The sequence below is a fragment of the Ovis canadensis genome, chromosome 24 (genome assembly GCF_042477335.2).
Source record: "Ovis canadensis isolate MfBH-ARS-UI-01 breed Bighorn chromosome 24, ARS-UI_OviCan_v2, whole genome shotgun sequence".
Taxonomy (NCBI): domain Eukaryota; kingdom Metazoa; phylum Chordata; class Mammalia; order Artiodactyla; family Bovidae; genus Ovis; species Ovis canadensis.
The window spans coordinates 47,010,200-47,298,557 of NC_091268.1; the positions used below are offsets into that span (position 1 = coordinate 47,010,200).

A 288,358-nucleotide genomic window follows, 5' to 3' on the forward strand; every position below is an offset into this window, starting at 1 on the left:
AGAGGAAATAGCCTCTATCTGCTCCAGAATTTTGCAATCCAGTAAAGAGGAACAAAGAGCCAGTGAAGATGAAGTGACAATACAAATACATTTATCACCGCTGAACACACTCCACCGGTGTTCTAAGTGTTTGCTGAGATAAGTTATGAATTTTCCCTCCTTTGGAATGCCACAGGAGTTGCCCAGACTCCTGTCGGCCTTGCTTAATCAGGTTCAGTTTTACCTAGATTCAAGAAGATAAATATTTCCTGTTGTCATCATGTAATTACAGGGAATGATGCCTACAATAAATATTGACTGAGCACCTAACCTATGCCAGGCTCCATGCTGGGAGATAGGACAGCAAAAAGAACAAGCGTTAGCCAACACCTTAGTCAGGAAGACAGCTTTGGGCAGTACAAATGTAATGCAAAGAAGGGTGCATGCTCTCAATGAACAAGAGCTATGAGAGGGAGAAGGAGGGTGCTGAGGAGGGCTAGAAGGGGGGCAAAAATACCTCCAGTGGTGGGGGCAGAGAGAATGCCGAAGGGAACTTGAGAAACAATAAATATTTGAGTAGTCAGGGAAGAAGGGTTGGGATGGGTGCCACCATCCCCAGAGTAAGGAAAAACCTGAGTAAAAGCATGGGATATGTTTAGTTTGTACTATGGATCTTTCCAGCTGTGGGATTTTGATGATTCTTATGGTAGCAAATTGCACAGACTGTGGGTTCTTGTTAGTTTTGATCCTGGCCCCAAATTCAGTGAGGAGTACTATTTGGATGAACTGCCAGTAGTATCATTCCATGAGCTCACAGAGACTCCGAAAGATAGGAGAGTGCCCATGCGTGAGGCTGCTCTGCAAAAATGATGGACTGGCATGCCTTTTGGAGCAAGAATTTTAAAAAGGGGCTGTACACCTGAAGGAAATCAACCCTGAATATTCACTGGGAGGACTGATGATGCTGAAGCTGAAGCGCCAATATTTTGGCCACCTGATGCCAAGAGCCAGCTCATTGGAAAAGACGCTGATGCTGGGAAATATTGAGGGCAGGAGGAGAAGGAGGCAACACAGGATGAGGTGGCTGGATGTCATCACCAACTCAGTGGACATGAGTTTGAGCAAATTCTGGGAGCTGGTGAAGGAGAGGGAAGCCTCGCATGCTGCGGTCCATGGGGTCGCAAAGAGTCGGGCATGATTTAATGACTGAACAGCAATAATGTCAAGCAGCTTTACTGTGGGGAAAGTCCCTATTCTAGGAGCTGAAACTCATGCTTAGAACACAGTGCTGTCAGACGAAATTTGCTTGATTGGGTAACTTAGCTACTTCCCAAAGTCTGCTCCCATGGCTTGGAGGAATCAGATGGAAATACAGCTCAAGAAAAAGTTAAAGGAGTGTTTCTTCTCCCATCACAGTCCAGTGCTGGATCTTATGAGGATGAGCAAACCCTTGATCACACGATCTCTGCTCTTAGGATATTTTACAATTAATGGAAGATAAGAGGCGAGATCCAACATGTGCAAGTGGAGCTTTATTATAAGAGACAACATCACTGCCATCAAGTAACAGTGAACACCGTAGAGCAGAAGAGAGCACGACCACTTCAGCTGGAAACACGGGCTGCCGTTACAAAGCAGGCAAATGGGTGGAAAAGCACACGCCGAGTAAATTCATTGGAATTACTTTGGTTGCAAGTGACTGAAAACTCAACTTAGCATAGCTTAGGTTAAAAAGGACATGAATAGTAATGCACACAGCCAAAGAGAACATAATTCAAAAAGACACATGCACCCCTGTATTCATTGCAGCACTATTTACAATAGCCAGGACATAGAAGCAACTGGAATGTTAATCAACAGAGAAATCACTAAAGAACATGCAGTACATATATCCAGTGGAATATTACTCAGCCATGTAACAGAATGAAATAGTGCCATTAGCAGCAACATGGGTGAACCTAGAGATTTTCATAATGAGTAGAGTGAGTCAGACAGAGAAAGACATATCATATGATACCACTTATATATGGAATTTTTTAAAGGGTGCAAATGAATCTATCTATGAAACAGAAACAGAGTCACAAGCGTAGAAAACACACTTTTGGTTACCAGAGGGTAAGGGGGAGAGCGATAAATTTGGAGATTGAGATTCACATATACACTCCATGCCATGCCATGCTAAGTCACTTCAGTCGTGTCCAGCTCTTCTTGACCCCATGGACTGTAGCCTGCCAGACTCCTCTGTCTATGGGATACTCCAGACAAGAATGCTAGAGTGGGTTGCCATGCCCTCCTCCAGGGGATCTTCCCAACCCAGGGATCGAACCTGCCCCTCTTAAGTCTCCTTTGTTGACAGGCAGGTTCTTTACCACTAGTGACAACTGGGATGCCCCATATACACACTGCTGCTGCTGCTGCTGCTGCGTCACTTCAGTCGTGTCCGACTCTGTGCAACCCCATAGACAGCAGCCCACCAGGGTCCCCCATCCCTGGGATTCTCCAGGCAAGAACACTGGAGTGGGTTGCCATTTCCTTCTCCAGTGCATGAAAGTGAAAAGTGAAAGTGAAGTCGCTCAGTCGTGTCCAACTCTCAGCGACCCCATGGACTGCAGCCCACCAGGCTTCTCCATCGATGGGACTTTTCAGGCAAGAGTACTGGAGTGGGGTGCCATTGCCTTCTCCGATATACACACTACTATATATCAAATAGGTAACTAATAAGGATGTGCTGTGTGGTACAGGGAAGTCTACTCGGTACTGTATAATGACCTACATGGGAAAGGAGTCTAAAAAAGAGTTGATATATGTATAACTGATTCACTTTGCTGTACAATAGAAATGCAATATTGTAAATCAACAATACTCCAATTTTTTTTAAAATAGTAAACGTCCACAAAACTGTGGCATGGGCAGAGGTATAGGTGGTTGCAATGACAAAGGGGACAAGTGGCTTAAAAACCACCACTTACACTCACCACCCCCATCTCTGATTCTCCCAGCTTGTCACTTTCCCTGTCTTTCTCCTTGTGGTGGGAACCAGGGTGCTGGCTCTCCTATTGGCATTCCCCATGTCTGCTACCAAGGAGGAAGTCAGACTCTGGTTCAAATTCTAAAATCCCCTGCAAGTGCCCAGCTCAGGTTGTACCAACTTTCACGCGCAGAGAAGAGGAAATTTGTAAAAACGCAGAACTTGTAAGAATGTCACTTCTATAACCATATATTTGGACTTGGGAAGGAACATTTGGAGGAGGCAATAGTGGGAGGAATGAAATACTAACCATATTTCCTAGAAGAAAATAAGAAGTGTGGTCCAATAAAATAACAGATGCCTTTAAATGTAAAATACAAGTTACAGAAGATGTGGTTGGAAATGTTGGTCACTTTCAGATTACAGAATGCACAGCACGCTGGCCTAGTGGGTAGGATCTTTGTGCTTGACACAATATTTAGCACTGGTGAGGTTTGAGTGGATGCTTTCAATCATATCATTTCATCTGGCTTTTCACTAACTCGATTTAATCAAACCACAGTGAATTAGATTAAAGGGGGCCTACCTGATGGGAAGGGCTGACTCATTGGAAAAGACTCTGATGCTGGAAAGATTGAAGGCAGGAGGAGAAGGGGATGACAGGGGGTGAGATGATTGGATGGCATCTCTGACTCGATGGACATGAGTTTGAGCAAGCTGCGGGAGTCAATGATGGACAGAGAAGCCTGGCGTGCTGCAGTCCAGTTGCAAAGAGCTGGATATGACTGAGGGACTGAACTGAACTGATTAGAAATAAAAGCCGAGATTTATCACAAGGTTGAGGCAGAGAAACTGATTGATATGATAATAATATAAAGCATTTGCTGTGAAAGCATTTTACTTACAAGATAATGGCCAGTTTTAACTGTGGGTCCGTGTGTGCACAGGCATAGAAGAAGCAAGATGGTAGTGTTTACTGATTCCTGTTCCTCTGAAATATACTCTCTACTCTCCTGACACCATGAACCTGGCTAATCAGCCCCGTCTGGGTAGATCGGCACTTTCAAGCCTGTGTATGAACCCAGCTGACAGCCAAGTGTCAGTTCCTTTTAATAAAATATGCCTGCTGTGGAGACGGTGCAAAAATACGGACTACACAGTGACGTTCATTGTAGCTTTCCTTTGGGAGAGGGAACGGAAGCTGTGCTCCTTTCCCAAAACATCACACTTCCTCTAGCATCAGCGTTGGAGCGGGCTTTGTGGAGTGTCTTCAAATTGGGCCAGCTCTCTAGGTTGTGCAGGCTAAGTCGCTTCAGTGGCTCTGTGTCTGACTCTTTGTGACCCTATGAACCATAGCCCGCAAGGCTCGATCCTCTGTCTGTGGGATTCTCCAGGTAAGAATACTGGAGTGGGTCACCATGCCCTCCTCCAGGGGATTTTCCCAACTTAGGAATCGAACTCGAGTCTCCTGTGCCTCCTGCATTGGCAGGCGAAATCTTTACCCCTGAGCCTCCTGGAGTTTCCCTAAAAAGGATCACTGTTACTCTGAAGGAATCTTCTCTTTTTCTTGGCTGCACTGGGTCTTTGTGACTGTTCAGGCCTTCTCCAGTTGTGCACGGGCTTCTCACTGCTGTGGCTTCTCTTGTTGCAGAGCGCGGGCTCTAGGGCGGGGGCTCAGTAGTGGTGGCCCCCAGGCTTCATTGCCCAGGGCATGTGGAATCTTCCCAGAGTGGGCACTGAACCCATGTCCTCTGCATTGGCAAGTGGGTTCTTAACCACTGCACCCCTGGGGAGGTCCCTGGAAGGATTTTTGAAGACCTTAACTGTCACTTCCAAGCCCAAGATAATTTTATTTTTATTATCCCATTCCCCATAGCTGAGCCCTATGGTATGTGATTAAAATGGCTTGTTGTTTGGGGCTTCCCTGATGGTCCAGTGATTGAGACTCTGTGCTCGCAACACATGGGGCACAGGTTCAATCCCTGGTTGGGGAACTAAGGTCCCACATGCTGCTGGTGCGCCAGAAATAAATAAAAGTAGTTTGTTTTATTTGATTATAAATGTCATATGTGTGGGCGTCCCAGGTGGGTGCTGTTTGTAAAGAACCTACCTGCCAATGCAGGAGACCTAAGATATATGTGGGTTTGATCCCTGGGTCAGGAAGATCCCCTGGAGGAGGGTTGGCATGGCAGCCCACTCCATTATTCTTTCCTGGAGAATCCCAAGGACAGAGGACCCTGGCAGTCTACAGTCCATAGGGTTGCAAAGAGTTAAGCATGACTGAAGCAACTTAGCACACACACATGTAAGATATGTTCATCGTAGAATATACGGAAAAATGTTCATAAAACTCAGAAGCCTTTTATTAGGGTGACCTCTGCCTCTGAAGGATGAATAGCTAAAATTGAAAAAAAAAATAAGACTTTAAAAATCTCAGAGCAATTTTTCCCTAGGAATCTGGTCCTCTGTTTGGCCATCTGCTGGTGCATGGACAGAGACGATCTTTTTGTTAACAATGCAAGGCAGGCAGGCAAGGACATGGACGATACAAAACAGGAGACAGCCAGAAAAAGCTCTTCTTTTTGATTTTTACATGCATTTTCATACTTCCATTTGAACTGAGATGAGTCTGGTGTATTTGAAAATTCACTTCAAAGGAAATAATAAAATCTTGGTGCAAGAGAAATTGAGATGCTTTCCAATTTCCCAACTTCAATAAAAGCTCCCTGGCATGTCTCTGAAAGTCACTCTGGACAGGAAATTGACAGCGATGGTTCATTTCCAAGGGGGTGAGGGAGGGGATGTTGAAGGTGGCACCCAGCTGGAGCCAGTAGATCATGGGGACAGGGAGAAACTGGTCTGTTAGCAGTGGGTGCCAAGCTTGCAAAGCTCTGTGTGCAAAGACCATGGCTAATTGTGGTCATGGTGCTGTTATGAAATATCTGAGCAGGGAGTGGCAGCTTCTGAAGCTTCCAGCAGCATGATACTTACTATCAGAGGATTGTAAAAATCGATGCTTAGTATCTAAGGACTGTCCAAATCATTGACTCAGGAGAGCCTCTCAAATGGAAACAATGGGTGTCATTGTGTCTCTTCAGTGGATCCAGGTTATCCATGTGATTCAAGGTGAAAGGCATGGCAACCCACTCCAGTATTCTTGTTTGGAGAATCCCATGGACAGAGGAACCTAGCGGGCTACAGTTCATAGGGTCACACAGAGTCAGACACGACTGAAGTGACTTAGCACACACACAAAGCAACAAGATCAGCCAGGAACAATCTCCCTGCTCCTGCCCCTGGCATGTATGCTCACTCCCCTCAAAGAACCCATTGTCCTGGTCATCTCCTAACTTCTTCTCCCCAGATTGCATTGTCTGGCTTCTGATGACCACCTGAAACTTAACTTGGTTTTCATGGTGGTCTGGATTTCTCAGGCATCAGAATATTGGTCTGCCCAGCCTGACTCTTTTCTGGCATACTCTCTTGACTCCACATCTTCATTCACCCAGACCCTTTGGGACTTTTCCAAGAAAATGAATGAATTCCAATAAAGGATGGTAGTCAAGGATTAACTCCATGTTGATTGGATGTGCTAAGTTGCTTCAGTCGTGTCCAACTCTTTGCGACCCTATGGACTGTAGCCTGCCAGGCTCCTCTGTCCATGGGATTCTCCAGGCAAGAATACTGGAGTGGGTTGCCATGTCCTCCTCCTGGGGATCTTCTCAAACCAGGAATCGAACACAGGTCTTTTTGGTCTCCTGCATTGGCAGCTGGGTTCTTTACCACAAGTGCCATGTCAATTGGATGGAAACGCCTTATTGGAACGAGGACAAATGACTAAGACTAGTCAACTTGACTGGATTCAAGGCCAAGAGTCATGCCCATTGGGGAAATGAAGGGTAAATCAGATCCAGCAGGATCTGGGCAAGCCAGACAAATGCTCCACACATAGACCCTCATCCATAGGTTCCAGATTGAGTCTCACAAAGTGCCACAGTCATTACCCAGATGCAGGTTGAGAGGCTGGTGTGAGGACCCTAAAGCTGGAAGTTGCATGCCTGGTTTATGGCCCCAGGCTCTATTATGATCCCAGGTGTCTCAGTGGTAAAGAACCTGCCTGCCAAGACAGGAGATGCCAAGAGATGCAGGTTTGATCCCTGGGTCAGGAAGATCTCCTGGAGAAGGAAATGGCAACCCCCTCCAATATTCTAGCCTAGAAAATCCCATGGAGGAAGGAGCCTGGCTGGCTACCGTCCATGGCGTTGCAAAGAGCCAGGCCCGACTTAGCAACTGAATACACACGCTATTGTGATCCTTCTGACACAGGAGACCTCAGGTCCATATGCCTGGAAGGAAGCAGGGGTGTGGAATAGTCAGAAACTCATAGCTGTCCACTGCCACGCATCTTCTACAGCCACGTTCCCTCCCTTATACGTATTTCTTGAAATTCTGTCGCTTAACAATCCAGTATTCCTGTACAACTGAAAATACTCCCACCTCTTTACCAAAAAAGAGCAAATTAAACTATCACTCGTGCGTCCAAGTTCCATGTTCTGAATCTCAGCTTGATATTTCCTTCTCCTCCACTTCTGCATGAGTCTGTCTGGATCTTCAGCCGACTATGAAGTAGATGGTTGATTTAACTACCACCCACCCAGCCTCCACACTGTGTGAGGCGAACAGAAGAGAGAAGAGGGAAATTAATTAAAATACAAAAAGGCATGTTTGTTGTCAGACACAACGGATTAAAACACAGAGACAGCACTTCACTGACAAAAGTCCATATAGTCAAAGCTATTGTCTTTCCAGTAGTCATGTAAGGATATGAGAGCTTGTCCATGAAGAAGGCTGGGCATCAAAGAATTGATGTTTGGACCTATGGTGCTAGAGAAGACTCTTGAGAATCCCTTGGACTTCAAGATCAAACCAGTCAACCCTAAAGGAAATCAACCCTTCCAATGAATATTCCAATGAGTATTCCAATGAATATTCATTGGAAGGATTGATGCTGAAGCTGAAACTTAATACTTTAGCCACCTGATGTAAAGAGCTGACTCAATGGAAAAGACCCTGATGCTGGGAAAGATTGAGGGCAGGAGGAGAAGGGGATGACAGAAGATCAGATGGTTGGATGGCATCACAGACTCAATGAACATGAGCCTGAGCACACCTCAGGAGATGGTGATGGACTGGGAAGCCTGGTGGGCTTCAGTCCATGAGGTCACAGAGTAGGACATGACTTAACGACTGAACAACTCACCTGTCTCTGTCTCCACCTGCATGTCTGTTGGTCCATGTACACATTGAGCTCCTGGTCTTCCCTTAAGTCCTGTGGCTTAGACTGGAAACCTTAGGGGCATCCTTGACATCCTCTCTTTCTTAAGCTGTATCAAATCTGATAGCAAGTCTCAGTGGTTTTACTTTTAAAGTACATCCAGCATCCAACCAGCTGGCACCCCTTCCTGGTTGTAATCCTGATGCAGACACCGCCAGCTCTTGCCAGGACTGCTGCATAGTCTGCCAAGTATCTTAGTGTGCTTGCCTCCTCCTCCTCTTGTCCGCTGTAGACTTACTTGCAACACAGCAGATAGAGTGAACCCGTGAAAAGGGAGGGCATCGTATCAAAAGACACCATCCTGCCCTAACCTCCAGCGGCTTCCAGAAGTCTCCATAGAAACCAAGCCCCTCATCACACCTGGAGGGCGCCTGTGATCTGGCATTTTTGACTGTGACCGTGGCTTCCTCCCCCGTCCATCTCACTCTACTCCAGCCACCCCGCCTCTTCACTGCTCCTCCAACAGGGCAGGCTCGCCCCACCACATGGTCGGCCACTGCCTAGCCCTTCCACTTGGAAATAGCTTGTTCCTTTGTGGCCTTCAGATGAAACCTTCTTAGGGATGTCTGCTCTGATGATAGGGTTTAATATCACCACCCTTCTCCAACACCCAGTTTCCCTTCTCTGTCTTTATTTTCCTCTGTACTCCTTACCACGTTTTCTCATGATATTCATTTTATTTATTTCTGTGGTGTTACCTACAGAATTTTTCACAGTCAGACACAACTGAGCGACTGACAACAGCAACAACGTTATCCACACAAACTCCTTGCAGAAAGGGAGTTCTCTTTTATTCCTTACTTTGCTCTGATGGCTGCCGAGGTGACGCAGGGGTAAAGAATCTGCCTGCCAATGCAGGAGACACAGGAGACGTGGGTTTGATCCCTGAGTCCAGAACGTCCCCTGGCGTAGGAAATAGCAACCCACTCCAGTATTCTTGCCTGGAAGATTTCATGGATAGAGGAGCCTAGCAGACTACAGTCCATGGGGGTCACAAAGAATCAGACGTGACTGACTAGACGTTCACATCACTTTGTCCCTTGTCCCAGACAGCGCTTGGTAGAGGGGAGGCATCCAGCCAATCTTTGTTGAATGAATGAAGGCTTGAACTGCTTATAGAAGCGGAGCGGATGCTCCAGCAGTCTGGAATGCTTCTCTCTTCCTGTACCCTTTCCACTTTCCCTCGCCTTTCCCCAGCCTGCAGCTGGTGGAGGGCTCTTGGGCAGGTGAGGATAACCCACATCTGCATTCTTAGTCCCTGATGGACCTGCCCAAGCAAAGTGGCCGTAGTCTCCCCTCACCCTTGATTGCCGGTCAGAGTGATGCGACTGTCCCAGGGGATTCCCTGAGACATTTCCTGTTCCCCATTATATGACAGCAGCCCAATTTTCCCTTGATACTTCAGTCGGTCATCTCAGCCAATGGGGTTAGCCACTTTTGTCCCAGGGAGTGAATAACAGGAAATATCTAGGTGTTGTCCCAATTCCACTTTTTCCTAAAAGAGTCAAAATCGTGGGTACAGGAAGAAGACATTTATAAATGGGTCATTCAGTACCTTCATGAGAATTGCTTCTCTCTCATTGTCTTCCCTGGTGCTGGACTCAAGCATTCTAGCTATGGAGGTGAGAGCACCATATGCTGAACCTTGAAGGTCTTGTCTTCCAACTGACTCTGTGATTGAGCCATCAGTAAGCCCTTCCACCCATCTGTAAAGTCAGATTCTCCCGGGTGATAGGATTCATGATGAGAGTGGATCGCATGGCACCAGCTCATTGCCTTTCTTCTCTGCCTGGGAGAACATTCTTTGGTCAGAAGCAATGTAGTGTGAGACAGTGAAAAACATATTCAGTAACTTGACAGATGACAGTGCTAGCAGAGAGGCCTGGCAGGCCAGGAAGCAGAAGCAAAATCAAATCCGGAGAAAAGGGCCGCTCTAGCAGAATAGAGCCCAGCCCTTTATTACAAGAGGGGCTCCTTGTAGTCAGCCTCTTCCCAGGGAGCGGCATGAACTCCTGCCAGTATGCTACCCTATCGGTGTTCCTTTTTGTTCAAGGCTGATTACGGATGTCAGTGTACTGGTCAGTCTAGAGTGACAGCTGGTGACAGAAGGGCCTTGGCAAGAGGAGGTCCATTGCGCCAAGCCTGTTCTTAGCCTGCATCCTTAGAATCCCACTTTGCATGCCATTTTGTTCGCTTGGTTCTTTCGGTACTGCAGAGAAGGGTGATTGATATTGAAAAGAGGGCCAATCTGTCCGTCTAATTATTAAGCATCTTAATAGTAGGGGGCCTTTTGGTGAACATCTATATTGATACAAATATTCTCATACTCCGGCCAAGTATAAAAGCTCTACCCCATATAATTCTTCCCCCAACTGCCTTGTCATCAGTATCCTGCTTCTTTCAAGTCCAGTTCTATCTTATCTCCTGGAATTCTTCGTTTGCCTTGTCCTGTCTGTATAAGCAGTAGCCTAATTAAACTACAGTAATTCTAGGTGATCATGGGCAATAACCTATTAATAATTAGCTGCTCTGTCATTGTTTATGATAATTTGGAGAAAGAAGAGTTCCAAGGAATGACAGGAATGCTGAAAAACAAGGTCAAATAGAACAAGGACCAAGGAAACTCAAAAGTCCAGGGAGCATGAATTTTGAGGGTCCCGCCAGAGGGCAGCTGCTGGAATAGATGAGCCTTACCACCTTCATGGTCCTTGTCACAGCTCAAGACGTGCATTCTGGTGCAGAGCATCTAATCAGTCCTGTCTGGGTGCCATATTTCTGCTTCTTGGCTATTCCAGACTGTATCTTGTGGGAGAGAAGCAATTTCCCAAAAGAAAACCAGGTGCCAGTCTCAAAGGTGAAATGGACACTGAGCAGCCACAAGCTCTACAAATGTCCTCTACACTGGACCCCTTGGTCTACAGATTGTCAAGATGTTCAGAGGTCTTTTGATCGAGGTGGTTGTGGTGGTTGGTAGGAGTGGAGTGATCATTACTCATGAATTTACATACACAGTAGGTGCATATATGTGTGAGATTCTTGGGGACTTTCCTGGTAGTCTAGTGGTTAAGACGTCACCTTCCAATGCAGGTATAGGTTCAATCCCTGACTGGAGATCTAAGATCCCCAATGCCTGATGGCCCAAACCATGAAACAAAAGCAATAACATGACAAATTCAATAAAGACTTTAAAGTGATCCACATCCAAAAAAAAAAAAAAAATCTTTAAACAAATGGGAGATCTTTCCTTCCTCCCCCTTCTCTCTTTTCCCCCTTTCATCTTTGTGTCCACGGTCTGAGCTGCTGATTCCTCTGTTTGATATGTGATGATCTCATATTCAGTTTCAGTTCAGTCACTCAGCTGTGTCTGACTCTTTGTGATTCCATGGACTGCAGCATGCCTGGCTTCCCTGTCCATCACCAACTCCCAGAGCTTGCTCAAACTCATGTCCATCGAGTCAGTGATGCCACCCAACCATCTCATCCTTTGTCATCCCCTTCTCCTCCCACCTTCAATCTTTCCCAGCATCAGAGTCTTTCCAAATGAGGCAGTTCTTTGCATCAGGAGGCCAAACTATTGGAGTTTCAGCATCAGTCCTTCCAATGAATATTCAGGACTGATTTCCTTTAGGATGGACTGGTTGGACCTCCTTACTGTCCAAAGGACTCTCAAGAATCTTCTCCTACACCACAGTTCAAAAGCATCAATTTTCCAGTGCTTAGCTTTCTTTATAGTTCAACTCTCACATCCATACATGACTACTGGAAAAACCAAAGCTTTGACTAGATGGACTTTGTTGGCAAGGTAATGTCTCTGCTTTTTAATATGCTGTCTAGGTTGGTCATAGCTTTTCTTCCAAGGAGCAAGCATCTTTTAATTTCATGGCTGCAGTCATCTGCAGCGATTTTGGAGGCCAAGAAAATAAAGTCTCTTACTGTTTCCATTGTTTCCATATCTATTTGCCATGAAGTGATGGGACCAGATGCCTTGATCTTAAGTTTTTTGAATGCTGAGTTTTAAGCCTACTTTTTCACTCTCCTCTTTCACTTTCATCAAGAGGCTCCTTAGTTCCTCTTCACTTTCTGCCATAAGGGTGGTATCATCTGAATATCTGAGGTTATTGGTATTTCTCCCGGAAATCTTGATTCCAGCTTATGCTTTATCCAGCCCATCACTTTGCATATAAGTTAAATAAGCAGGGTGACAATATACAGCCTTGACATACTGCTTCCCCAATTTGGAACCAGCCTGTTGTTCCATGTCTGGTTCTAACTATTGTTTCTTGATCTGCATACAGATTTCTCAGGAGGCAGGTCAGGTGGTCTGGTATGCTGCTGCTGCTGCTTCTGTGTCACTTCAGTAGTGTCTGACTCTGTGCAACCCCATAGATGGCAGCCCACCAGGCTCCTCCATCCCTAGGATTCTCCAGGCAAGAATACTGGAGCAGGTTGCCATTTCCTTCTCCAATGCATGCATGCATGCTAAAGTTGCTTCAGTCGTGTCCAACTCTGTGCAACCCTATGGACAGCAGCCTACCAGGGCTTCTCTGTCCACAGGACTCTCCAGGCAAGAATACTGGAGTAGATTGCCATTTCCTTCTCCAGTGGTCTGGTATTCCCATTGCTTGAAGAGTTTTCCCATTTGTTGTGATCCACACAGTCAAAGGTTTTGGCGTAATCAATAAAGCAGAAGTAGATTTTCTGGAACTCTCTTGTTTTTTCAGTGATCCAACAGATGTTGGCAATTTGATCTCTGGTTCCTCTGTCTTTTCTAAATCCACCTGGAACATCTGGAAGTTGCTGAAGCCTGGCTTGGAGAATTTTGAGCATTGGTGTGAGATGAGTGTAATTGTGCGGTAGTTTGAGCATTCTTTGGCATTGCCTTTCTTTGGGATTGAAATGAAAACTGACCTTTTCCAATCCTGTGGCCACTGCTGAGTTTTCCAAATTTGCTGGCATACTGAGTGTAGCACTTTCTCAGCATCATCTTTTAGGATTTGCAATAGCTCAACTGGAATTCCATCACCTCCACTAGCTTTGTTCACAGTGATGCTTCCTAAGACCCACTTGACTTCACGTTCCAGGATGTCTGGCTCTAGGTGAGTGATCACGCCATCGTGATTATCTTGGTTGTGAAGATCTTTTTTTGTACAGGTCTTCTGTGTATTCTTGCCACATCTTCTTAATATCTTCTACTTCTGTTAGGTCCCTACCATTTCTGTCCTTTATTGTGCCATGTTTGCATGAAATGTTCCCTTGGTATCTCTAATTTTCTTGAAGATATCTCTAGTCTTTCAAATTCTATTGCTTTCCTCTATTTCTTTGCATTGATCACTGAGGAAGGCTTTCTTATCTCTCCTTGTATATCTTTCCTTTTATCTTTTGCCTTTCATGTCTTTTCTTTCCTCAGCTATTTTGTAAGGCCTCCTCAGACAACCATCTTGCCTTTTTGCATTTCTTTTTCTTGGGGATGGTCTTGATCACTGCCTCCTGTACAATATCATGAACCTCTGTTCTTCAGGCACTCTGTCTATCAGATCTAATCCCTTGAATCTGTTTGTCACTTCCATTGTATAATCATAAGGGATTTGATTTAGGTCTCGTGATTTTCCCTACTTTCTTCAATTTAAGTTTGCAATAAGGAGTTCATGATCTGAGTCACAGTCAGCTTCAGGTCTTGTTTTTGCTGACTGTATAGAGCTTCTCCATCTTTGGCTGCAAAAAATATAATCAATCTGATTTTGGTATTGACCATCTGGTGATGTCCATGTGTAGAGTCTTCTCTTGTGTTGTTGGAAGAGGGTGTTTGCTATGACCAGTGCGTTCTCCTGGCAAAACTCTGTTAGCCTTTGCCCTGCTTCATTTTGTACTCTAAGGCCAAATTTGCCTGTTACTCCAGGTATCAGTTGACTTCACACACGATAACAATTCCCGTGCATCTCAGGGATGACCTTTGCCCCAGTGACCTGTACTCTCTCTTTTTAAGGACTGCCCTGACCTCGGGCACACACCTCAGAGCACACTGCCCATTTTTTGTGGTTGAGAAATTATGGCTGCCGTCTTTCCAGGCTCCTGGCCCAGCCTCTTCTTCTGATAACATTCCATTTCATCTTTCTAGACTTGAAACCCCATTAAAGGCCGTCACAAAAGAAAGAGGTTAAAAAAGCTCATAAGTGCCGGTGCCCAATCTGCTGGCAGGTTTTCATTAGGTCTTAATGAAGCTTGAGTCTGCTGTCCCCAAGGCCCTTTTTCATTTCCACTTGATCTGGCTCAGCCTGCTCCTTAGCCCCGAGGACCCCCAGAAGGGCTGGGAGATTCTTGGGCTCAGATGTCATGGAGAACTAAAGCTGGGGAACCGGGAAGGAGAGCAGAAGTAACTGGAAAGACACCTTCTATGGCCTCCAAGAGCCACATTGCTGTGTCTGTAAGACATTTTCTCCGCATGGTTGTCTGCTGAGCCTCAGCCTCCTGAGAAGGGCCCTGGTGAGGGAACACAGGCTGGGATGTCAGAGGACCTTGGCTCCTGCTCCTGCTCAGGCAGCCCACTAGCTCTGCCCCTTGTATATTTCCCCTCCAGCCTTGGCTCTTTCTTCTGTGGAGCCTTGTAAATAACAGTGTCTGAATAAGAACGGTTGTGCACAGACATGCACATTTATCATTCATGTGAACGGTTAGACACTCTGTCGTGCATCTTATCTACATTATTTTATTTAATAGCCACATCTAGCTTTGGGGCTGAAATATGAGTGATCCTATTTTATCAATGAGCAAACTGAGTATTTACACCTTGTTTGGATAGCATCACCAACTCAGTGGACATGAACCTGGGCAAACTCCAGGGGATAGTGAGGGACAGGGAGGCCTGGCATGATGCAGTCTGTAGGGTCACAAAGAGTCGGACATGACTGGGAGACTGAACAACATCTCTTGCTTGAGCTGACTTCAGAATCCTGTTGGACTTGAAAGCTTGCAGTGACAGGGTTGGTCTCCACTGCCTCCCACCTGCGTTAGGGATGTCCAGTTGGGGGCAGGGTGGCCACTTCATCATCTCTGCTGCTCCATCCGAACATGTGCTTCATTTCCAGGCCTGTGAGTCTCGCTGACTGCACACGTGGGCCGAGCTGCCATGAGCAATATTTCGTCAGTGCTTGTCACTGAGAGCATTTTCATATGCTAATAAGTATTAATAATGCATGTTCAGTAATCTGCCTGGTGTTTTTCCCATCCTTGTTTCTAGCTGGGGGATGACATGGACCAGAGATGAGCTCCCGGGAGACAAAGCCAAGCCATCTGCATAGCTCTTTCCAAGGAGGCTTGGTAGGCTGAGTCTTTGCTGCTGAAGGTGGAGGGGCGGGCTGACAAGGCAAGGCCAGCCTTATCTGGGGACACACAGCCTTCATGCTCTGTGCTGGCAGCTAGGGAGATGCCTCTGTCTGCACTGTGATGGCACTCTGCTGTCGCCCATTTCTATCTTATCTGACTTTTCACAGCGATAGTTTCAAATCAAGTGCCTTGGGATTTTCTGGATATTGTTGAGCCCGAGTAAACCCTCCCTGAGAAGTAGACCTCCCAGGTCATCAGGACTTTCCGTATTTAGGCTAATGTCTGCATTACCCTTGAGCTTGGAGGAATTTTCCAAGCCACTAATTTGTACTTTGCCAGGAGACAAGAGTGATGAGTGAGTGGTATTATTTTAGGCTTTCTAAATTGGAGCACCGCTTTTGGGTACTAGATGTTCTCAATTTCTTATTTCTTTCAACTCGGAGTTCTGGCAGTTTTGTTGTGTTCTTTAAAAGGGAAGTTAGCTTTTTCAGAGAAGTATTTCAGGCCCCTCTCCTCAGCATGCTAAATGATGACTTTTGAGTCTGCGATATAATTCAACAAATATTTATCATGTGCCTATTAGTTGTCAGGCTCTGAACTAAGTGCTACAGGGTGGGTACAACAACTGATGTATTCATTCCAACACCCAATGAATCATTCATACATTTTTGAGCACTGCTATTGAGCAGTTACTAGCAGATGCTGGAGCTATTTGTCAGTTAGGACTGTGTCTTGCTTCAAGTAATAGAAATAAGGGTTTCCCAGTATTAGTTGTTAGTCTCTATGATGTTTAGAATGATGTTTCTGCTCTCCTTGAGCCTTTTCCTCATGGTCTCAAGGTGGCTGCTGCAGCTCCAGCCATAGCTTTCTATTTAGGGCAAGAGAGACAACATAGAGGATGGTGAAGAGAATTTAGAAGAGATGTTTTTGTAACTGAGCCTTTTGACAAACAGAGGAGGGTTTTTGGTGGCTGTTTTTTAAGGGAGTCGGTAGGGAAAGAGAACTGGAAGCCATTAGCTAGCATGCCCTACAGAATGCCTAGGTGTTGCCTAGGCAGAGCTGAAGGTACAGGAACACCAGGTACTAGGAAAGAGGCTACAGTCATTTCCCCACCATCTAGACCAACTCAACTATCCACTAAGTTAAGGCCGTTACTGAAGGTTCCCTAGACTCTTTACTGTCTCAGGCATTCTGGTGAATTTCTCCTGTATGAATTCCCTATGGACTCTGAGTTAACTTTCCCCAGAAACCCAAGACTGGCATTCCCATGGAAGAAGAATATAGAGCATCTTCCATGCTCTCTCTCTACCAGGGAACATGTCACAAATCCAGTCAAATCAGGGCCCCATCCTTACGATCTCATTGATCAACCTCAATTACTCCCTAGAGACCCCATCTCCAAAGTTAGCCATGCTGGGGGTTAAGATTTCAGCATGTGAATTTTGGAGGATCACAAACATTCAGTCCATAAGAATAGCCTTCTCATTCATTCTCAGAGGAGAACTCAAGTCATTATTCACCATCTGCCCCACAGAGGAGCAGATCATGTGGCATAAAAGAGAAGTTCACATCTGTCCAGGAAAAAGGTCTTTTCCCCGACTCCAAGGACACTTCTAGTTACAAGCATCACGCCCATCCCATTGTAGATGTTCATCCATACCGTTTTTCCTAAGTATTTATTTTATTTATTTATCTGGTTCTGCTGGGTGTCAGTTGTGGCACATGGGATCTTTAGTTGCAGTATGTGAACTCTTAATTTCAGTGTGTGGAATCTAGTTCTCTGACCAGGGATTGAACCCAGGTCCTGTGCGTTGGGAGTGTGGAGTACCAGCCACTGGACCACCAGGGTCGTCTCTCACTAATATTTAATAAATTAATACGTGGCATGCCGTCCATAACATTGCTCTGACTATTACGGCTCTAATGAAGTGATGAACACAGGAAGATCTGTGTAGCAGTAAGCTTCACAGCCTGTGAAGACTGGCGAGTCAGCCTAGAAATGTTCCAAATCATGCACCTTGTAAAGGTTTTCTCCAGGGGAGAGATTCCCCATACCTACCTGTACCTTGCAATCATTTTACGACTCGTCTAGGTGGATGTACAGACAGGATTATTGGCTCAAGGATGTGCTGATTTCATAACGGCATCAGTGGTTAAGAAAATGTCATTAATTATTGTTGTTGTTTAGTTGCTAAGTCGTGTCTAACTCCTTGTGACCCCATGGACTGTAGCCTGCCAGGCTCCTCTGTCCATGGGATTTCCCAGGCAAAATTACTGTAGTGGGTTGCTGTTTCCTTCTCCAGGGAATCTTTGCCACCCAGGAATTGAGCTTGCATCTCCAACTTGGCAGGAGGATTCTTTACCCACTGAGTCACCTGGAAAGTCCGTCGTTAATTATTAGCTCCAAACAAAATGTAAAATATACAAACTTTTCTGGGGATCAAAGCCTGACTTCAGTTGTCTTCCCCTAAGTTGTGAAAGGCAAACGAAAGATTGATTGAGGTGGTGGGAGGGGAAGAGGGGATATGGAATCACCCACCTGGAAGGACGCAGCTGTGGGAAGCAGCCACAGGGCCACTGTGGGAAATTGGGATTGAATCGCTGTTCCACCCTTTGCTGTTTTCATGACCCCAGCCAAGGACTTAAATGTCTATGATACTCATTTTGTAAAAGCTAATATTGCCTTCCCCACCGGGTTGTGGTAAGGATCAAATCAGATCATTTTTCTACAGTTCTTAACATCATGCCTGAGACTTCATTGGTAAGCTCGGTTAGTTCTATCTGAATATGTAATAACACAAATCATCTGATATACTTTTCAGAACATGGCCATGGAGACTGCACAAATTAGGATACTGAGAGGGCACTTTGCTCTTTAGAGGAAAACGTTTGTCCTCCAAATGTATTACTTTGAAATAAATCAGTGATTTTCCATCTCTTGAAGTGGGACAGTTAGATACAGGTTCGCGCTTGTGATTTTAATCTGAGACCCAGAAGCCACGGTAGATGTTGTTGTCAGAAAGGGAATTAACACAGGGAACAGGGAAAACCTTAGACTTTTCCTCCTGGGTTTACTGTTTACTCCAACACGACTGCCTTACTCAACGATTCTGATACTAGATATTTGGGGCTTTCTTCCCAACCCTACTAGTCAAATCTCTGACATCAGCTGGGTATCCTCCAATTGAACCAAATTCTGATGTTATTTACCTGGAGACAGAATGAGATCTCACAGGTTAAGGCTTAGCCCTACAGGGACTTCCCTGGCGGTCCAGTGGTTAAGACTCTGAGCTGCCAATGCAGGGGGTGGGTGTTGGATCCCTCGCTGGGAAACTAAGATCCCACATGCCTCACAGCTTGGTCAAAAGACTGAAAAAAAAAAAAAAGGCTTAGTCCTACAACATTGCCCGCCTCTCTCTCCTTCAAATGTCAATTGCAAATCCAAGTTGTCACCTGTGCCTGACTGATGGGGCTATAAATTGCACATTCCCACATTCCCATGACTCCCTCTTCAGGCTTGATGAACTGGCTAGAGTAGCTCACAGAACTCATGAAATCAGTTACTTACATTATTAGAAGATACGTTACTAAAGTTTACTAAAGGATACGGGGCTTCCCTCATGGCTCCGTGATAAAATATTGGCCTGCAATGCAGGAGACATGGGTTTGATCCCTGGGTCAGGAAGATCCCCTGGAATTGGAAATGGCACCCCACTGCAGTATTCTTGCCTGGGAAATTCCATGGACAGAGAAGCCTGGCAGGCTACAGTCCACGGGGCCGCAAAGAGTTGGACACGACTGAGCATTGAAAGTCACTACATCATAGGTGCTCCATGGAACTTTGGCAAAACTGGGGATGCAGACACAAGGGGAAGTCAACAATGATCCTAGGAAGTCAGGCAGTTGCAGGAATTGTAAAAACAGGCACCCAGAGCCAGTGATTCACTGGAGAAAGCTTGGAAAACTGCAAAACACCACACAGCCATCTACGGAAATCCATTCACTTGCCTGCCGATGTCCAAGCCTTATGACTGTTCCCACTTCTCTCCCACCTGCCACATCTGATGTGAGTTCTTGTCACTGGCAGAATCTAAGTAGGAACCAATTGACAGGCGGCCTGGGAGATGTAGTTTTCAGGCTCCTGGCATTGGTTGCACAGGGAAAGCTTAGAAGGGCCAAATACTGCCAGGTACCAAGCGATGGTTGACCCTCGTTATTCATGGATTCTGTATTTAAGAATTCACCTACTGGCTCACTAAAATGTGTTTGTAATTCCCAAATCAATAAATAGTCACTTGCAGTCATTTGAAAAGCAGCAAAAAATCGGAGTTGCCAACAAACGCTTTCCCAGCTGAGGTTGAACAAGAGGCAATCTGCCTTCTTGTTTCAGCTCTCAAGCTGTGGACAAGTATTCTTTCCATGGTCTATTTAATGCCACATGTGAGTATGAGTGTGTGTGTGTGTGTGTGTGTGTGTGTGTGTGCTTTTTCCATTGGTGATTTTGCTATTTAAAATGACCCCCAAGCACTGTTGAAGTGTGATCTGGTGTTCCTATGTGCAAGAGAACTAGGATGTGTTAGATAAGCTGGATTCAGGCCTGAGTTACTGTGCTGTTGTTGAATGGTAACAAATGAACAGTATATAGTAACTCAAGTGTCTTTAAGCAGAAGCACATAGAAAACAAGGTTCTGTATTGATCGGTTGATGGATATGAAGCCAGAGGCTTGCAGTAGCCTGACTGTATGTACGCTAGGGGCAGTGATTCACAATTCACTAATTCGGCACTCGCTGTGACTTTGCAGTGAGTGAGCACTCAGTCGCTGAGTTGTGTCCAATTCTCTGTGACTCCACGGACTGTAGCCCACCAAGCTCCTCTGTCCATGGAACTCTCCAGGCAAAAGTACTGGAGTGGGTTGTCATTTCCTTCTCCAGGGGGTCTTCCCAACCTGGGTACAGAACCTGCATTTCCTGCGGCTCCTGCATTGGCAGGCACATTCTTTATTACTGAGCCACCTGGGACGCCCTTATAGTGAAAATAGCTGGTGAGAATCAACTGTAGTATTTAGTGTGCAATGGGAGATGCGACCAGTGCATCTTTGATAAATTTCTGAGCTTGTAGTTTCCTTTGTGGTGGTGAGACCAAGAGACAAACTGAGGCTCAACATTTGATACCTTAGGACATCCCTGTGAGTATATCCAGATAAGAAAGAAAGTGATTTACATGCCCTGACATACTCAAGATCTTCCCACATTCACAAGTAGGAGCTGGCTTTGAAATTTAGACTCTAAAATTTCCAGCATGATTTTTCCAAGTCTGTGTACCATTTCTTATAGATTCTTTCCTTTAAGAAAAAAAAAAAAAAAAACACTTCTAAGATTAAACAACTGCCTGGATGGCCAATGTTTTTCAGACTTGAAAAGAAGAAAGATATAAGAATTCATGCTGTCACCTGCGGGAAGGGAGGGAGGCTTGCCCACAGTTCTAGGCAGTAAGTTTGTCCTTGTTTTACATATGAAACACTCAAAAGCCAGAGAAGGTTAAGAGGTTTGCCTGAGGGCACCATGAGGTCAGAAAACCTGCCTACCTCAGTGCCTTTCCTTTTTGCTTGGTTGCTTTAAAATACAATTCAATTGCTTGTAAAATAAGGAGTTAAACTAGCTGATCTCACAGGTCTCTTAGAAATCTAAAATTCCATGACTCTGGCATTCACTGAAGTTTTAACGCTTGTTTAACACTATGCCTGGGGCTGGACTCACCTGGTGAGGGAAGATATAAAAAGAGAACACACTGACTTTGCCCCAGAGAGTTTGCACACAGGTTTGTTGTCTTGTTCCGTCGTTCAGTGGTGTCTGACTCTTTGCGACCCCATGGACTGCAGCACGCCAGGCTTCCCTGACCTTCACTATCTCCTGGAATTTGACCAAACTCATGTCCGTTGAGTTGGTGATGCCATCCAACCATCTCATCCTCTGTTGCCCCCTTCTCTGCTTGCCCTGTCTTTTCTACCATCAGGGTCTTTTCCAATGAGTCAACTCTTTGCATCAGGTGGCCAAAGTATCGGAGCTTCATTTTTAGCATCAGTCTTTCCGGAATATTCAGGGTTGATTTCTTTTAGAACTGACTGGTTTGATCTCCTTGCAATCTAAAGGGCTCTCGCTCAGCCTTCTTTATGGTCCAAATCTCACATCCATGCATGACTACTGGAAAAACCCTAGCCTTGAGTACACAGACCTCTGTTGACAAAGTGATGTTTCTGCTTTTTAATAAGCTGTCTAGGTTTGTTGTAGTTTTTCTTCCAAGGATCAAGCGTCTTTTAATTTTGTGGCTGTAGTCACTGTCTCTAGTAATCAGTGATTTTGGAGCCCAAGAAAATAAAATCTGCCACTGTTTTCACTTTTTCCCATCTATTTGCCATGAAGTGATGATACTGGCTGCCATGATCTTAGTTTTTTCAATGTTGAGTTTTAAGCCAGCTTTTTCACTCTCATCTTTCACCCTCATCAGGGGGTTCTTTAGTTCCTCTTCACTTTCTGCCAATAGAGTTGTGAAAATGTTATTCACTCAGTACTGTCTGACTCTTTGTGACCCCACGGACTGTAGCCCACCAGGCTCTTAAAAGCAAGTAATGTTAGTCCTCTAGTTTTCTAGTCCTTTTTCTTAGTTGTTTTGGCTATCCTAAGTGCTTTGCATATCCATATAAACTTAAAATCTATTTTTCAGTTTCTTTGTAAAAGGCATTTTTAATTTGATTTCAAATTGCCAGTGTTCACTTATAGTCCATAAAATTAGGATGACTTTTGTCTTATAGCCTTCAACTGTTCTAATCTCACTAAGTTTTCAGAGCTTTCATCCCTTTTTCTACATCAGTTCCTCTACCTTCTTAGTTTCTGTACATGGGGCCAGTGAATCAAACTGATAAGAAAAAGATTAATAGAAAAAGAAATAGAATTTTAATTAATATTTAAAATTTTACATCTGTGGGGGATACAAAGGAAAGAAGTAAAAACCCACAGAAGCGGATGGACTTGGAAGCTTATATACCATTTTAACCAAGTGTGATAAGGAGATGTAGATAGACAAAGGAAAGGGGAATTGAAGCTCCTTAGTTCAGTTCAGTTCAGTCACTCAGTCGTGTCTGACTCTTTCCGACCCCATGGACTGCAGCATACCAGGCCTCCCTGTCCATCACCTTCTCCTGGAGTTTACCCAAAGTCATGTCCGTTGAGTCAGTGATGCCATCCAACCATCTCACCCTCTTTTGTCCCCTTCTCCCCCTGCCTTCAATCTTTCCCAGCATCAGGGTCTTTTCAAATGAGTCAGCTCTTTGCATCAGGTGGCCCAAGTACTGAGGCTTCTAGGGGTAGTAAATTGTGGCATGGTAAATATATGGGGAAGCTAATGGAAGATAAGGGTTATTTTAGTAAGGTTTGTTTGTACAGACTCTTTTTGATGCTGGCTGTCTGTCTTCTTCGTTGCCATAAAACTCCCCTGGAGAAGGGATTTATAGCGACCTCCTTTCTCTGAAGTTTCTACTTTTAGTCAGATAAGGGAAAATCCAAGGAGTCTTCTTTCTGCATCTGTTGATTCTCGATTGCCTTCATCTTGAAACAGTCCTTATGCCAAAGTGGCACACTTTGGGGTGGCTTTTACTGGCCCCCTTCACAATCATGTCATCTGTAATAAAGACAGTTTTAGTTCGTTCTTTCCAATCTGTATGTCTTTTCTTTCTTTTTATTACCTGATCGCACTGCTAGAGCCTCTGCTGCTGCTGCTAAGTCACTTCAGTTGTGTCCGACTCTGTGTGACCCCATAGACGGCGGCCCCCCAGGCTCCCCCGTCCCTGGGATTCTCCAGGCAAGAACACTGGAGTGGGTTGCCATTTCCTTCTCCAATGCATGAAAGTGAGAAATGAAAGTGAAGTCACTCAGTCATTTCCGACTCTTAGCGACCCCATGGACCGCAGCCTACAAGGTTCCTCCATCCATGGGATTTTCCAGGCACGAGTACTGGAGTGGGGTGCCATTGCCTTCTCTGCTAGAGCCTCTGGTTAGAGCTAATATTTCTGTCTTTTTCCTGATGTTAGGAGGAAAGTGCTCAGCTTTTCACCATTAAGAATGATGTTAATTCTATTTCCAGATTTTTAAGGAATCGGCACACTGTTCTCCATAGTGGTTGTACTAGTTTGCATTCCCACTAACGGTGTAAAAGGGTCCCCTTTGCTCCACACCCTCTCCAGCCTTTATTGTTTGTAGACTTCTTGATAGCAGCCATTCTGACTGGTGTGAGATGATACTTCATTGTGGATTTGATTTACATTTCTCTGATAATGAATGATGTTGAGCATCTTTTCATGTGTTTATTAGCCATCTGTATGCCTTCTTTGGAGAAATGTCTGTTTAGTCCTTTGGCCCACTTTTTGATTGGTTGTTCATTTTTCTGGTTTTGAGCTGCATGAGGTACTTGTATATTTTGAAGATTAATTCTTTGTCAGTTGTTTCATTTGCTATTATTTTCTCACATTCTGAAAGCTGTCTTTTCACCTTGTTTATAGTTTCCTTCATTATACAAAAGGTTTTAAGTTTAATTAGGTCCCATTTTTTATCTCCGTTACTCTGAGAGGTGGGTCATAGAGGATCTTGTTGTGATTTATGTCAGAGCGTGTTCTGCCTATATTTTCCTTTAAGAGTTTTATAGTTTATAATCTTACATTTAGATATTTAATCCATTTTGAGTTTATTTTTGTGTATGATGTTCGAAAGTTTTCTAGTTTCATTCTTTCACAGGTGGTTGACTGGTTTTCCCAGCACCACTTGTTAAAGAGATCGTCTTTTATCCATTGTGTATTCTTGCCTCCTTTGTCAAAGATAAGGTGTCCATAGGTGCACGGATTTATCTCTGGGCTTTCTATGTTGTTCCATTGATCTATATTTTTTTGTATTCTTTGTGCCAGTACCATACTGTCTTGATGACTGAAGCTTTGTAGTATAGTCTGAAGTCAGGAAAGTTAATTCCTCCAGTTCCATTCTTCTTTCTCAAGATTGCTTTGACTATTTGAAGTTTTTTGTGTTTCCATACAAATTGTGAAATTATTTGTTCTAGTTCTGTGAAAAATACCATTGGTAGCTTCATAGGGATTGCATTGAATCCATAGATTTCTTTGGGTAGTATATTCATTTTCACTATATTGATTCTTCCAATCCACGAACATGGTATATTTCTCCATTTATTTGTGACATCTTTGATTTCTTTCATCAGTGTTTTATAGTTTTCCATGTATAGGTCTTTTGTTTCAGCACTGTTTACAATAGCTAGGACATGGAAGCAACCTAGATGTCCATCTGCAGATGAATGGATAAGGAAGTTGTGGTACATATACACAATGGAATATTGCTGCTGCTGCTGCTAAGTCGCTTCAGTCATGTCTGACTCTGTGTGACCCCAGAGACAGCAGCCCACCAGGCTCCCCTGTCCCTGGGATTCTCCAGGCAAGAACACTGGAGTGGGTTGCCATTTCCTTCTCCAATGCATGAAAGTGAAAAGTGAAAGTGAAGTTGCTCAGTCATGTCCAACTTTTAGCGACCCCATGGACTGCAGCCTAGCAGGCTCCTCCACCCATGGGATTTTCCAGGCAAGAGTACTGGAGTGGGGTGCCATTGCCTTCTCCGAATGGAATATTACTCAGGTATAAAAAAGAACAGTTCTAATGAGGTGGATGAAACTGGAGGCTATTATACAGAGTGAAGTAAGTCAGAAAGAGAAATACCAATATAGTATATTAATGCATATATATGGAATTTAGAAAGACAGTAATGAGGAACCTATATGTGAGACAACAAAAGAGACAGATGTAAAGAACAGACTTTTGGTCTATGTGGGAGATGGTGAGGGTGGGATGATTTGAGAGAATAGCATTGAAACATGAATATTACCATATGTAAAATAGGTGACCAGTGCAAGTTCAATGCATGATGCTGGGCACTCAGAGCTGGTGCTCTGGGACAACCCAGAGGGGTGGGGTAGGGAGGGAGGTGAGAGGGGTTTCAGGATGGGGGGACACGTGCAACCACGCTGATTCATGTCAATGCGTGGCAAAAACCACCACAATATTGTAAAGTAATTAGCCTCCAATTAAAATTAATTAACTAATTTTTTAAAAAAGAATGATGTTAGCTTTAGGTTTAGATGTCTTTACCAAAGTAAGAAAGCTCCTCTCTCTTCCAGAGTTGTTGAGAGGTTTTATCTGCTGTGGATGTCGGATTTTTTTCCAGTAAAACCCCAAAAGTCTTTGGGTGACACAATTTCACAAAGAGTTGTTTTATGTTAATTTTTCTGTATTCTGTGATGTATGGTTAGACATTCTTGGAGGAGGGAAGGGGAAATTATGCACTTGTTCCCAGTATCATTTTTTTTAACTTTTTAAAAATTCACTTATTTTTAATTGGAGGATAATTGCTTTACAATATTGTGTTAGTTTCTGCCATACATCAAGATGAATCAGCCATAGGTATACGTATATTCCTTCCCTCTTGAACCTCACTCTCACCTCCCACCCCAATATCATTAAAAAAAATATTTCTGGATCTATTAAGATGCTCTTGTGATTTTTCTTTTAAGTTTGTTAATATAGTGAATCACATTGATTGATTTTCTAACATGAAGGCTCCCCACAGGAGTTTTTGTGTGTGTGTGTGTTTCCAAGATAAGTCATCATCCGTTTCCCTCCATTTTTGTGGAGTGTTGGGCTGTGAGCCAGAGTAAGGTGGCAGCAGGAGGAAACTTTTAAGTCTCAAAGGTGAAAACCAAGTCTTTTTGGTCAATCAGTCCCAGGACTCTGCACTGAACTGATTCAAGAAAGTTGATGAATTGAATTTGGCTGGAGAGTAGGGAAAGTTCTGGTGACAGCCTCATGGGTTTTGAAGAAGAAATAGAAGATACCCCTTAGAGACAGACAGATTAGGGCTTTGGGCACCTTAGTGACACTGTTCACAGCTTGCTTTCATTGTGCTTGTGTGTGGAAGGGAAGATGCAGCAAAACATTGAGAACTTCCCCCTATTCCTGGATTCCACTGGTCCTTGGTACATGACTCATCATCTTTTTTCATTTCTTCCCTGCAGCTACTTGAGTAATTAGCTTAAAATCCAAATATGATTCTATTGCTCTCTACCTTGCAACTCAACTGCATATGAAATAAAGTATCTATCCTTCTAGCACACTGTTCATGGGGTTCTTCATGAGTATTCTTTGAAAGGACTGATGCTGAAACTCCAATACTTTTGGCCACCTGATGCAAATAGCTGACTCATTGGAAAAGATTCTGATGCTGGGAAAAATTGAAAGCAAAAGGAGAAGGGGGCAGCAGAGGATGAGGTGGTTAGATAGCTTCACTGACTCAATGGAGATGAATTTGAGCCAACTTTGGGCAAATAGTAGAAGACAGAGGAGCCTGGTGTGCTGTAATCCATGACATCACAAAAGTCAGACTTAGTGACTCAATAGCAGTAACAACCTGTTTAGCTTCTCTTACAAACCCCTTTATATTCTATACCCAACCTACCTGTCCACATTGTGCTTCCATTGCTTTCTAGGCACATCCAGTGACCCCGCCGGACAACATTTGTGATACTCAGAAAACAATAAACCTTCTCTCCAAGCCACTGCCTTTGTCTGCAATACTTTACCCCATTTTCAATCTCTTTGTGTCTCTCTCCTTTTGTAGTCTTAGGCTTAGAGTTATGTTAATGTCAGTTTTAATTCACTGCACACTGTCATCTGTGCAAGGGGTTGCCTCCAACTCCCCAGAACCCCAAATGATGCTACAACGGATTTGTGTGAAAATTTCCCTGGGAGATAAATGCTCAGAAGTTGAATTGCTGGCCAGAGTGCATTAGTGTACCTAATCTGACTAAATATTGACAGATTGTTCTACAGAATGGCTACTCCAATGTCTATATCCTCTGCATCTCAGAAGCACTTGGCATCATCCAGCTTTGTAAATTTCCCAGGCTGATAGGAATTAATTACTGTGATTTTGAATGTATCATCATATGCTCCTTGGTTTTTAAAATTTCCTCAGTTTCCTGTTTATATCGTTTGCCCTCTTTTTTCTTTTTGAAAACTTTTTTATTTTGTATTGGGTATAGCCGATTAACAAACAATGTTGTGATAGTTTCAGGTGAATAGTGAAGTTCAGTTCAGTTCAGTTGCTCAGTCGTGTCCAACTCTTTGCGACCCCATTTATGGCAGCACGCCAGGCTTCCCTGTCCATTACCAACTCCTGGAGCCTGCTCAAACTCATGTCCATTGAGTTGGTGATGCCATCCAACCATCTCTCCTCTGTATAATGAAGGGACTCAGTCATGCATATACATGTAGCCATTCTCCCCCGAACTCCCCTCCCATCCAGACTGTCACATAATTGGGCAGAGTTCCATGTGCTACTGTGTTCCTTCTTGGTTATTCATTCTAAACAAAGCAGTGTGTACATGTCCATACACTCCCTATCTCTTCCCTCTTTTTTCCTTCACCTAATATTCCCTCTGTCTTCCTCACGTGGAACTCGGTTCAAATGCCACCACCTCTCAGAAATGCCCCTTAATTATCTCTTCTCAGTGTTTGTGATATTTTATTTATACCTGTATTATATATATCATAATACACTGCCATCCATTCCCTTTTTTTTTCTCCTAAGCTAGAAAATGAGAAAAATAAATAAATAATAATCCTATTTCTTTATCAAAGAACATAACACAGGGCTTGGCACAAAACTAGATCTCAGTTCTGTTTAATGAAAGGAAAAGAACTGGGCAATGAGATTAACAATATTCTTAGGCTAAATTAATCTCTGAAATTAGAGAGAATCCCAAAGAGAGATGTAGATTATCCAATAGCATTAGACATGTTGGAAACAGGACAGTTATGTTTCAAGGCCAACCCTATGTCCAGTTCCTAAAGCAAACATCTGTTCCTTTTGCTCCATCTAATCAAGCTGGGTAAACACCCTGCTCTATAGCCATACACATTCACAGCGTTTGTTGACATTGGGCCAAAAGGCATCAAACTGAATTCAGATGATTGGAAGGACAGATTTGTGAACTCAGCATCTCAGGACGCTGCCAAGTACATTCACATCAATTTGCAAAGGCACCATCCCTGTTAGAGGTGTCATCTTGAGGGACCACATGTGGAGTTACAACAAGACAAACCCAAGGGTTTAAATGTCACAGGGCGAAGAGTCAAGTAGACCTTTGCTGACAAAGGAGAAGGATGTTTCTCTTCCCGATGCCCCGTGAATGTGGTCAAGGTTGGCCTTGGAGCTGCATGATTAAGGATGAAAACTTGCCCATTTCCTATGAGCAAGGTCCTGTGAGAGTTCCTATGGAGGGAAAGGCCTGACCAAAGGAATTAAAACCCGTTCGTCTGTTTTGCAGCGCTTAAATGGTGAGTGCTCCTGACTCTGAGACTAGCCAGATCTTTCCATAGTTAGTCTGAGGATTGGCCCCGCTCACTAGGGTTGGAATGTGGTGTTTGGGGTACCCATACCCTGCTGCTACCTTGGGGCATGGGGAGATGGTATTTAAGTGAGCAGGAGGTCACCACTGACCTGAGAGGGCAATGCCTCCTCTTGGCTTCCTGGAACTTCCACTGATGATGAGACACGCCAGGACTTGGGATGGAGGACTTGGGATGGAGAGGAAATTGGGGTTGAAGGGGGTCAGGTGTTGAACTGGTCCTTAGGAATTTATCTGTCTTAATAACTGTTCTTGAAATAATTCATGGAATATCTGGAGCAGGTATCAACCGCCAGCTTGTCTGTTATGGATGAACAGTTTTGGATGAGAATGACCATAAATTGTGAGCCAGTGGGAGCACGATGTGAGGATAGTAGTCATGTACAGATGTGAGAGTTGGACCATGAAGAAGGCAGAGTGCTGAAGAACTGATGCCTTTGAACTGTGGTGTTAGAGAAGACTCTTGAGAATCCCTTGGACAACAAGGAGATCAAACCAGTCCATCCTAAAGGAAATCAACCCTGAATATTCCTTGGATGGACTGATGCTAAAGCTGAAGCTCCAATACTTTGTCTACCTGATGTGAAGAGCTGACTCGTTGGAAAAGACCCTGACGCTGGGAAAGACTGAGGGCAGGAGGAGAAGGGGAAGACAGAAGATGAGATGGTTGGATGGCATCACCGACTCAATGGACATGAACTTGGGCAAGCTCCAAGAGACAGTGAGAGACACAGAACCCTGGCGTGCTGCAGTCCACGGAGTCACAAACAGTCGGACACAACTTGGCAACTAAACAACAAGAGCACTTTGACTGAGTGTGGAATTCCAGTTTTTCATACAATGCTTCCTCTAAGAAGACAAGGATGATTGTAATAGGATATTCAATTAACAGAGTGTGTAACCGAGACCTAGAGAGGATAACTGTCCTTTTTAAAAAAAGTTTTTATTTTATATTAGAATATAGCCAAATAACAATGTTGTGATAGTTTCAGGTAGATAGAAAAGGGACTTGGCCATACATATACAAATATCCATTCTCCCCTAAACTCCCCTCCCATCCAGGCTGCCACATAACATTGGGCAGAGTTCCCTGTGCTATACAGTAGTACCTTGTTGGCTATCCATTTAATTTTTAAAAATTATTTCTTTGTTTTTGACTGTGTTGGGTCTTTGTGGCTGCACACAGACTTTCTCTAGTTGTGATGAGCAGAGGCTACTTTCTACTCGGGTCGCTGTGGCTTCTCTTGTTGCAGAGCATGAGCTCTAGGGCACACAGGCTTCAGTAGTTGTGATACATGGACTTAGTTGCCCCACAGTATGTCAGATCTTCCTGGACCAGGGATTGAACTTGTGTCTCCTGCATTGGCAGGCAGATTCTTAACCACTGCACCACCAGGGAAGTCCAGTTATCCATTTTAAATATAGCAGTGTGTACATGTCAATCCCAAACTCCCCAAGTATCCCTTCCCCACCCCACCCCCAGAGGATAATTATTCTTGTCAAACATATTCATTACTTGTTCATTCATTTATTCATTCATTCATCCAGTGAACACTAAGTAAGGATCTATCAGGCACCAATCCCTCTGCAGTCTTTGGAGACACAGCAAGAAACAGGAGACAGAATGGATCCTTGCACTCATGAAGTGCACAGACCTAGTCTGTCAAGATTCCATGTGATTATAACCATGATGACGTGCTCTGAAAGATAAGAAGACAAGGCTGGGAGGGTGTAAATCAGGAAACTCCAACTAGTCTTGGAGTGGCCAGTGAGGTAGTGAGCTCACCCTGGAAGGAATGGTTTCCTTGGGGAAGAAACAACTAAGCCGAGATCAGATGAGCAGGCATTTTCAAGAAGAAGGGAGGTGGGGGAGGTTTTGAAGAGGATTCTTGGTGGAGAGAACAAGTGTGCCGTGGCCTTGAGGAGTGAGAGCTCGTTGCTACTGGAGAATAGATGCTGTGACAGGGCCTCCCTGGTGGTCCAGTGGTTAAGAGTCTGAGTTTCACATGCAGGGGGCGTGGGTTCCATCTCTGTTTGGGGAACTACGATCCCACATGCTGTGCAACATGCCCCCCACCCCGCACCGCCCCACTGCCAAAAAAGAAAAGCAAGAAAAAGGTGTGGTTGGTGATGTGATCATCCTCATATCCTGTGGATGATGAGGATGAAGAGGTGGGACCTGGCAGACAACACAAGGGCATGGAGGCCACATTAAGAATATTGCTGTTGACCCTCCAAGCAAAGCTATTAAAGAACGTTAAGAAGGGATGGCATTATCCCATTTGTGTCTGTAAAAGCTTTCTCTGGCTTCAGCCTAAAGAGTGGATGATGAGGGTGAAAGGAGATTCCCATGGACCAATTCTCAGGCTATTGTAATGGACCACTTGAGATGCTTGAGGCTTGGATTAGGGGGGATGCAATCAAGTAGGCACCTTCTAAATGTAGTACAAAGTAGCTACACGGAGAAGGACTTATGAGAAAATCAAGAGACAAATGATGAAAGGTAATACCGAAGAAGGTAGGAGCAGGTCTGCTGTTTTCTGTCTGCAAACCCATGTTCAGGAATAAATGGTTGAGAGCAGGATTTGCGGTAGAAGATAGTTGGGAGATCCCGACGTATCCTGTGACTGTCACCTCTCTGGGTCCCATCCTGTCGCTCTCATAGCAGATGCCATGGAGGCTGGGAGAAAGGAGGCTGTTCTCTGGGGCCAGCAGAGGGAGGGAACTGGCCAGTGAGACAGCTAGGTGCAGAACAGACCTCGCTGGAGGGTGCGGCTGCCAGCCAACATCCGTCCTGAGTGGAAGAACTTCATTTCAAGTGACCTTGTAATAGACAAACAAATGTCCGTTTCCTAGGACACCATGAAGAAGGCACCGCTCCTCTGCAGAGAGACAGGGAGAGGCAGGGAAAGTCTACAGCCCTGGCCACATCCCAGGGGCCACATCCACCCTCTCTTCTCCATGACCAGATGCTTCTGTTTATAAATTCAAGTGTAGGGGTCTTTTCTTTGCTCTTACCAAAATAACATTCGAAATAAACATTACTATCTTGAGTCAAGAATACTCATCATGGTCTCATTCTTGGAAGGTTAACAAAAACACATATGTGCATTTATTTAGCATGCACACACCACTGGAATCTGATTTATTTAATCTTCTCAGTGACTAGAGGGACAGCATTTTGCAGATTAGAACACTGAGACCCAAAGAGATTTATATCATCTGCCTCAAAGTCACTGAACAATTTGGTAGAGTCAAGATTTACACCCAGGTCTCCTAAGGCTTCGAAGGTGGCGTGGTGGTGAAGAATCCGCCTGCCAAAGCAAGAGACGTAAGACATGCAGTTTGGATCCCTGGGTCAGGAACATCCCCAGGAGCAGGAAATGGCAACCTGCTCCAGGATTCTTGCCTGGAAAATCCCATGAACAGAGGAGCCTGGGGTACTACAGTCCACGGGGTTGCAGAGTCAGATACAACTGAGCACAGCATAGCAGCTCCTCAATCAAGCCAGCTGAGTAACTGACTCTCCTCTGACACTAAAATCCTTGAGTCTCAGACCTTTACCTTTGTGTTCCTGTGATGGCAGACTCTTGCATGAGCTGAGTCCTGAGCTGAGGGTCTGTGCATGCCTGGTACCCACGGCTCCCACTCTTACCCTCTTCCACTGCCAGGGACTAGGGTCTGGAAAGCCTCTTCTTTCTCTGATCTGAACTGAAGTGAGAACCTCTCCTCCCCTTCCTGCCCTGCACACTCCCACACACGCACTGGGAGGAAAATAGGAGACGTTCTCTCACTGTGTTCTCGCACAGGAAAAGGTTTCTGTGGTGTTAATATATCCTGTCCAACTGGAGCTCTAATGAGCCCAGCAGGGGAGAGTGTGTGCTGGTCCCATCCTCTCATGGCTCCTGTGATGCTTCAGCCCTTCAGGACCCCCTGAGGTCCCAGGTGATGCTTCCCAGAGAAGGGGCTGGACTTCCGGGCTGAACACCCTGCTGTCCCCACTGGTAAGGAGCCATCATGAGAGGCGGTGGTCATTTCTCCATTGCTCTGATGGAAATGAATGCATATCTTCAAGAACACTGGATACAGGTGGTGGCTCCTTGAAAAACAACCCTCCCATCACTGCTCTGTGCACATGCAGTCTGCTGATGGAGCCGTGTAGACTTCAGAGCTGCTGGGTCCTCGCTGAGCCTCTGGGACCTCAGACATGTCTTACCTTCCTGGACCTGCTTTGTCCCCTGGGGCCTGGCCTGCAGACTGCATTTTCCAGACTGTGTCTGGGTTCGGCCGGTGGAGGAACCAGTGGGACATGGGTGGTGATAAATTGGAAGGAGTCAGAGTGTTTCTCTGCTTTCACTTCGCCTCCAGCAGCATCTCCATTATCTGCTGGGTCTCCCTCTAGGCTCTCAATCCCTTTTCTCCTCTCTGTCTCTGTCTCTCTGTGTCTCTCCTTTCCCCTCTCTCCTTTTTTCTCTAATTCCCTTTTCTCATGTCTATTTGACCTAAAGGACTGCCAGCGACATGCTGCCACATAATAAGGGACTTATCAACTGCTTAATTTGCCAAAGAGCACACACTTACTCTTGCAAGATACCTTAGAAATCACAATGCTGCTCAATGCTCTGTCCCTTTCTGGAGATATGCTGGACCTTCTTAACCAACTAAGTCTCATCTGTACATGAGCGCTAAGTTGTGTCCAACTCTGCAGCTCTATGAACTGTGGCTCACCAGGCTCCTCTGCCCATGGCATTTTCCAGGCAAGAATACTGGAGTGGGTTGCCATTTCCTCCTCCAGGGGATCTTCCCAACCCACAATTCAAACTGTGTCTCTTGTCTCTCCCACATTACAGGCAGATTCTTTACTGCCTGAGCCATGGGGGAAGCCTGGTTAATTAATAATATGTATTACTTAGGGCATTTGGCTGGTAACATGATGGCCCATTTCATAAATCTGACCACAGATTTTGAACTGTTTGCTTGTCCTTAAGGCCTTGAAATTCCCATGGATTCCAGATTTGACCCCTAAGCATTCTCAGGAAGTGGTGAGTTTTGTCTCTTTGTTTGCCTGTTTATTTCCCTTCTAGGAATCAACGCTTATAGAACTCTGCCCAAGGTTCTAGGTTATTCTCCAGTAATGCACCTTACTGGAGTGCATTACTTATGGAGTGTGGGATCCACCTTAAAGGCTGGTGTATTACAGGGCGTTATTCATAAAGAATCCCTTGTTTGTGTCAAAAAGAAACAACAGGAAGTCCATGGGCACTATTCAAAACCTGTAGGGAAAAATATAGTATTTATCCTTGAACAAACCGTGGTTTTGAAGAGTGTGATTTCATAGACAATGTAGGATTCTGAGCAGCACTTTCTTGCTGTCCTCCTCCTACCACCAGTCTGCATGCTGCCTGCTGGAAATCTAGAGGTAAATTTAAGCTCAGTTGTTCCTCAGGCATCCCACGATGGAGAGGGGACGTGGGAGCAGCGGATGCATCACTGAAATGAATGCGAGATGTGCTGGGCGAGTCATTAACACAGCCTTAGCAAGTCAAGGGCTTCCCTGGTGGCTCAGATGATAAAGAATCCACCTGCAGTACAGGAGACCCTGGTTTGATTCCTGGGTTGGAAAGATCCCCTGGAGAAGGAATAGGCCACCCAGTCCAGTATTCTTGGGCTTCCCTGGTGGTTCAGACAATAAAGAATCCACCTGCAATGTGCAAGTGAAGTGAAGTGAAGTTGCTCAGTCGTGTCCGACTCTTTGCGACCCCATGGGCTGTAGCCTACCTGGCTCCATCCATGTGATTTTCCAGGCAAGAATACTGGAGTGGGTTGCCATTTCCTTCTCAAGACCTAGGTTCAATCCCTGGGTTGGAAAGATCTCCTGGAGAAGGAAATGGCTACCCACTCCAGTATTCTTGCCTAGAGAATTCCATGGACAGAGGAGCCTGGCGGGCTACAATCCATGGAGTCACAAAGAGTCAGACACAACCGAGCGACTTTCACTTTCACTTTCTTAGCAAGTCGAAGAAGATCTTCATCAAAGGGAGTGAAGTGTGAGATAGATCTGGACCATGCAAGGTACTTGGACATGTTTATTGACTGAATAAGTGAGTGCCTGAATGCCAGACAAAGCAGATTTTTTATCAACTAGAAACATGGGGATCAGCCAAGGAAATGGCATATTTACTGTAACAGGAAAGAAGATGCGTGTTTTTTTTTTTTTTTTAACTCGAGCATCCACGTGTCTTTTTGTAATCATTTTCCTGGATGTTCCTGAATTGGAATTTGCAATCCTGGAGCTTAGGGCTTCAAGGAAAATAATGTGGCAGGGACTTTCCTGGCAGTCCCATGGTTAAGACTCTCCACTTTCACTGCAGGGGGTGGGGGTTCAATCCCTGGTTGAAGACTAAGATCTCACATGCCACATGGTGCAGACAAAAACAAAAATTGAAACAGAGGGAAAGCATCAGGAGAGAGGACACCTGTCTTATGCTCAGGTCCCAGGTTGCGGGGGGAAGCAGGGGGTCCTCAGTATGCATTGGACAGAAGTGGGAAGATCCACAAAGGTGAGCCATTTGGTCAGAGCTAGGGTTTCCTTCACATGTGAACCCATCGCCTGGGCTCTGGGTGAGCCTCACGAGGCACCCCTCACCCCCACCTGCTACCCTGCAAGCCTGTCAATGTGAAGCATGATAAAGACCAGGGAGCGTGGAGCCTTTGTTGCACAGGGAGGAGAGCAGAGGGGAGATGTCTTGCTCTGGCAGCAAGACTCTGCTAATTGAGAGACAGGGCATTTTTTTTAACTTCTTATTTTGCATTGGAGTATAGCCGATCAGGGGCTTCTCTGGAGGCTCAGATGGTGAAGAATCCACCTGTAATGCAGGAGACCCCTGTTTGATCCCTGGGTTAGGAAGATCCCCTGGAGAAGGGAATGGCAACCCACTCCAGTGTTCTTGCCTGGAGAATCCCATGGACAGAGGAGTTTGGCAGGCTACAGTCCATGGGGTTGCAAAGAGCTGGACATGAAGAAGCAACCAATACATATTAACAATGCTGTGATAGTTTCAGGTGAACAGCAAAGGGACTCAGCCATACATATACATGTATCCATTTCCCCCAAGCTCCCCTCCCATCCAGGCTGCCACATAATGTTGAGCAGAGTTCACTGTGCTCTGCAGTAGGGCATGTCATTCAATACCAGGAGTGCCTAATCATCCATCATCCATTCGTGCAATCAGTAAGCATTTACGGAACATGTACCTGCGTTTCCTGCTGTCCTGGGCCCTGGAGGCAAAGCAGTTTGGGCCTCCGCACTAACATGGATCACATTCTTGTGGAGAAGCTGGAGAGGAAATGGAAAATTACGGTGGAGCGTGTTGAGAGCTGCAGCAGGCACACAGCTTGTGTGCACATACTCTGCCCTGGGGATGACGAATGGAGAAATTCCGCAGGGGAGGTGCTATGCTGCTGCTGCTGCTGCTAAGTCGCTTCAGTTGTGTCCGACTCTGTGCGACCCCAGAGACGGCAGCCCACCAGGCTCCCCTGTCCCTGGGATTCTCCAGGCAAGAACTCTGGAGTGGGTTGCCATTTCCTTCTCCAGTGCATGAAAGTGAAAAGTGAAAGTGAAGTCGCTCAGTCGTGCCCGACTCTTCGCGACCCCATGGACTGCAGCCTACCAGCCTCCTCCGTCCATGGGATTTTCCAGGCAAGAGTACTGGAGTGGGGGGCCATCGCCTTCTCTGGGGAGGTGCTATAGAGAAGGTAAAAAGGCGGTTCTTGTCATGTTCACAGTTGAGAATGAAATCTGTGTGTGTTTGTGTGTTTGTGATTTCTGCTAACAAGAGGCAGAATGAAAAAAAAATAAAAATAAAAAAGAAACCTAGGTTTTAATCTACAGCATTTGAAATCAACCCTGAATCATGCTATGCTTTCATCTATATCTGGAGATCCAAGAGATGTTAAAAAAAAAAATAGTAACAATATTGGAATTTCTTTGGGGGATGCTGAGAAAGGAGGAGGAGAGGAAAGGTTAATTTTTGAAAATAGGCAGTAGGAGAATTTGACATTTGACTAGTATGCTAGAGTAGTATGAATTATGTGTGTCTGCCTTTGTTCTAAGATATAGCAACTTTCCTTCAGCAGAGGCCTAAGGGATCAGAAACAATGAGTTGATTTAAAATAAAGGTTATGAAAAATGGTAAGGCCCTGGAGACACTTTACATGAATTTCCAAAGCCAAGAGATTGTCAGCTGGGGCCATGAGGTCAGCACTGAGCTTCCAGGGACAGCTTGCTTACATTTTTCCAAGTAAAACTGGGAGTTGCTTTTTTTTTTTAATATTTCCTGAGCTAAAGTGGTTCAAGTCACTGGTGAGATCTCATTTGCCCATCAAGTCCTGGTGGCCAGCTGTGAAAATGTGAAAAACGGATTAAAGGCAGCTCTGTTGGCTATGCTTATAGAGTGCCAAGGAAGGGAATCCAGTTTTCTTGCCAATGAAATAAAAAAGTTACCCATGTGTCTATGGACTGAATGTTTTCTTAGTCCCCAAATTCCTGTGTGGAAACCCTAACTTCTATTATGATGGTTGGAGAAGGAAATGGCAACCCGCTCCAGTATTCTTGCCTAGAGAATCCTGTGGACAGAGGAGCCTGGTGGGCTGCTGTCCAGGTGGTTGCATGAAGTCAGACACAACTGAAGCGACTTAGCATGCATGCGTACATTGGAGAAGGAAATGGCAACCCACTCCAGTGTTCTTGCCTGGAGAATCCCAGGGACGGGGGAGCCTGGTGGGCTGCCGTCTATGGGGTCGCACAGAGTCGGACATGACTGAAGCGACGTAGCAGTAGCAGCAGCGTTATGATGGTATGTGGAAGCGGGTACACTGGGGAGGTGATAATGAAATCATTGAGGATGGAGTCCATGATAGGATTAGTGCCCTAATCAGAAGAAACCAGAGAGCTTGCACCAAGTAAAGGAGCCATTTTGCTCTTACTTGCAATGCTTCCCAAGACAGATTCTTAAACCAGGTACCGAGTGCTGATCAATATACCATATCCACACTTGTGTATGCTTATTAATCTGGAGACATTGGACTTGTTCTCTACTTCTTTGACAGTAGACCTATATAGAGGAAGATTCTAAAACACAGGCAAACTAATTTTGCAAGTCCTAAAAGACCATTCTTTCATTACAGGGCAAAGAGATATGAGAAAGTCAACTATTCGGGAGGTAATTTATGAAGATTAGAAAATAATTTCCTTTTTCAGTCATGCAAGATATTGATTATGTCAAATCCTTCAAAGCATTAACAATAGACAAGTAGGCATCTACTTGAAATCCATCCAGCTTTAGTTCCTGCAAATATAAAACGTGTCCATGACTTGAGAAGTGGTTGGAATTGCCGTATACATACCCACAGCCGTCAACAATGAGTAAATAGTCTGGGGAAAAGGTATAGAACCTTCTAAGGGGAAAAGCCAAGAGGGAAGTGATGTTGGTTGAGAGCATACCCTGTACCCTAATATGTCATGTGGAAATTAGAGGGCATGATCTTTCGTGAACAATATCTGTCTGTTGCAAAGACTTAAAGGCAACTCTTTACATCGTTTCTGGTTTATGAGTTTGCAAGAATTTTTCATGGTTGAAGAAAATGGTCAAAAATGACAAACAAGGTCATTTAATGGATAGATTTTATTTCAACTGATATGGATTTTTGGAAAAATATAACTGGCTTGCTACTTGCATTAGCCAGGTGTCTTTTGTCTGAAAATGATACAAACAAAAAGAAGGGGGATTGAGTTTGTTTTTTAACTTAAAATAACTGATAAGACAGAATATGTATCACTTCAGGCAAGCCTGGATCCAGTGTCTGAAAGGATGACATCAGAAATGTGTTGTTTTTTTAGCTCTGCTTTATCCATGTTGTCTTCATTACCAAACAGTCGAAGATGATCACCAGAAGAGCCAGGTTTATATTTTCTTAGCTTATCGACTTGTGAGAAAAGAGATTCTCTTTTCCAGGATTGCAGCAAAATAGTTGCCGTGCCTCTCATTGGTATAGCTTGGGTCATGTGCCTGTGACTTAATCAATCACTGTGGATAGAGAGAAACTTCTCTGAATGCCCAAATATGGCTTACATGAAGTCAGGAGTGGAATTAGACCCACTGTTAAATTGTGTGAGCTGAGAATGAGGAAACTAGTTCCCTAAATAGTTACCAGTAATGACAAAATACTCACTAACCCCATTTGATCCATTTTTCCAGAACTGCTTACTCATTTATTCCTTAATTTATCCTTTTTATCCAGTCTGACATTCTTTGTTTTTCGATCTGTTTCATTTACATTTAATGTGTTCTTTGATCTCTTATTGTATTGAAGCAAGCCATCTTGCCAGTTGGTTTACGTTTTCCCCATCTGTTTTCTGTCCCTCTGTTTCTTCTCTCCTGACATCTTTGAATTAATCAAACGCTATTCATATTCCATTTTAACTGATTAAATAGATGTTTAAGCTATAATTTTTCATATTAATTTATAGTGGCTGCTCAAGGGGTTATAATACGCACCCTGATAGTCTACTTGGATTTAACGTACCACTTCACATAAAACACAAGTATCCTGAAGCCATGCAATAAAACTCCATTTCCTGTTCCCCTAAGCTTTCTGTGGTTCTTGCACCTATTATATATCCAGTACCTCATACACCAAAAAACATTATTAAGATATTTAAACTAAATATTCATGGACCTTTGAAGAACTTAATAGGGAACAGTTGACCTCTTTATTTGCCCATATGCAGTTGATACTCCAGTATTCGGGATAATGTATTATTAGGTCTCTGTGAACACTAAGTAAGTAAATATAAAATTGTTGTTCCTAGTGGAAATACAGGATTAGGTTCCTGTAAGACTCTGGCCACATTTTCATCAACTAATTAATAATAAGCCTTATTTTATATGTGTTTATGTTTAAAGACACCTTAGTATATATACAGTTGACTCATTTCATTGGGCTCATGGCTAACAGAGCTATAACTTGCCTGAATGAAGGTTACCCACACACATATTATTCTCATAAAACACACATCACAACCAATCTCACTTCAGTGTTACAGGCCATTTTAAACAATGAAGTCACCAACAAAAGCCCCTAATAGGGAAAACATGGCACTAAATAAAATGCAAAATGGTCTCTAGTCACAGCACAAGAACGGAAAGAAGGAGGCAGCATGTCACTTCCGGTTGGAACAGTGTACATTAGGCAACTCAAAGATGCCTCCAGTCTGCACATGTCTGTTAAGGACTGCAGAAGAGTTACAAGTATTCATTTTTGGTCTGCATTGTACATTTTCGTGAATAAGCAAATTCATAAATACAGAATCCAGGAATAATGAGAATTGACCAGATGTATCATTTCTGGCATCCTTCATTCCTTGCTACAGAACTTTACTGCTATCTGGTTTTTTATTTTCAGCCTGAAAAAATCCCATTAGCATTTCTTAAAATTCAAGTTGGCTGACAATATATTCTCTCAAATTTTGGTTACATGAAAGGTTTGTATTTTTTCTTTCTTGTTTGAAGAATATTTTTACTGGATAGAGAATTCAAGGCGGAGATATCCATTGTCTCTTGACCTCCGTTGTTACAAAAGAGAAGTTATTTATAAATACCACCATTGTTCCCCTGTATATAACATGTCATTTCTGTCTGGCTACTTTGAGGACATTTTCTTTATCTTTGGTTTCCAGCAGTGTAACTATGATGACCTACTTAGATTTTCTATATATTTATCCTGCTGAGGGTTCTCTAAGTTTCTTGGGTGTGTAGGTTAATGGTTTTGACCAAATTCTTGGAAGTCAATACTTAACTTCTTTATATATTATTTCTAAAATTTTCCTCTCTTTTACGGACTTCAGTTACATATATATTACAATATTTTATATTGTCCCACATTTCAGAGAACAATTTTTTTCAATATTTTGTTTTTTGAGTTCACAATGATCTTTTTTTTTTTTTCAATGTATCTTATCTACTGTTAAGCCCACTCAGTGAAATGTTCATTTCAAGGGTTATATTTTCAAGTTATAGATTTAATTTTTTTTTAAATTTATAGTATCTTTTACTCTGTTGGTACTCCTCCTCTGTTCACTAATTATAATCATCTTTTACTTTATGTCCTTGACCATGTATTTAATTACTGCTCATTACTCCTTGTTAATTACATTGTTGAATTATCATATGGTTTTAGTGTATTGACTGATTTTTCTCTTGACTATGGACCATATTTTTTTGTTCTTTCTGTGTCTGATTTTTTTTTGTTTTGAACTAAATACTATGGATGCTATATAAACTCTGGATTCTTTTATCTTCCATGGATGAGTTGCTTTTCACTCTAGCAAGTGAACTATATGTTGTTATCGTTTAGTTCATAAGTTGTGTCCACCTCTTTGAGACCCCACGGACTGTAGCCCCCCAGGCTCCTTGGTCCATGGGCTTTCCCAGGCAAGAAAAGTGGAGTGGGCTGCCATTTCCTTTTACTCAGGGATGGAACCCACATCTCCTACATTGGAAGGTGGATTCTTGACTGCTAAGCCATCAGGGAAGTCCCAGCAAGTGATCTAATTACTGGCTAATTATTAATACCTCAAACTTGTTAATGTTTTGTTTTATCCTTTGTTAGGGAGGGTCTGTTTTAGTTTTTTTTTCTTAGAATGAACCCTTAGTCCTGGGCAATCATCTTTATATGTAAGGCATGACCCTTCTTAGAAACCAACGAGCAACCCAAGGTGTTTACCTACACTTTATAACTTAAGATTCAAACTCTGAACTCTGTCTCTTCCCAAGCAGGTCACAGCTGAAATTTCAGCTCCTGTTTTTCAACTTTCCAGCTGTTGCTCTCTGCTGAGTGTCTTGGAATCTCCCTTACAAAAGCGTAGTTCAGATGTCAGTTGAGGATTTAAGCAGAGTTTACATGCAGATTTAGGGATTTCTTCTATAGATCTCTCTTTTGAACCATTCTCCTCTCCCTAAATCTTCAGCCACTCTAGAAGCCCCAGATTCTTCCTTTTAACATGCCAAGATAAAAGGCTGTATTTTAAAAGTAGTTTTGTTTATTGCTTTCTGGCTGTGCTGGGTCCTCATTGCTACACTGGCTTTCTCTAGTTGCACTGAGTAGGTTTCTCGTTGTGGCGGCTTCCTTTGCTGTTGAGCATAAGCTTTAGGTCATGCGGGCTTCCACAGTTGCAGTTCCAAGGCTCTAGAGCACAGGCTCAGTAGCCATAGTACGTGGGCTTAGTTGCTCTACGACATGTCGGATCTTCCCAGACCAGGGATCAAACCCATGTCTCCTGCACTGGCAGGTGGATTCTTTACCACTGAGCCACCACAAAAGCCTGAGGCTATATATTTTCATTTGCGTTCTAGGCAACTTACACTGAGCATACTGGTATAGTTCTCAGGGGAAAAGCTAAATAAACATCATTGTCACCAGTGAATTTTCTCTCATGAAAGCATTGAATCCAATTCCAATTTCTGCCTACTTTTGGTGGAGTTTTGTTTTCAGTTTTATTTATTTATTTACTTTACAATATTGTATTGGTTTTGCCATACATTGACATGAATCTGCCATGGGTGTACATGTGTTCCCCATCCTGAACCCCCCTCCCACCTCCCTCCCCATCCCATCCCTCTGGGTCATCCCTGAGCACTCTGTATCATGCATCGAACCTGGACTGGTGATTCATTTCACATATGATAATTTACATGTTTCAATGCCATTCTCCCATATCATCCTGCCCTCGCCCTCTCCCACAGAGTCTAAGAGACTGTTCTATACATCTGTGTCTCTTTTGCTGTCTTGCATACAGGGTTATCATTACCATCTTTCTAAATTCCATATATATGCGTTAGTATACTATATTGGTGCTTTTCTTTCTGGCTTACTTCACTCTGTATAATAGGCTCCAGTTTCATCCACCTCATTAGCACTGATTCAAATGTATTCTTTTTAATAGCTGAGTAATATTCCATTGTGTATATGTACTACAATTTTCTTATCCATTCATCTGCTGATGGACATCTAGGTTGCTTCCATGTCTTGGCTATTATAAACAGTGCTGCGATGAACATTGGGGTACACGGTTTTGATTGTTTTTCAGCACCATCAGAAAGGTTGTTCATTGTTTTGTTTATCACAATTGTATCATTGTTATCTGAGTGAAGTTTAATCAGATGTAAATTATTTCACAATTGCTAGCATTGGAACTTTTATTCTGTCTTTAACCCATTTATTCAATGTGATACTTCCAACCTATGATTTGAATCTATCAGTGTTGTTATGGGAAGCCCTATGGGGAAATGAGGAAGTGGAATATTTGGAGAGAACCTCTTTAGATGGCTGGAAAATCTTCCTGACTGAAAAGCAAATTGAGTAGAAAATATTGGGAGAGAGAACAAAGATTTTCTCTTTCAAAAGTGGAAGGTTACACGGTACATGTGTGATTTTTCTGAGAGAACAGAACTGCTCTGTACAACTCTGAGGTGACCAGTGAGTGCTGGTAAAGTTGAAGCTTGACGAACTTTTAAAAAAATGCTATTATTTATTTGGCTGAGCTGGGTCTTAATTGCAGTATGCAGGAACAATTAATAGCTCCCCAACCAGGGATTGAAGCTAGGTCCCCTGCATTGGGAGCGTGAAGTCTTACCCATTGGACAACCAGGGAAGTCCCAAGTTTGGTGAACTTTTATAGATACATTTGCTTACTCTGTTCTGTTTTTAAGCAGCTTTGATAGGGAAAACATTAAGGGTTTAGAATAACAAAATCAAGCTTAGTTTGGTGACCTGATTTTCTCAGGAAAATATTTTTGTTGCTTTCGATTTCCCATCTTTTCCATTTAAATAATAGTAACTTGTTGTTATTGTTGTTCAGTTGGTAAGTCATGCCCAACTCTTTGCAACCCCATGAACTGCAGCACATCAGGCTTCCCTGTCCTTCACTATCTCCCAGAGTTTGCTCAGACTCATGTCCTTTGAGTCAGTAATATCATCCAACCATCTCATCCTCTGTCTGTGCCTTCTCCTCTTGCCCTCAGTCTTTCCCAGCATCAGGGACTTTTCCAATGAATTGGCTGTTTGCATCAAGTGACCAAAGTACTGTAGAATCAGCTTCAGCATCTGTCCTTCCAATGAATATGTAGGGTTGATTTCCTTTAGGATTGACTGGTTTGATCTCCCTGCTGTCCAAGGGACTCTCAAGAGTCTTCTCCAGCACCAGAATTTGAAAGCATCAGTTCTCCAGCATTCAGCCTTCTTTATGGTCCACCTCTCACATCCATACACGACTACTGGAAAAACCATAGCTTTGACTATACAGACCTTTGTCAGCAAAGTGATGTCTCTGCTTTTTGATATGCTGTCTATGTTTGGCAGTGGGAGAGGATGGTTACGAATATCAACAGTGACTAGTTACAGAAATGTAACTTTTCCTATATAATCTCTGATAGTACATCCCAGAAGAAAAGGATGCTGGTTTTGGTAAAGATGTAGCAATCTCTACCACACTGAAACAGCTTTAATTAGTCTTATTTTGATTAATGATCATGGTAGAAGTAAATCAGTTCAGTTCAGTTCAGTCACTCAGTCCTGTCTGACTTTTTGCGACCCCATGAATCACAGCACGCCAGGCCTCCCTGTCCATCACCAACTCCCAGAGTTCACTCAGACTCACGTCCATCAAGTCAGTGATGCCATCCAGCCATCTCATCCTCTGTCATCCCCTTTTCCTCCTGCCCCCAATCCCTCCCAGCATCAGAGTCTTTTCCAGTGAGTCAATTCTTCGCATGAGGTGGCCAAAGTACTGGAGTTTCAGCTTTAGCATCATTCCTTCCAAAGAAATCCCAGGGCTGATCTCCTTCAGAATGGACTGATTGGATCTCTTTGCAGTTCAAGGGACTCTCAGGAGTCTTCTCCAACACCAGAGTTCAAAAGCATCAATTCTTAGGCACTCAGCTTTCTTCACAGTCCAACTCTCACATCCATACATGACCACAGGAAAAACCATAGCCTTGATTAGATGGACCTTTGTTGGCAAAGTAATGTCTCTGCTTTCGAATATACTATCTAGGTTGGTCATAACTTTTCTTCCAAGGAGTAAGCATCTTTTAATTTCATGGCTGCAGTCACCATCTGCAGTGATTTTGGAGCCCAAAACAATAAAGTCTGACACTGTTTCCACTGTTTCCCCATCTATTTCCCATGAAGTGATGGGACCAAATGCCATGATCTTCGTTTTCTGAATGTTGAGCTTTAAGCCAACTTTTTCACTCTCCTCTTTCACTTTCATCAAGAGGATTTTTAGCTCCTCTTCACTTTCCGCCATAAGGGTGGTATCATCTGCATATCTGAGGTTACTGATGTTTCTCCCGGCAATCTTGATTCCAGCTTGTGCTTCTTCCAGTCCAGCGTTTCTCATGATGCACTCTGCATAGAAGTTAAATAAGCAGGGTGACAATATACAGCCTTGACGTACTCTTTTTCCTATTTGGAACCAGTCTGTTGTTCCATGTCCAGTTCTAACTGTTGCTTCCTGACCTGCATACAGGTTTCTCAAGAGGCAGGTTAGGTGGTCTGGTATTCCCATCTCTTTCAGAATTTCCCACAGTTTATTGTGATCCACACAGTCAAAGGCTTTGGTATAGTCAATAAAGCAGAAATCGATGTTTTTCTGGAACTCTCTTGCTTTTTCCATGATCCAGCGGATGTTGGCAATTTGATCTCTGGTTCCTCTGCCTTTTCTAAAACCAGCTTGAACGTCTGGAAGTTCACGGTTCACGTGTTGCTGAAGCTGGCTTGGAGAATTTTGAGCATTACTTTATTAGCATGTGAGATGAGTGCAATTGTGCAGTAGTTAGAAGTAAATCTGCTGCTGCTAAGTTGCTTCAATCGTGTCCCACTCTGTGTGACCCCATAGATGGCAGCCTACCAGGCTCCCCTGTCCCTGGGATTCTCCAGGCAAGAACACTGGAGTGGGTTGCCATTTCTTTCTCCAATGCATGAAACTGAAAAGTGAAAGTGAAGCTGCTCAGTCGTGTCCGACTCTTTGCAACCCACTGGACTGCAGCCCACCAGGCTCCCCTGTCCCTGGGATTCTCCAGGCAAGAACACTGGAGTGGGTTGCCATTGCTTTCTCCAAGAAGTAAATCAGGACATCGTAATTCCAAAATCAGAGTCACTTGTGCTTAAATTTGTTTTGACTCCTACTACCATGGACCTGGGACTTCCCTGTTGGCTCAGTGGTAAAGAACTCACCTGCCAATGTAGGAGACACAAGTTTGATCCCTGGTCTGGGAAGATTCCCTTGAGAAGGAAATGGCAGCCTACTCCAGTATTCTTGCCTGGGAAATCCCATGGACAGAGGAGCCTGGTGGACTACATAGCCCATGGGGTCACAAAAGTCATGACTGAATGGCTAACCAGCAACAACAGCATGGACCTGGGCATGTGTGAGGTTGTGGGATTCTTTTCCAACAGCAAAGTGGCAAATCTGGAGATCTGACCCCAGTGAAACTAGAAATGTGGCTGGCCTCACACTCTGTTCCCTCAGTGGCCACGCTTTCCCCAAAGCCAGATTATAAACTTGTTTTCCGAGTCTTTGTTTTTAAACAATATTGAACTGTACAGTTCAGTGGTGCCGAGTACATTCATATATCATTGTGCACCATCATCTGTCTGAAATTTTTCACCTTCCTAAATTGACACTCTGTCCCCATTAAACAGCAACTCCCCATCCCACCTTCCCACTCCACCCCCGACCCCTGGAATCTACCATTGTGGATTCAACGGAGTCTGCTTTCTGACTCCATGAATTTGACTATTCTAAGCACCTCATATAAGTAGAATCAGTTTGTCTGCACCTACTGTACACTGGAATGCATTTTTAGGTTAACTTAATATCTGTCCTACAAACAGATTGTATCTTCTTTTTTTTTTTTTTCCATTTTCCCTGTGCTAAATTGATGCAGCCACTATGGAGAACAGTGTGAAGGTTCCTTAAAAAAACCTAAAAATAGAACTAACATATGTCTCAGCAATTCCAGCCCTAGGCATATACCCAGAGAAAACCACAATTCCAAAAGATACATGCACCGCAGTGATAATTATCCTATGATTCTTTTTTGTCTTTCTTGCCTTTTTTTTGATCACTTAGTTACCTGACCAGGGATCAAACCCTAACTCGCTGCAATGGAAGAGCTAAGTCTTAACCACTGGACCACCAAGGAGGTCCCAGTGATTCTTGTTCAAATAGTAGAGAATATCAAATGGTATACAGAACACTGTATACACAGACCTGCCTCTCCCATGGTTCCAAAAGAACAACAGGAAAGTTGAAAGTTTAGCTTTTACAAAATTTTCCACCTAGGATGCAAATAGCTTGAAAATGAAGTGCTAATGGAAGGGAGAAAGCGAAGTCAGCTAGTAGGGAATAAAACAGAGTAGATGCTGACTGTCAATAAGCTTAAACACCTGATTTACTGAGTTGATGTGTAGCAGAAAATGGAATTTGCTGATCCAGGGCCAGCCACTGATCCATCAAACCCATGCCCCTGGCTGTGGGCGTTTTTTGTTTGTTTTTTTTTTTTGGCGGGGTGGGGGAGGCAATTATCATCTCTCCCTGAGAAAATCTTACTTAATATGAACAAAGACCACAGTAAGGCAGAGTATGCCTCTGGGCTGAGCTGCAGTGCTGGATGTTATAGCCAAGCAGGAGTGGCAGCTAAACTGTGGCTGTTTCTTTCCCTCCCTCTGAATGACCACCTTGAAGGCAAATCAACAGGAGTGACAGGGGAAGAGAGAGCCATGTGGCCAAGCTGTCTGCCAGCCAGAAAGGGGGATTCAATAGCACTCGCTTCCCCATTGAGCCCCGAGCCAGCCTTTCTGAAACCCAGTGACGCTGCTGCCTATTAGAGAATAGAAACACACGCCTTTCATTCCCGAGTTGAGCGCTGGCGCTTTGTCTGCACTGCTCTTGCTCTCCTGGCCTGATTGTTTGCCGAGTGCAAAAAACAATTAAATCTCCCATTCAAGGAGAGCCTGTTTGGGTCTGAAGAGCTGTTTAAAACCAGAGAGCCTTATCATATTAATGAGGGCCACTGCCAAGATTAATACTTGGAAAGGGATTCCCTGGAGAATTGAAGAGCTGAGCTGAGGATATTAGGATGTTATGATCTTCACATGATAGAAAACGACTGATAAAATGGCACATTACCCCCAGAGATAGGGACTTTTGTGTTAAATAGGCATGAAAATGAACACATATATATTTCACATAACTTGATAGACAATACAAACTCAGCTGTAATGCACACACACTTATAACTAATTATCTGCCCAAGATTCCCTTTGCAGGAGGCCTGGGGCTGGCCTTCCCCGGACAATAGGAATCAGAACCAGGAAACTAGTAATAAGAGAGGAAGGAACATCTCTGGTGGTCCAGTGCCTCAGACCGTGCAGTCTCAATGCAAGGGACCCATGTTCGATCCCTGATCAGGGAACTAGATCCCACATGCCACAACTAAAGATCCCCCATGCTTCAAGGAAGACTGAAGATCCCTCATGCTGCAGCTGAGACCCAGAGCAAACAAATAACAAGAGAGGCGAAGGGGTAGACCAGCTCCACGCAGTGGGGGGGTGTTTGCATCCAGTGCTGGGACAAACATTTCAGAGCCAGACGCAGGGTTGAAGACAAAGCACAATTCTAGGAGTTCGTACAAGAGCTGAGAAGCAATAGGGTTTGGGGTGGAATAGGTCAGCAGAAAGGGAGGCCTAGGCCAGGTAATAGACATAAACAACTTGGCAGCTTAGGGGTGGGGCTTGGTCACCTGGCAGGAGATGTGACTCATGGGCTCATCTGTGTCAAAAGGCTGGAGGTGAGTGGATGGCTTGATGGTTTCACACAAATTTAACTTCTTGAAATATACACACACACACATCTCAAGGGAAGAGCCCCTGGAGAAGGAAATGACAACCTACTCCAGTATTCTTGCCCAGGAAATCCCTTGGACAGAGGAGCCTGGCAGGTAATAGTCTGTGGGGTCACAGGGAGTCAGATACGACTGAGCAACTGAAAACTACAATATATCTCAAACCAGCTCGAAATGGATTGTGGTCAGTCCTCACAAGCGTAGGATGATTGTAGAGACTGCAAGTTGATTATGTGTTTCAATTATTGACTATTTTTAGTTTTTATTTTATTGGGTTGACCAAAATGTTTGGTTAATGAATGTGTTGTTCAATAAAATTGTTGGTAAACATGAAAAACGTGTCTTTTATTTTTACTTAAAACCAAATGAACATTTTGGCCAACCAAGTATTTATTTGTTGGCTGTGCCATGCAGCTTGTTGGCTCTCATTCCCTGACCAAGGATTGAACCCAGGCCCTCAGTGAAAACACAAAGCGCTAACCACTGGACTGCCAGGGAATTCCTTACTGGCTATTTTTAGAAAAGCATATATTTGCAAATACTCACTCTTATGCCAAGGACAATAAGTAGGAAAGTTCTATTGGGTCTGCTTGAAGACCTTCACATAATTTATAATTTGTTTATTAAATACCAGTGGGATTCATGAGCCTTTAGCTCTTTAGTTTTCTCTAGTTGGTTAACTGCCTTTCACCTTTCAGTGGAATTACTTGGTGGCTCAGGGTAGAGAACCCGTCTGCCAAGGCATAAGATGCAGGAGACATGGGTTTGATCCCTGCGTTGAGAAGATCCCCTGGAAGAGGAAATGGCAACCCACTCCAGTATTCTTGCCTGGGAAATCCCATGGACAGAGGAGCCTGGAGGGCTACAGTCCATGGGGTCCCTAAGAGTTGGACACAACTAAGCAACTTCACTTTCATTTTTCACTTTCATGCACTGGAGAAAGAAATGGCAACCCACTCCAGTGTTCTTGCCTGGAGAATCCCAGGGACGGGGGAGCCTGGTGGGCTGCCGTCTCTGGGGTCACACAGAGTTGGACACGACTGAAGCAAATTAGCAGCAGCAGCAGCAGCAGCAAAGACCAAGTGTGCTGTTATTAGTAAATTATGCATTGAGAATGAAATGCACAATAATAGTAGAAAGTGCCTCCATGAAAGGGATTTTTTAAGAATAAAGGCACTGTAGTGTCTGTGGACAGAAGACACTGAACTTGAGTGTACTTGGCCACTTATGGGGCTTCCTTGGTGGCTCATATGGCAAAGAATCTGCCTGCAATGCAGGAGGCCTGGGTTCACTCCCTGGGTATGAACTGCGTGGCTTCGGGCAAGTTAGTTAACCTAGTCGGACAGAAGTGCTATGCTGAGGAAGAAAGCAGTAGCTGCTCTGAAGGGCAGTTTGGGAGTGAATAGAGATCTAAGGAGGTGTGTCACATGAAGAACTCAGCACAGTGCCTGGGATGAAGTGAGTTCATATTAAATGTCAGTAGTCATGGCAGAATTGATTATCTTGAAACTTGGTGGCAGGGGAAGAGAAAGTAATTATTTCTTTATGGGTCCCACTGAGTTGAAGGGCCCTAGAAAAGAGAGTTGAGAAAGTCTCAGGCTCATCTAAAATAGAACTCGCTCCAACAAGCCCACAGTTTAAAAAAAAATCTTTTGGCCATGCTGCATGGCACGTGGGAACTTACTCCCCTGACCAGGGATTGAACCTGTGCCCCCTGCATTTGGCATCATGAAGTCGTAACCACTGGACCACCAGGGAAGTCCCCAACAAGCCCATATTTTGGAAATAGCATCCCTCTCTGCCCAAGTTGGGCCTCCCTGATGGTTCAAATGGTAAACAATCTGCCTGCAATGCAGGAGACCCAGGTTTGATCCCTGGGTCGGGAGGATCCCCTGGAAAAGGGAATGACTACCTTATTCTTACCTGAAGAATTCCATGGACAGAGAAAAGGAGCGTGGTGGGCTACAGTCCATGGGGTCTCAAAGAGTCAGATATGACTGAGCAACTTTTACTGCCCAGGTCAGAGAAATCTTGGGATCTATTTTGAGCTCTACAAGCTGTGGGTGAGAAGGTTGGACAACATGATGGAGGTGGCAAGAAAGATGGGCTCAGAGTGGCAGTACAAAGCTGAGTCTTGGCTGAGGATGGGTTGGGAGGTGACCTTGGTCTCAGACGTTTCGCCTTTAGAAAGCCAGAAGAAGCATCTAACAGGGCACTGGCAGGAAGCTGATGTAGCAGCTTTGTTGCAGGGAAACATTTTGCCCCTGGTGGTTTCCAGTTGAGCTTTGCCCTGCATGTTGATGGCAAGAAGAAAGGGCCTGGTGGACCAGGGTACAGGTAGCTAGTGATGCTGGTGGGGCCTGGCCTTGTGCTTTCATCATCCCAGTGGCTCTGGGGAAGGAGGTGGAGCCTTTCGGAGCCCAGCTTGCTAGATAGACAAGCAATTCCTCAGGACATAGAATGGGAATGCTGACAACTCAGAGATGGTAGCTTGGCTGACCAGAGTGGAAAGTATGCCTCTGTCAGTCTTCTTGACCTGGACCTCCACCAAGACTTAGACAATTAGGGTGTCAAATTGCTTGGGGCCAGGAACACTATGTAATTGAGATCTCCACTCACCACCCTCTCTGAAGGTTTCTTCCTTAGGGTAACCACCATTCTGGGACCCTGCTATATTCCACTTACAGCTGGATAAGCAATCACCCATGGGTCTCATTAGTAGAGCTAGTCCTCATTAGTACAGTGGTGAGTATCCCCTCCGGTCACTCAGGAGACCGGGATTCAATTCCCCAATGAGGAGGCAACTTCTTTTAGAGCATCCCTGGTGGCTCAGATAATAAAGAATCTGCCTGCAGTGCAGGAGACCCAGGTTCAATCCCTGGGTCAGGAAGATCTCATGGAGAAGGGAATGGCTACCCATCCCAGTAATCTTGCCTGGGAAATCTGGGACAGAGGAGCCTGGCGGGTTATAGTCCATGAGGTCACAAAGAGTCAGACACGACTGAGCAGCTAACACTTTCACTTTCATGGGTCAATTAAGAAAAGGAAATTGGAGAGGTGCCCTGGAAGCATTGATGGAATTTAGGGGCACCAGATAATCTTTTTTGTTTTGAACCCCAAGCTCAGGTTACTTTTGCCTAAAAAATGTACTTCAAACCTATAGAAAGAGAGTTGCTTTAATTTGTCCAAGGCAAATTGTTGTGCCCAAACAACTCAGCTAATCCTTCCAAAAAGATAAACTTCAGTTTCTAATCCAGATAATCAAAAAACCTAGATTATTAAAATGAATAGGTATGGCCGTTCTGTTGCAAACCATATTTGGGACTAGAACATGGATTCTGTTTACTGAGTCGGATGCTGGCTTCATATTGGCATTTTGGTGCCTTATGAATTTTCTGGGACATGTTCAGCTTTTTATCATCTGTCTCATAAAAACATTCACTTTCTTGAAATTTATTTTTAATGAGGGGAGAATTGCATTACAGTGTTGAGTTGGTTTCTACCATGGGAGGGGCTGTGCTAAGACGCTTTAGTCATGTCCAACTCTGTGCGACCCCATGGACTGTAGCCCATCAGGTTCCTCTGTCCATGGGGATTCTCCAGGTGAGAATACTGGAGTGGGTTGCTATGCTGTCCTCCTCGGGATCTTCCCCTCATCTCATACATCGAACCCTCATCTCTTACAGCCCCTGCATTGGTATGTGGTTCCTATACCACTAGCACCACCTGGGAAGCCTGGTTTCTACCACAGGACAGTGCAAACCAACCGTACTTATACATACATTACCTCCTTCTTGAGCCTCCCTCCCCTGCTGCCAGCCCACCCCTCTGGGTTATCACAGAGCACCAGGCTGGGCTCCCTGTGTTATACACACCAACTTCTCACCAGTTACCTATTTTATGCATGGTAGTGTATATATATTGATGTTACTTTCTCCATTCCGCCCACGCTCTCCTTCCCCCACTGTGCCCACAACTCCATCCTCTATGAGTCTCCATTCCTTTCCTGCAAATAAGTTCAACACCATGTTTCTAGATTCCATATATATGCATTAATACATTTGTTTTTCTCTTTCTGACTTACTTCATTCTGTATAACAGGCTCTAGGTTCATCTACCTCAGTAGAACTGACTCAAATTTGTTCTTTCTTGCAGCTCAGTAACGTTCCATTGTATACATGAACCACATTTTCTTTATCCATTCTTCTGTCAATGGACACCTAGGTTGCTTCACATTCACTTTGTAAAACAGCTTTATTGCTATGTAACTGACATAAAATAAAGCATATATACTTAAATATAAGATTTGATATGGTTTAATGCCCATAGAATCATCATGTCAACTCTATCACTCCCAAAAATTTGCCTCTGTTCCTCTGCTTTCTAACCTCCCTGCCCTCGTCCCTTCCTGAGGCAACTGTTTATCCACTTTCTATCACAATAGATTAGTTTGCATTTTCTAGAGTTTTATATAAATGAAATGACACAGCATGTACTCTTGTTTTATCTCCTACCACTTACTCAGTATAAGAATTTTGAGATTCATCCATGCTACAGCTGGTATCAATTGTTCACCCTGTTTACTGCCAAGTAGTACTCCAGTATAAGGATATACCATCTCTGTTTACCTATTCGCCTGTGAATGGATGTTTGGATAGTTTTCAGTGGTGACCTATTACAAACAGAGCTTCAAGGAGCATTCACATGCAAGTCTTTGATAGGAAATATGCCGTTGTTTCTCTTGGGAATTTAGCAGTGGAAGAGCACAATCATATAGCAAGTGTTTGTTTGGCTTTTAAAACAAACTGTTTTCCAAAGTAGCTGTACCATTTGACATTCTCGTCAATAGTGTTCTCAACATCCTCATCAGCACTTGATATAGTCAGTAATTGTTTTTATTTTAACCACTTAAAAAGGCATACAGAGATATTAGAGGTTTAACTTATAGTTCCCTAATGGCTAATGATATTTAACATGTTTTCCTATTTATGCATATTTTTGATCTGCATATTGTAATAATATATATCAGACTGGTTCCAAATAGGAAAAGGAGTCCATCAAGGCTGTATATTGTCACCCTGCTTATTTAACTTACATGCAGAGCACATCATGAGAAATGCTGGACTGGAAGAAGCACAAGCTGGAATCAAGATTGCTGGGAGAAATATTAATAACCTCAGATATGCAGATGACACCACTCTTATGACAGAAAGTGAAGAAGAATTAAAGAGCCTCTTGATGAAAGTGAAAGAGGAGAGTGAAAAAGTTGGCTTAAAGCTCAACATTCAGAAAACGAAGATCATGGCATCCAGTCCTATCACTTCATGGTAAATAGATGGGGAAACAGTGGAAACAGTGGCTGACTTTATTTTTGGGGGCTCCAAAATCACTGCAGATGGTGATTACAGCCATGAATTTAAAAGACACTTACTCCTTGGAAGGAAAGTTATGATCAATCTAGACAGCATATTAAAAGCAGAGACATTACTTTGCCAACAATGGTCTGTCTAGTCAAGACTATGGTTTTTCCAGTGGTCGTGTATGGATGTGAGAGTTGGACTATAAAGGAAGCTGAGTACTGAAGAATTGATGCTTTTGAACTGTGGTGTTGGAGAAGACTCTTGAGAGTCCCTTGGACTGCAAGGAGATCCAACCAGTCCATCCTAAAGCAGATCAGTCCTGGGTGTTCATTGGAAGGACTGATGTTGAAGCTGAAACTTTGGCCACCTGATGCGAAGAGCTAACTTATTTGAAAAGACCCTGATGCTGGGATTCTCAAGGTAAGAATACTGAAGTGGCTTGCCATTCCCTTCTCCAGCGGACCACATTCTGTCAGACCTCTCCACCATGACCTGCCCGTCTTGGGTTGCCCCGCAGGCATGGCTTGGTTTCATTAAGTTAGACAAGGCTGTGGTCCTAGTGTGATTAGATTGACTAGTTTTCTGTGAGTATGGTTTCAGTGTGTCTGCCCTCTGATGCCCTCTTGCAACACCTACCATCTTACTTGGGTTTCTCTTACCTTGGGTGTGGGGTATCTCTTCACGGCTGCTCCAGCAAAGCATAGCAGCTGCTCCTTACCTTGGACGAGGGGAATCTCCTACCGCCACCGTTCCTGACCTTCAACGTGGGATACCTCCTCTAGGCCCTCCTGTACCTGCTCAGCCACCGCTCATCGGGTTGCTCCTCCCGGCCACTGGCCCTGGCCTCAGGCGTGGGTGGCTCCTCCCAGCTGCTGCCCCTGGCCTCAGGCTCAGGGGGCCTCCTCAGGGTCACTGCCTCTGGCCTCGGGCGCGAGGTGGCTTCTCCCGGCAGCCCCTGACCTCGGACGCAGGGTAGCTCCTCTTGGCCATTCCTGTGCCGTCGCAGCCTGGCACTCTAGGCCGCTGCCCCTGACCTCGGACGTGGGGTAGCTCCTTTCAGCCGTGCTTAGTGCAGCGGCTCGCACACAGGACTAGAAAAGGTCAGTTTTTATTCCAATCCCAAAGAAAGGCAATGCCAAAGAATGCTCAAAGTACCGCACAATTGCACTCATCTCACATGCTAGTAAAGTAATGCTCAAAATTCTCCAAGCCAGGCTTCAGCAATACGTGAACCGTGAACTCCCTGATGTTCAAGCTGGTTTTAGAAAAGGCAGAGGAACCAGAGATCAAATTGCCAACATCTGCTGGATCATGGAAAAAGCAAGAGAGTTCCAGAAAAACATCGATTTCTGCTTTATTGACTATACCAAAGCCTTTGACTGTGTGGATCACAATAAACTGTGGAGAATTCTGAAAGAGATGGGAATACCAGACCACCTGACCTGCCTCTTGAGAAATCTGTATGCAGGTCAGGAAGCAACAGTTAGAACTGGACATGGAACAACAGACTGGTTCCAAATAGGAAAAAGAGTACGTCAAGGCTGTATATTGTCACCCTGCTTATTTAACTTCTATGCAGAGCACATCATGAGAAACTCTGGACTGGAAGAAGCACAAGCTGGAATCAAGATTGCCCGGAGAAATATCAATAACCTCAGATATGCAGATGACACCACCCTTATGGCAGAAAGTGAAGAGGAGCTAAAAATCCTCTTGATGAAAGTGAAAGAGGAGAGTGAAAAAGTTGGCTTAAAGCTCAACATTCAGAAAACGAAGATCATGGCATCCGGTCCCATCACTTCATGGGAAATAGATGGGGAAACAGTGGAAACAGTGTCAGACTTTATTTTTTGGGGCTCCAAAATCACTGCAGATGGTGACTGCAGCCATGAAATTAAAAGATGCTTACTCCTTGGAAGAAAAGTTATGACCAACCTAGATAGCATATTCAAAAGCAGAGACATTACTTTGCCGACTAAGGTCCATCTAGTCAAGGCTATGGTTTTTCCTGTGGTCATGTATGGATGTGAGAGTTGGACTGTGAAGAAGGCTGAGCGCTGAAGAATTGATGCTTTTGAACTGTGGTGTTGGAGAAGACTCTTGAGAGTCCCTTGGACTGCAAGGAGATCCAACCAGTCCATTCTAAAGGAGATCAACCCTGGGATTTCTTTGGAAGGAATGATGCTAAAGCTGAAACTCCAGGACTTTGACCACCTCATTCAAAGGGTTGACTCACTAGAAAAGACTCTGATGTTGGGAGGGATTGGGGGCAGGAGAAGGGGATGACCGAGGATGAGATGGCTGGATGGTATCACTGACTCGATGGACGTGAGTCTGAGTGAACTCTGGGAGATGGTGATGGACAGGGAGGCCTGGCGTGCTGCGATTCATGGGGTCGCAAAGAGTCGGACACGACTGAGCAACTGAACTGAGCTGAACTGAACTGATGCTGGGAAAGATTGAAGGCAGGAGGAGAAGGGGAGGACAGAGGATGAGATGGTTGGATGGCGTCACCGACTCAATGGACAGGAGTTTGAGTGAACTCCAGGAGTTGTTGATGGACAGGGAGGCCTGGCACGCTGCGGTTCATGGGGTTGCAAAGAGTCGGAAACAACTGGGCGACTGAGCTGAACTGAACTGATCTCCTAGTTTGTGATTTGTCTTTAATTCTTATTACAGTGCCATTGAAGAGCAAAAGATTTAAGTTTTTATGAAGTCAAATTGATCCTTTTTTTTTAATAGATCATGTTTTTAGTGTTGTATCTATGATATGGGTATAAGATCAACACAATTTTCCTTATGCTTTTTTTCTAGGTATTTTATAGCTTTGTATTTTACATGATACACCTCTCCACTATCTATCTTTTTAAATTCCCTTAACAATACTTTGTAGCAGTCCATGTACAATGCTAGCACATTTTGTTGAATGTTCTCCTGAATATTTCATTTTTGGATGCTATTTTAAATGGAATTTCAATTCCTGATTGTTATAAAGAAATATATTTGATTTTTCTATCTTGATCTTAGATCCTGAAACTTTGCACTTTTAAATTCCAGTAGTGCTTCTGGAGTGTGTGTTTCATTGTATTTTCTATACAGAGTAGCATGTTGTCTGGTAATAAAGATAATGATAGCTTCTTCCTTTTCAATCTGGATGCATCTGAATTCTCTTTTCTACCTGAATGCACAGATTACACAGATTGTCTACATACAATACTAAGTGATAATATATGATATTCTTAACTATTCCTCATCTCACAGACAAAGATTTCAGTCTTTTACCAGTAAATAAGGTGACAGCTTTATTTTAGTAGCTGCTCTTTATTTCATTGCAGAACTCCTTCTTTCTCCATAGAATGCAGAAATGTTTGTTTGCTTTCAGCATTCTATGGAGAAAAATGTGAAATACAGGCTGGATTTTTAAAATAATTTTTCCATGTATTTAGATATTTATATGGGTTATCTTTATTTTTTGTTTCTTCACTGATATGGTGAATTATATTGATTGCTTTACTAATGTTAAACCAAAATTGCTCTGCTGGGATAAACTTCACTTGGTCATAATATTTTATGATTTTTATTTCAAATTTTAGTCTGCTAAAATATGGTTTAGAATTCTTGCATTCCTGTTCATAAGGGATAATAGTATGTAGTTTTCTCTTTTGGAATGTCTTTGTCTGGTTTTGCAGTAAGTATGTCGCTAGCCTCATAGACTCAGTTGGGAAGTATTCTTTCTTCTTCAATTTTCTCGACGAGTTTGTATTGAATTAGTATTATATCTTTCCTGAATGTTTGCTACAGTTCACCAGTGCAGCAGTTTAGGCCTGGAGTTTTCATTGTGGAAAGGTCTTAAACTACAAATTCAATTTTATTTAATAGATACAGAACTCTTGAAGTTATCTGTTTTATTCTTGAATGAGCTTTTGTAAAATATATCTTTTGAAGAATTTGCTCTTTTCATCTAAATTGTTGAAACTGTTGGCATATCCTTTTTCTGTCTATGGCATCTACAGTTATAGCGCTCTTTTCCTTATGGCGTGGGCAATTTGTCTTTCTGTCTTTATTCTCTTTCCTTCCTCTCTCCCTCCCTCCTCTCCCCCTTTTCTCCAGTTCCTCCTTCCTTCCTCCTCTACCTCCTACTCCTCCTTTCCTTCCTTCTCCTCATTCTTCTTTTTCCCTCCTCCTCCTTCTTTTTTCTTTCTCTCTCTTTCTCCCTGATTAGCTTGCCCAGAGGTTTATCAATTACATTGATCTTGCAGAATGAGCTTTTGGTTCCATTGTCTTTCTGGTTTTTCTTTGTTTTTCATCTTACCAGTTTCCTCTTTGACTGTGTTACTTTCTTTCTCATACTCAATTTATGTTTAAGCATAAATGTTTAAAAGCATAATGTCATCTTGATGAATTGACCCCATTTATCATTACAAAATGATCTTCTTTATCCATGGTATTTGCTCTGAAATCTACTTTGTAGATTAATGTAGGTATGGCAGCATCTTATTGATTAGTTTTAACAGAGTATATTATTTTTCATTTGTTTGTGTCTTTGTACTTAATGTGAGTCCTTTGTAGGCAACTTATATTTGGATGTTGCCTATCACCCCAAATCTAATAATCTCTGTCTTTTTTTTTTGTGATGCTTAGACCATTCACACTTAATGTGATAATTAATAATTGGTTTAAATCCATTGTCTTGCCATTTGTTTTCTACTTTTCCTGTGTTTTGTTTCCTTCCTTTTTTTTTCTTTTTCATTAACTGAATACTTTTTTAATGATTCCATATTTCGTCTTCTTTGTTACAAACATTCTTTTCAAGTATACACAGAACGCTTATAGCGAGATAGATCATATTCTGAGCCATAAAGCAAGTTTCAATAACTTTAAAAGGAGTCAAGTCATACAAAATACATTTTTGATTTCTAATTATATTGGTGTGTATTATTATAGTACCCTCCTATAGCATCAAAATCAGACCCTCATGGTCTGTTCAATGAACTTGACATCTATCTGTGTGGCAGATGCTTAGGGCCCCTTTGGTCTGGACATAGAAATGAAAAGCTGACAGAAAGTGGAGAGGATTAGGAAGGGTTACTCTAAGAAAACAGAGGATCTGGATTTCTTTGATCTTGGATTTCTTTGATCCTCTGAAACACTCGTTCTGCAATGATTTTCTGCCAGTTGAGTATCAACTGATTTAAATAGCTTCCAGAGAAAATATAAAGGAAATTAGAATTATATGGAAAAGCCAAAGGAAACATTTGGAAGTCTATAAAATCCCCATGAATGTGAAGAGGGTTGTTGGGATTGCCCACACAGCCCGGAAAACTAGAACTATTTCTGCATTCTGCCTAGCCTTTCAATGTAAATATCCAGGATAAAGGATTAGAAAAAATGAAACAGGATTCAAAGTTTAAGCTTTTTAAATAAATGGATGGATGAAGTGTTGTTTGGCCAGGAAATATGATAGCACAGATCCAAAGTTATAGAATTGTCTATGGAGTGACTGGTGAAAGTAGGGGTGATTGATGACTGATTCAGAACTGGATTTCTTTTGATATGACCCAGGGAGACAAGTCAAAGCTATGGTTTTTCCAGTAGTCACGTATGGATGTGAGAGTTGGATTATCAAGAAAGCTGAGTGCTAAAGAACTGATGCTTTTGAACTGTGGTCCTGGAGAAGATTCTTCAGAGTCCCTTGGACAGCAAGGAGATCCAACCAGTCAATCCTAAAGGAAATCAATCCTGAATATTCATTGGAAGCGCTGATGCTGAAGCTGAAACTCCAATACTTTGGCCACCTGATGCGAGGAACTGACTCATTTGAAAAGACCCTGATGCTGGGAAAAATTGAAGGCAGGAGGAGAAGGGGAAACAGAGGATGAGATGGTTGGATGGCATCACTGACTCAATGAACATGAGTTTGAGTAAACTCTAGGAGTTGGTGATGGGCAGGGAACCCTGGCATGCTGTAGTCCATGAGGTCACAAAGAGTCGGACATGACTGAGCAAGTGAACTGAACTGAACTGAAGGGAGACAAGTATAATGTAAAAACAGGCAGTGTGATTCTGTGTATGCTTTGCAACCAAACACAAATCTTTGTGGTCAGTCCACTTCCAGGGGAGGCAAATGTGTGAACACTTTTGGTTTTAGTGACTAGATTTCAAACAGAGTTCAGTTCAGTCGCTCAGTCATTTCTGACTCTTTGCCACCCCTTGGACGGCAGCACGCCAGGCCTTCCTGTCCATCACCAACTCCCAGAGTTTACTCAAACTCATGTCCATTGAGTCAGTGATGCCATCCAACCATCTCATCCTCTGTTGTACCCTTCTCCTCCTGCCTTCAATCTTTCCCAGCATCGGAGTCTTTTCAAAAGACTAGATTTAGATTTGTTCATTTAGCAGAAGTTAAAAAATAATTTCTCTTCTGGAAAGTTGATGATAGCGTAAGTTGTAATAGCATACAAACCTTGGCTTAAAACAGCAACGTCCCCAGTAACACAATTTTTTTAGATAATTTTATTTGTTTATTGATTTGGGGCCATGTTGGGTCTTTGTTGCTGCGGGAGATTTTCTCTAGTTGCCATGCTTGGGCTTCTCATCACAGTGGCTTCTCCTGTGGTAGAGCACAGGCCCTAGAGCTCGAGGGCGTCAGGAGTTGTGGCACGTGGACTCCGTAGTTGCAGCTTCCAGGCTGTAGAGCATAGGCTCAAGAAATGTGGCACAGGGGGCTTAGTTGTTCCCTGCCATGTGGGGTCTTCCTGGATCAGGGATTGAACCCAAGTCTCCTGGATTGGCAGGTGGTTTCTTTACCACTGAGACACCAGGGAACGCTCCTCCCAACCCCCCACCCCAGTAACAGTTACTAAGCACAAATGCCTGCCTATACCTTGGGAACGCCCCTCCCAACACCCCACCCCAGTAACAGTTACTAAGCACAAATGCCTGCCTATACCTTCCGCTGGTGCTTCCAGCTCCCCATCCCTACTTAGGAGGTGGGAAACTTGACAACAGGAATCAATCCACATTTTGTACAGCTAGCAGCACAAGGACATTCCACGCAAACGCTTCCAGCTTCAGTTCAGTGGAGATGTAATCTCAGTATCTTTGGATTCTTTTCTATAGTTCATTACTTTCTAATCAGTTATGGCCCTTATCAAAAAGACCTCCTCTGAGACTCTCAGAGTAGAACAAATCCATAAATCAAACACAATGGAATTGCATTACTGTTTCCTTTTTGTTTTTCCCTTCTATCTGCATATCTCCATGGGCTTGGAAAAGAGACGTGAAATGCAGCATCTAGTCTAGTGCAAACCACTTGCCTGGAAACATTTTCAGCCACGATTATGGAGAGGCACTGGGACCAGAGAACTAAGCCCCATCCAATGCAATCTGTTATCTCATTTATGCCCAGAGAGAACTGCTCATGGATATTTTATCAGCAAGACCTTTGGCTACACTGTAAATACAGGCATCAGAGGCCAATTACATAAACTAGATATAGAAGATATACAGGATTTCCGAATCTGATACAACCTGCCTCCTCTCATTAGCGTCCCCATTTTTAGATAAAACCCACTGGCCTACAAAAGCAAAAAAAAAAAAAAAAAAAGTGTTTCCAAGTAAATTAATTGTCTAAACACAAGTCCCTGGAGAATGATTAAACTACTTAAGAGGCAAACAACTCTTCAAGCTCTGCAAAAGTATCCCTTAAAGAAAAAAGGTCATGCTCATCATAGATGTCTTGTCTGTTCATCAAATTGGTCCCCTGAGGATTTTTATTAGACATTGTTTTCTTGACCCAATTCCAATGACTCTAGGCATTTGAACAACAAAAAAAAAATTACAGTTATTTTGAAATATTCCATAATCCATAATGCCAGAATAATGATTTTATTGAGTTCATTTGACATTATAGCTTCAACTTTTACTAAGAAGATGGAAGAGATAGCTTTACTACTTACAAAATCGAGTATTTTCTTCAGAGCATCTAACACTTATTTCTCAGTGCCATGGAGATCATAGATTTACTTTAGTATTGTAGTCGTTTTTCCGTCACTAATTTGTGTCCCACTCCGTGACCCTATGAACTGCAGCATGCCAGGATTTCCTGTCCTTCACTGTCTCCTGGAGTTTGTTCAAACTCATATTATTGAGTCAGTGATGTCAGCCAACCATCTCATCCTCTGTCTCCCTCTTCTCCTGCCCTCAGTCTTTCCAAGCATCAGGGTCTTTTCCAGTGAGTCAGGTCTTCGCCTCAGGTGGCCAACGTATTGGAGCTTTAGCTTCAGCATCAGTCCTTCCAATGACTATTCAGGGATGATTTTTAGTATTTAGTGATGGCAAACATTTAGTTCCCCTGAGGAAAGATTTATATCAAACTTCCTTGTGGAAAGTGAAAATTATATAACCAGCACATTTTCTTTTTTGCTCTGGTCACAAATGATTTGACAGCCAATTTTACAGCTTAACTTTATGTTTAAATATTCACTCTAGGAATTTCCTATGCATGGTAAAGTTTGAGAAGCACTCAGTTCAGTTCAGTTCAGTTCAGTTGCTTAGTCATGTTCGACTCTTTGCGACCCCATGGACTGCAGCATGCCAGACCTCCCTGTCCATCGCCAACTCCCGGAGTTTACTCAAACTCATGTCCATTGAGTCAGTGATGCCATCCAACCATCTCATCCTCTGTTGTCTCCTTCTCCTCCTGCCTTCAATCTTTCTCAGCATCAGGGTCTTTTCAAATGAGTCAGTTCCTCGCATCAGGTGGCCAAAGTATTGGAGTTTCAGCTTCAGTATCAGTCCTTCCAATGAATTTCCAGGACTGATTTCCTTTAGGATGGACTGGTTGGATCTCCTTGCTATCCAGGGACTCTCAAGAGTCTTCTCCAACACCACAGTTCAAAAGCATCAATTCTTCAGTGCTCAGCTTTCTTTATAGTCCAATTCTCACAACCATATGTGACTACTGGAAAAACCATAGCTTTGACTGGACAGACCTTTGTTGGCAAAGTAATGTCTCTGCTTTTTAATATGCTGTCTAGGTTAGTCATAACTTTTCTTCCAAGGAGGAAGCATCTTTTAATTTCATGGCTGCAGTCACCATCTGCAGTGATTTTGGAGCAGAAGGCACTGCTCTATACTATTTCTGACCACGTCTTTACTAGGGTATTTTCCTTCTTCTTAGGGGACATAATTTGGCAGTTCAAATCTGATGCTATCACCCCACTATCTTCTAATACTACTTGTTATGGACTGAATGTTTCTGTCCCCCTCATACTTCAAATATTAAAGTCCTAACACATTGTCTTTGGAGATTGGACCTCTAAGAAATTAATTAAGGTTAAATAAAGTCTTTCCAATCCATTCTGAAGGAGATCAGCCCTGTTATTTCTTTGGAAGAAATGATGCTAAAGCTGAAGCTCCAGTACTTTGGCCACCTCATGCGAAGAGTTGACTCATTAGAAAAGACTCTGATGCTGGGAGGGATTGGGGGCAGGAGGAGAAGGGGACAACAGAGGATGAGATGGCTGGATGGCATCACTGACTCAATGGATGTGAGTCTGAGTGAACTCTGGGAGTTGGTGATGGACAGGGAGGCCTGGCGTGCTGCGATTCATGGGGTCACAAACAGTTGGACACGACTGAGCGACTGAGCTGAACTGAACTGAAATGAGGTCATAAGGATGGAACCCTGATCCTATAGGATTAGTGGATTGAAAAAGCCCCTGATGCTGGGAAAGATTGAGGGCAGGAGGAGAAGGGGATGACAGGGGATGAGATGGTTAGATGGTATCACTGACTCAGTGGACATGAGAATGATCAAACTCTGGGAGACAGCAAAGAACAGAGAAGCCTGGCGTGCTGCAGTCCATGGGGTCACAGAGAGTCACACACAGCTTAGCTACTGAACAACAATGAGAAGAGACACCAGATAACACAGTTTCTCTCCTCTCCCCTCCTCCTTCTTTTTTGGGGAGATGTGCTGGGTCTTCACTGCAGTGAAGTGCAGGGACTTGTCTAATTGTGGCTCAGGCTCCAGAGCATGAGGACTCAGTAGTTGCCTTGGATGAGCTTAGTTACCCCACGGCATATGGGATTTTAATTCTTTTTCAACCAGGATCAAACCCACATCACCTGCATTGGAAGGTGAATTCTTAACTACTGGACTATCAGGGAAATCTCTCTTCCACCCCCCCTCTATTTCTTTCCCTTACCTGTACACAAAGAAGAGGTCATGTGACCACACACAAGCCGGTGCCTGCCTACAAGCTAAGAGAAGAGGTCACAGAATGAAATTTAACTTGCTGGCACTCTGGCACCTTGATCTTGGACTTCCCAACCTCCAGGACTGTGAGAAATTTCTGTTGTCAAAGCCCCTCAATCTCTGGTATTTTGCTATGGCAGTCCAAGCAGACTAATGCAATATAGTACTTTAAATCCATCCCATGCTGGACGATAACAAGTTGAGAGTTAGACTACGTGGATCTTATTTTTAGTTCAATTATCATCTTACTGTTTCAATTATCATCTAACCTTAAATTCACTTTTCCACCTCATTCACCTTAGTGATTTGCAAGATATGTGAATTAGACAATAACTTTAATGAGCTTTATTTCTTTCATGTGTATAGATTCTTCAGGGTTGGAAGAGAGCTTAATAATCATCCAGGAAAAACATTTTAGTTTATAAATGAGAAAACTCAAGTCCAAAGAGCTAATTGGTCACAGGAATGAGAGCAAAGCTCATATCCCTGGATGCTGAATCCTGTTGGTTATTCCCTGATGCCAACATGTGGGTACCATCTCCATATTCTTGACTGCCTACAAGCTAGCCATATTCAACCCCATTGCCATATTCAGTGTGACTTGTCTTCTGTGGAACACTAGACACAATGTGATTACACTGTGATTTACATTATTTATTTATTTGACTGTGCGAGATCTTTTGTTGAGATGCACGGGGTCTCCACTTGCAGCTGGAAGGCTTAGATTCTCCAATGCAGGATCTAGGTTCCCAGACCAGGGATTGAACCCGTGTCCTCCGCATTGCAAGACAGACTCTTAACCGCTGGACCACAGGGAAATCCCTGTAATTTACATTTTTAAAAGACACAGGAAGTCAGACCTAAGTTCACATTTGGCACTGCCCCATAATAGCCCTGTGACCCAGGCAGTGCCCAGCTTTTGTGAAGTTCAGATTCTTGTCTATAACAGGGAGGAAACAGTACCTGTGTCATGAGTCACGTGTCGGAATTTAGTGGATCATCTCACACAAAGCACCCAGCATAGTAGGCTTTCCTGGCGGCTCACGGTAAAGAATCTGCCTGCAATGCAACAGACCCGGGTTCAATCCCTGGGTCAGGAAGATTGCCCTGGAGACAGGAATGGCTATCCACTCCAGTATACTTACCTGGAGAATTCCATGGACAGAGGAGTCCAGGGGGGCTACAGTCCATAGTGTCATAGAGTCGGGCACGACTAAGTAACTAACACTTTCACTTTCTTCTCCCGGCATAGTGTCCGGGGTGTTCAACAGATATTGGTTCTCTGAACCATGCATCTTCTTTCCCCAACTACTAGCCAGGGATAAACTTTGACTTGAGTTCCAGGCTGATCACTTTCTTTCCCAGCAGTATGGTTTTAAAGGATGTTACCTGATTGGCCTTGGAAGAAGTCAGAGAAGGACAGAGAATCTGAGATGGACCTGCTAGGGACTGCAGCAGGTGAGACTGAGAATTTGAGAATAATTGCCAGGAGCAGGAAGGAGGGGAATTAAAAGTCAGATTGGGAAGCCCCTGTATGAGATGAACTCATAAGCAATCTGAAGGTCAACCGCTTACCTGGAAACAGAACAGGAGCAGGAAAATGAATTTTTCTTAAGTGATGGGGCTGTGCGTATGATTTATAGGGGAGATCAAACTGAGTTTTATTTGATAAGCTGACTGCATGGTGCCTCGGACCTTTGATGAGGTGGTTTCATAAAGGCAAGTGAGTCATACAAGCCGTGAGACAAAAGTTAAACGTAAAGAACAAGAGTTCGCTGCTGCTTTCTTATTAATTTAGATATTCAAGTCATGCGCAAATTCTCAGATTTGGGTTGAAGCAAATAAATCTATTATCTTGGGGTGAGTTGTAATTTCCCAGGAGAGAATGTAACTCTTGAATTAATTTTTTTTTCATTTGCTAGGAAGATTTTTTTTTAATTTAAATGTTGATCAAAATACTAGATGCATAAATTTTAAAAAATCAAATGGTTCAAAACTTCTTAAACAGAAAAGGAACAGGCTTTGCCTTTGGATGCCCAGTTTCTAACCAGAGAGGCTGCAAGATTTTAGTTAAGTTCCCCTTTTATTGTTTCTCTTCCAGATAATATGCTTATAAAAATAGGTCAGAATTTGTTAACCATAAAGCATATATGCTGACTTGTTAATATGAAAGAGGAAAATCTTGGTCCCTCACTCCATCTTCCCTCTTCCCTCCAGCGTCTTTGTACATATCGCTCCACATAGAATATAGCGGGAATGCCACCCGTCCTAATTTTTTATTGTAATTTGTATGTTTTTCATAGTTCTGCTCATAATTTTAAATGATATACTTAAAACTCTTCTTGCATCGACATTAGAAGATGCCTGACTTTATACCATCAAAGTTTAGCCTCTCGGCAATCACATCCTTTTCTCCACCTCTCCAGCATCCCCGCTCCATTCCCCACTTTCTATAATGTGAAACATCACTTTCATATGGTGAAGATCAGGAACACAGTCAAGGTGTTCAATCAACAAAGTAAGGACTTCTTTACTTTTTCTGCAGGTTAATTCTAAACCTTGAATTTTTATAAATTAATATATGCAATATGTTATATATTAATATATAATATTAATAAGATGCATATCTTCATAGTCTATCATGACTGTGTAGCATTTTCAGCCTGCAGAGCCCTACAGTATATACTAGGTTTGCATTTTCTTTTGAGGAATAATGCCACTAATGAGAAAAGATTCTTAGAATGTAGACGGCTCGGAGACACTCTCCCTTTAGTTTGCCTTATATTTGGATCCTGAATTTCTTCCACCCACTTGGAGTGAGTCCCTTCCTTCCTTCCTGCTTCCCTTCATTCCTTCCTTCCTTTCTTTTCCCTGGTGATAAAACAATAACATGTCTTTACCAAATCCTCGGAATTATCCAGTCGTTCAAAGATTCCGTCTATGGCTTAGTTGCTCAGTCATGTCCGCCTCTTTGCGACCCCATGGACTGCATCCTGCCAGGCTCCTCTGTCCATGGGGAGTTCTCCAGGCAAGAATACTGGAGTGGGTTGCCATGCATTCCTCCAGGGGGTCTTCCCAAGCCAAGGATCAAACCCAGGCCTCCCACATTGCAGGCAGATTCTTTACTGTCTGAGCCACCAGCTAAGCCCCGTCCGTTAGCACATTCAATTTCTTTCCTGGAAACGTACTTCCTGGCTCACCTCAAACTGCCTTTCCGATCTCATTCCAGCTGCTTCCTGGCTTCCATCTGGGAACTTCTTATCTGTTCTAAGTCCAAATAAATGCTCAGTTAAGTTCTTTGCTTCTGTTCCTCATCTCCCTGCATACCTCTATTCTCCCAGACCCCTAGTCTAGAGTCTGTCCTGAGTCTCAGAGGGCCAGCTTCTCCACCACTGTATCCCTTCTTCAGCATGTTCTGAACTGAGGCTTTCTCAGTGTTATCCATCATTGTGCCTTTTATCTGACTTTTGTCTTCTTGTAATATATTGGGACCTCTCCACCTCTAATGAGATCACCCAACTCTCATGCCCCTTTCCTTGGTTTCATGGGTATTCTTTATATTTTATTTGGATTCCTCTGGCATCTCCTGGGCAGAGCTGGTGGTGGCCAGTTTGTCTTCCTGTTGGGGAGAAAGCAGAAGCCAGTGACAGGTGTTGAGTAAAGATGAATGAGCTTGTCAGGTGAGGAGCTGGCTGGGTCCTGCTATTTCTCTGATTTCAGGCTCCTCCACTTCCTGTTTCTGTCTTGTTCCCAGCCTGTCTCTGGCCACTTTTCTAGTCACTTGTTCATGAAATGAGCAAACGCTGGGGGAATTCCTCTTGCCATGATTGTTACTGTGTTGTTCTATCTACAAAGTTAACATTCCACAGAGGATGGGGAACTGGTGATTAATAGAAATCATGCCTGCCTCCTGAAAATATAGCTAAACATTTGTATTAATTAAAGCAGTCTCTTGGAGACATTTGAAAAAGTGGGCAATTTAAAAACAAATTTCTGGATCTTCCCTGATGGTCCAGTGGTTAAGACTCCATGCTTCTGATGCAGGGGGCCTGGGTTCCATCCTGGTCTGGGAGCTGAGATCCCATATGCCATGTGGCATAGCCAAAAAAACAAAACAAACAAACAAGGACAAAAACAAATTTAAGGTTCAAAGTTGACTTGTGTTGTGATGACCTTGGGCAAGTAGCAACTCCTCTGTGTCTTGGTTGGGGATAAAATGGGCCTAACGGGGGCTGTAGTGGATGAATGAATGGCTTTCCTGAATGATTAGCTCTGATTGTCAGCTCCCTAATAAAGGCAACTAACAATTTGACCTCTTTCTAGAGAACTAGGCTTCCAACCCTAACCCTTAGGATTGCTGGCTGATTCCCTAGAATATTATAGAAAATCCCACTTCAGAGGAGGAAGGAGCTGACTCTTATTGTCCACCTGCCATGCAACATGGGATCTCTAGAGGCTTTGCCTTGGCCTGCTTGTTTCATCCTATAAGAAGTAAGGCTGATTTTTCTAAGGAGGAGCCCAGATTTTGAGAAGTGGTGGCTTCCCTGGTGGCTCAGCAATAAAGAACTGGCCTGCAGTGCAAGAGCTGCAGGAGATGTGGGTTCAATCCCTGGGTCTGGAAGATCCCCTGGAGAAGGCCACGGCAACCCACTCCAGTATTCTTGCCTGGAGAATCCCATGGACAGAGGAGCCTGGCAAGTTACAGTCCATATGGTCACAAAGAGTAAGGTATGACTGAGGCAACTTAGCAAGCACACACACGTAATCAAACCCTTCAGACCTCATTTTCTGTTACAGAACAGGAAGCACAAAAAGGCAAGTGAGTAAAGTCAAAGTCACTCAGTTGTGTCTGACTCTTTGCGACCCTAACCCCAATTCTCCAGGCAAGAATACTGGAGTGGGTAGCCTTTCCCTTCTCCAGGGGATCTTTCCAACCCAGGTCTCCCACACTGCAGGCAGATTCTTTACTAGCTGAGCCAAAAGGGAAGTCCACAAAAATCAAGAAACCACCCAAAGTATGAGTGCCTGCCCAGATGTGTGGTCTTGCTGGTCAGACCAGTTTCCTGGGTCACATTTTGGAAAACGGTTCTACTGAAAGAGTTTGGGTAGCAAGGTTTCTGGTTGGAGGAATGTGGGGGAATATTTCCCAGCTTCACCATCAAAGGACGTTGTTTTTTGTCAACTCGTACCATCCAGGACGGATGGCCTGTTTTTCCTATAGGACTCAGGCAAGTTTTGCAGCCCAAGCAAAAATCATACATTTGTATGTGTTCACAACTGTGTGTGTTTGTGTGTGTGTGAGAGAGAGAGAGAAAAAGGGAGGTAAGTCATTAAAGAAGGGCCTCAGCTAAATAAAGGATCTCATTATGTGTGCTATTTTTATTCCTCAAATGTCTGCCTTCCTCTCCCCCTCCCCCTTGAGGTTCCTACTGAAATCTGACAATCAGGGTTGAACTTCTCTGTCAGCTTCCATTAGGCAAATCAAGCAGGAAGAAAGAGAGCAGGAGTCTGGCCTTGGCAGGGAGCTGATTCAGCAGTGATAATCTGCCTGAGCTGGCGGGGGCCAGCTACCAAAGGGTTTAATTAGTCAGCGAGGTGCTGTCTCCGCCCCTGGCCTCCCCTTCCTCTTCCCTCTACCCACCAGCCTCAGGGATGAGTCTCTTGCCCTGCCTTCTCTGCCTCTCATTCCTGGGAATGAGAGTGGCGGGTAGCCAGGGCTGTCCTTCAAGGGCAAATGTCCTTCAAACGTCCTTCAAGGGCATTTCCTCCGGGGGAACGGATGTGCTTGCACTGGCTGTTCCCCTCCCTCTAGCTCTTGGCTCATCTACTGTGAGCAAGAATTGACTGCTTCTGGAAACCCGAGGCTGCAATGGGGCCAAGGCTACAGTGATTTCTTTCCCGGGGATGAAAAGGCACCCCATCTCCCTCCCTGATCCAGCCACCATCTTTCCTCCTTTATTACTCACAGTCATTCATTCAGAACCAAAATTACCATGTCCAGACTGTGCTAAGCATTTTGGCTGAGCTGGGCAAGGGGAGGATTCAGAGATGAGGTCTCTTCCCTCAGGGAGTATAGGATCTAGAAAGAGAAGCTGAATGGGAAGAGGGCAGAGGAATAGGAGACACGAGCTCATGATCTAGAAAAGTTAATTGGAGCCAGTGGACCACAGCCAGCCAAAGGACAAAATGGAAAATAACATGTGAAATAAGGTTAAGAGCTCTGGGAGCTTGCAGAGCTCCGGGAGTTTGGAGGAGGATGACCCACTTCAAGAAGAGAACACTGCAGGAAGTGTCCTTGGAACTGGGTTTTCAAGGTTGAGTAAGATATAATCAGGCACAGAGAGGCTGATCACCCACGGGAAGCTGGAAACATCTTAGAGCAGCTCACGCTCCATCTTGAAGGTCACTGAAGTTCTCCACTGCTCCTCTGAGCTCTGCCCTACCTCCTAATCTCAACCACTCCTGTGTCTTCAACTGCTTGGGCATCACAGCTGGGCGCAGCCAAGGGTATCCCTTCTCCTGTCCCCACCCCTGCCAAAACTAGGTCACCGTGTTGATGTCGCTTCTATAGGCGCATTGCAATTCCTCCGTGTCAATTATCGATGCTGAGAATGGTCCTCTCTGCAGCTGTGATACTGTGATGCCCATCTCCTTTTTGTTCTCTGCATTCGATGACTCGATTTCTTGCAGTGCTATGAGTTTCCTAGAATCTTACAGTCACTCTCTTTAGAATTTTGGGTCAAACTCCTAAGATGAGGTTCAAAGATGATAAGGGGTATGCCAGCCAGAAAAATGCTTCTGTCTTGCTATCAACCAAGCAGAACCTCGGGTCTGTATTCCATGCCTAGCATCTTTATGATGTGGTCCAGAGGAGGAGGCAGGGGCAGGGGTTTTGCTTTCCACTTGTGTTTGAGAATCTCAGGCTTGAATGATCACAATCGCAAGGACTCTCAGTCTCCACCCACAAGACTTGTAAGATCTTCAGGCAAACTGTGCCATTGGTGGATGGTTGCTTTGTCTGGCACTATCAGTTCTTGCGATATGCCCTGCTCGGGGCTTCTAGTTCTGCATTTAATTGAATTGAACTAAGCTGAGGGTGACTAGGATTCATCGGAGACCTAGTCAAAGAGGCTGGATTCTCTCACTTCTCATATGCCTTCTGGAAATGCACACACACACATACACAAATACACACACGCTTGCAAGACAAGCCTGCTACTTCTTTCTCATGGCAACTTTTCAAAGGCAACAACAATCATTTGTTTCCTGTTCCAGCTCATGAATTTGAGGCTCCCCATTCCAGTTTTTGCTAGGTAAGATCATGCATCAGGGCACACAGGTGGGAAGGCGAGGCACTCGACACTTCCTGTCTCTTCCACATCCCCCATCTCCCTCCCCCACACCACCATGCTGCCGCTTATTCTCTGGGGCATCCAATCCCTTTCTGCAAGCAGCTGGGAATACTGACCTAGCTCTGCAGGTCTTAGGATATATTCTTTTAAACATGAATGAGATATGCCTGTATTGCTATGAACTTTCCTCTTAGCACTGCTTTTATAGTGTCCCACAGGTTTTGGGTTGTTGTGTTTTCATTTTCATTAGTTTCTATGCATATTTTGATTTCTTTTTTGATTTCTTCTGTGATTTGTTGGTTATTCAGAAGTGTGTTGTTCAACCTCCATATGTTGGAATTTTTAATAGTTTTTCTCCTGTAATTGAGATCTAATCTTAATGCATTATGGTCAGAAAAGATGCTTGGAATGATTTCGATTTTTTTGAATTTATCAAGTTTAGATTTATGGCCCAGGATGTGGTCTATCCTGGAGAAGGTTCCATGAGCACTTGAAAAAAAGGTGAAATTCGTTGTTTTGGGGTGAAATGTCCTATAGATATCAATTAGGTCTAACTGATCTAATGTATCATTTAAAGTTTGCGTTTCTTTGTTAATTTTCTGTTTAGTTGATCTGTCCATAGGTGTGAGTGGGGTATTAAAGTCTCCCACTATTATTGTGTTATTGTTGATTTCCCCTTTCATACTTGTTAGCATTTGTCTTACATATTGTGGTGCTCCTATATTGGGTGCATATATATTTATAATTGTTATATCTTCTTCTTGGATTGTTCCTTTGATCATTATGTAGTGGCCTTCTTTGTCTCTTTTCACAGCCTTTGTTTTAAAGTCTATTTTATCGGATATGAGTATTGCCACTCCTGCTTTCTTTTGGTCTCTATTCGCGTGGTATATCTTTTTCCAGCCCTTCACTTTCAGTCTGTATGTGTCCCTTGTTTTGAGGTGGGTCTCTTGTAAGCAGCATATAGAGGGGTCTTGTTTTTGTATCCATTCGGCCAGTCTTTGTCTTTTGGTTGGGGCGTTCAACCCATTTACGTTTAAGGTAATTATTGATAAGTATGATCCCGTTGCCATTTACTTTATTGTTTTGGGTTCGGGTTTATACACCCTTTTCGTGTTTCCTGTCTAGAGGATATCCTTTAGAATTTGTTGGAGAGCTGGTTTGGTGGTGCTGAATTCTCTCAGCTTTTGCTTGTCTGTAAAGCTTTTGATTTCTCCTTCGTATTTGAATGAGATCCTTGCTGGGTACAGTAATCTGGGCTGTAGGTTATTGTCTTTCATCACTTTAAGTATGTCTTGCCATTCCCTCCTGGCCTGAAGAGTTTCTATTGACAGATCAGCTGTTATCCTTATGGGAATCCCCTTGTGTGTTATTTGTTGTTTTTCCCTTGCTGCTTTTAATATTTGTTCTTTGTGTTTGATCTTTGTTAATTTGATTAATATGTGTCTTGGGGTGTTTCGCCTTGGGTTTATCCTATTTGGGACTCTCTGTGTTTCTTGGACTTGGGTGATTATTTCCTTCCCCATTTTAGGGAAGTTTTCAACTATTATCTCCTCAAGGATTTTCTCATGATCTTTCTTTCTGTCTTCTTCTTCTGGGACTCCTATAATTCGAATGTTGGAGCGTTTCATATTGTCCTGGAGGTCTCTGAGATTGTCCTCGTTTCTTTTAATTCGTTTTTCTTGTTTCCTCTCTGATTCATTTATTTCTACCATTCTATCTTCTATTTCACTAATCCTATCTTCTGCCTCCGTTATTCTACTATTTGTTGCCTCCAGAGTGTTTCTGATCTCATTTATTGTGTTATTCATTATATTTTGACTCTTTTTTATTTCTTCTAGGTCCTTGTTAAACCTTTCTTGCATCTTCTCAATCCTTGTCTCTAGGCTATTTATCTGTGTTTCCATTTTGATTTCAAGATTTTGGATCATTTTCACTATCAATATTCGGAATTCCTTCTCCGGTAGATTCCCTACTTCTTCCTCTTTTGTTTGGTTTGGTGGGCAACTCTCCTGTTCCTTTACCTGCTGAGTATTCCTCTGTCTCTTCATCTTGGTTATATTGCTGCGTTTGGGGTGGCCTTTTTATATTCTGATAATTTGTGGAGTTCTCTTTATTATGGAGCTTCCTCACTTTGGGTGGGGTTCTATCAGTGGCTTGTCAAGGTTTCCTGGTTAGGGAGGCTTGTGTTGGAGTTTTGGTGGGTGGAGCTGGGTTTCTTCTCTCTGGAGTGCAGTGGAGTGACCAGTAATGGGTTATGAGACATCAAAGGTTTTGGGATAATTTTGAGCTGCCTGTATATTGAGGCTCAGGGGAGTGTTCCTGTGTTGCTGGAGAATTTGCGTGGTATGTCTTGTTTTGGAACTTGTTGGCCCTTGGGTGGAGCTTGGTTTCAGTGTAGGTATGAAGGCATTTGATGAGCTCCTATTGCTTAATGTTCCCTGAATTCAAGAGTTCTCTAATGTTTTCAGGCTTTGGGTTTAAGCTTCCTGCTTCTGGTTTTCAGTTTTATTTTTACAGTAGCCTCTAGACTTCTCCATCTATACAGCACCGATGATAAAACATCTAGGTTAAAGATGAAAAGTTTCTCCACCTTGAGGGACACTCAGAGAGGTTCACTGAGTTACAAGGAGAAGAGAAGATGGAGGGGGTAGTTAGAGGTAACTGGAATGAGATGCGGTGAGATCAAGAGAGGAGAGAGCAAGCTAGCCAGTAGTCTCTTCCTTATGTGCGCTCTATAGTCTGGACTGCTCAGAGGTATTTACAGAGTTATACGGGGAAGAGGAGAGGGAGGAAGTAGACAGAGGTGACCAGGAGGATAAGAGGGAGGAATGAGTAGGAGAGAGACAAATCCTGCCAGTAACCAGTTCCTTAGGTGTTCTCTACCGTCTGGAACACACAGAGATTCACAGAGTTGGATAGAGAAGAGATGGGGGAGAAAAGAGACAGAGGCCACCTGGTGGAGAAAAAGGAGAGGCCAGAGGAGGAGAGAGTGGACAAGCCAGTAATCTCGCTCTCAGGTAAACTTGGGTAGTGAAGTTTGGGTTTTTAAATGTACAAAATTGACAACAAAGATTAAAAATCTGGAGTAGAGGTTGGATTTTCAAAGATACAATATTAAAGAAAAGCAGAAGGAAAAAGGAAGAAAGAAAAAAAAAGAATTATTAAAAAAACAAACAAACAAACAAAAAAAAAAACCAAAACACCAACAACCATCCAAAGAGTAAGAAGCAAGAAAAAAGTCAAATAAACAACCTAACTCTACAACTAAAGCAACTAGAAAAGGAAGAGTTGGAGAACCCCAGAGTTAGTAGAAGGAAAGAAATCTTAAAAATTAGGGCAGAAATAAATGCAAAAGAAACAAAAGAGACCATAGCAAAAATCAACAAAGCCAAAAGCTGGTTCTTTGAAAGGATAAATAAAATTGACAAACCATTAGCCAGACTCATCAAGAAGCAAAGAGAGAAAAATCAAATCAATAAAATTAGAAATGAAAATGGAGAGATCACAACAGACAACACAGAAATACAAAGGATCATAAGAGACTACTATCAGCAGTTGTATGCCAATAAAATGGACAACGTGGAAGAAATGGACAAATTCTTAGAAAAGTACAATTTTCCAAAACTGAACCAGGAAGAAATAGAAAATCTTAACAGACCCATCACAAGCACGGAAATTGATACTGTAATCAGAAATCTTCCAGCAAACAAAAGCCCAGGTCCAGATGGCTTCACAGCTGAATTCTACCAAAAATTTCGAGAAGAGCTAACACCTGTCCTACTCAAACTCTTCCAGAAAATTGCAGAGGAAGGTAAACTTCCAAACTCATTCTATGAGGCCACCATCACCCTAATACCAAAACCTGACAAAGATGTCACAAAAAAAGAAAACTACAGGCCAATATCTCTGATGAACATAGATGCAAAAATCCTCAACAAAATTCTAGCAATCAGAATCCAACAACACATTAAAAAGATCATACACCATGACCAAGTGGGCTTTATCCCAGGGATGCAAGGATTCTTCAATATCCGCAAATCAATCAATGTAATTCACCACATTAACAAATTGAAAAATAAAAACCATATGATTATCTCAATAGATGCAGAGAAGGCCTTTGACAAAATTCAACATCCATTTATGATAAAAACTCTCCAGAAAGCAGGAATAGAAGGAACATACCTCAACATAATAAAAGCTATCTATGACAAACCCACAGCAAACATTATCCTCAATGGTGAAAAATTGAAAGCATTTCCCCTAAAGTCAGGAACAAGACAAGGGTGTCCACTTTCACCGCTACTATTCAACATAGTTCTGGAAGTTTTGGCCACAGCAATCAGAGCAGAAAAAGAAATAAAAGGAATCCAAATTGGAAAAGAAGAAATAAAACTCTCACTGTTTGCAGATGACATGATCCTCTACATGGAAAACCCTAAAGACTCCACCAGAAAATTACTAGAGCTCATCAATGAATATAGTAAAGTTGCAGGATATAAAATCAACACACAGAAATCCCTTGCATTCCTATACACGAATAATGAGAAAGTAGAAAAAGAAATTAAGGAAACAATTCCATTCACCATTGCAACGAAAAGAATAAAATACTTAGGAATATATCTTCCTAAAGAAACTAAAGACCTATATATAGAAAACTATAAAACACTGATGAAAGAAATCAAAGAGGACACTAATAGATGGAGAAATATACCATGTTCATGGATTGGAAGAATCAATATAGTGAAAATGAGTATACTACCCAAAGCAATTTACAAATTCAATGCAATCCCTATCAAGCTACCAGCCACATTTTTCACAGAACTAGAACAAATAATTTCAAGATTTGTATGGAAATACAAAAAACCTCGAATAGCCAAAGCAATCTTGAGAAAGAAGAATGGAACTGGAGGAATCAACTTGCCTGACTTCAGGCTCTACTACAAAGCCACAGTCATCAAGACAGTATGGTACTGGCACAAAGACAGACATATAGATCAATGGAACAAAATAGAAAGCCCAGAGATAAATCCACACACATATGGACACCTTATCTTTGACAAAGGAGGCAAGAATATACAATGGAGTAAAGACAATCTCTTTAACAAGTGGTGCTGGGAAAACTGGTCAACCACTTGTAAAAGAATGAAACTAGATCACTTTCTAACACCGCACACAAAAATAAACTCAAAATGGATTAAAGATCTAAATGTAAGATCAGAAACTATAAAACTCCTAGAGGAGAACATAGGCAAAACACTCTCAGACATAAATCACAGCAGGATCCTCTATGATCCACCTCCCAGAATGCTGGAAATAAAAGCAAAAATAAACAAATGGGATCTAATTAAAATTAAAAGCTTCTGCACAACAAAGGAAAATATAAGCAAGGTGAAAAGACAGCCTTCTGAATGGGAGAAAATAATAGCTAATGAAGCAACTGACAACTAATCTCAAAAATATACAAGCAACTTCTGCAGCTCAACTCCAGAAAAATAAACGACCCTATCAAAAAATGGGCCAAAGAACTAAATAGACATTTCTCCAAAGAAGACACACAGATGGCTAACAAACACATGAAAAGATGCTCAACATCACTCATTATTAGAGAAATGCAAATCAAAACCACAATGAGGTACCACTTCACACCAGTCAGAATGGCTGCGATCCAAAAATCTGCAAGCAATAAATGCTGGAGAGGGTGTGGAGAAAAGGGAACCCTCCTACACTGTTGGTGGGAATGCAGACTAGTACAGCCACTATGGAGAACAGTGTGGAGATGCCTTAAAAAATTGCAAATAGAACTACCTTATGACCCAGCAATCCCACTTCTGGGCATACACACCGAGGAAACCAGAATTGAAAGAGACACATGTACCCCAATGTTCATCGCAGCACTGTTTATAATAGCCAGGACATGGAAACAACCTAGATGTCCATCAGCAGATGAATGGATAAGAAAGCTGTGGTACATATACACAATGGAGTATTACTCAGCGGTTAAAAAGAATTCATTTGAATCAGTTCTGATGAGATGGATGAAACTGGAGCCGATTATACAGAGTGAAGTAAGCCAGAAAGAAAAACACCAATACAGTATACTAACACATATATATGGAATTTAGGAAGATGGCAATGACGACCCTGTATGCAAGACAGGGAAAGAGACACAGATGTGTATAACGGACTTTTGGACTCAGAGGGAGAGGGAGAGGGTGGGATGATTTGGGAGAATGACATTCTAACATGTATACTATCATGTGAATTGAATCGCCAGTCTATGTCTGACGCAGGATGCAGCATGCTTGGGGCTGGTGCATGGGGATGACCCAGAAAGATGTTATGGGGAGGGAGGTGGGAGGGGGGTTCATGTTTGGGAATGCATGTAAGAATTAAAGATTTTAAAATGTAAAAAATAAAAAACTAAAAATAAAAAAAAACAAACAAAAAAATAAACATGAATGAGAGAAGATGTGATAAAGAGGTCAAAAAGCAAAACACTCTAACAAATAGGAGCTATCAGTGTTATCATTAAAAATTTGGCACTTGGAACTTCTCTGGTGGTCCCAGTGGTTACAACTTCACCCTCCAGTGCAGAGGGTGTGGGTTTGATCCCTCATTGAGGAGCTTAAGATCCCCCATGTCTTGAGGTTAAAAAAAAAAACACCAAAGCATAAAACAGAAGCAATGTTGCAACAAATTCAATAAAGACTTTATAAATGGTCCATTTCATAAACAAACAAAAACCTTTGGCAGTCTTCAGGGTAGAGATGGTTATTCCAAGAGAATGCTGTTTTAGAGAACCTGGATGGTGGCTCCTAGAGGAAACTAATGTCTCTAACGATGCAGAGGAAGAAGCAGAGTCTTAATGCAACCCCAACTATGCGGCCAGCCAACTGCTAGCCTCAATGCACCTGTCTGTAGACTGGGAACAAGTGGAGCATCTTGAAGTGTGTTCAGGAGAGACTTCAAGAAAAAAAAATGGGTGAACCTGCCCGGTCAGAGCCAGGGAGCAGCTGCCAGTCTTCACTGGAGAACGAGTCCCATTCTTAGCAACCTAGTGATGAAAGTAGGGAAAGGATGAGACTCCAAATAAAGAGCTGCCTGTATTCTGAGAATTATCACTGAACTTGGTGGCACTCGTTTGACGAGATAGGATCTGCCTGGTCTTTCATCTGCAATAAAAGTCTGAGATGCAAGGATTTCCTGATCAGCATAGCTCATCAGAAGTAAATTCAGGATTTGTGGGTAAGTAGATCTCCATGAGGCAAGAGGGTCCCTTGGAGGATGATGCCCCAGCAGCCTAGACAATATACGTGAGGTGGTGGAAGTGGGTGGCTGGGCTGTGAGGGCTGCCGTAGCATCCTGGGCAGAGCGGGACATGTCCCTTCTCTCTCTGCACGAATCTGGATTTTGGCGGCTCTGGACCAGCAGGCAGAGGGAGACGGAAGAGAAGGAGAGCCCTTCGCACAGCAGTGTGCTAGCAAAAGCAGGGGACATTTTTACCCTGTCGTCTCACAATCCGCTCCGGCTACACAAAATGAGTGTGAATTATGGGCACCCGCTGAGTCTTTGATTTCCCTAGGCTGCCATCCCAGCAGCCACTTTGCTGGAAATTAAGTGCATGTTTCATCTGCTTGTGGAGGGAATAAGAGTTACGTGTCTGTTGCCTGTCCCTCTGCCTCCAGCGGTCCATTGCAACCCACCTTCCCTCCCCAGATCCAAAGTAGCCCTTTCAAAGGACACGTGTGTCCCTCCTCTGGAGGCTAACTGGGACCCGGAAGTCTTCCAATTAGAGATGCTGCTTCTTTCCAAGGATGGGACTTTAGGTGGAAGAAAGCCTTGAGAGAGAAGGTTGCCCATCTGTTTCACTGATGTTGTTTCCTCTTTCTGTCTTCACTCCTTCCTCTTTCCCCTCTGTTTTCTTCTGCCTGGTTCATCCCTTCCCCCACACCCCACCACCACCTTTTCTGATGGGAAGTTAAAAAAGAGACTATGTTTTTCCCCTGCCAACAAAGTGAGCTTTCAAAAGCAGCTGTTCTTGGATCCTCAGGGGGCAGGTGAATCACCTGGGGATCTTGCTGAAATGCAGATTCGGATTCGGTCTGTCTGGGGTCTGACCTCAAATCCTCTAGTTCTCCTGAGCACTCAGGCGATGCTGGTGCTCATGAATCACAGGGCCCATGAACCCCACTTGCAGGGGCAGGAGTCCATGTCACCCATATTTTGTGTTACTTCCCCACTTGAAAACCTGGTGACTCCCTGTTGCCTATCAAATAAAGTCCAGACTAGAAACCATGGAAGGCTTTCCAGGCTCTGGTTGCTCATTCAGTCAGCCACGTTTATTAAGTGCCACACAGGGCTTCCCTGGGGGCTTGTTGGTAAAGAATCCACCTGCCAATGCAGGAGACATGGGTTTGATCTGCGGTCTGGGAAGACCCCACGTGCCCCAGAGCAGGCCCATGCGCCACAGCTAGTGAGCCTGCGCTCTAGAGCCCAGGAGCCACAAGCGCTGATGCCTGTGTGCCCGAGAGCCCGTGCTCCATGGCCAGAGAAGCCACTGCAATGAGAAGCCCGTGCGTGCAACTGGAGAGTAGCCTCTGCTCGCCGCAACTCGAAAAAAGCCTGTGCAACAAAGGCCCAGCACAGACAAAATAAATGAATAAATAAGTGCCTCCTAAGGGCTGAAGCCCCATATTCCCTTCTAGCCCCATCTCCTACCTCTCCCAACCATGACTTCCATGTCCTGCCCAACTTCACCTTTCAAACGAGGCGACTGTGTCTTTGCCTCAGGCTCGGCTCTTAAGTTCTTTCCCCTCTGTTACTATTTTTCAAATTGCTTCTGACCCTTCAAGATGCTCTTTGTTTTTTAATTAATTTTTTATTGGAGGATAGTTGCTTTATAATGTTGTGTTAGTTTCTACTGTATGGCAAAATGAATCAATCGTATATATACATATATATGCCCGCCATTGTGGACTTCCTTCCCATTCCATTCATCACAGTGCATGAAATAGAAAGATGCTCTTTAAACGCTGGCTCTGCTGAGAAGTCTTCCCTGAATTCTCCAAACACTTTTTTGAGTATCTCAAGGGGTTATGTACAACATAGTAGCCTAGCACTTGTCACCTTGTAAGGCAGTGTTGACATTTTGTGTCCATGAAGGTGAAGTCGCTCAGTTGTGTCCGACTCTCTGCGACCTCGTGGACTGTAGCCCACCAGGCTTCTCCATCCATGGGATTCTCCAGGCAAGAATACTGGAGTGGTTTACCATTTCCTTCTCCAGGGGATCTTCCCAACCCAGGGATCAAACCTGGGTCTCCTACATTGGAGGCAGATGCTTTAACCTCTGAGCCACCAGGGAAGCCCATAACCTCCACTAAACTGAGATTTTTCTTAAGAGCAAGGCTAGCATTTTTCTTTCTATCTGCCCCTAGAACCAGCCAGAATTTCAATAAGTGCTTGTGAAATAAATGAATGAACATTAGGAAAAGATAAGTACCGACTCTTCTCTTTGTCCTCTGGTGGAAACACGTATCTAGTGTGAAAAAAGCTTAGCGGACAGAACTGAAATGTATAGATGGTTCTCAAAGTTCATGTTATAAAATAAACTTTTATTTTGAAAAGTTCCAGATTTATGGAAACGTTATACGGATAGTATAGAGAGTTCTTTCATCTCGCAGTTTCTCCTACAATTAATATCTTACATTCATAAGGTACATTCATCACAATTAATGAACCCAATTTGCTACATTTTGCTTAACTACACTGTATACTTTTCTCTGATTTCCTTAGTTTTTACCTAATGCCCGTTTCCTGTTCTAGGATCCCACTGTAACAATCAACCTTCATAGTCTGTAATTGCTGATTTGATATCTTGAAATCATGGGCCAGAATTATTGATGAACCTACCAGTCCTGTGGTTTTGCAGCTCATGGAGTTCATATTACAAACCTTCCAACAAAAATGCCAACATTTGAGTTTTGCTTCCTGCTCAGTAGGGGACATCCCCACCAGACAACTCCCCATCACGTCTTTATTTAGTAATAAAGAGTCTGGTCTACACTTTCCCCTCTCTCTCCTGCCTCCTGACTGACCCTGGTGCTTCCTCTGGTGGCCCTGCATGATGGGTATGCCCCCTCCTATTTGGAACTGTAATAATAAACTCTTCTTTCAAAGCAACTGTCTCCCTATCTGTCCTCCCACCATACCTGATTAAACCAAATCCCGGGTATATATCAAAACAATTGGTGCAGTGAGCTGGATGGCCACTGATGCCACTAAATTTCTAAACTTCTCTTGTTTTACAAGATGAATTTGTAGAATGGCTCACGCTAGCCAGAAGGGCACCATGAACTAGTGATATTTTTGCATTTTAGCTGCTACTGCCTTTTGTTGTACCTGCTGAATTCTGCTTTGGTTTGTCCACTAAATTGTTGTAGGACCTAAAGGGAGAAACCGCAAGACTCCTACAAAGCTTAGGGTAGCTGTAGGCTGGCCAGCTTTTCCAGTTAGCACTCATTAGATGCTCAGGATATGCGTAGTGTCTGGGCAAAGGTGTCTGGGGTCACCTAGGGTAACTGGGTAGCCGACAAGGCAAAGACGCCTCTCACAGGAGAGAGAAAGACTCTCTCAAGTGTTGGGGGTTGCTCTGATCCACAGACCAAGCAACACCAGGAGGCCAGGCCACCCACCTACAGGCATCACGCCTACTCTTTTTCAAATTACTTAGGTCAACAGCCCGCTTCCCCCTCTTTATCAAGTGTGTTTCACACATTTGTAATTCACTTCCCTTTTTGTCACATTCTGCATTCTATCCTAGATCCCCTGACCTCCTAAATGACTGTTTTTATTTGCATACATTATGGGTTCATTCTGTGTTGTCAAGTTCTATGAGTTTTAACAAATATACAGTGAGTGTCATGTATCCATCACTATTGTGTCCTATAGACTAAAAAGAATCCCATGTGCTTCATCTGTTCAGCTTTCCTTCCTTCCCCTAAGCCCGCAGTAGCCACTGCACTGATCTGTTTACAACCCATGCACGTGTGCACGCTAAGTCTTTTCAGTCGTGTCCGACTCTTTGCGACTCCCTGGATTGTAGCCCACCAGGCTCCTCTGTCCATGGGATTCTGTAGGCAAGAATACTGGAGTGAGATGCTATACCCTCCTCCAGGGGATCTTCCCAACCCAAGGAGGAAACCCTCATCTCTCACATCTCCTGCACAGGCAGGTGGCTTCTTTACCACGAGCGCCACCTGGGAAGCCCATTTACAACCCATCGTGCTTCCTTTTCTAGAATGTCATATAAATGAACTCATACAGTATGTAACCTTTTCAGACCGGCTTCTCTCAGTGAGCAATGTGCATTTAAGATGCCTTCATGTCGTCTTCTGGCTTGCTAGCTCATTCTTTTCTATTGCTGAATAATATTTTTTTGTATTGATGTATGCACAGTTCATTTATCCATTCACCTATTGAAGGACATCTTAATTGCTTAAATCCAGTTTTGAGTGATTAGGAATAAAGCTACTATGAACATTGGCATGCAGTTTTTTTTTAATGTGGACATATGTGTTCATGTTAGTTGTGTAACAAATTTGATTTTTATCAATAACCGTTTAGTGGGGGGTAAATATTTAAACACTTTGCTCAAAGCTGCTTGAATGGCCTATGACTCTGAGTATGTAAAGAGAATTCCAAATCACTCTTTCACTGTGTTATCCTAAGAGCGGAATAATAGATCTAATAGCTGTTCCAGGAAGGAGAAATAAGTTATATAAATGTTGTGGGAGAATGTGGTCTTGAATGCCCAGGGGAACATAGTACTTGTCACCTGGTTATTTTGAAATCAGCTATTTAGGAAGCAGATTTGGGGAAAATGAAAGTAAAAGTTGCTCAGTTGGGTCCAACTCTTTGTGACCTCTTACAATCCATGGAATTCTCTAGGCCAGAATACTTGAGTGGGTAGCCGTTCCCTTCTCCAGGGGATCTTCCCAACCCAGGGATCAAGCCCAGGTCTCCCACATTGCAGATGGATTCTTTACCAGCTAAGGCACCAGGGAAGCCCAGATTTGGGAAGGTGGGGTTGAAATCTAGTAACTGATTCTTAAAATCATTTGTTTTTATAAACACAAACTGGTGTGGAAATTGGCAGCTGACATCATCTATTATCCAGTAACATGTGTGGCTCTTCTTTACTGCACTGATTTCCTTTGCAACCAGTCTGTCACTTCTGTGTTCTTTTTTTTTTTTTTTTGGTGTGTGTGTGGGGCTGCTGTGCTGGGTCTTTGTTGTAGTGTGAGGCTTCTCTCGTTGTGGCACATGGGCTCTCTGATTGTGGCATGCAGGGTCAGCTGTCCTCTGGCATATTGGATCTCAGTTCTCCAGCCGGGGATTGAACCCACATCCCTGTGTTGGAAGGTGGATTCTTAATCACTGGACCACCAGGGAAGTCCCATCCTCTACATCTTATGAATACTTTCCTCTCTTCCAATCATTTGTCAACCTCTTGCACCCACCTCAAGGGTCTTCTCTCCCCTTACTAATCCAACTTGAACTAAATCCTTCAGGGTTTGTGTTCATCCCATCTTCTGCCATTAAATCATCATAAATTGTTTTATTCTCAATGTCTCCTTCTCTTTAATTACACACCACATAGGCTGGCCTTTATGTTAAATAATTGATGAATTAATTAAGCATGTATTCTGAATACACTATATTCCAGACCTTTTGCTTGGTCTTAGGTAACAGAATATGTCTTCATAAATGGCCTGTACTCACTTTTACTATGCTCTTCTGTATCTTGCATTTTAATCTTCTGTTGCAATGTAATGATGTGATTTTGCTGCATAGGAATATCTTTTTCTCCTGCATCTTCAAAAATGCCCATAATGGGGATGTGTGCATTATAATAATGGCTGACATTTATTGAGTGTTTACTAAATGCTGGCACCATTAAGAGTTATATATATATATATCTCCATGTATGTCTTCATAACCTATCAATAAGCTTACCATATAGTTGACTTCATTCCACAAACTCCTTGGAAAATACCCTGATGTTGGGAAAGACTGAGGGCAGGAGGAGAAGGGGGTGACAGAGGATGAGATGGTTGGATGGCATTATTGACTCAATGGACATGAGTTTGAGCAAACTCTGGGAAATAGTGAAGGACAGGGAAGCCTGGCATGCTCCAGGCTGTGGGGTCTCAAAGAGTCAGACAGCTTAGCAACTGAACAACAAAAACAACGCAGCCTAAGAACCTGGGTCAGAGAATCTTGAGTAGTTTGTCCCAAATTGTACAGCAGTGGCATAATCAGGATTTAAGCTCGAGCAACTTGACACAGAGCACCTGGTGGCCCCCATTTCCACACCTAGCTGCCCATACACAATTGTCCTAACCACTATACCCCACAGTCTCTGGCTTAAAAAAGGGCTCAAGACTTGATGATTTTTTAATTTGTAATTTTTCATGGAATCAATCATGTGCCAACCCCACTGTGACTTGTACACATAAACCCATAAAAAAAAACATGCTCAAGAAAATGAGAAGACAAGTCCCAGACTGGGAGAAAATACTTGCGAAAGTCATATCCAATAAAGGACTGGTAACCAAAATATGCAAAGAACCCGTAACACTCAACAATAGGGAAACAATGTGATTAAAAAATGGGCCAAAATTCATATTAGACACCTCACCAAAGAAGATATACAGAAGGAAAATATAGGCACACCTCATTTTATGGCATTAACAGGAGTTTGGAAGAAGTTGATTCTAATCCTCATGGATAAGTTTGAGGGGTTCAAGACTTCAGTGGTAGAAGTAACTGCGGGTATGGTGGAAACACCAGGAGAACTGGAATTAGAAGTGGAGCCTGAAGGTGTGATTGAATTGTTGCAGGCTCATGATAAAACTTCCACTGTATGGATGGGCACAGGAAGTAGTTTCTTGAGATAGAATCTACTGCTGGTGAAGACGCCATGAAGATTGTTGAAATGACAACAAAGGATTTAGAATATTACATAAAGTTACATGAGAAAGCAAAGGCAGGCTTTAAGAGGATTGACTCCAGTTTTTGAAAGAAGTTCTGCTATGGATAAATGCTGTCAAACAGCATTGTGTGATCCAGAGAAATCGTTCATGAAAGGAAGAGTCAATAAATGTAGCAAACATCATTGTTGTCTGATTTTAAGAAACTGGCACAGCCACCCCAACATTCAGCAACCATCACCCTGATTAGTCATCAGTCACTGACACTGAGGCAAGACCCTCCATCATCACTGAAGTCTCAGGTGGAAATTAGCATTTTTTAGCAATCAAGTATTTAATCAAGGTATGTTAATTTTTTTTAAGACATGATGCTATTGCACACTCTGTCTGCTATAGCAGGGGTCCCCAACCTTTTTGGCATCAGGGATCAGTTTCATGGAAGACAATTTTTCCATGGACCAAGATGATTTGGAGATGATTCAAGAACATTACATTTGTTGTGCACTCTATTTCTATTATTATTACATCAGCTCCACCTCAGACCATCAGGCATTGGGTCCCGGAGGTTGGGCACCCTTGGAATACAGCATAGTGCCAACATTACTTTTGTATGCACTGGGAAGCAAAAAGATCTGTGTGACTCGCTTTATAGCAATATTCACTTTATTGCGATAGTCTGGAACCGAACCCACAGTATCCCTGAGGTGTACCTGTAAGGCATATGAAAATATGCTTCACATCATAAGTCATCAGAGAAATGCAAATGAAACAACGAGACACTCTTGAACATCTTTCGTCATTGTTCAGTCGATAAGTCATGTCCAACTGCTTATGACCCCATGGACTGCAGCACACCAGACTCCTCTGTCCTTCACTATCGATCTCCCAGAGTTTGCCCGAATTTATCTCATTAAGTTGATGACACTGTCTAACCATCTCATCCTCCGCTGCCTACTTCTCCTTTCCTCTTCACTCTTTCTCAGCATCAGGGTCTTTTCCAATGAGTTGTTGGTGACGCTATCTAACCATCTCATCCTCTGCTGCCTACTTCTCCTTTCCTCTTCACTCTTTCCCAACATCAGGGTCTTTTCCAATGAGTCGGCTCTTCAGGTCAGGTGGCCAAAGTAATGGAGCTTCAGCTTCAGCACCAGTCCTTCCAGTGAAAATTCAGGGTTGATTTCCTTTAGGATTAACTGGTTTGATATCCTTGCAATCCAAAGGATCCTTCAGCATCTTCTCCAGCACCACAATTTGAACGTGTCAATTCTTCAGCACATCTATTAGAATGGTCAAAATCGAAACAATAACACCAAGCACTGGCAAGAATCTTGGACAACAGGAACTCTCATTCATACTGGTGGGAACGCAAAATGGATCTGCCACTTTGGAGGACAGTTTGTCAGTTTCTTATAAAAGTAAACATGCTCTTACCACATAGTCCAGCTGTCACGCTCCTTGGTATCTACCCAGAGGAAATGAAATAAAAGCTGGAACACAAGTGTTTATAGCAACTTTATTCATAATTGTAAAAATCTGGAGGCGACTAAGATGTCCTTCAGTAGGTGAGTGGGTAACCTGAGGTCCATCCAGATAGTGGACTATTGCTGTTCAGCCGCTAAGTCACGTCTGACTCCTTGCGACCCCGTGAACTGCAGCACACCAGGCTTCCCCGTCCTCCACTGTCTCCTGGAGTTTGTTCACACTCATGTCCATTGAGCTGATGATGCCATCCAACCATCTCATCCTCTGTCATCCCCTTCTCTTGTTATTCTGCACCAAAAAGAAATGAGCTATCAAACTATGAAGAGATATGGAGAGAACTTAAATACTCAATACTTGCTTAGTAACTTAATACTCACTTAATAACTTAATACTCTTCGTATCACTAAGTGAAAGAAGCCTTTCTGAAAAGCCTGTACCAACATAGACTCCAACTATACCACATTGCAGAAAAGGCAAAACTATGGAGACAGTAAAAGGACCGGTGGTTTCCAGGGGATAGGGATGAATTCAGGCAGGGAGGAGTGAATAGACAGAGCACAGAGGATTTTTAGGGCAGGGGCATGACTCTGGATGATACTGCCTTGATGGATACATGTCATTTACACTTTTGTCCAAACCTATAGAGTGTGCAACACCGAGAGTGAACTCTAACGTAAGCTATGGACTTCAGGCTATTGTGTTGTACCGGTGTAGGTTCGTCAGTTGTGATAAATGTAGTCTGAAGGGAGATGCTGCTTCTGAGGGAGGCTGTGCATATGTGGAGCCAGGGAGTAAATGGGAAATCTCTCTACCTTCCTTTCAATTATGTTGTGAACCTAAAACTGCTCTAAAAATTTAAATTTTAAATTAAGACAGTACCTTAAAATATTACTCAGCCATTACAAAGACTGAAAACATGCCATTTGCAGCAACATGGTGGAACCTAGAGATTGTCAGTCTGGGTGAAGTCAGCCAGAGAAGGGGAAATAATGCATGACATCCTTTCTATGCAAAATGTAAAAAGGCATGATACAAATGAACTTATTTACACACCGGAAGCAGACCCACAGACTTGGAGAATGAACCTAGGGTTGCCAGGGGAGCAGAAGGCAGGGGATGGGATAGTTAGGGAGTTTGGGGTGGACATGTACACGCTGCTGTATTGGGATAATCATGTATGACACAGGGAACTCTGCTCAGTATTATGTGGCAGTCTGGGTGGGAGGGGAGGTTGGGGGAGAATGCATGCGTGTGTATGTATGACTGAGTCCCTTTGCTCACCACGTGAAACCCTCACAACATGGTTACTAGGCTATCAGTTTGGTCCTTTAGTCGTCTCTGACTCTTGCGACCCCATGGACTGCAGCACGCCAGGCTTCCCTGTCCATCACCAACTCCTGGAGTTTACTCAAACTCATGTCCATTGAGTCGGTGATGCCATCCAACCATCTCATCCTCTTTTGTCCCCTTCTTCTCCCACCCTTAATCTTTCCCAGCATCAGGGTCTTTTCAAATGAGTCAGTTCTTCACATCAGGTGGCCAAAGTATTGGAGCTTCAGCATCAACATCAGTCTTTCCAATGAATATTCTTGACTGATTTCTTTTAGGATGGACTGGTTGGATCTTTTTGCTGTCCAAGGGACTCTGAAGAGTCTTCTCCAACACCATAGTTCAAAAGCATCAATTCTTCAGCGCTCAGCTTTCTTTATAGTCCAATTCTCACATCCATTGCTTTGACTAGACGGACCTTTGTTGGCAAAGTAGTGTCTCTGCTTTTTAGTATGCTGTCTAGGTTGGTCATAACTTTCCTTCCAAAGAGCAAATGTCTTTTAATTTCATGGCTGTAATCACCATCTGCCGTGATTTTGGAGCCCAGAAAAATAAAGTCTCTCACTGTTTCCATTGTTTCCCCATCTATTTGCCATGAACTGATGGGACCCATTGCCATGATCTTAGTTTTCTGAATGTTGAGTTTTAAGCCAACTTTTTCACTCTCCTCTTTCACTTTCATCAAGAGGCTCTTTAGTTCCTCTTCATTTTCTGCCATAAGGGAGGTGTCATCTGCATATCTGAGGTTACTGATATTTCTCCCGGCAATCTTGATTCCAGCTTGTGCTTCCTCCAGCCCAGCGTTCCTCATGATGTACTCTGCATAGAAGTTCAATAAGCAGGGTGACAGTATACAGCCTTGACGTACTCCTTTCCCTATTTGGAACCAGTCTGTTGTTCCATGTCCAGTTCTAACTGTTGCTTCCTGACCTGCATACAGATTTCTCAAGAGGCAGGTCAGGTGGTCTGGTATTCCTGCCTCTTTAAGAATTTTCCACAGTTTGTTGTGATCCACACAGTCAAAGGCTTTGGCATAGTCAATAAACCAGAAGTAGGTTATGCTCCAATATAAAATAAAAAGTTCCAAAAAAAAGGAAAAGGAAAAAAATTAAAGTCCTTAAAAAAATAAACAACTTCCCCATTGTATCCCAAAGTCTTCCCTGAGATGCTCCCTGACCTGCATCTTTGAGCGTGTTTGATTTTTCTCACAGGTAGCTGAGTGCCCCCTTCACCTTGTCCCTAGGTTTTCCCTGCTGCTTTGTCAAATTCTCAAGCCTTTCTTAGAACTTTCCCCAGAGCATTTTCTACGTACATGGTGCTGGAGTGGGTGGAGGCATATGCAGTTATTTATCGATTCAAACATGCCCAAATTATTTAAGTTGTACTGACTGCCCTGTGGCCTCTGGGAATGTGTGTAATTCTCAGAGGCAACGTTTAAACTAAATCAAACTGAAAAATTTATCTTTAAGTAACAACTTACAGGTCTAATAACCAAGGAAGTCTGCACTGAACAGAGATGTTGTAAATCTATTATTCTAAGTATCCTCTGTCCTGACACAATTTTCCCTAAAGCCTTTGAAATGTTAAATTTCTCCCAGACAAGCACACATGAATTTCAACAGCTGAGTTGATGGATTTTTCACAGTTTTTTCCATGAGTTGATTGTCTGCAAGAAATACCCTGTAAGAGGAAAGCTATGAATGAGGTGAACCTACTGAGCCAGATAGTATGAATCACAAAATCTGAGGTTATAGTGAAATTTAGCCTGATACAGGATGGTCAAGTTTGGGGGTGCATGCAAGCTCAGTCGCTCAGTGGTGTCTGACTCTTTGCAACCCCATGGACTGTAGCCTGCCAAGCTCTTCTGTCCATGGGATTTCCCAGGCAAGAATCCTGGGATGGGTTTCCATTTGCTTCTTCAGGGGATCTTCCCAACTCAGGGATCAAACCCGCATCTCTGGTGTCTCCTGCATTGGCAGGTGGATTCTTTACCACTGTGCCACCTGGGAAGCCACGTTTGGGGGTAGGAGAGTAATGCCAGTATATTGATAGGATATTGGTGGAGTTATCAGGTCTTCTGCTTAAAAATACCTACCTGTGATGCAGAAACATTCTCTATGGAGGATATAACCAATAATAGCTGGACAATATCAGAAGCCATGTCCAGTCCAGGGGCCATGGCAAAGTGGAATTAAGCAAGGCTGTTAGAAATTCTATTGAGCATGTGGAAATTTAGAGTTGAACCTCTGTCCTAGCAGACCAAGAGGAAAAACTAGGAATCAAGGACAAAGACATCATGGATGAGATGGAGGTGGGGCAGGCAGAGAGATTACCACCTTACTTATCTTCTTCCAGGACTGACATGAGGTAGGAAGGGCTGGTCTCATTCCAAAAGCCCCAGCCTGCCAGTTTCTTCAGGTATTTCTTCGGCACTGAGCCTGCAGGTGGAAATAAAAGGAAAGACAACAGTATTCAGAGAAGCAGTCAGCACTGGCTAAATAAACCATTACTTTGGTGTCACGTATCTTCACTCTCTGGAGCAGGGCATGGCAACCCACTCCAGTATTCTTGCCTGGAGAATCCCCATGGACAGAGGAGCCTGGTGGGTTATAGTCCATGGGGGCTGCAAAACGTCAGACATAACTGAGTAGCTAAGTGCAGCGCATCTTCCCTCTCATGCTGTCAAGGAAAGAAAAATCTATAACAAAGATCTTTTAAAATATTCTCTGAGTCGTCAGCCTCAGCAGAATCAAACTGAGAACTATTATTCCCAGAAAATCAGTTGCGTCTCTGTACAATTAATTACTGGGATTCACCAAATCCTGAGTTCGAGCTTGGGAGAATGATTGTGAGGGCAGTTCTTCCCTTTCCCCCATAATTTAGCCCATGAGGCTAAAGAATCTTGATGATCAACCACTCATTTTACAAGTGAGGACACTTGAGCTGGAGAAGTTGGATGGGTTGCCTACTCTCACAGATGGCTACATCCTGGTAGGCTGAGAACCAAAATCCCTCACCCTAGCCAGGACTCTCTTACTTTCTGCAACGCTGTTTCACCTCTGTTTCACAAGCTGGAATCAAGATTGCTGGGAGAAATATCAATAACCTTAGATATCCAGATGACACCACCCTAATGGCAGAAAGTGAAGAAGAACTAAAGAGCCTCTTGATGAAGGTGAAAGAGGAGGGTGAAAAGGCTGGCTTAAAACTCAGTGTTCATGATCATGGCCTCTGTCCCATCACTTCATGGCAAATAGAAGGGGAAAAAGTAGAAACAGTGACAGATTTTATTTTCTTGGGCTCCAAAAACATTGAGGATGTTAACTGCAGCCATGAAAGTGAAAGATGCTTGCTCCTTGGAAGGAAAGCTATGACAAACTTAGACCACGTATTAAAAAGCAGAGACACCACTTTGCCTACAAAGGTCCTAAGCATAGCTTAGTCAAAGCTGTGGTTTTTTCAGTAGTCATGTACAGATGTGCTCCGAAGAATTAATGCTTTTGAACTGTGTTTCCGGAGAAGACTCCTGAGAGTCCCCTGGACGGGAAGGAGATCAATAAATCCTAAAGGAAAAAATCCTGAATATTCATTGGAAGGACTGATGCTAAATCTCCAATACTTTGGCCAACTGATGGAAAGAGCCAACTCATTGGGAAAGAACCTGATGCTAGGAAAGACTGAGGGCAGGAGAAGGGAGTGACAGAGGATGAAATGGCTGGATAGCATCACTGACTCAATGGACATGAGTTTGAGCAAACTCCAGGAGATGGTGAAGGACAGGGAAGCTGGCCTTGCTGCAGTCCACGGGGTCTCAAAGAGTCAGACAAGACTAAGCGACTGAACAACAAATTTCACCATTAAGCTGTTTCTTCCAACTACCATTTTAGCCTTGCCATCTGGGAGCTGAGATCTTTAAATACTGGTGAGTCATATATTGTCCATCCCCTAATGAGTATGAACCAATTAAAGTATTATGTTGATATAATATATGGGCTGTGTCAAGGCAAAAATGAGAAATTTGATTTGCATAGAGCACTATTGATTCCCATGCTGTATCATGGCTCTGAACACCATTCAGGAGGGCGTTCGAGTTCTGGGCTGAGAGGAAGAGAGAGAGATTCACAGTGTGCTGGAAGTCTCTATTTGTGAGCCAACTAAAACATATCGCCAATCCCAGCTTCCTCTGTCACCCCTCCCTGTTCCCCCAGCACCTCGGCGTTGACAGATCTAAATATGAAGAAGAAAAATGTCTCCGGCAGGCTGTTATTTTGCTGCCTGAATTGTGTCAGGCAAGTGTAAATATAATCACATTTTATCCGCCAATCTGAAATGGATTTCAGGGGAAGGGATCACAATGTTAGAGAAATCTCTTTCGTTGTAGCATGCCTTGATTGAAAATAACTCCCTTGTTACCATCAGTAATGTGTTCAAGGGAGAAAAAGCAGTGCAGTTCATGACAGAATTACTAGGCAATTCAATCAAAACCCCATGCCTCGCTTTGCAGGTTATACGGAAGACAGGTAAGTCCAAGATTTACCGCGAGAGCATGTGGATTGTTCTGAAAATCATCATTTAAACCTCTGTATCTCCAGTGGTTACACTGAAAACCACTGCGAAAACGCTGGTCTCTACAATGCAGCTGTATTTTAATCTCTTGACTCCGCCAGTCCTATGCCCCCCAGGAGAGCCTTTTAATTCCAAAGCAGGATGAATGGGGCCCTCTTGTTTCCCCTGAGTCCTAAAGAGTGTGCATGCGTGCTTGTTAAGTCTTTTCCCTTGTGTCCAGCTCTTTGAGACTTCGTGGTCTGTAGCCCGCCAGGTTCCTCTGTCCATGCCAGGCAAGAATACCGGCATGGGTTGCCACACCCTCCTCCAGGGAATCTTCCTGACCCAGGGATCAAGCCCACATCTCTTGTGTCTCCTGCATCGGAAGGCAGGTTCTTTACCACTAGTGCCACCTGGGAAGACAGACGGCATTTATAGCTTAATCATTCATTGCCTCGGTCTTACTTTTTCATTCAACACATTTTGCCTTCTCAGTTGCTCAGTGGTGCATGAATTTTTGCAACCCCATGGACTCTAGCACAGCAGGCTCCCCTGTCTGTGGAATTTTCCAGGCAAGAATGCTGAAGTGGGGTGCCATTTCCTACTCCAAGGGATCTTCCCAACCCAGGGATCGAACCCGTGTCTCTTGGGTCTCCTGCACTGGCAGGCGGATTCTTTATCCATGAGCCACCTGTATATCTACACAATTGTCAATCAGATCTTCATTTCAACATTTGATGGTTAGGATGAGTTGAAATAACTCATTCCCCAAAGACATTTAATTGGACTGTAGACTGTTGGGGTGTGTGTGTGTGGGTGTGTGTGTGTGTGTGTGTATACATGTATAAGCATGTATTCATTTAGCTGCTAAAAATATTTAAAATCAGTCCTAAGCACATAGACGGCCTTTTTACTCTTTCTCTCCACTACAATAGCCCTCAGAGTGTAGCTACTGACCCCCCAGAGAATAAGCACCCCTTTAAGGATGAAAAAAAAATGCATGAAGGACCATTCAGCTTGTCCTTGCGGCAGCCAGCTCCCTGAGATCAAACAGTCTGTTCCCGGCTGCTCACTGTTGTCATAGCACATGTAACGTCGCTTGAATTAAGAGCAAGGGAAAACGGCGGGGATCACCTTAGGTGTCTGCCAATAATGTGACTTGACATTTTAAGCTGGTCTCCTATTACTTTTGCTCTTTTCACTGCGAAATAGCCACATGACACCTCCTCCAAATTGTCAAGGCACAAATGTAGCCCTAATCCTCTCCTCTCGGGCATTGAAAGGGAAGGAAAACAGGAGTATTCACGACACAGTTACATTCTTGGATGAAATTACTGATCTAAATTTAGAACTAGGCCAGGCTTTGAGGCTCGCCCTTCATTCGAGGTCTAACGCATGAAAGACCTCGTGTCGGGAAATTTTTCAGGCTTGCATGGAAGGGGGCATTTAACCCAATTTGATCTCCAGTGAATGTGTCGGGGAGCTGATTCGCTGCCGCTGGGGGAACCACGCTGCCCGCCCTGCGGTTTCTCGGCACTTTGAGAAAGATTCTTTTTGATGTCAGTGGGAGCTCTATGTCCCCCAAAGAAGCGGGCAACGTAGAAAAACGGAGAGCTAGGGTCTCAGTTTCACAAAATTTCTCCCCTGGTTCATCAGTCAGTAACACCGACTTGTGCCGAGGCCTGTGGCCATGGCTTTAGTTGGAGGGGGCTGGTTGGGGGCTGGTGGGGTGACATTTTCCTCTTGATGAGGGAATTAGGATGGGATTCTCGGCTCAGACATTTTTAAGGCCAAACCTCTTTCAGTAGAGAACAATTAGGAGAGTCATCACTTGAGGCCATGTTGATTTTTCTATTATCTCAGCTACTTCACTAATGAAAAAAGAGCAATTCCCCAAAAGCACACTACCTCCGTGGCCATCAGTAAAAAAAAGAGTGAATTTGAATTTCAAACATCTTTTCTTTCACCCTGAGCCAAATGCTCAGTCAGCATAGCTTCTTTTTTTTTTTTTTTCTTTCCTTTTCCCTATAAACACCCATAATCAAGGCTCTAGGTAGGGCTTAAATTAACAAATGATTACCCTTGACAATGTCATTGAAAGCCGCGCTCGAGTACTGTTGGGTTTCTCTTTGCTGTGCAAGGTACATCAATTAGCTTTTGCTGCATAAAAAATTAGCCCCCAAATTAGTGTCTTAAAATTCTACCGTGTATAGGTCATAGGAGTGAGAAATTTAGGTTTTTTTTTTTTAATTAAACTTTTTGTTTGTATTGGGAGTATAGCTGATTAACAATATTGTGATAGTTTCAGGTGGACAGCAAAGGGACTCAGCCAAACACATAAATGTATCCATTCTCCCCCAAACTCCCCTCCCATCCACGCTGCCACATAATATTGAGCAACGTTCCCTGTGCTATACAGTAGATCCTTGCTGGTTATCCATTTTAGAATCAGGAGTGTGTACATGTCCATCCCAAACTCCCTAAACTATCCCTACTATCTCTTCCTTCTGTCCTTCCCCTGGCCCCCATCAGCAGCCATAAGTTCATTCTCTAAGCACATAAATGGGCAGTTTGGGTTGAGTGCAGCCAGGGTGTCTGGCAGAGGCCTCTGTTGTCATGGGATGGGCTTGTGCAAGAGTTTGTGGGGAGCAGGCAATCCAGGACCTCACTCACATGACTGAGGGCTGGCTGGCTGTTGGTTAGGAGAAAAGCGTAAGTGTCATCAGTCACCCAGCTGATTCAGCCAGGTGAGCCCTGGCTGATTCACAAGGTGGTAGATGCAGGGTTCCCGTGGACAGCAAAGAGATAAAGATGCAAGTCTTCTTGGGGCCTCAGATTGGAACTTGAGCAGTGTCATTTCTGCCACATTCTAGCAAGGTGAAAGGCCAGCCTGGATGCAAAAGGTAGAGAAATAGATTCAACTCCTCAACAGAGAAGCTCTTAAGTCTCATAGCCAGTTTTTCAATCTAGCATGCAAGGGTTGCTGGATTTCATGTTTTAACACCAAGTGGTGTAGTTGAAGGGGCTTCCCAGGTGGCTCAGTGGTAAAGAACCCACCTGCCAATGCAGAGGTGCCAGAGACAGGTTTGATCCCTGGGTCAGGAAGATCCCTTGGAGGAGAGCATGGTGACCCACTCCAGTATTCTTGCCTGGAGAATCCCAAGGACAGAGGCGCCTGGTGGGCTACAGTTGGACGTGACTGAAGCGCCTTAGCATGCATGCACACAGTGCAGGTGAAAGTCTCTACGAGTAGGGACCAAGTCATCTCTGAGCGTCTACGTTTGGTGGTTACCTAGCCTAGCAGAGAAAAGGGATTGAACAACTGAATGCTGTTGAATTAAAGCAAGTTTTAGACAAGCGCATCTTACAATTATGGTGCAGTACAAGGAAAACAAACACAGGAAATGTCACAAGTCAAAATAATCCTGCTTACTTCTGTTGAGATATAGAGATAGCCGCTGGCCCTCTATCAGGCTCCTTCTAACTGTCCCCAGCCTCCACACCACAGGGGAGTCATCTTAAGGGTTCCTCATCTAGAAATATCTCAGGCCAGTCCACAGACACATTCTGAAAGCCTCAAAAACAGGACAGTGTCATCTTGCATGTGCTCCCATCGCCAGTGAGGTCTTGGGAGCCCACCTCTCTGGTCTTCTTATTGAAACTGAAGCCACTCTTCTGGGTGGGGACAGAGGTATGCAAATAAAAGGACTGAAATCCTCAAAATTCCCTCTGCCCATCCACCGTATTTGTATCTCCAGGCTTCCTAAAACCCTCTGAAGAGCCAGTTTGAAGAATTCAGTAGCATCAGACAGGCCACTCTTTGGACAGAAGGCAGGAAACCAGTTTACAAAAGAGTGCAGCGATAGTTTAAGGCCATTTCAAAGGGAGAAGTTAGGCCATCTGTCATGCCCTGATTCCTCTCAGGATGGAAGAAGATAATGAGTAGTCACAGCTGCTCATATAGGAAGGACCACCAGGTTTCTCTGCTGCCCCTCTAGGCATCCTTCTTCTCCAGGTCCTCTGCAGGCCAGGTGTAATGGATTGTAATGTTCTCCTAGCTCTTAACTCCTTTGCTAGGCACAACCTTTGCATGGGAATTTGCAGTCCCTTCCCCAACCACGAGTTCAATTCAGTCGCTCAGTCATGTCGGACTCTTTGTGACCCCATGGACTGCAGCATGCCAGGCTTTCCTGTCGTCACCAGCTCCTGGAACTGGCTGAAACTCATATCCATCCAGTTGGTGATGCCATCCAACCATCTAACCCTTCGTTGTCCCTTCTCCTCCTGCCTTCAGTCTTTCCCAGCATCAAGGTCTTTTCCAATGCCCCAGCCACTAGGGGCAGAGTATATTTTCTGCCCCACTGACATTGAGTGGGCGGGTCCACATAAATTGCTTTGGCTGATGTGATTTTAACAGACACCTGCAAACAAAGGCTTGAACCATGCCTTTGTATTTTCTGCTTGCCTTTCCGCCATCGCCATGAAAACATGCTCTGAAGCCTGGCAGTACAACAAGGATGAGAGCTCAGTGGAGCAGCAGGAGCAAATCCACAACTCCGAGCCAAGATCAGCCAGTTGAGTCCAGTTCAGCTGACCCCCAGCCAAGTCCGGGCACATGAAAGAGAATAAATGAATATTGCTTTAAGCCGCTGCGTTCCAAGTTGGTTTCTTACACAGCATTATTGCTACAATTAGCTGACTGGTACACAAGGGAGTGTGGTTTCCCCTGGTATAAATCTAAGTAGCAGTAACAAATATTCAAATCAGAGCTTTGAAGCCATCAGTGGGAGATTTTTTTTTTTTTTAAAGCAGCAGCTGAACATGGGGCCAAATGAGTCCTGAAACATCAGCTTAGAAACAGCACAGAAGAAGTCTTATTAACTAGAAAACACAAGTGCTGACTCACTCTGAAGATCTGGGCTCATGCTTTCTCTAAAGCCAGCAGCTCTGCTCTGCATTTGACCCCTGCTGGACAGAGTTATTTTGAATCTGTTCTTGTGACTCTGGGGCTTAAAATAGTCGCTGCTGAGCCATCTGTCTTGGGATCCATCTCACTTCTGAAACGTGTAGCAGCTGCGGCTGAATTGAAAGCAGCTCCTGTTAAGAAAGTGAACAATCTCTCAGCTTTTCTCCATCCTATGAGTGTGCCCTGGGGAGAAAATAAAATAGAGGGCATTTGGCTGCCAAAGAAGGATAAGAGCTTCAGAAGGGAACCTGCGAGAGGCTGGGGAGATAGAAAACAAGGACTGGGATGCCTGCCAGAGGGCCTGGAAAGGAGCCAGTTTGCATAAAGTTCAGGCAGAGATGCTGCCAGCTAGAGGTGAGGGAGTAAAGGAGTAGAGGAGAACAGGGTGGACCAGGGCCCTGGGACAGCAGAGCCCCAAGGTATGGCCAAAAGGGCACCAAGTCAGGGGTCAGAGGCCGCACTGGACCCAACGGAACCACCAAACCTGCCACTGTAGAATCTTCTGCAGGTCTCTGCAACTCGCAGCCTGAGCTTTCTAACCATAAAGATGGACCGAACAGTACCTAACTCCGGTTGTGAGGGTAAGTCAGAACAGTGCAAAGACTAAATAAGCTGTATGCTTATTGTCGTTAAGTTGCTAAGTCGTATCTGACTATTTGTGACCCCATGGACTTGAGCCCACCAAGCTCCTCTGTCCGTGGGGTTTCCCAAGCAAGAATACTGGAGTGAATTGCTATTCCCCTCTGCAGGGGAATCTTCCTGACCCAGGGATCAAACCCATGTCTCTTTCTTGTTGAGCGGACTCTTTACCACTGAGCCACCTGGGAAGCCCCAAATAACCTGTGTAGACCTAAGCAAAATGCCATCAATCACACTAGGTCTAGTGATCGTCTCTCTGTCCTTTTTGCTGTTTTATGGTGTATTTTCAGGACTTAGCTCAAAGTCTGTTGTGCACATGTATGCGTATACACACCTGTACATACTCAGCAATTTAATTGTCAAATTAGTAAATGCTATTAATACATGTATAAAGAAACACGACTCTAATTCCTGGCTGTTGTAAGAAAAACAGCAGTTGTCTTGATCGTGAAAACTTGGGGAAGTTGCGTTCCAATACAGAATAATTAATGATAGTCAACTTCCCTGTCTGACACCCATGGTCGGTCAACAAGAGCGACTGTCTTCCTGAGCAGGATCCCAGCCCACAAGGAAAAGTTCGTTGCCAGTGTGGAGCTGACGGGAGCCTTGTAATAATGAGGTGGGGCAGGCTGCTGAGGGAGGCGCCTATCTTCCATCCTAAAGCACACGTCTTCATTGTTTGCAGGCATTTCTACCTGTGTACACAGGCCCTGGAACTGGGCACAACCCATGTTGCCACTTAAACTCTGTACCATCTTTGAAATGTTGCTTAATCATTTCTCTGTGCTTCATTTTCTCCTCTATAAAGTGAATATTAGTAACAGACATACTTCAGAGGGTTGTTAAGGGCAAGAGTCAGCAAACTACAGCCTTAGGCCAAGCCAAGCCAGCTGCCTGTTTGTCTAAATAAAGTTTTATTGGAACACAGCCAGATTCACTTGTTTATATGTTGTCTAAATAAAATTTTATTGGAACACAGCCAGGCTCACTTGTTTACGTATTGTTTATTGTTATTTTTATGCTACAGTGGCAGCACTGAGTAGCTGAGATCAGAGTTATTGAAGCCTAGAAGAGTTACTATTTGACTGTTTACAGAAACAGTTGGCTAACTCCTAGTTTAAATGAAGTAACAAATGTAAACCTTTCAGTACAGAGTCTGGAACATGGCTACAGTCATGAAATGTTGTTGGTATACAATGGGGATTAATAGAAGCAACTGCTTTGAAATATTTGAAGAAAGAGGTTGTCAACTTAAACAGTCCAGGCGGAGAGTGTGGACCGCAGGAGCCACAGGAATCAACAGAGGTGCCGTGGGAGCCAGCGGCCCAGCCATGTTGATCCAGCCAGGCATCCACATTAAAGGCAAAGAAAGAGACACAGAAACCTGAGTCTCCAGGGGAGACAGACCAGGGCAAGAAGGGATGAGAATCATGGCATTGAGTCTGGATGGGAATTGGCAGGTGTTTTGGTGAGAGCTCTTGGGCTTTCCTGGTGGCTCAGACAGTCAAAAATCTGCCTGCAATGCAGGAGACCCGGGTTTGATCCTCGGGTCAGGAAGATCCCCTGGAGAAGGGGATGGCTACCCATTCCAGTATTCTTGCCTGGAGAATTCCAAGGACAGAGGAGCCTGGCAGGCTACAGTCTGTGGGGTCACAAAGAATCGGACACAACTGAGCGACTAAGACTTTCACTTTTTTCGCTTGGCAGAGAGGGTTAACCCATTACATAAGGAGCATTTTCAGGGAACTGTAGGGGTAAAAAAAGCGCTCTCCCAAATGGAAAGTGTGTGTGGTGTGTGAGTTACTCCAGGTGCCCAGGAAAGCTGCCTGCTCCCCGGGTGTGCTTCAAATACCTTCCATTGGCCACTCTCCCTCGACACTCACATATAATTTTATCTCCTGCAGTCCACAACAATTTATCTTTTTAATACCCTCTGTTAGTAAAGCTGTGCTCAGAGCAGTCAGACATTTCCAGTGCCGCCTTAAAATTTTCAGTGGCTCACTCAACAAACCTTTTAACAGGAGGGGGGAAAAGAACACACAGAAGAGAAGAATGTTTAAGTAGGCTGGCTGCCAGGCAAAAGGGCGCAGAACTGTAGAGACAGAACTTCCCCAAATCTCTTCAAATAAAATAAAAATAAAAATAGGATCATGCGAGCATTCTGCAATGGGCTGGATATTGAGTTTTCTCATTGCAGAGACACTCAACGCTGCCACTTTTACTCTTCCTGGACCTCAAGTAATATGGGGATTGAGTGTCATCAGCTCACAGCCACTGAGTCCTATTCAATAATTACTTCTTTGTTTTATGACTGTTTGTCACTCAGTCACGTCTAACTCTTTGCGACCCCATGGCCTATAGCCTGCCAGGGGTTCTCCAGGCAAGAATACTGGAATGGGCGGCCATCTTCCTCTCCAGGGGATATTCCTGACCCAGGGAAGCAATCCAGGTCTCCTGCATTGCAGGTGGATTCTTTACTGTCTGAGCTACCAGGGAAGGGCCTGTTTTACGACTAGGATGTCTTAGTAGCAAACTTCCAGAGTTATTGTTTTATTATTAAGAAAAATAGACCAAGAGATCACCTATTGTCTATTACATTGTGTGCAAGGTTTCACCTCCAAAGCTTCATTTAAGCCTCAGAACCGGTTGTCAAAGTTCAGAGACAGTCAAGCAGGGAATGGGCATCATTAGGTGATAGAGCCGGGTCACAGGGCCAGTGGCAGAGTCACGATTTGAACCAGGTTTATGGGATTCCAGTCTGTGTCCTTTCAAGTTCACAAAACTGCTTCATGAAAGACAGCATCCAGTATTATCCGAACACAGCCGGGACAAGTGAAAACAGGTGCCTTATCTGTTAGAGGAAAGGCTTCCAAGAAGCACCATGTAATTCTGGGACATCTTGCCCCAGACTTCCTTGCCTGCCCCAGGAATGATGTGTCTGACCACACATTTATCAGTAAAAATGGGCATTGTTCCTGGCAGCTTTCCTGGGCACCTGGAGTCACTCACACACCACACAAGCTTTCCATTTGGGAGAGCACTTTTTTTACCCCTACAGTTCCCTGAAAATGCTCCTTATGTAATGGGTTAACCCTCTCTGCCAAGTGAGAAAAGTGAAAGTCTCAGTTGCTCAGTTGTGCCTGACTCTTTGCGACCCCATGGACTGTGGCCTGCCAGACTCCTCAGGTTCCAATCAATACCCTTGACCTATTCTCCAACTTGAGAACATCTTTCCAATGAGACTGTAGGCTGATGTTGTTCCTGGGCAGGGAGTCGAGGAGGACACTTTTGAAAGGAATTCAAACCAGAAGCATGTTTTAATTTTCCTGTCTTTAGCAGACACTTGCAAAGTCAAATCTCCCCTTGTGTGAGGTTTTTAACTTGAAAAAGCATTTTGTTGTTGTCCAGTCGCTAAGTCATGTCTGACTCTTGTGACGCTATGGACTGTAGCACACCAGACTTCTCTGTTCTCCACTATCTCTGGGAGTTTGCTCAGGTTCACGTCCATTGAGTCGGTGATGCCATCCAACCATCTCATCCTCTGTCAACTTCAGTCTTTCCCAGCATCAGGGTCTTTTTCTGTGAGTCAGCTCTTCACAGCAGGTGGCCAAAGTACTGGAGCTTCACCTTCAGCATCAGTCCTTCCAATGAATATTCATGGTTGATTTCCTTTAGGATTGACTGGTTTGATCTCCTTGCTGTTCAAGGGACAGCAAGAGTTCATGAGTCTTCTCCAGTACCACACTTTGAAAGCATCAATTCTTTGGCAGTCAGCCTTCTTTTCTTGGGACCTAACAAACGCCATGATAGGCTTCAGGGGCTAAGGTAGGACTCACGGGAAAAGCTGAGTCATTGCCCAGTGAGGTCATCCCCGCGGATGCCAGGACTTGTCTAATCAGCATACTCCCCATAACCTGGTTTGAGTTTATCAGGACATAAAAGACATCCCCCTGCTGCCAATAAAGATTAGCCAATTAGTAAATACTAGGAAACTCCTGCAGCCAATCAGCCCTTGCCAACTCTCTGTTCTAAAACCTATAAATACTGCTGTAAATCTGGGCTCGGGGCTCCTTGCTCCACTCCACTGCGTTGGATGTGGCGGGAGCCCTAGCTCGAGCTAGAAATAAAACCCCTTCATGCTTTTGCATTGCTGTGGACGTCTTATTCTCTCAGTTTTGGGGACTCGGACTCTGGGCATAACACTTTATGGTCCAACTCTCACATCCATACATGGCTACCAGAAAAACCATAGCTTTGACTATACAGACATTTGTCAGTAAAGTGATGTCTCTGCTTTTTAATATGCTACCTGGCAGGCTATGTTCCATAGAGTTGCACAGAGTCAGACATGACCAAAGTGACTTAGCACACACACACACATGCTAGGTTTGTCAATCTGCCTTCCCAGGCAGACTTCTAGCATGCAGCAAATATCCAATTATGCAACCTCACTGAAAGTTTCCAGTGAGTGGTCATCCAATGTAGAACTCCTTGCAAACATTACCTTGTTTGAACTTGACTTCTGTGCTTTCTGTCTGACCCCTAGAGCCCCCTAGGAAAGCTGGACACAGGTAATTTGATTCTCTACCATGAGGCCAAATGTGAACAGTCCAGGTTTTTACCACTAGAAAGAGGAGCATCTCTATATGGGGACTTGGGTCTGAATTTCACCTCATTCTTGGGACTCTCTCATTTCACATCTCTGTGTTTGGAAGGCACCATTTTCCAAACTCTAGTCCCGGTGTGGACTCAAGTCCATCTCCTTGGTTTTGTTAGACTGTACAATACGGAAAATAATCTGGACATCACAGAAGACAATTCAAGAAATGCAGTCATAACGTATAGGTTCCCACTCTCACCTCCTTCCTGGTTCCTCTCCTGTCTTGTTTGTAGACATCTGGACTGTCCTTACGTGACAACTTTATTCGGTCTCTCATTGTCCCTTTAAACTTTATTTCACAAGGAAATCTTACTCTTGATGTCTCTGCTCACTCTTAGACAATAGAACATCTTGAAGTTACTTTCAATTACAAACACAGGTTGATTCAGAAACTAGAATGTTCACCTCACAATCTAAAGGGAGATTCTGCACTTGGCTGGAAGAATAAGTGCAGAGGGGTCAGTTTTCTCAAAGTTCTCTTCCTGCAGCTTCTCTGTTCCCCTTGAACCCCATGCCCCAGCTTCCTCCCACCCCAATAGCATCAGCCTCTAGGGGCTGCTACGTGGAGGAGGAAGGGGCAGAAAGGGTGTTCCCTGATCTTGTTCTCGAGTCGTTTGGCTTTTTGTTCTCTAGGTCTGTTCAAGTGTGTGAAGTCATAATTTCTCTTTTGGGGTGCACTTGGAGACTATGTGGCTTCCTTGAGTGGGGACCACAAAGGATGCATCTATTCTAGATTGTGTAGTTTAACGATCTTTCTTCAGCTCCTGGGCACCCCACCATGGTCCTTTGGCCTCTTTCTGCTGGGACTCCTTGTGACCCTGGGCAGCCTGATTGAAAAGGACCCAAGGTGACCCCACAGCTGCCTTGTTGCCTCTCCCCGATCCTGGCATTTCCCCCTGGCCTTGCACACCCAGTGCTTTCCAGTCCTAAGGCCACCCTTCCCAGGCCCAGTACCACCAGAGCAGGGGGTGAGCCCTCCCAGCACCCCTTTCCTTCACCTCCTCTGAAGGGGTGACTCAGTATGACAGATATCTGTAAGGATATCTTCCCCGAATATTTCCCATTGCACCTCACCCTAGGTACCTGGATCAGCTCAGTGTAGAATACATTCTCTTTGTTCCTTCTTAAATAGCTGCATCTGCAGATTAACCTCCTGCTCATAAAAAAAAAAAAATTATTTATTTGGCTGCACGGGGTCTTAGTTACAGTTTGTGGAATTTTGGATCTCCATCGAAGCATGCAGGATCTGTAGCTGCGGCACTCAAACTCTCAGCTGTGGCATGTGGGAACTGCTCCCTGACCAGGGATCGAACCCAGGTCCCCTGAACTGGGAGCGTAGAGTCTTAGCCACCGGAATTCCAAGGAAGACCCTCCCTCTTGTTCAAGTTAGAAGGACAGCTACCAGCTGACACCAGGTGGAAACAGAGGCAGGGAGTGTCACTCTGCTTTCCTGCTCCCCTGTTTTCCTCTTTACCTGGGAAAGCTGCCATCTCACCTTGTGTGGTGAAAATGTCTTCAAACACCGGATCTTTTGGGAAAGAGTCCAAAAAATAAAATTCTACTCTACATCCCCAGACCCCTTCCTATCGATTCACTGTCTGATCTGAGCTGCGAACTTCTCCCTCGTGGTTCTGAGGCTGGTGTTTTGGAAGCCCCATCCTCAGTGGAGATCCTGCCTGCTTGCCCCTGCTCCCAAGAGGCCAACCCTAGAATGGGAATGAAATGAAAAATGTAAATGTTGGGAAGGTCTAAACAGTCTACAGACCTACAGACAGGGACAGCCACAGAAGCTAGCTTGCAGGAAGGAGAAGGGAGTTCCTGGGAGATAAAATGCAGCAGATGGAAGAGTCTGCCATGATAGTCCAACCTGGTCATCAGGGCCTAAGTTAACAGTAAAGAGCTACAAGTGATATGAAACACTGTGTCCCTAACAGCACAACTCATCTATGACCCCACCCTTACCCTCCCTTCTCCCCCAGCATCAAGATAAATAAGAAAAGAGGATCATTCCCCTGGAAGCCAATGAGGAAGGTCTAGGCCAGAGATCTGGAGGTAGGTAGTGGTAGAAAGAAGGACAGACAACACTGTCACAGCCAGAAAATTCAGAGTCTAGAAGCAGATCGTCACCCTTTTGTAGATGACTCAACTAAGGATGGTGAACGAGCAGTCAGTAGAGGCTGCAGCAAGAATTCCTTGCAAGACAAGTGTCCCCTCCCCTCTGTGTGCACCAGAAAGATACAAGAGGGCACATGGTAAGGCCATACTGCTTGACAAGTGAGGGTTATTGTTCCAGCTGACTCAAGGAAAAACACCGAAAATGACCTTAATTAGCATTGAGAAGCTTGTAGAGATGAGCAGAATAAACACATCTTAACCTCAACATAACATCTACCGATGTACGATTCACTTGATGAGAATTATACATGCAAAGTATTAAGGGGTGGGTGGGCTGGGCAGGAAGGGATGCTGGCTCAGCGTCCAGTGGATGACCTCATTCAGTGTTTCTCAAAGGAGAAGTGACATCCTGGGACTTTCAAAAGACAGCTGTGCCCTGAGCCCCCTACCTGGAGTTCTGATTCAATGATTCAGGATGTGTCCTGGGCCAGCAGAGATTCAAAAAAGCTATGCAAATAAGGCTGATTCATACCCCAGGTTGTGTGTGTGCTGCTCGTGTCTAACTCTTTGCCAACCCATGGACTGTAGCCCACCAGGCTTCTCTGTCTATCGAATTTTCCAGGCAAGAATACTGGAGTGGGTTGCCATTTCCTACTCTAGGGATCTTCCCAACCCAGGGACTGAACCCATGTCTCTTGCATCTCCTACACTGGCAGGTGGATTCTTTACCACTGCGCCTCCTGGGAAGCCTGAAATTGAGCTGCTAAATTAAGTCTTGGGCAAGTTTACATTTCTTTCCTACCTTTTCTATCTGCTTCTGTCTGCTTCATGACCATTTAAAAGATTTTTTTTTTAACACATCACTAACAGAAGGCCAGGGAAAAGTACAAACTCCAAAGGATGCTCAGATTCTTACAGGCCGTTCAGATAAGGTTTCAGTGATGGAAACTAAGGATGATGAAACCAAATGACTCAAGGCCTGTGTATTGTGAGTACGCTTTCATAGTCCATTTACCAAATATAACCAGGACTCACTCTACAGAAGGAAAATGGTTTTAAAAATTAAAAACCATCGAAATCAAACAGTGGTACTATTCGGAAATGTCAGTTGATGGATAATGAGTGACTAAGTGACTGTTTCAGAAAGAAAAGGAGGTACCAACTTTTACTTCCTCTATCCCTTTTTTGTTGTTGTTGTTCAGTTATCCAGTCATGTCTGACTCTTTGAAACCCCATGGACTGCAGCACAGCAGGCTTCCCTGACCCTCACCATATCCCAGAGTTTGCCCAAGTTCATGTCCATTGAATCAGTAATGCTATCCAACTGTCTCATCCTCTGTCGCCCCCTTCTCCTTTTGCCTTCAATCTCTCCCAGCATCAGGGTCATTTTCAGTGAGTCAGCTGTTCACATCATGTGGCCAAAAGTATTGGCGCTTCAGCATCAGCCCTTCCAAGTAGAAAGAGTCTGTTTTCCAGGGTGGGAGCACAGGTAACACGGCTGGCGTTCTGTTTTTCTAATGGCTCAGTGAGGACAAAGAGAGCTGGAACAGGAAGCCGTTCTGCAGAAGCAGAGCCAGATCTGGATTGTCAGAATATCTGCCTGGATCACAAGGACATCTCCACAGTGGATCATGACATCATTTGGCACTTGAATTTAGATGTCCTGTAAATCCATGCCACATCAGACAAAGGCCAGCTTCTTGGTGTCACCTGGGGCCTTGCCAACTAGCCATTCCTGTGGTTCTGGGAGGCGTCCTTCTGCTTAGCAGTCAGTTCACTAGAATTTGATATTTATATAAAATGGCAGCGTGGCTATATTTACTCAGTCTATTCAAATCTAGGGGAAAGCAGATCCCCTACAGAGACCAAACATTTGGCTCCATGAAGACATGAGAAACCGGCAGACCAGAAAGACAAATTGGATGCAATGTGGTCTGGACTCAGACAGACCGTGATTCATTTCCTTAGCACCTGGCTCAGTTATTCCACCAAGAGTCTCAACTTCCCTGAGAAACAAGGACTGTTCACAGAAAAGTCCATGTGCTCTCCCAGGCACTTGACAGCATTTGTAACTGCCCCATCCCATGCCCTTTGACATCAGGGTAGTCACGTGACGTGTGAGCGCGAGAGCTATGAGCCCTTCTAGGGCAGTTAACAGCCAGTTTGCAATTCATCCCACCTTTCCCCCTGTGCCTCTGACATTGGCAGCTGTGGCTGCTAAATCACCTGGATCCTGGAGTGAGGAAGCTTGAGAGGAAAGTTGCCAGCTGAGCAATAATCAGACACATAGTGTGAGTAAGAACTGTTATAAGCCACTAAGATTGGAGGCATGTTTGTTATCACAGCATCACCTAGCTGATCCTCATTGATCCGGAAGTCAGCTCATCTTCAAGGGTGTAGAGAAGAATTGAAGCAAAGTCTGCAAAGCTCCTGGCATGAGGTAGACATATGTGAAAGTGTTAGTTGCTCAGTCACGACCGACTCTTTGCAGTCCCATGGACTATAGCTCGCCAGGCTCCTCTGTCCATGGGATTTTGCACGTAAGACTACTGAAGTGGGTAGCCTTTCCCTTCTCCAGGGGTTCTTCCTGACCCAGGGATCGAACCTGGGTCTTCTGCATTGCAAGGAGATCCTTTACCCTCTGAGCCACCAGGGAAGCCTGTGTGGGTATATAGCAGGTAATTATTTATTCAATCTTAAAATGTATGTTAAGACCTACTCTGTATGAGATGCTGGGAACATGCTGATGCATAAAACAAAAAGTGGCCTCTGCTCTCATCTGCTTACTGTCTAAAGATGATTCATAACCCATGGATATTGTTGCTGTTGCATGTTCATTTTGGGCTCTATTTGCGTAAATGCTCGAGCAAGGTGCTTATCTGCAATGTTGCACAGGAGGCTCTAAGCAGACATCAAAATGCCGTGGCTCCCACATCCATAGCTACAATCACACTGTGTACAGGGCACAGTATTTTTGTGAGGAATTATGTAAATATTGCATTTTACAAAATAATATTGATGATAGCTGCTAGTTATTTTGCATTTACTATGCCCCAAACCTCTGTGCTAAACGTCTTCCACACATTATCTCATTTAATAGAATCCTCACCAGAATGCTATGAGGCTGGTGTGATGATGCCTGTTTGATTGTGAGAAAATAGAGGTTTCAAGACTAAATTACATACCCAAGGGTACAGAATGGATAAGTGGAAGAGTCTGACTTTGAATATGAAATTGATACCAGGAAATAAAAAAAAAAAGACATACAAGTCACACACCTATCAGTTGATTTCAACCAGAAATAAGAGTTAGACCATCATTTTTTTTTCCCCCTATGGAGTTATACTTTAAAAATAAGCTTGGAGAAACTTCCTGATGGTCCAGTGTGTTAAAAATCTGCCTGCCAGTGCAAGGGACATAGGTTCAATCCCTGCTCCAGGAAGATCCCACAGGCCCATATACCTCAACTTCTAAGCCCACACTCTAGAGCCCACGAGCTGCAACCAGAGAAGCCACTGGAAGGAGAAGAGCTGCAACTAGAGAGTAGCCCCCACTTGCCCTAACTAGGGAAAGACTGGGAGCAGCAACAGAGAACCTGGAACAGCCGTCAGTGAAATAAACAAATAAACCTTTAAAAAAAACACCTTAGAAGGACTTCCCTGGTGGTCCAGTGGCTAAGAATCTGCCAACCAAAGTAAGGGACTCGGGTTTGATCCCTGGTCTGGGAACTAAGGTTCCGCATGCCGCAGAGCAGCTAAACCCACGTGCCACAACTAGAAAGTCCATGCATGGTGGCGAAAGTTCCCACGTGCCATAAGAAAGATCCCACACAGCCAAAATAAGTAAATATTTTTAAAAAATAGGATGAAAATTCAAAAGCTTCCTCTTCTGCAAAAAGTTTATCCCACACAGGTTGGCTTCGTTCGGCTGGGTGTGTTTTTCGGTTACCATGTTGCTCTGGTTGGAAGCCTTGCCATCAGTCTTGGTGCAGATGAGTCTCTGCACCAAGGCAGAGAATGGATAGACCTGGATGCTGTGGTTGTCAATCTTTAAGGGAAAACTTGGCCCTGATTTTAAAATAATTTTTAAAAAAATCCCGAGACTGGTTGCATACGACCATGACACAAAGCAAATCTCTCAAGTTACAAAACTGTTCAAAAAGGCTGTCACCACTCCCCCACCGCCCTCCACCCACAAGGCGTCTGAAAGGCCCCCTTCCCAAGAGCCTAGAGTGGGATGGATGCTGAGAAATGATCCCGATGCCAAGATCTGATCCTGATCCCCTCTGGCCGGTGGGTGATTCAGAGCAGGCGCTGTCAGAGCCTGTCTCCCTGAGATCCCGGTGTCATCTGTGCTGGGCGCCTTCATTGTGGGAGAAAGACAGCCACCAGCAGGGTTCTAGAAACATTATTTTCTTTCCTTGTTTTGACTGACAGGAGCGAGGTGACAGGAACCGTGGGCTTTCACATAAAATGCTGTCTCTGCCTCCGTGTTATTCCAACAGGGGAGCCGGGAGTGCTCCACTCACAATAACTCGTCATCTCCCAAACAGAGCTCATTATCTCTCCCTGCAAGCCGCCTCCCCTCCCCTCCCCGCATCTCCTCTCCTGGTTAATAGCATCACCATACACGGAGTCACCCAGCTGGAGAGCTAATAAGTAGGCAGGAAGGCGAGGAAAGGCCTTGGGATGCAGAATTAAGTGGAGCAGGATTTAATCGGCATTTCCACAATGGAGAGACTCTGGGCAATTTACCTCACCTCTCAGAGCTTTGGTTTCCTCACCCGTGGGAGTTTTGACGATTATAATAATGATCGGAAAGTATAGGATTTCCCCTCTGTCCAGCCTCGCTTCTGGACTCCCCCCGCCACACACACTTAACCTGGTGATTTCTTTAACTGTAGAGGCCAGTTCTGCCTGACCAAGTCTGAGCCCAATGGGCCTCTCAGTTGGCTTGTCATTAGCTCTCAGTCTGGGGCACCTCACAGGGAATAGCTTGTGGATCCAGCTTTCCCACTCACCCCCGTCCTTTGACTCCACTGTAGTCACGGGGACCTCCTACGTTTAATGACAATGCATCAATTTTCTGATTTTAGAGACAGTATACATTTTGTGTAAGGTTTTTTAATGTGGACCATCTGTAAAGTGTCTACTGAATTTGTTGCACAATATTGCTTCTGTTGTTTGTGTTCTGGCATGTGCGATCTTAGCTCCCTGACCAGGGATCAAGCCCACACCCCCTGCCTTGGAAGGTGAAATCTTAACCACTGGACCACCAGGGAAGTCCCAAGACAACATACCTTTTAAAAATGAAATAATAGAAAAGTATAAAGAACAGGATAAAAGCATCATATGCCACAACACTTCAAAGACAGCTATTAAGACAGATGCTATTTTGTTCATTTCTTCCCTGTGTGTGCTTATTGTGTGCTGTGCCTAGCCACTCAGTCGTGTCTGACTCTGGGCGACCCCATGGACTGTAGCCCACCAGGCTCCTCTGTCCATGGGATTCTCCAGGCAAGAGTACTGGAGAGGGTTGCCATCCTCTTTTCCAGGGGATCTTCCCAACCCAGGGATTAAACCCGTGTCTTCTGCATTGCAGGCAGATTCTTACCATCTGAGCTACCAGGGCAGCCCAAGAATACTGGAGTGGTAGCCTATCCCTTCTCCGGGGGATCTTCCCAACCCAGGAATGGAGCCGGGGTCTCCTGCATTGCAGGCAGGTTCTCTACCAGCTGAGCTGAGCCCTTAGTAATGCTGTGACAGGGAATCCTACTTGCAGGAAGCGGCCTGTCAGTGAGCAGAGTGAGCAAGAGGGATGGCAGTGGGAGCATGCTTCTGTTGGCAGAGAAGAGACAGAACCTGGCTCCAAATCCCGAGGAGCTTCGTGGGACAACAGGCAGATTTTCTTCTGGCCCTACTAACATCCCCCCACCCTTCCCAACATAGAATCCTTAAATCGTATGTCCAGAAAAAAGCACACTTTAGTCAAAGACAAAGTGTCATATCAAAGGGACCAAGACAGAAACCGTATGGAAACTATAGGGAAAAAAAGTCAGAAGTGGGAGAAAATGGCAAACGAGAAATGCATAGAGGAAAAACACAGTCTTTGAACAGAGGGATAATATCACTACAGTTTCACTCATTAAGTAACATTTTAATGACATATTCAGAAATAAAGCTCAAAGCAGAAATATAAGCACACGGAATATATGCCATGAAAACACAGAATGAGATGAAACAGAAGCTCTCAGAAAGAAGTGAATAGGAAGGAAATATTAATAGAAGAGAAAAATAAAAATTCAGAGAAACACAAGCTACGTTAAAGACAAGATAAAGAATTAGTATAGTTGAAAGCATAGTAATTATGATAGAGGAAAAGAGTAAGAAAATCAAGCAGAGATGAACATAAAAAAAGAACCAAAGTATACATATACATTGTATAAATGCATAAATATATAATATATATTTCTATATTATCTGTCTGTATCATATCTATGTATCTATCAATCATCTATCTACTTACATATCTATGAAAATAATGAAGAGTTTCAACTTGTCATAATCATTGTCCTCAAAGAAGACACTAAAATAATGAAACAAAAAAATTATGTTTTAAGATTTTAGTTCAAGAAAACATTCCAGTAAATAGAGATTGAATCCACATAATGAAGGCACACTGTACTCTCAAAAAAAGTTGACATGAAACTATTAGCCCATGCAATATTCTAAGAAACAGTGAACATTACACATGAAGAAACAGTTTGGGGGCATGGAATCAAAATATTAAGTTGGCTCTAAGGATAAATATCAATGGATCAGACCTCAATTTTTCTGTAATCAGTACTAGAGACAGTAGAGTTACACTGCCAAAAACTCCAAGGTAAGAAATGGTGACCCAACCATTCACTCAGCATGACTTTTGTTAAAATATGAATGAAAAAGAAAATCATGCTAGTACTGGCATAAGGATAGACATATAGACAAATAAAAAATAGAGAGCCTAGAAGTATGCCCTGGGGCTTCCCTAGTGGCTCAGACAGTAAAGAATCTGCCTACAATGCAGGAAATCCAGGTTCGATCCATACCCTAGCATTTACATTCAGTTGACTTTGACAAGAGTACCAATTTAATTAAATGGCAGAAAGAATAGCCTGGGAAACAGTACTGTTGTTGTTATTGTTGTTCAGTTGTTAAGTTGTGTCAACATGTAAAAAATGAAGCTGGATGTTAACTCATAGCATTTACAAAAATTAAGTCACAATGGATCCAAACCTCTAATGTAACAGCTAAATACGAAACTCTTAAAAGAAAACATACAGCTAAATCTTCATGACCTTGGTTTAAGAAATTTCTTATATATGACACCAAAAATACAAGCAACAAAAGAAAAATTAAATAAATCAGGTTTCTTCCAAATTAAAAATATTTCTATTTCAAAGGACACCATAAAGAGAGTGAAAAGACAACACACAAATTGGAGAAAATTTTTGCCAATCATGTGTCTAACAAGAGAATTATACCTGAAATATATAAAGAATTCTAATTACACATGAAAAAAGATGAATAATCCAATTTAAACATAGGCAAAGAATATGAATAGACATTCTCCAAAGAAAGTATACAAATGATGAGCACACACACATGCACAAAGAACATCCTTGCCATCAGGAAAATACAAATCAAAACCATAATGAGATATACTTCATAGCCACTTGTTGTTCAGTTGCTAAGTCATGCCCAACTCTTCATGACCCCATGAACTGCAGCTCACCAGTCTTCCCCGTCCTTCACTATCTCCTGGAGTTTGCTCAAACTCATGTTCATTGAGTCAATGATGCCATCCAACCATCTCATCCTCTGTTGCCCCCTTCTCCTCTTGCCCTCAATCTTTCCCAGCATCAGGGTCAGCTCTTCACATCAGGTGGCCAAAGTGTTGGAGCTTCAGCTTCAGCATCAGTCCTTCCAATGAATATTCAGGGTTGATCGCCTTTAGGATTGACTGGTTTGATCTCCTTGTAGTCCAAGGGATTCTCAAGAGTCTTCTCTAGCACCATGATTTGAAAGCATTCCCTAGTGGCTCAGACAGTAAAGCGTCTGTCTGCAATGCAGGAGACCCAGGTTCGATCCCTGGGTTGGGAAGATCCCCTGGAGAAGGAAATGGCAGCCCATTCCAGTATTCTTGCCTGGAAAATCCCATGGACCGTGGAGCCTGGTAGGTTACCGTCCATGGGGTTGCAAAGAGTCAGACAGGACTGAGCGACTTCACTTTCACTCTCACTTTTCATTCTTTGGTGCTCAGCCTTCCTTATGGAAGACTCATTGGAAATGACCCTGATGTTGGGAAAGATTGAAGGCAGGAGGAGAGGGGGATGACAGTGGATGAAACGGTTGGATGGCACCACTGACTTGATGGACATGAGTTTGAGCAAGCTCCAGGAGTTGCTGATGGACAAGGAAGACTGGTGTGCTGCAGGCCATGGGGTCGCAAAGAGTCTGACATGACTGAGCAACTGAACTGAATTGCTTTATGGTCCAGCTCTTACATCCGTACACGACTACTGGAAAAACCATAGCTTTGACTATGTGGACCTTTGTCAGCAAAGTGATGTCTGTGCTTTTTAATACACTGTTTAGGTTTGTCATAGCTTTCCTTCCAAAGAGCAAGTGTCTTTTAATTTCGTAGCTGCAGTCACCATCTACATTGATTTTGGAAACTGAAAAAAGAAAATCTGTCACTGTTTCCATTGTTTCCCCATGTATTTACCATGAAGTGATGGAACCAGATGCCATGATCTTAGTTTTTTGAATGTTGAGCTTTAAGCCAGCTTTTTCACTCTCCTCTTTCACCTTCATCAAGAGGCTCTGTAGTTCCTCTTTGCTTTCTGCCATAAGGGTGGTATCATCAGCATATCTGAGGTTGTTGATATTTCTCCCTGTAGTCTTAATTCCAGCTTAGGATTCATCCTGCCCAGGATTTCACATGATGTACTCTGTATATAAGTTAAATAAGCAGGGTGACAATATACAACCTTGACGAACTCTTTTCTCAATTTTGAACCAGTTCATTGTTCCATGCCCGGTTCTAACTGTTGCTTCTTGACCTGCATACAGGGTTCTTAGGAGACTGATAAGGTGGTCTGATATTCCCATCTCTTTAAGAATTTTCCACAGTTTGTTGTGATCCACACTAGGATGACTATAATAAAAGAGGTAGAAAATAATAAGTGTTGGTGAGGATGCAGAGACATTGGAATTCGTATGCATTGCTGGTGGGAATGTAAACTGGGTGTAGCCACCAACTGTGGAAAGTAATTTGGTAATTTCTTAAAATATTAAACATAGAGTTACCATATGATCCAGAAATTCCACTCATAGTCATATACCCAAGAGATATGAAAATCTACATCCACATAATAAATTGTCCATGAATGTTCAAAGCAGCATAGTTCACAGTACCCCAAAGTGGAACAACTCCAATGTCCATTAACTGCTGAAAGTACAAACAAGTGGATAAACAACATAACCATATAATGGAATATTACTAAGCATAAAAAAGTACTGCTATATAACATGGATAAACCTTGAAAACATTATGCTAAATGAAAAAAGCCACAACAAGGGACCACATAGCATATGAATTCACTTATGCAAAATGGCCAGAATAGGCAACTCTATGTAGACCAAAAAATGCATTAGTTGTTACCTAGGGCTGTGGGAGAGGGAGGAGAGAGGATGGGGAGAATGGAGTGTGACTATTAATAGGCACCAAGTTCCTTTTCAGACTGATAAAAATGTTCTAAAATTGTATTAATCATTAGCCAACTCTGAATATATTTAGCTGGCCAAAAAGTTCATTCAGATTTTTCTCTTTTTTTCAGTTTTATTTATTTATTTTACTTTACAATATTGTATTGGTTTTGCCATACATTCACATGAATCCACCATGGGTGTATATGTGTTCCCCACCCTGAACCCCCCTCCCACCTCCCTCCCCATCCCATCCCTCTGGGTCATCCCAGTGCACCAGTCCTGAGCACCCTGTCTCATACATCGAACCTGGACTGGTGATCGGTTTCACATGTGATAATTTCCATGTTTCAATGCCATTCTCCCAAATCATCCCACCCTCGCCCTCTCCCACAGAGTCCAAAAGACTATTCTATACATCTGTGTCTTTTTTGCTGTCTTGCATACAGGGTTATCATTACCATCTTTATAAATTCCGTATATATGTGTTAGTATACTGTATTGGTGTTTTTCTTTCTGGCTTACTTTACTCTTTATAATAGGCTCCAGTTTCATCCACTTCATTAGAACTGATTCAAATGTATTCTTTTTAATAGCTGAGTAATATTCCATTGTATATATGTACCACAGCTTTCTTATCCATTCGTCTGCTGATGGACATCTAGGTTGCTTCCATGTCCTGGCTATTGTAAACAGTGCTGTGATGAACATTGGGGTACACGTCTCTCTTTTAATTCTGCTTTCCTTGGTGTGTATGCCCAGCAGTGGGATTGCTGGGTCATATGACAGTTCTATTTCCAGTTTTTTAAGGAATCTCCACACTGTTCTCCATAGTGGCTGTTCTAGTTTTCATTCCCACCAACAGTGTAAGAGGGTTCCCTTTTCTCCACACCCTCTCCAGCATTTATTGCTTGTAGACTTTTGGATCGCAGCCATTCTGACTGGCTTGAGATGGTACCTCATTGTGGTTTTGACTTGAATTTCTCTGATAATGAGTGATGTTGATCATCTTTTCACGTGTTTGTTAGCCATCTGTATGTCTTCTTGGGAGAAATGTCTGTTTAGTTCTTTGGCCCACTTTTTGATTGGGTCGTTTATTTTTCTGGAATTGAGCTGCAGGAGTTGCTTGTATATTTTTGAGATTAATTCTTTGTCAGTTGCTTCATTTGCTATTATTTTCTCCCGTTCTGAAGGCTGTCTTTTCACCTTTGTTGTGCAGAAGCTTTTAGTTTTAATTAGGTCCCATTTGTTTATTTTTCCTTTTATTTCCAATATTCTGGGAGGTAGGTCATAGAGGATCCTGCTGTGGTTTATGTCAGAGAGTGTTTTGCCCATGTTTTCCTCTAGGAGTTTTATAGTTTCTGGTCTTACATTTAGATCTTTAATCCATTCTGAGTTTATTTTCGTGTGCGGTGTTAGAAAGTATTCTAGTTTCATTCTTTCACAAGTGGTTGACCAGTTTTCCCAGCACCACTTGTTAAAGAGATTGACTTTTTCTCCATTGTATATTCTTGCCTCCTTTGTCAAAGATAAGGTGTCCATAGGTGCGTGGATTTATCTCTGGGCTTTCTGTTTTGTTCCATTGATCTATATTTCTGTCTTTGTGCCAGTACCATACTGTCTTGATGACTGTGGCTTTGTAGTAGAGCCTGAAGTCAGGCAAGTTGATTCCTCCAGTTCCATTCTTCTTTCTCAAGATTAAAACCAAGCAAACTTTTGGGCCAACCCAATGCTAAAAGCCATTGAATTGTGCAAGCTAAATGGATAAATTGCATGGCAAGTGAGTTATAACTCAATAGAGTTATTACAGAAAAAAAATCATTTTAAAGGGCATAAAAACTTGGAGACTACAAATCCCACAGGGTCTTGTTAAAGAAATACTAGATGATCAACTTCAGCCAACCAACAAATGAACAGTAGCACTCTGGTAAACAGACTGGCTGTAAACATTGAATCAATCCAGCTGTGGGAGGAAGCTTTAAAAAACGTGGTTTCAAAACTGTGTTTAAGTATTACAGATTCTAACTCAGTAAATAAAGTAAGAATCTCTGGGTTAATTCTGATGTAAATAAACAAAAGGAGAAGAGATGCTCTACCTTATGGAAAGTTCAACCTAATAAGTGTAAAATGATGGAAAGAGACAATCACTTTGGGGAAGCCATCATAGTGGTCTTTGGATACAGTGATCAGTGATCACTGATTAAGACAGGTGTTGGTTGAGACGTGCTAAGGTATGATATCATTGCTATGGTCTCAGAATATACCCCTGCAAGATAATAACCAGTTACAAAAGGGAAAATGATGTCATAATGGTGGAGAAACCTGGCGTACATCAGCCTGACCAGGTGATCTAGGTTAATATCACCAGTGGTGGGTAGTTTGAGCTGGTATTGCATATACTTAATACAATGTGCTGAGAACACAGCATCATTTCTGTGATATCCCTACCAGGAATGTGCAGTCTGTTTCTGGTGCTGGGGAGGACGTCAGTTAGACACACACCGAGGGTCATCTGACCACGGGTGAAGCCTGTACCCTTTAAAACTATTGAGAATGTGAGAGACAGGGAACACGAGAAACTGTTTCTGGTTAGAGGAAATGAGCAGACATAACAATGAGATACAGTACGTAGGGTCGCGCCCTGGATCATAAAAGAAAAGAGGCATAGTTGAGACAGTTGGCAAAATTTGAATGCCGTCTTTTGATTGGATGGGAGTGCAGTGAAAATGTTGACTTTCTGATCTGGAAGGTTGTATGGTGGCTTTGTTTTAGGGAACATATCCTAGAGTCCTTACAAATGAAGGGATGTCACGTCTGCAGCCTGCTATCAAATGGTAAAGGAAAAGAATGGTGTGTTCGTGTGTATGCGTGTGTGTGTGTGATAGAGAGAGAGAGGAATGTGAGCAATGCAATGAAATGTTAACACCTGGGAATAGGGGTGAAGGGGATATGGGAGTTCTTATAAATTCAAACTCTTCTACAAGTTTGTAATTGTTGTTCAGTTGTTCTCTTCCTGAGTCATGCTCAACTTCTGGTGACCCCGTGGACTGCAGCACGCCAGGCCTCCCTGTTTCTCACCATCTCCCTGAAAATGTGAAAATGCTGCCATGCAATCATCAAAAACCAAAAGGTTTCAATGGGTCTCTGAACATGCTGGTCCTTCTTCCTAGGATACTCTCACTCCACCTTTCAACATGATGGAGTCTCTTGGGTCATTCACTGGCTCTGCCTAATCATCCTCAGGACAGGATGTCTCTAACTCACCTTGCCTCTGTTTTCTTTGAGGTGTTCATCACCCAGCTGGCATCACACTAGGCATTTAGCTCTCTAGTGCTTCATCTACTGGGCTTGTTTTCTGCTATGTCCCTTTCTATTTGCAACTCAGGATGCTACTGGGAACATAGATTGTGTTTAGTTACCACGTCTTCCCCATCTTCTCCGTACACCTAGAAAGGTGTCTGGCACCTAATCGGTGCTCCTTAAATATCTGTTATTGTTGAAAAGTTGAGGCTGAAGGAGAGAAAGCAGAACATGAAGTGGATGAAGAGTCATATAGATAATAAAGGATCATTTAAATAGTGATAAAACAAGGACACAGCGGGCATCTAATTTTATGAGGAAGTTAGGCTAAGCTGAACTCTACACGTGAATAGGAAATTGAACTCCAAGCTTCCTGACAAGCAAAATTAAAAAGTATGGCACATTGAATTCAGTAGTTAGGATTATGGGAATAGGAGAGCATGTATGCATATGTGTGTGTGTGTGTGTGTGTGTGTGTGCATTAGATAAAATGTTTTTCCAGCACCAAACCCAAAAGGAATTTATGTCAATAATCTCTTCAAGGACCTCAAGTCCAGAGAATGGAAAAGGCATTAGCATTCTGAGTTGTGCACAAAGAATTATGGATGAGTTGGAACACAAAGTGGTGACTTCCCTGGAAGAGCGCTGGGGGCTTATAGTGAGGTGGAGCTGGCTTTGACCAGCCTCTCTCTGCCTCAGTGACCTCCGGTGGTTTCCTACGGCAAAGCTTTTCTAAACGCACAGGCTGTTAAACTCCATTGTGCTCCTTTGACATCTGGAACAAATCCTTTTGTCATACACCATCAGACTTGAAACAAATAAGAGCTAATGAGTTATCCAGACGCCACGAGTTTGCCCCGACCAATAATTACTTTGTTCACTCAACAGTAGTATAGAGGTAATAGGCAGGACCATCTCACCTGTCCCACCTGGCAAATACCTGACTTGTCAGATGTTTGCAATGTAACATATTTATTCTGCCAAGTCTGCCCTGTATATATCATCCTGTCCACAAGTGTTGCACCATAATGGTGTGGAAAGAGTCTTTGTTTTTGAGCCAAGCCCAGTACAGTTTCAATCCCAGATTCTCTCCATCGTTACCAGAGTGAGTGAGGGTGCACCAGTGACCCTCCACGGACCCCAGTTTCCTCACCTGTATGCACACGCCATAGGATGGGATTACATCGGGGTTTAGCACAATGTCTGGTACACAGTAGGAAATCAATAAACATTTATGCACATTCTATCCTCAAATTGGCTTCCCAGGTGGCTCAGTGGTAAAGAATGTGCCTGAAAATGCAAGAGTTTCAAGAGATGTGGGATTGATCCCCAGGTCGTAAAGATTCTCTGGAGGAGGGCATGGCAACCCACTCCAGTATTCTTGCTGGCAAAATCCCATGGACAGAGGAGCCTGGTGGGCTACAGTCCATAGGTCTGCAAAGAGTCAGACACGACTGAGCACACTTAATATTATCCTCAAATCACTTTTAATTAGTGTGCCCTTTGAGAAAATGATCAATGTTTATTTTAAATAGGGCATATTTGGTAACTTCATTTTGAAGATAATGATTTTTTTTTCTTTTTAATTTAAACCCAATTAATCAGTGTAGTATGACCTTCCCTCTACTCAATGCCTCTCCAAATTTTCTCTACAAATGGGACAAAATAAGTGGGATACAAAAGATACATAGTATAGGATTCTCTTTATGTAATGTCCAAGAAATTCAGTTCAGTCACTCAGTTGTGTCTGACTCTGTGACTCCATGGACTGCAGTACACCAGGCTTCCTTGTCCATCAACAACTCCTGGAGCTTGCTCAAACTTGTATCCATCAAGTCAGTGATGCCATCTAACCATCTCATCCTCTGTCGTCCCCTTCTCCTTCTGACTTCAATTTTGACTGGCATCAGAGTCTTTTGCAATGAGTCAATTCTTTGCATCAGATGGCCAAAGTATTGGATCTTCAGCTTCAGCATCAGTCATTCCAGCGAATATTCAGACCTGATTTCCTTTAGGATTGACTGGTTGAATCTCCTTGCAGTCCAAGGGACTCTCAAAAGTCTTCTCCAGCACCGCAGTTCAAAAGCATCAGTTCTTCAGTGCTCAGCTTTCTATATAGTCCAACTCTCACATCTACACATGACTGCTGGAAAAACCATAGCTTTGACTGGATGGACCTTTGTCAGCAAAGTGATGTCTCTGCATTTTAATATGCTGTCTAGATTGGTCATAGCTTTTCTTCCAAGGAGCAAGCATCTTTTAATTTCATGGTTGCAGTCACCATCTGCAGTGATTTTGGAGCCCAAGAACATATGTTTCCATTTGTTTCCCCATCTATTTCCCATGAAGTGATGGGACCGAATGCCACGATCTTTGTTTTTTGAATGCTGAGTTTTAAGCCAGCTTTTTCACTCTCCACTTTCACTTTCATCAAGAGGTTTACCAATGCTCAAGAAACAGGCAAACAAATCCATTATGTATGAGTACACATGCTTTCAGCAGCAACACTGTAAAGAAAAACAAGAGACTTGTCAAGATATTCAGGATCTTAACCTGGGATCAGTTACTTTCCTGGAGGAAAATGGGGATAGAGGTTGGTTGCTGGATGATGGATCACACTTAAGAGGGTTTTGCATGTTCACAAATTGTTGTGACATAGTTTTGATTTCTGTAATTTTCCCTGTAAAATCTACACTTAAATTTTTATTAAAAGAAAGATTAAAACAGTAAGTCCTCTAGTCACTGTCCACGGCATTTGGTCTGGACAGATCGTGCGCTGACCACAGCTGTCATTTCTTGGTCTTCCTGGCTCTTGTTCATGCTGGCATCTGTCCCACTGGTTAATCACCTCTGACTCTCCCACTTTTGCTGCTGAGTTCTGAGTGCTCCCCAATCTCTATCTCAGACTGCCTTTGGGGATGCTAGTTTGATTTCGCACTGTATTCACCTGGTCCTCCCTGTGCCTCCTCTCCTACTGGTGCCAATGGCTGCTGAGGCTGGAAGTAGGCCCAGTCTCCCCATGCCTCTTGTTCCCAGAGACTGGACACTGAGATATAATCCGCTCACCTAATATCCACCCCTCCAGGCAACCAGCTGGAGAAGAAATGTGCACGTCCTTTTGTCCCCAATAGACTTTTCTCCGTTTTGCCCGGCATGATATTTATAAGATGCATTCAGGTTGTAGCAGGTAACAACACAACATTTACTTTTTTTTTTTTTACCATTTATTTTCATTGCTGTGTGGAATTCCATTATGACTACTCTGTGGTGGTTGTCATTGTTCACTCACCACGTAGTGTCTGACTCTTTGCGACCCCATGAACCAAAGCACACCAGGCTTCCCTGTCCCTCGCTATCTCCCGGAGTTTGCTCAAACCCCTGTCTATTGAGTCAGTGATATTGTCTGACCAGCTCGTCCTCTGTCACCCCCTGCTCCTCCTCCCCTCAGTCTTTTCCAGCATTGCTGTCTCTTCCAATGGGCTGTCTCTTCCAATGGGTTGTCTCTCCCAATGGGTTGTCTCTCCCAATGGGTTGTCTCTTCCAATGGGCTGTCTCTTCCAATGGGTTGTCTCTTCCAATGGGTTGTCTCTTCCAATGGGCTGTCTTTTCCAATGGGTTGTCTTTTCCAATGGGTTGGCTCTTCCAGTGGGTTGGCTCTTTGCATCAGGTGACCAAACTATGGGAGCTTCAGCTTCATCAACAGTCCTCCCAGTGAGTATTCAGGATTGATTTCCTCTAAGATTGTCTGGTGTATTTACTCAAATTTTGATAGACATTGGGATTGCTTATGGTTTAGGGCTACAACCCGAATTGCAACTATGAATAATCCTATATACATCTCTGGTGCATGCAAGCACATTTCTATTGAACATATATACATGTGTGAGTTGCCTAGGACTGGAACTGATGGTTTATAGGGTCTGAGTATATTTGTGATTAGTTGATAATGTCCAAAACTTTTCCCAGGTGGTAAAACGGCACTTGACATTGTACAGGAGACAGGGATCAAGACATCCCCATGGAAAAGAAATGCAAAAAAGCCAAATGGCTGTCTGGGGAGGCCTTACAAATAGCTGTGAAAAGAAGAGAGGCAAAAAGCAAAGGAGAAAAGGAAAGATATAAGCATCTGAATGCAGAGTTCCAAAGAATAGCAAGAAGAGATAAGAAAGCCTTCTTCAGCGATCAATGCAAAGAAATAGAGGAAAACAACAGAATGGGAAAGACTAGAGATCTCTTCAAGAAAATCAGAGATACCAAGGGAACATTTCATGCAAAGATGAGCTTGATAAAGAACAGAAATGGTATGGACCTAACAGAAGCAGAAGATATTAAGAAGAGGTGGCAAGAATACACGGAAGAACTGTACAAAAAAGATCTTCACGACCCAGATAATCATGATGATGTGATCACTAATCTAGAGCCAGACATCTTGGAATGCGAAGTCAAGTGGGCCTTAGAAAGCATCACTACGAACAAAGCTAGTGAAGGTGATGGAATTCCAGTTGAGTTGTTCCAAATCCTGAAAGATGATGCTGTCAAAGTGCTGCACTCAATACGCCAGCAAATTTGGAAAACTCAGCAGTGGCCACAGGACTGGAAAAGGTCAGTTTTCATTCCAGTTCCCAAGAAAGGCAATGCCAAAGAATGCTCAAACTACTGCACAATTGCACTCATCTCACATGTTAGTAAAGTAATGCTCAAAATTCTCCAAGCCAGGCTTCAGCAATATGTGAACCGTGAACTCCCTGATGTTCAGGCTGGCTTTAGAAAAGGCAGAGGAACCAGAGAAATTGCCAATATCTGCTGGATCATGGAAAAAGCAAGAGAGTTCCAGAAAAACATCTATTTCTGCTTTATTGACTATGCCAAAGCCTTTGACTGTGTGGATCACAATAAACTGTGGGAAATTCTGAAAGAGATGGGAATATCAGACCACCTGACCTGCCTCTTGAGAAATCTGTATGCAGGTCAGGAAGCAACAGTTAGAACTGGACGTGGAACAACAGACTGGTTCCAAATAGGAAAAGGAGTCCGTCAAGGCTGTATATTGTCACCCTGCTTATTGAACTTCTATGCAGAGTACATCATGAGAAACACTGGACTGGAAGAAACACAAGCTGGAATCAAGATTGCCAGGAGAAACATCAATAACCTCAGATATGCAGATGACACCTCCCTTACGGCAGAAAGTGAAGAGGAACTAAAAAGCCTCTTGATGAAAGTGAAAGAGGAGAGTGAAAAAGTTGGCTTAAAGCTCAACATGCAGAAAACGAAGATCATGGGATCAGGTCCCATCACTTCATGGGAAATAGATGGGGAAACAGTAGAAACAGAGTGAGACTTTATTTTTTGGGCTCCAAAATCACTGCAGATGGTGACTGCAGCCATGAAATTAAAAGACGCTTAGTCCTTGGAAGGGAAGTTATGACCAACCTAGATAGCATATTGAAAAGCAGAGACATTACTTTGCCAACTAAGGTCCATCTAGTCAAGGCTATGGTTTTTCCTGTGGTCATGTGTGGATGTGAGAGTTGGACTGTGAAGAAGGCTGAGCCCCGAAGAATTGATGCTTTTGAGCTGTGGTGTTGGAGAAGACTCTTGAGAGTCCCTTGGACTGCAAGGAGATCCAACCAGTCCATTCTGAAGGAGATCAACCCTGGGACTTCTTTGGAAGGAATGATGCTAAAGCTGAAGCTCCAGGACTTTGGCCACCTCATGCAAAGAGTTGACTCATTGGAAAAGACTCTGATGCTGGGAGGGATTAGAGGCAGGAGGAGAAGGGGACGACTGAGGATGAGATGGCTGGATGGCATCACGGACTTGATGGACGTGAGTCTGAGTGAACTCCAGGAGGTGGTAATAGACAGGGAGGCCTGGTGTGCTGCAATTCATGGGGTCACAAAGAGTCAGATACAACTGAGTGACTGAACTGAACTGAACTGAAAATGGCACTGCCACAGATTAACTGATCTCAATGGTTCCTCCACAGACCTTTGAAGAAGGCCTCAAATCTTCAGGAGAAACAATTTCCTGACCTAATGTACATCATACTTATTTTAGCAACCCTACCCAAGTTTTGGATGCCACATACATCCAGGATGAGATAGCTGTTGGATCAGAATAAGAGCTGCTTCAACTGGGATCACTTTGGTAGATACACATACCAAATAATATAATCAAATATGCATGCATGCTCAGTCTCTGTCGTGCCCAACTCTTTGGGGCCCCATAGACTGTAGCCTGCCAGACTTCTTTGTCTATGGGATTTTCCAGGTAAGAATACTGGAGTGGGTTGCCATTTCCTCCTCCAGGGCATCTTCCGACCCAGGAATCAAACCCAAGTCTCCTGTATTGGCAGGCGGATCTTTACCACTGAGCCACCAGGGAAGCCCAAAAGTTTACCTTGCCAAAATCCCCAATGGAATCAGGGACCTTTAGATCCTCAGTCCAGCGCTCTCCCAAGTGAGCTATTTCAGCCACTTTATTCAAATATACAAAAAATTATATTTTATAATCATACTAAATAATAATAAGATATATTATATAATACATAATAATGACCAAATAATACAACCACTGGCTACCTATATTGTCAGACTAGGTCTTTCACACTTGCTCATTATGAAAAAATGTTGAAAGTCCTATGGAATAATACTAAATGTTTATGAGAATAAACTAAATGTTTATCAGAAGAATTCGCTCTTCTGAGTGCCCTTGACTCCTGTCCATCCATTGTTAGGAAACAACAAAAATATTTATCAGCAGCTAGCAAAAGCTGCTATCCACCCCAAATCCAGAGAAGGCCTCTTCTGTTGCCTCAGCTCAGTAGCTGACTCTTTAGCTTGTCTTGTTCTAATAAGTACAAATGTACTCAGCTGAGAATGTACTCAACTGCCCAGACCACAGACTTAGGGATTTGGAGCTTTTCTTTCATCAGACTTACTTTTGTCCTGAGAGAAGCTGACCTAGGTCTAGGATCAGTCCAAATAGTGGGGGTAGGTTTTCAAGGTAGGCTAAAAAAAAAAAAAAATTAGAATAGCAAAAATAAAAGTTAAGCTACACAATGAACACCCGAACAGAAAATGTAAGTGAGACTTTTGGAAGAATTCTGCATCATGACAATTAAAGATAAAAGATATGAGGACAATAGGAAAACTTTTTCCGTGAAATAGATTTATTTAATAAAGTGGAAAAAATTAGAAATAAATAACTGCTTTTATAAAAAATTAGAACCAAATGGATACGTATTACACAACGGAAAGAGATAAAAAATTAAATGAAAACATCATATTGGAACTATGTCGGCTGCAAATATTTAGGCTATGAACCCTTTCCCTAGAGAAATGAGTACTTATAAATAAACATAATATTTTGAATTTAATTTCAGGAGATTCTGAAATTCTCATAAACTTCTGCTTGGAATGTTAAATGGCAAAACCACTTTGGAAAGCATTTTGGCAGTTTCCTAAAAAATTAAAAGTACTCCTGCGATATGATCCATAGCTATTTATCCAAGAGAAATAAAACCATATGTCCACACAAAGATTTGTATGCAGATATTCATAACAGCTTTATTCATAATAGCCAAAAACTTGAATCAACCCAAATGTCCAACAGCAGGTGAATGGATATACAATCTGTGATGTATCCACATAATGGAATACTACCCAGGAGTAAAAGGCAGTAAACTCCTGATACCTCTGTAAAGTACATGAATCTCAAAAGAATTATGCCAAATGAATGATACTGCATGTTTTCATTTATTAAGAATTCTTAAAAATCCGAAAGACACAAAGATCAGTGGTTGCCTGGCAAGCAGTCAGAGTTTAGAAATGAAGAAATACAAAGAGACACAGGAAACTTTAGGGGTGGCAGAGATGTCCATTGTGTCGATGGTGGTGATGGTTTCTTGAGTGTATTCGGACATCAAAGTTATCACGCCGTATGCTTAAACGTGTGCTGTTTGTTAGATGTCAGTTATTCCTCAGTCTGTCCACCTGCCTGCTCAGTCGTGTCCAACTCTTTGTGACCCTTTAGACTGTCGCCTGCCAGGTTCCTCTGTCCATAGCATTTTTTCAGGCAAGAACACTGGAGTAGGTTGCCATTTCCTCCTCCAGGGAATCTTCCCAAACCAAGGATCGACTCTGCATCTCTTGCGCCTCCCGCACTGCAGGCAGATTGTTCGCCAATATAGCTGCGTAAAACATGATACGACACAGTCCTGACCACTTCTGATAATAGCACAAGCATTTAACACCTGTCTGGAAAACAATTTTGCAAGATGCCTCATCAATTCTTACTATTATTGTTATTGCAATACAGGTAAAATATCAAAGAATAAACCCAAACAGGCAATGATCAGGCAGTGTGTGGCAGGTGGTGTTTTTCCCTGATTTGTCTTTTGGAGGAAAGTCACAGACTCACCTATCAGGGAGCATCCAGGTCTGTGGTCATAGCGTCTCACACCAACCGTTTGGTTCATGTTTGTTGGCAATCACCAGACTGTTGTGTTTGATTGACCTTTGGTTCCTTGTGTTTGAAACAGAATAGCTAAATTCTTTAATTATGCCTTTAGGGGACAGTTAATACATTCTAAGTGTTTACAAAGCTTGGGAAACTGAGTGCTTCTGGTTAATACTTTAATGAATGCTGAGTTGCTTCAGTCTTTGCAACCCTATGGACTGTACCCCTCCAGGCTCCTCTGTCCATGGGATCCTCCAGGCAAGAATACTGGAGTGGGTTGCCATGCCCCTCCTCCAGGGGATCTTCCTGACCCAGGGATCAAACTTGCGGCTCCTGCTTTGCAGATTAATTCTTTACCGCTGATCCACTGGGGAAGCCCTAATACTTTTAAACTCAAGGTTACATATTGTTTTCTGATGATATTTCTTAATTCATTAGCACCCTTAATAAAGTTGGCAACCATTGGTTGGTTAAGTTGACAGACCTTGAGTAGGAGAGCTAGAGTGCCAATGAAAGATCAGTCTGCTCATTTCTTAGTCATAAATGACATCCGTGAAATTAACGCATATATATGGAATATAGAAAGACAGTACTGACGATCCTGCTTGCAGCGTGGCAAAGGAGACACAGACGTCTAGAACAGACTTTTGGACACAGCGTGGGAAGGAGAGGGTGGGATGATTTGAGAGAGTAGCATTGAAACATACATTACCGTATGTAACATAGATAGCTAGTGGGAGTTTAATGTATGACACATTGAACTCAAAGCTGGTGTTCTGGGACAATCTAGGCCGGTGGGTAGGGGAGGCATGTGGGAGGGGAGGTTCAAGAGGGAGAGGACATATTATATATACCTATGGCTGATTCACGTTGGTGTGTGGCAAAAACCATCACAATATTGTAAAGTAATTATTCTCTTAATTAAAAATTTAAAAAGAAGAAAAGAGTATGTTTATCCTGAATACCTTCTCTTTCACTCAGTGATACCAAAAAGTACACTATGAACAGTCTAGAGTTTATTATTCCAGCAAAACTGAAAAACCATGAAGAAGACAGGGCAAAAAAAGTTGAGTACAAAGAATTTGGAGAGTGGATGGGAGGGCCCCATAACGAGTCCTTGTTGAATGTGATGAATCAGGCACAGAAAATTATAGGAAGGCAAAGAAGCAAGAGAATGCAAAGGTTTCGTCATTTTGCAGGCCTCCTCTGAACCTTACATTTTAATGTTGTCCTTAAAAGGCAAAGTGTCCCTGTTCTGGAAGAGAGGAGAGAACATGCAAACTTCACATCAGGCTTAAGCAGGCTTTCTGCGGATTGTATCCTCCAGATATCACTAGAGATGCAGTTCACAGTCTGGAGTGATTTCAAGGAGTCTTTCCCAAGGAAGAGAAGCAAAGCACCAGTGCCTCCCCTGGAGCGTGTTAAAGGACAGCAACGCATAGCTACAGATATTGAACTAAATTCAGGTACGAACTTCTGACACCACCACTCACAGCAGTGGATATAATTAAGAGCAAATGATCATTGTGGCACTGCTAAAACAGCAGAGCTACAAAGATATTGGGAATGTCATTCCACATGGCTCTTTCCAACCTTGCTTTAAACAGTTATTTCCTAAACATCAACAGTGCTCACAGCATGTTAGGTAGCAAAGCGTGGGGAGAGAGAGAGAGAAAGCATTTGACTGTCCAAGTTCGCCTTGTTACTCTTCTGTCAAAAAATGGCTAATTGGCCCTTCATTGCATAAAACACAGTAAATAAACACCTTAGCCAGGATAAAAATTTGTTCATATTCTATCCCCAATTCACCCTTTCTCAACATAGATCATTCTTTACTTCCTAAACTATGGATTTGATATAGTAGGTTAAGCATAGTTGCTATTCAGTTGCCAGATCTTGTCCAGGTCCTTGCAACCCCATGGACTACAGCACCCCAGGCCTCCCTGTCCCTCACCATCTCCCAGGAGTTTGCCCAAGTTCATGTCCATGGAATCGGTCATGCCATTTACTCATCTCATCCCGTGTCTCCCCCTTCTCCTCCTGCGCTCAGTCATTCCCACATCAGGTCTTTTCCAAAGAGTCAGCTGTCAGGTGGCGTTTCAGGTTTGGAGTTTCAGGTTTAGTCCTTCCAATAAATATTCAGGGTTGAATTTCCTTTAGAATGAACTGATTTGATCTCCTTGCGGTCCAAGGGACTCTTAAGAGTCTTCTCCAGCACCAGAGTTTGAAAGCATCAGTTCTTTAGAGCACCAAGTATTAGGTGCAATAATCAAACTTTAATGCTAGTTGCTCTCTTTCTCTCTCTCTCTCTGTCACACACACACACACACACACACACACACACACACACACACCTCACACACTGTCTCAGTGACTGAGCGTGAAAACTCACCAAGCGCTTGACCAGTTCATTCACGCAAAGTCATCCAGGGTTTTCCTGGCTGGATGCTCTCTGGACAGCATCCTCTAAGGAGTGCATCTGACTTGTATTCTTTCTGTTTGATTGACCATGTCCCCTTGAACCTCCTTCCAGCCTTCTATTCTCTTAATCCACGGGCCAGGGAAGAAAGCAAGAGAACAGTCTCAGAAGATTTTAGGGGCCAGTCCTGGAGGTGATGCGTGCATCACTTTTATCCATTCTGTTACTCAAAACTGGTCACATGAGCCCATCTAGAAGTGAGGGGATATATCCAATCAGGTTGCCGTATAGCAGACCACCCCAAAGCCTAGCTTGTGTACGTAGCTCACAATCCTGTGAACTGGCAATTTACGCTGGACATCACTGAGCTGATGCGTGCATCTTTTGGTTAGATTCTGCTGCTGCTGCTGCTGCTAAGTCCCTTCAGTCGTGTCCGACTCTGTGTGACCCCATAGATGGCAGCCCACCAGGCTCCCCCGTCCCTGAGATTCTCCAGGCAAGAACATTGGAGTGGGTTGCCATTTCCTTCTCCAATGCATGAAAGTGAAAAGTGAAAAGGAAGTTGCTCAGTCGTGTCCAACTCTTAGCGACCCCATGGACTGCAGCCCACCAGGCTCCTCCATCCATGGGAGTTTCCAGGCAAGAGTACTGGAGTGGGGTGCCAGTGCCTTCTCTGTGGTTAGATTCTACTCCTGGTGATTGACTGGCTGCTGGCTGGAGCAACAGGGCTGACCTGGCCTTGAATCTCCACCATCATCTGCCAGGCTCGCGCAGGCTTGTGCTATAGAAGTTCAGATTTTCTAAGAGCAGAAAGAGAACAAGTTCCACGTGTAAATGCTTTTTAAGTCTCGGCTGGGCCAAAAAGAGAATATATTTATAAATGAAGGAAACAATGTGAATAGTAAAAACCTCAAGATATGGGAGGCCTTTAAAGAAGTAACAGCATTTCTGGGATTCTGTCTTAAGAGAATAATCCTAAAAAAGGGGCAAAGTGTACTTTTTAATGGTAAAAGTTAAAGATTGAGGGTAGGTAAAGAGTCTGCCTGCAATGCAGGAGACCTGGGTTTGATCTCTGCGTCGGGAAGATCCCCCGAAGAAGGAAATGACAACCCACTCCAGTATTCTTGCCTAGTATGGACAGAGGAGCCTGGCAGGCTACAGTCGATGGGGTCGCAAGAGCTGGACACAAATTAGCAATTAAACCACCACCTCCACTCTACTGGTGATGAGTGGAAACTCTGATAAATGTGTGAAGGGATGAGAGCCAGTAACAGTTTCTGGAGTGCAACTGAGGGAGTCTGTGATACACTGGTGACCCCTCCTGTACCCTGTACTGACCCCCAGCTCTCAGCCTACCATCCCGCCCTGCAATCCTAGGGCCCCTGAGGCCAGGACTAGATTCCCATCTTCCTTGTCTCCTGGAGGGTGTTTCCCTGGATAGCCTGTGACTTTGAATCTGATAATAATTATGATTTAAAAAAATAAGCATTTATTGAGCATTTGCTTAGCACCTGACCTGTCTTATACCACTGCCCCAGACAGAGGATGGTAACTGCACTCTAACCTTCCAATCTAATAAGTTTAGTTTAAAACATTCTATGGCATGTTTGGACTTCCCTGGTGGCTCAGACGGTAAAGCGTCTGTCTACAATGCGAGAGACCTGGGTTCCATCCCTGGGTCAGGAAGATCCGCTGGAGAAGGAAATGGCAATCCACTCCAGTACTATTGCCTGGAAAATCCCATGGACAGAGGAGCCTAGTAGGCTATAGTCCACGGGGTTGCTCTCTGCATCAGATCTTGCTGATTTTTTGTTGTTGTTGCCATGCCATGCAGCGTGAGTAATTGTCCTTCTCCAACCAGGGATTCAAGCTAGGCCATCAGCAGTTAAAGCACTGAGCCCTAACCTCTGGACTGCCAAATTCCTAAAATCCTGCTGATTTTTTGCCTCCAAAGTTTTACTAAAGCCATTGCCTGCTTTCCTTCTCTTGTCCATCACCCTGGTCCAGCCCTCACTTCCTCCCTGTCACCAGAACCATCAACAGTCAGGAACTCCTAACCTGCGGGCACTCTGTACTTCTCCAAATTACCCTCCAGCCCAGTGAATCTTCCCAAGCAGCAGACCCTGGTGAGGTACCCACTCATCAAAAACCCTCCAGTGATTCCTCATCACCCGCATGACACCCCCCTGTTCATTCTCTCGGTTCACAAACCCCCGATGACCTGAGCTCTGCCTGGGTCCCTGCCTCCCTTAGCTCCACCTCCCACTTTGCACTTATGCCAAAAGCTATCATGCAGCTTTCCTTCCAACTGGAACTAACTTTCTGTTTTTCCTTCTGGCTGGGTCCTTTGCACCTTATTCCAACACGGCACCATTGATGTGCCCAGCACTCACACATCCGTTCTAGGTCTTAACTGCCATGCACCATAGTGAGCTGTTGGTTCGTCTTTCCTAGACTCCGAACTGCTAGAGGCAGGTCTCTATTTTCATTATCTTTGGATTACTATCTCTAGGAAGTACTAATCATTCCTTAGGAAGCCTCTTACAGGGACTTCCCTGGTGGTCTAGTAGTTGGGACTTCACCTTCCAATGCAGGGCATGTGGTCGGGGATCTAAGATCCTACATGCCTCGTGGCCAAAAGAGCCAAAACATGAAACAGAAGCAATATTGTGACAAATCCAATAAATGGTCCACATGAAAAAAAGAATATTTAAAAACAGGCTCTATAACACAGGTTATGTGTCTAACACTACTTACAAGCATTTCTACAGTCTCCGTGATACATGTGCACTGAACATATGGCAGGAGCTTCTGATGTGCATAAGTTTACTATCTAGAGTGATCTTTTAAAACATAAACCTGATGAAAGCTTCCCCGTCCCCATCCTGGGCACTCACTGATCACACCAAGCTCTGATCTAGCCCGGTGCCTGCTGTGGGCTGTTGCCTCCGTCTTGGAGGTCCACCTGGGGGACTCCTCTTTGTCATGTAGGTGGCAGATCGCTGGTCACATCCTCAGCGAAGCCTTCTCCTTTCTGATGTAGGCTCTTCCTCCCACCCCCGAGTCAGGACTCACTGCCCCTTTACAGTGTTCCTTTCCATCACAGTGTGCATCTTCACCTGAAGCTATCCAGCTCTTTGCATAAGTGCAGCCCCCCATTGGAATACACAGTTCACACAGTTCAGTCGCTCAGTAATGTCCAACTCCTTGTGACCCCATGGACTGCAGCACACCAGGCTTCCCTGTCCATCACCAACTCCTGGAGCTTGCTCAAACACATGTCCATTGAGTCGGTGATGCCATCCAACCATCTCATCCTCTGTCATCCCCTTCTCCTCCTGCCCTCAATCTTTCCCAGCATCAGGGTCTTTCCCAATGAGTCAGTTCTTCACATCAGATGGCCAAAGTATTGGAGCTTCAGCTTCAGCATCAGTCCTTCCAATGAACACTCAGGACTGATTTCCTTTAGGATTGACTGGTTGGATCTCCTTGCAGTCCAAGGGACTCTCAAGCGTCTTCTCCAACACCACAGTTCAAAAGCATCAATTCTTCTGCACTCAGCTTTCCTTATGGCCCAACTCTCACTTCCATACATGACTACTGGAAAAACATTAGCTTTGACTAGATGGACTTTTGTTGGCGAAGTAATGTCTCTGCTTTTTAATATGCTGTCTAGGTTTGTCATAACTTTTCTTCCAAGGAGCAAGCATCTTTTAATTTCATGGCTGCAGTCACCATCTGCAGTGATTTTGGAGCTCAAGAAAATTAAGTCGTTTACTGTTTCCATTTGTCCCCATCTATTTGCCATGAAGTGATGGGACCAGATGCCATGATCTTCATTTTTTGAATGTTGAGTTTTAAGCCAGCTTTTTCACTTTCCTCTTTCACTTTTATCAGGAGGCTAAAGAGCCCACTGGAAATAAAAATTGCCAAAGAGCAGACTCATCTGTCTTGTTCTGTATCTGCCAAGCACCCAGTACTTCCTGGCACAGTGAATGTGCCAAGCATCTAATTTATTCCTGCCTATAATCCCATGGACTACAAGCTATTATGATCGCCATTGGATGAGAAACTCAAAGAGTGAATAGATCATACAACTGTTCGGCTGAGAATCCTATTTGATTTTGCAGCCAGTGCTCTTTGTCTGTCTACTGCACTAGTCCATGCCTTTCACTGAGACAGCATCCATGTCTGGTCCATAGCTGCAGGGTGTCTCTCCTCTGTCCCTGCCTGTTCCTAAGTAGAAGGAGGAATTTCTGTTTCTGTGCCCTCATCTCCCAGGCTTTCTCCTCTTCTGCTCTGCCTGGCTGTGCACACACTCAGAGCTACCTCAGGCTACTCCACAGTTTGGTCAGATTTCATGCTGGAGTCAGGATGCCTGACGCACTGCCTCCTACCTCCAGGTCCTGGACCCACGTGTTGCTGTCAGGTGCTAGCCCTTCCCAGCGGCATGTGTTTTCCAATGCCTGGTCTGCTTCTTTAAAATGAAGTGTACCAGGACATCTCTGGTGGTTCAGTGGTAAGAAAGTTTGCTTTCCAATGTAAGGAGTGTGGTTTGATTCCTGATTGGGGAGCTAAGATCTCACATACCTCTGGGCCAAAAAAAACAAAGCATAAAACAGAAGCACTATTGTAACAAATTCAATAAAGACTTAAAAATGGTCCACAATTTTTTTTTTACTAAAAAAAAATAGAGTGAAGTGTACCTTCCAGAGGACGAGGAGTATTCTGTAGGCTAGGTTTGGGCAAGTGCTTGGGGTAAACGTGATGCCGTTTGCCAGGGCAGTCAGTTCCCCTCTTGTACAGAATGGCTGAACGTCACAGTATCAATCCTATATTTGATCTTACACGGCACACTCTAATTTTTCTTCTGGGAACTGAGATCTCAGTTTTGATGATTGTCTTTTTCCAACTTTCATAAGAAGGCAGTCTAAAATCCATTCAATCATCCATAGTATTCATTTCACACACATTTCTAGCCCCAACGGCATCTACCACATGCTAGGCTAAGCAACACAGATATATATACGATACAGCCAGTCACTCCTCACTGCCGTGGTCCCCCAGGATGGAAAATGTATGATGGCTTCCCCAAGGGAGTCATCATTTTTATTTTCACCCTTGTACTAGATCGCTCACTCCACCATCTCGACCTCTTAAATTCAAGAGAGCTCCCCTCTGACCATGAAAAAGCGCCCAAGGTTACGTGAGAAACATTAGCTGGTGCATAAAGCTGTCAAACTCCCGAGAAGAACTGGCCCAGAGCAGACACTGCACAAGACAAAGATAGAGCTGCACGCAGGAGATGAAAAGGAGCATTTTTCAGCTTCCACTGTGGAAGAATGCCCAGTAACAGAGCCACAGAAAGACTCAAGGAAGTCAATCAAGATGACTTGACATCCAAGTCAAGGTAAATTAGGTGGAGGCGGAAGAATAAGGAAGAAGGAAACACAGATCAAAACCCCAGCTCATGGGACTTCCCTGGCAGTACAATGGTGAAGACTTTGAACTTCCACTGCAGGGAGCACCGGTTCGAGCCCTGGCTGGGGAACTAAGATCTTACTTGTGAGTGGCATGGCCAAAACCAAAACAAACCCAACTCCTCTACCCAAGAGTGATGACTGCATTTAACTGGGTTGGGGGAAGGGGTGTATGGAGGATGCTCCTCCTACCCCATGGCTTTGGGATAATGAACCAGGTACAAGAGGTTCTAGGGCTTCCTAGGTGGCTCAGTGGGAGAGAATCTGCCTGCCAAGCAGGAGACACAGGTTCGATCCCTGGAGAAGGAAATGGCAACCCACTCCTATACTCTTGCCTGGGAAATCCCCCAGATAGAGGAACCTGGCAGGCTATAGTCCAGGGGGTCACAAACAGTCAGACACGACCGAGCGACTGAACAATACGAGGAGTTCTGTAGTGCATTCAGCTCATTTGCGGACCATTCTTTCTGCTGCTGAAGTCTATGCCTTGACTTGCTTGGACTTGCTGCTTTAGATTCTCTTTGGACCAGCTGGTTCGCACTACCGCAGAGATCGTAAAAACTGTTCAATGCCAAATGATTAAGCTCTGAGATTTTAAAGACTTTTTCTTCCCAGATTTTGCCAGCTTCACTCTATGAGACAAGGATGGGAGACTATAGGGGCCATGCAAGAGCCCCATAGACTCACAGACTCCGCTGCATGGGGGTTGAGCAAGAATTCTGAGTCTGCATTTTATTTTATTTCATTTTTGGCTGTGCTGGGTCTTCATTGCTGCAGGCAGAGGCTTTCTCTAAGTTGTGGCGAGCGTGGTCTTCTCTAGTTCTGGTGCAAGGGCTTCTCATTGTGGTGGCTTCCTCTTGCTACAGAGCACGGGCTCTAGGGTGTACGGGCTTCACTAGTTACAACACGTGGGCTCACTTGTTGAGGTTTCTGGGCTCCAGAGCACGGGCTCAATATTCTGGCGCATGGCCTTACTTGGTCCGCAGCATGTAGGATCTTCCCAGATCAGGGATTGAACCCATGTCTCCTCCATTGGCAGGCAAATCCTTCACCACTGCATGACCAGGGAAGTCCCCGAGGCTCCATTTTACACATTCCCTGGCTTTCTAGGATCCTTCGCCTTCGATTCCCATCTAGTTAGGGAAGGAGCCTGTCTGATGAATAACTATTCTAAGGTCCAGAAATTTTATTTTGCTAGCATCTCACTTACCTACAAGTTCATGCATTGATCCTATTTTCAGGAGGTAATTTTTACGCTTGAAAGGCCCACTTTCACGTGTTGCTGGTGGGCTGAAGGCAGAACCAGAGTACCAAAGAGAGAGAAAGATGAATGCATCTTCTTCAAATCCACTTCTTGGGGCCTGAGCCTCCAGAACAGCTTTGTCAATCAAGAAGACGAGCACTCAGGCCACGCTTTTTCCCTTCGAGGAGCCACTAGTAAGTGGCCTCAGCAGAGGGTTGCCATTGGCTCTTTCCTTCTAGGTGTCTTCTGTAATTGTCACTAATGCCAATTCATTAGGTATTTCATTAGCTAAGCCAAAAACCTATATTCTGCTCTTTAGCCGAAAACATCTCTGAATTAGTTCATGAAAATTAGAATAAAACTCATTCGCTGGTGGCAATTAATGAGTCATGACTAAGGAAGGAGGAGGAGGCAGGAGAGAGGGGCTCTGCTTTCTCGCTCCTGATAATTAAGAGGAAGGGAAATTACACTGTGTTTGGAGAATTTACTGGAGTGTGAAGCCATCACCCCGGGAGCCACCAGACTTCCTGACCCACCTCCTGGGCTTTTGGGTACCACCTTCCTTTCAGCGTTCGAGAGGAAGAATTCTGAATGTGGGTAGTGAAGAGCCAGCCTCAGGGTGGAGAGCCAGCCCTCAGGTGGTGGTGTCTTTGCTGAAATACAAGTAGAAAGTTCTTTATCTTCTCTTAGGTAGGGAGGAGGGGCTTCCCTGGGGGCTCAGGGGTGAAGAATCTGCTTGCCATGTAGGAGATCCCTGGGTCGGGAAGATCCTCTGGAGGAGGGCATGGCAACCCACTCTAGTATTCTTGCCTGGAGAATCCCATGGACAGAGGAGCCTGGTGGGCTACAGTCCATGGGGTCACAAAGAGCTGGACATGACTGAAGCGATCAAGCACACACACACACACAGGTATGTAGCATCAACCCCAGGTATGCCTCCAACTTGCATCTCCTTCACAAAGGAAACTGAGGCCTGAAAGGTTAGTGGCTTGTCCCTGGTTACACAAATAATGTCGTGAAAGATGGGGACCCCAAGTCCAACCCCCAGACTCCAATTCAATGCTCTTCCCTCTAAACCATGATGCCTGTCAACTATTAGACAACAATCCATCCGTCACTTAATACCTACTCTGTGGCAGGTGGTAGGCGGATGATGCAGAAGGGAAACACATGGTCCCTGCCTTCCGGGAGTAAAGTATGGTGAGGAGATATTGTCAGGCGACAGGCATTTAGAAAACAATACTACGTGCCTTGATAGAGGTATGTAGACAGTACGCTTGGCATGTGGAGGTCACAGCCCTTCTGGCCTGATGCCCATGGTGGCTTGCCTGGTCTGAGAGATGGATAGCAAACCCTTCTGGCAGGTTATGCTTCTGAGTCCCTGAGCTGGGAGCCTCTGTGCACCAAGGTGATTGAGCTGGGGAGGCTGTGCGTCCAGACTCTCCCAGGGAGCTCCTTTTTTCATTCACATTTCCAATTTCCGGACTTGTCAACACTTTCCGCCTCTGTTCTCTAAGAGGAATGGGAGCTCAAAACCCAAAAGTAAGTTCCCTTGCAAACAGCTCGGAGGACTCGGCAGCCTGGGCTGAGAGTCCTGTGCTTGCCAAGTGTGATGGCTTCCTCATACTCTGGGTCACAAGGGTCATCTCTGGGGTCTGCTGCCCCCAGGGTGAAATCACAGGGGAGTGGACCCCTCACCCCAGCGATGTCCTGCCTTGATGGCTCCCTCCTTCATCTGGCCACCCCAATGCACCCCGGGCCTGAGCCAATGTTTGTGAAATTTGACATCTAACTCGCTTTCTGTAAAAGTCATCCTTTTATGCATCACCCCCAAAGGAAATGCCGTTCTCAGTGGGCAATTGCTCCCTCCCCCGTCCCCCCAGCTCCTGGCACCACTAATCTGCTTCATGTCTCTAGGGATTCACCTCTTCTCTATGTCTTGTGCCTATGGAATCATGAAATCATATAATATGCAGCCTGTATGTCTAGCTTGTTTCATTTGACATAATGTTTGCAAGGTTCATTTATCTTATAGTAAGTATCAGAACGTCATTCATTCTTATAACTAAATAATACCCTGTTGTATGAATATGCCACATTCTGTTTATCCATTCATCCATTGATAGGTATTCGTCTTGCTTCTAACCTACATGAGGAGTAATGCTGATATACACATTGCTGCGGCGTGTGTTTGTGTGAACCTAGTTCAGTGCTGGGTGCATATATCTAAAAGCAAAACTGCCATGTTATAAGGTAACTCCATGTGGAACTTTTTGAGAAATTGCCAAACATTTTTTTTTCCCAAGTGGCTGCACCATTTTACACTCCCATCAGCCATGTATGTGGATTCCAATTCTCCCACTTCCTTTCTAGCACTTGTTGTTTGTCTTTTGAAGATGGTCATCCTGGTGAATGTGGAGTGGTGCCTCACTGTGGTTTGAATTTGCATTTTCCTAGGGCTTCTTTGGTGGCTCAGATAGTAAAGCGTCTGCCTGCAGTGCAGGAGACCCGGGTTCAATCCCTGGGTTGGGAAGGAAATGACAACCCACTCCAGTACTCTTGCCTGGAAAATTCCGTGGACCGAGGAGCCTGGTAGGCTATAGTCCATGGGGTTGCAAAGAGTCGGACATGACTGAGCGACTTCACTTTCACTTTAAAGGCAGGTGATGTTGAGCATATTTCATGCAGCTATTGGCCTCTTGCCTGTCTCCTTTGAATTAATGTCTATTGAAACCCTTTACCCACTTGCACACTAAGTTGTATTTCTATTTTTGAGTTGTAAGAGTCCTCATGTCTTCTTTATATTAGACTTTATATCAGATATATGATTTGAATACATTTTCTTCTCTTCTGTTGGTATCCTCTGAAGTTTACAAGAGCTTTTATTTCCTTTGGTCGCTGTGCTTTAGGTATCATATCTAAGAAACCATTGCCTCATCCAAGGTTATAAAGATTTGCGCTTCTGTTTTCTTCTAAGAATTTTATAGCATCAGCTCTTACACATTGGTCTTTGTTCCACTTTGAGGTAATTTTTTGTATATGGTGTGCATTAAGGTCGGATTTCATTCTTTGGCGTGTGGTTCTCCACCCGTCTTAGCAACATAAATTGAAGAAACTATTATTTTTCCATTAAATTCTTGTGCCACTCTTATTGTGTTGTTGTTTACTTGAGTCTTTTGAGACCCCGTAGACTGTAGCCCACCAGGCTCCTCTGTCCATGGGAGTCTCCAGGCAAGAATATTGGAATGCGTTGTCGCTTCCATCTCCAAGGGATCTTCCCAGCCCAGGGGCTGAACCTGAATCTTCTGCATCTCCTGCGTTGGCAGGCAGGTTATCACTGAGCCTCCAGGTGCCCAGTGCCACTCTTATAACTCCTAGTGAACCCTGCCTTCTGTGATTTACTCCTTTGTGCGGGTTTCTCCACTTAGGATAGCTAAATGGTCAGCCCACTGAGGGCTGGAACTGGGAACAAATCTTTGGCTTCCCATGAGGTAGGACACAGGGCTATTCAAACCATTTGTGTGCATAAATTATTTGAATCATTCTGGAAATTGCTACAGAGCAACTCCTCCTTTCTGAAAATGTTTCACCCAGAGGTCCTAAATTTCCAAAGTAGCCTACACCGATGTGAACTTAGTATTTTATTTTAATATTTACTTATTTATCCTTGGCTGTGTTGGGTCTTCGTTGCGGCACTCCAGATCTTTCGTTTCAGCCCATGGGCTTCTCTTGTGTCCCACAGACCCCAGGGCATGGGCTCAGTCACTGTGGCCTGCGGGTTTAGTTGCTACATGGCACGTGAGATCTTAGTTCCCAGCCAGAGATTGAGTCTGAGTCTTCTGCATTGGAAGGCAGCTTCTTAACCACTGGACTACCAAGGGAAGTCCACTGTGAATTCAGTTTGATGAAGTCTGTATATTGTCACCCTGGTTATTTAACTTATATGCAGAGTATATCATGAGAAACACTGGGCTGGAAGAAGCACAAGCTGAAATCAAGATTGCCGGGAGAAATATCAATAACTTCAGATATGCAGATGACACCACCCTTATGGCAGAAAGTGAAGAGGAACTAAAGAGCCTCTTGATGAAAGTGAAAGAGGAGAGTGAAAAAGTTGGCTTAAAGCTCAACATTCAGAAAACAAAGATCATGGCATCTGGTCCCATCACTTCATGGGAAATAGATGGGGAAACAGTAGAAACAGTGTCAGACTTTATTTGGGGGGGCTCCAAAATCACTGCAGATGGTGACTGCAGCCATGAAATTAAAAGACGCTTACTCCTTGGAGGAAAAGTTATGACCAACCTAGATAGCATATTCAAAAGCAGAGACATTACTTTGCCAACTAAGGTCCATCTAGTCAAGGCTATGGTTTTTCCAGTAGTCGTGTATAGATGTGAGACTTGGACTGTGAAGAAGGCTGAGCCCCGAAGAATTGATGCGTTTGAACTGTGGTGTTGGAGAAGACTCTTGAGAGTCCCCTGGACTGCAAGGAAATCCAACCAGTCTATTCTGAAGAAGATCAGCCCTGGGATTTCTTTGGAAGGAATGATGCAAAAGCTGAAACTCCAGTACTTTGGCCACCTCATGAGAAGAGTTGACTCATTGGAAAAGACTCTGATGCTGGGAGGGACTGGGGGCAGGAGGAGAAGGGAACGACAAAGGATGAGATGGCTGGATGGCCTCACTGACTCAATGGAAGTGAGTCTGAGTGAACTCCAGGAGTTGGTGATGGACAGGGAGGCCTGGCGTGCTGCAATTCATGGGGTTGCAGAGTCAGACACGACTGAGCAGCTGAACTGAACTGAACTGAATAAAAGCAGACTTGGGAAGAGTGAGGCACAGGGCTTCAGATGGATTTGTGCTCCAAACCTGATGGGGCAGCTTGTGAGTGCTTTGTGCGGGAGGGCGGAAGGAGGGTCCTGGCATCCTGGCAATCTGGTGCCTTCACCACCATCCCAACTGCCCAGAATGATCCAGAAACACAGAGGAGGATGAGCCTTTCCACTCAAGCAGTGAGATCAAGGAGGGAGAGGGGACTGAAAGACTGTGCAAGGGAGAGCCAGGCACCGAAGGGGGATAAAGGTGTTTGAGGCAGGTGTTCAGGGAGCTAACGACCTGAGAGTTGCTTATTGATCAGCTCTTCATGGAAGGTAGATCTCCAGACCACCTACCTAAACCAGAAGCTGCCCTGGGAAGGTCAACTGGCCAACAAGGAAAATAAAAGCAGCCTTTGCCTATTTCTGGCAACAAATTGTTAACATCATGGGTTTATGTTTCAAAGGTTTCTCTCCCTGTGTTTGATCAATAGAATGTTCTTTAGATCGATACAAATGTAATTTCACAGCTGGCAGCCACTTACAGCGGGCACGGAGGAGTCATCGCCCAGCGAGCTCAGCTCGGGAGCATCCGCTGAGCATGGGGCTCTGGTGCATCCGCTGAGCATGGGGCTCTGGTAGCGGTGGGCTGTGCTGGAGAGCAGTGGGGATAAGCAAATAAGATTACCGCCCAATAAGCCTGATGTTAGCGCCCATGTCTCGGTGTCTGCATTCATCTCTTCAACTCGAGGCTTTCAGTAGAAAGAATCTTGCTCTCCTAAATCTGTTTTTAAGATGAGATAATAAGAAGAGTGGAATCACTGATCTTTATTTAGCACTTCCCCTGTGCAGAAACTCTTCTAAGTGCTTTCTGTGTGTGTGCTTAGTCGCTCAGTCATGTCTGACTCTGCGACCCCATGGACTGTAGCCCACCAGGCTCCTCTGTCCATGGGGATTCTCCAGGCAAAAACACTGGAGTGGGTTGCTATTCCCTTCTCCAGGAAGTGCTTTCTATATATTAACTCATTTTGCCATGCACGTTCAGTCATGGCTGACTCTTTGCAACACTTTGGACTGTAGCCCCCTACCAGGCTCCTCTGTTCATGGGATTTCCCAGGCAAGAATACTAGAGTGGGCTGCCATTTCCTCCTTCAGGGGATCTTCCTGACCCAGGGGTTGAACCTGCACTTCCTGCGGCTCCTGCAATCCAGCCAGATTCTTTACCCACTGACTCACTGAAGAAGCCCACGTGAACTCATTTGAATCTGTCATAAACCCAATGAAATAACCCCATTATCAACTTCATCTTATGGATAGCAATATGGAGGCACGGAGAGGCTGAATAATGGGCACCAGGGCACACAGCTGGTAAGAGCCAAGCTGGGATTCAAACCTAGGAATTCTGATGACAGAGGTTCTGAGCACTGAGTACCACCTGTGGTTCCTGCCATTTACTAATTAGATGTTCACCACATGCCAGGCACCATGCTTTATACTTTCGTGTGCTTTACATAGACCAGGTAGTGAATCAAGAGCCTTGGATTGGGAGCCAGAATGCACGAATTCTGTGCATGTACATGTACTTGTGCAGTGAATATGCAGGGTGTTCACTGGGTCACATTGTCTTGTCTCTAAAATGATGAACTTGGACCAGTTCATCTCTGAAGTCTCTCCCAGCTTCAACACTGCAGGAATCAGTGGAAAGAGAGAAAGAGAAAAAGCCAGTGCTGCTGAGATAGAGAGGAATCATTCATTCCTCAACATTTATTGAATTCCCAGCATGTAGAGTCCCAGATGCTGGGAAAGATTGAGGGCAGAAGGAGAAGAGGATGTCAGAGGGTGAGATGGCTGGATGGCATCACTGATGAATGGACAGGAACTCGGGCAGACTCTGGGAGATGTTAAGGGACAGAGAGGCCTGGTGTGCTGCAGTCCATGGGGTCGAAAAGAGTCAGACACAACTGGGTGACTGAACACAACAGCCAGGCATGGAATTCAGCAACGGGCAACATAGATGACACTCCCTGTAGTCCTTGCAAACCTTAAATTCTAGTGATTGGTGGGGTGTCAGATTCATTCATTCATACACTCATTCATCGGCTCAGTGAGCACCAACCACGTACAGACGCAGGAAATGAGGATTCAAGGTTGAGACACAAGACCCTGTCCTGGAGGCCCTGCAGCTTTAGTAGGGAAGTGAGATGCGTTAACTAACACATCTTCAGGTTGAGGTTGTAACCAAAGCCGACCTTCTTCTAAACCCACCCTCAGCATCATGTCGGAACTCTCCAGAGAGCAGGGTTGAAGACCCAGCAGTGAAATGGGGCGGGAGAGCATGGAAGCCAGGTAGGAAGGCAGGAGGCAACTGCAGAAGCCCCTGGGTCAGAGCAGGCACCCACAGGAACCCCCTCCATATGCGGCCCTTGGGGGAACATTCCTGACTGTATCAGGTGGATGAAAAGGACTCAAACAGAGCAGACCTCAGACCTTGCTCCATCTTTGCCCCAACTCTGCCGTTGCTATGAGCATCAACAATATACAAATGGGTCCTATTGCTTCTGTGAAGCTTGTCAGCCTGTTAGATGGTGGCCACTCTCTGCACCTGCCTCCACTTCCAGTTGGGCGTTTGAGTTTGCCGGTTTGCCTAGGGCACCTAGGCAGAATTTGCTCATCTTTATTTACCTTCCCCCAGGCCTGGCTGAGAACCGTACCTGCACTCTGCCTTTGTGACATCCTTCCAACTTTCCTCCACTTCCCCTTCCCTAAGGCTCAATATCCCTATGGTTTCAGCCGCAACCAACCCTGATGATTTCATCAGGTCAAGAGAGATGACCTTTCACAGGTCACTTCCCTCTGCTGAGCTCAGTTACCCCATCTGTAAAATGAGAATAACTGTCCCTATGTCAGTGATCTGACAGAGCCATGTTGAAACTCAAATGCAATCAACAGAACATAATAAGCTAGTAAGTATTGGGACTTCCGTGGCGGCCCAGTAGTTAAGACTTCCTCTTCCAATGCAGGGGCTGTAGGTTCGATCCCTGGTCAGGGAGCTGAGATCCCACATTCCTTGGGGCCGAAAAACCAAAGCATTCAATACAAGCAGTATTGTAACAAATTCAATAAAGACAAAAATAAGCTAGTCAGTGTTATGCGTGGAGGTTGTAACAATGATGAAGCTATTACAACACACCCCAGAGCATTAAGAGGTAGAGATTGAGAACCACTTCTTTCTTTAAAAAATTTTTTTAATTCTTTTTAAAATTTTTTAATTTTGTATTGAGGTGTACCCAGTGTTGTGATAGTTTCAGGGGGACAGCAAAGGGACTCAGTGTACATACACATGTATCCATTCTTCCCCAAACCCCCCTCCCATCCAGGCTACCACAAAGCATTGAGCAGAGCTCCCTGTGCCATACAGTAGGTCCTTGCTGGTTATCCATTTTAAATACAGCAGTGTGTACATGTCCTTCCCAGACTCCCTAATTATCCCTTCCTCCCATCCTTCCTCCAGTGCGTGCAAGCGTGCTAAATCACTTCAGTCGTGTCTGATTCTTTGCCATCCCACAGACTGTAGCCCGCCAGGCTCCTCTGTCCATGGGATTCTCCAGGCAAGAGCACTGGCGTGGGTTGCCATTCCCTTCTCCACCCGGAGATCAAATCCATGTCTCATTATGTCTCCTGCATTGTAGGCGTGTTCTTTACCACTAGCGCCACCTGGGAAGCCCATCCTTCCCCTCACCACCTCCCACTCCCACCCTGCCCCCTGGCCAACCATAAATTCGAGAGAACCACTTCTTTCTACATTGAAAGATACAGATTCATAATCTGAAAATCCCATGTGTGTCAGCCACTGGGAGGGTCTTTTGTGTCCCTAATTTCATTTGAATGTGATATCATTCCTTTCCACTTATAAATGGTGACACGTAGGCTCTGGGAAATGATTTATTTTCTCCAAAGACACACAGCTTAAGTGAGGACCTGGCCCTTTAAGCCACAGTTACCCAGAGCACGATACTCTCCCATCCACATGGTCTCTGGAAAAATACAAAGTGCACTGTGCTCCTGCCTTTAAATACAAACCTGCTGCTTTCAGACCCAATTAGGATCAGGTAATTACCTGTGGGAAGTGGGGAGTTGGGCAGTCAGCCGGATCGAATAGAGTCCGTGAGCTAGTCTTTTCTAGTTATCAATAAAACGCTACAACAAAATCATTATTTGGCAACATGTTGATTTCATATTTCATCCTGCAGGCCCTGGATGGAAGGCAGCCACCATCGCCCCCTGTAAGGTAACACTGTGCCCTGGTGGCATGGTTTCACTGCCCATGTTTGGCAGAAATGCGCCCTGCTAGAAGGCTGACCCAATTTTCCCAGACTTCTGTCAAAAGAAAGAAAGTGAAAGTGTTAGTTGTGTCCAACTCTTTGTGACCCCTTGGACTGTAGCCCACCAGGCTCTTCTGTCCATGGAATTCTCCAGGCAAAGATACTGGAGTGGGTTGTCATTCTTTTCTCCAGGGGATCTTCCCAGGTCTCCTGCATTGCAGATGGATGCTTTACCATCTGAGCCACCTTTGGACTTCTGCAGAGGATGGTGTAATCTGATAGGCCTCAGCCTTGCCACCTGGAGCCCCTGGTCCCTCCCCAGAGGCTCAGCCTTGAATGGTCTGCAAGACAATCCTGAGCAAAGCAGGCAGAATTTCCACTGCTGAGCCCTGGGAGCTGCAGGGGGCAGAGGCGGGGGTGGGGGAATTAAGCCAGGTGTCAGGTGCACTGGAGGGAGCCCCTGGCATCCCTCGCTTCCTGGATCTCAGCAGACTACCTGGACTTCCAGCTCAGCTTTCCCCCGTCCAGCCCTGCAGGTACCTGCCAGGAATGTTTGCTCAGCCTGGATAGCAGCCTTCTTGGTGAGGTCAGCTATGCATGGTCCAACCTCCCCCCTGGGGACTAGATTCTGCTCCCTGCCCACCTGTGACAGTCACGATCCTTTTGTCTTCTGAGTCTGAGTATTGTCTGTCCTGCTGGTCACTGGCACCTGCCTGAGCCACACCTGAGCTGGGTGACCCTTGATCTCCACAGATCCAAGGCAAACAGTCCACATCAGAGCCATGAAATAAAGGGTCACTTAGTCCTGCCTTCCTCCCGCCGCACCAGCCTAAGCCCCCAGGGTCCTATCACCGGCTCCCCAAGAGCCAGTGACCTGCGATGTCTCTTCCTCTGCTTTGGCCAGAGTAAGATGGCTTCCTGCTTGAAGGACATTCGAAAGTCCCAGAGCGAGCACAGGACACTTGCAGGCCGCCTGGTCCTTTCTCCTCTGGGGCACTTTCAGTCTTGGCGACTTCCCACTGCTTTATTGTTCCTTGACACAGATGTGTAACCACAGCATCCAACACCCAATGTGATGGCACAGTCCTTGGTATCTATCGCCCGAGGCAGCAGTCTGCAGTTAGGGGTTTTTCCCCTGAAAGAGAAGAGGAGTAGATAGATGGGAATGTTCACAGTTTACTTGGCAAGGGGAGAGTCAGATGCAGTTTGCCATCCGTAGGAAGTTCTCCATTTGGGGCACCAAGGCGCGATGGGTCAGGAGATGTTCTTGTCCGCCCCAGGCTATCACTCATTCCTCGGGCGTCATTTTCTCACTCATTAGGCCCTGAATTGATGGACTCAGTGACAGTTTGTCCTTCCCAAGGGGGATGAGCATCAGCCAAACCTTGGAGAGCCTGAAGAGAGAGAGGTGAAAGAAGGGAAAATGTGGTCCTTCCTGTCTGATTGCTGGAGCTGGGCTGTGCATCGTCCACCTTCAGGGGGTTCTCAGGCCTTCGGACCCAGACTGGAACCCACATAGTCTGCCTCCCCGGTTCCCAAGACCTTGCCCTCAGATTGAATTACATCTCCAGCCTTCCTCTGGGTCTCTGGCTTGCAGGCGGCAGGCCGTGGGACTTTGGAGCCTCCATAATAGCAAGAGCCAATTCTTATAATGATGATTTTACTATATAGATATTTAGATATAGGTGTGGGGGCTTCCCAGGTGGCATACTGGTAAAGAATCTGCCTGCCAATGCAGGAGACACAGGTTTGATCCCTGGGTGGGCAAGACCCCCTGGAAGAGGAAATGGCAATCCACATCCAGTATTCTTGCCTGGAAAATTCTATGGACAGAAGAGTCGGGCAGGCTATATAGTTCACGGGGTTGCAAAAGAGTCAGACGCGACTGAGCACATAGATATAGGGACAGATATAAATGTAGATGTAAATACAGGTATAGATCCTATTGGTTCCGTTTCTCTAGAGAACTCTGCTAAATACACCCCGTATGTTTGAGGGTTTTCCTCACCACGCTGTCATCCCATCACCCAAGCATTTGAGACCATCCTCAGGGAATCTTGCCTAAGAGGGGAACTTACCCTCTGGTCCAACATCAGGCAGTAGGGGAATGGTGGGCCTTGCAATCTGTCTCCACGCTCACATCCTGCTGGGCCTGCGGGAATTCTCAACCCAAAGATGTTTGCAAAGCTGCTTCTGCTCAGCCCTGAACACGAGGTGGGGAGGATAAAATGGGAAAACATAAAGTTCCACACAACAGGAAATGACGCTAGAAAGCTGTGAAAATCATGTCTCCTTTTGAGGCATAATGGTTTTAATTTTCTCAGGCCCTGATCTCCCTGGCAACAATTTAGAAGAGCAGAAGCATTCGTGAATCAAAGTTGGGCACGTCTGCATGTTTAATTACGTGTCATTGGATGGAAACTTTCCTTTTGATCTTAGTGTTTAAAGGGATTTAGGCTTTAACAATTACATTTTCCCCCTCCTCCCAAAGTCAGTGTGGGTTACTGAATAGTATCAGCATGGTTGGAGTGGGGAGGATGCTGAGAAAGCCAGGGGAGATTTCTGTTCCAACAGGGACGCAGGAATGTGCTGACCACGTGCTCCTGTTCTTGGGGAATGAGTGAGCTGGCGAGGCTACTTCCCCATGCTGGGAGGGTCCCTGTTACCAAGGCCCCCAGCCCACTGCAGGGGATGCTGGGCTAAGCGAAGACCAGAGCTTAGATTTGAGACAGGATAGGGTCTCCTTACCACATTCAAAAATGATCCCTGATGACCCTCCATGTCTCCCCAATGACTGATTCTAGAGTGATTCCAGCTTCAGGACAGATGGCTCAGATGGTAAAGAATTTGAGAGACTAGAGTTTGATCCCTGGGTTGGGAAGATCCCCTGGAGAAGGGAATAGCTACCCACTCCAGCATTCTTGTCTGGAGAATTCCACAGACAGAGGAGGCTGGCAGTCTATAGTCCATGGGATCACAAAGAGTTGGATACCACTGGGCAACATTTTCCTTTTTTTTTTTTTTTTTCTTTCCACACTGAGTCAGGATGTCGATGCCGTGAGTCTGTAAGGCCAGACTGTGTTTCTGTTCTCTGATTCCACCAGGTACCAATTTCTCTCCTTCCCTATGCCTCAGTTTCCTCATCTGTAAGTAAAGTAAATGTTGCTCAGTCGTGTCTGACTCTTGGCGACCCCATGGACTGTAACCTACCAGGTTCCTCCGTCCATGGGATTTTCCAGGCAAGAATACTAGAGTGGGTTGCCATTTCCTTCTCCAGGAGATCTTCCAAACCCAGGGATCGAACCCAGGTCTCCCACATTGTGGGCAGACTCTTTACCATCTGAGCCACCAGGGAAGTCTGTAAACTTCCTCATCTGTAAACTGGGCATAAAAATCTCTCTCTGGGTTAAAGTGAAAATTCAAATATAATCACTTAAAGCACTCGACTTAGTTCCTATGTGTAACAGACCACACCTAACTTTAGTGTCTGAAATGGGGTTTTCAAAGTTGTTCTGCAAAGGGACAGAGAGTGAGAATTTTCAGCTCTGTTGCAATGACGCAACTCTGTTGCCCTAATGGGAAGCAGCTCTTTTTCAGTCGCTAAGTCATGTCCGACACTTTCACGACCCCATGGACTATAGCCTGCTAGACTCCTCTGTCCATGGGATTCTGCAGGCAAGAATAATGGAGTGGGCTGCCATTTCTTGCTGTAATGAGAAAGCAGCTCTAGACAGTGCGTAAACAATCGAGTGAGGCTGTGTTCCAGGAAAAGTGTGTTTACAAAAGCAGGAGGCAGGCCAGATTTGGCCGACGGACTGTGGTTTGCCAACTCCTGACTTTGAACAACAACCGTTTATTTGCTACAGGTTCTATGGCATGAGAATTTGGATGAGAACTCACTATACTGTGTTGCTGGCCTCGGTGAGGTTTACTCAAGTATCTATCTACCGGCAGCTGCCAGGCCAGCTGGGGCTGGCTGGTCCAGAATGGCCTCAGCTGCTCTATGTGGTGGCTCACCTTCCAAGAGGCTAGCCTGGGCTTGTGCAACCGGAGGCTGGGCGGGCTCCAAGAGACACAGCAGAAATGTACGAAGTCTCGTGAGGTCTAGGCAGGCCCCTGGCACAGTATCTGTCACTTCTGCCACATTGTGTCTGGTCAAAGTAAGCCATAGGGTCCCCCCCACCTCCAAACCCCACACCTAGATTCAATGATTGGGAAACTGACTCCATCACTTGATGAAAGAGCTGCAAATTCACACCACAAAGGGGAATACGTACAGGAGGGAAATTATCACAGCCATTTTTGCAAACGATCTGCACATTAACACTCAGGAAGTGGTCCATAAATGTTAACTATTGGCCTGAACTTCTTCTGTATCATGGCCTGTGGCAGAAAGAGGAGAGATTATATGGCAGTGAAGTCCTAGCTTTGAGATAATTTGAGATACTCCCCGTCCAAAACGTCAAGTGAGGTTTGTTCACAAATAACAATCACACAGAATATAAATACGAAGCGACTCTCCAGCTTGAGTTTCAGAGCTCAAAAAATGTAAGCAATTACAGTGCAAGAGGTAAAAAGTTCCGATAAATTTATGCACCCCTTAGGGGCTGTGTCGCAGAGCCCCTCAGGACAAAACCACGTAATGTGGTGTTCCAGGCTCTGGACACCTGAACTGAGAGTGACAAAGCCCTCGGTCTCGTGATAGATGATTCTCCACTCTCCTGATCTCGGAAGGAAAGAGAGGCCCAGCTTTAGCTTACCTACTGATCTGACCGCAGTTACACTGCGTGTGTGCATGCCAAGTCGCTTCAGCTCTGTATGACCCTGTGGACAGCAGCCTGCCAGGCTCCTCTGTCCATGGGATTCTCCAGGCAAGAATACTGGAGTGGGTTGCTGTGCGCTTCTCCAGGGGATCTTCCAGACCCAGGGATCGAACCTGTGTCTCTTATGACTACGCATTGGCAGGTGGGTTCCTTACCACTAGCACCACCGGGGAAGCCTCTCAGTTACACTAGCAGAGGAATAAAGGGGAAGCTGTAAGATGGGGGCCATTCTAGTGAAGAGATCAACTGAAACCGGGGACAGCATCTCAGCTGAAGAGCTCAGTAAGCGTGAAGGTCTAGAGATGGGAGCATGCCTGCTATAGTTAAGGATAGTCAAGAGGCTGGTGCAACTGGGTTCAAGTGAGAAAGTAGGACAGCGGTGATGGATAGCCTTCCAGAGTAGCAGTAGCCGGAGCCAGATCGTCCTGTAAGAAGACAAGAGTCGAAGCAGGAAGGCCAATTAAGAGAAATGCTGATGGTTTGGTCTAGGAAGATGGTGGTTGGAAGAAGTTGCTGAATTTTAAATATATTTTGCATATAGAATAGGCAGGACTTATATTAGTTATGCAGAATGAGAGGAATCAAGGACAATTCCAAAGCTGTTGACCTGAACAAGTATAATAATGGAGGTGCCATTTATCCAACCATCCATCCAAGCATCCATCCATCCAAGCATCCATCCATCCATGCCTGCCTCCTTTCTTGCCTCCATCCATCCATTTGTACATCTGTCCATCCATTCATCCTTCCATCCATCCATTCATGCATGCCTTCATCTATTCACGCATCCATGCCTCCATCCATCCCTATCTCAGTCTTTACATCCATTCATCCACCCATCCATCCATCATCAAACAACATTAATAGGACACTTTCTTGAAGTCATGCCAGGTCATGTAAAAACATAGATGAAAGGCACATGTTCCCCCAAAAGTCCACATATCACTTAGTAATAATACCTGATACTTGTATGCTTTTTACATGACAGGATCTGTTCTAAGTGTTCTACAAATATAAACTCATTTATCCTCTAAACAACCCTAAAAGGCACTATTAGTATCCCCATTTCATGTGAGAAAACTCTCCTTATAGTCTGCAGACTCAATTCACTCCTGTTTCAACATTATCAAAATAGCCCTGGTATTTAGGTTACAGCCATGTGGATTTGAAACAAATACTTTTCAGAATGAACTTTTTTTTTTCTTTTAGTAAAAACATTTCATTCAGACAGCATTACAGAGAGGAAAGAATACTGGTCTAAAATCAAGAACTTGGGCTCTGTAGTTAGCTATGTGGCTTTTGACACGTTCCTTCCCCTCTCTGGGTTTCACTTCTTTTTAAAAGAGGCACTTAGATACAATCCTCTTTTAGAAAGGAGAAAAGTGATGCCCAGAGAGGGGAAGGAACGTGTCAAAAGCCACATAGCTAACTACAGAGCCCAAGTTCTTGATTTTAGACCAGTATTCTTTCCTCTCTGTAATACTGTCTGAATGAAATGTTTTTACTAACAAGCACAACAACAACAACAACAAAAACCCAGTTCATTCTGAAAAGTATTTGTTTACGGGAGTGTCTGGGGGGGCAGCGTGGGGAGTGGGGAAGGACAGTGGTGTAATGAGCAGCTTTAGCAGAGTCAATAAATACCGTCATGCAGGTTGTACACTGCACAACCCCCGGGGCCACCGTGTCCTTGGACTAAAGGTGAACGGGGTCACCTGCTGTTGCTCAACATAGTGACTCATCTCCTGGCTGCCTTCAGCCTCTAATGATTTTATAGTTTGGTGATAGTTTCCTCCATTCAGAAATGATACGCTCGTCTTTGTGTTAATGGGGGACCATACTCCCCACCCCTCCACACACACAAAATTTTCTAGCTCCTCTAAATTTGGATTACAACTTAATTGCACTCAGAACTTTCCATGCAGAAAACAATCTTCTCCAAACTCCTTCAGCATCTCTACTTGCTTTCAAGATTTCCCCAGAGAAATCTCCGTGCTGTGGAGGAAATCGTGTCCACTGGAACAGGCAGGACGGTTTGAAATTCTGTGTCTTCACAGCTGAATAATTTCAAGCCAGGCCGGAATTGCGTTGGTAGTGGAATAGGAGACGAATCTGCCACGGAGGCATGTAAGCAGCCAAGAGCTAACTGAGGGATCCCAGCGTGCCACAAGTCCCAGGGACCCGGAAAGGAGGGGTCTGATGCCTCATCACCTTCATTCGCATCCCTCTTCAACTCACAGACTGATGCCTGAGATTGTCTTTTATTAAAATTCAGCATTTAGAGACTTCTGCTTTTTCTGTTGAAATACGAATGTACCAGTTCAGATCATGTTTCCTCGGTGAAGAGCCTAGGTCTCAAATTTAAGAGTGAATAAAATGTCATCCTAATAGCTTTTCTTTCTTTCAATAGAGAAGTGCCATGTGCTCATTATCGAAAGTTTAAAAAACATTTCTTTCTTTCTTTGGCTGTGCTGGGTCTTCATTGCCGCGCACTGGCTTTCTCTACCTGGGGCACGCAGGGGCTTCTCTCTAGTGGCGGGCGTCTCACTGGCCTCTCTCCTCATGCGCTATGGGCTCTAGGCATGCAGGCTCAGTAGTTCTGGTGCACAGGCTTAGTTGCTGCATATGGTCTCTTCCTGGACCAGGAATTGAACCTGTGTCCCCTGCACTGGCAGGCATCTTAACCACTGGACCACCAGGGAAGTCCCTAGAAAATACAATTTTATGGTAGTATTTTTTAGTTTTCTTTGGTGTTCCCACTTCTCCCTTAATTTTAAATTTTATACAGTTTTTTTTTAATTCTGCCTTCTTGGAATCTATTTTATAGAATCGCACAGCATATAAATTTTATGAATATTCTAACTTTAAAAAGTGGATCTTCCCTGGTGGCTCATAGCCTGTGGTTATGTTATAAACAGTTTATTGCATACTATCACAGCCTGTTCATAATTTTAATTAAGTTTTATTGAGATAAATATGGATTCACATATAGTTGTAAGAAACAGTGTTCTTCACCCAGTTTTCCCCAGTGGTAACACCTTGCAAAAATATAGGTAGGATATTATACCTGAGTGTTGACACAATCCACTGATCTTACTCAGATTTCTCCAGTTTTACTTATAACTCATCTGGTCTCTGTGTATATGTGTGCATTTAATTTTTTTAAACATTTATTTATTACTTATTTTTGACTGTGTCGGGTCTTAGTTGTGGTGGGCAGGCTTTAGCTGCCCTGAGGTACGTGGAATCTTAGTTCCGCGACCAGAGATGAAACCCACGTTCCCTGCATTGGAAGGCGGATTCTCCACCACTGGACCCCCAGGGAAGTCCCTGTGTGTATTTAACTTTGTACAGTTTTATCAGATATGCAGATTCCTGGGTCCCTTCCCATCAAGATACTGAGCAGTTCCATCCGTATAAGGACTCCCCGTGTGGCCCTTCAATAAACACACCGATCTCCATCCCCACCCCACCCTAGTCCCTAACTTGGCATTCACTCATCTGCTTTGCATTTCTGAAATAGCATCTTTTCAAAAATATTCTGTAAATGGAATCATGAAGTAGTTAACATTTGGGGGATAATTTTGTTTCACTCAGCATAATTCTTGGAGATTTGTCTAAGTTTTTGCATGCATCAATAACTTGTTCCTATGGAAAATGGTATGGAGGTATGGAGGTTCCTCAAGAAATTAAAAATAGAATTACCATATGATCCAGTCATTGCACTGCTGGCTGTATATCTAAAGGAAATGAAATCAGTGTTTCGAAGAGAGGTCTACACCTGCATCCTCACGTTCACCGCAGCATTAGTCACGACAGCCAGCATATGGTAACAACCTAAGTGTCCACCAATGGATTAATTGATAAAGGGACTGTCTCTCTCTCTCTCACACACACACACACATACACACACACACACACACATACACACACACACACGAACGCAATGCAGTACTATTCAGCCATGAGAGAGAATAAAATCCTGATATTTGCAACAACATGGATGGAACTTGAGGGCATTAAGTGCATTGAAATACGCTGGATGGGGAAAGACAAATACTGCATAGCATCGCCTATGTGTGGAATAAATTTTTTTTAAGTCAAACTCATAGATATAGAGAGTAGAAATGTGATTGCCAGGAGCTGAGGGGTGGGAGAAACAGGAATAAGTTGGTAAAAAGGTATGAAAAAATTCAGCTCTATGATGAATAAGAGAAAAACAATCATTTGCTCCTTTATATTGCTGAGTCGTATCTTGCAATATGTATGTACCACAATTGGTTTAAACATTTACCTGCCAGGCTATCTCCAGTTTGGGGCTATTACTAAAAAAGCTGGGATATACAAGATTTTTTTTTTTTTTGGTGGATGTAAGTTTTCATTTCTCTGAGATGATTGCCAAGAGCACAATCACAGGGTCATGTAATACTTGTGTGTTTAATTTTATAAGAAACAAACTCTTTTCCAGAGCAGTTGTACCATCTTACTTTCCCACCAACAATGAATGGCTGATCCAGTTTCTCGATTTTCTCACTAGCATTTAGCATTGTCACTCTTTTTTGTTTTGGTTATTTTGATAGATGTGTAGTGAGTGATAGTTCATTGTGGTTTAATTTGGGGGAGCTTTTTAATTAAAAATTCAGTTTCTTTAATAGAGTGCCACTGAGATTATCAGCTTCATTTTGGTTGAGTTTTGGTAGTATGCAACTTTTGAAGAACTGGTCTATTTCTTCTAAATTGTTTAATTGATGAGTTTAAAATTATTCATACTGTTCCTTTATAACTTCTTAGTAGCCCCAGAACCCATAGTGATACACATAGTATATTAGTAATATCTTCTTGATATTGGTGATCAGTGTCTTAACTCTTTTTATTTTTGCCAAGCTTGCTAGGGATTTTACTGGCTTCCTCATATTTCATGATATATCTTTGGAATAGTTTCAGAGCCCAAGTTCAATAATAGGGAAATGGTTCTCCCTAAAAAAAAAAAAAGAAAAGAATCACTGTATGCATAAAAGTTACTTCCATAATTTGGATTCTAAATCATAGCACATACTCCCAGATTGGAAACACTGTTTCCAAGAGTACATTTTTTAACGGTTTCCCAGGAGTACCTCTTGATAGGGTTCTGATTATTGATAGCTGTGTCACAAACCACACTACACTGGGCGACATAACGCAGTAACCATGCCTATCCCCAGCAGACACTGTCCCCCAGGGTACTGTGTTTAGTTGCGTGGTTCTCATTCAGAGCTTCTCATGTGGTTGCAGTCAGACCATGGCTGGGACTGGGGCCATGTTCAAGCCTTCCTCATTCCCACGCCTGGTGATCGAGGCTGGTTGTACCCTGGGGCCCCAGGCATTCTGTTGACCCCAAAAGCCATGTGAGGATTTTTTCTGTGTGGCCTGGCATCCAGTATGTAGTTGGATTCCAAGAGCAAGTATCACAAGACAGAGTCCAGGCTGATGGTGCCTTGCTTCCTATGCCCTGGATGTCAGACAGCATCGCATCGTCTTGTCTTCTATTCATGAGAAATCAATCACTAAGACCATCTCGTATTCAAGAGGAGGGGAATTGGGCTTGATGGATGGAGTGTCAATAGATTTGAAAGCATCTTTTAAAGTCACTACCTATAGGGACTTCCCTGGGGGTCCAGGGGTTAAGACTCTGCCCCTTCCAATGCAGGGGGGGGGCACAGGAAAAATCCTTGGTTGAGGAACTAAGATCCCACGTGCCAAGCAACCTGGCCAAAAAAAAAAAAGTCACAATACATAGGAAAGGAAAGAGAGGGTAATGACTGACCAGAAAGGAGAGACACATATGGACATATTATAGGTAGTCAGTGGCCAGCTCTGTATGCAAAAGAATAAACAATAGAGCAAATCTCATCTGTTGCAGGATAGGGTTTGGTAGATGAGCTATAGGAGTAGCTCTGCCATTTATATTAATATAATGACCGTCAGGAATCAAAAAATCTCTTGACATGAAAAAGTGGCTTCTTTCAACCAACAGAGTGAATTCTGCATTTTGTATTAAATAGAAAGACTGAATGTCTCTAGAAATTCTAGACTACCAGGAGAAAAAATATGGCTGTGGTACATTTTTGCTCACACCCATGCCTTAATAAGCTCTGCTCCACATAAAACCTTATTATATTTCTTAGAGAAATCAATGACAATTTATTGAATGCAGCACCCTGAATGGAACATTTCCAGTGGTACTTGGCATTATATGAGTACAATAGGAACATTGTGAAATCCTGACTAAGGTGGCCTGTTGTTTTGAATATTTCATCTCTGCAATGACTCAGGAAGCAAGAGAGAGAGACGTGAGCTTTTGCTAACAGTTTTTCTCATATATAAAAACTGCATGTCTCATGTCCTGATTAGATGATTAATATAGCTTTTTGATGAATGATGCACTTATTTTTTGTTGTTGCTGTTCTAACATCACCAGTCTTTTAGGAAAACTTTATACAATAGGCTTAATAATTGAACTAGGCTTGGGTGTAGACAGAAAGCAACATGTTTTATTGACCACTGAACTTCAGATTGAGACCCTCTGTCTTATCCTCTGTTTCCATTTCTGCTACATGAAATTTCAATTAGGTTCTTCAACTTTTCAGGTCAGTCTAGGATAGTAAACGGCTTCCCCAGTGGCTCAGCAGTAAAGAATCTGCCTGCAATGCAGGAGGTGCAGGAGACAGACACAAGTGACTTGGGTTGGATCCCTGGGTCAGGACGAGCCCCGGGAGGAAGGCATGGCAACCCACTCCAGTATTCTTGCCTAGAAAGTCCCATGGACAGAGGAGCCTGGAAGGCTACAGTCCACAGGGTCACAAAGAGTTGAACATGACTGAAGTGACTGACCACACACACACACACACAAGATAATGAAACATCCCTCAGTCATTCAGGCTAAAAAAAAAAAGTACTAATAAACAGTGTCATTTTCTAGGGATTTCAAAAAATCTATAGTCGTATCCAAACTCTAAACTATCATTCACTTAATTTTTTTCCCTTCCCCCATATCAGCCCTTCTCTGAGCAGTTGGGCAGGGAAGTACTGGGCATTTATCTCCTCACTTCATTTCTACTCCATCACCTTCTGGAAGTACTTTGGGTCCTTGGCTGGAAAGACTTAGGAAGGAGTCAAGGGGCAGGAAAATTCCCACTTGACTGGGACCATTGTGACTGTCATTGGATGTTCTGGGCATGGCAATTCATTTTTCCTTGGGGGACTTTTTTCGTGCGGCTGCACTGGGTCTTCATGGCTGTGTGCAGGTTTTCTCTAGCTGCGGCCAGGGGGGCTCCTCTCTAGTTACCCTGCAGGGGCTTCTCACCGCGATGGCTTCTCTGTTGTGGAGCACGGGCTCTAGAGCAAGTTGGCTTCAGTATTTGTGGCGCACGGGCTTAGTTACTCCCCAGCATGTGGAATCTTCCTGGACCAGGGGTCCTGTCCAGGAACCCATGTCCCCTGCATTGCAAGGCAAATTATTAACCATTGGACCACCAGGGCAGCCCCCTGGGGGACTTTTGAAATCTCTGGAGATACTTTCCCTATCACCAGGGATCCCTCTAGTTTGCATTTCTCCCAAGTGGCCAACTTTTCCTTCCCCTGATGACAGCTCTCACCCCAACTCTGACTCTGAAGTCCACCCTCTGTTGTGATCACCTTGTCCTCCATGGGAAGAGTTCCATTAGCAGGGGTATGTCTGGCACACAGAGACTTCCCTAGTCTTTGCTTTTCCTACTCTGGCCATCCCAGTACTGTCCTGTCTTTGTCTTGGAGCCAGGAAGTGAGAGTTCAAGCCCCACCCCACAGACCCTCAGGCACAAGTGGATCAAGCACCCAGTTCCCAAGATCCCAACTCCAGAACCACAACGAATGACCTCAAGTGGTTCTCTCCCAGCCCTTCTCCTCTGATCTGAGGCCCCTGTGGGGAGAGGAGGCAGGACACACTGAACGCTGTTAAGAAACCTTCTCTATCTTCCTTAACTGACTCCTGTGTAGTAGCCTGTGTTGAGGGACCCCTGTTGCATGAAGCAGCTTCCCCATCTCTTAGCATGCCCTGTGTGTGGTGTGAGACCATGCATCTTAATTACGCTGTCATATACTTGGGAAGTCTCATGCTGTTCTTGGCCTTTGTCATCTCTGCAAAAAGTCTGAGCAACATGGTAATATCCATTTAAACATAAGGTTTCTTCAACACCTCACCTCACCGGCGATACTGACTAGGAAGCAAGAGAAAGAAGACCCGAATAGAGACTTAGCAAGCTCCTAAAATGGAGGAATGTCAGGGAAACCGTACTGTTGGTTTCAAGCCTCAGACAAACCGTTTCATGTGATAATCTTTGTGTCTCATCAAATTATAGTTAGTTTATTACTAACAGGGCTAAACTTCTTTTTGAGGGTCATTATCCATTTTATTTCATTTTCAAGAGCCTATTCAGGAGCCAAGCCCATTTTTTAAGCAGGTAATAAGAGCTCTTCGTATCCTAAAGACCTTAGCCAACCTTTTGTTTGAGCCATTTTTATTTATTTATTGCAATTTTTTCCAAGTTAGGAGCTTGGATTTTATTTAATCTGTAATGGAAAGCCATTAGTGGATTTTATGTAGGAGAATGACACGATTTTATAGTTTGATTAAAAATTTTAAATATACACTTCTTTGAAATGTGTGTGCATGTGTGTAGACGCACAGTCGTGCCCAACTCATCGTGACCCCAAGGACTGTAGCCTGCTCGCCAGGCTCCTTTGTCCATGCGATCTCCCAGGCAAGAATACTAGAGTGGTTTGCCCTGCCCTCCTCCAGGGGATCTTCTCGACCCAGTGATCAGACCGGAGTATCAAGTCTTCTGCGTTAGCAGGCAGATTCTTTACCATGGTGCCACCTGGGGAGCTCTTCTAGGGGCGTAATTAACATATAATTAAACATACATTAAGTATACTGTTTGATGCTTTGGCAAATTGATGCATCTATGTAATCACCACCACAAAAGTTAAAAATGTAACATTCCTATCATTTCAGAAAGCTTCCTTCTGCCCCTTTACAGTCAATCCTTCCAGCCCCACCCTAATCCCAGCTGTCAGTGAAAATTTCTATACACCCTTTGCCCAGATTCCCCTAATGTTATCATCTTACATAAGCAATTATACCTCAATAAAGCCTGGGGGGAGAAAATAAATTAACAAAACAAAAGCAGTCTTGAATAGGACTCTAGAACAGTAAAAGGACATTAGTGTGAAAGTAGTGTGGCACCCCACTCCAGTGCTCTTGCCTGGAAAATCCCATGGACGGAGGAGCCTGGTGGGCTGCCATCCATGGGATCGTGAAGATTTGGACACGACTGAGCGACTTCACTTTCACTTTTCACTTTCATGCATTGGAGAAGGAAATGGCAACCCACTCCAGTGTTCTTGCCTGGAGAATCCCAGGGACGGGGGAGCCTGGTGGGCTGCCGTCTATGGGGTCGCACAGGTTCGGACATGACTGAAGCAACTTAGCAGCAGCAGCAGCAGCAGCAGCAGTGAAATCTGATTAGAGTTTGGTTAATAATTTCATGTGATAATCTTCAATATCTAAGACCAGTGCAGGTTCTTTGTTGGGCATATCTGCCTCCTAGGATCCAGCACGTTTGTTAGGGGCCCAAGTATCTGTCAATTGTCATTAGGACCAGGGTAAGTAAGGCTCTCTCCCAGGGCTTCCCTGGGGGCGCAGGGTAAATAATCCACCTGCCAAAGCAGGAGACAAAGGAGACGCATGTTCGATCCCTGGGTCGGGGAGATCACCGGGAGAAGGAAATGGCAACACACTCTAGTATTCTTTCTTGGGAAAGCCCGTGGACAGAGGAGCCTGGCAGGCTACAGTGTATAGCGTTGCAAAGCGTCAACTAAAGAACAATAACAGCAGTCCCTTCAGTTACAAATGCATTAATAAACAGACTGCTTTGCAAGGATGTTTCAGTGACTCTGTCCTCATTCCAGCCTGGGGAACATTTGCATTGGTTGTCCCATGGGGATAACTGAAACTTCAAAAAAAAAAAAAATCCTGGGAGCTCTCCACTAGGATAGTATTATTTTTTGAAGCCTTTAATAAGGAGGCTTTCAGAGACTGCAGCCTGAAAACTGGTCAAGGGGTGATCCTCTGGTTGGCGACAGGTGAAGCAGGCACTTGACCCAGTTGTAAAGAAAAAAAAGGAGAATCTTCTGGAAGACCGGCTGGAGCACAGCACCCTGCCAGAGCTCTGCTCTGGGAAACCCTGCCAACACCTTTATCAGGGAACAAGAGACCCAGAGACAGGCCAGCAGTTGCTAGGAGAAGCCCAGGAGTAAAGCTTTGCCCCCACCCTCCTGCCTGGCCCCTTCCACATCTTTTCTGCAGATGCAGTTTCAAATAGAGTGATTGATCCTAGAATTTTTTCCCCCTCTCTCTGGCAGAGCCAGCCAACTAGTTTAGACATTTCTATTAGATTAGGAGCCAGGAAATGAGAAAAACCCTGCCTCATAAGGGAATTGTTCTCAGGTCACATGCCTGCCTGGGCGAAATGCAGAGAAATAAACAGGAATGTTTTGTTTGGGGAAGAAACAGAATAAATGATCACTGGGGTGATTTCTCTGTTCTTCCCCCACCCTCACTCGCTCTCGCCCTCCCCAGCCTCACCCAATCTTCCCTAACCATTCTGTGGAGTCTGCAAACAGGGCAACTTTCGAATCAGCCTGTCACAGGTTCACCGAAGCACAGAATCTCAGCATCTCAGAATGCTAAATGCTCTCCGTAGTAGAACAGCGAGTACTCTGAGCAGAGTGGAACGAAGGTGCAAATCCCAATTTGCTGCTCACCAGCTGTGGGACTGCAGGAAAATCACTCCACCTCCTGGAGCCCTGCTGTCCTTATCTGTAAAAGAGGGACAAAGGCCTTGACGATCAAGTCAGATAACGTGTATGCAGCATCCGCCACAGCGCACGTGATAGGAATTCAACAACCTCGAGTTGCCTAAGATTAGATGCGCCTTGAAATCCTAGAATATTAGCAATTTAGAAAAATAGGCACTTTCTAATTCAATTTCCTAAGGCATTTATTAACTTCCTCTAAACAATAATCCTAAAGGAAATCAACCCTGAATATTCATTGGAGGGACTGATGCTGAAGCTGAAGCTCCAATACTTCAGTCACCTGATGCAAAGAGCCAACTCATCAGAAAAGACCCTGATGCTGGGAAAGATTGAGGGCAGGAGGAGAAGGGGCGACAGAGGACGAGATGGTTGTGCAGCATCTCTGACTCAATGGACTTGAGTTTGAGCAAACTCCAGCAGATAATGAAGGCCAGGGAGGCCTGGCATGCTGCAGTCCATGGGGTCACAAAGGGTCAGACATGACTTAGGGACTGAACAACAACAGCAATCTGTAGGCTGCCATGTTGCTTTTAAAAGATAGCATTCAGGGCTTCCCTGGTGATCCAGCAGTGAAAAATCCCCCTGCCAATGCAGGAGACTTGCGTTCGATCCCTGGGCTGAGAAGATCGCACGGTGAGTGAGCGAGTGAAGTCGCTCAGTCGTGTCTGACTCTTTGCGACCCCATGAACTGTAGCCTACCAGGCTCCTCCATCCGTGGGATTTTCCAGGCAAGAATACTGGAGTGGGTTGCCATTTCCTTCTCCAGGAGATCTTCCCGACGCAGGGATTGAACCCAGGTCTCCCACATTGTAGGCAGACGCTTTACCGTCTGAGCCACCAGGAAGATCGCACACGCCAGGGCAAATAAGCCCGTGCACCACAGCTTTTGAGCCTGTGCTCTAGAGCCCAGGAGCTGCAACTAGTGAGCCCGCACGCTACAACTACTGAAGTCTGTGTGCCCTGGGGCCTGTGCTCTGAAACAAAGGAAGCCCACACATCACAACTAGAGAAAAGTCAGCAGGCAGCAATGAAGACCCAGCACAGCCAAAAATAAATAAATAAACTGATAAAATACAGCATTTAGGTCTGGAGTGATCTGAGCAGTGCAGAATGGAGAAGGTCTGATCCTACTGCAACATCAGAATGATAACCCCCACGTCTAGGCTGAGCTCCCTGCTTGATATCCATGCAACTCTCTAGGGAGCTTACGTGGACAAGTTCACCTCTGAAAGTGAAAAAGTGTTAGTCACTCACTTTTGACTGACTCTTTGCTACCCCATGCACTATAACCCACGAGGCTCCTCTGTCCATGGGATTTCCCAGACAAGGATACCAGAGTGGGTTGCCATTCTCTTCTCCAGGGAATCTTCCCTACGCAAGAACTGAACCCAGGTCTCCTGCATTGCAGGCAGATTCTTTACTGGCTGAGCCACCAGGGAAGCCCCAACTATGTTCCATCTCATCACTGTAGCTCATGATTCCAGCAGGTGGGGACAGGTTGTCACGTCTTCTTTCCCATTCCCCCACCATCCAAGAGTGGAGGAGAGACTCCAGATAAATTACCTTCCAGGACATTGATCAGCCGCACTTGCTGATGATCATTAAAAATTCTCTCACGTGGCTGTGACTTTCTCTCTCTGCCTCTCTCCTTTATCTATGCTCTTCAGAAACCTGAAGCCTGGAAAGAAAGGCTTGCATCTCTTCTCCCTCTTCCCTATAAGACGATTCAGTTGAGAGCAAGGTGATCTTCTGCACCCTGTTATTCTCCTATAAGGCACCCAAGAGTGGGAAGGGGAGGAAAAGTGCTGGAAAATGATTATCCTCTGATTGATTTTCCATTGAGACTGGCTGGTGTAGATGGACTCTGATTTAAAGGTGTCTGGGTCTAAGAACTTAGAATACATCCCTTTTCCTGTGGTTCAGTAGAGCTTAGCAGAGCTCTGTATTGGGGTCCAGCCTTCATCCCAGGCTAACATTAGTCATTTAGCTTTATTTTGCTCTACAGAGGCCATCTTCTGAAACTTAACATGCTGAGTGCCTAGGGTGTTGTTCAGAATTAGAGCATCCTTAGACTTGATGCTACCCCTTTAACATTTGGGCAATCTCTTGATATTTCAAGTCAATGATGATGATCAAAGTCTCTACCAATGGTTGAACAAACTAGGCTGAGTTTAGACCCTGTAGAATGAAGCTAGGGCTCTCCAGGTGTCACTAGTTGTAAAGAGAAAGCCTGCCAGTGCCAGAGACGTGGGTTTGATCCCTGGGTCAGAAAGATCCCCAGGATGAGAGCGAGACAACCCACTCCAGTATTTTTGCCTGGAGAATCCCATGGACAGAGGAGCCTGGCGGGCTACAGTCCATGGGGTCACAGAGAGTCAGACACTACTGAAAGGGCTTAACACACATGCACACACAGAGAACATAGCTAAAGAGTCCCCCATTCCTCCTGATAGTCTTGGGACTTCCAGAAATTGATGGTCACTTCTCTTGTGTATCCACATGGTCATCCATGCCTACTTGGGTATGCCAAATTACAGGCACATCACTATTTGATAGACATCCCCTTAACATCTCACTAATCCCTAAATTCAACTTTAAAAAAGGATCTGTATTCCTATAATTAAGAGTATTAGTCAATGCCAGAGCTCGAAGCAGTCAATTCACATTCACATCATTCCCTGCTATGTATTAGATGACTTTATTGCAGTTGATAGATGCTCAATAAATATATGCTTAATAAATTTAATAGTGTTGTTTACTGCCCTGAAGGCACAGTGGGTCATTTTCATGTAAGTGGCCAGTCTTCTCAGGAGATTTAAACGATGTATTGTCAGTACAAAAATTTTTCCTCTCTTTCGATTTTTTTCAGCATTTAAATAAATACTACCCTGCCAGGCAGTGCAGAAGATGCTGGGAAAAATGTAACGAAGCAATGTCCTTTGACCTTGAAATTCTAAATTCTTAAGTAAAGAGAAAGGATGTTCACTTAGCTACTTATTTTTGTAATATGACTGAGTTATACAGAGCAATGTATCAAGTGTCATGGGAGTGGAAAGCAGAAAAAAAAAACCTAACACATAGACATAGAGCCAAGCCAGCACACTTAGGTTCTGCTGTGATGCAGGCTGAGGATGCTGATAGCAACCCAGCAGAATCAGGTGTACGCTCATTCTGCTATCACGTCTGTTCCTGTCTTTCATCGCTAGTGGTAAGCAGAGGCTAAAAGCCCTGAAGCACTCTGATCCCCAGCTCCTCAGTTTCCCAAAGGTGTGAGCAGCTCAAGAGCAGAAGGAACCCTGAGATTCATCAGATACCAGACATTATATGAACATTGAACATCTCCGGTGTTCCAGGTCTGGCATCACAGAAGGCAAGGGGAGTACAGCAAAATCCTTGCTTCAGAGAGCACAGTCTGGCCCAGACACTGACCAGGAAGTAAGCATACCATGCAGAGAGGGGCAAAGCCCCAAACAAGGACGGATGCATTGCCTTACAACGTATTTCTTCTTACATATAACTTCACTTACATGGAAATTCTAAGGTAGACAGTCTCATTTAGAAGGAGGAAGAGGCATAGAAAAGGAATCTGCTGAGGAAAATTAATTTTTGCTTTTGATACATTCTTCCTACTTAAGATTTCTGTGTGTGGTCTTGATGCCTGGAGCTGCAGCAGCCATCTTGTGGCCATGAGGAAAAGTCCCGTGAATTCACAGATAGCAGCCTAGAACCCTTACACCACTGAGCCAGTGAACACGCTCTGGAATCACCTTCTTGCAGTCTGTGTCATACGAAAACCATAATGGCTTTCTTGCTTGGGCTGCTCTTAGTCTGATTTTAGATTACATATAGTTGAAGGCATTCCTAAATGATACAAAGTCTCACAAAACTTGAAATTTCATATATGTGTGTATAATTACCTTTCATTTAAAGATTACGTGATAAAAAGCATTAAGCATATAAATATATGCATATAAATAAAGAGCAGTCATGGCCCCTTTCCTCATTTCTATCTACTGAGGATGGAGGGTATTATTATATCGTTACTGGAAAGTCTCCGCTTGCTCAGCTATTAGATCAGTAGATTGGATTCATTCAGTTATTATTTCCAGAAAGACAGCATTTCCAGGAGGGTGAAAGTTCATGAAGAAATACCAATGGGTATGAGATTATCCTGAAACAGCTAGGCTATTTCACACATCTACCTAGAACGTGTGTATTTTGTGTTACACGTATGATCGTCTAGCTCCCAAAGATGTTTGAATTCCCCAGGTCGATGCCTGCTCACGGATCATTCAGATGCCTCCTGCTCACCCACCTCACCATGCAGGCAACAGTTGCAGCACAAGCCTCCTAGCCAGTAACAGGCCTTCCTTAACGAGCGCTGGGGACATTTAAAGAGGAGTTCTGCTGAACTTTTAGTGCCTGTTTAAAGCCATCTCTTTAAATATCCTGATGATGTAGAAAGAGAGATTAGGACCAAAGTATTTTTTCGTCTAAAGAAAAGTACTAATAGATTTCCTGTTACTTAAGCCTCTAGTTACCTTATTCCCTGAATATTAAAAAAAAAATACAAAAATACAATATTCATGACATTACCCTCTGTGTGTCTTTGTTTCACCACAATTGGAAAGTACTCATTTTTCTCCCAAGAGTAGTTTTGCCTAGTGTTTTTTAAAATAGCAGATACCTTTTATTTACTGGAATGCAGAAAAGGGAGTTCTTTTTTTTTTCTCAAATAGAAAATGCCTCTCCATGAAACCAATGCATTCCTGCTACCGGAAAACAGTTTTAGGCACAACGCCATATGCAAAGGATTCACAAATTAATAACTCTTGTTACAGGAATAATCCCCTCTAGAGTGGAGAAAGTCCTGAGTAATCCTTCAGAAGAAGTGGCAGCTGACCTGGGAAACGCTGCGATTCCGCGGGGTCAGGCAGAGCAAGGCATCAGGCCATGTGCCGTGGGCTGGCAGAAGTGGAGATGCTCAGTAAGTGATGTCGTGATGTGCTGGAAAACAGGTGAGCAGGGACGAACATGTGGGAAAACAGTGGGACCCAGGAGGGTACTGTTGCAATGCGGGGTGGGAGAGGGAAAGGTGAGAGACTGCCACGCTGGATCCCAGTCCCAAAGCTTAGCTGAGATGCTTACTCCTTGACGCCAGATTTTCCTGGGCACCTGCTGGGGATGGAGTCAGACGGTGAAGCCCAGGAACAGACTAGAGAGATGGTGATCGAGGTCAGATGGAAGAGATCAACAGGCAACACAAGGATAGAGCAGGAAGGTGAACATGTCATTATAAAGCCCCAGTCTGAGAGTAGTTGATCAGGCAGGGATGGGTGGACAAGAAAGGGCCCACAAGGCCAGAATCCAAAGGTGGTTCTTACTGAGACTTGAATCAAAGTGAGAACACAGACGTCTGATGGATCTGTCGTGCAAGGTCAAAGCAGCAGAAGTGGGTCACAGGAAGACAGCTTGGCCAGAGAACGTTGGCTTAGTGCCCAGGCAGGATTCCTTGGCATCAGATGGCTTTGTCACAGCTACTCTTCATTACACCCAATTCCTGCTTGCTGCTCTTAACCCTTTTCTTCCTGTTTCTTCTACGTCTTTCTCTGGTGGCATATCGCCATTAGATTTCTACCTAAAAAATGACTCCTGCAGTCAGTGGCCTGAAACAGTTCCACCTCTGTGCCCTGGATGGGAGTCTGCTTCACACAGCTGTGATTTATGGGAGCTGGTTCTGGCAGTAGCCAGTAGTTCCCAGAAGTGGCAATGGGGACCAAGACAAGATCATCTCCTAGAGGGAGGTCTTGGGCTTATAAACAAAGTAAGACCATTATCTCACTGGACACAAAGTTCTTAAGACAGAGAGTATACGTCCAACGTGTGCCAACGGTGACAAGAACGAACCTGATGTCAGCAGCCTGCCTTCTTGTCCTTCTTGTCAATTGGCAAAACCCATCTGCCTACCTTTTCTCCTAACCTGGGTCTGTGTGACCTCTGGTTCCTGTGATACTGAGTGTGGCTGGGAATAAGCCAGCTAGGAAGAAAGTGGGTGGCGGGGGGGGCTTGTGATTGGTACAAACAACTGTGCTCGTCTCGTGTCTTCATCCCAGACTCAGCAGGGCGGGCGCAGCTCTGCTTTATCTAGAAATCGTCATTGTGTTTTGTGCTGTGCTCCAGCCAGAGAATATGCTTCTCCAATATCCATCACCTCTTAAGGTCTTTACTTGAACACCACCCTCTCCGTGAAGCCTCCCTTGATGGCACATTTGAAATGGCAAACACCTATTCCCCCAACCCCATGCTCCCCTCTGCTGCCTTGCTTATTTCTCCCCATGACTGTGATCACCATGACACTGTGTATATCAGACTTTCTCATTTGTCACCGTCTCCTCCATCAGGATATCAGCTCCAGGATAGCAGGGTTTTACCTGTTTTATTTGGTACCTTCTAGCAGGTAATGGCACCCCACTCCAGTACTCTTCCCTGCAGAATCCCATGGATGGAGGAGCCTGGTAGGCTGCAGTCCATGGGGTCGCGAAGAGTCGGACACGACTGAGCGACTTCACTTTCACTTTCATGCATTGGAGAAGGAAATGGCAACCCACTCCAGTGTTCTTGCCTGGAGAATCCCAGGGACGGGGGAGCCTGGTGGGCTGCCATCTATGGGGTTGCACAGAGTCGGACACAACTGAAGTGACTTAGCAGCAGCAGCAGCAGCAGCAGCAGTAGGGCTGGCAGAGTAGGTACTCAAAGAATTTTTTTACATGTATTTTCATTATGATATTTAGTTTATGATTTTATTTTATTATACTTATATTGTGCTAAATATATATTTTATTTATAAATATGTTATCTTTATTTTAAAATATATTATTTCTATTACATTTATTATATATTTGGGCTTGCCCTGTGGCTCAGCTGGTAAAGAATCCGCCTGCAATGCAGGAGACCTGGGTTCGATCGCTGGGTTGGGAAGATCCCCTGGAGAAGGGAATGGCTACCTACTCCAGTATTCTGGCCTGGTGTATTCCATGGACCGTATAGTCCATGGGGTCACAAACAGTTGGACATGACTGAGCGACTTTCACTCACTATTATATGTTTACCTTATTTATCATTTTTAAATGTATTTATTCTTTCTTTTGGCTGTGCTGCACCCGGGATTCCTCTTCTTGCAGTGAGCAGGACTTACTCTCTAGCTGTGATGCACAGGCTTCTTTGTCACTGCGGAGGCTTCTCTTATTGCAGAGCGCAGGCTATCTAGGCTCATGGGCTTCAGTAGTTGCAACTCTCAAGCTCTAGAGCACAGGCTCAGTAGTCATGGAACCCGGGCTTAGTTGCCCCGAGGCATGTGGAATCTTCCCAGGCCAGGGATTGAACCCGTGTCCCCCGCATTGGCAGGCAGATCCTTAACCATTGGACTATCAGGGAAGTTCCTCAAAGAATTTTTATTGAATAAAGATTGAAGAAAGTCTATGATCTATTACAGAATTCTCGCTCTATTATCATATCCAATTCTCTCTGCACCCTCTTGTTAATCTTCATCTAGGAGAGTCAAAGGAGTCATGTAACGTACATAGTAAGGCCCCTCACTTGCAAGAGATGGGCCTGGGATGTAAGCCCACATCTCTCTCCAAATTCATTATATGCCTCGACAACATACGTGGCCTCCTTGAGAAGATAAACAGAGAGGAAAAGAGAGAGAGAGAAAAAAACGACGCCCATCTAAACCCGGGTGAATCCAAGTAGGGCTATTAAGACTTCCACGGCCACAAAAGCATCACGACCATTTTTGCCGTTTTGTTTGTCCACTGAACCGTCGAGCACAGCTTGGACAAAGTGTGTTCCATGGCACACCTACATTATAAAGGCCCAGAGAGAACCTTTGCGGACTGCAGCCACTTCTCCATGGAAATCACGGGTCACCAGCATCCTCATGCTGGTGGCTTCTTGGAGCTGTAAATGGATGAAAGATGTGTAAGACAAGCAGCACCTGCTAGTCTGCCCGAGGGGAGGAGGAGAATGCTACCTGGCAAATCGGGCCTCTTTAAAACCCTTCTTAAGGAAATGCATGATTGATGAGCCATTTAGAACACAACGCTGAATCCCCGTGTGTTCTAAATGAGTTCTACAGAGAAGCAGTTGTTGGAAGACAAGATATGGGGCCTCTGTATGGGCTTCCTCTTCTTGCTTCTGATAGAGGAGGAGTGGCAAAGTGATCTTAGGGCTACAGATGGGAAAGAGAGGTTCCTTTGAGAGAAAAGTGATTTAACCTTGGGGCAATGGAATTTCAGTGCCTCCAATTAGACAGTTCCCCCCCCCAATATTTTATTGAAGTATGGTTGACTTACAATGTTGTGTTAGTTTCTGGTATACAGCGAAGGGATTCAGTGTGTGTGTATATATATAACTGTAATATATGTATATATATCTTGTGCTCAGTCACGTCTGACTCTGTGATCCCAGTGACTGTAGCCTGCCAGGCTCCTCTGTCTGTGGGATTTTCCAGGCAAGAAAACTGGAGTAGGTTGCCATTTCCTTTCTCCAGGGGATCTTCCTGACTGAGGGATAGAACCTGTGTCTCCTGCCTTGCCAGGTGGGTTCTTTACCACTGAGACACCTGGGAAAGCCTCTGTCTTCTTCATATTCGTTTCCATTATGGTTTTTTACAGGATATTGAATAGAATTCCCTGTGCTCTACAGTAGGTCCTTGTTGTTTATCCACCCTGTATGTGATAGTTTGTATCTGATAATCCCAAACTCCTAATTTATTCCTCCTAACCCCCACCCCTCCCTGCTTTGGTGATCATGTTTTCCATGCAATCAGACTTAAAAAAATTTTTTTGGGGGGGCTGCACCAGGTCTTCATTGCTGCAAAAGCTTTCTCTTGTTGCGGCAAGTGGGGGCTACTCTCTAGTTGCGGCGCACGACCTTCTCATTGCGGTGGCTGCTCTTGTTGCGGACCACCGGCTCTAGGCACTCCGGCTCCAGTAGCTGTGGTGCATGGGCTCAGCTGCCCCTCGGCACGTGGAATCTCCCTAGAGCAGGGATCATTGAACCAGTGCCCCCTGCCTTGGCAGGTGGATTCTTCACCACTGGACCACAGGGAAGTCCCAATTAGACCATTTTGATGTTCGATAGTGCCGCTGAGACTTAACACTGTACACAAGGAGCTCACTATTAAAAGTGTGAAGATGGTGAAGGGCTTGTTTAGCTTACAGACAAAAGCAAACACCCTAGCGACATCACCTTGACAGCACCCGCAGGCCCGATGTGCTGCTTTGAAATCCTTCTCATCTCAGGATGATAAGCGCCTTCTGAAGAGGCCCTGCAGGACTGTCCCTTAGGTCAGCACAAGGCTGTGGCTGATTGACAGTGACTCTGCATGTCTGCTCATCAGCCAAGTGAGCTATAGGACATAAACTTCTCTTCTCTGGGCTTTTTCGTCTATGAAATAACAGGACTGGACAAGCCAAAATTCTCAGGACTGTTCAGCTAAACCATTCCTCATTCTCATGACACTGTGGGTGAAACAGTACATTAATTTGACATCTCAGTCACCCCAACCATCCTCCACACCACTCATTCTGAGTGGGAGTTTTCTGCCCTCTCTAACTTACCCAAAGCATTGACTGATTATCTGATATATTGAAGAATGATGGCTAAATGGATAGTGAAGGAGATAAGACCGCTTACTGAGTGTCCTCAGGTAACTTTCCTAGTTCTTCTTGGTTTCGGTGCTCCTAAGGCTTGATAATTTACAGGAAAAAAAAAAAGGCAAAAGTTGCTCAAGAGTGAGTGATGTAACAAATAACTGCACACACTTCACAGATAGCTCTGGGTGTCTCCAGATTTAAATATAGAGCATCCCTGGTAGCTCAGATGGTAAAGAGTGTGCCTCCAATGCGAGAGACCTGGGTTCGATCCCTGGGTCAGGAAGATCCCCTGGAGAAGGAGGTGGCAACCCACTCCAGTATTCTTGTCTGAAAAATGCCATGGATGGAGGACCCTGGCGGGCTACAGTCCATGGGGTCACAGAAAGTCGGACACAACTGAGTGACTTTATATATCAAAAATCTGAACTCTAAGGAACAGTTCAAGATTGTTGAAAGGGAGCCACCTCTGTCCATGGGATTCTCCAAGCAAGAATACTGGAGGGGGCAGACATTCCCTTCTCCAGGGGATCTTTCCGACCAAAGATCAGACCTGGATCTCCTGCACTGCAGGTGGATTCTTTGCCACCTGAGCTATCAGGGAAGCCCACTGAGCTGCAACTTCGGGCGGATTTGTGGGCAGCTCTGCCTGACGAACTGCGCTGTCATTTGTTTTCCATGTCCTTTCTCGGAACGATGAACTCGGCTGCAGAAGCCGCACTGTTGTTGCAGCTGTTACCAGCGAGCTAATTGAGTTTGTTGGCCTTGAAAAGGCATCAGTGGAGTAATGCGATGAAGTAATGCTGTGTTCCTGTCCTCTGGATCCCCCCTCTGCCATTACCAAGGCTTTATTTATGAGACCGGAAATGAAAGCTGAAAACAGGAATGGTCCTTAGATGTGATTGGCTTTCCTCTGTTTCCAAATACAGCTGAGATGCAAGGGTTCAAGTTGTGCAGGGCAGCCCTGAAGGCAGATGACTGGGCCCCCTCTGGGGTTCCTGAGGGTCTAATGGGCGTGGCTCCAAGGAGAACACGTGCCCAAGGATGTGGTTTGTTGGCAGCCAGACACAACTTCCCCGGGGTGACATCTGGAAGAAAGAAGCATCAGACTGAGAAAAGCTGAGATGCTCAAACACCAGCTATAAACAGAACCGGAATGGCACAAGGCAAGGTCAAGTTGACCCAGCAGACAGGAAGGTCAGTTTGGAGCAAGGGGAGGGCAGGGCCCCCCTCTGACCCAAAGTCAAAGGAGGAGGAACATGTCTGATTGGCTGCCCCGTGGAGTTGTCATGTCTGTTACAGGCCTGAGCAGAAGCCATGCAGGGAAGTCCCTTAGGGCTTTGGAAGGAAGAACAGACCAGCCAACCCGTCACTGGAAATTCATGGAGCCCCTCTGTACCAGGGGCTGGGTGACAGGCAAACAAGCAGGGCACCTGCCCTCAAGGAATTGACCTTCTAGCAGTGAAAGAATTAATAGGGCATAAAGCCAGGCAGACAGACCCATGGAACAGAAAAGAGAGCCCAGAAATGAACGCTCATGGTGGTGAAATGATTTTCATCCTGACTGCCAGGACCACTCAATGGGAAAACAGTATTTTTCTTTTAACATATGGTGTTGGGAAAATCGGATGTGTGTGCTCACTCAGTCACGTCCAGTTCTTTGTGAGCCCATGGACTGTAGCCCGCCAGGCTCCTCTGGTCCATGGGGATTCTCCAGGCAAGAATACCAGGGTGGGTTGCCATGCCCTCCTCCAAGGGATCTTCCAGACCCAGGGATGGAACCCACGTCTCTTATGTCTCCTGCATTGGCAGGCGGGTTCTTTATCACTAGCACCACCTTGGAAGCCCAGGAAAACTGGATATCCACAAGCGAAAGAATGATGTTGGACCCTGATCTTCCGTCATCTACAAAAATTAACTCAAAACTGGATCAAAGACCTCAACGTAAGAGCTAAAACTATAGAACTCTTAGATGAAGACATAAGGGAAAGTGAACTGATGGGCATAAACATAAGTGGGGAAAGATCACTTTGGCTACACCCAAGTGGGACAAAGAAGATTGGACAGAGAACTGGGTGGAGCTGGAGAGGCTGGTTAGCATTGGTGTCAAGGAAGTTGTATCAGAGAAGGGATGATGAAGTTGAGCTCTGAAAGATGAAAATGTGCCAGCCCTGTCGTGGTTGGGAATTTGCTCTAGAAAGAAGAAAGATTAATCACAAAGGCCTTTTTAAAGAAATGAATGGGCTTGATATCAGTCATGAGGGAGATGGACTGGGAGACAGAAGGAGGGACTAGATGTTGGAGGGCTTTCAGGGCCACGGGGAAAGTGAAGTCGCTCAGTCGTGTCCAACTCTTTGTGACCTCATGGACTGTAGCCTACCACGTTCCTCTGTCCATGTGATTTTCCAGGCAAGGGTACTAGAGTGGGTTGCCATTTCCTTCTCCAGAGGATCTTCCCAACCCAGGGATCGAACCCAGGTCTCCCGTGGTTGTAGGCAGATGCTTTACTGTCTGAGCTCTGGGAAATGGGAGACCACTGGAGGGTTAACCAGGGGAATGGTGATATGGGAGTCCAGCCAGTAGCTCACTTAAATCCAGGACTGCAGCCAAGGCTACATTGAGAAATGGCTGGATTCTGGACCTATAGGTGGTTGAGGGGAGGGTGGGGAGGGTAGAGCTGATGGAGCTGAAAATGAATTGCATGGAAGATGTGAGGGAAAGAAAGAAAACTCGAATCTCAAGATTTGAGGCCTGAGCAACCAGGTAGATTGGCACTGTGGTGGCATTTAAAGAAATACAAAATTTTGCGATGGGGATTGATATGTTTGAGGGGAAGTGCAACAGTTCTGCTGAGGCCAGGTTAAAACTAAGATGTCTATTAAACCTCCTGATGGAGAATTTGAGGAGGCAGTTGGATTTAAGAGCCTGGACTTCAAGGAAGAGATCCAAGTTAAAAACTAAAAATCTAAGGGGTGTGTGTATACATGTGAGTGTGGTATATATATATATATATATATGTATATATATATACCCAACTTTGAATAACTTGTGCATATAGTAATGATTTTTAGTTGCTCAGTTGTGTCCCTATGAACTGTAACCCACCAGGCTCCTCTGTCCATGGAATTCTCCAGGCAAGACTACTGGAGCGGGTTGCCATTTCCTTTTCCTGGGGATCTTCCCAACTCAGGGATGGAACCTGGGTGAAAAACAAGGAGATAAATGATATGTGTATGTGCATGTGTTTATACAAACACACATGGGGCTCTGAATAATAAATGTGTGCATGCCTGTATAATACCATATGCTATGTTACATTGCATGTTATAATACAACTGACCAGTCAATAAGTCATGTCCGCCTCTTTGCGACCCCATGGACAGCAGCACACCAGGCTCCTCCATCCTTCACTATCTCCCAGAGTTTGCTCAAATTCACGTCCATTGAGTCGGTGATGCTATCTAATCATCTTAACCTCTGCTGCCCCCTTCTCCTTTTGCCTTAGTTCTTCCCCAGCATCAGACTCTTTTCCAAAGAGTCAACTCTTTGCATCAGGTGGCCAAAACATTGGAGCTTCATAAATGAATAGTCAGGGTTGAGTCCCTATATAATCCAAAGTCCTGAGAGTGAGTGAGTGAGATCCCCAGGGCCAAAGCCAGGCCTGGGAGTGCTCTGACGGCAACCCACTGGGAGAGGGAAAGGCAGCAACGATGGTGGAAAAGGAACAGAGAGAACAGGAGTGGAGTTGAAGGAAGACAAGCTGAGTCTTGGAAGCCCAAGGACACAGGGCAGGCTTGGTGGCCCCGAGGACACGACTGCTGAGACACAGAGCTCCCTGTCCTCTGCCAGAAGCTCAGAAGTGGTAAGCCAGAGAGGCTTGAGCCACGAGAGCCAGATGAGCTTCCAGGTCTCCTCTGATTGGGGGCGTGGCCTCACATTTCCCCAGCTCTGGGACTTGGACCCTCTCAAGCTCCATCCTTCTGAACCACGCCCAGAACAGCCTCTCTATGCCACTCACTATGAGGGTGGGACCCCACAGTTTGCCAGGCCAGGCCAGGCAGCTCTCAGATGTCCAGAGGTTCACTGTGGGAGTCTGGGAAGGTGCAAGGATGGGGAAGAAACCCCCCAGAAGAGTTTAAGTATAGGAAGCAATGATCACTGATGGCTGGCAAAACCTGGAGCCCAGACATGCCTCTCTACACCCCTGATATCAAGACCAGAAATTGAAACCAGGCTCTCTGGGACAGTCCAGCTTTTTGAAAATCACCCAATGGTTGTGAACCTTGAATCCTTGCACCTTAAGGATTCTACTGAGGACAACAGAAATAACAGGATGCAGTGCATAGCATCAGCAGATAGAGAGGCTTCAGGAAGACAGAGTGTTAAGTTAATTCATTCCGTTTTTACAGAAAGCCTGCTGTCAATTTCATAATGAAGCAAAAGTGCCTGTTATGAGTCGTATCCTTTTGTGTCCAAATGCAGGGACCAGAGCCTCTAAGTCTGCCCTTGGGGCATCTCTTCTCTTGCCTTTTGGCTCTTTAACTTCTGTGCCATAATTAACCCCTTTTTGTGCCACCTCCTCTTCAGTTACACACTTAGGGTGGTGCCCACCTTGTAGATGGGGACAATGACTTCACCTCCCCAAGAACAGAAATATGTCCTCATGAATATTTCCTGAGCCAATAAATGACAGGGGTATTTGTAGCCTCACACAGACATAGACACAGACACAGACACACACACACACACAGACACACACACACACACACACACAGAGTTGCAAAGAATGGGATCATTAAAATATTTTTTAAAACCCACTGCACAGCAGTCTGTATTCTCTGAATCACTACTTGACAAAATGGGAGGGAAAAAATCATTGATTGGACTCCATGAGCTGAGCCTAAACACACAGAGAATAAAAGTCCTGTCTGTGAAGAGGCGAGAGAGGAAAAAATGCTTGCTTCCTAATGGAAGAGGGAAATTTCTGCAAGAGGAAAAAATAAAAGACCGAAAACAAAAGCAAGATGAATCACTTTCATTCTGAAAGGAACACAGTGAAACAATGGTGCTAAATGAGATACAATTCCTGACAAAGATCTTCTCTGTTCTCCACAGGCTTTTATTGTGCCGTGTGTACCAAGACTTATGTTTTATCTTCCCGAAAAGAGCCAGCATACTTTATTTTCTGCGCGTACCTCTCTCCGCCTCTCCTCCCCGCTTACTGAGATTTAAGTCGGCTATTGTAGCGCTCTATCTCTGATCAGCCTTAAAGATCTGAAAAGCCCTGAGTTTGCAAGATGGAAAAAAGGCCTCCGGGTTTGACAGTGATAGATCCTGCTCGTCCCCTCAGGAGGATGGCCACAGAGCCTTTGGATGACAAGCTACACCCCCTGCTCGCCTGTGCCTTTCTGAAGAGGTCAAGGCACCTGCAGGGGGCAAAGGAATTGCCCAACAAGCTCAGCTTGGGCTGCGCTTACCCGGCACTGTGGTGATGCTTCAGATTAGATGCGACAAGTTTGGAGTGAAAGTGATCATGGAGAGCCAGTCCTGGAACTCAAGGATTGCATCAGGGAAGGCATGCTCAGTCGCTCAGTCGTGTCTGACTCTGCAACCCCATGGACTGCAGCCTGCCAGGCTTCTCTGCCCTTGGAATTCTCCAGGAAAGGATAGTGGAGTGGGTTGTCATTTTCCTTCCTCACGGGATCTTCCCAACCCAGGGCTCAAACCGTCACCTCTTACATTGAAAGGAAGATTCTTTACCACTAGCGCCACCTGGGAAGCCTGTTATCAAGGAAAACAAGGTTTAAAGTGCAAAAATGATCCTTAAAACTTAGACCCAAATCCCTACTCAGCTGCTTTCAAGAAGTGTGCCTTTGGCCTGGATGGGAGGAGAGCTGGGGGAGAATGGATGGATGGATGTGTACGTATGGCTTAACCCCTTTGCTGTTCACCTGAAACTATCACACTGTTAATGGGCTATACCCCAATAAAAAATAAAAAATTTTAAAAAAAGAAGAAGTATGCCTTTGGCTCCATAAACCTCAGTCTCTTCATCTGTAAAATGGAACCTTAGCAGCCTCACCTGCATGCCCTTAGAGGTCATGCAGGTGAGGCCCTAATCACCATCATAAGCTGGAAGGATACCACGTGTTGTTGTTATTACTTTTAGAGACTGTCAGATTTTTATACCCCTGGCATTTCTTGGAGCAGTTAGTGATTAATACCTTTTTATCTTTAATGAATGAACAATTAGAACACAATTAGGCAAAGAGAATTGCATTACTCTTCTGATTAAGAGCCGAGTACCCAAAGGATGAAGTCCAGACTCTTTAGCATGCCTTTGCATCTGGCCCAAGCTCCCCTGCCAGCCTCCTCTCATGCCAGGCAAGCTCGCCCAACCACCCCCAGTTGTCCATGCCCGCTGAGGGACTCACACACCTGAATCTCCCTTGCGTCTCTAAGTCTGTGTGCGGCCTGTGTTCAGTCTTTCCCTGGATCACCTGTGAGTGAGTTGGAGCTCTTCTATACAACCTCCGATGCCCAACCCAAGTGCCACCTTCCCTCCGAAGGCTTCCTTTCACTGCCGCAGTACACTGGAAGTTTCTCTCCCTTTTGGCCTCACACTATGTTTTACAATAGTGCTTTCCACAGTGTGGTCCTTAGACCAGCAACATCAGCATCAGCAGGGAACTTACTAGAAATGCAAATTCTTAGGTCCCACCCTGGATCTACTGAATCAGACACTCTTGGGGATGGGGCCCAGCAACTTGTGTTTTAACAAGCCTTCCAGATGCTTCTGATGCAAACTTACATCAGAAAGCCATCAGGCTATGCAAACTTCTACTATAACGTCTCATAGTATATGAAAATCACCTAAAAACAGGACCATCCTCCTTGCTTCTTCAGTTCAGTCGCTCAGTCATGTCTGACTCTTTGCGACCCCATGGACTGCAGCACACCAGGCTTCCCTGTCCATCACCAACTCCCGGAGCATACTCAAACTTATGTCTATCATGTTGGTGATGCCATCCAACCGTCTCATCCTCTGTCGTCTCGAGCCCTCAATCTTCCCCAGCATCAGGGTCTTTTCCAATGAGTTGGCTCTTTGCATCAGGTGACCAAAGTATTGGAGTTTCAGCTTCAGCATCAGTCCTTCCAATGAATATTCAGGACTGATCTCCTTTAGGATGGACTGGTTTGATCTCCTGCAGTCCAAGGGACTCTCAAGAGTCTTCTCCAACCCCACAGTTCAAAAGCATCAGTTCTTTGGCATTCAGCTTTCTTTTAAAGTCCAACTCTCACATCCATCCATGACTACTGAAAAAACCATAGCTTTGACTAGACAGACCTTTGTTGGCAAAGTAATGTCTCTGTTTTTTAATAGGCTGTCTAGCCTCTGAGCCAAGTTATTTTTCTTGCCTGTGTCTTATTTTTTTTTTTTTGAGTTACAGTTGATGTACCATGTTATATAAGTTATTGTGTGACTCTTTGTGACCCCAAGGACTGTAGCCTACCAGGCTTCTCTGTCCATGGAATTTTCCAGGCAAGAATACTGAGCAGGTTACCATTTCTTTTACAGGTGTATGATATAGTGATTCACAATTTTTAAAGATTATACTCTATTTATAATTATTATCAAATGTTGGCTATATTTCCTGTGTTGTAAATATACCTTTGTAGTTTATTTTACTAATTTTTGGCCACACCACATGTCTTGTAGGATCTTAGTTCCCCAACCAGAGATTTAACCTGCACCTTCACCAAGGAAAGTACAGAGTCTCAACTACTGGGCCACCAGGGACTTCTGACTTGTAGCTTATTTTATACTGAACAGTTTGTATCTGTTAATTCACTACCCCTCTATTACCCCTTCCCCCCAGTAACCATTAGTTTGATCTCCATATCTGCGAGTCTGCATCTTTTTTGTTATATGACGAATTTGTTGTGTTTTTTAGATTCCACGCGTATGTGATATCAAAGAGTATTTGTCTTTCTCTGACTCATTTCACTTGGCAGGATACCCTCCAGAGCCACTCTTGTTGTTGCAAATGGCAAAATTTCATACTTTTCATGGCTGAGTAGTATTCCATCGTGTGTGTGTGTGTGTGTGTCTGTGTGTATGTACACATCACACTTCTTTATTTATTCATTTGTTGATGGGCACTTGGGTTGCTTCCATGTCTTAGCAACTGTAACTAATGCTGCCATGAACATTGGGGTTCATGTATCTTTTCGAATTTGTATTTTTGGTTTTTGGGTCATATGGCAGTTCTGGTATTAGTTTTTTGAGCAATCTCCATCGCATCCTACTTTTCCTCATCTATAAAAATGCACCTAATTGCATTAGGTAGAGGTGCTTAAGAATTAGAAATAATAGATGGAAAATGTGAGATACTTTAACCCAAACACTAATCTTCTCTAACCCCTTCACCTCTGACTCCTAACTGTTTATTCATTCTGCCTAGCATATTGGTTATTATATAAAACTTTTCACTGCTTTGCAAAAGAGACCCAACCCATAGGTCTATTCCCAGGTGGAGGGAGTCTGTTAGCCTTTTGAGAATTGAAGGAGCTGTCCCAGCATTGGAAAAGAAATCTCAAATCATCATGTGTGAGTTAAATCTAAGTTAACAGACTATACCTTTTCAGCAAGAGGTTTAGGTTGGGAGGAAAGGAAAAAATCATTCATTGACTATACACAGGTAAGGATGAGTCAAGCTGGGGTCAGGCAAGAACAGGTTAATGGGAGGGGGAGGGGCCTATCTTGGCGGGGCTGCCTTGCATGAAATTTTCTCTCCATCAGTTAGCATGGGGAAGATCCCAGAAATCATACTGTTTGCCTGAGAGCCTCGTTCTGAAACCATGCCTACACTGCATGTTGGGATTCCTGAAGTGGGGCCAGGCAGCCACATCTACACCGTCTCTGCAGCCCTGCCCCAAGTAAAGGGTCACGGCAGCTTTGCTTGATGGTTTGGTTACGCACGTGATGATGTCATGGGGGCAGACAGGGCCTGCAGTAACCTGGGAAGGCTTCCCAGGAGTGAGCCATGGGAATAAAAGAGCTGGGAGATTCAGTTGGGCAGAGAGGGGTCAGTCCATGTCCCAGCAAGGAGAGCGGCCTGGACAATCTCTATTGTGTTCACTTAGGGACTTGTTTTCCCATTCTATTGTTTTCCGATATTTTTTTGCATTGATCACTGAGGAAGGCTTTCTTACCTCTTTTTGCTATTCTTAGGAACTCTACATTCAAATGGGTATATCTTTCCTTTTCTCTTTTGCTTTTTGTTTCCCTTCTTTTCACAGCTATTTGTAAGGCCTCCTCAGACAGCCATTTTGCTTTTTTGCATTTCTTTTTCTTGGGGATGCTCTTGATTCCTGTCTCCTGTACAATGTCACGAACCTCCGTCCATAGTTCATCAGGCATTCTGCCTATCAGATCTAGTCCCTTAAATCTATTTCTCACTTCCACTATATAGTCATAAGGGATTTGATTTAGGTTATACCTGAATGGTGTACTGGTTTTCTCCTCAAGATAATTAGAGATACCAAGGGAACATTTCATGCAAAGATGGGCTCGATAAAGGACAGAAATGGTACGGACCTAACAGAAGCAGAAGATATTAAGAAGAGGTGGCAAGAATACACGGAAGAACTGTACAAAAATGATCTTCATGACCTGGATATTCACGATGGTGTGATCACTCACCTAGAGCCAGACATCCTGGAAAGTGAAGTCAAGTGGGCCTTAGAAAGCATCACTACGAACAAAGCTAGTGGAGGTGATGAAATTCCAGTTGAGCTATTTCAAACCTGAAAGATGGTGCTGTGAAAGTACTGCACTCAATATGCCAGCAAATTTGTAAAACTCAGCAGTGGCCACAGGACTGGAAAAGGTCAGTTTTCATTCCAGTCCCAAAGAAAGGCAATGCCAAAGAATGCTCAAACTACCACACAATTGCACTCATCTCACACACTAGGAAAGTAATGCTCAAAATTCTCCAAGCCAGGCTTCAGCAATATGTGATCTGTGAACTTCCAGATGTTCAAGCTGGTTTTAGAAAAGGCAGAGGAACCAGAGATCAAATCGCCAACATCCACTGGATCATCAAAAAAGCAAGAGAGTTCCAGAAAAACATCTATTTCTGCTTTATTGACTATGCCAAAGCCTTTGACTGTGGGGATCACAATAAACTGTGGAAAATTCTGAAAGAGGTGGGAATACCAGACCATGTAACCTGCCTCTTGAGAAACCTGTATGCAGGTCAGGAAGCAACAGTTAGAACTGGACAGGGAACAACAGACTGGTTCCAAATAGGAAAAGGAGTACGTCAAGGCTGTATACTGTCACCCTGCTTATTTAACTTCTATACAGAGCACATCATGAGAAATACTGGGGTGGAAGAAGCACAAGCTGGAATCAAGATTGCTGGGAGAAATATCAATAACCTCAGATATGCAGATGACACCACCCTTATGGCAGAAAGTGAGGAGGAACTAAAAAGCCTCTTGATGAAAGTGAAAGAGGAGAGTGAAAAAGTTGGCTTAAAGCTCAACATTCAGAAAATGAAGATCATGGCATCTGGTCCCATCACTTCATGGGAAATAGATGGGGGTAGAGTGGAAACAGTGAAAAGAAACATTGGCTGACTTTATTTTGGGGGGCTCCAAAATCACTGCAAATGGTGATTGCAGCCATGAAATTAAAAAACCCTTACTCCTCGGAAGGGAAGTTATGACCAACCTAGATAGCATATTAAAAAGCAGAGACATTACTTTGTCAACAAGGTCCATCTAGTCAAGGCTATGGTTTCTCCAGTACTCATGTATGGATGTGAGAGTTGGACTATAAAGATAGCTCAGCGCCGAAGAATTGATGCTTTTGAACTGTGGTGTTGGAGAAGACTCTTGAGAGTCCCTTGGAGTGCAAGGAGATCCAACCAGTCTATCCTAAAGCAGATCAGTCCTGGGTGTTCATTGGTAGGACTGATGCTAAAGCTGAAACTCCAATACTTTGGCCACCTGATGTGAAGAGTTGACTTATTTGAAAAGACCCTGATGCTGGGAAAGATTGAGGGCAGGAGGAGAAGGGGATGACAGAGGATGAGATGGTTGGATGGCATCACCGACTCAATGGACATGGGTTTGGGTGGACTCCTGGAGTTGGTGATGGACAGGGAGGCCTGGCGTGCTGTGGTTCATGGGGTCACAAAGAGTCAGACATGACTGAGCAACTGAACTGAACTGAGGGCCTTGTTTTCTTCTTTCATAGTGCTTTTCAAAATTCATAATTGTTATTTACTTAACCCTCACTTCCTTCTCCTTCTGTACATTTTAATAGGGCAGGAATCATGTGTAAGTTTCTCATCTTTTTGTCTAGATGAGGTCTGACATGTGGTAGGTTCTCAGCACACGTTTCCAGTATTTACCGTGATGATCCCTATTGAAGTAAATAAACAAACTGCCATATTTCAAGCACGATGAAGGACTAGGCTGGCTGACACAGAGCATCTATGCTGGTGAAACAGCAGAGGGTGATCAGGTGAGGTGGGGGGGTCTCCTTCTAGAAGGCTTTGACATTTTTGCTAGAAAAGTTGGACTTGACTCCATAGTCAAATTGCAAGCTCCCAGAAAACAAGAATTACTTCTCATCCATTTTGCACATTTGTTGGGTACCTAGACAGGTGCCAGACAGCATCACAAAGTAAAAGCGGAGAGTATCTCTGCATCAAAGGAGATCAGAGTCTGGGCGGTGACAGGTGGTGGTGGTGGTGGTATGTAAGCCAAGATGACGTAGGGCAGGAACGGTGCGTGAGAACCAGGCGCATGGTGCAAAAGGAGCTCAAAGGGAGAGACTCTGAGGTTCCCCTGAGGAAAACAGGAAACACCCCCTGGAGCACAGCGTGTTGGAGCTGGACGCGGAAGGAGCAGCACTCAGGCTTGGAGGGCTGGGCGTTTAGGAAGGAGACGGTCGCTGTGGCGTTGGGGATGTAGGGAGAGGCAGGTGGTGGAGCTTGTTGACTCATCGCTGCCGCCCCCACGATGTCGAGCACAATGCATCGCACGCTGCTGGCATTTCATGAGCGTGGCGTCTGTTGGTGTAGCACTGTGCAGCCTTGAGCAGGGGAGTGATGGGAAGCCGCAAACAGACAATACACAGCTTCACCAGCACTATAATCTTTCTCCCGCCCAAAATGCCACTCAACTTACAGTGGGTGCTATAGGGTGCTCCATCGGGTGGCAAAAGAGAGGATGGTTTTTGTGGGGGGTGGGGATAATATGTGTGTTTATGTGTATGAGAGAATTCATGCAGAAACTATAAAGGCAGGCAAAAACTGCCCACGCGTGAGTTTACACCATGTCAAGGATTCCATCCTAAAAGCGGCAAGGAGCCTTTGGAGAGTTTTAATCAGGGGCATAGGACCAGACCTGAATTTTAGGGAGGTCACATGCCTCGCTTGCGAAGGGCACGCTGTGCTATCGGGCACCCTTCCTGCCTGCTCCCATAGTAACTACAGTTTTTCTCTACCTCATCATGGGGTTGTAAACGAGCGTATTTGTCCTTCCCTCCCATCAGAGAAGGGCAAGTTTCTCAAGGTCATGAAGCGGATCTTATCTACCCTTGTGTCCAAGTGCTAGTCGAATAGAAAGCACTTATTATTAAATTAGCAAGATTGTAGGGAGGGAGAACCAAGGAGAAATGATTTGAGTAATTCAAGCTAGAAATGACAATAGCTTAAGCAAGGGCAGCATTTGGAAAGGATGAAATAAGGGAGAGAGATGTCAAATGCACGGTGGTAAAGCAGAAAGGAGTTTGTGACAGACCGGGGAGGGGTGATCACGAGGGGAATCTGGGATTTGAATAACTGAGGCAAACTAGGGGTGGCAGGCGGCCTTTTGCGACAGGAAACAGGAGGAGAATCGCCTTTAGAGAATCACAGCGCAAGTTCCATCTTGGACGCGCAATCTTCAGCAAACCAGCGCAACTGCGAAGGAGAGAGGTCTAAAAATGGGTTGGACCTGCAGATATGTGGCTCAGAGACAAACCTCAGCTAAGGACCGTTGTTGTTGTTCCGTATCTAAATCGTGTCCGACTCTCTGTGACCCCATGGACTGCAGCACACCAGGCTTCCTTGTCCTTCACTATCTCCCAAAGTTTGTTCAAACTCATGTCCATTGAGTCAGTGATGCCATCTAACCATCTCATCCTCTGTCACCCCCTTCTCCTGCCCTCAGTCTTTCCCAGCATCAGGGTCTTTTGCAATGAGTCAGCTTTTTGCGTCAGGTGACCAAAGTATTGGCGCTTCAGTGACTTCCAAGTCAATAGAGGGAGGACATAGGCCTGCAATCATTCACAGTCCAACAGTTGGAGCTAGCTACCTTTCTTGCTTTTGCCTTCTGGTCTCAATTATCCAGTGGTATCTCAATGTTGTTCTAATTTCCATCTCTGATTACCAGTGAGTTTTAGCATTTGTTCATCTGCTCATCACCTACCAGGGCTTCCGCTCCTGGGGAAGGCCTTGGGATATCTTCAGTCCATTTTTCTATCAGTTTTCCTTGTCCTTGTGGGTTGGTTTGCAGGGTTTCTTTGTAGATTCTAGAAATTATCCATTTGACTATTTTAGGCATTGGAAATATCTTCCCCCACCCCCATCCTTGTCTGCCATTGATTAAATTTTATTTGAGATTCCTCACCCCTGCAAAGGGAAGGAATACATTAATGGAGTCCCAGAAATCCAGTAGGAGAAGACTATTTTGAGTAAGCTAATGAGTGGATACAGGACAGGTTGATTGGAGAGGGGGGGATTTTGATAGGCAGAGCTGAAAGGGGGAGACAAGCCCGAAGGCATGCGCTAATGGGCCCATTGTCAGAAAAACTCAGGGCCAATAGAGAACAGGATTTAACATGAATAAGATGTTTATGTTGAGGAGTTTGGGATGGGGATGAGAGGCACTTGGGCTCTCAAGAGTAGCTAATGCCAATCCAAGGACTTGGTCATTAGTGGTGATAACTGTCCCCCAGAGAGACCTGCCCAGAAGGATCCTTCGGTTAGCTGAGTCCAGAAGTGGCATGGAGGGGCCTGGGGACAGGGACTGACTGAAGCCAGATCATTAGTTAGGAAACTTGACAATAAGATTGTGTGATGGTAAGATTTATGTGTCAACTTGGCTAGGCTATATACCGTTTCATAATCAAACATGAGCCTAACAGACATTTGTATGTCTGACATGGATGGGCAAGAATTGTTTTCATTTTGTTTTTTAAAGGGGCTTCCCCAGTGGTCCAGTTCTTAAGGCTCCGCTCTCCCCATGCAGGTGGCTCTCCCTATCCTTAGTTAGGAAACTAATATCCTGCCTGCTGCACGATGTGGCCAAAAAGCTGTACCCAGTGTTACAATCAAACACTAATCTAGGCATTGTAAGAGTATCTTGTTGTTGCGGTTAACAGTCATAATCAGTTGACTTAAAATAAAGATTACCCCAGATGGGTGGGTAGGCCCCATCCAATCAGTTGAAGACTTAAACGTAAGACTGACATTTTCCCCAAGAAGGAGAAATTCTGCTTTGAGACAGTTAACACAGAAATATTGCCCAATTTTTCAGCCTTCCCTATAGATTTTGAACTCGCCAACCCCTACAATTGCATAAGCCAGTTTTAAAAAAATGAATATCTTGTGTGTGTGTGTGTTTTCTATTTTTCTGGAGCACCCAGACTGATACTAGAAGTAGGTTATTGGCTTTTGAAACTTTTTGTTCCTGACTGTCATTAATTTAAAAAAATAAAAAAGGAAAAATGGGAAAAAAGAAACATGCACTCCAATGTTGTTGTTCGGTCGCTCAGTCATGTCCGACTCTTTGCAATCCCATGAACTGCAGCACGCCAGGCCTCCCTGTCCATCACCATCTCCCTGAGTTTGCTCAAATTCACGTCCATTGAGTTGGTGATTCCATCCAACCATCTCATCCTCTGTTGCCTCCTTCTCCTCCTGCCCTCAGCCTTCCCCAGCATCAGGGTCTTTTCCAATGAGTCAGCTCTTCACAACAGGTAGCCAAAGTATTGAAGCTTCAGCTTCAGCATCAGTCCTTCCAGTGAACATTCAGGGTTGATTTCCTTTAGGATGGACTGGTTTGATCTCCTTGCTGTCCAGGGGACTCTCAAGAGTCTTCTCCAGCACCCAGTTCAAAAGCATCAGTTCTTTGGTACTCAGACTTCTTTATGGTCCAACTCTCACATCCATACAAGATTACTGGAAAAACCATAGCTTTGACTAGATGACTTTGTTGGCAAAGTGATGTCTCCAATTTTTAATACATTCCAATACATCTGTATTTATTTATGTATAAATTATTTAACTGCACCCAAGTACTGGGCTTCCCAGGTGGTGCTACTGGTAAAGAACCCGCTGCCAATGCAGGAGACATAAGAAACTTGGGTTCCATCCCTGGGTTGGGAAGGTCTCTTGGAGGAGGACATGGCCACTCACTCCAGTATTCTTGCATGGAGAATCCCATGGACAGAGGAGCCTGGCGAGCCAAGAGCTGGACACAGCTGAAGTCACTTAGAATGCACACACACTCGAGTATTAATATCTTGTACATATGACAAAATGCAACACGGGAGGATTTAAAGAATGAACTATAGAAAGATCTGGGAATCAATATGTAGCTTTTCTTCTGGCATCTGGGAAGGCATCAGTCTTGGTAATCAGCGGGCGAGGGTGAGAGATGAGAAAAAATACAATCTACTAAGGGCTGAATTGAGAAACTCTGGATCATGGAAAAAGTAAGACAGTTCCAGAAAAACATCTATTTCTGCTTTATTGACTATGCCAAAGCCTTTGACTGTGGGGATCACAATAAGCTGTGGAAAATTCTGAGATAGATGGGAATACCAGACCATCTGACCCACCTTTTGAGAAATCTGTATGCAGGTCATGAAGCAACAATTAGAACTGGACATGGAACAACAGACTGGTTCCAGATAGGAAAAGGAGTATGTCAAGCCTGTATATTGTCACCCTGCTTATTTAACTTATATGCAGAGCACATTATGAGAAACGCTGGACTGGAAGAAACACAAGCTGGAATCAAGATTGCCGGGAGAAATATCAATAACCTCAGATATGCAGATGACACCACCCTTATGGCAGAAAGTGAAGAGGAACTAAAAAGCCTCTTGGTGAAAGTGAAATAGGAGAGTGAAAATATTGGCTTAAAACTTAACATTCAGAAAATGAAGATCGTGACATCTGGTCCCATCCCTTCATGGGAAATAGATGGGGAAACAGTAGAAACAGTGTCAGACTTTATTTTTGGGGGCTCCAAAATCACTGCAGATAGTGACTGCAGCCATGAAATTAAAAGGCGCTTACTCCTTGGAAGGAAAGTTATGACCAACCTAGATAGCATATTCAAAAGCAGAGACATTGCTTTGCCGACTAAGGTCCATCTAGTCAAGGCTATGGTTTTTCCAGTGGTCACGTATGGATGTGAGAGTTGGACTGTGAAGAAGGCTGAGCGCTGAAGAATTGATGCTTTTGAACTGTGGTGTTTGAGAAGACTCTTGAGAGTCCCTTGGACTGCAAGGAGATCCAACCAGTCCATTCTGAAGGAGATCAGCCCTGGATTTCTTTGGAAAGAATGATGCTAAAGCTGAAGCTCCAGTACTTTGGCCACCTCATGTGAAGATTTGATTCATTGGAAAAGACTCTGATGCTGGGAGGGATTGGGGGCAGGAGAAGAAGGGGACAACAGAGAATGAGATGGCTGGATGGCATCACTGACTCAATGGACGTGAGTCTGAGTGAACTCCAGGAGTTGGTGATGGACAGGGAGGCCTGGCGTGCAGCAATTCATGGGGTCGCAAAGAGTCGACATGACTGAGTGACTGAATTGAACTGAACTGAAGGTGAGGAACTAAGTCAGTTAATAATTTGTACTCGGCATTCATATAGTCTGTATTTAAACAAAAAAAATCCCCCCCTCCTATATATCCTTTCAATAATTTTTTCCAGTTCTCCTGAAATGTGTTAAGGTACATACACACAATCAGAATCCTGGACATCCTCAAAGAAACCAGACTACTAGATTTTTTAAGCCGGCTGATAATTTATGTCAAGATTATCCTCACCCACCATGAGAAATTTGGCTCAGGTTTGAAACAATTCCTGGAATTTGAAGAGTGGCTTAGCTTCCAAAGCAGTTTTATAGCACTTGACTAAATAGCCCCATAACAAAGATGCGCAGTGGGAAGGGCTAGAATGATATTTCCCTGTTTTGTACATGGGTAATATAGGCTTCTCTGGTGGCTCAGATGGTAAAGAATCTGCCTGCAATGCAGGAGACCTGGGTTAATCCCTGGGTTGCAGCCCTGTCTCTAAATGCCAGTGCAGGAGAGGCGGGTTTGATCCCTGGGTCAGGAAGATCCCCTGGAGAAGGAAATGGCAACCCACTCCAGTATTCTTGCCTGGAGAATCCCATGGACAGAGGAGCCTGGCGGGCTACAGTCCATGGGGTCACAAAGAGTTGGCCATGACTGAGCAACTGAAGAGAGTCAGCAGGAGTTAGGGCTTCTGCATCTGACTTTGGGGGAGGACATAACTCAGTTCCTAACACTCCCTTTGTGTTTTTCTCTTCTACACTCAGTAGCAGATGCCTGATAGCAGTCAATCAGAGTCATCCATGTTGCCTTGAGGCAAATCAGATTGTTTTAAAGAAAATGTAAATGGAATTCAAGATCAAAACTATGATTGTGTAAAGCAAAATTTTTAATTGGTGTGATGGAAAGGAGAGAGGGTGTGCATGTGTGTGCATGTGTTTGTTAAGGGGATTGTTGAAAACAATATATGTCTGAGAATCAAAAGGAAATCTCTTTCCAGGCTTCCAAGTTGCTGTTTAGTCGCTCAGTTGTGTCCAGCTCTTCACAATCCCATGGACTGTAGCCCACAGGCTTCCTCTGTCCGTGGTATTTCCCAGGCTAGAATACTGGAGTGGGTTGCCATTTCCTTCTCCAGAAGTTGTTACATGATGTGTTTTGCCAAAATGAGGGAATATATTATGGATAATATGAAAGAGGGAGGTCTGGAGTGACTTGAAAGAGGTGGATGCCTGCTCTGGGATTTTGGTTGGAGGAGAGCTCAGAAGGTATATGGTGGACCCAGAGGGAAGCTGATCAGAGTATAAGCAGTTCCGCAGGGCAGAGCCTGGGGTTAGACTCACACATACTGGGTTGGTCAAAAATTCCTTTGGCTTTTCCTATAACGTCTTACAGGAAAATCTGAACGAATTTTTGGCCAATTAATAGATGCTCATGTTGGGAAATAGTACATAGAAATACCTTGGCGAGAGACAAAAAGTCCCATAAGCCTCATAGCTGTGCCTGAAAAAGATCTCTTGGTTTCAAAATGGGGAAAGAAAACTAGAAAGTCAAACATTCATGTGTCTAATTAAATGTGTGCTAGCCATGAAATTAAAAGATACCTACTCCTTGGAAGGGAAGTTATGACCAACCTAGACAGCATATTCAAAATCAGAGACATTATTTGCCAACAAAGGTCCATCTAGTCAAGGCTTTGGTTTTCCCAGTGGTCATGTATGGATGTGAGAGTTGGACTGTGAAGAAAGCTGAGCGCCAAAGAATTGATGCTTTTGAACTGTGGTGTTGGAGAAGACTCTTGAGAATCCTTTGGATTGCAAGGAGATCCAACCAGTCCATCCTAAAGGAGATCAGTCCTGGGTATCCATTGGAAGGACTGATGCTAAAGCTGAAACTCTAATACTTCAGCCACCTCATATGAAGAGTTGACTCATTGGAAAAGACCCTGATGCTGGGAAGGATTAGGGGCAGGAGGAGAAGGGGACGACAGAGGATGAGACAGCTGGATGGCATCACCAACTCGACGGACTTGAGTTTGGGTAAACTCCAGGAGTTGGTGATGGACAGGGAGGCCTGGCGTGCTGCAATTCATGGGGTCGCAAAGAGTCGGACACGACTGAGTGACTGAACTGAACTGAATTGAAGTTGCTTCAGTCGTGTCCAACCCACTGGGACCCTATGGACTGTAGCCTGCCAGGCTCCTCACTTCATGGGATTCTCTAGGCAAGAATACTGAAGTGGGTTGCCATTTTCTCCTCCAAGGGATCTTTCTGACCCAGGGGTTGAACCCACATCTCTTACGTCTCCTGCACTGGCAGGCAGATTCTATACCACTAGTACCACCTGGGACAACTGTAACACACTTGATCTTTAATGACATACATGCAAATGTATGTGTGTTTGTTTCCTGTGGGATATGGGTACATTTTTATATATTGTAGGGTGGAACTTCCCAAAAGAAGTTTGTGCGCAGCCTACAAAGACCTGGAAACAACATAGTCCGTCAAAGTAGCAGTCACCATGGCCTCTCTGGGTTCATGACAAGTTGGAATTGCTTCACAAGGTCTGTGTCTTATGGGAGGTGGGGCTGGTGGCTGCCCACATCATCTGAGCCTGGCCTACCAAGAACAGTCTAGTGAGAGGGAAGATTCTGGACTCCATCTCCATCCAGTGTCTCCTCTTCTCAAATGCTGTCTGGGAAACCTTCCTGATGGGAGCCCGCCAGACTCAGATCAGATCAGATGTGCCATCCAGAATAGAACAGCTAACCCCAGCAAAACTCGTAGTAGCTCTGGGCCCCAAGAAAGGGGTGTTGTTCCCAACAGCTGCTGGGGATGCTGGGTTGAGAAGAGGCCAGTTAATTCAGAGCAATTGCCCACAGTGCTCACCTCCCAGGGAAAGTACAACGAGGCTTTTTGGCCCATGTAGTGACCCAGAGTCCTTAATGTTTCAGTGACAAGTGTAGATAGGATATAGGCATAAATATCAATACAGATTGCCCCCCGATATTTTTGGAGAATAGAATGAATTATAGTCAGTGAGTCATAGGTAGGACACTTAAAACTTTTACTGTCCATCTCATTAGAACTGACTCAAATATGTTCTTTGTAATAGCTAAGTAATATTCCATTGTGTATATATCCCACAGCTTTCTGATCCATTCATCTGCCGATGGACATCTAGGTTGCTTCCATGTCCTGGCTATTATCAACTGTGCTGCAATGAATATTGGGGTACATGTGTCTCTTTCAATTCTGGTTTCCTTGGTGTATATGCCCAGGAGTGGGATTGCTGGGTCGTGTGGCAGTTCTATTTCCCATATTTTAAGAAATCTCCGCACTGTTCTCCATAGTGGCTGTACTAGTTTGCATTCCCACCAACAGTGTAAGAGGGTTCCCTTTTCTCCACACCTTCTCTAGCATTTATTATTTGTAGACATTTTGTTGGCAGCAATTCTGACCTGTGTGTGGTACCTCATTGTGGTTTTGATTTGCATTTCTTTGATAATGAGGGATATTGAGCATCTTTTCATGTTTTGTTAGCCATCTGTATGTGTTCTTTAGAGAAATGTCTGTTTAGTTCTTTGCCCCATTTTTTGATCAGGCCATTTATTTTTCTGGTATTGAGCTACATGAGCTGCTTGTATATTTTTGAGATTAATTCTTTGTCAGTTGCTTCATTTGCTATTATTTTCTCCCATTCTGAAGGCTGCCTTTTCAGCTTGCTTATAGTTTCCTTCGTTGAAACTGGAGCCTATTATACAGAGTGAAGTAAGTCAGAAAGAAAAACACCAATACAGTATATTAATGCATATATATGGAATTGAGAAAGATGGTAATGATGACCCTATATATGAGACAGAAAAAGAGACACAGATATAAAGAACAGACTTTTGGACTCTGTGGGAGAAAGCGAGGGTGGGATGATTTGAGAGAATGGCACTGAAACATGTATATTACCATATGTGAAACAGATGACCAGTCCACGTTAAAGGCATGAAACAGGGAACTCAAAGCCAGTGCTCTGGGACAGCCCAGAGGGATGGGATGGGGAGGGAGGTGGGAGGGGGGTTCTGGATGGGGGACACATGTATACCCACGGCTGATTTTGTCACTGTATGGCAAAACCCACCACAATATTGTAAAGTAATTAGTCTCCAATTAAAATTAAAAAAAAAAAAAAAACCCTTCGCCATCACCAGATGAACCAAGCCATTGATGTAGCTTTTCTTGTCTCTGTTCCCGCCAGCTTTGGGTTTGATTGACTGGAATATGCAGAGGATTGATGGAGGCGCTGAACTCTTAGTATAGAAAACAGATCATGGTATAAATATAGTGCTTCTTTTTAAGGGCCCTGTAGGAAGACTTGGTTGCCTGTCTGCCAGCTGCTGCACCATCACAGACACACACACACACAAACACACACACACACACAGAGGCACGCACGCATGTACGTCCTCCCCTGGGAGCAATGACACCCCTGGGACCTACTGCAGCCAGCTCACTGGCTAGAACTGATCGAAAGTGACACCCCATTGTCCTTGAAAGTTTTTTGTTGGTATCATTCATAATCCTGCCTGAAATAAAACCTCAAGACTTTTCATAGTTTGGGAAATTTCAGAGTTTGGGACTTTAAGAAGAGAAGATGAGGAATTTCCAAGTATTGTAATTCTGATTTGGAAAGAAATAGTTCCTTTATCCTGAGAGGTCCACATGCTGCATGGATTCACCTGCTGACTCATCCGTTCAACCAACATTTAAACATTTACTGGACGCCAGCCCTGGAGGTGCAGAGAAGGACGAGGCAGCCGCCCCACCCTTGGCTCAGAGTCATGGAAACAGACACGGGGACGTGCCGAGCGACCTGCAAGTCCTAAACTCTACAGAAGACATTGCCAAACCCATAACCATACAAGAAGGAGAGACTGGCACCCGCAAAGGCAGAATGACAGGAGCCTGAAATGTGGGTGGGAGACAGCCCTGAGCCGGGGACAGAGCCTGGTTCTCTTTCCCCCAACTCTTCTACGCCCCCTGGAAGTGATAACCATGGACACACTCGGTCTCCACCCCGCACTTGACGCTCTGTGGGCTCCGACTCATGCTGGCATTCTGTCTCCAAAGCACCCGCCTCCCACTCCTCCCACTGGAGGCAGGGTGCCCCCCATGCCCCTCCCATACAGTGGTTCTACCCATGGCCTAGCCTCCCACCCCCCATCCCAGCCCCTGAGCCTACAGACCACACCACACACGCTGGTTGTGTCCTGGCACGAGCATCCCCTTCCGTCACTTGGGAGGCACATGAGGTTGCTCGGATTTCGGGTCTCCTTCCCTTGGGTAATCTCAGGCCAGCCAAGGCCTGAGCAGCACTCATTAAACAGAGGACAACAGGCTCCGAGCTCAGGGTCTCCCCATGAGCGAAAGGCAGAAGGAAGGAAGCCCACAGATGGCCGAGGCTCTCGACCTCCGCTCAGCAGAGGAATGCTCAGCTTGGACTTGGACCTGAGCCATGGCTACCATCCCGTCTGCCCCGGGAGCCCCGAGTGCTTGTTCTGGGGCTTTATGCTGCTCAGCAGGTGTGCACAGGCGTGATGGTGGTGGCTAGATCTTGACCTTGACCTTGATGGAAGGACATAACGTCTCAGCTCAGTGAAAACAGTGGTTTCATGTACCGTTTGCTAGTTCCATCCTAACATCCCAGAAGGGGGGAAAGAGGTCACATGATCCAGAGACCCGTGAGAAGAAAGACATGCCAGGGTTGCGTGTAAAGGGGCCCCGATGCATCGCTGTGCTGTGTGCTCTGGGCCGGCCCTTGCCCTATCTGTCCCTTCACTTCCCCGAGTCATTCCTGCCCTTTCTCTCTCCTGAGGGTGTGAGGAAGAGCCAGTGAGATTATGAGTGTGAAAATGCTTGGAAAAGGGCAACGTGCTACCTAAGTGTGAGGCAGTAGCATTTCCACAGTGGATCACCCCGCACAGGGGTGTCAGGAGGGTGAACAAGCTGATGGACGTGGAAGCCCCTTGTAAATGCTAAGACATGAATGAGGTGGAGAGCGATTAGTAGCAAGGCATGATTGTCTATGTGGTTCAGATAACAACACCATTTTGCCACCTGCTGCCCAGATATTTCTGTAACTGTGTGACTTTGCAAAGATGTGAACCTTGCCTGCTGGGCTTTGCCCAGCTGTAAAATAAGATACCCCCAGGGATGGCAAACACAGCCAGCTCTCACATATCCATGGGGCTGAGGTCACAGGCACCAGAGAGGATGTGCTAAGTGGAAGAGGGTTGGCCCAGAGGACAGATCCATCATCTGGTTCAGCACGAATGCCAGGGAGGCACGCTCAGCTCAAGGCGACGCTTGCTAACATGGAATCATCTCTTCTAGCCCCTTCTGCCTTTGAATATTGCCTCCTCTCATGTTCACAGCTGCCCTGCAAGATCAGTTTTCTTATCATTCCCATTTTACAGATGGAGAAACTGAGGCTTATGTCCAAAGTCACACAGCTTTGAACACGAAGCAGACAAGATTTCCTGGCACATCTCCGTGACCATGAAGCCCACGCTTTTACCACTTCAGGCTGATTTGTAATGACATTAAGAGTGTGGTTGCTGCGGCATTGTTTCCACACAGTGTTAAAAGTGGGACAGTTTTTCCATCACGTAGAGAGCCTAAGCCTGGGCCAGGCCAGCCCTTAGGAAGCTGTTGCAGAAATTTGGAAGGGGAGAGCCACATCATAACCCCAGTAGGGAGAGCTGAGAATGCAGAGTCCCAGGCCCTGTTCTGGAGCTTCAGATTTAGTAGATCCAAGGAGCTGGGAATGTGCATCTCTGAAGCTTCCCCAGGGGAACTGACCTGCTCTTCCCGAGAGCCACGGATGCAAGGCAGTATCTAGAACCCAGCGTGCAACTTTGGTGTTCAGTTTTAAATTTTGTATTTTCTTTTTATTTATTTTTAAAAGTGTTTAAAAAGTTAAAGCCTTTCATTTTATTTATTTACTTTTGGTCGCATGGCACGTGGGATTAGTTCCCTGGCCAGGATTCGAACCTGCACCTGCTGCATTGGAAGGAAGGTGTCTTAACCACTAGACCGTGAGGGAAGTCCCCCTAATGATCATTGTAATTGATGGGACAAGGCTCACCATGATAAGTTCCCAGAGTCCCTTGGACTTTAAAAAGGATACCAGTGGGGCCAGTCTTATTGTTTCCTCATCCGTATCAGACCAATCTTTGATTCTCATCCTGAGAAAAGGAGGAATAAGGGACGGGAAGAGGTGAGGGATACGATGAATGGGAGAGACTTTATTTTGAGAAGAAGGTTGAGAAAGAGAGAGAAAATCAGTGTGCTAGGACCACAGCTCTGTCTAGTGTATCACCATCATATGAGATAAATGAGCTTTTTTTCCAAATTATTCTGGGTTTTGTGAGCTCTAGGCCTGAACCATGCAGACTATCACTTGAGCATCTTCCCAGAGCTTTATAAACACCAGGCCCTGGGTACAGAGGTCTTGGTCACACCTGGAGAGATACAACTACTTAGCAAACCCACAGGAAAAGCAACCATTAATAAAATAACCCCCAAAGGCAACAAAGTCATCTTCAACTGGCATCCCAGGCCAGCCAGGTCCAGCTCTGAGTTGCGTGTCCCCACACCAGAGGATAACGCCTGACTCCCATCTCCCATGGCAACGGGCTTCTCCATCTTCAACTGCTTCTCTGCCTTCTCCTTCCTTGTTTCTGAGAGCCAGCCATGTCTTACAGCCCCCTAAAACCTTCCCAGAAAACCTGCCAAGCTATTAGAAATGTCTCCTTGAGGCACACTGTCTGCCCCTCTACTGAGCTACAGAGAAAGAAGAACACCAGCCAGGACTGGGTCTGGTAGCCTATCCGTGGCTTCACAGGAACCTTCCTCTGCACCCATTTGCTGTTGTTCAGTCACTCCGTTGTGTTCAACTCTTTACGACCTCAGGGACTGCAGCACGCCAGGCTTCCCTGTCCTTCATCTCCCAGAATTTGCTCAAATTCATGTCATCAAATTGAGTCAGTGATGCCATCCAATCATCTCATTCTCTGTCATCTCTTTCTCCTCCTGCCCTTTATCTTTCCCAGTGCCGCCCGCCCCCCCCCGCCCCCCCCCCCGCCCCGCCCCACCACTGATCATCACTTTCCTTTTGGCTCAGACGGTAAAGAATCAGCCTGCAATGTGGGAGATGTGGGTTGGGAAGATGCTCTGTGGGAAGGCATGGCAACCCATCCCAGTACTCTTGCCTGGAGAATCCCCATAGACAAAGGAGCCTGGCAGGCTGCAGTCCATGGGGTCTCAGAGTCGGACACGACTGAGTGACTGAGCACAGCACAGCACAGCTGATCACCAGAATTACCTGGGAGTTTGAAAACCAGCTTCTAGGTCCCAGCCCAGATTTGCTGCGGCAGAATTTTGGAGCGAGAAGCCCAGGAATCTATTTTTGAAAAGCTCCCTGGATGATTCTGCTGAATCGTCATCAGAGGGAAGCGCTGCCCTCCAGCCTCTCTGTAGCACAAGTGGAACACTTGGGTGGTTCTCAGACTATTTGTTTCTTCATGATTGATGGATCAATCCAGCAACCAGGCACGTCTCCCCAGGCCAGTCACACCTGCCTCAGAGCTGGGACTGTGGTGCCATCAGCCAAGACTCTGGCAGCCCAGGAGAGCCCTCCCAGCCGGTAGCCTCTGGCAGAGTGCTCAGTGCACCCAGGGCTGTCCCCCAGGAGCTCAAGGTTGCCCATCCTCTTGGTGGCAGCAGGATGGTCGTCCCTAGATCATTCTCAGTTCCTAGATCAGGGTAGCAGCCTGCTCCCCGCGGGGCTTCCACTGCCCCCTCCCCATCCCCGGAGCCAGCTGCGTGACTCAGCACCCGGGGCTGCTGTTGAACCAGCATGCCAGTCACTCTCAGAAACCATTATGGCAGGGTCCGCTCCAGCATTCCCTGCCTTGCATGCTAAGTCAAGGGGATCCGCTCCATATGGCAATGCATAATTTACAACACAATTTACTTCCTGCTTATATAGCCGATTCCATACAAAGCTTCCATTTGCATATTTATTAATTTACAAAATTAATGCCATTTTCTTAGTCCCTTACAGGATGTGTTCCTGGTCTCTGTCTTTGAATTAATTTCAATCTAAGGTGGAAACATTTGTTAAGGGAGTTGGCTCAGGCCAAAGTCATCAAATGCACGGCAATCACATGGCAGGAGGGTGTGGGGAAGAGAGGGCTAATGGTTATTGAGTGTCTCTAACTGTGCTGGTTCCAAGAAAATTAATGGTGCAGAATGTGAGTCTCCAAAATATCCTGTGATGACATATTGTTGCTGTTGTTGTTTGGTCGGTAAGTCATGCTGACTCTTTGTGACCTCACGGACTGCAGCATGCCAGGCTTCCCTTGTCCTTCACTATCTCCTGGAGCTTACTCAGACTCATGTCCATTGAGTCCGTGATGCTATCTAACCATCTTATCCTCTGTGCCCCTCTTCTCCTCTTGCCCTCAATCTTTCCCAGCTCCCGGGTCTTTTCCAATAATTTGGCTCTTTGCAATAGGTGGCCAAAGTATTGGAGACATATTGTTGCTGTTGTCTAAATAAGGACTTTGAGACTCAGAGTAAGTGGCTGGCCCACTGTCACCTAGGCAGAGATTTAGATGCCCATGAAAGTCAAGAAATGGGGTTCCCATCTGTCTTGATTTCCATTAATGACAAAGGCCACTCTTCTGCATAACAAATATTTTTTTCAGAGAGCGTATCCAACACCCCAGATATCACAGTGCTTACAGATATTCTTGCCACGTATCATAATACCTTAGACAGGAGAGCAAGATGTCCCCTGAGAACCTTGCTCCGACTGCTGTTGCCAGCAATGGAGCAGACCTACTTGAGAAAACAAATGTTTTGATTAACACTTCCACTTGGTGACACAGAAAAGGCTTCATTGGGAAGGCAATGCTTTCCATTAAAGGCAGTGCTTTCCAAGTCACTTTCTATTAAAAAAAATATTCTACCTTTACTTCTTGTCCCTCCAGCCACCAGCCTAAACCCCCCTCCCTTCCTTACCCAACTTTATTGAAGACATAGCTCTCCAGTGTCCCTGTTGCCCTCATTTCCCCACCGATTCCTCAGTCTGCGGCAATCAGGTCTTTGCCACCTCAAGAATGATGACGTCATCACCACCTCAACCACCAATGTCTTTTCCACCTGTCTCTGGATCAGCTCTCTCCATGGAATATGCTACCTTCAGCCACTCCTTCCTTGAAGCTTCCCTCCCTCCATTTGCCCACCACAGACTCTCAGCCCTGCTCCCCCTTCTCTGAGAACTACCTCTTTTATTTAAAACTTTTAAATTATTATTTTTTTTAAAATTTTTGAGCTGTGTGACTCTGTTTTATTTTTTGGCCACATCACATGGCATGTGGGATCTTAGTTCCCCTGCCAGGGATTGGACCTGAGCCCCCTGCCTTGTAAGCGCTGAGTCTAAAACACTGGACCACCGGGGAAGTCCCTGAGTACTACTTCCTACATCCCTCTTTCCAGCTCCTCTTCCCGACTCTGCAATTCCCTCCTGACTCCCAAGTCTGAATCTCTACCCTCCTCCAGTCCAGCCTTTCCACCAACATCAGCAATGTTTATGAACTAGAGTTCTGATCACATAACCATTTGACTTCACATTGTCTCTAACTGCTCCTCAATACCCTTGGATGGATGTAATCACCCACAGATTGCATAGTGGAATTCACACTCCTTGGAGGCAAAGAATGAGCCTGCTTACTCAGATACTCATAGCCCCTAGAACACTATACCCGATGCACGTGTGCTCAGGCGCTTCAGTATCGTCCGACCTGAAGGCAATGCTATGCAATCTGTGGGCTGCAGCCTGCCAGGCTCCTCCGTCCATGGGATTCTCCATGCAAAAATACTGGTGTGGGTTACCATGCTCTCCTCCAGGGGATCTTCCCAACCCAGGGATCGAACCCAAGTCTCCTGCATCTCCTGCATTACAGGCTGATTCTTTATGGCTGAGCCTCCAGGGGAGCCCCCATTATACGTGATAGGTGCTCAAGAAATACTTGTTGAAAGGATGAATACCACCTTCACCATGATGTGAAAGCCCCTCCCTTCTAGCTTTATCTCCCACAACTCCTTTAGACCCCAAGGGGCAATCATCTTTCGCATCAATACACCATGGCCCAGTCTCTCACCCGTGTTCCTGCTATTCCCATGTGGCGGGATGATTCTCCCATCCTTTCCACTTGACAACTCCCCTCCCCACTCAAAACTCAGCTCTGACTTTACCTGTTTCCCTGGTGCCCTTGTGACAATAATCCTCCCTGCATGGAACCATCCTTTCATTTTCTTCCAAGATTGCAAGGCACAACAGAGAGCATGAGTGAGCTAAGAGTTTGGTAAGTCCTTGACCAACCAAGAACCGTGGCTTAAGTCATCCTCAGGAGACAGAAGGAAATGTCAGGCTATATAAAACATTTTATTTCTACTAACACCAGCGTAGTCACCAGATAAATTGGATCGGACGATTTCTCTATTATAGGATGTTTTTGCTCAGATTGAACAAGGACCCAAGGCTCAGTGGCCAACTTGGTCTCTTTTCTGTAAGATGCCACTTCCTGGCTCGCAAGACTTCCCATGCTAAAGATGATCTGAGGCAAAGAAAAGGAAGGAATACATTTCTGGGCTGGGAATGTTTCTGCAAATGTTCTGGAGTAGCTAGTAGCCTGAGAGCTCGTGCTCAGCAGGCTGTTCTGTAGCACCTATCTTTCTAATGAGGAATGGGGGCAGGATAAAGAGTGGATATGCCTCCAACCAAGTTGAGGAACACCTTCAAATGAGTGCCCCCAGAGCCAAACATGAAACGAAGAAAAGAAAATCCCCAAAACATATAATTTTAACTGAGAAAAAGCCTTCAGAAGCCGAGCTTTACCCTCTTCCCTGACATCCACCCCACCTGGTGTCTCTCCCTTCAATCAGCAGATCTTTACAAGTAGGTTACTGACTCTGACTCTATCTTTGCCTTTGACCCAGGCCGGTAACAATGATGAAGTCTTGAGCTCCCCCTAGAGGCCAATAGTAATTGGCAGGAAAGAAAATGGATAAGATTCTGCAGGTCAATATAAATGAGTAGATGATTCCCAGAGAGAAGCAACAGTGAAATGCACAGGACTGTGGAGAAGCTGAGGGAGCACTCTCAGGGCATAGCCCAAGAGCCCATTCAGGATTCATACCAAAGGCAGAAGGGTGTCGTAAAGATAACTGAGCCAAGCAAGTGATCAGAGCCATGAATTGTGAATTTCAGCCTCAGAAAGCTGACAGGAGGAGGGATAAAGGAAGAGCCCTCTTCTGAGCGTCTGCTTTCTGCTTCCACCAGTGCAGTAGGCTTTTCACCCATAATGTATGTGCTCAGTTGCTTCAGTCGTGTCTAATTCTTTACAACCCTATGGACGATAGCCTGTCAGGCTTCTCTGTCCACGGAGTTCTCCAGGCAAGAATACTGGAGTGGGTTGCCATGCCTTTCTCCAGGGGATCTGCCCACCCCAGGGGTCTAACCTGGTTTTCCCGCATTACAGGCAGTTTCTTTACCATCTGAGACACAAGGAAAGTTCCCAAGTTCACTTTAAAAATAGGTGTGATCTGAATTTTGGACCCTAATTTTTAAATGCCAAAACTCACACTGTACTTACCATGCTGCCTTCAAGGGAAGAAAAGTCTGGGCTGAAGCTGCTGCTTGGGATTGTGCTGGGTCTGTTTTTGACTACAAACCAAAATAGATGCTTTCGTGGCCTTAACAGCCATGCTGGTAATTGTGTACCAAGGGCTTCATAGCTATTAGCTCAGTCTGCACAATACAGCTGGAAAGTGGTAGTAATTATAATAAGCAAAGCTATGAATTATTATCATCATTACCCCATTTCAGAAATGTTGACTTACCCAAGGTCATAGGTAGGAAATAGCAAAGATGGATTTGAACATAAGACGTGGCCTGGAGCAGGGGTCAGCAAGTATTTTCTTTAAAGAGGGTTAAATTGGGAACTTCCCTGGCAGTCCTGCAGTTAAGGTTCTGTGCTTCCTCTGTGAGGGTGTGGGTTCAATCCCTGACTGGGGAACAAAGATTCCACATGCCATGGGATGCAGCCAAAAACATTTTTAAAAAGGAAAAGAAAAAAGAGCTTTGAATTACAGTGGGAGAGCAGCTGCAGACAATGCTTAAACAATGAAACTCTGGGCATGGTTGGGTCCCAATAACACTTTATAAAAACAGGCAGAGAGCCAGATTGGCCCATTGGCCATAGTTGACCAACCCTTGTCCTAGACTCTTCTTGGTTTGGTTAGGAGATGACCTGGAAGTTGGTGAATCCAGAAGGGCCTCACAGGTGATGACTCAGTCATCCCAGGCACAGACATCAGATATGCAAAAGTGTGAAGGTGCAAACGACGATGAAAATGGTGAACGCTGGATAGAGTGGCTGAGCCTGGACAGGGGGACTGCATGGCTGAAGGGGGTCAGAACTGCAGGCAAAGGGGCCAGATGGCGAGAGCAGCGTGCGTGCGTGCGTGCGTGGTAAGCTGCTTCAGTCATGTCTGACTATGACGATTTGCAACCCTATGTTCTGTAGCCCGCCAAGCTCTCCTGTCCATGGGATCCTCCAGGCAAGAATCCTGGAGTGGGTGGCCATGCCCGCCTGCAGGGGATCTTCCCGACCCAGGGATCGAACCCACATCTCCTGTGGCTCCTGCGTTGCAGGCAGATACTCTGCTTACCACTCAGCCCCTGGGGAAGCCAGAGAGCAGCCGAAACTACACCAAAGAGTGGCAACCATCAACAGATTTTAAATTGGGGAGTGACCTGGCCATCCTGGGAAGGCCCTCTGTGGGCTGATGTGAGTCCCAGGAATCCTGAGATAGGGGCTGGGAGCAAGTTGAGAGGCATAATAACCATGCAGAGAACCATGCTATTAAATGTCCCCCAAAGGAAGAATGGAGAGCGACTTCCCTGGCAGGTCAGTGGTTAAGACTCTGGGATTCCACAGCAGGGGACAGGGGTTCAATCCCTGGTTGAGGGAACCAAGATCATACACACACTTTGGGGCACGGCCGAAAAAAAGAAAGAAATGAATGGATAAAGAAAATGTGGCATGTACATACAACAAATACAAATTATTCAGCCTGAAAGGGAAGGGAATCCTGCCAGGTGCTGCAACACTGGTGAATCTTGAGGACAGGATGCTGAGTGAGATAAGCCAGTCACGCACAAAAGGACAAATACTGAGTAATTCCACTTACCCGAAGCACCTAGAACAGTCAAGTTCATAGACACAGAAAGTCGCAGGGTGAGTGCCAGGGAGGGAGGGAGGGGTGAACAAGGGTTTGTTGCTTAATGGGTACAGAGTTTCAGTTTTGCAAGATGAAAAGACTTCTGGAGATCTGTGGCCCAATAATGTGAATATGCCTACCACCACCACCTGTACACTTAGAAATGGTTGAGATGGTGGGTTCTACGTTGTTGTTGTTCAGTTGCTAAGTGTGTCTGACTCTTTGCGACACCGTGGACTGCAGCACACCGGGCTTCCCTTTCCTTCACCAACTCCTGGAGTTTGCTGAAATTCATGTCCATTGAGTCACTGTTGCCATCCAGCCATCTCATCCTCTGTCGCCCCCTTCTCCTCTTGACTTCAATCTTTCCCAGCATCAGGGTCTTTTCCAGTGAATGAGCTTTTTGAATCAGGTGGCCTAAGTATTGGAGCTTCAGCTTCAGCATCAGTCTTTTCAATGAATATTCGGAGCTGATTTCCTTTAGGATTGACTGGTTTGATCTCCTTGTTGTCCAAGAGTTCTATGTTACATGGGGCTTTAAAAAAATTTTTTTTCCTTTACCTTAGTTTTGACTGTGCTGGATCTTTTTTGCAGGCTTTCTCTTATTGCAGCTTGCGGGCTCTAGGGCTCATAGGCTTCATTAGTTGTGATGTGCAGCCTTAGCTGGCACTTGGGATCTTTCCCAACCATGGATAGAACCCATGTCCCCTGCATTGGCAGGCAGATTCTTAACCACTGGACCACAAGGGATGTCTGGGTCTTTTTAGAACCATATTTAAAAAATAAAATAAAAGAGCTGATAGAGCCGTAAATTCAGGCAGCAGCAGAGGACGAGGGGCAGACAGACGAGAGAGGGGCCAGAGAAGGAGGATCACTAGGCTGCCATCACTGAGAATATTGTCCTGACGCGCTGACCCGGGCCGTCAGCCGTGGGGCTGGTCTCCACTTCACCCGAGTTCACTCAGCGTGGCGTCTCCAGCCATATGCTGGGCCACCCTGTTCATTCATCATGCCTCCTGAAAAGTCTCTTAATTACATTATGTTCACAATCCATAAAACATAATTAAAATATGTAAATCCATTATATTCTTTAATGAGCACATTGAGACCTCAAAATTTTAAATTAGATATAAAATTGATGTGGACCTACTACTATTGATTACTCACGGTAATAAATCATCCTCTGTTTGGAAGGAGATGGCTTCCCTCCTCCCCTTAGATCCTTTTTTTTCCCCCACTTCTAGCATTTCCTGTGACAGTTTGAAATGACGCGCAGTCTTTCGAGGATGGTGAGGCCCTGGGTTGCTGTAACTTGACAACACTGGTAGCAAAAGCGATAACTAATGTTTGGACTGGTGCCCTGCAGCTTGCAGAGAATTTGCACAAAACATTTTCTCACTTAGACTGCACCAATGTTTTTGTTTGGGGAACTTCCCTGGTGGCCCAGTGGTTAAAACTCTGAGCTTCTACTGCAGGGGATGTGGGTCTGACCCCTGGCTGGGGAACTAAAATCCCACATGACGCATGGTACGGACAAAATATGTATGTTATTTAAAACAATTTTTTTTTTGTTTTCATTTCAGTATAAGCACACTGGTACTTCATTCTTGGGGAAAATATCAGAAGCATCGCTATGCTTTGTTTGTCTTTGTCCCTAGCTTCTGCTCATCCCCAGCTGCATCTCATTCTTCCACTAAAGCGAGTCCGTTTCTATTTGCCAGATACATCGTGTTGCTACACGCCTCCACGTCTCTGCCCAAGCTAGTCTTTCTCTGCAGTGACTGTTCTTTTCTCATCTCTCCATGGAATTTGTACAAATTCTCAAGCCCACCTCCGGTATCTCCTTTTCCAACCTGCCCTGACAATGTCCATGGCTTTGTGTGAAGGTCTGGAACACCGCTCTACTTTCTAAGAACGCCTTCCACAGGTACCATTTTTATGTACACCATATTATTTTCACTGGACCTTCCTAATGGCCATGCAAGACAGTCATTAAAGGCATCACCCTTCTTTTACAGACCACATGCTTGTAAAGCTCATAAACGTTAATTGATTTGTCCAAAGCCATATAGTCTGTAGGCTGGGCATGTAAATGCCTGAACCTGGCTCCATCGGGTATAGAAACTCCATTCTTCTTGTGAAACTTTCCCAAAGGGCCTCCCTCTCTCTCTCTTGCTACTTCTCGCATCTGCTCTCAATATGCTACAGAAGCTTTAATAAAGAACATTCTTCCCGCTCTAATCCAGTTCCTTCCCACCATAGCCTCCAGGTTTACGTCCATTGTCAGAAGCTTCAAGTGGGTTTCACAGTTTAAGTTGGAAGTTAAGCACCCAGGCTTTAGAAATACACAAAGCCTGAACTGGAATCCCAATCCTGCTGCTGCTGCTGCTAAGTCGCTTCAGTCGTGTCCGACTCTGTGCGATCCCATAGACGGCAGCCCACCAGGCTCCGCCAATCCTACCGCTGACTATATGCATGACTTTGGTCAATTTGTTGAACCTCCCAATCTTGGTAACCTGATCTCTATGACAGATAAACCATAGTAACTACTGCAGAGGTCGTGAGGACTCTGTAAAATAATGCATGTAAATTGCCTGCTTCTTAGGCAGTGACCACTGATTGTCAACTCTAGTTATTATTACCATTAACCTTATTACTATTATCTTAAGCTAGGAAACCCCCTTTCTCACGGTGGATGGGCTTTGAACCAGAACATTCTCTCTCTCTCTTTTTTTAAGAATTATTTTAATTTGTAAATCTCCGATTCTTCATTTTTTCGGCTTTGTCGGGTCTTAGTCACCGGATTTTCCCTGAAGCGCAGTGGTTCTTGGTTGCGGCATTCAGGTTTCTCTCTACTTGTGGCACTCTGGCTTGGTTGTCCCTTGGCATATGGAATCTTAGTTCCCCGACCAGGGATTGAACCCACGTCCTCTGCATTGGAAGGTGAATTCTTAACCACTGGACCACCAGGGAAGTCCTCAGAATATTTTAAACATTTTCTGTGACCCTAGGCAGCAGCAAAAGGCAAGAAGTCTACCCACCAAGGGGATTTCCTCCGAAATATTAGAGATGTATTTTGTTAGAATACCTCTGAAAGGCACCCAAGGGATTAACTTGGCAATCCAGTTCCCTCTTTTCCAAGTGAGAAATCAATATCCCAAGAGGGCAAAATGATTCACTCATCATTCATCATTTTCTTTTGATAAACATCTATTAATTGCCTGAACATCTATTAATAGGATAACAGCCTAAGTACCCTGGGAAGCCAATGAAAGCCTATTTAATCCAAAGTGTCTGAAGTAGAAGAGTAATAGGTAACTGAAAGGATTATCAGTGTATCTACAGTGCCTAACATGGGGTCTGACACACAGTAGGAACACACACAAAAATTGTTAAATAATGGCACAATTACCATTTCTACTGCATCTAATTTCTCATAGCAACATTATCTCTGGAACGAGTTCCAACTCAAGTCACTAAAATTACACCACCTTCCTCTAGCCTGTGTGCTTAGTTGCTCAGTCGTGTCCCACTCTTTGCAACCCAAGGACTGTAGCCCATCAGGCTCCTCTGTCCATGGGATTCTCCAGGCAAGAATACTGGAGTGGGTTGCCATTTCCTTCTCCAGAGGGTCTTCTTGACCCAGAGATTGAACTGGGGTCTCTTGCATTGCAGGCAGGTTCTTTAACATCTGAGCCACTAGGGAAGCCCCTTCCTTTGGCAGTGTGGTTCTAAATCATTAGTGTTTATCAAAATCACCAGGATGGCTTGTTAACACACAGATGACTGGGCCCCATCCCAAGAGATTCTGCTTGAGGACCCAGGAATGTGCATGTCATACATGCTTCGCATAGTACTGATGCCACTGGACTCAGAATTTTTAATATATATAAATAAGTACCTCTCTCAACGTGGCAGAGTGTAGATGGAAAAAGCTTGGATTCAGTGGCAGATTTTATTTTCTTGGGCTCCAAAATCACTGTAGTTGGTGACTGCAGCCATGAAAATAAAAGACTTGTGCTCTTTGGAAGAAAAGCTATGACAAACCTAGACAGCATATTAAAAAGCAGAGACATCATTTTGCAGACAAGGATTTGTATAGTCAAAGTGATGCTTTTTCCAGTAGTCATGTATGGATGTGAGAACTGGACCATAAAGGAGGCTGAGTGACAAAAAATTGCTGCTTTTGAATTATGGTGCAGGAGAAGACTCTTGAGAGCCCCTTGGACTGTGAGAAGATCAAACCAGTCAATCCTAAAGGAAATCAACCCTGAATATTCACTGGAAAAACTGATACTAAAGCTTCAATCCTTTGGCCACCTGATACAAAGAGCCAACTCACTGCAAAAGACCCTGATGCTGGGAAAGATTGAGGGCAGGAGGAGAAGGGGACAACAGAGGATGAGATGGTTGGATGGCATCACCAACTCAATGGACATGAGTTTGAGCAAACTCCAGGAGATAGGGAAGGATGGGGAAGCCTGGAGTGCTGCAGTCCATGGAGTTGCAGAGTCAGACACAACTTACCAACTGAACAACAACAATTACTGCTCTCAAGGGCGGCAAAGCATAATGGAAAGAGCTTGGATCCCTGAATCACTGCATGGAAGACACCCACCAAACACACACCCTGGATTAGGAGTGAGTGAAAATCCAACTTAATAATGTTAAAAACTCTACAACTGAGAGTTTATCTGTTACAGAAGCTAGAACTACAGAAAAAAAAAGATAGTTGTTTCTGAGAAGAACAGGAAGGAACAATAAACTTGGGCCTCTGATGGTCATTCCTTGGCTTACAATACAAGAGTGTATACCCTAGTCTTCTTGCCCTCCATCTGCCATCAGTCTCCGCACCCTCATATTCTCTAAATTCTAGGTCCACCAGAGTTATAGGAGGTATATGGAGGAAACGAGGTCAAGAGTGAGGTCACCCCAGCTAGCCAAAAGATAGCCTTCTGAAAGTTTTGGTATAAAATCGGAGTAGAGGGAACACAATTACTTGTTCATTTGTTAGGCATATTTGCTGAGTGCCAGTGTGGACAGACACTGTTTCAGTAAGTGTGCATTCAGTGAAGAACAGGCTGAAAGCTTAGAACAAAGACACATAGGGTCATCTGCAGGGCACTGACTGTCCTTCAGATGCAAGCAAGACATAACCATCACCTAAATGAATGTCTAAACAAAATCAAAAGACACTTGCTCCCTAGAAGAAAAGCTATGACAAACGTAGACAGCATATGATAAAGCAGAGACATCATTTTGCAGACAAAGATTCAAACAGTCAAAGATGTGCTTTTTCCAGTAGTCATGTATGCGTGTGCAAGTTGGACCCTAAAGACAACTGAGTCCCAAAGAATCGATGCTTTCGAATTGTGGTGTTGGGGAAGACTCTTGAGAGTCCCTTGGACTGCAAGGTGATCAAACCAGTTCATCCTAAAGGAAATCAACCCTGAATGTCACTGGAAGGGCTGATGCTGAAGCTCCAATACTTTCGCTACCTGATGCAAAGAGCCATCTCACTGGAAAAGACCCTGATGCTGGGAAAGACTGAGGGCAGGAGGAGAAGGGGACGACAGAGGATGAGATGGTTGGATGGCATCACCAATTCAATGGACATGAGTTTGAGCAAACTCCAGGAGATAGGGAAGGACGGGGAAGCCTGGTGTGCTGCAATCCATGGGGTTGCAAGAGTCAGACATGACTGAGTGACTGAACAACAACAGCTAATGAATGGTTTGACAATCTCAAGAAGTTTGGATTCTATTTTCAGCCAGAAGGGACAGTCATTAATCAGCATGACAAAGATTCAGGGAAGCATTCTTTGATTTGGTGACATGTCTGTCCAGGAGAGAGAGAGAACACTAGCATCCCTTAGACCCTGCTTATCAGAGAGAAGTGTACCTCAGGCTATCTTAGCTGAGAAGCCTCTTTCAGACAGCCCGACCTCAGTCTATCAGGAGTTGGGCTAATGTGAGTCTCTGAAGATGTAAGCCTGTGACAGTACACTGGTAAAAATAGAGTTCCTAGGCTTGCTCAACCTAATGGGCTAGTTCATGGACCATAACCCTATGTGAAGCCTCCTAACACCAAATCAGCCACTCCCCTGGTGACTTTCTACCTTTACCAGATGCCTCCTTTCAAATATTGGCACAAATTTGTTGTAGTTTCATAGTTCTCAGATAATGTGCGTGCTCACCTCTCTCATCTGCAGTTGCCTCTCTGCCTTACCTACTTAGCAAAAGTCTGCATTTCCCTCAAAATCCAGTTTACATATCCTCTCTTTGGGATGCTTTTTCTTGTTGAGCATCTTTTCTGAATTACCATTGTACTCTGGACATAACTTGGTTTTCAATCGTCTATTAAGTGCCTTTTGAATACAGTCCCTAAAGTTGCTATTATGCATTTAATCCTGATAGAAACTCCTTAATGATACAAGTTGATATCCACATATCACAAATGATGAATTGAAGTCTCAGAAAATTTAAGCCCAAGGTCACAGAGTCAGTGAGTTTCCCAGGCTAGGAGTGTTTTTTGAAAAAATATTTATCTATCCATTTATTTATTTGGCTGCCTTAGGTCTTAGTTATGGCCTGCAGGATCTTTCTTAGGTCTCCTGGACTCTGTAGTTGTGGCACACAGACTCAGTAGTCGTGGCGAGTGAACTTAGCTGCTGCACAGCCTATGGGATCTTAGTTCTCTGACCAGAGATCAAACCCAAGTCCCCTGTACAGCAAGGTGTATTTGTAACCACTGGACCACCAGGGAGGTCCCCCAGGCTAGGATTCTAATTGAGCTATGTTAGGTTGCAAAGGTCATCATTAAGGTTATATGTGCTATGTTAATGTGTTAGTCACTCAGTCATGTCCAACTCTTTGCAACCCCATGGACTGTAGCTCTCCAGGCTTCTCTATCCATGGAATTCTCTAGGCGAGAAGAGTGGGATGGTTTGCCATTTTCTCCTCCAGGGCATCTTCCTGACCCAGGGAATGAACCTTGGTCTTGTGCATTGCAGACAGATTATTTACCGTCTAAGTCACCAGGGAATCCCCATTAGGGTTATAGTGCACCAATACGTATTTACTTGTCTGGTCTCCTCTATTAAACTGTGAGCTGCAATAGGAACCATGCCTTTGATCTACCCCTGCACTTACCTGCAATTGCCTGCACAGAAAGTGCTGTGTGTCTGTGTGTGTGTGAGTGTGTGTGTGTTGAATGAATGAATGAATGAATGAGCAGATAGCTTTCTCACGTGGCAGAATACGGCCATGTAAAACAGATTTTGTACAAATATTTTATGTCACTGTCTTTAGCATTCTGCCTTGCTTATAATGGTAGGATCTGCACTTCCCCTCCATTCCATATAAAATATTCCACTGAGATATTCATGGAGAGAAGCTCCTGCTAGTCCCTTTGGAGGAATTCTTCAACCGCACAATGCTAATTGTATGCACTTAAAAGGCCTGGACATTGAGCCTATACTGCAGACAGAATCTAAGATGTGGTCGTTTAAGAGACAGAAGGAAACAGCCTCTATCTACACATGATTTCTTCTCAAATGCTCTCTCTCTGGTGGCAGATGGTTCACAGGCCTGTCCTGTGCATGTTCTGATACTTAAGGTATAAAAGAGGAGTCTTGAGGGAGAGGAAAGAGAGATGAAGATGGGATCAAAGGTGATCACCACGTGTTTATACTTTAAGTCCCACTTATAGGAGAAGTCACACCTCAAAAATGGAGGGTGGGGAGGAGGTGAGGAGAAAGCCATATACACACAAGATAAAAATCTGAAAAATTAGGCAGATAGAGTAAACTGACAGCAAAGATGTTTATTTCTTGCAGGTACAGACTTCATTTCTTCTAACCTGCTATTTCAGTATTAAGGGTTCTCTAAAGCAATCTCCATTTCTTGCATGAAGCTTTTAGTTAAATTTATTATTAATATTTTTGCAACAAATATGACAATGTCCTTACTATGTATTTATCTTCTATGGATTAGATTTAAAAATTTTTAAAAACACTTACATTCTCCCACAAATCAAAAAATACAAATAAATTTGAAAACAATGTACAGCCACATCAGAAATTGGGGGGTGGGTGGGTGGAAATGTACCGCAAAGTAAGAGGCCACTTTTTCTTTTTTTGCAAAGTAACAAAATTAGCAAAGATACAAAAATGGTGATCCAAATGTTAGTAAATATTTAATTCCATCCATATCTTCATATACACTAGTGAGGATATTAATTGGTTCCAACATTTGAGAAATAACTGTAAAGAATATTAAGGCTACACATTAACATTATTCTTAAATTCTGGTTCTGAAAATTCTATCTTAAAGAAACAGTTCAAGATGGGAGGAGGGGGTCTCCTGCATTGCAGGCAGATTCTTTACCATCGGAGCTACCAAGGAAGCCCTTCTTCCTGGTACTTATTATGATTAGCTATATACCTGAAATCTAAAGACTGCCCTATCCCTTCTGTGCTTGACACCAAACTATGCAATAGGAAACTCCCATCTTGAATCTGGATTTATTTTAAAATCTGGATTTATTTTAAAATCTGCATTTATAACCATCTAGATCTCTGGGGGATATAACTTTTCTTCTAGATTAAAATATGATGTGACAGCAACATCACATTCCAGACTACACATAACACAGCCACAGCCAAATATTAAAAAGCTCATTAAGATCAAGGTTATTGGGCTGGATTGTTACTCACTTATTCAGAGACTTTGAGAAAGTTATTAAATAACTTGAAGCCTTGGTTTACTCCTCTATGAAATAAAAGCAGTAGGGTTCTTATGAGGATTAAGTGAGGCATTTTAGATCGATGCATTTTCCTTGAATACAGTAAGGGCTCAGAACACCATGCACCCTTATGCCAGTCAGGCTATCCAAAACCTTTGGGCTTCAGGGTATCATTAATCTTTCTGTGACTTGCTGGCCTTCTGAGTCATCCTTTCTTGGATGACACGATCCACTTATGTGCCATCACTGAATAGAAGGAGTTAGCTCAAACATCCCTAAACAGTCTTCATCATCCTCAGTTCATCAAGCTCCAAGTATATGAATTCGGCCAAGAAAAGTTGCCATGTCTTCTCCCCATAGGGAATTCAGAAGGGTTCCATGGAGCCATTCTAAAGAAATGATCTGTCTTCCTATGGTGGACACAGTCAATACCTGCTCCTTTTCTACTTTTCCACATAGATAGTGTCCCCTAATGGAGCTCCTCAAAAATTACATTTTGAGGACTTCCCTGGTGGCGCAGTGGATAAGAGTCTGCCTGCCAGTGCATGGGACACAAGTTTGATCCCTGGTCCTGGAAGATGTCACATGCTGCAGAGCAACTGAATGGGTAAGCCACAGTGACTGAAGCCCGGTGCCCAGAGCCTGCGCTCTGCAGCAAGACAGGCCACTGCAGTGAGAAGCCCACGCGCCACAGGGAAGTGTAGCCCCCATCCCCCCAACTAGAGAAAGCCTTGGCGCATCAGCAAAGACCCAGGGCAGCCAAAAATAAATGAATAGAATTTTAAAATACCTTTTGATTCTCTTAGTCACCAAAAATCAAGGCAGTCTTACTTGTGCACATGGGCTCAATAGAGCAGTTAAGTCATCTTGTGTAGCTCAGATGGTAATAAGTCCGTCTGCAAGGCAGGAGACATGGGTTTGATCCCTGGGTCAGGAAGATCAGCTGAAGAAGGAAATGGCACCCCACTCCAGTATCCTTGTCTGGGAAATCTCATGGACAGAGGAACCAGGCAGGCTACAGTCCTTGGGGTGTTGCACACGACTGAGGGATTAAGCAACAACAGACCCCCATCTTCTCTATTTAATTCCCCAAATAAACTGAAATGAAAGGCCAAAAATACAGAAAAATCAAGAACCATGACAAAGTGTGTTTTCTGTGGGAAAGATATATTATTTTTATAATAAGAAAATCATCATAATTGTCAGCCTGGATGAAGAATCTCTTCTCCATCATCTCGAAACACAGCTTTATTCTCACAGCTGCACATTCTGTTCTGAAACATGAACCACTAAAAAAAAAAAAAAAAAGACATCACATTTTCCATCTCTTGCCTACTGAGATGTTAGTCCAGTCCAATGAATTCTGCAATCCAATCTGGTTATAAAACTCCGAGGCTCTCTCAGAAGGACATTCAGTCAAACTCAAGTTCTTTTCACTATCTCAGCCACTTTTCCGCTTCGGATCCTCTCTGAACTCTAAAGACTCCTAAGATCTCATTCTCCTTCTTTCTACCGTTGCTTAGAGACTAAGGTGCTGGGTGGAGGCCAGAAACACGATACACCTAGTTCCTAGGCAATCAGAATGCTTCCCTCTGAATTTGACTCTCTCTAAGTCACCTCTCATAGCTCCCGGAGGGGCTGCTGCTGCTGCTGCTGCTAAGTCGCTTCAGTCATGTCCAACTCTGCGCGACCCCATAGACGGCAGCCCACCATGCTCCCCCATCCCTGGGATTCTCTAGGCAAGAACACTGGAGTGGGTTGCCATTTCCTTCTCCAATGCATGAAATTGAAAAGTGAAAGGGAAGTCGCTCAGTCATGTACGACTCTTCGCGACCCCATGGACTGCAGCCCACCAGGCTCTTCCATCCATGGGACTTTCCAAGCAAGAGTACTGGAGTGGGGTGTCATTGCCTTATCCACCCAGAGGGGCAGGCAACAGGATAACTTTGCCCCTAGCTGGAGGCAGACTTACATCCCACACCAAGAACCAGGGTTCTTTTAAATTTAGCATTCAGGTATTTAGCAATACATTCTCAAAATTATACTGTCTCCAGCATCCTTCCTTCTATAGTTCATGACTGAGGGAGATAGGAGAGGATCTTATATCTCTTTACAACATTGAACCTTTGAATTTCCAAGCAGCTTCTCGATCTAAAGGCTCTGTGGTCTAACTTCATATGACCAAGTTTAACTGCCTCTTCATTCTCTATATCTCAGATATTTTCAGTGAAGATGTCTCGTTAAGGTCCCAAAAGGCTAAGAAAACAATTTTCAAGGGATCTCTTGTTGAAGGAGTGAGTTTATTAGAGGACAGGGCTTCCCTGGTGGCTCAGTGGTAAAGAATCCACTTGCCAGTGCAGGGTTCGATCCCTGGGTTGAGAAGAGGAAGAAATGGCACCCCACTCCAGTATTCTTGCCTAGAAAATCCCATGGACAGAGGAGCCTGGGGGGCCACAATCCGTGGAGTCTCAAAGAGTTGGACGTGACTTAGTGACTAAAACAACAACAATCATAATCACCTCAAACAAATCCAAACCAACTTTTCATGGTGTTAAATAAACATAAAATTTTCCATCACCCATTTTTAAGTGTTCAATATCCTTATTGTTAATTACATGCACATTGTTGTATAACAGAGCTAGGATATTTTTTCCTCTTGCAAAACTGAAACTCTTTTTCTAAAACCTTTTAAATTTATTCATTTTTGGCTGTGCTGGGTCCTTGTTGTTGTGAGGGCTTTCTCTAGTTGCGGTGAGTGGAGGCTACTCTTCCTTGCGGTGTGGAGGCTTCTCATTGCAGTGGCTTCTCGTGTTTCGGAGGACAGGCTCTGGGTGCGCAGGCTTCAGAAGTGTTGGCTCGTGGGCTCAGTAGTTGGGATGCATGGGCTTAGTCGCTCCATGGCACGTATGTGGGATCTTCCTGGACTCTGACCAGGGATCAAACTCATGCCCCCTGCATGGGCAGGTGGATTCTGAACCACTGGACCACCAGGGAAGTCCCTAAAACTGAAATTCTATGCCAAGTAAACAGCTCCCCTTTCTCCCCCTTGCCCCAGTCCCTGGCAATAACCATTTCACTCTCTAAGAGCCGGACTCTTTTAGAGCCCTCATGTAAGTGGCAGTTGCAGAATCTGTCTTCTTGTGACTAGATTATTTCACTGAGCCTGTCCTCAAGGTTCATCCATGTTGTCATATATCATAGAATTTCCTCGTTTTTAAAAACCGAGCAATACGTCATTATATGCATACATTTGGCCACTAATAAATGATAGATACTAGGCTCATTCCTCTTCGGGGCTACTTTGAATAATGCTGTAATGAACATGTGTGCGCAAATAGCTCTTTGAGATTCTGTGTTCATTATTTTGGATTTATACCCAAAAGTGAGACTGCCAGATGACATGGTAGTTCTGTTTTTAATCTTTTGAGGAACCGCAGTTCTGTTTTCCATAGCAACTTAACCAGTTTACATCCCCACCAACCATGAATAAGGGTTCCGTTCTTTTTACCTCCTTGCCAACATTCATTATTTGATTTTTTTGATTGTTTCTTTTTGGTCCGTTACCTTTGCAACATGTGTGAGGTGGTATCTCACTGTGGTTTTGATATGCATTTACCTAGATAGCATATTGAAAAGCAGAGACATTACTTTGCCAACAAAGTTCCATCTAGTCAAGGCTATGGTTTTTCTTGTGGTCATGTATGGATGTGAGAGTTGGACTGTGAAGAAGGCTGAGTGCCGAAGAATTGATGCTTCTGAGCTGTGGTGTTGGAGAAGACTCTTGAGAGTCCCTTGGACTGCAAGGAGATCCAACCAGTCCATTCTGAAGGAGATCAACCCTGGGATTTCTTTGGAGGGAATGATGCTGAAGCTGAAACTCCAGTACTTTGGCCACCTCATGCGAAGAGTTGACTCATTGGAAAAGACTCTGATGCTGGGAGGAATTGGGGGCAGGAGGAGAAGGGGATGACAGAAGATGAGATGGCTGGATGGCATCACGGACTCGATGGACGTGAGTCTGGATGAACTCCAGGAGTTGGTGATGGACAGGGAGGCCTGGCATGCTGCGATTCATGGGGTCTCAAAGAGTCGGACACGACTGAGTGACTGAAATGAACTGAACTGAACTGATGACTAGTGATGTTGAGCATCTTTCCGTGTATTGTTGGCCATTTATATATCTTCTTTGGAGAAATGTTTATTCTGTCATCTGTCCATCTTTTAACCGGGTTGTTTGTTTCGTTATTGCTGTTGTTGGGTTTGTGAAAGTCCTGTACACTGTGGATATGAACCCCTTGTCAAGTATCTGGTGTGCAAACATTTTCTCCCATTCTTCGGGTTGCCTTGTTACTCCGTCTGCTTCACTACACACAAGTTTTAAAATCTGATGTAGTTCCATGTGTTTATATTTGCGTTTGTCATCGTACTCATGTCAGATGCAAGGAATCGTTACCAGATCCAACATCCTGAAGTCTTTCCTCTGTTTTCTTCCATCAGGCTTTTATATTTAGGTCTTTGATCTGCTTGGGGTTGCTTTTTACGTATGGTGTCAGAGGAGGGTTCATTCATGCTTTTGCTTGTGGGCGTGGAGTTTCCCCAACATAATCTGTTGAAGAGCCTGTGCTTTCCCCATCCTGTAGCCTTGCCACCCTCGCTGAAGACCACTTGACCACACGGGCAGGAGTTGATTTCTGGGCTCTCTGTTCTGGCTCTTCAGTCCGTGCGTCCGTCATGCTGGTATTATATTGTTTTGTTTACTGTAGTTTTATAATATACTTGGAATCAGGAGGCCCTGGGCGCTTTTTCTTCTTTATCAGGATTGTTTTGCCTATTTTTGTTGATTTTCATAGTCTTTTTATTCTCTAGCTCATTCATTTTCTGTTTTTGGAGTGGGTTTTTTTATTTTGAGTTTTAAATTGCTTTATTGTTTATTATCACACTTAGTATACATTATCATAGACAAAACATAATCTCTTTCCCCAATTTTATGCACTTTTTTCTAAAATCCAGAAGTCAACAATTTACCACGGCATTTGCAATGATATCAGTAGACAGGCATATATGTACTCTTGACATTAGTTTTATACTAGTTTTTACATAAGCAGTTTTCTAAACACTTGGATTCAGTATAGTTTAAAAGAGCATCCCTGGTAGCTCAGGTGATAAAGCATCTGCCTGCAATGTGGGAGACCCAGGTTGGATCCCTGGGTCAGGAAGATCCCCTGGAGAAGGAAATGGCAACCCACTCCAGTATTCTTGTCCATAAAATCTACAGTCCATGGGGTCACAAAGAGTCAGACATGACTGAGCGAGTAACACTTTTGCTTTCAAATCATGATTTTAATATCTCTGTGAATCTGACAGACTTGACTAGTTTTAATCTTTATTACTTCCTTTTCTAACTTTATTTTTTTCTGAACTTTCAGAAACGATGGTGGCATGAGAGCCAACTGCAAAAATGTTCTCCACTAAGTCCCATTCTTCTAGGTTAGTCAGGTCCATTCTGTACTGACATCTGCATTGTCCTATAACCCAAGACTCCTGAATGGCCATGGTGAGTTGTTCATTTCGCTAAAGATCAAGGATGGCCTGGGGTGTAAGCTCTCTTACCTCTACTGCACTTCAACTGCTTCTGATATCTCTAGTAATTCTAGGACTTGCTATATTTTTGGTCTTAGTATCTCAGTAGCCACTTAAGATATAAAACCCCTTTGACAATGAAACACTTTTAAAATGAATCCACAGTCATTACTACCATATTCACCCTTGCTTTGCCCTTTTGCCCACTTTTGAAATTCATCCTGTAAAAATCCTAATTCTTAAAGCAACATCTAGAAAACTCAATTATACCCAAACAAAAGAAGTCATCATTTTTAAGTCTGCTAAAATAAACTTGGCATTTCCAAATGAACCTCCTTTATCTCAATAAGCAACAATTACTCCAAGTTCTCATTTTAATTCTAAAGCTACCACAGGGCTGCCTCTAAGCCTGGAAACAAGTTTGCCATGTTGAGGTCTCTATGAAATATTTCCTCCTTAGTTTCAATAGCCTATTTTCCGAGACAGAGATTGAGTGACAGCTTAAAAGAGTACAGATTATAAACCCATTTAAGAGTGCTGCATTTTTTGAATTCGTCACAAATGGAAGGAAAAGCCAGGGTGACACAGGCAAGGCTCAAGTGCCAACATGTGTCTTTCTGTTTATTCATTATTCAAGGGTCAGACCCTCAACCAGGGCCAGAGAGAAATGACAAAAATAAATACCTATCAGTGCAACAATCTGCAATTTAAAATAATGAAAAGCAAGATTCCTATTCATTTTTATGGCACAAACCTGACATCATTTCACTCCAATTTTCTATAATGGAACCAGCTGGGCTCTGGGAGGGAACTAGTAATAGGTTTTAATGGATAAAATCTGCCATTGAAACTGGCCATTTTCTAACGCGATCTCAGTGCCTGGCACCCAGCCCATCATAGGCATCATGCTTTCCGCAGTGCTGCACCAGCTTGTGAGATAAGAAGGATGAGAGCACCGGAGGACCGCTGAGCCTGGAGAAGCCGCTCCCTTCTCCCTCCGGGAGAGTTCCACGCCCCCGGTTCAGAGTTCCATAGCCCCAGCTGGACCAGACGACTGGGGAAAATCCAGGGTCATATCCCCTTCAATAAAGACTGTTGCAATGGAAGCCAGATTCAACAGAGAGCAGACAGGGCCGGGAAGGATGAGGGCAGTGCCTTATTCATTTCAACGGTGAGCCCCTGAATCAATTTCCAGTCTATTTGGTTTCAACAGACACAACTGGGTTTTACTGGGTCTGGATTAACAGTCAGCAAGGATTCTTCTTCCTCTCTGTCTCTCTCTCACTCTCATTCCATTAAACATTCCACCTCTCCTACTCCGCTCTCAAACCGTTGTTAACATATGAAAATTGCATGCAAAGAATGGAATGGGCTGACTGCCATGGAGATAAAAATGGGATGTTCGTTCTAATTTATTTCATGGCATCATGCCTTCTCGCTGCCTCTGTTTTCTTTGCTAGGCAGCTCGATTGCCTCTTCCAGAATATGACAGATCTGGCCCTCAGCCTTCTGTCTGAGCCATGGTGGTGGTTAAGCAGGTAGCCAGCCGTTGGAGGTTAGACACAAAGCTGAGCAGTCACCCTGCCCAAGCCTATCTGGGCACAGGATATTGGGCTCTTTTTTTTTGATTTAATGGGTAGTGTATTTTCAGCTAAATGATCGCTAATGTTCATTTTGGTGAAATGCTACAGGATCTCAAAATGAATGATGTTTTCAAATAATGTATCCTCACTTTGCCCAAAGCATGTTTTACAGCTTCTGTTCCAACTGCCTCACACCAATAGTCCTGCAACGCAAGGACAAGGTCTAAAAGCAAACTTAAAGAGGGCGAGGCGAGACCCGAACCGAAAATGATGATGCATTCAGGACAGTCACTTCCTGAGCCCCCACGCCTCTTTACTAACACTGCTTGATTTTACGACCATGTGCCTTTCTGCATGGCTTCCCCCCAGTAGCTCCCATCATCAGGGTTTGTGACCATACAGAACAACAGCAGAAAGGCAAATGGATGCTCGGTTGAGTTAACGTTATCTTGACCGAGAGCTTAGAAACTCTTAAAATTCTCAGCCAGGCTGAGTGGCCTCTGATTTGAGGCTGGCACAGAACACCGCTGTGATTCTTTCTTTCCACTCTTGCTTGTGAGGCCACTGACTCTACAGCTTCCTTTTCCAATTCAAAGTACTGTGTGATGTCGCTGACCTCCCCTGTGCCTCTCTCCCCTCCACTGCCCATCATTTGGGCTACAGTCTAACTGCATCCCACTGTGGACATCCTCTAATCTTTTGGGCCTGCCTGCTGTTACCAAACCCTGATGATTTTCTGCCTCTTCTTCTTCCTATAAGGCATTGATCAACTGCCCCAAGTAAAGCTGCTTTTTCTGTTCTCGTGACTTTTATATTTCCAACTATCAGCTGCCCACAATTCTACCTAGTGAGCGTCTCAAAGGTCAGTTCTCCAGCGTGGAGCATGTACAGCCTGACATGTAGAAAGTGCTTAAAGAGCATTTATTACACGAATTAACAAAATGAATGGAAAGTAAAACAGCCTTGTTGTTGTCTGGTTGCTGAGTCGTGTCTGACTCTTTGCGGCCTCGTGGATTGTAGCCCACCAGGCTCCTTTGTCCAAGGGATTTTCCAGTCAAGAATACTGAAGTGAGTTGCCATGCCCTCCTCCAGGGGATCTTCCCGACCCAAGGATCGAAACTGCATTTCCTGCATTGTCAGGAGGAGTCTTTACTGTTGAGCGACCTGGGAAGCAAAACAGCCTTAACCCTCCCCTCGTCCCTTAAACAAATAGCACTTCCTTTTTCCTCTGCAAGTGTGCTGAGTCACTTCAGTCATGTCTGACTCTTTGCAACGCTATGGACTGTAGCCCACCAGGTTCCTCTGTCCATGGGATTCTCCAGGCAAGGATGCTGGAGTGGGTTGCCATGTCCTCCTCCAGGGGATCTTCCTGACCCAGGGATAGAACCTGCATCTCTTACGTCTCTTGCATGGCATTGACACTGGCAGGCGGGTCGGGGTCTTTCCCACTAGCACCACCTGGGAAGCCTCCTTTTCCCTCTAGATGTTCTGAAAAACAGGAACTGGAGCTTGGTTTCCCACTTGGCTCTGATTGCTGTTCTTGATTTTATATCTTTCCAACAGTCAACTCTATTATGTATACTAAAGGAAGCTAACAGTGGTATGAATAGTAAGAAAAAAGATACTTCAAAGATAATTTATCTTTGATATTCCTAACAATGTGTTGCTAGTTTTCCTTTCTAACTAAGCTTAGAGGGAAATGTAATAGAATGCACTCTGAACTTTAAGAGATGAAATTTCTCTCTTGCTTTGTTAAGAACTTGCTTTATGATTGTGGTCAAGTCCTTTGTTCTCTTTCAGCCTTGGTTTTCCTCATCTTTAGAGTGGGTTGATTTGGGTCCAAAATGAGTAGGATCAGATGGTCTCTGAAGTCCTCTTCAGGTCTGCAGTATATTCTTCCCAAAGATAGCCACTAGCCACTCCCAACCACGTGCATCGCATACTCTTCGCAGTAAGAGAGTAAATATGTTCTCCTCCTCTTGAATCAGGGATGCAAAACCTCTTTAAGTCTCTGAAAGATGAAGGGAGAACCAGTAATCTTCACAATGGACAATAAAGTATCTAAGAATTTTACGGCCCTCATCAGCCTGACAAAGTAGAGAGAAGCATGAATGTGGCTTTGGGAACCACAGTAAGATTCATAGAAAACCCACAAAGGTTTAAAGTAATAATACTAGCAAAACATCCCCAGCTTGGACTAAAATAAAAAGTGTGAAATGACGAGAGTCCTCTGGGTGCCCAACATGACATAGCAACAGGAAGCAGGATGAGAAAACAACTCAGCTGTAGGCATGAGTCCTTGCTTATGCAAGAAGAATGATCCTGAGGTCAGAGCAGGGAGCAGAGAAGAGCTGTGAATTAGGGATTCATCTCAGACTGCAGAACTGGGCCCTAATCAAGGATCATTTCCCATTCCATAGTTGGGGGAACTGACTACACGCACATGGTTTTTTGAGCAAGTTGTCTATTGGTTATTCTGTTCTTATCAGTTATGTTGGGTGTATTTGTGTGGGGTGAGGGGCTGATAACTTGGCATGTTTTAGTTGTTGTTATTGTTACTCTTGGTTTTCAAAGTCTCCAGGTTAAGAGGAATCTCACTTGAGTCGCTTCATCTACATCTAACCACCTGGTGTTAAATCCTGGCTTCTGAACCTGAAATTGGGGCACCGTTGGGATGAGACTGAAAGTCTTTGGTGGGAGGGGATGGGTGGATAACTTTTGCACACATGGGAAGGACATAAATCTTTATGGCTGTAGGGCAGACAGTGGTTGGTTATCTACACAGGCGGTCTTAAATAACTCCTCTTATGTCCCAATTCTGTATGCATATGCAATTGTTCCCATTGAGAGGTAGACCCTGTCTCTTATCTTGTCGAATCTTGTTGGCTGGACTCTAACTTACTTTGACCAAGAATGCAGTGGAAAAACACTGTGCCAGTTCTGAGTCTAACCATTAAGAGTTTTAGATGTTTATCATTCACTCTCTCACATTCACTCATGTAAGAGACTTGCTACTCTGATAGAGAGAGAGGACCCACCAACCACCAGTCATTCCAGCCAGAGCCTACATGAGCTCCCAGGCATATGAATAAAATCCTTATGGGTGTTCTAGCTCCAGTCAATCTTCCAGTGGAACGCAACTGCATAAGTGATTTCAGCCAACAGTGCCTGGAGCAGATGAAATGCTGAGCTGACCTAATAAATTTTGCAAAATAATAAAACACTGTTTTAGGCCATAAACGTTGGGCTTGTTTGTTACATAACAATAAATAGCCAATACACATTCTAATAATGTATTTTTTATAACTAAAAGTATATTGTGTGCTCAGATTCACAACTCATGATTTCGAGAAGCTATCTAGAAGAAAAAATGAGAGAGGTTACTTGCTTGGTGCTTAACATAAGTTGTAGATAATCTTCCGTTAATAACTAAGAGTTGACTGTATTTATTTTTCACATTTATTTATCTCTGTCTTATTCCGTATTTACATTCTGCCAGGACATCTGAATTGAAGTGGGAGCACTCAGCCAATTATCTGCTACTTATTCTGTATGGAGCAAAATATTAATTTACAGAGTCTTAGATCTGGGGGATAGTCAAGATGCAGCAAAAAGTTCATGTTTGGAGAGCAAGCTATTGGTATTTGGGGACAGATGAAATAAATGATTGACCAGATGTTTCTCCTTTTCATTCCAGATACTTGGCAGGAAATAGAGAGTACCTAATTTTCTTGCTTGTGAAGGGCATCTGGCAAAAAAAAAAAAAAAAGCACATTTCTTCATTGGGGTTTTTGCTAGTTACTAATCCATTAATGTGAAATACCAGGAAACCTCATAATGAATTACACTTGACACAATGCCATATTGATTATGAAGTAGGTCCCATTTGAATTTGAATTCCATACAGAAAGGTTTGGTTACAGAATTTTTCTAAAATATTCGTGATAACCTGCTCTCACCTCTAAAGTACTACCAAAATTCCAAATTCAGGTGGCAATGAAGAAGAGGCAGCATTGCATCAAATGATATTCAAAGGATGTAAAATATGATCCGGAATATCAGTGACCAAAAGATGATTCTACAAATATTGGGCTGGCCAAAATGTTTGTTCGGATATTTGCGTGAGCTCTTAAGGAAAACCCTGAACGAATTTGCTGTGCACCTGAAACTAACTCAACATTATAACTCAAATATATTTCAATAAATTTTTTAAAGTCCCCCCAAAAAAAACCCAAATGAATTTTTTGGCCAATCCAGTATCTTTTTTTTTTTTTTAAATATATGGAGCCCTTTCTCCCATCCAGAGGTATGACTAGCCTTACTCAATCTTTAGCACATCCAACCTCTTGACAAAGTTTATAACGGAGCTCTTGCTGTTGAGACATATTTGAGAAATAGCTTGCTTCTGGGTTTCCATGGAGACCACTTCCCAACTTGCGGATGAAGGTAACCTCTGTCGACCATGGCTGGGGGTAGTTATCAAGCTGTCACTGGCAATTTTCCCCCTCATTTACTAGAAGCAACATTCCAGAAAGAAAATAGTGGGATGACAGGGTGAGAACATGCTCTCACTTTGAGACTGCAATTTGGGGGAAGACTTCTACTATCTGCTGCAAGCTCCTAGTCCCAAGGGAGGGTGACCAACCCATAATCTGAGCAGCAGAGAGTGTAGGGAAAATAACTCTGGACTTGTGGTCAGACTGAATAAGAGTTCTAGCCCTGTTGTGTGAGCTCTAAGATCTTGGGCTTGTCAGAACAGCAACTGAGAGGATCAGTTCTTTCCTTTCTTTCTTATGAATGCAAATAATGGGTTTTGCCCTCCTTATTGCAAAAGACTCTTCTAACACCAAAGGGGAAGGGTAGGGGTTCAGGGATAAATTAGAACTTGGGGATTAACATATACACATTACTATATGTAAGACAGATGACCAATAAGGACCTCCTATACAGCGCAGGGAACTGTACTCAATATATTGTAATAACCTATAAGAAAAACAAACCTAAAAAGAAATAAATGCATACACACACACACACACACACACACACACACACATATATGTATAACTGAATCACTTTGCTTTACACCTGAAACTAACATAATATTGTAAATCAACTATACCTCAATTTTTTAAAAAATTGGTACATATACACAATGGAATATTACTCACCCATCAAAAGGAATGAGACTGGGTCATTTGTAGTGATGTGGATGAACCTAGTGTGTGTCATGTAGAATAAAGCAATTCAGAGAAAACCAAATATTGCATATTACCGCATATATATGGAATCTAGAAAAATGGTACTGAGGAACCTATTTGCAGGGCAGGAATAGAGACTAAGACATAGAGAAGGGGCTTGTGGACATAGAGTGAGAAGGAGAGGGTGGGGCTAGTTCGGAAAGGAGCATTGACATAGACACGCTACCATGTGTAAAACATGGAGCTAAAGGGAAGCTGCTATGTAGTGCAGGGAGCTCAGCTTGGCGCTCTGTGAGGACCTAGAGAAATAGAATGGAGGGTCATGGGAGACTCAGGAGGGAGGGGATATATGCCTACTTACGGCTGATTCATGTTGTTGTATAGCAGAAACTAACGCAACATTGCAAAGCAATTATACTCCAATTAAAAATAGATTAAAAACAGAAAAGTCTCTTGTACCAATTAAAGGAAACAATAGAGTTAAATGTGCTTTGTAAACTGTGAAGTGCTGTACAGGTCTGAGGCTTTGCTCTTATTTCTGGCTTTTGAGTTTCTGCATTTCAGAGATGGCTGGATCACTTGGATGACAGCATCCAATAGTATTTTAGCTCCTGCGAATAAAGTCTCACTCCATGCATCAAAACTAAGCTAATCTTGTGTGTTGGATTTAAGAGCAGCTTGGAAAAATGAGAGAGAAATTCATAATGTTTTCCAGGTCAGAATTCACAGATGCCCACATGGAGTTCTATTCATTGTATGAACATCGATTAAAGCAGTGAACTTGCTTAAAAGTCTCTTCCCTCCACATAGAGAAATTGCTGTAGTAATTTAAACTGTGCAAAGGACAGCTCTAATTTATATCTGTTTTCTGAAAACACAGGCACCACATATATTTTAAATGCAGCTAAAATTTGGCAAGTAACTGTAAGAGAAACAGTCTGACAACTGAATAAGCCATTTTTGAAAAGAGGCTTTGTGCTTTTAATGGCTTTCGATTCTCAGATTGTCTGGGCTGAATGAACAGGTGAAACTGGATATTAGATATTTGCAGCTCATTGTTAATTCAGTAATCTCACGCCATCCCCAACTCCTTTTCTATTGCTAAGGGAATGAGGTTTCTTAATGTTTTACTTAAAATCAGCATGCTCAATAGCTGCATGAGGCTGGTGGTTATCCTACTGAACAGCTCAGATGCAGAACTTTCCTTCATTGCTATTTGTTGCACAATACTATCATAGATTTTTGGGAGTCTTCAAAATGCAAGTGGGAAAATGCTATGTTGTTATTTGCATTTTAGAAAAACTCCTTGTGCAGGAAGATAACTTGAGAAGGAGTAAGAAAAAATAGCATGCCAGTCTACACAAGATGACACCAAAATACAAACACAATGAGTATGGGATGAAGGTGGCAGATATGAGACATGCAAAGGTTGGAGCAAGCTAAGCTTTATCACTATGCTGACAGTCATAAACTGATTGGGGCTATCAGTCAAGAAGGTCACTGAATAAATAAATGTGTGTGAGTAAAGGACTTAGCTAATTATGCTTGTATAGAAAAGTGGGCTAGGGGATTACTAAGATAATAAGATGGTTAAGAATCAGCTAAACTGGTTCTAGGGTCCCATGTGGCCCATGAGGTTGACAGCCCGTAATTATCATTTTCAAGCAAAGTATTTGACATTTCTGAAACCCCAGGCATATTTATCTTCACATCAAGGAACTAAATCAGCTTTATAAATCTTTGAGAGATTGAGAGTCACATTTAGAAAATAAAGTTCTCTGGAAACTCCTGTAAGGAAGTATGATTGAACATTTTTGGTGTTCTTGTCTTTTAGCTACGTCTATGCCAGTCATGGGACTGACTCTGAGTCAGACATCTTCCTACTGTGTCTTCTGATTGAACAGATCAGCTTCAGTCCATTTGATGAGTGGCCCAATTAGCCAAGGGGACTGTGGTTGTTTCTGTCATTGGCATCATTTGTTGACAGATGGAAACTAAGTCATTTGATTGAAGACCACAGTCAGAAGAAGGGAAACAAGGTTAAGAGTCTAAATAAGTAAAATTGGAGAAAGAGTACAGTTAGTACTTTGCTTTCTGGCAAAACTGTAAGGTTGGGACATTAATTCTCCTAGAGAATCACTCCTGACTCTTTTCCTGTCAAAGTCCTTCTCTTGACTACTTTCTTCCTATTGATTGAAAAAAAATGCACAACCTAAATCCTGGTATCCAGACCCATCACTTCATTGCAAGTAGATGGGGAATCAGTGGAAACAGTGGCTGAATTTATTTTTCTGGGCTCCAAAATCACTGCAGATGGTGATTGCAGCCATGAAACTAAAAGACACTTACTCCCTAGAAGGAAAGTTATGACCAACCTAGATAGCACATTAAAAAGCAGAGGCATTACTTTGTCAACAAAGGTCTGTCTAGTCAAGGCTATGGTTTTTCCAGTGGTCATGTATGGATGTGAGAGTTGGACTACAAAGAAAGCTGAGCACCAAAGAATTGATGCTTTTGAACTGTGGTGTTGGAGAAGACTCTTGAGAGTCCCTCAGACTGCAAGGAGATCCACCCAGTCTATCCTAAAGGAGATCAGTCCTGGGTGTTCATTGGAAGGACTGATGTTGAAGCTGAAACTCCAATACTTTGGCCACCTGATGTAAAGAGCTGACTCATTTGAACAGACCCTGATGCTGGGAAAGATTGAGGGCAGGAGGAGAAGGGGATGACAGAGGATAAGATGGTTGGATGGCATCACTGACTCAATGGACATGGATTTGGGTGTACTCTGGGAGTTGGTTATGGACAGGGAGGCCTGGCGTGCCGCAGTTCGTGGGATTGCAAAGAGTCAGATATGACTGATTGACTGAACTGAACTGAGGCAGACTTACTGAGGACTTAAGCCAGGGGTGAATCCTCTCAGGTAGCTCTAAACTAGGGGCCCCCAACCTTTAGCATTTAATACCTGATGATCTGATGTGAAGCTGATATAATAATAATAGAAATGAAGGGGACAATAAATGTAATACACTTGAATCACCCCAAAGCCATCCCTCCTGCCCAGTCCGTGGAAAAATTATCTTCCATGACACCAACCTCTGGCGCCAAAAAGATAGGAGACCACAGCTCTAAGTGTTCCTTCTGTAGAGGTAAGGGAAGAGCCAGGATATATGAGTTTTTGCAAAAGACCCAGGTAGTTGGAACATCAAAAGTTTACTGTTAATTAAAGAAAACCAGATATCTTGAGTTAATGAATTTGGTGCTTTTCTACTACTACTAAGTCACTTCAGTCGTGTCCGACTCTGTGCGACCCCATGGACGGCAGCCCACCAGGCTCCCTCGTCCCTGGGATCCTCCAGGCAAGTCCATATCTCTCAAAATGGGTTGCCACTTCCTTCTCCAATGCATCAAAGTGAAGAGTGAAAGTGAAGTCGCTCAGTCGTGTCCGACCCTCAGTGACCCCATGGACTGCAGCCCACCAGGCTCCCTCGTCCCTGGGATCCTCCAGGCAAGAACACTGGAGTGGGTTGCCATTTCCTTCTCCAATGCATCAAAGTGAAAAGTGAAAGTGAAGTCGCTCAGTCGTGCCCGACCCTCAGTGACCCCATGGACTGCAGCCTTCCAGGCTCCTCTGTCCCTGGGATTTTCCAGGCAAGAGGACTGGAGTGGGGTGCCACTGCCTTCTCCGTTAGTGCTTTTCGATGTATGGGAAAAATGCAGAAGTCTTGGCTTATTGAAATTATTCTTTTGACTATTTAGGGCGAGTATACTCTTTTTTTCCAGCCTGAATCCCCTCAGGGTACATCATGTGGGGCAGCTGCAGGGGCTGATGGCTTGCTCAGCACAACATCCTTTATCTAGTGATATGGCAGTGATATTCTTCAACCGCATTCCCTTATGCCCCTGGTATCAATCTACACTACTGCTACTGATCATGCTGTCATTTACTGAGCGCATGTTATGCGCCAGCTCTGTGTTAAATTATTCTGCACGCTCTTTCTCCACATTACATCAAATGAGTCAGGTCTTAAACCATTCTGTCTGATTCCAAAACTATGTCTTTTTTTCATCTTTTTTTTCAATTAATTTCTACTTGAGTATAGCTGTTTTACAATGTTGTATTAGTTTCTCCTGTGCAGCAAAGTGAATCATTTTTTTGCATTTCCTTCCCATTTGGGTCACCACAGAGCATTGAGTAGCTATACAGTAGGTTTTCATTAGTTATCTATTTTATACTTAGTCTCAATAGTATATATATTATCAATCCCAATCTCCCAGTTCATCCACTCCCCCCACTATCCCCCATGGTGCCCACAGTTACGCTCTCTATGTCTGTGTCTCTATTTCTGCTTCTAAAATAAGATCATTTATACCGTTTTTCTAGATTCCACATATACATCAATAGAGGAATGGATAAAGAAAATGTCATACATATAGACAATGGAATATGACTCAGCCATAAAAAGGAATGGAATTGGGTCATGTGTAGAGACGTGGATGGACCTAGAGACTGTCATACAGAGTGAAGCAAACCAGGAAGAGAAAAACAAAACTGTGTTGCAGTCCCTGTTGGCCCTTCTCTGCAGAACACTGAGGGGCCTTCTTGTGTCCTTCATCAAAGAAACGCCAGCAGAGCCTGGCACTTGCCTGTCAATTCAATGCCATAGGTATGGTGCTTTTTTCCCCGCTAAATGAGTCTCACAAGAAAGCAGAAAAGTTGCAGAGAAGAGATGGTAATGTGGCTCCTACAGCTCTGAGAGGGGATTTTCTTTCCCTTCCTGTAGGATTAAGTGGATTCAGCGTGACATGATCAATCTGCCGAAGTGATTAAAAAAAAAAAATCAGCTAACATAGGTGGGTCCAGAAAGAGGCATCAGGTCCAATCAGGAGCATTTGAGGTCAGCAAGGAAGTGGAAAACATGCAGTCAATAGGACCAGGTCAGAAAGAGTCCATATCTCTCAACTAACTCATCTCAGGTGGGAAATAATCAATCCAGACAGTGTCCAAAGAGAAGGGGGAAAGGTTCACTAGCAAGAGCAATTGAAAATAGGTGGCTGAGGGGTAAAGAACCTGCCTGCCAAGAAGGAGACTCAGGTTTGAACCCTGGGTCAGGAAGATCCCCTGGAGCAGGAAATGGCAACCCACTCCAATATTCTTGCCTGGGAAATCCCATGGACAGAAGGAGCCTGGTGGGCTGCAGTCTATGGGGTTGCAAAGGGTCAGACACGACTTAGCAACTATGCAAAAACAACAACAAAAAACTTGAAAACCGTGCAGTCACATTAACAACATACCATGTTATGCTTTCCCAAGTGGCTAGAATTTCTTAGGAAAAATGTAAAGTTTGATAGTGGTATGTGAAATGAGCATTCACATCCATTTCAGATGGGTTGGTGAATATAAACAATCTGCTAAGAAATCAATTTAGCAATGCTTGCAAAAGGTTAAAGGAGATTCTCCCTCACCCTCAATTCTATCTCAAAACATACATCTTAAATAAGGGATTCAAATACATAGAGAGAAAGACAAATGAGCATCAGGAGAGAAATGAAGAAATAAATTCTGGAGTGGTCATAAAATTCATTTTTTCCACTCCATAGAAACTGATTTCCGCCAGTCCCAGTATAGAAATATTCATTCATAGGGACAGCAAAGGAATACAAGAAAATGCTATTCATGGATGATTCTTGATGTTGGGATTATAAGATGCTTTGTTCTTCTTTTCTCTTCCATGATTCCCAAGTATTTGGCAAAAAGACCTAAATTAGTGTATAATTAAAATTCAAATATTCTGGAGAAATATTAATAGTTTGATGTAGCAAAAAAAGCACTGAGCTTTGGAGTCAAACTTCCTGGGTTCAAATACCAGTTCCAGGCATTAATCATGTGACTTTGGGCACTCTCTTTAACCTCTTTGTGCCTTAGTTTTCTCATCTGTAAAATGGGGTGATGATCATACCTATCTCATGGAGGTTAAATGAGTGAATGTATCTAAAATGTAATTTGAATACCATCTGACACACAGTAGAACTATATAGCCTTAGCTATTTTTGTTATTCTTATTAATATTGTGACTGAGGAAGAGAGATCTGAGTTTCAGTCAAAGCTGGGTTATATGTCAACATTCAGCAAGCTGACAACCCTTACCGAACTTCACTTTCGTGCATTTATCTTTGTTTTTTAATACTTATTTATTTATTGGACTGTGCCAGGTCTTAGCTGTGGCATGCGGAATCTTTAGCTGTGGCATGTGGGTTCTTAGTTGAGATCTAAGGGATCTAGCTCCCTGACCAGGGATCAAACCCGGCCCCCTGCATTGGGAGCATGGAGTCTTAGCCACTGGACCACCAAGAAAGTCCTAACTTTTTTCATTCATAAAATGAGTATAACAATGCCCAACTTCTGGGCCTTTTTTATAAACACTAATGATTATGGTTGTGTGGCACCACTGATTCGATGGACATGAATTTGAGCAAACTCCAGGAGATAGTAAAGGACAGGGAAGCCTGGCCTGCTGCAGCCCATGGGGTCACAAAGCATCAGACATGATTTAGCAACTAAACAACAACAGTAAATGATTATGTATAATATACAGTATATATAGATATAAAATGCAATATAATAAATATGTACTTGGGTTTTTTGCAAAGATTTTTAGATAATATAACCTATGTGCTTAGTCATTCAGTTGTGTCTGACTCTTTGCAAACCCATGAACTGCAGCCCATCGGGCTCCTCTGTCCGTGGGGACTCTCCAGGCAGGAATACTGGAGTGGGTTGCCTGGCCCTACTCCAGGGGATCTTTCCAACCCAGGGATCAAACCCAGGTTTCCTGAGCTGCAGGCAGATTCTTTACTGCCTGAGCCTAGTAATACATATAAATATATATGTCATATATGAACAGTTTAAGCAAAATATATATACTACATACATATGCAGTAGGAGCTAAATAAATAATATCTCTTATTAAATTTAACATCAGAAAAACATGTTGTAAGCCTGAGAAGCACCTATGTAAAGAATATTTGGGGGATTACTATGCTGTATTTTCTTATTATGCTATAAATAGTATCTTATTATGCTGTAATTATGTATTATGCTATAATACCTTATTTGTATTCTGTCAGTACTTGCTAATGAAAAGACCTCTGAGTGTGATTCTGTGCTGAGCGTGCTTAGTGAGTTCACTGTGTGAGATGAAGAAACACAACCGGTTCCATATCATATTAAATATTCCCATATATCTAACGTACAGGTCACACGTGGAATAAACACAAGAGTCCTCATTTAGTCCTTGGAAGCAGCAGTAGTCAGCTTGGAGGTGATTCCTTTGAAGGTGTGGTCTGATGATACACATCCAGAGGAATCATTTCTCTCAGGATACTTACAGTTTAAAGAGTTATAAAGGGAAGTGCTGAGGAGGGTGCGTCGATGGGGAATGGAAGAGGTGGGGAAATGCGTTTGCGTATACGCGAGTGTTTTGGGGGGAGCCTTCCCTGATACCCTGTCCCTCTAAGTCATATAGATCAGAGGTCCCCAATCTTTTGGCACCAGGGGCCGGTTTCATGGAAGACAATTTTTCCACGGATGTGGGAGAAAAGATGGTGTCAGTTTCACCTGCTGTTCACCTCCTGACATTCAGCCCAGCTCCTAGCAGGCCATGGACTGGTACCAGTCCGTGGCCCAGGGGTTGTGACAGCTGCTCAGTCGTGTCTGATTCTTTGCAATCCCTTGGACTGTAGCCTGCCAGGCTCCTCTGTCCCTGGAATTATCCAAGTAAGAATACTGGGGTGAATAGCCATTCCCTTCTCCAGGGGCTCTTCCCAACCCAGGGACTGAACCCAGGTCTCTTGCATTGCAGGTGGATTCTTTACCCTCTGAGCCATCAGGAAACCCCAGGGGTTGGGGACCCCTGACGCAGACTGTGCTCTGGTCTTCTGGATTCTTCCTGGATTTCTCACAGTGACAGTGGCCACCCCTGGAGAAAACATCTCACAGAAAAGAGCCCAGAGCCTCAGCTCAGCTGTGACTTCCCAGGTGAACTGCTGGGACCCTGCAGGGCAGGGGCCTCCGTGACTGTCCCGTCCCCCTGCCTTGAATGGTGGAGACCACGTGAGCATTAGGTCTGGGTGTCGTGCGTGTTCGCTTCTAAGACTTTGGCACAGATTAGGTACAAATTGTCCCCCGAAATAAGAGCCCTCCATACTCAGAAGAAAATTGATTTCCAATCTCCTACCCAAATGACTTTATCGTTAGGTAGTTTGCTTCAATTCTGCCTTTTGGATGTAGGCCTGAGAGTCCACCATCAGGCCATACCAGTAAGTGTTTTTTAATCAGTATTTTTTTTCTTAATGGATTGCTATAAACCAGGGCATCTATTCAGGATTCAAGAATTACTTTACCTCTCCTGTCCTCTACCATGTACCAGCTCTTATCCAGAATGTGCTAAGAAACTTACCATCTGATTCTTACCAAAGAATCAGGAAAATCATTACCACACTCAGTGATAATTGCTTGTCCCAAGCATGGAAAAACCACTATGTGCCTCCTGAAAATTAACACTTTATTACACTCTGAAAAGATGTCTTTTATTAACGCCTGCCTTAAATATCCCATTCCTTCCCAAATTTTTAGCCTATTATAGACAAAGGGTGAATTTTCTAAAGAGGCAGTGAGGCTTTACAAATCAATCAGAACAAAAATGAGTAAACATTTTCAGTTGGCAAGAGCAGAAACCTATCTGTTCTGATATCCACTATATTCACAATGCCCAGAGACCAGATCCAGCATATAACAGATGCCCAAATAAAGCTAAAGAAAAACTGATTTGGGACTTCCATGGTGGTCCAATGGTTAAGAATCTGCCTTGCATTGCAGGGGACTAGGGTTCAGAGTCCTGGTCAGGGAAATGAGATCCCACTTGCTGAGGAGCAGCTAAGCCCGAGGGCTACAACTACTGAGCCCAGGTGTCAGAACCAGAAAGAAGCCCAAGCATGGCAACAAAGATCCCACGTGCGGCAACTAAGCCCCGATGCAGCCAAATTAATTAATTAATTGAAGAAAAATGAGTAGACAACGTGAATAAGACAAAGAACATATACCTATGCTTAACTTCACTAATAAGGAAATGCAAATTAAAATAAAATATGACTTATGCATATTGACAAAAATGAAAAGGGTTGATAACACCCCACATTGGTGGGGGTTTGAATTCAGCAGGCATTCTCAAACACAGTCTCTGAGGGGGTTAACATGGCATAATTCTTAGGGGGAAATTGTGTGATATCCATTGAAATGTTCCACCACAATACCCTTTGACCCTTGACACGTCTCTGATTTCAGTCTGCAAACAAACCATCATTGCACAATAATATGTGTATAAATATGGGTCATTTCAGGAATATTTTTAAGAGTGAAATACAGGAAAATAGCCACGTTTAGTAAATATTTTTATAATGAGAGACAATATTTGCTGAGCACTTATCTGGTGCTTCTCTCTTTAGTATGTGTATCACAGGCAATATTTCACTTAATCCACTCAATAAACTTAGGAAATTGAATCTATTAATACCTGTAATCTCAACTGAAGACAGATCTACATCTCCAGACCTCAAAAGGAAGCAGCATAATAGATTTCTGGAGTGAATTCAGTTTAGGAAGTGGACTGCAGGTTTGGGAGATTTGAAAGCCATACATGAACTGACAGATGGGGAAGTCCTTAGCATAACTCCTAATATATTACACTTGCTCCGAAGTCCCAGGGTGCTAGTTCCCAATATGCATTCCTATTGATTAGGGTCATGAATTCTTCATCATAAAGTGGGAGTGAAGACAATTTAAGTATTGAAAGCCAGAGTCTTTTTTTAAAGAGGGGGGCGTGTCTGCTTAGGAAAATACCTTATGACTCACTCAGTATAGAAAGTAAGACCCTGGCAGATCTGAAGGAGACTGTGCTAGGAGAGAAACAGACAAACTGTTCTCCAACAGAATGAATAGAAATGAGGAGAACAGAGAAGGAAGAGAGAAAGAGGATCAGGCTTAACGGAGGGCCTGTGACTTCCCTGGTGACTCAGACGGTAAAGAATCTGCCTGCAATGCAGGAGACCAGGGTTTGATCCCTGGGTCAGCAAGATCCCCTGGAGAAGGGAATGCTTACTTACTGCAGCATTCTTGCCCGGAGACTCTCATGGACAGAGGAGCCTGACAAAGAATCAGAGATGATGGAGCGACGTTCAATTTCACTGTGGGTTTAGACACCAAGAATGCAGAATACCCTGCTTCAATAGTTTGCACTTCAATACCCTGGAAAGCTGCCCTTTTTGTAAGTGGGGAGGGTTTGAAGGATGTCAGGGAGAGGAGGTGATTTTCCCTGTCCGTCTGCTGTGAAGCAACACCACGCAGTATAAACACCAAAGCTGAGAGCCGAGGTGACCAGGGAATCCAGCCAGAATCTTGCGACTCTATCTTGGAAGGGACAATGGGCTATCCACAACTTACGGAATGGGGTTACAAACTAATCGTCAAATCTAGAGTTTAAGGGGAAGGATAATTCTAGCTGATTTGAATTATAACAGCATCCCTTTGAGGCTGAACTTCACAGAATGTAAATGAATTGTTTATGCTTACATGGCTGGATCATGTTGAAAGTAGGATTCAAATTGGTTCTTCTGTTTCACCTCTAGTTGGAAGTAAGGAAAGTCTCTTGGTGTTGCAATGAAACCGACCCTGAAACAAGCCAACATCAGCATCAGTCAAATTCATTGTCAGAGAGGACCATGTGCAAACTTCAGCTTGAAGTTTACACTTATTCCAAGAGAGAGGATCACCATTATCACAATTAATAGCGGTCGGTGGCATTTTATGTGGAGTCGGGGTAATATTTTCAGAACTCTAGAATAAACAGGAAGTACTATTTTGTGGAAGAAACATGCCCTCCACTTTTCAGTAAGGGCCATGTCTGTGAAAGTGGTCACTACAAAACCTCTAAGAGGAGTTTTCTGTCTTGAATTTATTGCTGTTTAGTGCCTGACTCTTTATCTTAACTAAAAATCCAATCAACTGTCCATCTGTGGCCTTTTAACGAAGCATTTCTAACTCTGGGGCACCATATGTTCCTTTTAAAACAACAAGAAATAAGAACCAGCAGGGAGGGACTTCCTTGAGGGGTCCAGTGGTTAAGAATCTGCCTGCCAATGCAGGGGACTCAGGTTAAATCCCTGGTCAGGGAACTAAGACCCTACATGCCGCATGGGACAACTAAAGCCTGTACATAACTACTGAGCCCGCATGCAACTAAGAGCTACCCAGCTAAAATAAATAAAAAGAACTGACGTGGAGAATCTCTGGAAAGCAGCCTAGAACAGGCAGATATCTTTCGCTGGTGTCCTCACATCACTCCCACCTTCCTACTTCCTCTACCCCCACTGAGTCTGGGTTTCCTCTCCCTGATCTTCGGTTCACGCTCAGCAGTATTCCTTTAAGAACCCATCTCTGCCTGGACATCTCCATTTTGGTTCCGTTTTCTCGGCTGTGTTTACAGATTCTCGGTACTAAGAATGTGGCTGCCTCGCCTGACCATGCCTCTGGGGTCATCAGTTGAGCCTCTCTCCTATTTACTAATTTTTGGAACTTAATGTCTTTAATTTCTGGTTTCTCTGTTTCGGCCCCACATCATATCAGCCGCCCCCCAACAACTATTATTATAATATCAAGAATTAATTGACCATTAAGTGCTTGGTCGCTCAGTTGTGTCCAACTCTTTGTGGCTCCATGGACTGCAGCCTGCCAGGTTCCTCTGCCTATGGAATTTTCCAGGCGAGAATACTGGAGTGGGTTGCCATTTCCTTCTCCAAAGGATCTTCCTGACCCAGGGATCAAACCTGTGTCTCCTGCGTCAGAGGTGGATTCTTTACCACTAGTGCCACCTGGGAAGCCCTGATCATGTACTATATATATATACCATTAAAAGCACAGAATTCAACTTCCTGAGTCACCATCCCAAGCTGGAGAGTTTGGGTGGATATGAGTATTCTGCATAGAGCTGTGGGCTGGAGCATGAAATTTGCTCCCAAGAGATTAAGTACAGATACACTGATTTCATTGTTGTTGTCATTCAGTTGCTAAGTCATGTCTTTTCGACCCCATGCACTGCAGCACACCAGGCTCCTCTGTTCTCCACTATCTCCCAGAGTTTGCTCAGACTCATGTCCATTGAGTCAGCAATGCTATCTAACCATCTTATCATCAACTGCCCCCTTCTCTATTTGCCTTCAATCTTTCCCAGCATCAAGGTCTCTTCAAATGAGTCAGCTCTTCGAATAAGGTGGCTAAAGTATTGGAGCTTCGGCTTCAGCATCAGTCCTTCCAATGAATACTCAGGGTTGACTTTCTTTAGGATTAATGAGGTTGATCTCCCCGCAGTCCAAGGGACTCTCAAGAGTCTTCCCCAGCACCACATTTCAAAAGCATCCATTCTTTGGTGCTCTATTTTGTGGACAAACTCTCACATCCATACATGACTACTGGAAAAGCCATAGTTTGGGCTGATTTCATAGGAGTGGGGAAAGAGGAGGGAGAGGAAGAGGAGGGGAAAAATCTGGGGTGAATCTCACCCAATTTCTTGCATTGCTGCTTGAGTAACACTAGGGAGTGCGTGCATCTGCGTGCTCAGTCATGTCCAACTCTTTGCGACCCCATGGTCTGTAGCCCGCCAGCCTCCTCTGCCCATGGAATTTTCCAGGCAAGAATGCTGGAGTGGGTTGCCATTTCTACTCCAGGGGATCTTCCTGACCCAGGGATTGAACCCGTGTCTCCTGTGCCTCATGCATTAGCCAGTGAACTCTTTACCACTGAGCCACTAGGGAAGTCCCAGCACTAAGGAGATGAAGTACTAAATGTCAGTTAACCTTGGGAAAGGGAGAGACCAGGAGGAGAAGGGTAAATAGAAGAACCCAAGTATCAGGCATAAGAATGGGAACAGGTTGGAGGTAGAGCAGGAAGGTTTGCTGGGAACAAGCCCCTGCAAGGTGAGCTCACTTTTGAAATAATTGGTTGGTAAAAAAAACCTCAAGACCATAGGATGAGGGCATGTGGGACTCCATCTTTTTCTTTCTGCAACCTCACAACTGATGCAATCTAGCAACTTTGCAGATGTGTTCCCATGGGTTGCCTACAAATTGAAACGGACTCGGTGGCTTCAGTCAGTGAAATGATTTTTCACCTGTGGAGGGGAAAGGTCTTATAAACATCTCAGTCTCTGGCTTTCAGAATGCAGATCATATTTCCAGGCTGAGCATTATGGGATGGCCCCTCTTTCCACTTCTGTCCCAGCCCACTTAACTCAGGCTGCTCCTTTCCTAGCAGCTTCTCGCTTCCTCCAGCTGTTGCTTTGAAATAACTATGACCTCCTGCCCCGGAGCTTGGCTATTTCACTGTTCTGTGTCAGTTAACTTTCTGTGTCATCCTGACTAGGCTATGCCACCTGGCCACTTGTTCCAACACTAGTCTAGACGTTGCTGCAAAGGGGTTTTGTAGGCAGGATTAATGTTTACAGCCAGTTGCTGTTGTTCAGTTGCTAAGTCCTGTCTGACTCTCTGTGACCCCCATGGACAGCAACATGCCAGGCTTCCCTGTCCTTCATTATCTTCTGGAGTTTGCACAGATTCATGCTTAAGTAAAGGATATTATCCTCTATAATGTAGGTGGTCCACATTCAATCAGTGGAACCCCTTAAGGGTAAAAACTCAGGGTCCCCAGAGAAGAAGGAATTCTACCTCAAAACTGAGATGTCTAAATTGCAATGGGTGGTTTCCTGTGAGGGCCGCATTAGGTTCAGTCCACCAGGAGGGAAATGTCTGTTCTACCATAGACACGGTTAAAGGGTGGGGATTGGGGATTTCTCCCTGGGGGATTGGGAGAATTGGGAGAATCTTCTATATTTAGAAGAGAGGCCACAGGATGGAAGATTTACAAGATGTCTGAGATTCCTTTCCAGCTGCTCAGCACCCAACAGAAAATCTGTCTACATATCTATCTATCTGTCTACTTGACTGACTCATTGGAAAAGACCCTGACGCTGGGATAGATTGGAGGCAGAAGGAGAAGGGGACGACAGAGGATGACATGGTTGGATGGCATCACTGACTCATTGGACATGAGTCTGAGCAAGCTCTGGGAGTTGGTGATGGACAGGGAAGCCTGGTGTGCTGCAGTCCATGGGGTCGCAAAGAGTCAGACACGAATTGATCAGAGTCAGAGCAACTGAACTGATCTGTCTACTTATGTTGAATGAAGATAAAAGTAAATTATGAGGCTTTCCACATTAACTGGCCCTTCGGGATGGAAAATGGTCACCTCTTTTAGAAACGATTAACTGTATCTTAAAACGTGAGCATTTGGGTTCAGGTTCATGTTAGAGAATACCTTTTCAGTTACAAGATAATCACTTCAGGAAACAAGTTTTTCTTTTTACTTTGGATTTCAGTTGATTCAATCATTTCATTTGCTTTTGTTTCCACTTGTTTAAGAATTTCCAGATTTTGTTTGTTTTTGCTTTTTACATAATCCACTTTTTGTTCAACTTGGTGGTAAGCAAATTGGCCTATTTCAATGTAGTTTTCTATATTTAATGATTGGTTCAGTTCAAACCTGTGCTTTAAAAATGTTGAAATTTTGCAATTAAGTAGTGAGATAATTGTTTGTTTGCTTGTTTTCTAATTTAGATTTTTGTCAGGTCCTTTGATAGATAATTTCCTTTGATTAAAGTTTAACGAATATTTAAAGAATATTTAAGTACTAATCACTTATTTATTTATCTATGAAAAAAAGCACTTTTTTTCCCCAAGAGATTCATTTCATCTGTTCATCCAAAACAAGGTTTTCAAGCTTTTATTATAACCATGCCACATAGATGGTGTATAAATGCCACAATCTGATATTGCCAGTTCAGTTCAGTCACTCAGTAGGGATATTTTAATGGCGATAAGCAGAAATGTCAGGACGTTTATATTTTTGCCCAAGACTGATCCATTTATAGCTTGGACTACCAGAAGAGTATTATCCTTTCTGCCAAAAAGGGCTTGAAATGTTTATTCCTTATTTTCACAGACTTGAGGAAGAAAAAGCAGGCTCTGTCTGAGATATAGATATGGCAATGAAGTAAAATAGACACCAGAAAATCACATCGCTATTTTTGCTGATATAAAATTTTGCCAGCATTTTCCAGATCACACTGGAGAAGGGAAAGCTTTCACAGAATCTGAGAGTGATGGGTTCATGGATTCTGATTGCGTGATTAATATACACTCATGGTATTTTTCGGTGTGTCAGCAGAACGTACAGATCTCTGAGCCTGACATTTAATTATTACACGGATGGGTACATGAGCTGGAGGAGTGAACACAGACTTTGGAGTCCTGGTTCATCATTAATGGTGATGATTCCAGTCTCCATCTCTTCCGTTCAGTCTCCACCACTCTGAATATCTACCACCTGTATTCCTTTCAGAGACGGTATAAGAAGAGGAAGGGCTTCTCAGGTGCCACTAAGTGATAAAGAAGCTGCCTGCCAATGCAGGAGACATGAGACACGGGTTCAATCCCTGGGTCAGGAAGATCGCCTGGAGGAGGGCATGGCAACCCACTTCAGTATTCTTGCCTGGAGAATCCCTGGCTTCCCAGAGGAGCCTGGCAGACTACACTTCATAGGGTCATAAAGAGTTGGACACAGCTGAAGCAACTTAGCACGCACAAACCCAGAAGAAGAGGAGAGGAAATTAAAAATTCATAATTATTAACAAATATTTGAATAACAAAACAAAGAAGAAGCTGCGTGTATTTAAAGTCTTATTCTGTTTGTTTGCAACTGCAGTGAGACTCCTGTTGTTCAGAACTTCCATCTTGCACTATCTGACCTATGACTCCTTTGCCCTCAGCCTCCTATGGTTTTTCTCTGATGGAGGGACAAAATTTCCCTCTTGAAATGTGATCCTGCCTGTATTTACTTAGTCATTCCTTAAGGTATTCTATACAGAATGGAATTACAAGGCATCTCCCCCCAAAGATAAATTTTCCTAGATTTCAGGTAGATACTTCCTTGATCAATACTCCTTGGAACCCATTCCCACACATATTTCTGCAGTATCTACCAACACTAACGAAAACAATATTATTTTGGTATGTAAACTCATCTCCCAGGTTAGACCTTGTACACATTTTTTTAAATTAATTTATTATTTTATTTTTGGCTGTGCTAGCTAGGTCTTCATTGCAGCACACAGTCTTTCTCTAGTTGGGGAGAGTGGGGGCTACTCCCAACTTGCAGTGCGTGGGTTTCTCATTGCTGCGGCTTCTCTTGCTGCAGAGCACGGCCTTTAGGGCATTCGAGCTTCAGTTCATGTGGCACACAGGCCCAGTAGTTGCAGTTTTCAGGCTCTAGAGCATGGGCTCAGTAATTATGGGGCATGGGCTCAGCTGCTCCAAGGCATGTGGGATCCTCCCAGACCAGGGATTGAACCCATGTCCATTGCATTGGCAAGTGGATTCTTATCCCTTGTATCACCAGGGAAGTCCCCTGTACACATTTGTCTGGGATATGCTAGGATTTTATCCAGTTATGGGACAGGAGACAATAAAAGGGTGGGAGAGGAGGTTCTTGGGGTCTTCTTGAGGATGGTTCTTGGCAAGGTAATGGCCTCAGATGAAGCCATAGCAGAGATTTTAAGGGATGGAAGCCTAGCCTCCTCAGGAATGGAAAGGACGATTCTGGTTTCAAGGGGTCTTAGTAGACTCAGGTAGGGATGAGGGCCGGGGAAACTTCTCCTATTCATCAGAATCTCCGATACGCAGAACCTCAGTCTTCCCCAAGTGTATGATCAAGGGCGGAAAGAGAAGAGGGCATGAAAGACCATTTCTACCTCCACAATACCTGGTTACATTTCAAGGAAAGAAGATACCGCCACTCCACTGTCCCTTGGGTCAGGATCCCACAGTTTCTGGCACAGCTGCCTAAAGTCCCACCAAAAGGATCGCTCTGCAAACCTTTGGTTCTTCTTGTCACTGTAAAAATATCTTCCACTTATCTCCCTTTTTCTAAATCTTGCCTGTGAGCCTCTCAGCACAGACTGTAAACCAAAATCCTGTTGGCAAGGGGCGGGAGGAAGTTGGTCCCCATGCTTTTAGCATCAGGGAAAGCGTACGAGGAATTGGAGATGGTACCCAGGGCCTACAGACAGGTGTCTCGCCTATCAGGTCGTGTATCTCTCATATCTATTTATCCTCCCCAGTGCTGTCCATGCAAGGGTGGAATTTTCTCTATGCTCCTTTGTCAATACTGTCACCTCAGCACCTGGCCCATGGCCTAAGGTTTAGTAAACACCAGGTATGAGAGTCCCTGGGACTGCAAGGAGATCAAACCAGTCATTCCTAAAGGAAATCAATCTTAAATATTCATTGGAAGGACTGATGCTGAAGCTGAAGCTCCAATACTTTGGCCACCTAATGCGAAGAACCGACTCATTGGAAAAGACCCTGATGCTGGGAAAAGTGAAGGCACAAGGAGAAGGGGGTGACCAAGGATGAGATGGCTGGATAACATCACCAACTCAATGGACGCAAACTTGAGCAAACTCCAGGAGACAGCGAAGGACCGGGAAGCCTGGCATGCTGCAGTCCATGGAGTGACAAAAAGTCGGAGATGACTTAGTGACTGAACAACAGCAACGAGCGGATTCTTTTCTGGTCCATGATTATGAAAGCCACAGTCTCCCCTCTACCTCAGCCTTTACTAGAGGAGAGGAATATTTTCATTTCTGTTGCCCATCAGATCAGGAAAGACAGAAACTGCTTTTACTACTCCTTTCCTGCTGGAAGAATTAACTCAATCATGTGACCCAGACAATTCACAGGAAATTCACTTCTGGGTTTATCAAATGGCATTGACTTCACTGAGGAGAGGAGAAACATTTATGAAGCAGGTACACAGGAAAGCCAATCTTATCTGCTGCTATAATTTTCTCTGGTTTTTAAAGGCCTCATTAAAGAGATGGAGGCCATGATTCCACTGGGATTTATACGCTCATCTGGGAAATGCCAGGGAAGGAGATAAGGGAGACTGTGGACCATTAGCTGAGTTATCTCTGAAGTCACACGATATTTAGCTATAAGCACTGAACTCAGTGGCCTAACTGGGGCCACCAGTTAACCCAGAGTCAGATGGATCTTCTGGTCACACTTCTAAATTATTCCTCAAACAGAATACATGGTTGAAACCAAGAGACCCAGCCCTGACATTGCACATGTGGACCCAAAAGAAACCTTCAGGCCATAGGCCTCAGGATAATCAGATAGCAGCACTTGTAGGCATTTACTTATTTGGCTATTTAAGGTGCATTTATTCATTTAACAAGCACTTACTCTTGCCTGGAAAATCCCATGGATGAAGGAGCCTGGTAGGCTGCAGTCCATGGGGTCGCTGAGAGTTGGACACGACTCAGTGACTTCACTTTCACTTTTCACTTTCATGCGTTGGAGAAGGAAATGGCAACCCACTCCAGTGTTCTTGCCTGGAGAATCCCAGGGACGGCAGAGCCTGGTGGGCTGCCGTCTATGGGGTCGCACAGAGTCGGACACGACTGAAGCGACTTAGCAGTAGCAGCAGCAGCTGGAGAAGGTACTTGTTGGTGACATGGTCCCAGAGGTCTAATAAACTGAATGAAAGTGAAACTGTGAGTGCTCAGTCATGTCCGGCTCTTTGTGACCCCATGGACTGTAGCCCACCAGGCTCCTCTGCCCATGGAATTACCCAGGCAAGAATATTGGAATTCTCCAGGGAAGAATACTGGAGTGGGTTGCCATTCCCTTCTCCAGGGGATCTTCCCAACCCAGGGATCGAACCTGGGTCTATTTGTGTTGCAAGCAAATTCTTTACCATCTGAGTCACCAGGAAGTTCAGAAGCAAAAAGAAGGGACTTCCCCGGTGGTGCAGTGGGCTAAGACTCTATGTTTCCAATGTAGGGGGCCCAGTTTCAATCCCTGGTAGGGGAATTATACCCTGCAAGCCACAACTAAGAGTTTGCATACTACCACTAAAGATTCTGTGTGCCGCTACTAAGATCTGACATGACAAAATAAATACATACAAATATTTCTTAAAAAGAAAGAAAAAGGAACAAATTTCATCTCAGCATCCTCTTCTGAAAGGTAAGAGTCACAGCAGTTCATTTCCCAGAGCGTGGTTGGGAGCAGTCAGAGATAAATGACATGGACTCCCTGTAAAGAATAAGTGATATAGAGAGACACAAGCACAGATAGGTATGTGATATATAGATATGTATGTGTTTCTATGCACATAGAGATATGTAGAGTGTGTGTGTGTGTGTGTGTGTGTGTGTGTGTGTGTGTGTGTGTGTAAGCTCTCCAGGCATCCCAGATAACAGAGACTCGAGCAGCCTGCCAGCAAATACAAGCTGAGGCAGACATGAAAACTGCCAAAATTTTCGATGTGTTCTCCAGCCACCCAAGAGCCTCAGCGCATCCTTACACATGTCACCTTGGAAGCATTTTGAAGCCTGCGCTGAATACAGGGAAGCACAGATCAGTGCGAAAGGCATTCCAGGGGCGGCATGGGGCAAATGCACCCTGCACTGATGGGCAGCAAGCCCTGTCTGTCTAGCTTGAGCAAAAAACACTGCAGCAAACGACACTGGAGGCAGCCAGGCAGGCTGGGATCCGAAAGAGAGACAGACACAAGGCTGGGGGCAAGCCAGGAACCTTGGTTTCCTTCTCCCTGCAAGGTGAGTAAATAACGCCCAGAAAGTTTAGGGCACTGGTCTGAAGACACCAGATGGTAAGGAGAGGGAGTGAGCCTAAAGTTCCTGGTCCATACTTGGGTCCTCTGGGACAGTGTGGAACAAATATTTAGAAATAAGGCTTTATGGTTATTGCTGTTCATTAAGTATCAAGGAGTCAGCGTAATGAAGATACTCAAGTTGCTGTATTTCTTTTTACTTTATTTTATTTATTTATTGGCTGCACTGGGTCTTTGTGGGCTTTCTCTAGGTGCAGAGAGCTGGAGCTACTCTTGCATCGGGTGGGCGGGCTTCTTATAGCTTGCTATAGGCTTCTCCTCCTGTTGTGGGGCAAGGGCTCTAGGCACGTGGGCTTCAGTACTTGCAACACTCCGGCTTGGGAGTTGCAGCTCGAGGGTTCTAGAGCACATGCTCAATCGCAGCAGCATACAAGCTTAGTCACTCCTTGGCATGTGGGATCTTCCTGGACCAGGGATCGAACCCGTGTGCCCTGCACTGACAGGAAGATTCTTTACCACTGAGCTACCAGGGAAGCCCTCAAGTTGCAGTAATTCTAAGTGTCACCAGCACCTCTTCTTGGGATTGTACAGGTGCTGCTGGGAGCTGACCTTGGCATCAAAAGGTGGACAGAGCAAGGCACGAACTTGAGTGAGGGGAACCCCATGAAAATGGTGACACTTTCTGTTATGTTCCAGGAAATGTCCCTAGTGGAGAGGTCAGAGCATTCCAGTGAGGGGAGCGGAGGGCAGGGGCGTGGAAACGCCCAGGGCCATGGCTCCTTGGAGTCTTGCAGACGAAACCCTCCCCTGTAGGGAAGGAACCAAAGCAGAAATCAGACTGATGCAGCCAGATGGAAGCCCAACTGGAGGGATTTGACCAACTCCCTCCAGCAGGTCAAACATAGGAACCTGCCTGGGAAGGATTTCTGAAGAACCCTGTGCCAGCTGTCAGAAAGGGCTGGGAGGGACTCCCCTGGTGGTCTAGTGGGTAAGACTTAGTCTTCCAATGCAGGGGTTGTCGGTTCAATTACCAGTCAGGGAGTTGAGATTCCCACATGCCTAGTGTTCAAAACATAAAACAGAAGCAATATTGTAACAAACTCAAGGAAGACGTTAAACAATGGTCCACTTAAAAATTCTTATTAAAAAAAAGAAAGGGCTGGGGCTTCCAGAGACAAATGCTGGATGGACTCTTGCAATGGCATTTGTTTCCGTGTGGACTCTTCCTCTAGGCTGGTCTAGACCCCACTGCCTGGTCTCTTGCTCATTCAGTTCAGTTCAGTTCAGTCGCTCAGTTGTGTCCGACTCTTTGTGACCCCATGAACCGCAGCACGCCAGGCCTCCCTATCCATCACCAACTGCCAAAGTCTACCCAAACTCATGTCCATTGAGTCAGTGGCGCCATCCAACCATCTCATCCTCTTGTCCCCTTCTCCTCCTGCCCTCAGTCTTTCCTAGCATCAGGGTCTTTTCAAATGAGTCAGCTCTTTGCATCAGGTGGCCAAAGTATTGGAGTTTTTAGCTTCAACATCAGTCCTTCCAATTAATATTCAGGACTGATCTCCTTTAGGATGGACTGGTTGGATCTCCTTGCACTCCAAGGGACTCTCAAGAGTCTTCTCCAACACTATGCCTCAAAAGCATCAATTCTTCTGTGCTCAGCTTTCTTTATAGTCTAACTCTCACATTCATACATGACTCCTGGAAAAACCATAGCCTTGACTAGACGGACATTTGTTGACAAAGTAATATCTCTGCTTTTTAATATGCTATCTAGGTTGGTCATAACTTTCCTTCCAAGGAGTAAGCATCTTTTAATTTCATGGCTGCAATCACTATCTGCAGTGATTTTGGAGCCCCAAAAAATAAATTCAGCCACTGTTTCCACTGATTCCCCATCTATTTGCCATGAAGTGATGGGACTGGATGCCATGATCTTCGTTTTCTGAATGTTGAGCTCTAAGCCAACTTTTTCACTCTCCTCTTTCACTTTCATCAAGAGCCTCTTTAGTTCTTCTTCACTTTCTGCCATAAGGGTGGTGTCATCTGCATATCTAAGGTTATTGATATTTCCCCTGGCAATCTTGATTCCAGCTTGTGCTTCCTCCAGCCAATCGTTTCTCATAATGTACTCTGCATATAAGTTAAATAAGCAGGGTGACAGTATACAGCCTTGACGTACTCCTTTTCCTATTTGGAACCAGTCTGTTGTTCCATGTCCAGTTCTCTTGCTCATTATGGGGCACAAAGCAGGTGGATCAGATATACCCTTGGAGATAGGGAGTTTAGGATGGGCATGTACACACTGCTATATTTAAAATGGATAACCAATAGGATCCTACTGTAGAGCACAGGGGACTGTCCTCAATGTTACATGGCAGTCTGAATGGGAGGGGAGTTTAGGGGAGAATGGATACCTGTACATGTATGGCTGAGTCCCTTTTCTGTTCACCTGAAAACTATCACAACATTGTTAATCAGCTCTACTCCAATGCAAAATTTAAAGTTTAAAAAAAAATTTTAATAAAAATAATTTTTAAAAAAAAATTTTTTTTAAACCTGCTCTGAAAAAAAAAAAAAGAAATACCCTTGGAATGACCTGGGAGGGGATAAACAGAGCAATGTTGATTTTTGATTTTCAGAGGTTGGTTCCCAAGAAAAGTAGTCTTGCCTGGCAACTAGGAGACTGGATGGTGGGGTGCAGAACTCAGCCCAAAGAATCATCAAGTATGGATTCCAATCCAAAACCTTGTCTCAAAAACAGGTTTCCAAGGATGGCCCGACCTGTCAGACTAAATATGCAGTTGCCATTGCTGGGATAGATGGCACCCTAATTCTGTGCTGTGCTTGGTCGTGTCCAACTCTTTGTGACCACATGGACTGTAGCCCATCAGGCTCTCTGTCCATGGCAATTTCCAGGCAAGAATACTGGTGTGGGTTTCCATTTCCTCCTCTGGGGGATCTTCCTGACCCAGGGATTGAACCTACATCTCTTGTGTCTCCTGCATTGGCAGGCAGATTCCTTTACCACTGTGCCACCCTAGAATTAGGGAAGCTCTAATTCTATCTTCTAAATAAATGTGGAGCAAATAGTTAAATACAAAACCTACAAAATTATTTTATAGAATGCAATAATGAGAGAAATGATAAGCTCGTCTTGAGTGTCATGTCTCTCTGTCCCTGGCTTCCTTTTCCCTATGATCTCAGGCCAGCTGTGTGTCACCAAGCCTTAGCCTCGCGGCCAGCAGAAAGGTCACAGTGAGATCACTTTTCCAGGGCTGTTTGATGATGGAGTGGTAGGTGCTCAGCAAATGGTGGTTATTTGTCCTAATTCTGCCAGTCGATGTTTTCTCTTGAGGAATTCACTTCTGTCTGAAATTCAGTGTTCTTACATGCAAAATGAGGGGTTTGGACAGGAGAACCCCTAAGGAATAAAGTGGAGCTTTCTGTTTTCTACTGGACCAGAAGCAAGTATTGCCCCTGGTAGCGCAGGCAGCCGGGAGGAGCCTTATTGCCTCCAGGAGTCCTTTGAGGTTAAAACCAGACTCCAACCCCTTTGATGGCCAAGCCACCGTAACCGATCTAGTAACATTCAAAAAGGAAATAAACTATACGGCAGATGAGGCTGTTTTTTTGTTGTTGTTGTTGTTGTTGTTTTTTTTTTTGCTCACTTTATTTGAGAAGGATTGACTATAGGGCTCCTTCTCCCATGAGCATACTGTCAAAGGGACTAGCTTGGCATTATTTTTGTTACTTTAAGGAAGTAGTCTCCCATTCCCATACTGACACTTTTTAAATAATAATGAGTTGAATTAAGAAAGTGCTGTTTTATATCCTTTCATTTATTGATTTATACACTCATTTTTGCAGATGATGTTAGAAGCTGTGTGTATGTGTGTTAATTGCTCAGTTGTGTCTGACTCTTTGAGACCCCATGGACTGTAGCCCTCTAGGCTCTTCTGTCCAGGGGATTCTCCAGGCAAGGATACTGGAGTGGGTAGCCATTCCTTTCTCCAGGGCATCTTCCCGACCCAGCTCTCCTGCATTGCAGGTGGATTCTTTACCATCTGAGCCACCAGAGAAGTCCATTACAAGCTATATTAATATATAAATATGTTTCTTTTTGATATTTTTTATGTGAACCATTTTTAAAGTCTTTATTGAGTTTGTTATAGTGTTTCTCCCCTTTATGTTTTGGTTTTTTGACCCAGAGGCATGTGGAATCTTTGCTCCCCAACCAGGGATTGAACCTACACCCCCCTGCATTAGAAGGTGAGTGTCTTAACCACTGGACCACCATGAAAGTCCCTTAATATGTTTCTTTAATCATTTTTATACTTGGAGTACGCCTTTCATGGTTTATGCTTACTATATTTTATTTGTTATTTTAATGTATTGTTAAATTTTACTGATTGAGATGTTTTAATCAGATAGTTCTATACTCCTGAGATTATTCTATAATAATTCTGGTTATCTTAATCAGGTGTCAGGATCAGTGACATTTGTGTTATGGGAGAAATTGTATGGTCTTCTGTCTTTTGGGGGAGGTGGTTTTAAGGTCAGCATTTTTTCAAAGTTTTGGGGGCAATGACCAGTGATTTTACTGAATTTTTCTACTAGTAGCTCTGGGAAAGTTGTTAGTTTCCCTATTGACCAGGTTTTAGTCACCATGTAAACTGAACTAAGATAGCACATCCAACTGGGTAGGTAAAGAGTGCTTAATAAAGGGTTTATCTGAAGAGGTGTGGGTAAACTTCAGTGTGGGAACATCACTGCCCTAAGGATGAAGGAGCAAGAGATGGAAGTGATTCGTGGAGCCCAGCAGGACCAGTCCAGCGTGGAGAGGGCTGTGTGGAAGGAGCTGTGGCCTCTGGCAGTGGGACACCAACAGCCCCAAGAGTCCCTGCAGGGAGACGACTGGTTGATACACAACTACCCAACCACCTCCCCTCCTACCTTCTGACCTATAGCTGATGCTGTCTGTTGATCAAGCCCAACTGAAAAAGGTCAAAGTTATCACCCAAAGCCCTTATCCCATCAACGCTGGTGCTACCCAGTTCTCTAATTTCCACCAGTTTTAATAGGCAGGAAGGGGCAAGCTCCCTGTGGTTTGAATGGCATTTTTTGGTTTCTGACCACCAGTAACCTTGAGCTCTCATCTTGTTGATTTCACTCCTATCCATGTCCCTTTCTCAACCTCTCCCCACTGTTCTATTGGGGCTGCTTTTTATCACTGATAGAAATCGAACCAGGGTGGATCCCTGGTCAGGGAACTAAGATCCCACAAGCCTCAGGGCCACTAAATCACTGATAGAAATTGAACCAGGTTGGATCCCTGGTCAGGGAACTAAGATCCCACAAGCCTCAGGGCCACTAAATCACTGATAGAAATTGGATCCCTGGTCAGGGAGCTAAGATCCCACGCGCCTCAGGGCCACTAAGTCTTTGCGTACCACGTGAAGAGCCCGCAAGCTGCAACAAAGACCCAGCAAAGCCAAAATAAAATAAAATAGAGTGAAGTTAAGTAAAATAAAAACCAAAGAGCTAAAAAACAAAAATACATGGCCCTCAATGTTACAGGGTTAAATAAATTTCACAGTTTTAAGTTAGCTCATCATATGACAACTGTAATTAGCAATTTCATCTGATTCTGAAAATTTTGCTTTATGTGAGCAATCAGTTGTAATTTGTACTTTCTTCAATATAATAACAACAGAAAGATTTCATTTCAGAAAAAGACAAGAAGCTTGGATTTCTAAGCCTAGTATTATTCATCTCTCAGTCTTTCTTCCCCTGATTCTCCAACCTTTCCATCTAGCCCTTGTGGGAAATTCTTCATAGGAATAGCCTAGATACCTCCACAGCTGTGACCAGTGACGCCTGAAACAAAATCTGTGTTGATTTAGTTGTGCTTCTGTGAACCTCGAATGGGATGCTGTTGGAAGCCCAGAAGTAATTGTGCATCTGGGCTTCCCACCTCCTGCTCCAACAGGCTGTCACTGGCAAAGAGACATGTTCCATTGGCAAAGACCGTGTTTTCAATCACAGCTTATCTGAGCAGCGTCTGAAGTCCAAAACGATTATTTACAGCTCAGTGAGGAGGAGGCAGGGAATCGGGAGCTGTGGAGGAGACCCACGCTGTTAAAAAACACTCACAGTGAGTGACACGGTCTGAGATGCAGAAGAAGAGAAGAGGGGTTTCTTAGGATCTTTTAATGCCTCAAAGTTCTCCCCTGAAGGTCTTCTCTAACGAATGCGGCCTGCAGATCTCTCCTGTCCCTGACCTATGGTGTTAGATAGGTTCTCCAAGGAGCTCCAGAGAAGCAGAATCAGTAAGACATACATGCACAGAACTCTGACTATCTCTAAATATAGAGATACATGGAGAACACTGACTATATATAGATGTAGATACATATCATAATCCTAATACAGTTGGCGTATATATGTAATACACATAGGGAAAGGGAAAGTAAGGGAAAGAAAGGGAAAGTAAGGTTAGATTGCATAACTGACTCAAGGGACATGAATCTGAGCAAACTCCAAGAGATAGTGGCGGACAGAGGAGCCTGGCGTGCTACAGTCCATGATGTTGCAAAGAGTAGAATATGACTTAGCGACTGAACAACAACAATTTTATATTTATTTATTTATTTATTTATTTATATATATATATATATATATGCACACATGCATACCCATGTACATGGATTTATTTCGATAAATTGGTTCATGTGATTATAAAGGTAAGTCCCACAATCTGCCATCTGTAAGCTGGAAAGTGAAAGTGAAAGTCCCTCACTTGTGTCCAGTATAGTCCATGGAATTCTCCAGGCCAGAATACTGGAGTGGGTAGCCTGTCCCTCCTCCAGAGTATCTTCAACCCAAGGACTGAACCCAGTTCTCTCACACTGCAGGCAGTTTCTCTACAAGGGAAACCCAAGAATACTGGAGTGGGTAGCCTATCCCTTCTCCAGCGGATCTTCCCAACCCAGTAACTGAACCACAGTCTCCTGCACTTCAGGAAGATTCTTTACCAATTCTACTTAGAATGGGGGACACTTGCTTTTATTAGAGAACAATTTTAAGAGCAGTAACTCTCCGAAAAAGCATGTCCTTCAGGAGGCCTGGAGACAGACACTCATTCCAAGGTTACTGGACACCAGAAGCAATAAATTGGAATCCTCCTGAAACCTACCACTCAGGAATGCTTGCCGAGGACAAAGAATAGCCCCACTGAAATGTAGTATCTTACAAAAACATGGCCTTTGCTTGAAAGAAAATACCACGAAACAGAAAACCGATCATTAAAGACTGACTTTGCTTTAAAAAAAAAAAACAAACTATGGGATTTCCTATCAGGGAAAACCCAGGAAATCCCATAGTGTAATTCAGTCCAAGTTCAAAGTCCTGAGAACCAGGGGAGCCAGTGATGTAAATCCCAATCCAAGAGCAGGAGAAGATGAGAAGAGGGTCCAAATCCAACTCAATGGTGAGACAGAAAGGAAGAAAGGGTGAGTCTCTTGCCCCTCTGTCTTTTGTACTCTTCCCATCCTCAGCAGTTTGCATGAAGCCAACTGACATTAGGGAGGGCCATCTCCTTTTTCAAGGTCACCAATACAAATGCTAGTTTCATCCAGAAACACCCTTACAGGTACCCAGATAATGCTTCATCTGGGCACATAAATTAACCATCACACTCATTCACCACATTAGGGGACCAACTCCTCCTGGTTTTCCTTTGACTTTTCCAGTTTCCATGCTGAAAATCCAGTGCCCTGGGAAATTCCTCAGGACCTGGCAAACCGTATTGCCTGGATTAAGCATTTTGCCACTTGATTATATTTGGTTTAAAAGTGTGACTGCGAGGCTACCCTAGGGGTTCAGTGGCAAAGAAGCCACCTGCCAATGCAGGATAACGTGAGTTCCAACCCTGGGTTGGGAGGATCCCACATGCCTCGGAGCAACTAAGCCCGGGAGCCGCGACTGCTGAGCCCACATGCTGTAACGACTGAAGCCCGCGTGCCCTGGAGCCTGAGCTCCACAAGAGAAGCCTGCACACCGCGGTTAGCGACCAGCCCCCACTCGCTGCAGCTAGAGAAAAGCCTGCACAGCATCAGAGACCCAGCAGAGCCAAAGATCAAGAAATGAACCACGCAGCCAGAGTCCTCCATGGTCTGGGTCAGCGTAGTGGAGGCACAGCTGACTTTCAGCCACATCGCATCATGAAATGCAGCACCCCATTACTTGTGACTTAAGTCCCATAAAATCCCATATCTGATGGTTCTCTGGATTCTGACCACCCCCTTCATCTCTCTAGTGGGCCCACTCCTGTTTCAGGGTCCAGACTAAGGGTCCACCACACTTAGGACCTTGTATTCCCCATTTCAACAGCATCCTCCCACGAAGCCATGGGCAAAATGCTTTCTCTCGCCTTTAGCCAAACAAAATAAACAAACGAGTAGCAATTCACCCTTGTATATAGCCATAATCAATATAGAGACAGGGGTCAGAGGCTCGGTGAACTTAGTCTTCATTTAGGTTCATCTGAACTGACCCTTTACGCATTGAAATCCTTGGGGGTATTCTTAGTTTGGTTAAGGAGGAAAAATATATTTGTCGTCTTTTCTTTTATTGGTTATCTCTCTGTGTGTATTTCTCCTCTCTAAAGTCACTGTTTCCTTTTGTTCTTGGTTTTCTTTCCATCAAACACATTACTCCCAGCATCCTTTCATAGCTACAGTTTCTGCCCCCGTGGCAACTACAAAGGTTGCTGGCATCTGGACCTGGTCTCTGGTGTCACAGGAGATGAATGCAGACTGCCTGGCAGAGAGTTTTGAGTGAGAGAGTGAATGGGTAAATATATTCAAAACCAAAATCCTTTCAGACACGAGGGTCAATTTCCCCCAGTGAGGTTGAAGTCATACCATTCTGTGCCAAGGGCAGATAGCAGGTGACATTCGATGGCCCCATCACCAAGGGCCAAGCACTGTTCTAAGGAATGGGTCATCTCATTGCATAGCTTCCAGTGCAAGGTACTCTTAGAAGCACTACTTCACAGAAAGGAAAAGTGAAAAATGCAGACGTAAGGTTCCCTGCCCAGTACCACGAGCCAGGAGCAGAAACACCTTGGAAATCACATTGTCTGTGTAGCCAGAGCCCAAGTGTGTGAGTACCACTCAACATGGGAAATTAAGTCTCAGGCTGTTGTTACCTTAAGCCTTGCTCTTTTCCTGCGTACAGCTCCTTCCCTAATTAAACCCACGGTAGCCCTCCCTCATCTTTCAAGGGAAAAGAAATCACCCTCCTCCACCCTGCCGAGGGAAAAGGGTAATGCCCTGTGTCCAATTTCCCTTTCATTGCGATTTTTATTATGGAAACACAAATGTTCACTGATACCAAAATGAAAACAGGGGAAATTAATTTTGTCATCCTTATCTAATAAAATTCTTAATGGGTTTCTCACCCATTATCATAAATACTTTTATCATTTCTAATTTTTTTCCTCAACTTCACAGTAGTATATCTTGCTTCAAAAAAAAATGAAACATTTTTAAAAAGACATGTTACTTCAGTGTTTAGATCTCTTAAGCACACTTTGCCTTGAGGGACTGAGCTCCATGTCCTCTGTTTAGATCAGGAATAAGTGTTCTCAGAGTGGGTTTTTGTCTCCAGGTGGCGCAGTGGTAAAGAATCTGCCTGCCAATGCAGGGAACACAGGAGATGAGAGCTCGATCCCAGGGTCAGGAAGATCCCCAGAGGAGGAAATGGCAAACCCCGCTAGCATTCTTGCCTGGAAAATCCCATGGACAGAGGAGCCTCGCAGGCTACAATCCATGGGGTCACAAGAGTCTGATGTGACTTAGTGACTAGCACACACATAAGGTGGATTTTATATTTTTAGTGCCAATTTGATGTAGTGAAGATTTTATGGACTGTTTGCCATGAACTGTGTGATACTGGACCAGCCTTTTCAGTTATGTGGGCTCTGTTTCCTCATCATTAAATACCATCATCCTTGAGAGTTAGGATTTCAACATGTGAATTTTCAGGAGAGCACAAACATTCAGACCTTTGCATGCATTAAGCCACCATACAAATTATTAGGGCTTCCCAACTGGCTCTAGTGGCAAAGAACCTGACTGCCATTGCAGGAGATATGAGACACGAGTTCAGTCTCTGGGTCAGGAAGATCCCCTGGAGGAGGGCATGGCAACACACTCCAGTATCCTGGCCTGGAGAATTCCATGGACAGAGGAGCCTGGTGGGCTACTACAGTCCATGGGGTTGCAAAGAGTCGGACATGATTTAGCAACTGAACAACAACAATATATATACATTGTATAATAATACAATAATTTATAATAATGTATTATAAACTATGTGCAAGTGTATAGTATATGCATATATTTAAATATGTATGTATATCACATAATATATATAAAGTGGGATGACAGAGGATGAGATGGTTGGATGGCATCACCAACTCGATTGACACGAGTTTGAGCAAGCTGCAGGAGTTGGTGATGGACAGGGAGGCCTGGTATGCTGCAGTCCATGGGGTCTCAAAGAGTTGGACATGACTGAGTGACTGAACTGAACTGAGATCCATATTGCATAGAACTCTGTATCCTGCCTTTTATACTTAACACGCAATAGTGAGTGTGAAAAAGAATATTAAATATTCTTCCAAACCATGTTTAACAGCCACAAAAGATTCACATCTATGGATGTGCCATGGTGCATTCAATCATTCTCCTCTTGCTGGACATGCGTGTCTGTGAAGTCGCTTCAGTTGTGTCTGACTCTTTGCGACCCCATGCACTATCGCTTGCCAGTCTCCTTGTCCATGGGACTGGGATTCTCCAGGCAAGAATACTGGAGTGGGTTGCCGTGCCCTCCTCCAGGGGATCTTCCTGACCCAGGGATCGAACCTGCATCTCTTATGTCTCCTGCATCAGCAGGCAGGCTCTTTACCACTAGCGCCACCTGGGAAATCCTTCACTGAAACCATTGCAAGGCATTGGCTTTATTTGACAACCCACGTGTCCCCCTGCTTACACCATGAAGATTTTGCAGAGAGGGCCCGTGGCTCCCAGGCCCAGTGCACAGCAAGATACAAGTAATCTGCAGGCTATAGGCACAAACAACTTCCTTCTGCTCCCCCAGCTCCTGCCCAACATAAGCCTGAGACGTTCATTTCTTTGAAGCATTCTAATATAGAGTCTTTCCTACGTTGGTGCCGCGTTGTTCCCCCTGACAGTTGGGCCACAATGGAAAGAATTCTAAGGTATTTTGAGACCCGAAATAGAAAAAGAACTGCAATTGCCTGTTCTGGCAGCTTACATGCAAAATCAAAAGACCCAGTTGTGCAGGTTTCTTGGAACAAATAACGTTTGCCTTCAGTAACTGTCTAGGGCTCAATACCTTTCTGCAAAGGTTATTATTACTCTTGTGTATTTATCTAAGACTCAGAATTGGTAGGAATCTTTTCACATCTACAAATTAATAGTGGGATGATATCATGGGTTTTGTCTACCTTTTAAAAATAACTTGAGCTTAAAGTAAATCTCACATTTGGGAAGGAATTCTGGTCTGCTTCCCAGAGAGTTAGATAATAAACTCTCACTTATGGGGCACATGATTTACCCACTTGGTGGGTTTTCTAAAGTGCATCTTTAAGGCTGCCTATTGGAGGGACTCTTTGGGTTTAATTGACCAATTATGGTAAAGATTACAGAATGTTCTAGCTGGGAAGAGCCGTTGGTTGACATGAGGGGATGAGAGCCAGAGTCACATAGACTGTGGCAGGCAACAGATTGAAACAGAAATGTAATGTCCTGCTCAGAATGTTATCAGCCCTGATGCCTGGACCGTGTGTTTGGTCATGATTAAGGAGACACTATAGCAACCCCAGGTCTTAGAGGCAGGTCGCTTTCTTACTCAGATTCTTTAATTGCAAGGGACACATAGTCCCAATCACTTGAGAAAAAGAAAGGGGACGCGATGATAGGAATACTGCAGCCATTCTCTCTGGGGTCCCCCTCTCTCTCTCTCTCTATGCTGTGCCTTGTTGTCCTCCTTGGTGGCCCTGCTGAGACCCCTCCTGTGGCTGGTGCTGCAGAAGCCGGTGGGCACAGTCCCAAGGTTTCACTGTCTTGAGTCCAGGGAAGGGGTCTCTCATGGAAGCCTGCAGCCCTACCATTTCTTTACCTGGCTCCCTCTTGACCTTACTTGTGAGTTTGGCCCTAAGGGAACTGATATGGGTAGCACTGTGCCCCCTCTCCCAAAGAGATGCTGGTTTCCTAACCCCCAGTACGTGTCAGAATGTGACTTTACTTGAAAACAGCATCTTAACAGAAGTAATCAAGTTTAAATGAGGTCATGATGGTGGACTGTAATCCAATATGACCAGCGTCCTTCTAGAAAGGGGATGTTTGGACAGAGAGAAAGACACAGAGAGGAAGATGATGCAAAGATGCAGGGAGGATGCCACCTATAATCCAGAGAACACTGAGGCTACCAGAAGCTGGGAGAGTGTCCAGGACCAGACTGTCCCTCACAGAAAAAAATATATTTCTACAGAGGGGTGGTATCAAGAAAAGTCTAGTAAAACAAGAGCAAAGAGCAAAACATGACAACACATACTCAGCTATGTTTAAAGAAAAGACACTGAAGCATTCCCATCGCATGAGAAAGGAAGCCGAAAATAAGTCATCCACAAGCTATGCATAGGATTCTTCAGAGCTGCCTCCCAGATACTTTGGTTCTGATTTTACACATGCCAAGCAGCCTTCTGCTTAGTAAGCCAGTCTATCCATCTTCTGGGAAAGATATGCCCTGGAAAATAGACCTGGAAATTCTGGTCCTTCCCTGGCCAGGGAATAGACTGTCACTCAGACTTACACATCAGGCTCTTGTGAGTTTGATCCACATGAATCTGTTCTCCTAAGACTCACATATCTCCCTGTGACCTGAAACAACTAGGTAGAAGAACCAAAGCTAGGAAGTAGACTCTGAACAGTGGTAACCCCAACACATATTACTGTAGGCCAGCCCCTTCTTATTCTCCTCTGGCCCCCTGGTCCCTGTCTCACATTGCCACCAGGAATCTACAGGAATATTAGAACCGGAAGTGGTCCAACGTTGGAGAAAGAGAATTACTTTTAGACATAGACAGATGCAGCTTAAGTTCTGTCCTACCACTTACTTCACAAGTAATTCTGAGCAAGTTGCTTAACCTCTGTGGCTTCCATCTTCTCGTCTTTAAAATGGGAATATTAAAATCTGTGTCACAGGGTTGGGAAAAAGAAGGCATCACACCAAGCACAGAGCACAGAATGCGTATGTAACAGATGACAGCTTCCTGCCCCAGCCTGTAGATGGTCCTGGGATTGGATAACTATATGGCTCACTCTGTTCAGTTATCTCCTCCTACCAGTAGCTGATGGTTGTTCAGGGAATGAAAATTAGTTTTTACATTAGCCCAAGCAAAAACATAATTAGGAAGTCAAATCTGTTGCTGTAGCAGCCACAACAGTAAAAAAAAAAAAAAAAAAAAAGACTCTGCATCATAGATAATGGTGTACTTAGCAGCTTGGAGTGTCTGTGTATCCCAACCCTCGCCCAGATGGCTGAATTGATGGCGATTTCATGGCACAAAGGAAAGAGCCCTGGACTTGGAATTTAAAAACCTTTATTTTGATCCTGCTTCTGTCATCTTGCCAGAGACCTTGAGTATATCACCTCTTTCTCTGTGTTTCCCTTTCCTTCTCTTAATATGGCAACACTCCCAAGTCGACCCAAAGATGTGGTTATCCTAGGAGTCAGGGGAGCTTGGAGGGATGGAGGAGGCTTGGAAGATGGATATTCTCAAGGTCCGTAGCTTTCCAGCCTTCTGCTCCAGCCTGCCCTCCTCCACCACCTTCTCCCTGTAGCAGCGTAATGATCACTTAAAAATGCAGACCCTTCCTCTGTCCACTGATTCAAGCCCCCATGCTTATAGGATCAGGTCCCAGGGGCCCTCTGCACGTGGTCAGTGTCCACCTTGTTCACTGGGCACTCGTCTCCGTGTAAAGTCCTCATCCTTGCTTTCCCCTCCGCCAGTGAATTTTCTTTCTAGTTCCTCCTCCTTTGCCACACCTCTGTAGAGTTTCACTGCCCCAGGGAAGCCTTCCTTGACACTCTGATCATTGGCTTTCATAGCATAACTCATATTGATGACTAAATAAGTCCTGTGAAATGATTTGCTCCACGTGTATTACCCCTACATGATGGTACATAGGAGATGCTCAGAAATGAACAAATGACCGAATGGATAGCTGGCTGTATCGATGTGGATGGATGGAGAGAGGGAGGGATGAATAGATGGATAAGTGAATGGATGACGGATGAAAGAATAGATAGCTGTGTCACTGTCTACGTGGTCCCCACCCTAACTCCGCTTCTTTAAGACAAGCTTTTACTCTAGTCTCCCATGCACTTGACATCAAATGAATGGGAGATGCAGAAACTGCGATACTGTCCAAGTAACTTCCCAGGACCCTTCTTCCTTTCTTGTCCATTCTTCCTACTTCCCTCCTTTTACTCACTAGGTCCTCATCACTGGCTTCCTCTCACTGGCAGGTAGTAACCTGCCTGCTTTGATTGATGTCCTTGTCTCACTCTTTCCTTTCATCCCCAGTGATGCAGGAAGATTAGACCTGGACCTCCTCCCTCTACCAAGACTTTTGTGATCTCACTGTTCACTACCTGGAACTCCCAACTGCCAGCTCCTGGCCATTTGGCCCAACCCCGAGACCTTCCCAGGCTCCAGCGCCTGCCTATGAACACACACACAGCACAGACTCACATCCCCCTAGTCCAGCTCAAAGTGTGTGAAATCGTGGACAGCCCCTGACATTTTCACAGAAGCATCCTTGGCCAGACAACCTGCCTGGCATATGATAGGCCCTGGGTACCTATTTACTGAATGAAAGAATGAATGCCTCTGGGTGAAGGTGGTGGGGGGAAGCAATGGTTATTGTAGCCAGGGAGTCAAGGGCCAGTGAGGCCTGTGTCCCCAAGTGCTTTCAATATCTGGAGGGCTGGAGATAATTAAATGGAAACCATCTATTCAACTGCTCACCATGACAACTGCCCTTGATTGATGAGCCCGGAGGAATAGCCTGGAAAGATTTCAATCTATCTAAGAGGATCACTACCAACCAGGGATTTTTTCTGAGCTGATTTTTCTAAGATCTGCAGATAATGTTGTCACTAGGCTTGACGGAATGACAATTTTCAATTCATCCCCCTAGTACCTCACAGTTTTATCTGGCAGCCTGCATGCTGGCTAAATGGCATTTTAGTGTTAACGCAATGGCATCGGAATCCTGTGTATCTCTTTCTTCTAATCTGCTTTAAGGGAACAATGTATAAGAAAACCTCTGATCTTCCCATGATCATATCTGGGATGGGGAATGACTTAACGGCACAGTCCAGTGTCGTTATGAAAAATTTAGCAATGCATTGCAAGAATGGGCATCTTGCTATTTGCTGCACACCATCCACAATACATTTTATTTGCTTGGTTTACAGGCCACGTTTGATCACAAGATGGATAAAGATGCTCTGAGAAGAGTCCAATCCCTCGTCCCACGCACCATCCCAGCTGGTCCATGTCTCACCAGTTAGGAGTTACCGCTCTTGCTTATCTTTTTCAAGTTCAGGAGTCAACACTGAAAGTCCTTCTCGGGTACAGCTCAAGGAACTCAGTCCTGTGGGCTTCCTGAGTGTGCCTGACTGTTAGGCAGTGCTCGGGCACTTGTAACTGAACCTTCTGGGTCACTCGCGCTTTCTCTCCTACCGTGCTAGAACATTTGGAGCAAATTCAGGGATGCTAGGGTCTTAAGAATCCCACCCGTGAGGGCACCCATTCTCTGGATGCTGTGAAAGGGTGTCTCCATCCCAAGAGGAGAACGAGAACATCAGGGTGAACCAGACTTTACAAGGGGACCCAGGAGGGAGACCTCTGTGTATCTCTGAGGGGCTCCATAACCATTTCCCATCCAACACCCTGTAACATCACCCCGCATCATGACACCTCTGCCTCGAGGAATTCCCTGGGGGCTCCAGTGGTTAGGATTCCATGCTTCCACTGCAGGGGTTAGAGGTTCAGTCCCTGGTGGGGGAAACTAAGATCCTACAAGCCACACAGTGTGACCCAAGAAAGAAACAATCACAACACAGACAGACGCCTGCGCCTTGACAAACGCATCTCCCAGCCCATCGCCAACCCCAAGCGCCGTCCCAGGGCCTCGCTCTTCCAGAGCCAGGACTTCGCAGACTGTTCAGATCGCTTGTATCAACTAAAACTCCTGTGGCTGCTGCTGTTACTCTTGAGTCATCTCACTGCAATTGTTAACACGCCAGAAGGATGTCAAGTCCAAACTCCTAACTGCATATGAAGTTAAACTCTTCTCCGCCCAGCGGCTCTAGTTTCCGGATGAAAAAGCAGCAGGACAGGGTGGCAGCGGGTGAGTTCTTCTCTGCTTCCATCAAGTGCTGCCGTCTTCCCTCGGCCATTCACAGGCTGCTTTTGGCTCCTCCCGCTCGGGGCGCCAGGAGAGAGCCGGGGCAGGACAGGTCAGGGCCCCCAGCCACCTGCTGGTCTCCTGCGCCCAGAAGCAGGCTCCACTTCCTCAATGGACGACAGAGGATGAGATGGTTGGATGGCATCACAGACTCAGTGGACATGAGTTTGAGCAAGTTCCGGGAGTTAATGATGGACAGGGAAGCCTGGCATGCTGCAGTCCATGGGGTCAGAGTCAGATGTGACTGAGCAACTGAACCATAACAACGTACTCAAGGATCATTCTGCGGGTTCCTTGGAGCTCCACCCAGCAACCCAGCTGATTCTGCTCCCTTAGCTGGGCAGGATCCGAGTGAGCAGCCCCTCTTCCTCTAGCTTCTTTCTGCTGAAATCGCCTGTCTATCCTAGGAGACTCTGCCTCCCGGTGGCTTCCACTGTTCCCAGGAAACATGCGTCTTTGCCCTGAATCAGAGCAGGTGTGCCCACTCCCCATGTGGTCACTTCCCTTCACTCTCGGCCATCTGAGACACTGCGCTCCAGGACACCCATAAGGGACCTACTGTGTGGCCTCCTTGAAACCCCTCTCAATAAATACCCTGCCCTTCCCTGATGGACCTGGGGGGCAGGACCCACAATCACCAACCTGTCCTGACCTTTCCACTTCCATCCCGTGAGATCCTCATGAGGGCACTGGGCTAACAGACCCCAGAACTGTTGTCGGCCACCTTTGGAATTTGAGATCATTCTTGCTTTTAGATTTCTATTTATTTATTCATATTTTGGCTGCACTGGGACTTTGCTGTTGCACATGGGCTTATCTCTAGTTTCAACAAGGGGTGGTTACTCTCTAGCTGCAGTGCATGGCCTTCGCATTGGGTAGCTTCTCTTGTTGCAGAGTACAGGTTCTAGAGCAAGGGCTCAGTGCTTGTGACACATGGGCTTAGTTGCCTCTCAGCGTGTGGGATCTTCCCAGACCAGGAACTGAACCCATGTCCCCTGCACTGGCCGGTGATTCTTAACCACTGGACCATCAGGGAAGTCCTGAGAACATTCCTAAGTTGTCTGGAACCTCATTTGGGAATGTACAGTGCTGGTCCCCTATTGTTTCACTCTCTGTCTTTCGGGGCTTCAGCTAAAACTGAGGTACAAACAGTCCCATTTTGATATTCTAGGACACACAGAAGCAGAATAATTTACAAAAATACTCAAGAAAATATTTATAAATGTGTACTAACTTACACAAATATAAAACAAAAACCCCAAAGAACTTTACTACTAAACTACTAAGGCTAAACATCTGCCTTCCCATGACCTAGCAGTTCCACTCCAGGGTATACATGAAACATGCACCCATTCCTGAAAAATACTCCAAACAATGTTTGCATTTGCACAACTCATTATAGTCTCAAACTGGAAAGTATGACAAAGAGCAAAAATGATAGTAGGAGAAAATAACATATACTAGTTTGCTTATCCACAGGGGCACGGTGCCACAGAGAAGATGGACAAACAGCAGCCACACACAGAGCAGGCTGAGCTGACGAGTGTCATGCCGAACAAACAGAAGGTTAAGCATCCATCGACAGATGAATAGATAAGGAAGACATGGTACATATATACAATGGAATATTACACGGCCATAAAAAAGAATGAAATCATGCCATCTGCAACAACATGGATGGACGCAGAGGTTACCATACCAAGTGAAGTCAGACAGAGAAAGATAAATACCGTATGATATCACCTAGATATGGAATCTGAAAACGAAACAAAACAACACAAATGCATTTATCTACAAAACAGAGAGAGAATCACAGACATAGAAAACAAACGTATGGTTCCCAAAGGGCAAAGTGGGGGAGGGATAAATTTGGAATTTGGGACTAGCAGATACATACTACTATATATATTGGAAGGACTGATGCTGAAGCTGAAACTCCAATACTTTGGCCACCTGATGCGAAGAGCTGACTCATTTGAAAAGACCCTGATGCTGGGAAAGATTGAGAGCAGGAGGAGAAGGGGATGACAGAGGACGAGATGGATGGATGGCATCACTGACTCAATGGACATGGGTTTGGGTGGACTCTGGGAGTTGGTGATGGACAGGGAGGCCTGGCGTGCTGCAGTTCATGGGGTTGCAAAGAGTCGGACACGACTGAGCAACTGAACTGAACTGAACTGAACTGAACTACTATATATAAAATAGATACTCAAAAGACCTACTGTATAGCACAGGGAACTCTATTCAACATCCTGTAGCCTTGTAATAACCTATAGTGGAAAAGAAGCTGAAAAAGAATATATATATATATATATATATATATATATATATATATATATATATATATATATATATAGGGGATTCCCCTGGTGGCCCAGTGGCTTTCCAACACACAGGGTGCAGGTTTGATCCCTGGTTGGGGAGCTAAGATCCCACATGCCTCTTGGCCAAAACTCCAAACCATAAAACATAAGCAATATTGTAACTCAGTAAAGACTTTAAAAGTGATGCACATTAAAAAAATCTTTGAAAAAAAAGGAATACACACACACACACACACATATACATATACATATATATGTAAAATTGAATCACTTTGCTGTACATCTGAGATTAACACAACATTGCAAGCCAACTATATTTTTTTTTAAAGTCTGGGATGGGGATGTCCTATGCAGTTCCATCTACGAGTGTTCAGTCACTCAGTTGTGTCCAGCTCTTTGCAGCCCCATAGACTGTTTCCACCAGGCTTCTCTGTCCATGGAATTTTCCAGGCAAGAATACTGGGGTGGGTTGCCTTTTCCTACTCCAGGGAATCCTCCCAACCCAGGGCTTGATCCCATGCCTCTTTCACCTCCTGCATTGGCAGGCGGATAGATGGATTCTCTACCACTATCGCCACCTGGGAAGACTCGGTTCCACCTATAAAAAGCTCAAAAATAGGCAAAACTGATATGGTTTTGGTTTTGGAACTGGTTTCTAAAACTGGTATTAGAAACCACAGCAGAAGTAGTGACTGAGAAAAGTTATGACTGGAACCTCTAGCATTCTGTTTTGATATGAGAGCGTAGTGTTTGCCTTGCACATCTCAGCACACACGCTTAATGTGTACATGTCTCCATATGCATGTTACCAATAAATAAGTGAGTTACTTAGGAGAAGGAGTCAGCGCCAGGCAGGGCATATTACTAGACTCCTTGAGAAATGAACGACCACAGCCAAGCTGAGCCAGAGGCTGGCAGCCCAGCCAGGGCCTTTGAGGGGGGTGCCTGTGCCTTCTGCCCCTTGGATCCCATCCCCTGTGACACCCTGCGCTCTCCCCTCCGTCTTTCCCATCACAGCATCTGGTCACGGTGGCCATCTTCTTCCATCTTCTTAGATGGCAATAGCTTTGGTTCTTCTGTGGAGTGATAATGAGGAAAGAGCGTGGGATTTTTCTTTGAAGACTGTACTTTAGAGCAGTTTTAGGTACAGAGCAAAGCTGAGAGGAAGGTACAAAGATTTCCCAAGCACCCTCTTGTTTCCACTCATGACCAGCCTCCCCCATTATCAACATCCCCCCCCAGACTGGTACATTAGTTCAAGATTTTTTGTTTTTTTGACGTGGACAATTTTTAAAGCCTTTATTGAATCTGTTACACTATTGCTTCTGTTTTATGTTTTGGTTTTTTTGGCCACAAGGCATGTGGGATCTTATCTCCCTGACCAGGGATCAAACTCGCAACCCCTGCATTGGAAGGGGAAGTCTTAACCGCTGGACCACCAGGGAAGCGCCTACATTTGTTGCAGTCAATGGGCCTGCATGGCCGAAGCTCACAGTTTACATCCTCAGTTTCTCAGAGCCGCACATTCTATGGATGTGGGCAAATGTGGCTTCCCTGGCCGCTCAGTGGTAGAGAGTCTGCCTGCCAATGCAAGAGAGGCGGGTTCAGTCCTTGGGTCAGGAAGATCCCCTGGAGAAGGGATTGGCAACCCTCTCCAGTATTCATGCATGGGAAATTCCATGGACAGAGGGAGCTTGGCAGGCTTCAGTCCATGGGGTCACAAGAAAGTCAGTAGCAACTAACCAACAACATCAAACCATTATGGTATCATTTAGGATATATTCACTGCCTTAAAAATTCTGTGTTCAGCTTATTCATCTCTCCCTTCCCTTTAATGCCTGGCAACCATTGATCTTTTTACTGATTCTATTGTTTTGCCTCTTCTAGAACATCAAATAGCTGGAATTATATAGCACACAGTCTTTTCAGACTGGCTTCTTTCACTTAGTAATCTGCATTTAAGGTTCCTCCGTTTCGCTTCCTGTTTTGAAGGCTCATTGCTTTCTAGCACTGAATTACATTCTATTGTCTGGAGGGGCCACAGGCTATTTAACTATTCACCTACCAAAAGATATCTTGGCTGCCTCCAAGTTTGGGCAATTAAGAATACAAAGTTGCTTTAAACATCTGCACACAAGTTTTTATATGGGGAGTGTGGGATTTTAAAACAGAGTATCTCACTTCCAGGCCCAGTTTCTCCAGGTGCTGGCTTGGCTTCTTGAGAGGGTTGTAGCCTCAGTTTCATTTTCTGTAAAATGGGGGTAAGAAGGCGTACTGCATGAGAGACACAAACGGTTAAGGGCTCAGAAAGCATTCTGTACAGTATATGGTGATGGGCACATCCTAGTTCACAATGAATAGTCTTCACTTCTAGATGGAGAGTTGGACCTGGCAAGTGGACGGAGGTGGTATCTGGTCACCCGTCCATGTCATCTGTGCAGTGGCAGAGAGGACTTGAAAGCCCCCCACAGCCCATCTTTCTCATCTCTGGGCATGGTCCCAGCTCCTCCAGACTTGTCTTCACTCCAGGGCTTCTCAGTCCCTTGTCTCTACCTTCCACAAGAGATGGAGCAATGCGGGAAAATGGCTTGCCACCACCACTCCCTACAGGAAGGAAGGCACGGCTGCTCTCTCTCCGGCAGCCCCTACACTTTTTTCGACTGATGATTAATAGAGTTCACTCTCAGCAGAGTCAAGCCCATGGAACAGTAGATAAATAACAGGCAGAGTTTAAGAAGATGCATGTTCTTTGAGTTAATAATTCTAACAGCCGGAGAAACGCTGTGGTTCTCATGGTAACAGCAACCTAGGATTTGGTCTGTAATGGGAAAGCCTCAGACTAATGTGTCCAGGCAGCTACCCTACAGAAACTTCTTTCTTTCCCTTAATTGGAGCATTTTTAATGAAGCGATGATATGACGCAGTTTGGAGAAACAATGTTGAGCAGACTAATTGGTTCTAAATATGTCAATGAAACGCATCTTTGTAAATGTGATAATGTGAAGGGTGTGTGGTATTTGGTTTAAACTCTCATTGCTTCAGAGCTTTCATATAAACCTGTGCTGCTCACAGAAACATTCTCTAAGACTACATCCGCTGTTTGCGCCTGAATTCCCAGGCAATTTCAAGTGATGATCAGGATTTAGGAAGTTCCTTTGCTGACCGCTGTTTTAATGTCTGGGGTGAAATTTAAGGGGCTTCCTGGGTGGTGCTAGTGGTAAAGAACCCTCCTGCCAGTGCAGGAGACACAAGAGACAAAGTTTCGATCCCTGGGTCGGGAAGATCCCCTGCAGGAGGGCACAGCAACCCACTCCAGTATTCTTGCCTGGAGGATCCATGGACAGAGGAACCTGGCAGGCTACAGTCCATAGGGTTGCAAAGAGTCGGACACGACTGAAGCAACTTAGCATGCACACACGTGGAATTTGAGAGGCGGGACAGAAAATATCACCGTTATTCTAGAACTAGGGATGCAAACGTCTGTTCTTGAAAGAGTCTTCCTTATTTTCTAGACATAAAAAAGCCAAACAAAGAAAATCCTAAAGGTTGGAAATGTCTGGAGAGCTGCCTTTTGGAGAGAGTGAGTGGGCCACTCAGCCCCTTGACTCTCTTGTCAGCTGCTGCCTACTCAAGAGGCTTCTCGACCATGAGGAAATGTGGGGAGGTGTCCTGTATCTGCACCTGTCACTTCCCTCCAGATGTTCACAGCATGTCAAGCACGTCCCTTCCTGGAGTGATCAAGCTGCCCTTTGATCTCATGGCAAACATCTTCCTCTGCTGTCTCTTTGCTCCTCTTTTCAGGCATTTGACACTGCCTTCGCTGAGCCCGTTATCTGACTCACAGCTGGTTGGAAGCCGCGTCAGATCACACCCACACACACCCACACATCACAATGTTTTTTTTTCCCACCTACTGCAATGGGCCCCTGTGACTTTGGCATCCACCACAGTCATGATCAGTACCAGATTCTAGATGAGTGTTGGATGATAGGAAAGGTCGTGAAGGGGGAGACTGCAAGCCAAGCCATGGAAACTCAGCAGTTCTTGTTATACTGACACGTTTTTCTTGTGACACTGTTGTGTGTTACCATGGACGGCATACTTGAAAGGCAAGGGTGCAGGAACTCCTGGAAAGCAAAGCCCAATCTCTCCCCCCTACACACATACACACAGCCTCGCTCTTAATAAGTCAGCTGTGAGTCAAACCTGATCCATGAGTACAAAGCTTTATAAAAGGTGTTAAATCACAAAGAACAAGAAACATAAGAGAATCATCGGAAGCTGAAAGCCTGGTTTATGATACAGTTTGCTCCTTAAGTCTCTCAAGTCCTCCCCATTCTTGAAAACTCTCAGAAAATCCCAGTGAAAGTGAAAGTCGCTCAATCGTGTCTGATTCTTTGTGACCCCATGGACTATACAGTCCATGGAATTCTCCAGGCCAGAATACTAGGGAGGGTAGCCTTTCCCTTCTCCAGGGGATCTTCCCAACCCAGGGATCGAACTCAGGTCTCCCACATGGCGGACAGATTCTTTACCAGCTGAGCCACAAGGGAAGCCAGAAAATCCCAAGTCTTCCCCAATTCCTGGAAAATCCCAGAAAGAAACTAAAGCCCAGACACTTTTACACTCCTGCCTTCTTCATCCCTCTCCTCGTTGGTTCTCACCATCTCATCTGTGTGGATGTGGTCATGTACAGATGTGAGAGTTGGATCATGAAGAAGGCTGAGCACCGAAGAATCGATGCTTTCTAATTGTCGTGCTGAAGAAGACTCTTGAGAGTCCCTTGGACTGCCAGGAGATCAAACCAATCAATCCTAAAGGAAATCAACCCCAAATATTAATTGGAAGGACTGATGCTGAAGCTGAAGCTCCAGTACTTTACCACCTGATGCAAAGAGCCGACTCATTAGAAAAGACCCTGATGCTGAGAAAGATTGAAGGCGGGAGGAGAAGGGGACAACAGAGGATGAGATAGTTGGATGGCATCACTGACTCAATGGACATGAATTTGAGCAAACTCCAGGAGATAGGAAAGGACAGGGAAACCTAGCGTGCTGCAGTTCATGGGGTCAAAAAGAGTCAGACACAACCTAGCAACTGAGTAACAACAACCCTGTCTGGAGGGGAAACCTCACACACATCGTCAATCCCATTTCCCCACAGCCAAAGCTCAAGTTGAACCTCAGACCACGAGGCCTTCAGTCCCCAGCCTTCTCCAGCTGGTGCCCAGCTCCATGTCTGCCTGGGGAGTGCAAACGGCTTTCAAACACCTATGGAAAGTCATTTTTAAAAAAGATAAAAACCCAGATTGGCAATTAAAAGACTAAATCACAACCCATGAAAAAGCTAAATCAACATGGCTTGAGGGCTTCTGCTGTACCGCTTCATCCATGAGAATATATTCTTCCTATGGCAACACCAGAGTGGAAATATTCAAGAGGAACTAGGCTTAAATAGTTGGATGAGAAGTGATTTTTTTTTAGTGTAAGCTTATACTTTATATACCTATACTGGAGTTTCATCCATAATTTGGGGGCTAACAAACCAATAATTCTAAGTTTCTAGTTCTAGCTGATCTTCTAAAATAATTCTATGATTTAGTTACCATCCATCACCATATAAAGAAGGAGAAGGAATAAATAAAGAAACAAATAAATAAAATGGTCACTTGTCACAGACCCTACCAGCAAGGAGGATAAAGACCCTAAGCCCCGCAAAGGCAGACCTCTTCTTGTCTCAGGCAACTCACCTCCCCTCTCTGTTTTCCCGGCTAAAACTCCAGGCTCCACTGGACCCTCCAAAGTATTTGGCCCATCAGGCCGTCCACTCATGTCAGGCTCTTGTTCTTTGACGGTTCTGTCAAATCTTTTGCAGACGTAATTGGTTATAGTTTTCATGTCCTCAGAGCTGCTAAGCTAGCAGTTTAATTTATCCTAATTCAGAACCTAATTGTCTTGCACTGCTGCCTAATTAAATGTTCAAAGAAGTGATAAATTAGGCAGGTTGATCATTACAGCACAAGTAATTAGCCAGTTGATCTGAAGCCAGCCAGGTTTTCAGGACAGGGCCTGAGAGGGGGACTATGCAGAGAGGCCAGGTCCTTGGGTCACTCTGATTTGCAATAAGGAGGGTCGGCTGTAAAGTCTCAGTCCTGCCACCTTGACCATGGATAGGGGTCTTGTCTTTCAAAGCTAAGAAGTTGCCAACGTCTTAGGTGGGCCAAAGTTCAAATTAAGCCACTTTGGCCACTAGTGGGGCCCCGTGAGCATGTCAGCATCCATTGAGGTGTGGCCTGGGGCAGGGCAGGGATGCCTTCCTTGGGGTGTTCACTCACCAGAGGCAGGTGGGGTTGGCTGAAAACCAGAAGCAAGTTTCTAGGCAAAGGCTGGATCACATGCTTGAAGGAAAACCCAACAAGCCTGGCCCAAGGCTTCAGTCTCATGTGTTAGCTGAAAACAGCAAACTAAAACTGAACGGTAGTGACCACCAGACTGAGACAGCCTGAGCTACCCCAGGCTGGGCTGGGCCATGGTCGACAGGTTTGCAGAGGCACGAGTGACCTCTAGGATGGTCCCAGGAGTGACCTCGGGACATGTGGGTAGTGACCACTAGACTGAGACAGGCTGAACTACCCCAGGCTGGGCTGGGCCACAGTCGACAGGTTTGCAGAGGCGGGAGTGACCTCTAGGATGATCCCAGGAGTGACCTCCGGGACACATGGTGGCTTCCCTGGGCTGCATGGTCAAGGGGTAGCCTGATGTCCTCCATGGTGGCTGGTTTGCGGGATGGACTATCTTGACCTTAGCAAAGCCTTCACAGGGGTCCGAGCAGTAAGCAGGGAAGGTTCTAGTCTTCCTGACGTCAACGTCTGTGCAAAACTAGAGTCAGTGGGACTTCCCTGGTGGTCCAGAGGTTAGGACTGCACCTTCCAGTGCAAGTGGCTCGGGTTCAGTCCCTGGGCAGGAAGCTAAGATCCGGCATGCCACACTGCACTGCCAAAAAAAAAAAAAAACTAACACAACAAAGCCAAAAGGGACGCTGCCCTGACCTGGCAGGAAGACAGCAGCTGCCAAAGCTAGAATGATCCAGATATACAGCCCTGTGGGCGCATCAGCCACAGGTGGCCCCCTGTCATGGGTGCTCAGAGACGTGCTCAGGGTGGCCCAGGTGTCAGGGGCGGAGCTGAAGTACCACAGAGGCTCCCTTCCATGCCTCCACGCAGGTCCTTTGCGCTCACATCTCCCCATCTCTGCGCCTGTCTCCCCCTCCCAGAATGCCCTTCTCTTCCCTCCCACGCTCCCTGTCACTCAGACCCACCCCGGTCTCCAGAAAACTCCATTCAATGCACACACCTCCATTCAATGCACACACCTCCATTCAATATTCATGAGCAGATCACAGTTAGGAAAGCACCATATTGGGCTCATTAAAAAAAAAAAAAAAAACCTGCCTGGCCAGCTGCAGTAGCATCACAGCAGGCATAGACTAAATATGAAGAAGCCAGGCCCTCACCCCAGGATATTCTGGGTGAAGCCTCCTTATTTGTGATAAGCTCCTGGGCATTTCTGAAATGGGCCAGTTTCCAGAGCCTCTTCTCCCCTGGGGACTGACACAGCCCAAGGCTTCCAGGGTTTGCTCTGGGTTGAGGGGTACCCGGTGCCACAGCCCGCCTCCTGTTAAAACGGAGTTCCTTTCAAACTCCCAAGCAATTCCACAAGGCTGGGGTCTTCGGTCCCACCCCACCAGCAGGCGGGGCCTTCTTCCCCACGGTCTCCCTCGATGAGCCTCTTTGATTGGCACTGAACCTGAAGACTCAAAGATTACGGCAGACGATCGAGAACTCAAAACGAAGGCATCGGCGCTTTTATCGTCACCTCTTTGGAGATCATTTTATCGGCTGGTCTGTTCCGGTCCACAGTCCCCAAGAGAAACGTTATTTATTGATTTCTAGCTTCTAATACTTTGAGGAAGTGCACCACAGAGCAGCCCTCCAAGTGGGGTGATGTGACTTCTAAGCCCTATGATAAGTGAAAGTAAAGTCGCTCAGTCGTGTCCAACTCTGTGCGACCCCATAGACGGCTTCCCCATCCCTGGGATTCTCCAGGCAAGACTACTGGAGTGGGTTGCCATTTCCTTCTCCAATGCATGAAAGTGAAAAGTGAAAGTGAATTTGCTCAGTCATGTCCGATTCTTTGCAACCCCGTGGACTGGAGCCTACCAGGTTCCTCCGTCCTTGAAGTTTTCCAGACGAGAGTACTGGATTGGATTGCTATTTCTTTCTCCACGGGATCTTCCCGACCCAGGTATCGAACCCCATTCTCCCGAATTGCAAGTCAGATGCTTTACCATCTGAGCCACCGGGAAGATGATAAAACCTACGATAAGCTGGGTGTTAGAGCAGTGTTGGTACCCCTGACCTATAGCACCTGCGGGGACCCCTGGAGTTGCTGCATCCCTTCCTCCAGGGGGCGCTCAGGAGCTGCAAAAGGAAACAAGGGATGATTTCCCTGGTGGCTGGGCTTCCCTGGTAGCTCAGACTCTAAAGAATCCACCTGCAATGCAGGAGACCCCGGTTCTATTCCTGGGTCGGGAAGATCCCCTGCAGAAGGGATAGGGTACCCCTCTCCAGTATTCTTGGGCTTCCCTGGTGGCTCACCTGGTAAAGAATCTGCAATGTGGGCCGGAGACCCGGGTTTGATCCCTGGGTTGGATAGATCTCCTGGAGAAGGGAACAACTATCCACTCCAGTATTCTGGCCTGGAGAATTCCATGGAGTTGATAGTCCATGGGATTGCAAAGAGTCGGACATGACTGAGGGACTTTTACTTTCCCCTAGTGGCTACACAGCAGCTGGACCTGGCAAGGCACACATCCCTGAGGCCACACTCCTCTCCTTGTGGGTTCCCAGAACTCAGGAGTCACAGAGCCCCATCCTGGAATGTTCTACCTTAGCAGGCAGAACAACACTCCCTGGTATGCTCCTTGACTGACCAGACCCACAGCTCATGCTTGAGCACGCTCCATGGCCCAGCCAGCCCTGGTGGCTAGAATTCCATCACTGGGAATATTTCCCCAACTGTAAGTGTCGTCTTCAATAGCCATCAATATTAGTGACGTTCTGACAGTTTACCCAGTGGTTTTACACCCGTTATCTCCTAGACGACTCTTAAAAACATTTGATGGTAGATACCACAAAATCTTAGGGTTTCCCTGGTGGTTCAGACAGTAAAAAATCCACCTGCAATGTGGGACACCTGGGTTTAATCCCTGGGTTGGGAAGATCCCCTGGAGGAGGGCATGGCAACCCACTTCAGTATGCTGAAAAATCCTATGAACAGAGGAGCCCGGCAGGCTATGGTCCATTGGGTCACAAAGAGACATGACTGAGCGACTAAGCACAGCACACCATAAAATCTTACATTTTACAGATGAAGAAACTGAGGTGGCAAAGCAACAGCATGACTCATCACTCAGTGTTTGCAGGTGGCAGAAACCAGATGCTGCTGTGTAACAAATGACCCTAAACCTTAGCTGTAGAAAGCAGTGGCTATCAGTCTGTTACTATCTGTCATGGTTCTTGGAACAGACTGGGCTCAGCTGAGTGGTTCCCCCTTGGAATCTCCCTTAGGATGGCAGTCAGACTATAGCCAGGCTGCATCATCTGAAAGCTGCCTCACTCCCATGTCAGGTGCTTGAAGTTGGGAAGATCCAGAGCTGGGGAAAAACAGGGTTCCTTATCTCTGTCCTGTCTGTCGCTGTCTCTGTCTCATTGCTTTGCATGGTCTGTCCAGCATGGAAGCTTCAGAGTAGTCCAGCCTCTTATCTAACAGCCCAGGACTTCAGAGCAAGTATCACAAGAAGACAGAGCAGAAGATGCATAAACTTTGACCTTCTCTGACTCAGCCTTTGAAATCAACCAGCATCCCTTCTGCCACATTCTATTCACAGAGGCAACCGGAAACGCCTGCTCACTTTCAAGGGGAAGAGACATAACCTTCTCCTCTTGATAGGAAGCATGTCTTTGAATTTGCAGACGTGTTTTCAAACCACCACACCAAGTCTCTTGATCCCAGATGTCAAGATATTCTGCTGGGTTACTTCCTCCATGAGTTAATGCTTCAGAGACCTTCATGTGGATGCCTTGCTGTGCAGTCATTCTAGCAGCTGAGCTCTTACTGAGAGAGGGCTTGTTCTCTCCCTCTTTGAGGCAGTTCAGGACAGTTGAGCAAGGAGGAAAAGCAGCTGGAAGGCACTGGAGTTTGGGTGGAGGTTTAAAAAAAGTGATAGAATGATAGGAAGATGATTGACTGGGGCACAAGAAGAAATAGCCAGTGACCTCTCCACTTCCTCCTTCATTTTTCCATCTCTCTGCTCCAATGTTACCCAATGTCTAAAGCAGGAGGCGGGCAGGATTCTGTAGGTACGCCAGATTCCGCCTCACTTCACAGCTCCTGGCCAGCCATGCGCAAAGCTTTGGCTTTGTTTTGACTGGTCGAAGCAGCTGTACAGTAAAGATTTAAATAGATACCACCTTTACAGATCATCAGTGAAATCAGTGCAGCTGGTAGCTTTCAAGTTCCCATATGTCTGTGTGACTGGGTTCTAAACACTTTATTTCTCATAGCAAAGTTTTCATAAACCACCTTTTCTTTTTAATTGAGCTAATAATTTCACTCCTCTGGGTTGAATCACAGCAGCTCTAACCTGTCTACCTGTGTGGTGATTGGTGCCAGAGTAGGAAGAGAAACAGAATTAGCATGGCAGGGCTGGGCGCCTGCTCTGCTGTCTTTCTGCTGTGTGTCTCTGAGTAAGTTACTTAACCTCTCTGAACTGCTTTTATCTTCTATAAAATGGGGACATGCCTTCCTTGAGGTCAGTATGTTACATGAACACACTAGGAGAGAGTTCCTAGCCAAGGGGCTGGATTCAGGAAGTGATCAATAAATGCAGTTTGAATCTGTTTTTAAATTAATTTTATGCTTACTCTGACCCCTCCATTTTGCGATCTTCTTTGCTCACTCCTCATGCATTTAAACTCACAGATATAGAGAACCAGCTAGTGGTTACCAGTGGGGGGCGGGGGGTGGGGGGGCATGACAGGAGTAGGGGATTAAGAGGTATAAACTATTATGTATAAAATAATCTACAGGGATATACTGTACAACACAGGGAATATAGCCAATATTTGATAATCATGTGTGCTCAGTCACTCAGTTGTGTCTGACTCTTTGCAGCTCCATGGATTGCAGCCAGCCAGGCCCCTCTGCCCGTGGAATTTTCCAGGGAAGAATAATGGAGTGGGTTGCCATTTCCTCCTCCAGGAGCTCTGACTCAGGGATCAAACCCACGTCTCTTGCATCTCCTGCATTTGCAGGTGGGTTCTTTACCACTAGCATCACCTGGAAAGCCCTGATAATAACTATAAATGGAGTGTAACCTTCAACAAGTGTGAGCCACCATACTGTACCCCTGTAACTTACTGTGTGTGCATCAACTATATATCAATTAAAAATAAAAAGAAAGCTCACTTCTCCTTTTAATTGTGAAGGTGGCCATTCTCCTTGTCCAATATTAGCAGTGTACTAAAAAGCTGAAGCTCCAATACTTTGGCCACCAGATGCAAAGAACCAACTCATTAGGAAAAACCTTGATGCTGGGAAAGATTGAAGGCAGGAAGAAAGGGGACGACAGAGGACGAGATGGTTGGATGACATCACCAATTCAATGGACATGAGTCTGAGCAAGCTCCAGTAGATGGTGAAGGACAGGGAAGCCAAACATTCTTCAGTCCATGGGGTTGCAAAGAGCTGGACATGACTGAGTGACTGAAAGACCACAAAAAGTGCAAAGAAGAAGTTGCAAATCACTGCCCCAGAGCAATAAACCATTCTAAACATTCTGGTGTTTCTCTTTCGCGCTTTCTCTATGTAGATTAGGTGTCCCTATGTGAATGCATGTGTGTACAGGTGTGTGCAGCTATGTGGTCTGGATAAATCCTTGCTTGCCATTTTCTGTTCTGTTTCTGTCCTGCACTTTCATTGTGAACCTCTTCCTATATCACTAAATAGTAATTTTTGTTGTTTAGTTGTTAAGTCTTGTCCGAATCTTTGAGACCCCATGAACTCTATCCTGCTAGGCTCCTCTGTCCATGGAATTTCCCAGGCAAGGATACTGGAGTTGGTCGTCATTCCCTTCTCTAGGGGATCTTCTTGATCCAGGGATCAAACCTGGGTCTCCTGCATTGGCAGGTGAATTCTTTACCACTGAACCACTGGGGAAGCCCAGATAGTCGTTAAAAACCTGATTTTTTCGTGTGTGAACATGTCTCCACCCAGAAATAAAACCCAAGTATCCCACATTGCAGGCAGATTCTTTATCATCTGAACCCCCTAAATATGCCTTAAGTTGAGGATACTTTATAGTTTTAAAATATGCACTCTTCTGATCAACAATATATCAATATTATCTCTCCATCATTCATCAATATTTTTGAGTAAAGTTTCATATTTCCCTGCATATAGGCCTGACACATTTTAGCCTATTATATTTGTTACTAGTTCTTGCTTTGCTTTATTCTGTTTTGTTTCATTTTTGCAACTTTTCCTGAATAAGTTTTTCTCAGTACATCTTCAAGCATATCAACAGAATGTAGCAAATATATCTATGTGTGTTTATTTGCCTTTTATTCAGTCACTTTACTGAACTCTATTATTCATTATAATAGCTTTATAGTTTTTCTATACACACAAATATATGCAATGAAATAAAATGGTCTAATGGTTAATATTTATTAAGCATTTGGAGCATGCCAGCTAGGCCCTGCACTGTACAAGCATTATTCCACTTAAATCCATTTGTCATCTTAAGAAAGGCTCATCAGCTAGATGTGCCTCTTTGCTTGAATTAATTGTGCCTGGAATGGGTGTCTGCTATTAATTGTAATTATAGGCTGTTGCAGAAGGCGAGTATATACACACTGGGCAGTTAGTCAGATTGGAAACCCCCTCTGAATAATCATAACTCAGAATGGCAAGTCCCAAATACGTGCAGAAGGGAAGCAGGAAGAAAGTTCTAGTTGAATGAAGAAGCTGGGAGAAAAGCAGGGCTTTGATGGGCAAGCATAAAGAACAGGTTTTATATAAACAACCTGTCACTGCCCACCCTCAGCTTTGCAGACACAGTGGGCCCGCTTGGAAGAACAGATAAATTCTAGTCCAAGGCTCCCCTAAGCCTCCTTGCCTAGAAAGTGACTTTCTGATTTCTCCAGTTGGACATTTTTACATTTCTCAAGTTGCAACATGAGTTTGTTTATTTACAGTCTTTCTTGTTTAGAAATTTAAGTGTGCACAAGTGCACATTTAGACGCTCACTTCCACTTTAGCCGCATTCCATCTGAGTTGCTACGCATTGTTCTGTTGTCATTATTTTTTTAATAGCCCATAATTATGGTTGTGATTTCCTCTTTGACTCAAAAACTTATTACAGTTTTTGTTTTAATTTCCAAGTAAGTGGGTATTTTAAGCATTTGTAATCATTACAATTATTATTTGCTTTGTGATCAGAAATAGGAACCCTGCAATTTCTGCTTTTTGAAATTTATTAGTTTTCCTCAAGGCCTGGTATATAGCCAATTCTTTCAAAGATGCTTAGGAAGGAGGTGGATTCTCTGTAGATCGAAAAGGTCTATAGAAGCCTAGAGATGTGACAACAGTAGAGAGATGGATATATTATAGATACCAGTTAATCCGTCTGTAATTATTGTACTATTCAAATGTTTAATCATTAAAACACAGAGACACTTAAGGAACAGTGTTTTCTCCCACACTAATTGTTTGCTGGTCATTTTTCCCCTAATACAACAGGATTTTTAAAAATATTTCTTTTTATTTACTTATTTGGCTGTGCTGGGTCTTAATTGCGGAGTGTGCATTTTTTCGGCATATAGGATCTGAATGCCTGACTAGAAATCGAACCCGGATTTCCTTCTTTGGGAGCTTGGAGGCTTAGCCACTCCGAGGGAAGTCCTCCTTTTCCACTCTTTCTTATGGCTGTCTTTTTTTTTATACACGTTGATGCTGTTGAATTTTATACCTATTATCAGAATGAAATGCCCCTATTACCTGACATATTTCGCCGTGAACTCTACTGTTTCTAGTGCCTTTTGCCTTGAGCTCTGCTCTTTCACTGTACTCTCCTCCTTCGTGCTTTTGTTTGCTGTTTGCTGTTTGTTAGCATCTGTCCTAACATGCCCCACGTGCCTTTGCCCATCCTTTAAAAGGTGGGGTGGACAAGCAGTGTGGTGATAAGATTGGTCTCCCCATCCACAAGTGCCAGAAAGCCCCATTCTAGTACATTCTCTTGTCTTCCAGCAGGACTCTGCCCATCCGCAAAGAGAGGGCCAACATATTCCTTAGCGTTTTGTGGAAAACAAGAGAGGACATTCACCCATTTCCTTAAGACCTGATCCACTGCGGCAGAGTCTTTAGAAAGCTCATGATCTTTCTTTAGGTCATGTGGGTGTCCCTAGTCCCTTGCTTCAGCTGATAAATGCCAACTGGGTGTCCAAAAGGAAGGAAGGTCGTGCTGGATAACGATGGGCTGCCCAGCCCTGGTTTGTTTCTCAACCCTTCTCACCCTGTGACTGAGGCTACTCAGACCCTGGGCTTGACTGGGATCTGTGCTGGACCTTGGAGGAGAAGGCAAGGCAGACTTGCCGTACTGGACTGGAAGCCACTTTATTGCCAGGCGCGCGTGAAACAGAGCAGGACTACGGTCCTTGTTCTCTCTGCCCTCTGCCTGGCTTTTGTCTGACAAACTTTAGCCAAAGAATAAGTTTCATCAGAAAAGTGAGAATGTGCAGAAACAGGAAAATAATCAAAGGAGACCAGATAATAATAATAGAGTCCTTGGCCAGAGACAAAGACCTTCAGCTCCTTCTCAAGGGCTTCCCAGGTGACGCTAGTGGTAAAGAATTCACTGCTGATGCAGGAGACACAAGAGACACAGGTTCAATCCCTGCCTCTGGAAGATCCCTTGGAGTAGAAAATGGCAACCCACTCCAGTATCCTTGCCTGGAAAATCCCATGGACAGAGGAGCCCGGCAGACAGAGGAGCCCCAATCCATGGGGTCACGAAGAGTCGGACGTGACTTAGAGACTGAGCGTCACGGGCTGCAGAGAATATTCTGAGCCATACCCTGTGAGCTGTCTTATAGATACTGAAGCCCCCACCATGTGGAAGGAGTTACCTACATGACAACTGACTGTAGGCATCACATAAGCTGCCACAATGTCAAAAATTGGCCTCAAAGAAATGGGAACAAATCGACCCTGGAACTGAAGATTAATTGCACCTTAAATGATCAAGACGACACTGCTCAGACCACTGATGACCAGTTTCAGGAGGACTATCAGAACTGATTGTGCTGTTTCTGCTTGGAGCCCCCACCTTCAGCCTACCAAAAAAAAGCTCTTGTTCCCTGATTGTCAATGCAAGGGTGGAGGTGGAGGGGGGAGGGAACTGGCCTTTGGACAGGCAGCCTACCAAACCCCTCCCCATTGCCCGCATCCAAAATAAAGCAACTTTTTCTTTTTCCACCCACCTGGCCTCTTCATTGGCTTTTGAGCAGTGAGCAGTCAGACCCCACTTTCAGTTATACTTAGAGTCTAACCAATCAAAGCTAAACAAATAGCAGGGTGGCAGGCATTTACACATGAGAAGGGGAATAATTTAGAATTTCTAGAAGTGTAACTATGGCAACAAATTAAGAAAGTTAGCTACAATTTGTCATTCCTTAAAGTCATGCATATTACATTGTCCTAATAATTTACGTAGTAATTACTTAATAAGTACAAAGGAGAGGAATACAGAATCATGTGAGCCTCAGGCGACATGTATGCGTGGTTGAAGCGTGGATGGCCTTGACTTTGTCACTCAACCTTACTACCTTCTGTGCATCGTGGATTCATCAACATGGATGACCTCTGCTTTCAGGAATATCAGGGTGGCAAAAGAAAAATGATCTCTATAGGGATGTCTCTGGTGGTCCAGTGGCTAAGACTCCAAGCTCCCAACACAGTGGGCTTGGGTCCAATCCCTGGTCAGAGAACTAGATCCCACATGCCACAACCAAGAGTTCAAATGCTGCACTGAAGACAGAAAGATCCCACGTGCCAAAACTAAAACACAGCACAGCCAAAATAAATATTTTTTTTTAAATTTATCTCTACAAAGACAGTTGTAGATGCTCAAACATAATACGCATCTCGGTTCTTGCATGTACACAAAGCAATGCGCCAGATAAGTGGAAAGTTTTGGTTAAATAGTCATATTTTAAAATATCACTGGTTCCGATCTTTAAAGGAATTGTAGGGGCTGCTCGGTGACTACTGATGTGCCCACTGTGTCTGGGGTGTGGGCGCCCAGTTTCTTTGATACAAGTAACCACTAGAAAGGGCTCCCGTGGCTCAGATGGTAAAGAATCTGCCTGCAATGCAGGAGACCCTGGTTCGATCCCTGGGTCAGGAAGATCCCCTGGAAGAGGGCATGGCAACCCACTCCAGTATTCTTGCCTGGAGGATCCCCATGGACAGAGGAGCCTGGCAGGCTACAGTCCATGAGGTCGCAAGAGTCGGGCAAGACTGAGCGACTAGGCACAGCACCCCATAGGCGTATAGGTAGGTCCCCTTCTTCCTTGCCACCTGCCTCCCCCTCAGTGACTCATCCATCTTCCTCTCCTTGAGGCTATCAGATCACCCCTCATCCTCCTCCTCACTTAGCAGATTAAGGGTTAGGCCCCCTCTTCTGTCTTTCCCATATTTTTGTTTGTCTGTTTGGCTACAATTATGTTTTTTATAACTGCTTTCAGAGGGCAGGAAACTCTTTGCACAAACAGACTTGCATCTGCAGCCAGCACCTTGGTAAAATAAACAACTGTAAGCATTTTTAGAGGAGGAGAAATTAAATCTCATTTTTAAAGGCACAGAGGGGAGTTTGTTATCAGAAATGATCACAGGCTAAATCTTTCGTGAAATAAATTTTTTTCCTGCTCATCTAGACTATTCATCTATAGTTTTCTTTTTTTAATTCTGTTTATATACTTTTGCACACAGGCACACACACACATACACACACACATACACACACACACATACACACACACACATACACACACACACCTGTGTGTGTGTTTATGTGCTTATGTGTATCTGGTTCAGTTTAATGTGGGGGCATTTGTAATGTGCAATGGGTGATTAGCTTCTATTTAAAGCGTTTTTTTTCCTTCTATGGATGATGGCAAGAGGGCAAGGAAAATGATTAACAGGTTAGAAGCAGACTGTGAGGAAAGACTAAAGGAATTATGGATATTTGCCTGGAGCCAGAAGGCTGATATGTAGTTAATTACAGTCTTCAAGTTAATGAAGCAATATTTTATGGGTGATACTGAGCAACTGTGTTTTTGTTTTTTTTTTCTATTATTCTACGAACAAGAAGACTTTATGCTGCTACAAGACAAACTAGGTTAAAAAATAAGGATTTTGAATGTAGAAGTCTGGAGATGGAGCAAGTCAGCAACTGGAAAAATCAAGGCACTGTTGTCTAGATTTTTCATATAAATAAATACCTTCAAGCGAGGCTCTGTAATACTCAACCACCACAGTTCCAGACTGCTTACGCAGAGCGAACGCTAACTGTAGGCCACCTCTGTGTCTTTGCCCTACCGTTCCCATTACTCAGATGCCCTCCTTCTTCCCATTTATCTGAACCTTCTTAGCTCTCAGTTCCCTAGTTTATGCTGTTTCCCCTCTCTATTTCAGGGTTCTCTCCCTCACCTCTTGGCTTTCACCATCTCTTGTCTTCTTAGAGTGCACCCATCAGGATGAGCAAACCTTGGCAACAGTAGCAAACAAGGCTCCGCATCTCAGAGGCTTACCAGATCAAGGTTCTATTTTCTGTTCACTCAAAGTTTACTGACGATTGTCAACTCTCCAAGGCTTTAGGCAGCGTCTCAGGAATTCTGGCCCTTCCCTTTTTAAGGCTCCACTATCTCAGGACTTGATGTAGAGTCACGGGCTCTCCTGCAAGGGGCCTGCCAGCCCCAAGCTCCTCCTGCACAGAAATTCTGCAGCGGCTAGTGCTGTGCATACTATGTGCTAAGTCGCTTCGGTCGTGTCCAACTCTTTGCGACCCCAGTGGACTGTAGCCTGCCAGCCTCCTCTGTCCTTGAGATTCTCCAGGCAAGAATGCTGGAATGGAAAAACATACCCCCTCCAGGGGATCTTCCTGACCCAGGGATTGAACCTGCGTCTCTTATGTCTCCTGCATTAGCAGGCAGGTTCTTTACCACTAGCGCCACTTACTGGCTGCCTCCAAGTTCCTTGGCTGCAGCTCCAGCTGAAGTCCTCACTACCCCTGACCTGCTGTTTCTCAAAGGCTTCCTAACCTTCCTAGCCCTCAGTCTCTCCCCCAGCGATGCCTTATAGTTGATGCAGATGGTTCTTACTTGGCTGGCATACGGCTGTGACCACACCATTGCTCCATCTGTGTTTTGGGGGCCTGTCTTGGGATAAATTTCATGCAGAAACTCCTTAGTCCTTAGAATGCAATGAATTCCACCCTTCGTGGCATGCCCAGGTAGCTCAGGTTATCAGCAGACTCCTGTTGAAACTCCTGTTTCCTGTATGCAGTCTGGAATCTTGTACGCATGAGCCACCCACGTGCCCGTGTGTGGAAATGTCACCATTCATTACGCAGGGCAAACAATGCCTCAACCACGAAGGGGTCTCTGATCAGCAGGCGCCTGCCTTACCTCTGATCTCTCAGGATGCAGTATTTAGCCCTCTTCTACAGTTTTACCATATTTTGTCTTATGGTACAGCTTATTTTCAATCTCTTTGCTAGGCTGGAATCTTCTTGACGCTCCAGCAAAACCTTGGCCATTCCTGAGCCCCGATTCTGCACCAGGCTCTTTCCCTTTGTCATCTGTTTAATCCTCATCCTTACCAGGTAGATGTCTTGATGCTCCCTTCTCAACTTAGCAAGACAGAAGTGAGACCCCAAGTGCCTCACCTTTTCCATGATCAGTAAATCTCTGAGAAATTAATTAATTAAACTGTGGTTCCTTCCAAAGACTTTGGACTGTGTTTGCAGATACGGCCTCTCAAAATTTCCCCACGAACTCAAAGATAAAGTTGGGTGTCAGAGTTTTTAACTGGCACACAATAACAGTGCTTTATTATGGACCCATTGAAGAGCCATGCTTAACCCTGTTGTCAAATATATCTCCTACAGTTTTGAAGTGGACAAGCTTTTCCTCAACAGAGGTCAACACAGTAATAGTGAAATGCTGGCAGAGAATCAACAGATGCAGAGCTGGTGAGAAAATACCATACTGACCTCCTCCCAGAGAAGGAAGAGAAAAGTCAAGGGCAAATGGTTGCTCTTCACTCATAGAAGAGACTCATTCTGAGCTTGGGTGTGCTCGTCCTGGGATAGGGACACTCTGAGGATTCACCATGCTCTGGCTCTTAAGAAAACAGCTGTCTTAGAGAAACTGGAAAATATCCTTTACTCAATGCAACCACAAATATCGCTGAATTCCTTCGCAGAGAAGAAGGAGGTGCTACTGGTGGTAGCGGTGAAGGTGATGGACACAGATGGACGCAGTCTGGATGGTGTGCGGATGCGCCTGACCGCTCTCCCTTTGGGAAACCCTGCATGACTGCCGTTCACGCTGACGGCACCAAATGGTTGTCTTGAGTCACCACTGAAAAAAGAAATACACTCGCAATATCAATCCATTTTGGCAACCCTTACTTCTTTCTGCACAGCCAATTTGGGAATCTGAATAAGTTAATGATAAATGAGGTCATTTTTCATTCATTTAAGAAGTACAAATTGATAATCCAGGAGTTGCTTGTGTGTTTTTGAGATTAGTTCTTTGTCAGTTGCTTCATTTGCTATTATTTTCTCCCATTCTGAAGGCTGTCTTCTCACCTTGCTTAGAGTTTCCTTTGTTGTGCAGAAGCTTTTAATTTTAATTAGGTCCCATTTGTTTATTTTTGCTTTAATTTCCAGTATTCTGGGAGGTGGGTCATAGAGGATCCTGCTGTCGGCGGCTCAATTCCAGAAAAATAAACGACACAATCAAAAAACGGGCCAAAGAACTAAGCAGACATTTCTCCAAAGAAGACATACAGATGGCTAACAAACACATGAAAAGATGCTCAACATCATTCATTATCAGAGAAATGCAAATCAAAACCCCAGTGAGGTACCATTTCACGCCAGTCAGAATGGCTGCTATCCAAAAGTCTACAAACAATAAATGCTGGAGAGGGTGTGGAGAAAAGGGAACCCTCTTACACTGTTGGTGGGAAGGCAAACTAGTACAGCCACTATAGAGAACAGTGTGGAGATTCCTTAAAAAACTGGAAATAGAACTGCCTTATGACCCAGCAATCCCACTGCTGGGCATACACACCGAGGAAACCAGAATTGAAAGAGACACGTGTACCCCAATGTTCATCGCAGCACTGTTTACAATAGCCAGGACATGGAAGCAACCTAGATGTCTATCGGCAGACGAATGGATAAGAAAGCTGTGGTACATATACACAATGGAGTATTACTCAGCCATTGAAAAGAATACATTTGAATCAGTTCTAATGAGGTGGGTGAAACTGGAGCCTATTATACAGAGTGAAGTAAGCCAGAAAGAAAAACACCAATACAGTATACTAACGCATATATATGGAATTTAGAAAGATGGTAATGATAACCCTGTATGTGAGATAGCAAAAAAGACACAGATGTATAGAACAGTCTTTTGGACTCTGTGGGAGAGGGCGAGGGTGGGATGATTTGGGGGAATGGCATTGAAACATGTATAATATCATATAAGAAATGAATCACCAGTCCAGGTTCAATGCATGATACAGGATGCTCGGGGCTGGTGCACTGGGATGACCCAGAGGGATGGGATGGGGAGGGAGGTGGGAGGGGGTTCAGGATGGGGAACACGTGTACACCCATGGAGGATTCATGTTGATGTATGGCAAAACCAATATAATATTGTAAAGTAATTAGCCTCCAATTAAAATAAATAAATTTCTATTTTAAAAAATACAGATTGATAATCCAGAAACTGGCAATTGCGGATGTTGCAGTGAATATACAAAATCAGACCTGACTCAACACCGGTGTTCAGGTAGAAGGAGGTTTACCTCTTGGGAAGAGGAACTGGGTTAGGGTCTGGGCCCAAGCTTGAGGGGACATATAGTGTCCTTGTGGGTCTGCATCCCACTCTTTTCTGAAAATCATTAAAATTCAATTTCACTTTTTAAAAATATTTTGCCGTACCATGTGGCATGTTGGATCTTAGTTCCCTGACCGGGGATTGAACCCGCACTCTCTGCATTGGAAGCTCAGAGTCCTAACCATTGGACATCCAGGGAAGCCTCTCAATTTTTTTTTAAATCTTTAGCGATATTCTGGACTGCCGGTGAACATGTCAGCGGGCAGTTACCCTGAGTGGCCGCCACACTGTTTGAGCCACGTTTGGCACCCTACCCACCATCAGTTTTGACAGTTGTAGACCCAGATGGTGTCTCCTTTCCCATATTAGAGCTGTTGACCGCTCAGACAGATATCCAGCTGGGATTCAAGTGCCAGACCCCAAAGAGATGGAATCATTGTTTAGAGTAGCCAGGGAAAGAAAGCCTAGGACAAAAGAGACTCATGTTTAACACAGACAAACTGGAAAAAACTAAATCTGCTTTCAAGTTCAAGGGCTGAGTTGAGGCAGGACATAAGTGATGAAATGGAGAGAGTCAGGAGGTAAGATGCTGTGTGCTTGAAGCCCAGATAAGCTAGCGATTAAGCCAAGAGAAGCAGAGAAAATTTCTGAGAACAGGGATGAAGGGGCAGACGTTTTAAGCTAAAGTGCCTAGATGGATGATTTCAGGTGACCTCACGGGGTGTGTGTGTGCTCGTCCTACTCTCTGCAACCCCGTGTACTGTATTCCGCCAACTTCCCTGTCCATGGGATTTTCCAGGCAAGAATACTGGAGAGGGTTGCCATTTCCTACTCCAGAGGATCTTCCCGACTCAGGGATCGAACTCGTGTCTCTTGCGTCTCCTGCGTTAGCAGAAGGATTCTTTACCACTGAGCCCACCTGGGAAGCCTGACATCTCGGGATAAAGAGGGACAAATGCACTTTTGAGTGTGACCTAGAGTCACGAGAGAAAGTGATGGCTGGAGAAAGAACATCAGAATGTTTCACCAGGGGTGCACTCTGGCTTTGCCTTGGAACTGAAAAGCTTTTCAAATCATTCCGAAGGAATCATGCTCCATTCTGTGGGGGAAAAGTCAGTATTTAATACTGCTGCAGAGAATTTGTATTTCTTCAAGTAACAAATCCTTTGAAGTTGCACGGAAGTTACACTTGAATGTACTGTATTTGCATCCCATTTATTAATTCACATGGGTTGTTCTTCCTAATCTCTACATCACAGCACAAATCCTTTTCACGCTCCATTTCCTGCACACTGCAACCTCCTATTTTGTAGATAATGTTCTTTTTTTCCATTATGATTACAAATGACTAGGAATAAATACGCAAGCCTCAATCAGCCCCGTGTAATAACCTGCCCACCACACAATGTGGGCTGCTGACACCTTTTCTGTTTATTCTTTTTCGCCTACACTAGATGGTTGCAAGTCAAATATTTTCACAATGATAGAAAAACTCTTTAGAAAATTGAGAGCAGGTTAAGACATGGGATATGCCTTTAGGCCTCTTGATGGTGACCTGGTTTTTTATTTACCTTGGTTTATACAGCAAGGAGATCAAACCAGTCAAACTTAAGGGTGATCAACCCTGAAAACTCACTGGAAGGACTGATGCTGGTCCAGTATTTTGGTCATCTGATGTGAAGAGATGACTCATTGTCCCTGATGCTGGCAAAGATTGAGGGCAGAAGGAGAAGAGGGCATCAAAGGATGAGATGCCTGAATGGTATCACTGATGCAATGGACATGAACTTGGGCAAACTCCGGGAGATGGTGATGGACAGGGAGGCCTGATGTGCTGCAGCCCGTGGAGTTACAAAGAGTCAGACAGGACCGGGCAACTGAACAACAACACCATTTCTCTCAAACTGGCTGGGCTTTTTTTTCTCCAAATTTTATTGTACCTAAATTTGTTGTTGTTGTTTAAAAAAAAAATTTATTAAAGTATAATACCGTAACAGAATGGATTTTTTTCAAAATTTGCCCCAGCAATATATTTGGTCCCAAGTACTGTTTCAGAATTTTGTCACTCCCCCTCTGGAAATCGAGTCTGTCTCTCCTCATCTTGAAATCAGATGAGCCTTTGTGACTGCTCTGACAAACAAAATGCAGGGGAAGTGTCACCACTCATCAAAGATGAGGTGATAAAAAGCGATATGGCTTCCACCTGACGCCATGCTCACCCTGGGAACCCAGCCACCATGCTGTGAGGAAGCCCAGGCCGTGTGGGGGATCCCATCTGCGTGTTCCTGCTGATCACCCCAGCTAAGGTTTCACCTGCCTGCTGCCATCAATTTGAAAACACGCGAGTGATTAAAGATGCCGCTCTCGTCCAGGGTCCATCTTGTGTAGATGCCAGCGTACAGGACAAGACCTCCACCAGTTCTTAAAAACCCCAGGAGTAGCCAGTGGCTCTCTGCATTTTATACCTAATATTTAGCATCGTGGAAATGCTTTGGTATTACACTTACTGTCCTCTCATTATTTGTTCATGGGTCTCTCTGGCTCAGTTGATTGAGAACCTCAAGAAAACAAGCAGTGTGCCCCCACCCAACTCCATAGTCCACTGGGTTCAAGCCCAGGGACAGCATATGGAAAGCGTTTGGTGTCTATAGAACAAACAAATAATTGAGTGAAACAGGTCCAACTTCCCAGCTTGTTCTGTTACTAACTTACCTGTGTCACCTTAAGAAAATGAATTCACCTCTCTGAGCTTTGGGTTTTTTCTGATAAAGTCATGACGCTGGGCTAGCAAGTCTTTTATGTCCCTCCAAGCTGGAAGTCTCAGGACTCTCTATTTATATACTGGCAAAGCTACGAACTGCTTCTAGAAGAGAAACCAAAACCCTCGTGGCTGTCATCTCAAAGTAGCATCAAAACGAGGCTGTGATCGGTCCATCTGTTTATCCTGGAGATCAGTCACACTCCTTTTCAGAGCACTGATCTTCATCCGCTTCCCCTCTGAGGCTGCTCCGGGTCCCGTCCCAGCCTTTTCTTGTGTTGCAGGCTGGCGTTTGATCTTTGGTTCACATTTCTTCCTGCTCTTATCACTCTTGGGAGGCTGTGTGACCCTCTTCTAATGCTGTCAAAAGCCTTTAATGCCTACCTTTCAGCATACAAGTGTCATCTTGTAGACACCGCTGAACATGCGTTTAGCATTGCTCCAGGACCCCCCAGTCCTGGTGAAGGACAAATGAGCAATGAACTGAAATTTCTCTCCTAGGATGTTTAAATCATAAGTCACCTGCCCTTTTGGTTAAGGGATTCCTGAATATAATTTCTTTACTTCCCTGGCCCCAGAACCAAGGACTGACAGACACTGACAGTGTTCTTGAAAGAACCCTGAACCAAGAACAAGGGAACTGAGTTCAGGTTCTGCGACTTAAGTCAATATTAATACCCACTGGGACTTCCCTGGTGGTCCAGTGGTTAAGAATCTGCCTTGCAATGCAGGGGACACAGGTTCGATCCCTGGTTGGGGAATGAAGATCCCGCATGCCGTGGAGCAACTAAGCCCAGCTCGCTACAACTACTGAGCCTGTCGTGCTGCAAATACTGAGCCCGCACGTTCTGGAGCCCATGCGTCACAACTGGAGAGCCCACTGTGCCACGACTACTGAACGCTGGGCATTCTGCAGCCCATTATCGCAGCTGCTGAGTCCACACATCACAGTTAGAGTTCTTGCTCTGCAACAAAAGATCCTGCACGCTGCAACTCAGACCTGATGCAGCGAAATATTTAAATAAATCAATGTTTAAAATGTTAATGCATAGCAACATCCTTCATGCAGATCTTCTTAGCTTACTTTTCAGAGACTGGGCCAAAACAGTGCCTAAACTTGCCTAAAAGTGCCCAAACCTGGGAGACTCGTGTAGCATTACAGTTTCCTATTAGAAGCTCTGAATGGATAAATGTGCTCATACCCCATGCCTTCCACCCACGAACTGTTTCTCTCTAAATTCCAATCTCTGAAACAGCTTTTCCAGTTATATACCCTGCAGGCTCTTAAGGGGGTGGGAGGTGGCCACCATGACTGGGAAGGGATTCCTATCGGTGGTTAGCACTTAGAGGCCAAGATATAAAACATCATGCAATTTGTGGGACAGTCTTGTCCCAAGAAAAAATTCTCTTCCCCCAACTCTAATATTACCCCCATTGATCCATAAAGCTAGGGCAAGAACTGAAGAGGACATTTAGCCTGATTTGAGTCAAGTGCTCAAGCAAGAGGATTCAAGGAAGCCTCTAACCCCACCAGCACATCTTATCAAAAAAACACTCAACTCAGACTCTGAGACTGAGACATGTCCGCAAGACCATAAAGGCCTGCATCCATGACATCCTTAGAAATCTGCTGGGTAAAGAAGCCCAGGGTCTGAATGTTGGTCATCTCCATATCTCTTTCCATTAAAGAAGAAACTATTGTTTGAGTCACTACTGGGAAGACCAGTGATAATTCTCATACTGTTTACCAAAAATTGATTGTGCATGAATAAAGGCATTTTTTTAAGAAAGAAAGGCCACAGTTCTCAAAGTGTTCCCCCCAACACCAAGAACTACTATGTAAGGATTTCCCTGGTGGTTCCATCTGCCAGTGCAGGGGATACAGGTCCGATCCCTGGTCCTGGAAGATTCCAAAGGTAGTAGGGCAGCTAAGCCCATGCATCCTAGCTACTGAAGCCCGCATGCCTAGAGCCCATGCTCTGCAGCAAAAGAAGCCACCTCAATGAGAAGCCCACGCACCACAACTAGAGAAAGCTGGCACGTAGCAACAAAGATCTAGAGCAGCCAAAAATACATAAACAAATAAACAAGAATTAATTAAAAAGAACTACTGTGTTACCATCGATGAGCTCTTCCTTGCTCACATTCTCCCCCAACTTTTCTTTTTTCCTTTATTTTGTTTTGAAGCACGCCACAGTCCTAATGCAGCGTCTCTCCACCCCCTGATGTTCTGAAATATCTGGTTTCTGCTTTTCTTTCTTTAGGTACCTCCCTCCTCCTCCCAGGCGCATCTATTTGCCCAGCAATGTGGGCTGTGCTTGTCAATAACAGCACTCAGAGATCAGAGTAATGACCTCAGCACGCC

The 288,358-nt window shown here is 44.5% G+C and overlaps 1 long non-coding RNA gene across 1 annotated transcript; it reads left to right on the top strand.

The window, feature by feature from the left end:
• The first annotated feature begins 36,511 nt into the window (after positions 1-36,511).
• Positions 36,512-176,962, top strand: LOC138429445 (uncharacterized). Its single transcript, XR_011252800.1, has 3 exons — positions 36,512-36,867; positions 166,136-166,312; positions 176,066-176,962. It is a non-coding gene; the product is annotated as an uncharacterized lncRNA (long non-coding RNA).
• The last annotated feature ends 111,396 nt before the right edge of the window (positions 176,963-288,358 follow it).